The sequence below is a fragment of the Anomaloglossus baeobatrachus genome, chromosome 10, assembly GCF_048569485.1.
Source record: "Anomaloglossus baeobatrachus isolate aAnoBae1 chromosome 10, aAnoBae1.hap1, whole genome shotgun sequence".
Lineage (NCBI taxonomy): Eukaryota > Metazoa > Chordata > Amphibia > Anura > Aromobatidae > Anomaloglossus > Anomaloglossus baeobatrachus.
The window spans coordinates 13,838,142-14,122,708 of NC_134362.1; the positions used below are offsets into that span (position 1 = coordinate 13,838,142).

General features: G+C 49.0%; 2 protein-coding genes across 10 annotated transcripts in view; one reads left to right on the forward strand and one right to left on the reverse strand.

Moving 5' to 3' along the window:
• Positions 1-43,639: 43,639 nt before the first annotated feature.
• On the forward strand, positions 43,640-237,016 carry PHF21A (PHD finger protein 21A). Of its 6 annotated transcripts, none has more exons than XM_075326479.1 (17): positions 43,640-44,021; positions 97,529-97,684; positions 100,333-100,365; positions 121,207-121,272; positions 161,402-161,605; positions 170,150-170,398; positions 171,144-171,233; positions 171,544-171,828; positions 172,284-172,376; positions 172,616-172,667; positions 199,203-199,282; positions 200,175-200,235; positions 216,581-216,744; positions 226,058-226,213; positions 228,530-228,605; positions 230,014-230,117; positions 233,160-237,016. In XM_075326479.1, exons 2-17 carry the CDS (start codon positions 97,631-97,633, stop codon positions 233,415-233,417), a joined length of 2,025 nt encoding a protein of 674 aa, XP_075182594.1. In that variant the 5' UTR covers positions 43,640-44,021; positions 97,529-97,630; the 3' UTR covers positions 233,418-237,016. The 6 variants fall into 6 exon arrangements, with proteins under 6 accessions (XP_075182594.1, XP_075182596.1, XP_075182599.1 ...); XM_075326481.1 differs by having other exon boundaries at positions 171,147-171,233; XM_075326480.1 differs by lacking the exon at positions 43,640-44,021 and adding an exon at positions 71,598-71,915.
• Positions 237,017-250,752: 13,736 nt separating this feature from the next.
• The window catches only part of LARGE2 (LARGE xylosyl- and glucuronyltransferase 2), a 55,273-nt gene continuing 21,458 nt past the window's right edge, over positions 250,753-284,567 (reverse strand). The window contains exons 2-16 of one of the 4 annotated variants that reach the window (XM_075326986.1): positions 283,137-283,212; positions 267,246-267,428; positions 265,017-265,213; positions 263,958-264,040; positions 263,537-263,660; positions 262,511-262,682; positions 260,935-261,039; positions 260,735-260,847; positions 260,534-260,659; positions 258,448-258,594; positions 257,725-257,879; positions 257,378-257,656; positions 255,448-255,594; positions 254,267-254,462; positions 250,753-251,388 (exon numbers count right to left, since the gene is read on the reverse strand). In XM_075326986.1, coding sequence (XP_075183101.1) covers positions 251,191-251,388; positions 254,267-254,462; positions 255,448-255,594; positions 257,378-257,656; positions 257,725-257,879; positions 258,448-258,594; positions 260,534-260,659; positions 260,735-260,847; positions 260,935-261,039; positions 262,511-262,682; positions 263,537-263,660; positions 263,958-264,040; positions 265,017-265,213; positions 267,246-267,345 — 2,142 coding nt within the window. In that variant the 5' untranslated portion in view covers positions 267,346-267,428; positions 283,137-283,212 and the 3' untranslated portion in view covers positions 250,753-251,190. Of the gene's footprint in view, positions 251,389-254,266; positions 254,463-255,447; positions 255,595-257,377; positions 257,657-257,724; positions 257,880-258,447; positions 258,595-260,533; positions 260,660-260,734; positions 260,848-260,934; positions 261,040-262,510; positions 262,683-263,536; positions 263,661-263,957; positions 264,041-265,016; positions 265,214-265,654; positions 266,208-267,245; positions 267,429-283,136; positions 283,213-284,567 lie in introns of those variants that run through there. The other 3 variants (XM_075326988.1, XM_075326987.1, XM_075326989.1) reach the window with 3 other exon arrangements.

Sequence of the window (284,567 nt, forward strand, 5' to 3'; positions counted from 1 at the left end):
TTCCTGCAGTTACTATGTGTCTTACTTTTTTCAGCGTCTGTCTCATTTGCAGTGTATGCTGCCCTCTGCTGGTTATACTGCAGAGAACAGGTCCGCAGGCTACAGAGCTGAAGCTGAAAGTCCTGGCCAAACATCAGACAGACACAAATATTAGTTTTCACAATTTGCTACTTTAATGGGGCTTTTTCTCTTTTAGTCCAATGTTTCTATGGTTACTGACGTACAATTATAAATATTTCATAAGTTTTTAGTTTTACTGACAAATGCGTGAAGTTTCTGTAAATATTTCTAGCACTGACCCCGATTTCTCCAGACTTTTACTCTTTGTCCGGCAGCTGAATATCATTGGCTCCTGGGCCATATTCTGACTGATGGCCCATTCTTGTCTCATCAGTTTTTGGAGGTTACCACAATTTCTGGGGCGTTTTTTTCTTAGGTTTTCTCAATGGGACTTGTCTGGCCGTGGAGCAAAAATGTCAGTGTTTTGTTCCCCGAGCCACTTAGTTATCACTTTTGTGCTGTGACATGGTCTCCATCGTGCTGGATAAAGCACCATCAGCGAATTTCTCCTGGATGATGTTGCTCTTGGAGGAGGTTTAGATCCCAGTCTTGATTCTTACGCAAAATTGTGAGTGAGCCCCTTTCCATGGATGGTCTCAGGACACTTTACTGTTGGCAGACACAGGACTCGTGGTAGTGCTCCTCACCCTTTCTTCTCCAGACAATCATTCTTCCAGATGTCCAGACTGATGGGGTCTTCATCATTAGACTATAACACCCCCTCCCCCCTCTCGGTCCTCTCTGTGCTCTCTGCACGATATCATGACAATTGTATGGTGTTTTTTTCATGGCAAAATGGACATTTTCTTTATTGTGGTTTTTGGCACAGTTTTTGCAGTGGAAATGCAATAAAAACCATATCATATTGATACACACCATATTATATATATATTAAAAAAATGCATACATATTTTTTTTTAACATTTTTTTTTATGTGGATTCTTTATCCAGAAAAACTACATAAAAAAAACTCCAGATGGAGATGATGAGTCCCGTCTTGGACACCATGATAGCTAAAATGCCTTCACGTGGGAGAGTCACACTGGTCCTCCTCCAGGAACTATGTTGTGGGGTCATAATGTACGGTAACCGGACCACTCGAGTCTTCATTTCAGGTCACTAACAGGTCGTTGTTACATTGAATTGATGGTGGAAGCCCGTGGAACGGACATTTCTCTAAAGTGTCCCATGAGCTTCTTATTACTCTTATTTCGGCTCAGTGCGCATGATCCCAGAGTTTGGGTCATGTGCACTATGAAGCCGGGTGTACACGTTCCGGCTTCAAACTGAAGTATTGCGCATGACCGAAAGTCCAGGATCATGCACACTGAGCCGAAATCCAGCGTCAGGCGGAGATGGCAGCGGAGAGGTGAGTGAGATCATCCCGTGATGCTGCGCATTCATTAGCATGATAGCACGCCCACAGGAGTACTGATGCTAATGGAGCCAACAAGCAAGGGAAGTAACGCCTTTGGGACTAGTCCCCGAACTCATTACCATATGATAAAAGATCTTGAGAAATACTTTTTATAAAGATCTCTTTATCTATGCTAGTGTATACAGGGACGGTTAGCAGAGATTAGCAATATGCACCCAGACGTGCTTTTGGTTCTGGGTGCATATTGCACCTGACAGGTTCCCTTTAAACCCCTGAAGCCCTGACTCCTCCTTTGCCATTTATAGTTCAAATTTCCTTGTTGATACTTCTGTGTGCCTGAAGTTTATCCTGATTAATTCCTTTACGCTTATCTCGACGTGCCATTTGACTATGATTCTGTTCCAGACGTGACCTCCTGGATCTGACCTGGCTTCCCGACTATCCTTTGTGCCAGCTTGTGCCACCGAAAAGCAGCTGACTCTGTGGCCATTACCCATGTAAGTTCAGATTCCTCTACAGGGGTTAAAAACTGAAGGCCAGGACAATCCCAAGGCTTTGTTTGGGAAACCGAGTAGCTTGTGTGATGCTAGCCACTACTTATGGGAGGTGTGGGCAGGAGCATAGTTAGTAAAGCCGAGGTCTGTTAATGGGAGGACATGTATGATCACAAGAAGAAAGCAGAGGCGTAGTCAGGGCAATATCCGAGGGTCAGAAGTCCAGGAGAGCACGTAATAAGTTCAGGGAGAAAACAGAGATGTAGTCAGGTAGCGATTCGAGGTCAAACAAGCAGGAGGTCATGACAGGAAGAGGGAGCCAAATAACTATCCGGGGTCAGAGAACAAAGATCAGAACAGAGACATAAAACAACAGCACAACTGCAGAACCAGAAAACACAACTGGCGACAGTTTGGGCTAGCATGCTCAGTAAAGAAGCCTGAGCAATAATCAGGGCTCAAACACCTGAGTAATCAGCACCAACATGGAATCCGGTGCTAGCTAGGTAACTCCGGAAATAGCAGCAGAGCATCTCTAAGGCAAAATGCTCTGCACAGAGGAATCGTGACAGCTTGCCTCAAGCCTGTTCATGGTAGCCTTTTTGGAGCTGTCAGGTGGCTACAAACAGTGCCCGAATTATACCTATCAAGAAATACTGCAGCAGCCACAGAGAGCCATCGCTGGACTAGGATTAACTCAGATTTATTTTTTCTAAGCACAAGACTATGGCCATAAAAGATTTTAAATAGATTATTACCTAAGGGTAAATACACCACAAACAAAAAAATCTGTTATTGTTGTGTATATAACTGACCAAAATATTAAATATCACATTACTTATTCCGCACAGTGAAAAAAAAACTTTTAAAATGAAAAAAGTTACTTTGCCTTCCTAACAAATGAAATAAGAAGTCCGATGTATGCAAAAGTACAACAAAAACTACAAAAAAAATAAAAAAGCCAGGTCTCAGAATGAGGCAAATCTATTTCGTTATTAAAATGTGAAATAAACTATATAAAATTAGTGCCACCCTACAGAGTATTCTGTTTTAACAAATACATTTAAAAAAGTTCTATTTATATAAAATGAATGTTTCTAGAAATTATATTTCTTTGATATGTTGTTATTTGTTGAACATTGTAAAATAATTAAAAAAAAAAAGTTTTAACCTTAAGAGGTAAGGAGAAAAAAAAACAAAGGAAAAAAAAACATCTCACAAAAAATGTCAGCAATGTTAAAAGAAACGTTTGTTCATATTATTTTTTATTGAACTCAATGGCACAGTCTCTGCTCCTTCATAGATAGTCACTGCTAAGGCTGGGGCCACTCGGTGACTTGGGCCACAACACCTGTCACGTAGCCAAAGTTTGCTATGTTGATACATCGCAGTGCAATACAAGTGACTGAAGGCACTGCGACAAAAAAAGTCCAATCGTTGTGATATAGTGTGCCGCCCTTGCAGTGGTCGAACCGCTCGGATCCGGAGGTTGCTGCTTTGGCTCGAGGGTCTCCGGACCCGGGGGCTTACGGCAACTTCAAATGAAAAGGGGGGTATTTACAGGGGATAATAGTTTGTGACGCCACCCGTGGTTCGCGGTAAGGGGAGTACCGCTGCTGCCGATGGGAGTACCCAGGGAAGATGGAGTGGGGCAGCCAGATGATGTTTCCCTCCACGGGTAGGGAAGGCCCCGGAACTCTGGATTGTGGGGTGCAGGGGAGCGCAGGGCTAGGCGGTAGCAGGGGATGACCATGTACTCACTCAGGCAGCATCGGCGATAAAAAACAGACTCTGACAACAAGGTAAACCAAGTCACTGGGTGCCGCTGCCCTCTTGGGGGAGCCCGTCCGGGTATCCGTTCCCTATAGTACTGCCGGGTGGTCCGGAGCCTGCCTCCGTGCACAAATTTGAAGTGTTTTGGTGACCTATTGGCATAAAGCTGTCCGGGTCTCGCTCCCTACTTGTTGGTAGTGGAGCTGTGCTCTCAAGGGCTCACGCTTGGGATTTCTGTGGGCTGCTTGGGTTGGAAAGCCCTATCCCCCTCGTTGCGCTAGTGCCCCTGATCTCTGAGCTTCTTGGGGACAGTCCATAAAGTCACTATCCTCCGCAGGTTAATTGCCGGGTTGCCTGAAGCTACTCTCCGACCTAGGGTCCAGTACCCCGCCGTGCTTTTGGTCCCAGACCGACTATTAGACTCAGATGCCTCCCGTCCTCCAAGACCGGGTTCAGGCACCCAGCCTCAGTACCCTGCGACCGGGTCTCCGACTCCTCCAGCCCAGATCACCGTCTGTGACCCAACCTGTACTCCCCGGGAGCTCCAACTCCCAGCTCCTCACTCTTTGGGAGCTACTTCTTCACTCACTAAGCTTTGCTCTCCACTTCCTCTCACTGACCTCCCCCCTCCCACCAGTCTGCCTGACCCCTAGGTGGGCGGCCCTATTCCAGCTCACTGGCCCACTGGTGTGTCTGGCAGGGTGTGGTGTGAGGTGTGGTTGGGATTTGGATGCTGATGGAGGCACTACTATAGGTTGGGAACCCAGAACCATGGGGGGTTGAGTCCTGCACTAAGAGATAAAGAGCGTGCAGTACCCTGTGGCACCCTGACTAGTCCAGGGGCGTCACAGTAGCAGTGACATACAACAAAATTTGGCAGCACAATGGGTGTCGCAAAAAAAGTTTTTTTTGTAGCCTCAGCTTAATTCTTAGAAATAATATGTAAGCTGCTTCCCTAGTCTTCAGAATAGCGCTGAGGCTTGAGGAAGGGTGGAATAACCTGATATATTACCAGCCTATGCGGCGAATTAGGGCACGATGTGGTGCTGTTTATAGGGAAAATTCATTCTATTCCACCATATAATTCAGCATTATTGTGATATCAGTACGGTGTCGAAATATGAAGAGGCCTTTCCACGCGAATGGTTCTCTTCAAAGTGCCATTGACAGTGCAACTGCACATGGCAGCCATACTATATAGTGTCCACCAGAGGGCGCCCAGTCTCTATAGTGTTGATTGCGAAAAGTTGTGAATAGGTAGAAGCCATTAAAAGGAAACAGTCACCAGATTTGGCGGCCACCACTAGTGAGCCCTTATATACAGGATTCTAACATGCTGTATATAAGAGCCCAGGCCGCTGTATAGAACGTAAAAATCACTTTATAATACTCGCCTAAGAGGCGGTGCGATGCAGACTTGTCGGATGGGTGTCTCCGTTCCAGCGCCCCCTCTTTCGGCCATCTTTGTCCTCCTTCTTCTGAAGCCTGGGTGCATGACGCGTTCTACATCATCCACACTAGCCGGCATTGACGTCAAAGTATTGTAGTGCACAGTTTACTATCGCTGACCATAGGTGCATCTACAGCAACAGCAGGGTCCTAGAGGGTCCCATCAGATACATAAACTCTGCTCCTTTCTGTGGGCGACTTTCTGCTATTTTGCACTCCTATATGAGTTCTTTTTAGGGTTCTCTCATATTAGCGTTTAATTCGGATGAGTGCCATACGGGAAAACGAAATCGCACTCTGACAAATGTTATTCAATGAGTCAGTGCTGATCTGTGAATTTTTTTCTCAGCCAGATTCGGAGTGTTGAAAAAAAAACCCCATGATGCTGTGAATGGCCACGTATATCGGGCGAGACTCACTAATACAAATCAATGGGTGCGAGAAAAAATTTGATGGCACATTGACCATGCGTGTGATGTAAGATTTTTACGTGCACATCTCAAAGGAAAAAACAATAATATAAAGCTATAGATCAATGACAGAAACATATTCGATAGATATTCTGTAGCTATATAATGTCACAACACAACCCCTACATATTACACAGTTCCACCCAGTGGTGAAACTAGATTTCGATGGGCCCCGGTGCAAAATTTGGGCCTTCTGCACATTGGTCAGATGTACGGGCCCTTGCAGGGTTCTAAATCCAATAAAGACATACAAGTTGCCCTCCCCGCCATTATATAGTCATGACCCCATCCTGTTCTAATGTACCCCATCCTGGACTCTTTCCAGGTAAATATGTCCCCCATCCTGGTATATATGTCTCCATCCAGATAAATATGTCCCCTATCCTGGTATATATTCCCCCATCCTGGTATATATATGCCTCTCATCCTTGGAAATATGTCCTCATCCTGATAAATATGTCCATCATCCTGGTAAATATGTCCATCATCCTGGTAAATATGACACCATCTTGGTATATATGTCCTTATCCTGAGCCCTATCCTGATATGTTATCCTGGTAAATATGTTTCCCATCCCAGGCCCCATCCTGGTATATATGCCCCCATCCTGATATACATGTCCTTATCCTGTGGTCCTTACTGTTATATATGCCCCCATCCTGGTATACATGTCCTTATCTTAGGGCCCCTTCATGGTATATATCTCTCCATCCACCCAGTGGTGAAACTAGATTTCGATGGGCCCCGGTGCAAAAATTTGGGCCTTCTCCTGCACGTTGGGCAAATGTACGGGCCCCTGCAGAGTTCTAAATCCAATAAAGACATACAAGTTGCCCTCCCCGCCATTATATAGTCATGACCCCCATCCTGTTCTAATGTACCCCATCCTGGACTCTTTCCAGGTAAATATGTCCCCCATCCTGGTATATATGTCTCCATCCAGATAAATATGTCCCCTATCCTAGTATATATTCCCCCATCCTGGTATATATATGCCTCTCATCCTTGGAAATATGTCCTCATCCTGGTAAATATGTCCATCATCCTGGTAAATATGTCCATCATCCTGGTAAATATGACACCATCCTGGTATATATGTCCTTATCCTGAGGCCTATCCTGATATAAATGTTATCCTGGTAAATATGTTTCCCATCCTAGGCCCCATCCTGGTATATATGCCCCCCATCCTGATATACATGTCCTTATCCTGTGGTCCTTCCTGTTATATATGTCTCCATCCTGGTATACATGTCCTTATCTTAGGGCCCCTTCCTGGTATATATCTCTCCATCCTAGGGCCCTTGCTGGTACATGTCCCCATCCTAGGTCCCTTCCTGGTATATATGTCGCCATCCTGGTATACAGTACAGACCAAAGGTTTGGACACACCTTCTCATTCAAAGAGTTTTCTTTATTTTCAGAACTCTGAAAATTGTAGATTCACATTGAAGGCATCAAAACTATGAATTAACACATGTGAAATGAAATACTTAAAGTGTGAAACAACTGAAAATATGTCTTATATTCTAGGTTCTTCAAAGTAGCCACCTTTTGCTTTGATTCTTGCTTTGCACACTCTTGGCATTCTCTTGATGAGCTTCAAGAGGTAGCCACCGGAAATGGTTTTCCAACAGTCTTGAAGGAGTTCCCAGAGATGCTTAGCACTTGTTGGCCCTTTTGCCTTCACTCTGCGGTCCAGCTCACCCCAAACCATCTCGATTGGGTTCAGGTCTGGTGACTGTGGAGGCCAGGTCATCTGGCGTAGCACCCCATCACTCTCCTTCTTAGTCAAATAGCCCTTACACAGCCTGGAGGTGTGTTTGGGGTCATTGTCCTGTTGAAAAATAAATGATTGTCCAACTAAACGCAAACCGGATGGAATAGCATGCCGCTGCAAGATGCTGTGGTAGCCATGCTGGTTCTGTATGCCTTCAATTCTGAATAAATCCCAACAGTGTCACCAGCAAAGCACCCCCCACACCATCACACCTCCTCCTCCATGCTTCACGGTGTGAACCAGGCATGTGGAGTCCATCCGTTCACCTTTTCTACAAAGACACGGTGGTTGGATACAAAGATCTCAAATTTGGACTCCTCAGACCAAAGCACAGATTTCCACTGGTCTAATGTCCATTCCTTGTGTTCTTTAGCCCAAACAAGTCTCTTCTGCTTGTTGCCTGTCCTTAGCAGTGGTTTCCTAGCAGCTATTTTACCATGAAGGCTGCTGCACAAAGTCTCCTCTTAACAGTATGTTCTAGAGATGAGAAGCTGTGTCCAAACTTTTTGTATGTACTGTACATGTCCTTATCCTAGGCCCCTTCCTGGTATATATGCCCCCATCCTAGTATATATGTCCCCATCCTGGGAATAATATTCCCATCCTTGGCCCCTCCTGGTATATACAGGTGCATATCAATAAATTAGAATATAATCAAAGAGTTAATTTATTTTAGTAATTCAGTACAATGTCATGCACCACTCTCAGTGATGGGGACGCCGATGTCAGCTGCTGGATACTATTCGGCTGGCAGCTTGGATTGCAGTGCAGGAACCCAAAGGGGCTCTGTGCTGTAATACATTTTGAGCTGCATGTGCACCATTGGACACACATCTAGCTGAAGCAGGAGCTGTGGTCTGCGGTCCCACTCCTGCGACTGTTATCGTTCCGTCCATGCTTGCACTCTTTAGTGCCTTTCGTGTGGCACTAAAGTGTGTTTAAACTTGTTTAACTTAATAAATAAATATTTTTAAAAAATGACATGGGTTTCCCCTTATTTTTAATAACCAACAAAGATAAAGCAGACAACTGGGGGCTGGTATTATCCAGCTGGGAAGGCCCATGTATGTTGGCCCGCCCTAGCCTAAAAATAGCAGCCCACAGCCGCCCCAGAAGTGGTGCATCACATTAGATGCACCAATTCTAGAGCTTTGCTTTACCCAGCTCTTTCCAATTGTCCTGGAGCGGTGGCAATTGAGGAATGGTAATTGGAGTTGAGATCAGCTGTGTAGTGTCAGCTGGCATCAAGCAGAGGGGTTAGTAATGAAGAGGTGTCTATCAGATACCCCTATTACTAACCCAGTTAACACAGAATAGGTGACTTTGTTGAGCGGTGACGTCGGGAGTAATGATTGGTGACATTCCTGACATCACTGCTCATCACAGTCGCCGGGCCTCACAGAGTGCTGCGTAAGGCGGGAGTGGCTGCAGCTCAAAGTCTATGGAGCCTCGTTCTGTGGTTTCATTTTGAGACTCCACAGCCTTTGATCTATGTAATTCTCGGATGTAAAAGGTGATGTTAAAATGTATTGCATACAGGTCATATGGTTGCTAGGTAAGAAAAAAAAAATCGAACACTCACATGACATACAGAGTGACACATGTTCCACTTTTCTGGATGAGTATCGTAGCGATTAATACGCTTATGTGAACAAATCCTGAAGCAGAGCTAATTCACAGATGCCCAGAGGTGCAATCTAGAAATGTTAGATACTTCCTTATGGAAGAACTTAACTTACTTATGACATATATTTTGCAACAAATTTTTAGCTCAGTTTGGCACATTTTATCCATGTCCTCTAGTGAGGCTCAGAAAGTATCCAAAACACTTAATAAATTAAGCAAGAAGCATAGATGGCAGTTTTCTGGCATCAATTCAATCAGAATTTTAGCCCATCTAGATTAGTCAAATTTACCAATGTCAGTGAAGTTCATGAATGAGAAGCAGCGAGATTGTCCTGATGGGTCAGACGAAAAAAGGAACAAACCGCAACAATTTCAGAGAAGAGCTAATGTGTATGTATGTGGGTCTCGCTACCCAAAAGTCCCAATACACATTACACTAATCTAAGAAAAAGACTGATGGCACATCCTACCTTTCTAATGTGAACAGGTGCAAACTGAACATGAAACATAGTAACAAAAAAGAGGCCGTTGCACTCTGTAGTGTTTAGATATGTGGAACAACTGGCAATTTTTGTGCGCTAAATATCTCTATTTTTTCATGTTTTCCATATCAGTAAGGATATGTGCGCACATTGCGTTCTGGTGTGACAAATAAAACGCTAGTTTTGGATGCATTTTTAATGCATTTTGGATGCATTTTTGACAGTGCGGTCCCACTCGTCTCTGCTACATCCCCACAGAGCATGGCTGGCTGCGAGACAGAGCCGCGTGATTAGAATGAACTTGGATGAACTTCACCCGACTTCATTGTCATCGCGCTGCTCTGTCTGTGTGCCACGGCGTGAAATGTGGTCACCAGTGAAGGACTCACTGGTGACTGCAAATCCCCTGAGTGACTGAAGTGAGCCGCGCGATCAGCGGTGCCGTCACTCAGGTTACCCGCGGCCAGCTGGAGTCCTCCACCCGATCAAATCACCTGAGTAAGAGCACCGCTGATCGCGGGGCTCACTTCAGTCACTTTGGCGACTTGCTGTCACAGTTGGAGGACTCCAGCTATGGCCGGGTCACCTGAGTGACTGAAGTGAGCCGCGCGATCAGCGGTGTCGTCATTCAGGTGACCTGCGGCCACAGCTGTAGTCCTCCACCTGAGACAGTTGGAGGATCCAGCGGTGGCCACGGGTAATTTGAGTGACGTCATCGCTGACAGCGCGACTCACTTCAGTTGCACTGTGGAGCTGACAGAGAGCGGTCGTGCTCTACGGCCACTCCTGTCAGCTTCCGATATAGCAGAGCTGTATGCGTCGTGGGTCCTCGTGTGGATTACGTCGGACCTGGAGGGGTGTTTGGGGATTTTAATAAAGTAGTGAAAGAGGGTGATTTTTTTTTTCTTTTATTCCAAATAAAGGATTTTTTGGGAGTATGTGTTTATTTTCTTTAACTTACAGATTAATCATGGGCGGGTGTCTCATAGACGCCTGCCGTGATTAACCTAGGACTTAGTGGCAGCTATGGGCTGCCATTAACTCCTTATTACCCCGATTGCCACCGCACCAGGGCAATTCCGGATGAGCCGGGTAGAGTCCCGGGACTGTCGTCTCTAATGGATGCAGCAATTCCGGGAGGCTGCTGGCTGATATTCTTAGGCTGGGGGGCTCCCCATCCTGAGAATTCCAGCCTTCAGCTGTGTGGCTTTACCTTGGCTGGTATCAAAATTGGGGGGGACCGCATGTCGTTTTTTTTTATTTATTTATTTTACTGCACGATATAGACCCGCCCTCTGGCGGCTGTGATTGGTTGCAGTGAGACAGCTGTCACTCAGAGTGGGGGTGCATCTGACTGCAACCAATCATAGGTGCCGGTGGGCGGGGGAAGCAGTGAATACGAGATAGAATAATGAGCGGCCGGCATTTTCAAGGCAGGAGAAGCCGCCGGAGCAGTGTGACAGCTGTGCAGCGCTGCGTCGGTGATTGGTGAGTATGAAAGAGAGAGAGAGAGACCGACAGACAGAGAGAGAGACAAACATCAACAGAGAGAGACCGACCGACAGAGAGAGAGAGACCGACCGACAGAGAGAGAGATCGACATCGATTTCAAAGGGTGGCAAATGCAACCAAAACGCACAGAATAAGTGACATGCTGCTTTTTTAAATGCATCGATTTTGTAAAAAATTTGGCATCCAAAATGCTGCGTTTCAAAATGCAACGTGCGCACGGAATTTGCTTAATTGTCATAGACTTTGCTGCGGACGCAGACCACGTGGATTTACGCTGCAGTTTAAAACGCTACGTAAACGCATGAAAAACGCAACGTGCACACAGACCCTAATCCATATCTACATAGCCATATTCATTGTTCCACATATCTTAGCACTACAGTGTGCATCTGTCTCCTTTTTGTTACTATGTTTCATATTCAGTTTGCACCTGTTCACATTAAAGGTAGGATCTGAAAAAGAAAATGGCTATATTGCACTTTTTGGTGCAATTTCCCCCGCACTGGAAATGTTCATCCCGTTTTCCAGGACACTGAATGGTAAAATAACTGGTGTCAGTCAAGACTACATCTCCTCTCACATAAATAACCCCTTATATAACTATAGCAATGGAAAAAGAAAAATAAGTTATAACTCTTGGAAAAATGGGAGGAAAACAGAAAATAACTCCATCGGTAAGGGGTTAATGGCACATCCTTTCTGGGGTTAATGGCAGATCCTTTCTTCATATATATATAAATGATAACACGTCTGTGTATTGTCACTGTCTTCACCTGCGCTCTGTTCATGCGCCTGATGATATACTCTTCTCACAAGCGTATCTGGGTAATGTATAAATCATTTTATGTTCTAGAATGGGCAGGTTTGGAATGACAAACCACAACACCATAACATTATGCTGTCGGTTTAGTGGCCTTAGAGGGGTTGTCTGGTGCATTGTGACTTGAGCAACGCTCATGTTAGTGCATCAACAGACACCTGCAGGATGTGTGCACAATCGCCAGGTATCGTGCATGGATGCTAGTCTAAGGAATAGAACAGGTACCCCATGCCATTGAATAATCTGGAAGATATCTGCCGACACAATTACAACAGCACCAGAGACTTCAACATCAGACAACCCTAGAGGATCCCTCTAAAGCAGCAACTTTCAGCTGGCCGGACTGGGCATATATGAGGGGCTGCTGATAAGTCTTTGGCTTTACCCAGTAAAAAACGAGATAGGATGATGAAACTTTTCATTTATTCCTCATACTCTCCACTGATGACAACACACTTCTTACATCATATTCCAAATTCTGTAAGCCTAGCAAAAAGAAGGATTTTGGTTGTGCCTCAAACCAGGCATCCGTAGCAGCCATGGCATCAGAAATGGTGTGAAATTTGGTACCCTTGAGGAGTTTCTTCAGGTTTGAACACAGATGATAGTTGAAGGGAGGTAGATCTGGTGAATAAGGTGGGTGGTCACCAGCTCTGCCAGTTTTGCCGTGGTCGCTTGTGCAGTGTGAGCGGAGGCATTGTCTTGCAGGAGCAAGATTTCTTTGGACAGCTTGCCGCGCCTTTTGGCTGCCTTCAATTGGTCCAAAAGTTCAATGTAATACCTTGCATTGATGGTGGAACCCTTTTGAAGGTAGTCCACTAGCAGCACACCCTCCTTATACTAAAAGACATATGCCATTTCCTTAGTGGCTGATTTTTGCACCCTGAACTTCTTTGGATGAGGAGAACCACTAGTGCCTCCACTCTTTTGACTGCTCCTTGTTTTCAGGGTCATACAAATAAATCCAGGTCTCATCTATAGTGACCAGTCGATCCAGGAAGTTCTTATCAGTCCGGAAACGCTGACAAATGGACAGGGAAGTTGTCACTCGCTGCTTCTCTGATCTGTTGTCACACATTTGGGGACTCACTTTGCAGATCGCTTCCTCATGTCCAAATTAAGGATAATGGCACAAACACGTTCACGGGAAATCCCCATGATGTCTGCAATTGCTTTAGCTGAAATTGGTGGATTCTCCAGTATGAGGTTATGCACAGCATCGACTATCTCCGGAACAACAACCACTCTCGGGCGTCCAGGACGTTCCTCTTCATTGGTGCTGAAGTGGCCCGTTTTAAATTTGGCAACCCAGTTCTTACCTGTGGGATATGAAGGGCATTGATCCCCCAATGTCTGCGACATATCACAATGAATATCCGCCGCGGACTTTCCTTGCAGAAACAAGAATTTTATCCCTCCTCTGCTCTCAGTTGCTGTGAATATCGCATTAGCCATTTTGTTTACCCGCGTCTGTAGAACACTGTTGCCATAATCAACAAACACAAAATTTTGAAAACATATATTAGACACATAAAGCTTTCATGTGATGTAACATTTGTTACCATAGAAACAAGAAAAGATTACAAGGCCAGAGACTTATCAGCAGCCCCTCGTACAATGATCTGGGCTGGTTCCATCTATGTGACCAGATACGGTAAGCGTTTATACGATGAACGATACAATCATAACTCCAGCGAACAATCTTCATTTACATTACAGAATTTTTGTAGGAGAATTTTTTTCACTCGCATAAGTGCCTTCATGTACGACGAGCGAGCGTTTTTGGACACATTGTTCAGTTGTTTAACCTGTTCACATTACACAATTATCGTGAATGATGGATCAGTAATATCAGAATGTGATGGATTATTGACCGGTGTGAATGCGCCCTAACATTGATTATCTCATGAAAATGGGACTGATTAAGGGGTGACATATATTAGGCAGCAGGCGATCAGTCAGTTCTTGCAGATGTGTTAAAAGTGAAATAACTGAGCCAGCATAAGGATCCGATTGACTCTGAAAAGGGTCATATCCAGTTGTGCTCAAAAGTCTACACACCCCGGCAGATTTTTTTGCTTTCTTGGTCTGAGAATATGTATGATAACACAAAATCTATCTTTCCACTCCTGGTTAGTGGTTGGGTGAAGCCATTTATTGTCATCTACTGTGTTTTCTCCTTTTAAATCATAGCGATAACCAAAAACATCAAAATGACCCTGATCAATAGTTCATACACCCTGTTGATTGTGGCCTGAGAACATGCACGGAAGTTGACACACATGGGTTTGAATGGCTAATCAAGGTATCCTCGCCTGTGACCTGTTTGCTTGTAATCAGTGCGTGCATAAAAGCTGAATGAGTTTCTGGGATCCAGACAGACTATTGCATCTTTCATCCAGCCATTGACGTTTCTGGATTAAGAGTCATGGGGACAGCAAAAAAATTGTCAATAGATCTACGGGAAAAGATAGTTGAACTGTATAAAACAGGAAAGGGATAAAAAGAGACCAACAAAAATTTCGGCCACAACTGCCATGAAAATTGTTTGGGATGCAAAGAAAAACCCACAAATAACATCATCTGAAATACAAGACTCACTGAAAACTAGCAGTGCGGCTGTTTCAAAATGCACAATAAGGAGGCACTTGAAGAAAAATGGGCTGCATGGTCGAGTCGCCAGAAGAAAGCCATTACTGCACAAATGCCACAAAGTATCTCGCCTGCACTACTCCAAAGAGCACAGAGATAAGCCTCCAAGCTTCTGGAACAAGGTAATTTGGAGTGATGAGACTAAAATCGAACTTTTTGGCCACAACCATAAATGTTACATTTGGAGAGGTGTCGACAAGGCCTATGATGAAAGGAACACCATTCCTACAGTATAGCATGGATGTGGATCGCTGATGATGTGGGGATGTGTGAGCTACAAAGGCACAGGAAACTTGGTTAAAGTTGAAGGAAAGATGAATGCAACATGTTATCAGCAAATACTGGAGGAACTCATCAGCTTTGAAGCTGTGCATGGAACGTACTTGGACGTTCCAACATGACAACGATCCAAAACACAAGGCCAAGTCGACCTGTCATTCACTAAAGCAGGACAAAGTGAAGGTTCTGGAGTGGCCACCTCCGTCTCCTGACCTCAATATCATTGAGCCACTCTGGGGAGAACTCGACCACTAACCATGAGTGGAATAAAAGATTTGTGTTATCATTCATATTCTTTGAAAAAAGGCCAAGAAAGCAAGAAATCTGCCGGGGTATGTAAACTTCTGAGCAAAATTGTAGTTATGGCTAAACGCCTGGGTCAGAATATTTCTAAAACTGTAGGTCTTGAGGGGTTCTCCGGTATATGGTGCATCTTGTGTGGTGTTTCCAGTGTACGGCAGGTTTTGTAGGGGGTTTCCGCTATACACTGGGTCTTGTGGGGTGTTCCAAGTACAAAAATGCAGAAAAGTTGGTTACCAGCTCACCTCTAAGAAGTCAACTGCAGGGTTCTCGGCATGGAGAAAGCCATTGCTGCTCAGTGTGAAATTCAGTGAAAATTCAGTGCAGAAATGATGCTCCAGCCGTTTTGGAAACAGTAAGGGTAATGGTTTGCTCACATTTGCGTATAATAAACTGGTCCAATTTTCATCCAGAAAATCTGTTTGGTATTCTGTATGCCATTTGGGGGCTATGTGAGTGCAAGACTTTTTTCTCTCCTAGCATCCGTATGACATGCGTTTTTCTCAGCAGCTATTAATCAACAATCATATATATAACCATTTACAGTGTTCTGTGCTACAGAATGGTAATGTATCTGTAATAATCCGATGGCATACGCATGGTCCTTGTGACGTCCGATATTTTCTCGTACCCTTTGACTTGCATTGGTGAGTGTCTGCAATTTTACGTCTCCATACGCAGCATGCTGCAATTTTTTTCTTCAGGCCAAAAACAGATCAGGAAAAACTTGCAGATTAGCACTGACTCATGGATTATTGGTGCAAGTGTAATCCGATTTTTTTTATCTTATATTTATATGCAGATGTGAGCGAACCCTTATTTTAACATCTTTTTTCCCCCTAGTTTACATTATTTGTGCAGAAGTTCTGCAACATCAAAAATTTACCAAAAGCTTATCATGGGAACGTAGCCTATTAAAGTGCTGCCGGCATACAGCGAGTCTTGTAGGGTGTTTCCAGTATACACCAGGTCATGTGGGGTGTTCCCAGTATATGCCAAGACGTATGAAGTGTTACCAGCATACAGCGAGTCTTGTGGGGTGTTCCCAGTATATGCCAAGACATATGAAGTGTTCCCAGCATACAGCGAGTCTTGTGGGGTGTTCCCAGTATATGCCAAGTCTTATGAAGTGTACCCAGCATACAGCGAGTCTTGTGGGGTATTCCCAGTATATGCCAAGACGTATGAAGTGTTCCCGGCATACAGCGAGTCTTGTGGGGTGTTCCCAGTATACACCAGGTCATGTGGGGTATTCCCAGTATATGCCATGACGTATGAAGTGTTACCGGCATACAGCGAGTCTTGTAGGGTGTTTCCAATATACACGACGTCATGTGGGGTGTTCCCAGTATATGCCAAGACGTATGAAGTGTTACCGGCATACAGCGAGTCTTGTAGGGTGTTTCCAGTATACACGACGTCATGTGGGGTTTTCCCAATATATGCCAAGACGTATGAAGTGTTACCAGCATACAGCGAGTCTTGTAGGGTGTTTCCAGTATACACCAGGTCATGTGGGGTGTTCCCAGTATATGCCAAGACGTATGAAGTGTTACCAGCATACAGCGAGTCTTGTAGGGTGTTTCCAGTATATGCAAAGTCTTATGAAGTGTATCCAGCATACAGCGAGTCTTGTGGGGTGTTCCCAGTATATGCCAAATCTTATGAAGTGTACCCAGCATACAGCGAGTCTTGTGCGGTGTTCCCAGTATATGCCAAATCTTATGAAGTGTACCCAGCATACAGCGAGTCTTGTGGGTTGTTCCCAGTATATGCCAAATCTTATGAAGTGTACCCAGCATACAGCGAGTCTTGTGCGGTGTTCCCAGTATATGCCAAATCTTATGAAGTGTACCCAGCATACAGCGACTCTTGTAGGTTGTTCCCAGTATATGCCAAATCTTATGAAGTGTACCCAGCATACAGCGAGTCTTGTGCGGTGTTCCCAGTATATGCCAAATCTTATGAAGTGTACCCAGCATACAGCGAGTCTTGTAGGGTATTCCCAGTATATGCCAAGTCTTATGAAGTGTACCCAGTATACAGCGAGTCTTGTAGGTTGTTCCCAGTATATGCCAAGTCTTATGAAGTGTACCCGGCATACAGCGAGTCTTGTGGGGTGTTGCCAGTATATGCCAAGTCTTATGAAGTGTACCCGGCATACAGCGAGTCTTGTGGGGTGTTCCCAGTATATTCCAAGTCTTATGAAGTGTTCTCAGCATACAGCGAGTCTTGTGGGGTGTTGCCAGTATATGCCAAGTCTTATGAAGTGTACCCGGCATACAGCGAGTCTTGTGGGGTGTTCCCAGTATATTCCAAGTCTTATGAAGTGTACCCAGCATACAGCGAGTCTTGTGGGGTGTTCCCAGTATATTCCAAGTCTTATGAAGTGTTCTCAGCATACAGCGAGTCTTGTGGGGTGTTGCCAGTATATGCCAAGTCTTATGAAGTGTACCCAGCATACAGCGAGTCTTGTGGGGTGTTCCCAGTATATTCCAAGTCTTATGAAGTGTTCTCAGCATACAGCGAGTCTTGTGGGGTGTTGCCAGTATATGCCAAGTCTTATGAAGTGTACCCAGCATACAGCGAGTCTTGTAGGGTGTTCCCAGTATATTCCAAGTCTTATGAAGTGTTCTCAGCATACAGCGAGTCTTGTGGGGTGTTCCCAGTATATTCCAAGTCTTATGAAGTGTTCTCAGCATACAGCGAGTCTTGTGGGGTGTTGCCAGTATATGCCAAGTCTTATGAAGTGTACCCAGCATACAGCGAGTCTTGTGGGGTGTTCCCAGTATATTCCAAGTCTTATGAAGTGTTCTCAGCATACAGCGAGTCTTGTGGGGTGTTGCCAGTATATGCCAAGTCTTATGAAGTGTACCCAGCATACAGCGAGTCTTGTGGGGTGTTCCCAGTATATTCCAAGTCTTATGAAGTGTTCTCAGCATACAATGAGTCTTGTGGGATGTTTCCGGTATATGCCATGTCTTATAAAGTGATCCCGACAGCAAGTCTTGTATACCAGGAACATCCCACAAGATTCACTGTATACTAAAAACAGATCTTCAGCTGTGATCCAAGTATACAGCATGTTTTATGTATACCTGGAATATAGTAGCTCTTGTGCGGTGTTCCTGGTATATGGCAGGTGTTGTGTGGTGTTTGCACCATATGGTGGATCTCGTAGGGTGTTTCCAGTGTACTCAGATCTTGTGAGGTGTTTCTGGTTTATGGCTGGCCTTGGGAGGTGTTTGCTATATACAGTGGTGTTACCAGTATATGGCAGGTATCATACGGTGTTTCCACCATATGGCGGATCTCGTAGGGTGTTTCCAGTGTACTCAGATCTTGTGAGGTGTTTCTGGTTTATGGCTGGCCTTGGGAGGTATTTGCTGTAAACTGTGGTGTTACGAGTATATGGCAGGTCTTCTAGGATTTTCCCAGCATACGGCAAACCTTGTGGGGTGTTCCATCGGCAGGTCTTGTTGGTGTTCCTAGTAAATGTCAGTTCTTGTGGGGTGTTCCTTAGTATGTAATGCCTTGTAGCTACCAAAAGATTGCCACGAAAAGGAAAACCAGTAAACTGGTGGGTTTTGAGGGGTTTTCCGAGCATACAGCAGTTCTTGTATCTGGTATACGATAGCTCCTGTGGGGTGTTCTAGCTAAACGACAGCTGTTGTAGGATGTTCCCAGTTACTTTCTGGCCGTGCAGGGTGTTCCTAGCATGCATTGGCTTGGGAAAAACAAAGAAAAAAAGATATATGTTCAGCTCACCTTCCACAACAAGCAGTGTCAGACCCTTGGGGAGTGCACAGAAAAAAATCCCGATTGAATATAAGGTCCAAGAAACAAAATCCAGCACTTGTTCTCCAGTATAAAATAAATCAATAACATTTATTATCTCTGGAAAAGTATTAAACCTTCACACATTTAAGAAAAAAGGACATCCTGATGAGAGGAATCGTGGGCTACGCGTTGTGAATCAACGGTAGCGGTTCCTATTCATGGCCATGTGCTACTAAATGTTGTTGTTTTTATTGTATACTAGAGACTAAATGCTGTTTGTTTTGTTTTTGTTGTTAGATACAATGCTTTGTACCTACTAAAAAGTTGCCATGAAAGGAGAACCAGTAAACCGGTGTCAGGGTCGTGGACGTCCTAGGCTCATTGATGCTTTTTGTGAGTGAAGGCTGCTAGCCGGTCTGGTCCAATCTCACTGCAAAATAATGTCCAAGGATGGATATCATGGAAGCCGGTGGGGACTACTGAATGATATGGAGTCTTTTACGTTTGTACAAAAAACACCAGTAATTTTACAATACACTGCTAATATTGTATAATATAACCAATAGAAAGTATGAAAAATAGTGAGAAAATATATAAAAGTTCATATCACCCTGTTTTACAAAACATAAATACAATCTAAAAAAAAATAAGCAAATGTACATACAGTAGCATGCAAAAGTTTGGGCACCCCTGGTCATAATTACTGTTATTGTGAACAGTTAAACAAGCTGAAGATGAAATGATCTCTAAAAGGCATAAAGTTAAAGTTGACATATTTTGTTTGTATTTTAGGCAGAATAAAAAATATTTTAATATTTTACATTTTAAGAATTACATAAAGGAAAATGGGCCAATGCAGAAGTTTACACACCCTTGACGATTTATGTGCTCAGATAACTTTGACCAAGACTTTAATTAGCCTCTTAGGGTTATGGCTCATTCACTATCATTGTTTGGAAGGCTGGGTGATGAAAATTTCACAGCTTTATAAAAACCCAGCCTTCTCTAACCTTGTGTCAGAAAACAGCAGCCATGGGTTCTTCTAAGTAGCTGCCTAGCACTCTGAAAAGGGTGGAGGCCCACAAAGTAGAAGAAGGCTATAAGAAGATAGCAAAGCGTTTTCAAGTTGCCCTTTCCTCAGTTCGATATATAATTAAGAAATGGCCATTCCCAGGAACACTGGAAGTCAAGATAAGGTCTGGAGGCCAAGCAACATTTCTGTGAGAGCTGCTCGTAGGATTGGTAGAGGCAAATCAGAACCCCTGCATGATTGCAAAAGACCTTCAGGAAGATTTAGCAGACTCTGGAGTTGTGGTACATTGTTCTACTGTTCAGTGACACCTGCACAGGTATGGCCTTCTTCGAAGAGACATCAGAAGAAAACCTCTCCTGCATCCTCACCATAAGGCTGGACTCACACGAGCGTATGGCATCCGATGCGAGAGCATCGGATGCGATATGCTAATGTCCCCCGGCTCAGGCTCTGCTGCGAGCGTGAGCCGGGTGTCATGCGACTGTAACCCGATCTTGCGATCGGGTCACAGCTGTGAAGCTGAGTGCAGGCGCTGCGGAGGAGAGGGAGGGGTTAATCCTCCCATCTCCTCCACTGTCAGCCTGTGCGTAGATCGCACTGCACTGGGATAACATCCGAGTGCAGTCCGATGTATCTCTCGCATCCTTTCACTTGAATGGGTGCGAGAGATACGGCGGTAGCAGCAAAACGCAGCATGCTGCCGCTTTTCTCGCATCCAGAATCTGGATGCGAGAAAAGCTGACCAACAGCTCAACCTCATTGCCTAACATTGGTCAGAGTGCAATGCGAGAATTTCTCGCATTGCACTCGTCCGATTTTCACGCTCGTGTGAGCGTACCCTTACATTTAGTGTCAGAAGTCTGCAGAAGAACATCTAAACAAGCCTGATGCTTTTTGTAAACAAGTCATGTGAACCAATGAGGTTACAATAGAACATCATTGAAAATCTGTGGCTAGACCTAAAAAAAGCAGTGCATGCAAGACGAGCCAGGAATCTGACAGAACCGGAAGACGTCTACAAGGAAGAGGAATGCATACAAGATAAGCCAGGAATCTGACAGAACTGGAAGACGTCTACAAGGAAGAAGAGTGCATGCAAGACGAGCCAGGAATCTCACAGAACTGGAAGACGTCTACAAGGAGAATGGAGAAAAATCCCTCAAACAAGAATTGAATGGCTCTTGGCTGCTACAAAAAGCATATACAAGCTGTGATATTTGTCAAAGGGGTGATACTAGGTACTGACCATGCAGGGTGCCCAAACTTTTGCATCAGCCCATTTTCCTTTTGTTTGTTAATTTAAAAATGCAACAGATTATTTTTTTTTGCGTAAAATACATAGGAAATGTGTCATCTTTATTTTCATGCCTTTTAGAGATCATTTCATCTTCAAACTTGCTTAACTGTTCAAAATAACAGTAATTTTGAGCAGGGGTGCCAAAACATTTACATGACACTGTATTTGGTATTGATGCATGAGTAAGTGCCCAACCTAACAAAAAAAATAACAATGTTTGATGAATACCGAGATACAAAAATAAAAAATGGCAGAGTCACTGGTATCTGATTACTTTGTCTTGTGAAGATAGAAATAAATGAAAACACTGTACAGACCCCAAAATGGTAATGATAAAAACTACAGCTCATGCAGGAGCCCCATAAAACCCCAACAATTAAAGTTATAGCTCTTGGAACTAGAGGAAGAAAAGTTGAAAGTGAAGTGCCCTCCACTGGGACTGTGTGGCCCAAGGGTCCGCACAAAATTTTATGTGGCCTTGATTAACTATACTGTGTGACATCCGTGTCAGTGCCTGTTCCCACTATTTCTTTTTTTGGTGCCGGGCGATGTTTCATCTTGCAAAGCAACAATGAGGTGGTCCAGTGTGATTCTCTGAGGTTTGTGGTGCCGTCCTGGCCAGGAGCTTGGGAGTTAACTTCTGTCTTTGGTTTCCTCTGGTTAACCCTGAATGGGGCTGCTGGACCTATAAGATCCTAAATTCCTGTTTCCATTGCCAGTTATAGTTCTCTTAGACCTGGTCCACCTTTCTCCTGCTAGAAGTTCTCTGCCATTTGACCTCGTCTCGTAGGGTGATCATCCACTTTTCTGAAGTTCCCACTTTTGTTCTGCACTCCCTGGGTTTGACATGGCTTCCCAAACACATTTTAGTAGCCAGCTCCGCCAAACAGCCTGCCACAAACACTGCCCCGAAGAGTGTTCTCAGAAAACAAATTAGCAGTCCTTTGCCAAATACTGCTGAGGAGTATTGCAGTTTTGGAGCTGGGCCATAGAATCACAGTGGAATGACGAGGCCCTTCGTCATCAGTTTTGTACAGGGCTTTCAAATGAAGTCTAGGGGATGCTAGTGTAGTTGTCTCCTCCTGACTCCCTTGGCTCAGCCATGTCTCTCGTAATCCGTATCAATAGGCAGTTGTGTGATGGCAGACTCGAATACACCACTGACTCTGCATCTCCACCTAAGGCCGCTTTTACACTGTGTTCAGATCTCCGTTCACTGGTCCCGTCGGGGCTTCTGTCCGAAACACCCACAAAATGGGTTTCGGACTTATACGCTGACAGGGTCATTGACTATAATGGTGCAGATGGAGTCACCGTGTGCTTTTTTGTGCAATATTTTGAGGAGTATTGGACGGATGTCCCAACGGGACCACTGAACGGACATCGGAACGCAGTGTGAAAGGCCCCTAAGACTTCTGTGCCAACTGCACTTACTGAGGAGCCCACACAGATTGGGGTTACTCAGTGCCAACAGCAGCAGGGATCAAGCGACTAAAGCTGAATCAACTTAACTACTGTGGAGAATATGGTCATCCAGTATTTACCTAATCCAAAAAGGTGCCACTATTAGACATTGGGTACAACCAGAGCCCCTGCTCTTTGCCAGTCATTGCACTGGTTGCCTATCCGTTACAGAATCCAATACAAAGTTATCACTCTCACTTACAAAGCTCTCCACGGTTCTGCACCACCCTACATCTCCTCCCTCATCTCTGTCTATCACCCCACCCGTGCCCTCCGCTCTGCTAATGACTTAAGACTGACATCCTCAACAATTCGAACCTCCCACTCCCGTTTTCAAGATTTCTCACGAGCTGCGCCTATGCTCTGGAACACACTACCAAGAGAAATCCGATTAATTCCCAACATCCACACCTTTAAGCGGGCCCTAAAAACGCATTTCTTTAGACCAGCCTATCACCTCACTGCCCTGATGTAATCTAGTCTCTTTCTGCCCTTCAAAAAATTTACTTCCAGTTCTCGTCCCCTGTACCTGTATAAATTCTCACCGACGGGTTCATGCAGCTGCTTTTGAATCCCCTATTAAATCGATGGCTGGACCATATATGACAAGCTTTTCTCCCCCCCATTCACCTTTTGTGTCTCCCCTATTTCCTCATAGACTGTAGCTTACGAGCAGGGCCTCCCTCCTCCTGGTATCTTAATTTTGTTATTTTGTATTGTCTCATATTGTCTGTACATGTCCCCTCTTAATTGTAAAGCGCTGCGGAATATGTTGGCGCTATAGAAATAAAACTTATTATTATTATTAAGTCTCTGAAGGCTTTGCTGCGCTTTCTATCATAAATTTATAAAAAAATATTTTTCCAAGATTGCTAAACTATTTACTGATTTATCTACGAAAGAGGCTGATGTGAAAACCTGATAAAAAGAGGCAGTCAGTGCCTTCACAATTAAAATAACATTTCTTGCTTGACCCTTGATCTAGAGCATCTTTTTATTGTGGAGGTCAATGCCCCTGAGGTTGGAGTTGGTGCGTTGCTATCACCAGGTACTACGTCTCTCTTTGTCTATGAGCCTTTTTTACATAGGTTTTTATCTCTCGAGGGAATTATGAAATCGGTAATTGTGAGTTGTTGGCAATCAAGTGGGCCGTCGAAGGAATGGGGCAACTTGCCTAGAGGTGGTGAACATAAAGTTGCTGTAAGGGCGGTGTCACACGCTACGATATATCGGGCGATATGTCACGGATTCCGTGATGCACATCCGGCATCGTTTGACATATCGTAGCGTGTGACAACTACGAGCGACTGTGAACGAGAAAAAATACTCACCTTATCGTTGCTCGTTGACACGTCATTCATTTTCAAAATGTCAGTCCTCCTTCTGTGCTCTGGTTGTTTATCGTTCTCGAGGCAGCACACATCGCTCCATGTGACACTCTGGGAACGACGAACACAGCTTACCTGCGACCCGCCGACAATGCGGAAGGAAGGAGGTGGGCGAGATGTTACGCTCATCTCCGCCCCTCCGCTTCTATTGGCCGGCCGCTGTGTGACGTCGCTGTGATGCCGAACGTCCCTTCCCCTTCAGGAAGAGGATGTTCACCGTTCACAGCGACGTCGTCCGGGAGGTAAGTACGTGTGACAGGGGGTTAACGACTTTGTGCGCCACGGGCAACTAATTGCCTGTGACGCACAAACGACGGGGGCGGGTACGATTGCTCGTGCAATCAGACGATAGATTGTACCGTGTGACGCCGCCCTTATCGCCGACCACAAAAATCTTAACTAAAATCGGCTAAAAGACTGAATTCTAGGCAGCTAGATCGGCATTACTTTTTTCTAGGTTTGATTTTGCAACAATTGCCGAACAATCGATTACCGAAATGTAAAAGTTGATGCTTTTACCTAATGTTTCGGTCAAACTCAATCCCAGGACTAAACAGGTTCCCATTTTAGTTGAGGCTATTGTTGTGTCCTGTTTCGCTAGATATTATTGAGATCTGTACCCCAAAAAAATCGTTTGTCCCCCCCTGCCAGGTTTATCTACAAATTCTCCAGGAATCCTGTGATTCAGTGCACGCAGGTCACCGCAGAATTACCAATGCTACTCAAATGGTAGCCAGGAATTTTTTGTGGCCAACCAATGATTGAGATTGTAAACATTATGTCATTGCTTGTGAAATCTGTGCCCGAGATAAAACACCCCAAACCAATAAAAAAAGCCTAACCTGACGGACTTCTCCAGACTTTATCTACCCATCAAGGACCTTGGATCCATCTTTCCATGGATTTAATTACCTACCTGCCATCTGATATCTGGGTGGTGCTAATGGAAAAAAAAGCATCGAACAGAGCCATTTTGTTTCTCTATCTTGGTTGCCTAACTTACATACTTTAAGAAAGTTATTCATTAAACATTGTGCTTTCACAAGTTATTCTTGAAAATATATCTACTGACCCATTGACTCAGTTTCATCCGCTTACCACTCAGAGACCAATGGTCAGACTCAACGTGTCAATAGACACTCAAGCAATGTCTTAGGTGTTAGGTCTCTGTTTATCAGTCCAATTTAGGGGAATATCTTCCTTTATACGAATTCACCATAAACAATCAGTATCAAGAATCTATTAGGACCTCTTCAATCTTAGGTGTCAACCTCTCTTTAATTCCTAATCTGCTTCCGAACAGGGCACTCCTTAGTCCAGAAAATCCATAAACAAGTTAAAGCTTTTCAGTTCTGAGGTCAGGGAAATCATGGGAAGATCACTGTAACGGGGAGACAAAGATGACACAGGAACCCCTAAGCTGACCCTACTCCCAACGGTAGACTTGGAGGTAGTCTGGGTCGAGCCTCCAACGTAGCCCTGTCTCATATCCTGATCCGGATGACTAAGTTCCCCCGGGACAGAGATCCCAAAAACCCATCAACACAGAACAATGGATGGGGTAAACCAAAACTCACACACACCAAAATCCTGCACCAGGGAATAATCAAAGGTGCACCGGTAAGGGTACAAAGAAAATGGGGTAGTAGAAATTACATACTACAATCAAAGCAGATAGCAACAGACACGTCCTCTCTGTTCCTGGGCTAGCTCCAACTGAGTTGAATATCCAGCAACCTCTCCAGGAAGCAGAGGGATTATAAAATAAGCAACTACCGGCAGCTGAGTAAGTCTGCTGCTACACCAGAAGAAGTTAACCCTAGAGTGCTCAAAGGAACACAACACAGTTTAAATGTGCATGATCTAGGTGGTAAGAGAGAACTCTGATCCTGAGCCTGTCTATACACGTGACAATCACCAGGCCCCCCGGGCCCTGGCAGACCAACATCTTTACTACTAAAAGACTCACTAATAGGCCAGATTTTAGAGTTGGTCACAAGGTGTGGTTATCCACTAAAAATATTAACCTTAGACTCCCCTTCGCTAAGCTCCAACCAATGTAAATCTTCCATATCAAATAAGTGAGGTTGTCAACCCAATAATCTGCCTTTTAAAACTTCCCTTTTCCTTCCGGATACCCAAAGTATTCCATAAATCTATGTTTAAAACGTACTGTAGGCATATACACCCTGTTGTTAACCCTTCTCCTCTATTGTCTGGAAACAGTATGAGTTTAGGACGATCCTTGATAACCAGGTGGTGAGGGGGTCTTTGCCATATCTGGTACACTGGAAAGGTTAGGGGACTGGAAAATGATTTTGGTGGTGGATAATAACAGACAGCAATGTCGATAATCTCATCAGGAAATTCCATCTTTTGTTTTATTTACTCGCTTATATCGTCCCAATAGTGTCTAGAGCGCTTATCGGGACATCCTCACCACTGTCCCCATCAGAGCTTACAATCTAAATTCCCTATCCCATCAGTAGGTCTTTGGAGAGTGGGAGGAAACCGGAGCGTACATACATGGGGAGAACAAACAACCTTGCAGATGACTCAGGACCCCAGCGATGCAAACTGCTCATTAGAGGGGAGTTACTGTGCCATTGGTGTCTGTGCCTATCAACTGGTTTTGCTTTTGCCGTAAGTGAAGGAACACCAAGGTGGTCCTGTGTGATTCTTTGGGACGTGTTGTCATGCTGGCCCGGAGCTTGGGGGCTAATGTCTGTCTTTGGTTTCCAGTGGTGTACCATGTTTGGGGATGCTATATATTTAAAGGGTTTGTCCCCTTTCATCTTGGTCCTTGGGTTCAGTTATAAAAAGCAAAACCAAATGTGACTTACCATCCCCGAGTGCAGTGTCTCCGCTCACTTCTCCCCTTATCTGGTATTGATTGCAATGCTGACGTCAACAGTCATCAGTGAGTTCCGTGGCACTGAATGGGGGTATTCCTCTGCATGGGCAGAAACCGTAAGCTCATTGATTGGCTGCCAGGGAGCAGTGGTGGAGTCTCAACGCTAGACCTAGGGCTGTTAAGTAAAGCATGGTTTGTTTTTTTTATAACAAACTGCACCCGGGGACTAAGATTTTCTAAAAGGCAACAACCCCTTTAAGTTCCCAAATTTCTGTTCCCATTGCCAGTTATAGTTCTCCTCATCCTGGTCCACATGTTTGTCTGACTTTGTCCTGCTAGTAGTCAACAGGTGCTTGACCTCGACCTGTATTCTGACCATTCACTGGATTGTTCTGGTGCTCCTGGTAGCACCCTTTCCCAGCCAGCTCCAACGGACCATCTACCTACACACACGTACATACATAGACTTGTGGCTATATTGGTTTTCACCCAACGTTTTAAGCAAAAGACTGAACGTAAAGCAAAAACCCAGCCCTTAATATTTTTATTGAAACCATCAAGAATACTCTAAAATGATAAAATAAACTATACCCACCTTACTGCTTCCCAGACGATCTTCTTCTAATGCTTACCTGGGTCGCCCAAAGATCTTATTTCCTTTTCGGTCTGGGCAGGCATGTGACTGCTGTTGCCAATCACTAGCTACAGCGTTAACCAAAACACAATGGTCAAAACAGGATGTAGACCTGTAGAAGGACCTCGACATTCTTCACACTTCACGTTCAGACTCAGTAGCCAAACACTGGTCTCACCGAAGGCCAACACAACACACGGCGACCAGAACAGGATTGTGTTGTATAGAGACTGAGTAGGGTCCCAAACAGTGCTGGAGAATGAACAAGGGATTGGCACATACGTGATGTTATTATTTCCGAGCATTGATTCTTCGGAGCACGTGGAAAATGTTTTAGGGGAGATCAATCTCTGTAGCCTATTCTTGACTTTTGGTTTACAGCTACGTCATACATAGGGTTAGGTTGTATGGGGCGAGTTGCATACACGACAGGTGCCATCTGTGTTCCGCTGCCAACTCTCTCCCCCGATTGTGAAGAGCTGATGAGTTGCCAACGATAATGGGGGCCTTTTGCCGACCACCATCTTGGTGCTCCCCTGAAGCCTAACCGACTGCAGATTCAAGCCCACAAGGGGACTAAAAAATAAGGTAAAAATAAAAAAGGGTTTCTAAAAATTAAAATAAATTAAAAGATTGAATTATTTGCCTTATCCCAGTAAAATAGATAAAAAAAAATGCAACCAAAAAGTGATTAAAACATTGTATGTATCTCAAAATAGAATAAAAAACAATAGTCCGCCATGCAGAAGTCAAATGCTCACACCGTGCCATCAAGGGAAAAATTACAATGTTTTATCAAAAATATTTTATTATTCCAACTTTACGTTTTTTTGTCAATAGTATAATAAAAAAAAAACCTTAGACCTTTAGTATCAGCGTAAATGTTCTGACCCGAAGAATCACGATACAGGATCATTTTTACCGCATACTCATACTGAATGCGATAAAAAAGGGGAAAAAATAAACGGCAAAATAAATGGTGTCATTCAAAATTACAATTCGTCCCACAAAAAATAATCCGCTCTATGAGTACAGAAAAATAAAAACGATAAATAAAATAAACAAAGAACCTGCAACAATGGAAAAATCGCCTGGTGTTGGGAAAGGAATAAGGAACAACTGAGATAGATATATATATATACAGTGCCTACAAGTAGTATTCAACCCCCTGCAGATTTAGCAGGTTTACACATTCGGAAGTAACTTGGCATTGTGACATTTGGACTGTAGATCAGCCTGGAAGTGTGAAATGCAGCAAAAAAGAATGTTATTTCTTTTTTTATTTTTTTTTTAAATTGTGAAAAGTTTATTCCGAGGGTCATTTATTATTCAACCCCTCAAACCACCAGAATTCTGTTTGGTTCCCCTAAAGTATTAAGAAGTATTTCAGGCACAAAGAACAATGAGCTTCACATGTTTGGATTAATTATCTCTTTTTCCAGCCTTTTCTGACTAATTAAGACCCTCCCCAAACTTGTGAACAGCACTCATACATGGTCAACATGGGAAAGACAAAGGAGCGTTCCAAGGCCATCAGAGACCAGATCGTGGAGGGTCACAAGGCTGGCAAGGGGTACAAAACCCTTTCCAAGGAGTTGGGCCTACCTGTCTCCACTGTTGGGAGCATCATCCGGAAGTGGAAGGCTTATGGAACTACTGTTAGCCTTCCACGGCCTGGACAGCCTTTGAAAGTTTCCACCCGTGCCGAGGCCAGGCTTGTCCGAAGAGTCAAGGCTAACCCAAGGACAATAAGGAAGGAGCTCCAGGAAGATCTCATGGCAGTGGGGACATTGGTTTCAGTCAATACCATAAGTAACGTACTCCACCACAATGGTCTCCATTCCAGACGAGCCGGTAAGGTACCTTTTACTTTCTAAGCGTCATGTCAAGGCTCGTCTACAGTTTGCTCATGATCACTTGGAGGACTCTGAGACAGACTGGTTCAAGGTTCTCTGGTCTGATGAGACCAAGATCGAGATCTTTGGTGCCAACCACACACGTGACGTTTAGAGACTGGATGGCACTGCATACGACCCCAAGAATACCATCCCTACAGTCAAGCATGGTGGTGGCAGCATCATGCTGTGGGGCTGTTTCTCAGCCAAGGGGCCTGGCCATCTGGTCCGCATCCATGGGAAGATGGATAGCACGGCCTATCTGGAGATTTTGGCCAAGAACCTCCGCTCCTCCATCAAGGATCTTAAGATGGGTCGTCATTTCATCTTCCAACAAGACAATGACCCAAAGCACCCAGCCAAGAAAACCAAGGCCTGGTTCAAGAGGGAAAAAAATCAAGGTGTTGCAGTGGCCTAGTCAGTCTCCTGACCTTAACCCAATTGAAAACTTGTGGAAGGAGCTCAAGATTAAAGTCCACATGAGACACCCAAAGAACCTAGATAACTTGGAGAAGATCTGCATGGAGGAGTGGGCCAAGATAACTCCAGAGACCTGTGCCGGCCTGATCAGGTCTTATAAAAGACGATTATTAGCTGTAATTGCAAACAAGGGTTATTCCACAAAATATTAAACCTAGGGGTTGAATAATAATTGACCCACACTTTTATGTTGAAAATGTATTCAAATTTAACTGAGCAACATAACTTGTTGGTTTGTAAGATTTATGCATCTGTTAATAAATCCTGCTCTTGTTTGAAGTTTGCAGGCTCTAACTTATTTGCATCTTATCAAACCTGCTAAATCTGCAGGGGGTTGAATACTACTTGTAGGCACTGTATATATATATATCGTATATACACTACTGTCAACTAGGTAGGGATATTTGGCTTTCGGGTGAAATTTCAGGATTTTCCTAAGGTAACCTTTTCTTGTGACCTTAATGTGACCTTCTCTAATCTTTTGGATGCTCACATCCAAATGTTCAGTTTTTCAGGACTTTTTGAACAACTTGCTGTTCTCTAACAAGGAGTTCAATGGCAAAAATCACCACAGGTGTTTGAGCCATAAATCACCCAATAAATTTCAGGGTTCGATTAAAATTGGTATTAATCAGTTCTCCTTATCCCGCTGTTCACATTTTGACATTATGAGATCAAGACAATACCGGACAAATGATCAGCAGCACCGTGCCATTGTGAGGTTTCTTCTCAGACAGAAGTGGCCATTGAGCTTGGAGTGTCACCAGTAGGTTGCAACACAGATATAGAGAGACTGGAAGAGTCGCAGAAAGGCATAGACGTGGACACTGAGCTTAGAGTGTCAATAGCCGGTTGTACAGAGTCACAGAAAGACTGGAAAAATCACAGAAAGGCATAGACGTGGCCACTGAGCTTAGAGTGTCAATAGCAGGTTGTACAGAGACACAGAAAGACTGGAAGAATCACAGAAAGGCAGAGACGTGGCCACTGAGCTTAGAGTGTCACACAGTGTCACCAGCATGTTGCAACATGGATACAGAGAGACTGGAAGTCACAGTAAGGCAAAGAAGTGGACGTCGCCAATTCCCTGACTCTTACTGTTTTAAGAGGTTCACGCAGAGACTGGATGTGGGGGGAGGGGAATTATACTGTACTGTATATGTTACTATTATTGGTATTTATCTTGGTGTTATATATGAAAAGTCAATAAAGACAGTTTAAAAAAAAAAGAAAAGTGGACGTCCTTTGGCCACATGCCACATTGATGACAGTTTCATTGGGAACAATGCCCTTCAGAACAGAATGATAACTACCACACTATTGCAGGCACATTTAAGGGAGGTGAGGGGCACCCAAGTGTCACGTCAAACCATTCGAAACCATTAACATCAGCGTGGTCTTTGTGCTAGACAACCTGCAACGTACCTGACCACACAAACAGGCTGTAACGCCTGCATGGATCCACAGACTCAGACGGCTGTAATGGACAAGATAGAGGGAAGCCACTCACCAAGCAGGACCCCTAGAACCCTGAAACCCTTTAGCCCCTATACAGGGATTTGGAATTACACAGGGCCCTGGAGATCACTACCTGTGGAAGGCTGCAGTCCGGTGAGAGTAGTCGTCAGGCAGGGTCAAACCAGGAATAGCAGAACAGGGACAGAATCGTCAGGCAAGGATGTAATCAGAAAACGTAGCAGAGGTCAAATCTGGATCGGGCAGCGAGGTACAAAACAGCAGGCAGGAGGGTAGTCAGGAAACAAGAAGAAGTCAGAACACCAGAATCACTAAACAGAATAGGGCAGAACAGGAGCTAGGAATACAGAACTATCTCTGGCAGTGGTCAGCAGACAGAAGGGGAAATAAGAAGGGTGTGGTGTCTACCCATTGGTAGTAGCAATGATGGTACTTCAGCTGGAAGACACACGCCACCTACAGTCAGCCAGTGGTACTGCTGAACCCAAGGAAACCCAGACCAGTGGATGAGCGGAGCCTGCGCCCACCGGTGCCGCTGGCATCGACTCCTCTCCCATCACCAGCACTATCCACGGCAGGGACACGGCGTCGCCTGGTGATCGAAGTAGAAGTCGCTGGAGCGGATTCCAGTGGGGACGTAACACAGGCACAGGCATCATCTACGCTGGACGAGGGGCCAGTGGCCTCAGTGCTGGTAACTGATGAAAGTTGATTCACACTGAGCATATATCATGGCTGCCAACAATGATGGAGATGTCACGGAGAGCGCTGTGCATCAGCCACTGCTGTCACCAGACAAGGCTTTGGTGGTGGTGTTACAGTGTGGGCCGGTGTGTCTAGTCAGTACAGAACGCCCCTACACTGTGTGAATGGTGCAGTGACAGCCCTGACTACTGGAATAATAGCATTACTCCAGTCTTTGTGCCTCTTCATGAACAACACAAGTCTAATTATATCTTCATTGAGGACAATGCTCCAGCTCATCGAGTTCACATCACTAGGGAACGGCTGCAGGAGACTGGAGGACCTCAAGTGGCGCGGCCATGCTTTTTCCTGACCTGAATCCCATAGAAAACATAGGGGATCAGCTGAGTCTCAGTGTAGAGGCCATAACTATGTACCCCAGAACCTCAATGACCTGAGGGCTGTCCTTCCGGAAGAGTGGGACGCCGGCCTCCGCAGACAATAACTCCACTGGTGACCAGCAGGAGACATCGTTGTCGGCTGGAATTGATGCCCAAGGCTACATAAGTTATTGAGACACTGACATTTTTGGGGGGTACCCACCAGAGGTGTCGGCTTTTGTTTCAAAAAATTGTTTAAGATGAGGAAATCTCCATTGTTGCTTCTACTTAAATGCCGACTGTCCTGATAAATATTATTATTTATTATTATTATTATTATTTATTTATAGAGCACCATTGATTCCATGGTGCTGTACATGAGAAGGGGGTTACATACAAAATACATATACAAGTTACAGTAGACAGACTAGTACAGAGGGAAGAGGGCCCTGCCCTTGCGGGCTTACATTCTATAGGATTATGGGGAGGAGACAGTAGGTGGGGTGTAGGTGGGGCGGCAGCTCCGCACAGTGGTGGGATGGCAGCTCCGCACGGTGGTGGGGCGGCAGCTCCGCACGGTGGTGGGGAGGCAGCTCCGCACGGTGGTGGGGCGGCAGCTCCGCACAGTGGTGGGGCAGTGAGGTCATTCAAGGTTATAGGCATTTCTGAACAGACTCAGGTTTTTACGTTTTACATAAATTTCACCTGAAAGTCAAATATCCTGGACTCTTTGTGAGCGGTGTATATGTGAGTGTACACTTGTGTTTATAGTGTTATCATTTTGTTGTGTTTTGCTTTATACATGTATCATGAGCTGATAAAAGTGCAAATTCAGTATAAAATCTGGAGATGAGCGCTCCACGTGGATTTTGTCTCACATTTTGTCTTTTTTAAATTCATGGTATATTGTTAGTCACCTTGGTATTTTAGCTTTTTCTTTAATATGTCAGCATTTTCATTGTTTTTCGGTGTCTCCATTCTTTCCATCCTCCTCCATTATTTCCTCTGCTCTGGTCCCCTCACTTCAGCTTCCTCCTCTCCACTTTCCTTCTTCCTATTATTCCTCCTCTCCATTTCTCCTCTATAATCACGCTCTCTCCATCATCTTTCTCTCTCTCCTCCCTCATTTTCATCTTCTTCCCCTCTTTTCTGCCTCCTCTCCACTATTCTCCTCTCCCCTGCCCATCTTCTTCCTCTCTCTTTCTCCTCTACATCTTTTACCCCTTTATCCTATTCTGTTTCTTCCTCTGCATCTTCCACCCCTCTCCTTTATTCTCCTCTCTCTCCATCTTTCTTCTCTTTCCTCCTCTCCATTATCATCTTTTTCCTATTCTCCATCTTCTTCCCCTCTCTCCAGCTTTCTTCTCATTACTTCTTCCTCCTCTCCATTATTCTCCTTCCTCACCATTATCCTCTTTTTCCTATTCTCCAGCTTCTTTCCCTCTATCTTCCTTCTCTCTTCTTCCTCTTCTCCATTTTCTTCTCCTCTCAATCGTTCTCTCTCCTTCCTCCTCTCCATTTCCTAGTCTCCATCTTCTTCCCTTCTCTCCATCTTCCTTCTCTCTCCAATATCCCCTCTCCTTCCTAGTCTCCATCCTTCTCTCTCCATCGTCCCCCTCTCCATTATCCCCTCTTCTTTCTAGTCTCCATCTTCTTCCCCTCTCTCCATCGTCCTCCTCTCCATCCTTCTCTCTCTTCTTCATCCTATCCATTATCCCCTCTTCTTCCCCTCTCTCCATCCTTCCTTCTCTCCTTCCTCTCCATTATTCTCTCCCCTTCCTAGTCTCCATCTTCTTCCCCTCTCTCCATTATCCTCTCTCCTTTCCAGTCTCCATCTTTTCCCCTCTCTCCATCTTCCTCTCCATTATCCCCTCTCCTTCCTATACTCCATCTTCCTCCTCTCCATTACCCCCTCTCCTTCCTAGTCTCCATCTTCTTCCCCTCTCTCCATCTTCCTCCTCTCCATTATCCCCTCTCCTTCCTAGTCTCCATCTTCCTCCTCTCCATCCTTCTCTCCATTATCCCCTCTCCTTCCTAGTCTCCATCTTCCTCCTCTCCATCCTTCTCTCCATTATCCCCTCTCCTTCCTATTCTCCATCTTCCTCCTCTCCATCCTTCTCCATTATCCCCTCTTCTTCCTAGTCTCCATCTTCTTCCCCTCTCTCCATCGTCCTCCTCTCCATCCTTCTCTCTCTTCTTCATCCTATCCATTATCCCCTCTTCTTCCCCTCTCTCCATCATCCTCTCCTTTATCCTCTCTCCTGCCTAGTCTCCATCTTCTTCCCTTCTCTCCATCCTTCCTTCTCTCCTTCCTCTCCATTATCCCCTCTCCTTCCTAGTCTCTATCTTCTTCCCCTCTCTCCATTATCCTCTCTTCTTTCTATTCGCCATCTTTTTCCCTTCTCTCCATCTTCCTCCTTTCTCTCCTTCCTCTCCATTATCACCTCTCCTTCCTATTCTCCATCTTCTTCCCCTCTCTCCATCCTTCCTTCTCTCTCTTCCTCCTCTCCATTATCCTCTCCCCTTCCTAGTCTCCATCTTCTTCCCCCTCTCCATCCTTCTCTCCATTATCCCCTCTCATTCCTAGTCTCCATCTTCCTCCTCTACATCCTTCTCTCCATTATCCTCTCTCCTTCCCAGTCTCCATCTTATCCCCTCTCTCCATCTTCCTCCTCTCCATTATCCCCTCTCTTTCCTAGTCTCTATCTTCCTCCCCTCTCTCCTTTGCCCTCCTCTCCATCCTTCTCTATCTCCTTCCTCCTGTCCATTATCCCATCTCCTTCCTATTCTCCATCTTCCTCATCTCTCCATCGTCCTCTCCTTCCTTCTCTCCATTATCCTCTCTCCTGCCTAGTCTCCATCTTCTTCCCTTCTCTCCATCCTTCCTTCTCTCCTTCCTCTCCATTATCCCCTCTCCTTCCTAGTCTCTATCTTCTTCCCCTCTCCCCATTATTCTCTCTCCTTCCTATTCACCATCTTTTTCCCTTCTCTCCATCTTCCTCCTTCTCTCTCTCCTTCCTCTCCATTATCCCCTCTCTTTCCTATTCTCCATCTTCTTCCCCTCTCTCTATCCTTCCTTATCTCCTTCCTTCTCTCTCTTCTTCCTCTCCATTATCCACTCCCCTTCCTAGTCTCCATCTTCTTCCCCTCTCTCCATCCTTCCTTCTCTCTTTTCCTCCTCTCCATTATCCTCTCCCCTTCCTAGTCTCCATCTTCTTCCCCTCTCTCCATCCTTCCTTCTCTCCTTCCTCTCCATTATCCTCTCCCCTTCCTAGTCTCCATCTTCTTCCCCTCTCTCCATTATCCTCTCTCCTTTCCAGTCTCCATCTTTTCCCCTCTCTCCATCCTTCTCCATTATCCCCTCTCCTTCCTAGTCTCCATCTTCTTCCCCTCTCTCCATCTTCCTCCTCTCCATTATCCCCTCTCCTTCCTAGTCTCCATCTTCCTCCTCTCCATTATCCCCTCTCCTTCCTATTCTCCATCTTCCTCCTCTCCATCCTTCTCCATTATCCCCTCTCCTTCCTAGTCTCCATCTTCCTCCTCTTCATCCTTCTCTCCATTATCCCCTCTCCTTCCTATTCTCCATCTTTCTCCTCTCCATTCTTCTCTCTCTTCTTCCTCCTCTCCATCCTTCCTATTCTCCATCGTCCTCCTCTCCATCCTTCTCTCTCTTCTTCCTCCTCTCCATCCTTCTCCATTATCCTCTCTCCTTCCTATTCTCCATTCTTCTCCTCCCCATCCTTCTCTCTCTCCATCCTTCTATTAACCCCTCTTTCCTATTCTCCATCTTCCTCTCCATCCTTCTCTCCATTATCCCCTCTCCTTCCTATTCTCCGTCTTTCTCCTCTCCATCCTTCTCCATTATCCTCTCTCTTTCCTAGTCTCCATCTTCTTCCCCTCTCCATCTTTCTCCTCTCCATCCTTCTCCATTATCCCCCTTTCCTAGTCTCCATCTTCCTCCCCTCTCCATCTTTCTCCTCTCCATTATCCCCTATCCTTCTTCTTTCCATCTTTCTCCTCTCCATCCTTCTCTCCATTATCCCCTCTCCTTCCTATTCTCCATCTTCCTCCTCCTCTCCATCCTTCTATTATCCCCTCTCTTTCCTAGTCTCCATCTTCCTCCCCTCTCCATCTTTCTCCTCTCCATCTTCCTCCTCTCCATCCTTCTATTATCCCCTCTCTTTCCTAGTCTCCATCTTTCTCCTCTCCATCCTTCTCCATTATCCCCTCTCCTTCCTATTCTCCATCTTCCTCCTCCTCTCCAGCCTTCTATTATCCCCTCTCTTTCCTAATGCCCCGTCACACTAAGCAACATCGCTAGCAACATCGCTGCTAACGAACAACTTTTGTGACGTTGCTAGCGATGTTGCTGTGTGTGACATCCAGCAACAACCTGGCCCCTGCTGAGAGGTCGTTGGTTGTTGCTGAATGTCCTGGGCCATTGTTTAGTTGTTGCTGTCCCGCTGTGAAGCACAGATCGCTGTGTGTGACAGCGACACAGCAACAACTAAATGTGCAGGCAGCAGGAGCCGGCTTCTGCGGAGGCTGGTAACCAATGTAAACATCGGGTAACCAAGAAGCCCTGTCCTTGGTTACCCAATATTTACCTTTGTTACCAGCCTCCGCCGCTCTCACTGTCAGTGCCGGCTCCTGCTCTGTGCACATGTAGCTGCAGGACACATCGGGTTAATTAACCCGATGTGTGCTGTAGCTAGGAGAGCAAGGAGCCAGCGCTAAGCAGTGTGCGCGGCTCCTGCTCTGTGCACATGTAGCTGCAGCACACATCGGGTAATTAACCCGATGTGTGCTGTACTAGGAGAGCAGGGAGCCAGCGCTCAGTGTGCGCTGCTCCCTGCTCTCTGCACGTGTAGCTCCGTGCGCTGGTAACCAAGGTAAATATCAGGTTGGTTACCCGATATTTACCTTAGTTACCAAGCGCAGCATCTTCCATGCGGCGCTGGGGGCTGGTCACTGGTGAGCTCACCAGCAACTCGTGTAGCGACGCTCCAGTGATCCCTGCCAGGTCAGGTTGCTGGTGGGATCGCTGGAGCGTCGCAGTGTGACATCTCACCAGCAACCTCCTAGCAACTTACCAGCGATCCCTATCGTTGTTGGGATCGCTGGTAAGTTGCTTAGTGTGACTGGACCTTAAATCTCCATCTTCCTCCCCTCTCCATCTTTCTCCTCTCCATCTTCCTCCTCTCCATCCTTCTATTATCCCCTCTCTTTCCTAGTCTTCATCTTTCTCCTCTCCATTATCCCCTCTCCTTTATCACCTCTCCTTCCTCTTCTCCATCTTTTTCCTCCTCTCCATCCTTCTCTCCATTATCCCCTCTCCTTCCTATTCTCCATCCTTCTCTCTATTATCCCCTCTCTTTCCTAGTCTCCATCTTCCTCCCCTCTCCATCTTCCTCCTCTCCATCCTTCTCTCTATTATCCCCTCTCTTTCCTAGTCTCCATCTTCCTCCCCTCTCCATCTTCCTCCTCTCCATCCTTCTCTCTATTATCCCCTCTCTTTCCTAGTCTCCATCTTCCTCCCCTCTCCATCCTTCCTAGTCTCCATCTTCTTCCCCTCTCCATCCTTCTCCATTATCCCCTCTCCTTCCTAGTCTCCATCTTCTTCCCCTCTCTCCATCTTCCTCCTCTCCATTATCCCCTCTCCTTCCTAGTCTCCATCTTCCTCCTCTCCATTATCCCCTCTCCTTCCTATTCTCCATCTTCCTCCTCTCCATCCTTCTCCATTATCCCCTCTCCTTCCTAGTCTCCATCTTCCTCCTCTTCATCCTTCTCTCCATTATCCCCTCTCCTTCCTATTCTCCATCTTTCTCCTCTCCATTCTTCTCTCTCTTCTTCCTCCTCTCCATCCTTCCTATTCTCCATCGTCCTCCTCTCCATCCTTCTCTCTCTTCTTCCTCCTCTCCATCCTTCTCCATTATCCTCTCTCCTTCCTATTCTCCATTCTTCTCCTCCCCATCCTTCTCTCTCTCCATCCTTCTATTAACCCCTCTTTCCTATTCTCCATCTTCCTCTCCATCCTTCTCTCCATTATCCCCTCTCCTTCCTATTCTCCGTCTTTCTCCTCTCCATCCTTCTCTCCATTATCCTCTCTCTTTCCTAGTCTCCATCTTCTTCCCCTCTCCATCTTTCTCCTCTCCATCCTTCTCCATTATCCCCCTTTCCTAGTCTCCATCTTCCTCCCCTCTCCATCTTTCTCCTCTCCATTATCCCCTATCCTTCTTCTTTCCATCTTTCTCCTCTCCATCCTTCTCTCCATTATCCCCTCTCCTTCCTATTCTCCATCTTCCTCCTCCTCTCCATCCTTCTATTATCCCCTCTCTTTCCTAGTCTCCATCTTCCTCCCCTCTCCATCTTTCTCCTCTCCATCTTCCTCCTCTCCATCCTTCTATTATCCCCTCTCTTTCCTAGTCTCCATCTTTCTCCTCTCCATCCTTCTCCATTATCCCCTCTCCTTCCTATTCTCCATCTTCCTCCTCCTCTCCATCCTTCTATTATCCCCTCTCTTTCCTAGTCTCCATCTTCCTCCCCTCTCCATCTTTCTCCTCTCCATCTTCCTCCTCTCCATCCTTCTATTATCCCCTCTCTTTCCTAGTCTCCATCTTTCTCCTCTCCATCCTTCTCCATTATCCCCTCTCCTTCCTATTCTCCATCTTCCTCCTCCTCTCCAGCCTTCTATTATCCCCTCTCTTTCCTAATGCCCCGTCACACTAAGCAACATCGCTAGCAACATCGCTGCTAACGAACAACTTTTGTGACGTTGCTAGCGATGTTGCTGTGTGTGACATCCAGCAACAACCTGGCCCCTGCTGAGAGGTCGTTGGTTGTTGCTGAATGTCCTGGGCCATTGTTTAGTTGTTGCTGTCCCGCTGTGAAGCACAGATCGCTGTGTGTGACAGCGACACAGCAACAACTAAATGTGCAGGCAGCAGGAGCCGGCTTCTGCGGAGGCTGGTAACCAATGTAAACATCGGGTAACCAAGAAGCCCTGTCCTTGGTTACCCAATATTTACCTTTGTTACCAGCCTCCGCCGCTCTCACTGTCAGTGCCGGCTCCTGCTCTGTGCACATGTAGCTGCAGGACACATCGGGTTAATTAACCCGATGTGTGCTGTAGCTAGGAGAGCAAGGAGCCAGCGCTAAGCAGTGTGCGCGGCTCCTGCTCTGTGCACATGTAGCTGCAGCACACATCGGGTAATTAACCCGATGTGTGCTGTACTAGGAGAGCAGGGAGCCAGCGCTCAGTGTGCGCTGCTCCCTGCTCTCTGCACGTGTAGCTCCGTGCGCTGGTAACCAAGGTAAATATCAGGTTGGTTACCCGATATTTACCTTAGTTACCAAGCGCAGCATCTTCCATGCGGCGCTGGGGGCTGGTCACTGGTGAGCTCACCAGCAACTCGTGTAGCGACGCTCCAGTGATCCCTGCCAGGTCAGGTTGCTGGTGGGATCGCTGGAGCGTCGCAGTGTGACATCTCACCAGCAACCTCCTAGCAACTTACCAGCGATCCCTATCGTTGTTGGGATCGCTGGTAAGTTGCTTAGTGTGACTGGACCTTAAATCTCCATCTTCCTCCCCTCTCCATCTTTCTCCTCTCCATCTTCCTCCTCTCCATCCTTCTATTATCCCCTCTCTTTCCTAGTCTTCATCTTTCTCCTCTCCATTATCCCCTCTCCTTTATCACCTCTCCTTCCTCTTCTCCATCTTTTTCCTCCTCTCCATCCTTCTCTCCATTATCCCCTCTCCTTCCTATTCTCCATCCTTCTCTCTATTATCCCCTCTCTTTCCTAGTCTCCATCTTCCTCCCCTCTCCATCTTCCTCCTCTCCATCCTTCTCTCTATTATCCCCTCTCTTTCCTAGTCTCCATCTTCCTCCCCTCTCCATCTTCCTCCTCTCCATCCTTCTCTCTATTATCCCCTCTCTTTCCTAGTCTCCATCTTCCTCCCCTCTCCATCCTTCCTAGTCTCCATCTTCTTCCCCTCTCCATCCTTCTCTCCATTATCCCCTCTCCTTCCTATTCTCCATCTTCCTCCTCTCCATCCTTCTATTATCCCCTCTTTCCTAGTCTCCATCTTCCTCCCCTCTCCATCTTTCTCCTCTCCATCCTTCTCTCTATTTTATCCCCTCTCTTTCCTATTCTCCATCTTCCTCCTCTCCATCCTTCTATTATCCCCTCTCTTTCCTATTCTCCATCTTCCTCCTCTCCATCCTTCTATTATCCCCTCTCCTTCCTATTCTCCATCTTCCTCCTCTCCATCCTTCTATTATCCCCTCTTTCCTAGTCTCCATCTTCCTCCCCTCTCCATCTTTCTCCTCTCCATCCTTCTCTCCATTATCCCCTCTCCTTCCTATCTTTCTTCTCTCCATCCTTCTCTCCATCTTCCTCCTCTCCATCCTTCTCTCTATTTTATCCCCTCTCTTTCCTATTCTCCATCTTCCTCCTCTCCATCCTTCTATTATCCTCTCTTTCCTAGTCTCCATCTTCCTCCCCTCTCCATCTTTCTCCTCTCCATCCTTCTCTCCATTATCCCCTCTCCATCTTCCTCCTCTCCATCCTTCTCTCCATTATCCCCTCTCCATCTTCCTCCTCTCCATCCTTCTCTCCATTATCCCCCTCCATCTTCCTCCTCTCCATCCTTCTCTCTATTATCCCCTCTCTTTCCTAGTCTCCATCTTTCTCTCCATTATCCCCTCTCCTTCCTATCCTTCTTCTCTCCATTATCCCCTCTCCTTCCTAGTCTCCATCTTCTTCCCCTCTCCATCCTTCTCTCCATTATCCCCCTCCATCTTCCTCCTCTCCATCCTTCTCTCCATTATCCCCTCTCCTTCCTAGTCTCCATCTTCCTCCTCTCCATCCTTCTATTATCCTCTCTTTCCTAGTCTCCATCTTCTTCCCCTCTCCATCTTTCTCCTCTACATCCTTCTCTCCATTATCCCCTCTCCATCTTCCTCCTCTCCATCCTTCTCTCCATTATCCCCTCTCCATCTTCCTCCTCTCCATCCTTCTCTCCATTATCCCCTCTCCATCTTCCTCCTCTCCATCCTTCTCTCTATTATCCCCTCTCTTTCCTAGTCTCCATCTTTCTCTCCATTATCCCCTCTCCATCTTTCTCCTCTCCATCCTTCTCTCCATTATCCCCTCTCCATCTTCCTCCTCTCCATCCTTCTCTCTATTATCCCCTCTCTTTCCTAGTCTCCATCTTTCTCTCCATTATCCCCTCTCCATCTTTCTCCTCTCCATCCTTCTCTCCATTATCCCCTCTCCATCTTCCTCCTCTCCATCCTTCTCTCCATTATCCCCCTCCATCTTCCTCCTCTCCATCCTTCTCTCTATTATCCCCTCTCTTTCCTAGTCTCCATCTTTCTCTCCATTATCCCCTCTCCTTCCTATCCTTCTTCTCTCCATTATCCCCTCTCCTTCCTAGTCTCCATCTTCTTCCCCTCTCCATCTTTCTCCTCTCCATCCTTCTCTCCATTATCCCCCTCCATCTTCCTCCTCTCCATCCTTCTCTCTATTATCCCCTCTCTTTCCTAGTCTCCATCTTTCTCTCCATTATCCCCTCTCCTTCCTATCCTTCTTCTCTCCATTATCCCCTCTCCTTCCTATCCTTCTTCTCTCCATTATCCCCTCTCCTTCCTAGTCTCCATCTTCTTCCCCTCTCCATCTTCCTCCTCTCCATCCTTCTCTCCATTATCCCCTCTCCATCTTCCTCCTCTCCATCCTTCTCTCTATTATCCCCTCTCTTTCCTAGTCTCCATCTTTCTCTCCATTATCCCCTCTCCTTCCTATCCTTCTTCTCTCCATTATCCCCTCTCCTTCCTATCCTCCTTCTCTCTATTATCCCCTCGCTTTCCTAGTCTCCATCTTCCTCCCCTCTCCATCTTTCTCCTCTCCATCCTTCTCTCCATTATCCCCTCTCCATCTTTCTCCTCTCCATCCTTCTCTCCATTATCCCCTCTCCATCTTTCTCCTCTCCATCCTTCTCTCCATTATCCCCTCTCCTTCCTATCCTCCTTCTCTCTATTATCCCCTCGCTTTCCTAGTCTCCATCTTCCTCCCCTCTCCATCTTTCTCCTCTCCATCCTTCTCTCCATTATCCCCTCTCCATCTTCCTCCTCTCCATCCTTCTCTCCATTATCCCCTCTCCTTCCTATCCTCCTTCTCTCTATTATCCCCTCGCTTTCCTAGTCTCCATCTTCCTCCCCTCTCCATCTTTCTCCTCTCCATCCTTCTCTCCATTATCCCCTCTCCATCTTTCTCCTCTCCATCCTTCTCTCCATTATCCCCTCTCCTTCCTATCCTCCTTCTCTCTATTATCCCCTCGCTTTCCTAGTCTCCATCTTCCTCCCCTCTCCATCTTTCTCCTCTCCATCCTTCTCTCCATTATCCCCTCTCCATCTTCCTCCTCTCCATCCTTCTCTCCATTATCCCCTCTCCTTCCTATCCTCCTTCTCTCTATTATCCCCTCGCTTTCCTAGTCTCCATCTTCCTCCCCTCTCCATCTTTCTCCTCTCCATCTTTCTCTCCATTATCCCCTCTCCATCTTCCTCCTCTCCATCCTTCTCTCCATTATCCCCTCTCCTTCCTATCCTCCTTCTCTCTATTATCCCCTCGCTTTCCTAGTCTCCATCTTCCTCCCCTCTCCATCTTTCTCCTCTCCATCCTTCTCTCCATTATCCCCTCTCCATCTTTCTCCTCTCCATCCTTCTCTCCATTATCCCCTCTCTTTCCTATCCTTCTCTCCATCCTTCTCTCTCTTCTTCCTCCTCTCACTTCTCTTGACTTTACTTTTTCCCTCACTTTACATCCGGGTTTTTCTCCCTAGGCAATGGGAGCCGCATCACAACCCGTTCCTTAGGCAAAGTGAAATAAATTCGCCGCACCGACAAACGTCAAATAGTCCGCTGTTGTATTCGCTCCTCGCTGTCTCCCCGTCACTCTGACACTGTGCCTTTCCTCACCGATTAGGGGGTTTTCCTTACCGGGGAACATTCCGGTGAACTTATTGACTGTATTGGAGGGCTGGGGAGGTGATCTTCTTCCAATCACTCCCCCCCTCTCTTCTCTCTCCCTCCGCTTCGCCGGCCGCTTTTTTTTTTTTCCTTCTACGTCACAGCGCGCGCCGCCGTCACCCCTCCCTGCCTCGCTGATAGGACCCCGCGGGGACGCGCATGGTAGTGGAGAGGAGAGTGCGGCGGAGGGATCCGGCTCCGGGTGCACTGCGGTTCGGGGAGGGAGAGAGTTCTTCTTCTTCTTTGGCCATCACTTTCTCTTTATTTATTTATTTGCCCTGACGGGGGGCACTTATCTCCCCCGGCCCCCGGCTTTGTTCCGGTCCCTCTTCTTCCGGCTTGTACTCTTCCCCTCACTGACTTCCCCCCCTCTCCCTATACTGGGGGGTCGTATTTGCCCCCAGCCTGTGGTGGGCCGGGGGGGCGCTGTGAGGAAAGATGTGGCGGTGACAGCCCGGGCTTCTCTCCCATGAAAGAAGAGGAGAAGAAAGAAACGAGAAGAGGAGGAGGAGAGGGGAGCGGCCCCCACCCCGGAGCGGGGTCCTCCTGCAGCAGGTGTGGGCCGGTGAGGGGGCGGCGTGGCCGCGAGTGGGGGCTCAGGCCCGGGTGGGGGAGGGGAGCGCGAGCGGCCGGTGGTGGGCACAACTTGTGAGCGGCGCGACACTTCGCGAGTGGGAGCCGCGGATTGAGCGGAACTTCTGCCCGTGACCTGCTCCGTCCCCCGCGCCGTCCCCGCCGCGTCCTCGCCACAACTTTACACAGCTCAGGGTCCCGCACACCGACGCTTTCTCTGCGGGGGTTTTGTACTATTATTTTTTTAATTATTTATTGTATTTTTTTTTTATTTTTTTTTTTGTGGGACGAGTCATCGGTGTGAGGGACAGCATTCACTGTAAAGTACAAAAACCCCGAAAAAATAGAAAAATATTAATATCCTGCGCACATTGCGGCTTTGTGATATAATACTATTTATTATTATTATTAATTATTATTATTAATAATAATATTGTATTTTTTTGTGGGACGAGTCATCAGTGTGAGGGACAGCATTCACTGTAAAGTACAAAAACCCGAAAAAATAGAAAAATATATATATCCTGCGCACATTGCGGCTTTGTGATATAATACTATTTATTATTATTATTAATTATTATTATTAATAATAATATTGTATTTTTTTGTGGGACGAGTCATCAGTGTGAGGGACAGCATTCACTGTAAAGTACAAAAACCCCGAAAAAATAGAAAAATATATATATCCTGTGCACATTGCGGCTTTGTGATATAATACTATTTATTATTATTAATTATTATTATTAATAATAATATTGTATTTTTTTGTGGGACGAGTCATCAGTGTGAGGGACAGCATTCACTGTAAAGTACAAAAACCCCGAAAAAATAGAAAAATATATCTATCCTGTACACATTGCGGCTTTGTGATTATAATACTATTTATTTATTATTATTATTTTTTTTTTTGTGGGACAAGTCATCGGTGTGAGTGACACCATTCAATTTAAAGTATTAAAAACCCGGAAAAAATAGAAAAATATATATATATCCTGTGCACATCGCTGCTTTGTGATTTAATATTACTATTTATTATTTTTTATTATCATTATTAATAATAATATTGTATTTTTTTTGTGGGACGAGTCATCGGTGTGAGCGACAGCATTCACTGTAAAGTACAAAAAAACGGAAAAAATAGAAAAAAATATATATATAATATCCCGTCCACAATGCGACTTTGTGATTTAATAATGCAGTGAAACCTCGGTTTACGAGTAACTTGGTGTGCGAGTATTTCGCTATACGAGCAAAGCTTGCTGTAGATTTGTAACTCCGTTTACAAGCAATCTTTGCTGTACAAGCAAGTACCGCACACACTTCCGGTTCCGTACTTTCACCGCGCTCTGACCCGCTCTTGCAGTCCGCACAAACACACATGCACACACACATATTATGCTCACCTTACCTTCCGTTCCCTCATCGGCCTCCTGGTTCTTGTAGTCCGCAGGTACAGGATGTGTATCGGGTAACCATCAAGACAATGGAGGAACTTCCGCTGTGAGCGCTTCTCAAAGGCAGCGCGCTGACCAATCAGAGGCAACCGGCTCATGCCTTTGACGTCAGTGCGCTGGCCAATCAGAGGCAAGCAGCTCCTGCGTATGACGTTGACGCTGACAGCGGAAGCTCCTGCATCGTCGCGATGGTTACCGGATACACATACCTATGGACTACAAGAACCAGGAGGCCGGCGAGGGAACGGAGGGTAAGGTGAGCATAATATGTGTGTGTGTGTGTTTATGCGTGTTTGTGTGGTGTGGAATGGCACAATAGGGGACATTGCACAAGCTGTGGAACAAATTGTCTGACCTTCCATTATTTCCTATGGGAAATTTTGCTTTGCTAGACGAGTAACTTGGTTTACAAGCACACTCCCAGAACGGATTGTTCTCGTAAACCAAGGTTCTTCGCTATTATTATTATTATTTATTATTATTATTGTATTTTTTTTTTGTGGTACGAGTCGTCACTTTGAGCGACACTATTCACGTTAAAGTACTAAAAAACAAAATAGAAAAATATATATATATTTTCCGTCCACATCACAATTTTGTGTTATATTATTCTTTATTATTATTATTAATTATTATTCTTATTTATTGTATTTTTTTGTGGGACAAGTCTTTGCTTTGTGCGGCACCATTCACTTTAAAGTACTTAACAAAACAAGAATGGAAAAACATATATCCCATCCACCACTTTATTTATTTATCATTATTATTATTATTTATTGTATTTTTTTTCCAAACGAGTCGTCGATTTGATCAAAACCATTCACTTTAAAGCACTTAGGCTACTTTCACACATCCAGTTTGAGCAGTGCGGCTCAATCCGGCTGTAAAACCTATGCAACGGATGCGGCGAAAACACCGCATCCTTTGCATAAGTTTTTACATGCGGCCGGTCCGTTTTTTTCCGGTTGCGGCATGCTACTGAGCATGCGCAGTGGAAGAAACCGCATGCGGCGGCCGGATGCGTTTTTTTCTGCATCGCGCCGCGTCCATAGGCATGCATTGAAAATGCGCCGCAGCGGGCGGATGCGGTTTTTTTTGCCGGAGCAAAAAACGTTGCAGGCAACGTTCAATCCGGCCGCGGCATCGGCTAAATCTGCCGCATGCGGCAAAAACCGGACCGAACGCAAGCCCATGCGGCACAATACGGCACTAATGTAAGTCTATGCAAAAAAAAACCGCAACCGGCGGCAAAAAAAACGGTTGCGGTTTTTCTGCAGAGTGCCGTATTGTGCCGCAGAGCAAAAACCGGATGTGTGAAAGTAGCCTTAATGGGAAAAAAAACTAACCGCTATTTTCGATTATTTTTTTGGGGTGCAGCACAATTTTCTGAGATAAGTAACTTTTTTTTTCCCTCCGGTGTCGGAGCGGCGCAAGCACTCATTTTCTTCTATAGCGAGCGGTCGTTTTTACCATTATACTATCCTAGGGTAAATACGAGGGATTGATCCCCTTTTGTTGCATATTTTTGGGGGATGGGGTGTTTTTTTTTTTTTCTTTAAACATAAGAGTTAAATCTTGAGATCGTACTTTTGTAGACGTCCCGATACCATATGCGCTTTTTTTTTCTTAGGGTAGAAGAGTAATTTAAACTTTATTTTTTTAAATAAACTATATTTTTAGCTATATATATAAATATTAATACCATATACTGCAATGCTAATAGGCTTCATAGGAGCACAAAGATGGCGGTGATCAGAGGCCTCCTGTTGCCATGGCGATCCATCATTAGTCCACTATCCATGCAGTTGCCTTAGGAAACGGGCTAGTTTGCACTCCGCCCACTGACAGTCATGTGATGCAGCAGTCTAGCGATAACTGTGCCTTGGTTATGGCGCTTTATGACTACTAAGGGGAACGGCGCAGCTTCAGGCAGTCACCCTTCGTGTCTGCGTCTCACTTTCCCATGCAGCGTATGCTTAATAGGAGCGACGGACGCCACGTTGGCCGCACCTGTCATGGTGCAAGTACTTGTTGACCACCCTTAACAGGATTGTATGTGGTATAAAAAGCAAAGGTAAAGAGTAGAAAGTACATTAAATTAATAAAAAAAACACCGTCTGGGGGTCCTCGGCCTTTGCCAATCGTCGGCCATTAAAGAGTTGTCTGTGGGGTTTCTGTTACTGCTTTTAAGACCACGATGGGCCCATTTGTAAAGACAATATTCTAGTGGACAAACCCCTTTAATAGTTGACTGTACTGAAGTCAGTGCAGTGATTGGCTGCAGCGGTCAGGTGGATATTCAGCACACGATCGCAGGAACAAAGTAATCAGGATCCGTGAGGGAGTTACCTGTGAGTATTGGTTATTTTCTTTTTTTAATGCATTTCCTCCTCTTAGCTCATTTTTTTTTATCTATCCCATTTTATACAAAAACATATCGAAAACTGACCTAAGTGGAGCCTACAGAGAAACTTCTGAAATTATAATAGTAAAAAACAAACCAAGCAATCCCTGGCTCATCACTAACTTTGCTGTCTTTGTTATGACCGGTTTATGTCATGTATGATCTGTGACCAAAAGTCTATCCTGTTTAGATTTTTGGCTTTAGTTGTGTTATGGACCGGTCACGGGTCTCATGAGAAGGTAACTGCTTCCCATGCACCGATGAGGCTGTGGAGATTGGGTCTGGAGACCTGCGGCCGGTCCTCACATTGACTGTTCATGGACCATGAGGCGCTGACATATACACTGGCCGCACGGTCACATTCTGCAGTTTGATACTTTAAACTTCATGATGTGCCACCAACTGTACTGTATAGACTGAGGCTAAGGCTGGGGTCACACGAGCGTATAGCATCCGATGTGAGAGGCTAATGACACTTTTCTCAATCACTTCTGTGAGTGTGACCTTGTGTCACCCATTGGGATCTGATTCCCTCACATGTGATATCCGCGCACAGGTAGGAAGATGGTGAGATTCATTTCTCCATCTCCTCCATTGTCTCTCCGTATATCAGACTGGAAGTCATCCCAGTGCAGTCCGATGCTTCACGCGCACCATAGACTTGTCATCTGGGACTCGCTGCCGATCACATTTATTTTTTCAGTCCAATTAGACCTGAGGAAAAACTTGCAGATCTGATCTGCATTACTGAATAATATTGGGCCAAATACAATTTTTTCTTCTTTTTTTTTTCTTTCTCAGATTGCACTTCTCAGCTTCATACACTTGTGTGACCCTGGCCAAAAGCAAACTTCAGTGTGCATGGGCTGTTAAAGTGTGCAATGTTTGATCAGGAGATCTCATTGTTTACGGCAGGATCTGCTGACAATCTGTAGGCAGATCCATCACTTCAGCTTTTTTTTTTAGTCCAGTCAGCTATTGTTTTTTTTTTTTTTCTTCTTTTTTGTCTTTTGGTAAGTTTTTACCCCTCCATGTGTGTCAATAGGATTAGGGGTTCAGCAACTCCCAGTAAATAACTTTCATCCTGCAGTTAAACCTCTGGAGTAATTCTGTACATGTGACAAACTTTCTTTTTGTCCCTCTTGAAACAGGTAATGTGAACCTGAGGCCGGGCAACTCTTGTTTGAGTTAAAGAAAAATATTGTCTGCATTGGTCCTGAAAAATCCATTTGTTTAAATTGGAGGTACATGGGCTCCCTACACCTCTGCACTTCAGGGGCATGTGCCTCATAGCGCGGAGTTGCAGCCCATTGTTTATTTAGTGCAAAAAAATTGTGTGTGTAATTACCATATTTTTCAGATTATAAGACGCACTTTTCCTCCCAAAAATTTGGGAGGATAATGAGGGGTGCGTCTTACAATCCGAATATAGCTTACTGGGGGGGAAGCTGTCTGTGTGGGGACCGGGTGTGTGTGGGCGGCCAGGTGACTGTGGCAGCGTGCGGGCGGCCAGGTGACTGTGGCAGCGTGCGGGCGGCCAGGTGCCTGTGGCTGCGTGCGGGCGGCCGGGTGCCTGTGGCTGCGTGCAGCGGCCGGGTGCCTGTGGCTGCGTGCAGGCGGCCGGGTGCCTGTGGTTGCGTGCGGGCGGCCGGGTGCCTGTCGGTGCCGACTGCCTCTCTGTGCAGGTGGGCGGGCGGCCTCCTGGCTGCCACTCTGTGCGTGCGGGTGGGTGGCTGTGCGGACTGCAGTGGCTGTGCGGCAGGTGTCCCAGTGTGTCCGCGGTCCCAGTTTCAAATGATGGCGCCGAGAGTCAGTGCGTGTGCAGATGGAGCTCTTGGATGAGAGCTCCATCTATGCCTGCGCCGTTCCGGGAGTCAGCGCGGGCGCAGATGGAGCCCTTGGATGAGAGTCTACGCATGCGCCGCTCCAGGCGCCATCATTTGAACCGGAACCGCGGACAGACTGGAACACTCACCGCACCGGCCTGCTCCACTACTGACCCGGAGCTGCTGCTGCCACTACTGACCAGGAGCCGCTGCTGCCACTACTGAACCGGAGCCGCTGCTGCCGCCATTGACCTGCCGCCGCTGATGCCACTGACCCGGCGCCGCTGACCCGCCGCGGCTGCCAGCACAACCTCTGCCTCCTGTGACCCCGCTTCACCACCACTGCTGTCCCCCTCCAGTAAAACAGCACCGGAGCATAAGACAGACCCCATTTTTATTTTTTTTTACCTTTTTTCATCTCTAAATTTGGGGTGCGTCTTTTAATCCGGTGCGTCTTATAAAACAAAATATACGGTGTATGTATATATATATATATATATATATATATATATATATATATCTCTATCAAAGTTCATGACAAAGCTGCGTGGTTGCTGCTCCATGTCTGTGCTTAGTTACGTCTACTTGATAAGGTTTATTTCCAATTGTTTATTTTTGTTGTTGCAGTTTTCAAACATTGAAATGGCATAAAAATGTATTTGCACCCTTGTAAACCGCTAATTAAGGATACAGTAGCAATACACCCACCTTGCATTACTTACTGATGTTTTCTTATTTTACTGTTATATTTGCTGTTTGATGTTATATTATTATCATGACATCCACCACTTGCTGTGCTGTAATTAATTTTGTGATGCAGAACCAATTTGTAAACCTCTGGTCATCCCGTCTTTTAGCGTCCTAAATATTGTAGGAAAGTAGATAAACCGCGCTAAGGTTCATACAGCTGGAAAATCCCCACACTACATTACTGCGATGTACGTCAGACTTGCAGTTGTGTCTTTAGTAAGTTTATAAGTGCCGCACAGAGGCCATGTAAAGTTGTGCACCTTTTGGTTAAGTTCACTCTGAGTATCTAGTGTGTTTTTTTTGTTGTTTTTTTTTTCCCCTGCTGTGTAAAAATTGCAGCGTACTACAGTTCCTGCAAAGTGTATGGGATTTCTGTAAAGGTCATGCCCACTGTTTTGTTTTTTTTTTGGCGTATGTGCACAAGTAGCAAGTTGCGTGCAGAAAATACAGCGGCAAGTCTCATGTACATGATCATTAAAATCTCAGCAGAAATTGACATACGTGTGTGGAGTTTTAAAATACTCTGCAGGTTAATTTTGTCTTTGGCTATTCATTGTGAATGGCTTTTAGCCATGCAAAGTGTACAATGTATGTGAAATACACATAAAAATCTGCATGTAACACATACATTGTGAACATATGATGGGCTCACACACAAGCTGGTGACTGCGCCACAACCTTTTAAACTACCGTGGCAAAAAAATCTGAAAAATTAATTACATTTTCCAAATATGTTGTGAGCATTTACAAAAACTTTGTTAGTCGTATATGCAATCCTATTAATTGGTATAGGTGTTTTAAAACACACAGATTGTGCGGATCAGACATTATTATTTTTGGATTTAATGTAATTTTGCATAGTAATAGCTGCGTAGCTGTAAACTGTGGGAGTTTACGTAATGATGGAATCAGTGGTCCCTTAAGGCCCATGGCGTGGTACGGTAGATCCGGGCCTGGTACAGTGGTATCTGTAGTCTGTAGTGCTGTGTATTATGGATGCTGTGCATGGCACCGCTGTAAGACCAGATTTCTTTGCTTGGGCTATGATTGTCTAAAATAATATTTGAGTTCAATCCTTATACATTGATCTGTGTAGTTTTGTGGCAATGAAAAGTTCCTAACTGGTATTTTGCAGAACACGGACCTGTTGAGAAGATGCACTCCATAGACGTTGGTGGAAATTAGCAGAAAGTGTTGTAAAACGTCTCATGTGGAGGATATTCTGACGCCAGGTTGTTGGTGCAGCAATTTACAAATAGGCAGAGTGAATATATTTGTATGGCTCGGGCAATATCCTGATGGTAGACGCCTTTTAATAGCAATTTGCACATCTTTTTTATTTTAGGTCTTCCCTATACCCTCTATAGCGTTAGTAAATACATGTAAAATCTGTGCATTTTTTGATAGTGGTGTGGTGTTTTTTTTTCTTGCAGCTTTTTATGTTGTTTGTTTTCCTCTTTTAAATGTTAAGCACATATATAATGCCAGAGCATGCCGCCTTGAAAAGAAAAAAGAAAGCCACTGCAGCCGTACCTTCTATTTCCAGAAGTGCGTTTCTCAATGCTCGTCCTGGTAACTGATAGGTGTGAAATGATCAGCGAGTATCAGTTTTGAACACCGCTTGTTGCTTTCTTGTCTCTGGTTGCTGACTGGCTTGCGTGGATTGTACGGTAAAATTTACATTCCCCAATGTCACCATGTTTAGGATGATGGGCTTTGGAAACCCAATATGGATGAGAAAATGTGGCTTTACGATCATGTGAGTTAGACCTTAAGTTCAGTGATTTTTTACTTAAAGGGGTTGTCCACTACTTTGATAGGTCATCAATGTCTGATCAGCTGGGGTCTGACACGCCGCACCCCCACCGATCAGCTGTTCTCCGTCCCGGCCGTGGCAGCAGGCGGGCGGAAATACTCCGTTCCGGAGCTGCTCCGTCTTCTGATAGCGGCCACAGCCGGGTACTGCACATCCGCCTCCTATTGATTAGAATGGGAGGCGGATGTGCAATACCCTGCAATGGCTGCTATCAGAAGACGGAGCAGCGCCGGAACTGAGCATTTCCCCGGCCACCTGCTGCCGGGACCAAAATTGACTGATCGGCGGGGGTGCGGCGTGTCAGACGCCAGCCAATCAGACATTGATGACCTATCCTAAGCATAGGACATCAATGTCAAAGTAACGGACAACCCCTTTAAGGAAAAATAACTTAATGGCAAAACTTATCCTATAAGTTTTAATCACAGAGCATACATGGACTGTACAGTGGTGCCATCCGTCTGTTGTCCCCAATTTTCACAGGCCCATAGACCTGTATTGGAAATTTTGATTTGTGATATGGATCACTAACTGATATGTCAACATAATTTTTTTGCGGGTACACGTTCTGCAAAATAAACCCCCAAACCGCTGACATGTGAACAGTTAGGGTATGTGGGTATATGGGCGGCACGGTGGCTCAGTGGTTAGCACTGCAGTCTTGCAGCGCTGGGGTCCTGGGTTCAAATCCCACCAAGGACACTATCTGCAAGGAGTTTGTATGTTCTCCCCGTGTTTGCGTGGGTTTCCTCCGGGTACTCCGGTTTCCTCCCACACTCCAAAGACATACAGATAGGGACTCTAGATTGTGAGCCCCAATGGGGACAGTGTTGCCAATGTATGTAAAGTGCTATGGAATTAATAGCGCTATATAAATGAATAAAATTATTATTATTATTATTATGTGCGCACGTTGCTTTTTACCTGCTTTTTACCTGCTTTTTTGCTGCTTTTTCTTCTGCGCTGTTTAATGCCAAAATGGATGTGTTCTTCTATTCAAGCAAAGTCTATGGGAATTTGGGTTTCTTGTTCACACTATGTTGTTCAAAATGCTGCCTTTTTGTGGCAGAACTTCGGTCAAAAACTCAGCTTTGCAGTGCAAAACCCAAATGGCAAAAACAATTGACATGTTGCTTCTTTGAAAAGCTGAGTTTTTGACCAAAGTTCTGCCACAAAAAGGCAGCATTTTGAACAACATAGTGTGAACAAGAAACCCAAATTCCCATAGACTTTGCTTGAATAGAAGAACACATCCATTTTGGCATTAAACAGCGCAGAAGAAAAAGCAGCAAAAAAGCAGGTAAAAAGCAGGTAAAAAGCAACGTGCGCACATACCCTTAAATAGAACACATACTCAATATAATCTATCTGTGAAAATCTGATGTCTGAATGCGGCCTCGGGCTGAAGTTACTTGCATACCTCTGTGGTGTAGCTGTTTCGGTTTTATGCAGAATTCATTGAGGACAAGGTGCAGATCTGCGTTTTTGCTTTTTGCATTGCAAAAGGAAAAATCTGTCTTTGTATTCACTGCAAAATTGATATGCTGCTAATTTCAGTGTGAATGCAATGTTGTGTAATTTTTTTTCATTTCTAGCACTGAATTTTTGTAAGTTTGTAGTTTGTTGTGTATTTATCCTGTGGCAAAGTATCCTTACATTTTAAGAAACGCCTGGATCTGTATTCCAGGTATTGCAAGTAAGGCACTACAATGTCTATGGTCCCAGCATTGGATGTCTGTGTGTGGCCCCAGCTTTGGACGTCTGTCTGTATGTCTGTGGCCCTCAGCTGAGCACCACATCTACTGTGAACTATGAGTGATTTCAAGGGAACCAATCACCAGGATTTTCGTATGTTTTAGGTTTTGAAATCCAAAAAAGTAAACTTTATAAAATGAGCAGCTTGTTCAGTGACAATTGCACTGGAGCAGATCATATATTCCTAGTTATCCCCTCCCTCTGTTTGAATTAGCAAAAGTATTATACAAACTATTCACTTTGTCTGTGGAAGGACCTGTGTGAGGTCATACCCATGTGACCTGGTATCCAGCTTTGTTGGCTGAGACCCCGCCCCTTCTGGTCACATGGGTATGACCTCACCACAGGTCCTGCTAGACAAAGGGAATCGTTGGAATTAGCATAAGCATTATACAAATAGGGGGAGGGGATAACTATGAATATATTATCTGCTCCAGTGCAACTGTCACTCAACAAGCAGCTCATTTTATAAAGTTTACTTTTTTGGATTTCAAAACCTAAACATCCGAGCTGACCACTACAGGTCTGTATAGAATCAGCCCGATAGTGCCAGTATAGCACTGGCTTTAGCTTATATACGAAAATCTTGGTGATTGGTTCCCTTTAAGTTAAACCAAGACCAGATTTTTTTCTATAGACCTTTGGTCAGGTGTGCAGTGAAGGCTTGTGTGGACCATCTGCACCTTCTTCTAATGTGCAATCATTCAGAAATGACGCAAGCAGTGGTTGCTGAGTGGAAAATGAAACAGGCCTCTAACGGAGTGGATGCACAGTCTCCCATGGGTCTTGTATTTGGGCACTCAGAGCAGCCCTATGATCAGGACCTCTGTGCTGCTAAGTTCACGTGCAGGACTTTGTCTACAATCTGCTCCTTTTATTTTGTTTTGTGTCCTCTCTTTGATACATTTTTGCTGTGGCGTTTCAGAGAAATCCCAGTGTGAAGAAACAGTCAGAGACTGCAGGTTTGGACCGGACTCCAGCCAGCATCGCTTGTTGATTGACAAATCTCTCCCCTTGCGTGTACATTTATATACCCATTGAGTTCATTGCTGACCATCGGTCTCCAGTTGAGTTTTGCACCTGTAAATATTTGTGCATTAGCTGAGATATTGCAGCATTCACAGTGCCAAGTAATATTGCTGATTTATATTCAACTGTCCAGTTATCTGCATTTAGTTGGCTTTGGTGAATTTATATGCCAGCCCAGGATATTGTGCTCAAAACTGTTTTTGGGCTTCATTGAGACCTGTAACGTCCCTGGAATAGAGAAAAAAAATGTTGCACTTTGTGTAACTATAGTAACAGAGATGAGCGGACCCATGGATGTTCGCGTTCGGCTACACTTTAGTTAAAAACTCAGTTCGGAACCTGGACTTGACCTCGAACCCAATATAAGTAAGTGGAGGCCCGAACTTGTATACTGTAAAATGGTCGTAGAAAGGGCTATGGTGCTGCAAAAAGAAGAAAAATGGGGGCATTTGTCCTGCAAACAAATATGGATAGGGAATAAAACAAAACCAAAACGTGACCTCCTGCCTAGTTTTGATAACCAGCGCAGGTAAAGCAGACAGCTGGGAGCTGCAACCCTCAGCTGTCAACTTTACCTTGGCTGGTTCTCAAAACTAGATGGGATCCCAAACCGTATTTTACAATTATTTTAAAAAATTAAATATGTTGTGGAGTCCCCCTTATTTTTGATAACCAGCCAAGGTAAAGCAGGCAGCTGATGGCCTTTATTTTCAGGCCGGGAAGGCCTATGGTTATTTGGTATTTCCCAGCCTAAAAATAGCAGCCCGCAGCCACCTCAGAAGCGGTGCATCCATTAGATGCGCCAATTCTGGTGCTCTTCCCGGTTGCCCTGCTACAGTGGCATTCGGGGAAATACTTTTGGGGGTTGATATCAGCTATTCAATAAACTATTTTTTTTTCCTTTTGTGTGTGGATTTCTTTTTTTTTCCTTTTTTTTTATGATTCACAGCAGCATACCTTGATCTTCCCCAAGCAATAAAGCTTGCTGATTGGCTGCACTGCAGTCTTTCAAGAAACTTTATTAACATACCAACAGTACCTAAACTCTGAACTCAGACACAGACTCTTAAAAAGTCCGTGTTCGAGTCCAAGACCCGGACACCCGGTGTTTGGTACAAATCCCGTACTTTACATTTTGGGTTTGTAAAGTAATTAATACATTTTCAGTCATTACTGCAGCGCTACAGGATTCGGATTCAGAAAACACCAAAACTTACTCCGCACAAAGAGCAGCCAATGAGATTACTTGTTTCGTTTTCCAGTCAGGGCAAATTGAAAGAGGAGACCTGATTGGCTACGCGGAGCTGTGCCGCCAGTTTTTATACGAGGCCCAGTGTCCATCCCGGTGTGGATACAACCTCATTCACGCTTGTGTATTCCGACTCCGTGCCCGTCTTTTCTTTTTCTAATGTAAAAGGAATGATCCAGGCTATCAGGGGCTTTGTGTAGATGTGAATGTGCACGTTTATTGCGTCTGCCCGGTAAATTGCTTGTAATCAATGGAGCGCTCTCCCCCAGCTTCGGATGATCACCACTATCCTACAACATGTGAGTTTGCATTGTGATGTGGCATAAGGTCACATCATGTGTGATATATCACTCCCACCTGCTCAGAGGTCTGTGAGGACCAATGAAGAGCGGATCCCGAAAAGCCGTGATCAGACAACCAAACTGGGGGGCTCCAGCGCGTCAGTCACCGGCTGGCGGAAAAGTGACCAGTGCTGCAATTAGGGAGTAAAGTCACCTTCAAACCATTGCTTTAAACAAATATATATATTGTGCAATGGGGAAAGGTTGCTTTAGTATTTTTATTATTTTTTGTCAATAAGGGAACGTTAAAGTTGGGACAATGCCACAGCTCAGTTATCGCCTGAAGAGTTTTTCACCAGAAATGGTCATTCGGCAATAAATGTGCACCTACATTCTCCCGCTCCCTCCCGTCCCCCCCTTTCAAATCAAGTATTGATTAGCAACTTGCCGGCCTTCCTGCTATAATTGATTTGTGTAATTGACACACATGAAGTGGCTTCGAGGACCTTCTTTTTCTTCACTCTGATGTTCTTTTATAAGGTTGCAAAATGCTAAGAATTGACAAATTCACTTGTATCCAGCGCGTGATTCAGCCATTGATGACCTGTGCGCAGCCTCGTCTTGCTGACGTGTCTCCCTTTTCCTTTCGTCTCTGCTTTGGTCTCGGATTGTAGTTGATTTTTTTTTTCAGCAATCACAGCTGCCATTCTCACACCAAGGCATGTGCTTGATGCTGTCTCCACCCCCGTGCACTTTACAGGGGCTTGTAGAGGACACGTGTGCTGAGTCGAATAACTGCTCTATTTTATTTTCGGGCTTTGTTTCATAGCGGCCTTCCCACTTTTGTGTGTCTGTGAAATAACATAGCCATGGTTTGCAGTGGAAGCAGGAAACCTGCTGTTATGTGGATACCCTTTACAGGAAACATTAAGTGATGTTAACGTGTAGATAGAAGTAATCTGCTGCCGAGATTCTGCAATCATCTGTTTTCCAGCAATGAGTCAGTGGCTCGGTATTCTTAGGCCAGGCGTGTGAGCTGTACTTGTAGTTGAAATGCTCGGGAACGTTTGCTTTGAGTTTGCTTTGATTTCTCAGGCCTAGTACAACTCCCAGACAACTTCAGCCTATGAGCTTTGTATCGGCAGCAGCGTGGTGCAAACACTACAGTCCATCTGGTGCGGCCAGAGCTTTCAGGGGGACAGGTGGCAGAGAGGCCCGGCCACATAGCTTGTTATTTACTTACTTGCATGGAAATAAATGTGTTTCAGGGCTGGGAGTGGCTGCAGGGGCTTTGTGTTATCCATGTTTTATCTGTGTAGTGTCGTACATATGCTGGAGCATGTGTAGAGCGATGTCGGCACGCCAGGCGGCTGTACAGGACGTTCTGTTATGTTAGCACATTTGCTAGACCGAGGCTGTTTTGCTGTAATGCTATTTTCCTCCCTTCTTTCAGATGAGTGTATTAATCACTTGTGCTTTTTCCTTTGATTGTAGGAGGCTACGGACCCCCTCATTTTTTTTTTTTTTTACTCTTTTAAGTTTGCTACGATGACTGGGAACGCTTCACTTTTTGAGAGTTTGTTATCATTACTTATTATTCTTTGTGAAAATCAGGTATCGACTTAAATAGAATGTAAATGTAGAATATATATGATCCAATATACATCAAACCTTAGCATTAGGGTGGCCGTGTATTGGTGACTGTTAGGACTTAACCGTGAGTTTGATGACTTGGGAAATACGTAACACAGGCGAAAAGTCTTGTACTAATGGTTTATGCTGAGCGCCGTGTACCCCATGCATTTTTTTTCCTATATTAGGCTATGTGCGCACTAGAAAATGACTTTTTCTTAAAGAAAAACTGGACCCTGTGAAAGAATCCGCATGCGGTTTTGACGTCTGTTGGTGCGGATTTGCAGTGGTTTTGCTGCAGGTTGGTCCTTGCGTTTTTTTTACCAATAATGGCAAAACCTGCAGGTACCTGCAGAAAAGAAGTGACATGCACATTAATTCCGCAGCGGAAATTCTGCTGGTAAATCCGCTGGTATAAAAAAAACGCAGTGTGCGCACAGCTTTTTTTTAATCCCCATAGATTTTGCTGGAGAAGAACTGCAGAAATATTATACATACATTTTCTGCAGAGAAATCCGCAGCGTGCGCACATGGCCCTACTGTCTAATCTGATCTAACTAGGATATATGGCCGGAATATAGGTACAAAAATGCATAACAACAAAAGGGTTTATATATTGTAATGTTCACTGTTCTTATGACTCTAGTTTTTTTACTTGCTTTCATTGTGTATATCATATCTAGATATTCTGCACATATACACTCTAGTGCATATATGAACTTGTGTTTTTTGCTGCTTAAATTATTTGATCGTCAAGGTGTTCAGTAACTAATCAACGTGAGATTAATACCACAGGGATATTGCCCACCATGAATATTGTACGTTGCTCTTCCAGTAGATAACTGCATATTATTAGCACTAATATTCGCTTTTAGGGGTCATGTGGAATGCAAAGTATGATAATTGTGGAGTGTGTCTCCATTAAGCGGTGTTCTGTAAGGTCTTATGTAATTTCAATTAACTCGAGTCTGTTTATTTAATCAGAAGTTGGTTAGTTGTAGATAATATTCAGGATGGTTTCATTGCAGCACATCTAAAGCATAGTGTCAGATCATTCACTTTCTTAAAGGCGAATGTTGCGTTCCTGGTCTGATTTTTGGTGTGTGTGTTGTTTTTTTTTTTTTTTTTATAATCTGCTTTGGGTGTGTTGTGCGGTCAGAAAGTATATCAAGAAGTACTCTATCACTGTAGAGCCTAAATGGAGGAAATTGATTGCTTGGTTACACTATTTACATGTATAATATTTTTAGTGTTTTGGTGGGAGGGGGGATGTTTGGGTGGCCTATTAAATTTGCATCCCATCCCTAGGTGTTCTCAACCTTCAGCTCTCACATTGTTGCTACACTACATCCCCAGCTTGGGAGGGAGTGTTGGGAGTTGTACAATACTTTCACAACAGCTGGCGTGCAGCAAGTTACGGACTCCTGCTCGAGAATATCATTCTTTTTTTTTTTTTTCTTTTTTCACACGAAGTAGAAAAAGTTGGCTTTTTTTAATTATTTTATTTTTACATGCAGTGGCATTTTTAAGGTACCATTTAGGCTATGTGCCCACGCTGCGGATTTACCGCGGATTTTGCCGCGGATTTGCCGCGGATTAGCCGAAAATCTGCAGCAGCGGCACTTCCAAGCCATTTCAATGGCATTTCTTCGGCGCTCCATTGGGAGACCCAGACGATTGGGTGTATAGCTACTGCCTCCGGAGGCCACACAAAGCATTACACTAAAAAGTGTAAGGCCCCTCCCCTTCTGGCTATACACCCCCCGTGGGATCACGGGCTGCTCAGTTTTCAAGCTTTGTGCGAAGGAGGTCAGACATCCACGCATAGCTCCACTGTTTAGTCAGCAGTAGCTGCTGACTATATCGGATGGAAGAAAAGAGGGCCCATGCTAAAGGGCCCCAAGCATGCTCCCTTCTCACCCCACTCTTGTTGGCGGTGTTTGTTAAGGTTGAGGTACCCATTGCGGGTACGGAGGCTGGAGCCCACATGCTGTTTTCCTTCCCCATCCCCCTGAGGGCTCTGGCGAAGTGGGATCTTACCGGCCTCCAGGCTCTGAGGCCGGGCTCCATCCACAGACCCGGAGATCCTGCTGGATACGGAGCTGGGTACCGTCAGGGACAAGGCCCTGCAACATTCAGGTACTCTGTGTCCCCGTACAGACAGGCACAGACACACTCCAGCGTTGCTGGGTGTTCTAGTGCGCCGGGGACAGTAGCGCTGCGCGCTTGGGTTATACTCACTGCAGCTTAGCTGAGTGAGTTTATGTGTGGGGAACTACCGCGCCGGCCGCCCCCGGAGACTGCGGCGCGGCTGAGACTTGTGGTGCGCCGGGGACTTCGCGCCGACCGTGCTTTTATGACGGCAGCGCTTATAAATCTAGTCCCCGGCTTCTGCGGCCTAGTTACGTTTCGTTCCCGCCCCCAGCCCTGTCAGTCAGGGAAGGGGAGAGACGCTGTACAATAGTCAGCGCCGAGGGCTGGAGTCTTATTTACATACTCCAGCCCTCTCACTGGGCACAGTGGGACGCCAGTTTCCCGCTCTTTGTCTGCAGCACGCCCACGGCCCGCCCCTCTTCACAGGACGCCGGCAGCCATTCCTGCACGCAGTCTGAGCTGGAGAACGGACATAGCCCTGGGAGACCCAGACGGGATTCTGGCGACCACACACCCGCTGTTAAGCGGGCGGTAAGCAGCACCTAGGTGCTGACCCCACTAGTGCCACAGTGTTGTTTTGTGTACTTTTGTCTGTACCTATATTTTGCACTGTACGGTCGCTTCTTGGCTTATACCCCTATATTGCTCTGAGGAGACAACAGCATGTCATCCGCAAAAAGCAAGGGTGCCAAGGCACAGGCTTTCTATGCTGCCTGTACCGCATGTGGGCCTGATCTACCGGCAGGTTCCACTGACCCCCATTGTGTGCAATGTTCGGTCCCTGTGCCACTTCGTCAGCCGGAGTCTATGCTAGTAGTGGCCCAGGCAGAGACGCCTGTGAACCCTGCCCCGGTGACGGGGACAGAGTTTGCAGTTTTTGCTGATAAGATGTCTGTGACTATGACAAAAATTCTAGAAACCTTGCAGTCCAGGCCGGTCACTCAGACCATGGGCACTGCTGATTCAATGTTCCCCGGTCCCCCTCAGTTGGAACTAATCCGTGCTCCAAGGGGGTCCCAGGCATCACAGGCTGAAGGCTCTGACTCGGACGACAGTCCCAGGCAGCCTAAGCGAGCTCGCTGGGAGAGACCCTCGGCGTCATCACGCTGGTCAGGGTCTCAGCGAGAGGATTCTCTGTATGATGAGACAGAGCTAGGTGATCAGGAGTCTAATCCTGAGACTGCTCTCAACCTGGATACCCCTGATGGTGACGCCATGGTGAATGACCTTATAGCGGCCATCAATAGACTGTTGGATATTTCTCCTCCAGCGGAGGAGGCAGCAGCACAGCAGGAGAAATTCCATTTCAGGTATCCCAAACGTAAATTGAGTACTTTTCTGGACCACGCTGACTTCAGAGAGGCAGTCCAGAAACACCATGCTTATCCAGATAAGCGTTTCTCCAAACGTCTTAAGGATACACGTTATCCCTTTCCCCCTGACGTGGTCAAACGCTGGACCCAGTGTCCAAAGGTGGACCCCCCAATCTCCAGGCTTGCGGCTAGATCCATAGTTGCAGTGGAAGATGGGGCTTCACTTAAAGATGCCAATGACAGACAGATGGACCTTTGGTTGAAATCTGTCTATGAAGCTATCGGCGCGTCGTTTGCTCCAGCATTCGCAGCCGTGTGGGCACTCCAAGCTATTTCAGCTGGTCTGGCGCAGGTGGACTCTGTCATACGTCCATCAGTGCCGCAAGTGGCGTCCTTGACCTCGCAAATGTCTGCGTTTGCGACTTACGCTATCAATGCGGTCTTGGACTCTACCAGCCGTACGTCAATGGCGTCCGCCAACTCTGTGGTTTTACGCAGAGCCTTATGGTTAAAGGAATGGAAAGCAGATTCTGCTTCCAAAAAATGCTTAACCAGTTTGCCATTATCTCAAGACAGACTGTTTGGTGAGCAATTGGCTGAAATCATTAAACAGTCCAAGGGTAAGGACTCTTCCTTACCCCAGCCCAGATCAAGCAAACCTCAACAGTGGAGGGGACAGTCGAGGTTTCGGTCCTTTCGAGGTTCGGGCAGGGCCCAATTCTCCTCGTCCAAAAGGACTCAGAAGGAGCAGAGGAGCTCAGATTCCTGGCGGACTCACTCACGCCCAAAGAAAGCAGCCGGAGGAACCGCTTCCAAGCCGGCTGCCTCATGACTTTCGGCCTCCTCTCTCCGCATCCTCGGTCGGTGGCAGGCTCTCCCGCTTTTGCGGCATTTGGCGGCCACAGGTCAAAGACCGGTGGGTAACAGACATTTTGTCTCACGGGTACCGGATAGAGTTCAGTTCTCGTCCTCCGCCTCGGTTCTTCAGAACTTCCCCACATCCCGACCGAGCCGATGCTCTTCTGCAAGCGGTGTGCTCTCTAAGGGCAGAAGGAGTGGTGATCCCTGTTCCTCTTCAGGAACGAGGTCAAGGTTTTTACTCCAATCTGTTTGTGGTGCCAAAAAAGGACGGCTCTTTCCGTCCTGTTCTGGACCTAAAACTGCTCAACAAGCACGTGAAAACCAGGCGGTTCCGGATGGAATCTCTCCGCTCCGTCATTGCCTCGATGTCTCAAGGAGATTTCCTAGCATCAATAGACATCAAGGATGCTTATCTCCACGTGCCGATTGCGCCAGAGCACCAGCGTTTTCTACGCTTCGTTATAGGAGACGAACACCTTCAGTTCGTAGCCCTGCCATTTGGTCTGGCGACAGCCCCACGGGTTTTCACCAAGGTCATGGCAGCAGTGGTAGCAGTCTTGCACTCTCAGGGACACTCGGTGATCCCTTACTTGGACGATCTACTTGTCAAGGCACCCTCTCAAGAGGCATGTCAACACAGCCTGAACGTTGCGCTGGAGACTCTCCAGACTTTCGGGTGGATCATCAACTTTTCAAAGTCAAATCTGTCACCGACCCAATCACTAACATATCTTGGCATGGAGTTTCATACTCTCTCAGCGATAGTGAAGCTTCCGATGGACAAGCAGCGTTCACTACAGACAGGGGTGCACTCTCTCCTTCAAGGCCAGTCGCACCCCTTAAGACGCCTCATGCACTTCCTGGGGAAGATGGTGGCAGCAATGGAGGCAGTCCCGTTTGCGCAGTTTCATCTGCGCCCACTTCAATGGGACATTCTCCGCCAATGGGACGGGAAGTCGACGTCCTTAGACAGGAAAGTCTCCCTTTCCCAGACGGCCAAGGACTCTCTTCAATGGTGGCTTCTTCCCACCTCATTATCACAAGGAAGGTCCTTCCTACCCCCATCCTGGGCGGTGGTCACGACAGACGCGAGTCTGTCAGGGTGGGGAGCAGTTTTTCTCCACCACAGGGCTCAGGGTACGTGGACTCAGCAGGAGTCCACCCTTCAGATCAATGTTCTGGAAATCAGGGCAGTGTATCTTGCCCTACAAGCCTTCCAGCAGTGGCTGGAAGGAAAGCAGATCCGAATTCAGTCGGACAACTCCACAGCGGTGGCATACATCAACCACCAAGGCAGGACACGCAGTCGGCAAGCCTTCCAGGAAGTCCGGCGGATTCTGATGTGGGTGGAAGCCACGGCCTCCACCATATCCGCAGTTCACATCCCCGGCGTAGAAAACTGGGAAGCGGACTTCCTCAGTCGCCAGGGTATGGACGCAGGGGAATGGTCCCTTCACCCGGACGTGTTTCAGGAAATCTGTCGCCGCTGGGGAAGGCCGGACGTCGACCTAATGGCGTCCCGGCACAACAACAAGGTCCCAACTTTCATGGCACGGTCTCGCGATCACAGAGCTCTGGCGGCAGACGCCTTAGTGCAAGATTGGTCGCAGTTCCAGCTGCCCTATGTGTTTCCCCCTCTGGCACTCTTGCCCAGAGTGCTACGCAAGATCAGGTCCGATTGCCGCCGCGTCCTGCTCGTCGCCCCAGACTGGCCGAGGAGGTCGTGGTATCCGGATCTGTGGCATCTCACGGTCGGCCAACCGTGGGCGCTACCAGACCGGCCAGACTTACTGTCACAAGGGCCGTTTTTCCATCTGAATTCTACGGCCCTGAACCTGACTGTGTGACCATTGAGTCCTGGATACTAGCATCTTCAGGATTATCTCAAGGGGTCGTGGCCACCATGAGACAGGCTAGGAAGCCCACGTCTGCTAAGATCTACCACAGAACGTGGAAGATTTTCTTATCCTGGTGCTCGGCACAGGGAGTGTCACCCTGGCCATTTGCATTGCCTACTTTTCTTTCCTTCCTGCAATCTGGTTTGGAAAAAGGCTTATCGCTCGGCTCCCTTAAAGGGCAAGTCTCAGCGCTATCGGTATTTTTTCAAAAGCGTCTAGCACGACTTCCTCAGGTACGCACGTTCCTGCAGGGGGTTTGTCACATCGTCCCTCCGTACAAACGGCCGTTATATCCATGGGATCTGAACAGGGTACTAGTTGCTCTCCAGAAGCCGCCCTTCGAGCCTCTGAGGGATGTTTCACTTTCTCGACTCTCACAGAAAGTGGCCTTTCTGGTAGCGGTCACGTCTCTTCGGAGGGTATCCGAGCTGGCAGCGCTGTCATGCAAAGCTCCCTTCCTGGTTTTTCACCAGGACAAGGTAGTGCTGCGCCCGATTCAGGAGTTTCTCCCTAAGGTGGTATCCTCTTTTCATCTCAATCAGGATATCTCCTTACCTTCCTTTTGTCCTCATCCAATTCATCGGTATGAAAAGGATTTGCATTTGTTGGATCTCGTGAGAGCACTCAGAATCTACATTTCCCGCACGGCGCCCCTGCGCCGCTCGGATGCACTCTTTGTCCTTGTCGCTGGTAAGCGCAAAGGATCGCAGGCTTCCAAATCCACCCTGGCTCGATGGATCAAGGAACCAATTCTTGAAGCCTACCGTTCTGCTGGGCTTCCGGTTCCATCAGGGCTGAAGGCCCATTCTACCAGAGCCGTGGGTGCGTCCTGGGCATTACGACACCAGGCTACGGCTCAACAGGTGTGCCAGGCAGCTACCTGGTCGAGTCTGCACACTTTCACCAAACATTATCAGGTGCATACCTATGCTTCGGCGGACGCCAGCCTAGGTAGAAGAGTCCTGCAGGCGGCGGTTGCCTCCTCGTAGGGGAGGGCTGTGTTGCAGCTCTAACTTGAGGTATTATTTTACCCACCCAGGGACTGCTTTTGGACGTCCCAATCGTCTGGGTCTCCCAATGGAGCGCCGAAGAAGAAGGGAATTTTGTTACTTACCGTAAATTCCTTTTCTTCTAGCTCCAATTGGGAGACCCAGCACCCGCCCTGTTTCCTTCGGGATTTTTGTTTTTTTCGGGTACACATGTTGTTCATGTTGAACGGTTTCAGTTCTCCGATGTTACTTCGGATTGAATTTGTTTAAACCAGTTATTGGCTTTCCTCCTTCTTGCTTTAGCACTAAAACTGAGCAGCCCGTGATCCCACGGGGGGTGTATAGCCAGAAGGGGAGGGGCCTTACACTTTTTAGTGTAATGCTTTGTGTGGCCTCCGGAGGCAGTAGCTATACACCCAATCGTCTGGGTCTCCCAATTGGAGCTAGAAGAAAAGGAATTTACGGTAAGTAACAAAATTCCCTTCTTTGGAAATGCTGTGTCCATGCTGCGGATTTTTCCGCGGCGGATTTTGATCCGGAAAAATCTGCAGCATGTCAATTATTCTTGCGGATTTTGGTGCGGATTTTGGGTATAGAATGGGTAAAAAAAAAAAAAAATCCCCGGTAAATCCGCGGGTGCGGATTTGCCGCGAAAGTCGCGGATTTTCATGCAGAAAAATCCGCAGGTACACTCTACCGTGGACACATAGCCTTACATTGCGTTTTCACCATTTCCGTCTGATGGTTTTTCAGGGATTTATACAGAACATCTGGCGGCGTCAGTCTGCAGAAAAGACGGCGCTGTGTTTAGGTCTAGATTTCTCCATTTGTCCAAGTGTGTGTGTGTGTGTTTTTTGTTTTTTTTTTTCTCCTCCTTTACACGAAAAGTACGCATCAACAGACTAGAAAATTGTCATTCTACCATTCCAAACAATGGAGTATGAAAAATAACACCGTATAATTCTAAGTTTATTGTAAGGTTGGTTTTGGTGTGATTACATGTGATTTTTTTTTTTTTTTGTTGTTGTTTCATCGGTAAGTGCCATTAATAAGAAGCAAAAAAATAATGGCTATAAAATATGTTGTGTTGTGGCATTGTAAAGGTGGATCCTGACACCTGCTTACAAAGTCATCGTAAATCCGAAAAAGTGCAGTATTCTTTAGGCCTGACACTACATGGAGTCTGTACAGTCCCATAACACTTGGTAAAACTCTGTTAGGCTAGTTTCACACTTGCGTTGAACGGCATCCGTTGCATTGCGTTGTGTGATGGATGCAACGGATGTGTTGCATATAGTGGCACAACGGATGCAACGGATCGTACAAAACCACGGAATCCGTTATAGTTTTTTTTTTTTTCTTGACTTTAAACATCTGGGCATGCGCAGTTGTGTAATGACTGATGCGTTAACGAAATCCGTCACCATTGGCATCCATTATAAAAACAACGGACGCTGACGGAATCCGCCGCTCTGCGTCATTTTAACGCACGAAAAAACGTTACATTGCTGCGTTCCTTCCGCCTGGCGGAAGCAACGCAGCGTCGGCCAGCGGAAGCAATGCAGGTCCATCAGTCGCAATCCGTCATCCATACAAGTCTATGGGAAGCAGCGGAATCCATTAATGGATTCCGCTGTTTTCCAAAATGGCGGATTGCGACTGAAGGAAAAAACGCAAGTGTGAAAGTAGCCATAGTTGCGTCTCTGTATAATTTCAGTCCTTCAAGATATTAGGCTGTGTGCACGCTTCGCCATTTTCTTTGGAGATTTGTAACAAAACCTGAAGTTTCCTGTTGTCAGCAAAGTGAATGAGAATCCTGAAGTGTTGTGCACACGAGTATTTTCTCTTTGCAGATATGGTTCAGATTTAAATCTGCAGAATTTCAATTCTTTCAGCATTTTTGCTGCAGAGTTCACCCATACTAAAGGGGGGCTTTACACGCTACGACATCGCTAATGCGAACTCGTTGGGGTCACGGAATTGGTGACGCACATCCGGCCGCATTAGCGATGCCGTTGCGTGTGACGCCTATGAGCGATTTTGCATCGTCGCAAAATCGCTCATCGGTGACATGGGGGTCCATTCTCAAAAATCGTTACTGCAGCAGTAACAAAGTTGTTCCTCGTTCCTGCGGCAGCACACATCGCTCCGTGTGACACCGCAGGAACGAGGAACCTCTCCTTACCTGCCTCCCAACCGCTCTGCGGAAGGAAGGAGGTGGGCGGGATGTTACGTCCCGCTCATCTCCGCCCCTCCGCTTCTATTGGGCGCGGTTCAGTGACGCAGCTGTGACGCTAAACGAACCACCCCCTTAGAAAGGAGGCGGTTCGCCGGTCACAGCGACGTCGCCGGACAGGTAAGTAGTGTGACGGGTCTGGGCGATGTTGTGCGGCACGGGCAGCGATTTGCCCGTGTCGCACAACAGACGGGGGCGGGTACCCACGCTAGTAATATCGGTACCGATATCGCAGCGTGTAAAGCGGCCTTAAGTCTCTTCACACTTTGAGTTTTGCAGCTTTTTTTTTTTTCCTGACTGAAATTGCAGTATTTTTTAATGTATTTTTAATGACTGGAGCATGTCCATTTTTTCACCACACAAAGCAATGAGTGCAAAAATGCAACAGCTGCATTTTGGTGAATTAAACTAACTTTATTAAACATGTGCTTAGACAGATGACGCATATATTCTACACCAAAAGTGCAGCAAAACTTGCTTTTTTTTTTACTGTCTAGAGAACAGGTTTTGGATGCAGAAAAAAGCAGAAAAAAAGTAATGTGTGAACATAGCCTAAGAGTGGAGAAAATCTGCACCAAAAAACGTGTTTTTGCCTCTGTTTTTCCTGCCAAGAGATGCAGAAATTCCTGCACCAAATACTGAAAGAAACGGTTCACCCATATTCACAATTGGTCACATCGATATCATGTTGAGAAACAATGCTAGGCTGGTTTCACACTACGTTTATTTAACATGCGTCAGGAACGTTTTTTTGCTGCAAAAGCGGATCCTGCTTTTACAGCAAAAAACGCATGCAAACGCATCTGTTATTTTGCAGGATCCTGTCACTGGATGTTTAGGGGCGGGCATTGGAGTCATGTGATCGGGAGTGAGGGGAACTAGACTGGGAGCCGGCTTCTGACAGCTGCAGACGCTGATAACCAAGGTAAACATCGGGCTTGGATACCCGATATTTATCTTGGTTACGAGTGTCTGCAGCTGCTAGCAGCAGGGCTGTCTGCACACGTAACCAACGTAAACATCGGGTAACTAAGAGAAGTGGTTACCCGATATTTACCTTGGTTACGAGTGTCCGCAGCTCTCAGGTGGGAGAGAGGGAGGGGAGGAAGGGGGAAAGACAGAGATAGAGAGAGAGGGTGAGGGAGGGAGGAGGAGAGACAGACAGATCACGCGAGACTGGTTCTGTGCATGCTCAGTAGAGCAAGCAGGATCCTGTCTATCAGCACGCCAGCGTTCACCTGCGTTTGCGTGCTGTTTAGTCAGGATCCGGTGACATGCAGTATTTGGACGCAGCTCAAAAACGCTACAAGTAGCGTTTTTGAAAGATGTTAAAAAACTGCAAGTCGCTGGATCCTCACTATAACGCACGCAAACGCAGGTGAACGCATGTTAACGCGAGTCCATTGCAAATGCATTGAAGTGAAAACGCATTTGCACTGGATCCGTTTTTCCGCTAAAAAAACGTTATGGACGGATGTTAAATAAACGTAGTGTGAAACCAGCCTTACTCTCAAATACCTTGTGTTGCCAATAGTGTCTGAGTGGCGCTGCTGCGGACCTCTTCCCCATCGCCTGAAACCCCCCCTTCCTCCCCAGGCTCCGTGACCTCGGGGATCCGGTGATGTCACATATCACCTTCCTGTTCACCTGACATCACCGGCTCCAGTCTCCGCGAGTCACTGGGCTGTGGGCGGAGTTTCACCATTCATCACAGCCCAGCATCGCTCCTGCTTAGGCTACTTTCACACTTGCGTTCAGCGGAGTCCGTCACTATGGAGAATAGCGCAGTCCGTTAACGCACTGCGCTATTCTCCATAGACTTGTATGGACGACGCACTGTAACGCAAGTGTCAGCGTTGCATCCGCTGGACGACGCATCTTCGTTATTTTGACGCTGTGTCGGGCGGAAGAAACGCAGCATGTAATGGTTTTTTGAGCAGCGCAATCTGTAGGATTTCACTGCGCATGCTCTTTTTTTTTTTTTTTTAATCAAACTTTATTTTGTCTCTTGGTGGCCGAATGTTCAGCTGAGCGCCCGGCCGCCGGCATGTGAGAGCATGTTTTGTACGATCCGTAGCATCCTTGCATCCGTCACACAACGCAATGCGACGGAATCCGTCCAACGCAAATGTGAAAGTAGCCTTACAGTGCTCTGCAAACGCCACACACTGCCCAGTCACTCAGGAAGACTGGGTCCTTGACGTGACCTCACCAGATCATGGAGCCCGGGGTCACGCGAAGGTGGTGAGTGGAGCACAATAGCGCCACTCACAGGCACTATTGGCAACACAAGGTATTTGAGAAACATTGTTTCTCAATATAATATAGATGTGACCAATAATGAATATGGGTGAACCGCGCCGTTAACGTCTGCACATACTCTTACCTGTTTAAGGCCTGAAACACACTTCCGTTAAAAACACCCACGTGCCGCGAGACACGTATTTACCCTGCGTGTTGCGTGTGGTAAGTACGTGTCTCGGGTACGTGCGGTCCACATGTGTTCTCCGTGTGCCATCCGCAATAGCACACGTAGAACCGGTAATTTGCATACTCACGTGGTCCGCGCTGCTGTCCGTGGTGCTGATCTTCGGTCTCCAGCCCTGCCGTCTCCCCGCTGCTGCCAGCCGCAGTGAAGTGAATATTAAATGAGAATAATGAGCGGCGGTCGGCAGCAAGTGGCAGCAGCGGCAGAGACAGGAGGGCTGGAAAAGGTGAGTAAATGTTTTTTTTTTCACTGACACGTGTGTTTTCTCCGGCGCGTGTCACACGGGACCGCATCCACACTACACCCGCGTGGTACGGGTGCGGGCCGTGTGACACCCGTGCTGCCGAAGAAAACGTGGACATGTCAGCGTGTAGAAAAACGCACACACGTACAAACACCTTCTGCGTGGTTTTACGTGTGTGTGCCTGCTACAATAGGGTAGCATTGCTGAACGTGTCTCCGTGCCGCCGGTACGTGCAAAAAATGGCAAACACGTACCGGCGGCACGGATGTGTGTCGGAGGCCTAATACAGTACGTCACGACAGATTCTGCTAGGAAATAGGACCACGGTCCTTGTCCCCTGCGGAACCTCCGGAGCAAAACCGCTGTGCATTTTGATGTATATATGCTGCGTTTTGTTACTTATTTGTAGGTGAATGAAATATTGGAAAATGTTATTAACTGCAGCAGATATGCTATGTATGGGTGTACAAGGCCTGGTGCTGTGCAGGGTTGTCCCCCTCCTCCTCCTCACCCCCCATGGGTACTGCCGGCCTTATAAAATACAATGAGCAGTGAAGGGACTATTCCTGCACATGCTTTGCACAAAACCTGACAGATTTAATAGAACTTACATACTGTAATATAGCAAAAATGGGGAATATGAGCGCGTGTCATGTCGCAGCTAGCACAGAGCGGTGTACCCCTGCAGCTAATCTAAGCTGGCCAACATTGCTGGATATGGAGGAATGATCGGTACGTGGCTGTGTGAGACATCGGGGAAGTTGCAGGAAACCTATACTTGTTGAGTAGGGGACAGGTGACATGTGTAATGCATCATCCAGGGGCTTTCCCTCTGTGCAGCTCCAGGTAAAAAGCATCACCCATATATCACCGGCCTTCATTGTTTTATCCCTCCAGCCTCTCTGTGCTTATATATAAAATGCATTTTGTCACGATTGCTGTAAAGCCTTAGTAAGAGAAGTTTGCTGCATGCAGCGCAGTCTTGTTTCCTCTGCTTCCGACATAAGCCGTGAATAGCCATTTGCTTGCGAGAGTTGGAAGGGTGTTCATGCCATGTCTGAACCGGATAGGTTGCTTCTCCACCAACCTTTTGCCAGCATTTCTGTGCACAGACAAACTTGATGGCTGTGCTCTAAGTGTAGAGTGAAACGTCAGGAGTTTTCTGCCTGTGTAAACATTCTGCTCTCCCAGGTTCACTGATGGGAATGGGCTCCTTCTGATGTATGTTATATGTTGGTCGGCTTCTCATTGTGACTACTAAGTGCCTGCCCGCTTTTGTACGATGTGTTTGAGGTCTTAAATTAGTCCAGCCTTGAAAAGGGGCAAATGAAAGAAAAGATGGGCCTGATGTCATGTGCTGCTATGGGATATTCTGTTCTTGGGACTCAGGCTGTGGCCTGCAGGACCATCACTGAAACACACAGATAGTGCTAAAGGTGCTGTGCTCTTAGCAGTTAGTGGACCAGAGTCCTGTCAGTGCAACTTCCAGGATTAAAGGTACGTCCTCTTTATCTTGCATTGTACCAGGCGTGCTGCTAGTGGAGAAACAACAGCACCGCCGGGTTAATTTATAGCATTTGTTACTCTGTGAAATGTTGGGGCCTGTTAGGAAAATCTGCTGGGTGTTACTGTGTCTTTTGTGTGTCTTATATTTGATATTGAGTTACTTCCCTGTCAACAGATGGCTGCTTGGGACCCTGAGATTACTACTTTCACTGTAGTCTGATGGCACTGAGCATTGCATTAACTCAGATAGTTTTGTTGGATATTTTGTCTTTATGCCTTTAGCTTAAGTAGGGTACTTTAGCTCTGAACAGGTTCACCCATAATAACTTTTTCAACTCCTTGGATTTTCCATTGTTTTTGTTTTTATTTTATTTTAAGTGACCGGTGTTGCTTCCTAACAGTACGTTTTTCTAATCAGTCCTGGATTCACATGCACCGTACACATCTGCTGTTAAGGCCCCCTTCACACGTCCGTGTGTATATGAGGTATTCATTTATTTTCACGGGTACTACACGTACCCAATAGAATTTATGGGGCTGCTCACATGTCCATTTTTTTTTCTTTTCTCCAAAAAGTATGACAAAGGCCAAATGAAATGTATGGGGTCCACAGAGCACACGGATGGCATCAGTGTACAGTCCGTGTGTTGTACGTGTTTAACACTGAGAAGCCATCTGTGAGAACCCTGATGACTGACATGGCTGACCCAGTAATGACGCACTGATCCGAATCACCGATGACAGCAGTACCCATTTTTCACATATGTGTTTAAAAACTAACGTGTGAAGGAGGCCTAAAGGGAATCTGTAACTCACGGCAGACATGAATGTGAGTCTGGCTGCACCACTGCGGCCATTTATGTTTTATACTTTCACACTTGCGTTATTTTCCTTCCGTTACAATCCGCCCTTTTGGGAAACAGCGGAATCCGTTAACGGATTCCGCTGTTTCCCATAGACTTGTATGGTTGACGGATTGTACCAAAAGGAGCTGCGTTGCTTCCGCTGGGCGACGCTCCGTTGCTTCCGCCCAGCGGGAGGAACGCAGCATGTAACGTTATTTTGAGCAGCGGAATCCTCTGGATTTCACTGCGCATGCTCTTTTTTTTTTTTTTTTTTTTTTTTTAAATCAAACTTTATTTTGGCTCGCGGTGGCCGAACGTTCAGCTGAGCGCCCGGCCGTCGGCAAGCGACAGCGCTCAGCTGAATGACCGGCCACCAGCATGCCCGGCCGCCGGCAAGTCACAGCGCTCAGCTGAGCGCCCGCCCGCCGGCATGCCCGGGCGCCGGCAAGTGACAGCGATCAGCTGATCACCCGGCGGCCGGCTGCAGGGAGCGATCAGCTGATCACCCGGCGGCCGGGAGCGATCAGCTGATCACCCGGCAGCCGGGAGCGATCAGCTGATCACCCGGCAGCCGGGAGCGATCAGCTGATCACCCGGCGGGCGGGAGCGATCAGCTGATCACCCGGCGGCCGGCTACTGGGAGCAATCAGCTGATCACCCAGCGGCCGGCTGCAGGGAACGATCAGCTGATCGTTCACTATAGTCTGCCGCTGGTAAAACCGGGAAAAAAAAAAAAAAAAAATCAAAACGAATTGCGTTGTTTTGCAGCATCCGTTGCATCCGTTGTGTCACTATATGCAACACATCCGTTGCATCCGTTACACAACGCAATGCAACGGATACCGTTCAACGCAAGTGTGAAAGTAGCCTTACTCTGAATTACTGCCGTGTTTTGGAGAGTCTGAGTAGCTGTGTTAGGGACTTTAGGGAGAGACCTGATTAGTCTGGTGTGCTCTCCAGATTTTCTCCCTGGCCCATTCCAGTTGATTGTCAGTTCTCGCAGTTATGTGAATCCATACTTGGGGTTATCACACCGCAGTGAGTGTGAGGCCTACCTCTATATATGCACCACATGGAGCAGCGCCATAAGGCACGCATAGAAGTGGGACTTTGTAGCCTCCTGACTTCAGAAGAAGGCATGCGCTGTCTGATTTGTAATATGGTTCCATATGTAGGCACCATGTGACCATAAAATCTGCTTTTTGATCAGTTTTATCCAGCCCCAATGCAGCTCTGACAGCGATAGATGCCACTTGTTATTGCTGTTTTGATAACCTGGGACCCATAGGGGACTGTTGCCGCAGGTGTCAGATATAGTCTTTCCTTCAGTCCTCCTTTTTTTGTAAGCAGGACTAATAGAATTCAGATAAAACATAGGAATAATAATGTTGTGAATGTTGAGACAACTCTGAACAGATGTCACATTAATTTGATGTGCATAAAAAACATTACAGCTTCCCTGATTTGCTCATTTTCTGACACCTGCTCGGAGCAGACAGGGCTTTTTTTGTGGGATTTTTTTTGCTCATTTTTTGGTTAGCTAGAGTTCAGAAATATTTAATTTGAGTTTATTTCCGGATTTGTATTTTGCAGGAAGTTTCCACAATGTTGTGCTTGTCCACAGTGGGAAAGTTAGATTGAGGCTCCATTCACACATCCGTGTGACACTTCCTAGTGCTGTTTTTTTTTTTTTATTTTTCTCTCGAATAGCACACTGTCCTGTCCTATAGAGTGTTATGGAGCCATACACGTCCGCAAAACACGGGTCGTTGTTTCTGGACCAGGAGTCTCAAAGCTGGTCTTATTCACATCCAATTTGCAGATCAGACTCTGTCCTTTTAAACCTTACCGATGTACGCCTCATGTCGGTAGCGGGTGAGCTTACGCCATAATGCCTGCGTTTTAGAGCCAGAACCTGACACTAACAATCGCATGTGGCGCCCACCACCACCCGCGATGTTACCCTTTCTAAATGTCGCTGTCAGACTCTGAAAACTGCATTAACAGCGTGTCAATATAAGGTTGCGTCATTCTATGTGGCCATTGATGCACCCATGTTGTGATTGTGGAGGCGCCAGTGGGTTATGACTCTGGGGGTCTATTGAAGACCTACATTCTTGTCACTACGAAGCTCCCTTGAATCCCTGCCTGTAGCTTCAAAGAAGGTCATAATTTTTACTATGTACAGCAATCCTCTGGTATTGCTGTCTATAGCACAAGCGGTCGATGATCACAGGTTCAAGGACCCTATGGAGACTAATAAATACAGTGAAAAGTAAAAAAAAATGTTTGTTTTTTTTAAATATGAAAAAAAAACCAAAACCTAAAAAGTTCGAATGGACACATATATAAAAACTAATTTAAATAACCAAACATGGTATCGTTGTGTTCAAAAAGTCCAACCTGTCAAAGTATAAATAAAATTAATCTGACTTGTTAGTGTGGGGAGAATCCTATAGCCAGCTCATTTTACATCATTGTGTACACCATAAAAACAACTCACAAAAAAGTCAATTGCAATTGTTTTAATTTTTTTTTTTCAATTTCCTGGCATTTGGATTTTTTTTGTTCCCCTCCTGTTTTCTCAGTACAGTATGTAGTACAATGGATGGTGCTATTCTAAAGTACAACTCATCTCTGAAAAAAAACAAGCTCTCGTATGTTTGTGGACAGAACAATAAGGCCATGTGCGCACTTTGTGGTTTTTTTTCATGCGTTTCCGTAGCGTTTTGAACTGCAGCATTTTAATGCCAAAATGCATGCGTTTTGGTTTTCAAGCAAATTCTATGGGAAATAGGATTTCTTATGCGCACAATTCTGTTAAAAACGCTGCGTTTCAGTTGCAGAAAATTTGTCAAAATCTCTGTGTTTACAGAAGCAACATGTCAATTGTTTTTGCCATTTTGGCAGCGTTTTGCTAACATTAAAGGGAACCTGTCATCAGAAATTTTTCTTTAAACCTAAAAGTTTCCCCCTCTGCAGCCCCTGGGCTGCATTCTAGCAAGCTTCCTGTACTTTTTGTGGCCCCTTTTAGGCTATGTGCCCACGCTAGAATGTCCCTGCGGATTTTTTTGCCTGAAAATCCGCGACTTTCGCGGCAAATCCGCACCCGCGGATTTGCCGCGGATTTTGATGCGGATTTTTTTTTTTTTATTTTCCCCATTCAAAGCCAAAAATCCGCACCAAATCTGCACCAAACCATTGACATGCTGCAGATTTTTCCGGATCAAAATCCGCGGCAAATCCGCCGCGGAAAAATCCGCAGCATGGGCACAGCATTTCCAAAATGCCATTGAAATGGCTTGGAAGTGCTGCTGCTGCAGATTTTCGGCAAATCCGCGGCAAAATCCGCGGTAAATCCTGTAGCGTGGGCACATAGCCTTAAACCAAATTAAATACCTTTAAAAACTTGTACCTTTTGCAATGTAAATTTTGTAAATCGTTCATGGGGGCGGGCTCTCTGCTGACCGTTGCTGTTCCTCCAGCACATTGACGCCGCCCCCCAACGCTGAATTTCATATCTCAGGACGGCGCCCGTGGTCCCGCACATGCGCTGTGCTACTGTAGCGGGACTGTGCACGTGTGACCGCTGGTGACGTTTTGTGCAGGCACGAGGTTATGGGCGGCGCTGTGAGTGTCATCAGCAAGTGCCGCCCATAACCTCGCGACCGCACTTTCCCCTCTTCCAGCGTTCTGCGCAAGCGCTTGCTGGCCAGATGACCCGACGTCACCTCTTTCCCATCTTGCCCTGCTGCAGGATAAGATGGGAAGGCGGTGACGTCAGGTCATTTGGCCGGCGAGCGCTTGCGCAGAACGCTGGAGGCAGTGGGGGAAAGCGCGTCCACGAGATTATGGGAAGGCACTTGCGATGCAGTCACAGCGCCGCCCATAATCTCGTGCTTGTGACACACGTCACCAGCAGTCCTGGCGTGGGCGGCACCTCGGGCGCAGTGGGCGGCGTCCTGATGGATGAAATGGAGCGTGGGGGGGACGGTGTCAATGTGCTGGAGGAACAGCAACGGTCAGCAGAGAGCCCGCCCCCATGGACGATTTACAAAATTTACATAGCAAAAGGTACAAGTTTATAAAGTATTTAATTTGGTTTAAAAGGGGCCACAAAAAGTACAGGAACCTTGCTAGAATGCAGCCCACGAGCTGCAGAGGGGGAAACTTTTTGGTTTCAAGCTAAATTTCTGATGACAGGTTCCCTTTAAAGTCAATGAGAAGTTTCAAAACGCATCCTTAATCAAATTTCTAGCGTTTTACATGCTTGTTTGATGCAGAAAACATGCTTTTTAGACAAATTAAATGCCTGCGTTTTTGACATTATATTAAGGGCATGATATGTCCCTTTACACACACACACACACACACACATAGTCTGACAATTAAATTTATGAATATCAATAAATAAACGTTATTTTATACATAAATATTAGCACACAGTTATCATTTTAATAAAATAAGCCATTTTGGGTATGATTTTAATCATATTTGTTATCATTTTTTTCCCTTTTTTTCCATAGTGTTTGAATGTTTAAACTTTTTATTTAGCATTGTATTTGTCTTCAAAATGTATCTGACTTTAACCAATGAAAAAGCATGTAAAACGCGCTAAAAAAGCAAGCGTATTTATAGCGGTTTTGCGGTCAAAACCAAATTTGACAAAGACCATTTCTGCCAGAGGATGCGTTTAGAACTGCAAGTAACTGAACGCAACGTGCGCACATAGCCTTAGGCTATGTGCCCACGCTGCGGAAAATGCGCGGTATTTGCCGCGGATTTTTTGCAAAAATTCCGCTGATTTTTCAAAAATCTGCAGCACAGCTACTCCCCAGCCATTTCTATGGCATTCGGGAACTGCTGTGCCCACACTGCGGATTTTTCCGCAGTGGAAATAATGCGGATTTCCCTGCGGAAAAATCAGCAGCATGTCAATTATTCCTGCGGATTTCTCCGCAGGGTCCCATATACTTACCTGCCTCACCGGAGTCACTTTCTCCGTCCGGTGTACAGGAGCGCGGTGAATCCAGGTACAGGAAGGAAGAGGTGGGCGGGGCCTGCACAAGCTCCGGTCATGTGACAGCCGGAGCTAGTTCAGGCCTTCCCACCTTCTCCTGCAGACGCTGACAGAGTGACACGGCCGCCGGAAAGCGAGGTGCTGCATGATGGAGGTAAATATGAATACCCGATCACTGCAGCACTTGTTCTGCATGGAGGATGCAGTGCCGAAGCCATGGTACTGTATCCTCAATGCAGAATGCCCGCACCATATCCGCAGGACATTCCGCAGCATGGAAACAGACAGAAGTTGTGGTGCAGTTTCCTGGGAGCACCTGCGGATATATCTGCAGGACACTGTCCCCGTGGGCACATAGCTTTAAAGTTATGGCTCTAGAAAAAAGGGGAGGAAAAAACAAAAACGCAAAGAAAACAAACCGGAAATTGGCTGCTTTGCAAAGGAGTTAAAATCTACAGGAATGAAAGGCAGAGTGTGAACGTCGGAGTTTTATAAATGATACATTAATAGTCAATTAAAAAAAAAAAAAAAAAAAGTTTCTTCGGCGCTCTATTGGGAGACCCAGACGATTGGGTGTATAGCTACTGCCTCCGGAGGCCACACAAAGCATTACACTAAAAAGTGTAAGGCCCCTCCCCTTCTGGCTATACACCCCCCGTGGGATCACGGGCTGATCAGTTTTTCAAGCTTTGTGCGAAGGAGGTCAGACATCCACGCATAGCTCCACTGTTTTTAGTCAGCAGCAGCTGCTGACTATGTCGGTTGGAAGAAAAGTGGGCCCATATAGGGCCCCCAGCATGCTCCCTTCTCACCCCACTTTTGTCGGGTGTTTGTTAAGGTTGAGGTACCCATTGCGGGTACGGAGGCTGGAGCCCACATGCTGTTTTCCTTCCCCATCCCCCCTCAGGGCTCTGGGCGAAGTGGGATCTTACAGGTCTCCAGGCACTGAGACCGGGCTCCATCCACAGACCCAGAGAACCTGCTGGATATGGAGCTGAGTATCGTCAGGGACAGGCCCTGCTACATTCAGGTACTCTGTGTCCCCGGGCAAGCGCGCACACACACACCAGCATTGCTGGGAGTGTTAGTGCGCCGGGGGCAACAGCGCGGAGCGCTCGTGCTATTATTCACTACAGCTTTGCTGAGTGACTTTATGTATTGGGAACTGCCACGCCGGCCGCTGCTGGGTGTTTTTTACATTGTGGCGCGGCTGGGACTTGTGGTGCGCCGGGGACTTCCGCGCTGGCCGTGCACATGGACGGCCGCGCTTATTACTCGAGTCCCCGGCTTTGCGGCCTAGTTTTCGTTTCGTTCCCGCCTCCAGCCCTGCCAGTCAGGGGAGAGGCGGGACGCTGTACAGACAGTCAGCGCCGAGGGCTGGAGTCTGCTTTGCATTCTCCAGCCCACTTCACTGGACACAGTGGGACGCCAGTTTCCCGCTCTTGTCTGGGGCACGCCCACGGCCCGCCCCTCTTCACAGGACGCCGGCAGCCATTCCTGCACGCAGTCCGAGCTGGGGAACGGAGACATGCTCTGGGCAACCAGTCACAGGGCTCTGGCGACCACACACCCGCGTTATAGGCGGGCGGTAAGCAGCACCTGAAGTGCTGACCCCACTAAATACCGAAGTGTCCATTTGTATTTTATGCTTGTATGCTATACACTGCACTGTACGGTCGCTATTTTTGGCTATATGCCCTCCTAGATGGCGAGATAACAGCAGCAAAAAAAGCAAGGGTGCTAAGGCACAGGTTTTCTATGCTGCTTGTATTGCATGTGCTGAAGTGTTCATTTGTACTTATGCTTGTATGCTATACATTGCACTGTACGGTCGCTACTCTTGGCTATATTCTCCTAGATGGCTGGACAACAGCAGCAAAAAAGCATGGGCGCCAAGGCACAGGCTTTCTATGCTGCTTGTATTGCATGTGCTGAAGTGGTCATTTGTACTTATGCTTGTATGCTATACATTGCATAGATGGTTAGAATACAGCAGCAAAAAAGCAACACAGGCTTTCTATGCTGCTTTTACTGCATGTGATACTGTTCCACCGGCAGGTTCCACTGACCCCCATTGTGTGCAATGCTCCCCTGTAGCACTTGGTCAGCCGGGGTCTCTACTAGAGGTGGCCAAAGGAACCACCTGTGAACCCTGTCCAGGGACAGGGACGGAGTTGCAGTTTCGGCTGATAGATTGTCATGGGATAGAGACTTTGCAGTCCAGACAGGCCATGGGCAATCTTGATTAATGCTCCCTGGCCACCCTCATTTGGAACATAATCAGTGCTCCGGGGGGGTCCCAGGCATTCCAGGGTGAAGGCTCTGACACGGACGACAGTCCCAGACAGCCTAAGCTAGCTCGCTGGGTGCGGCACTCGGCTTCATCACTGGTCAGGGTCCCAGCAGGAGGACTCTCTGTATGATGAGGCAGACGTAGCTGATCAGGGCTTTGGTCCTGACACCGCTCTCAATCCGGATACACCGGATGGTGACGCCATAGTGAATGATCTTATAGCGTCCATCAATGGAATGTTGGATATTTCTCCCTCAGCTCCCCCAGTGGAGGAGTCAGCTTCACAGCAGGAGAAATCCCTTTTCAGTATCTCATGCGTATATTGAGTACTTTTCTGGCCACGCTGACTTCAGAGACGCAGTTCAGAAACACCACGCTTACCAGATAAGCGTTTTCTCCAAACGTATTAAGGATACACGTTATCCCTTCCCCCTGACGTGGTAAAGCGCTGGACCCAGGGTCCAAAGGTGGATCCCCCAATCTCCAGGCTTGCGGCTAGATCCATAGTTGCAGTGGAGATGGGACTTCACTTAAAGATGCCATTGACAGACAGATGGACCTCTGGTTGAAATCTGTCTGTGAAGCTATCAGCGTGTCGGTTGCTCCGGCATTCGCAGCCGTATGGGCACTCTAAGCTATTTCAGCTGGTCTTGCGCAGGTGGTGTCCTTAACCTCGCAATGTCTGCATTGCGACTTACCCTAGTAATGCTGTCCTGGAGGGACAGTCGAGGTTTCGGTCCTTCCCAGGCTCGGGCAGGTCCCAATTGTCCTCGTCCAAAAGGGCTCAAAAGGCTCAGAGGGGCTTAGATTCCGGCCGGGCTCAATCACGCCCAAGGAAGGCAGCCGGAGGAACCGCTACCAAGGCGGTCTCCTCATGACTTTCAGCTCTCTCTCTCCGCATCCGCGGTCGGTGGCAGACTCTCCCGCTTGGCGACATTTAGCTGCCGCAGGTCACAGACCGGTGGGTGAGAGACATTGTGTCTCACGCGTACAGGATAGAGCTCTGTTCTCGTCCTCCGGCTCGATTCTTCAGAACTCCCCCCCCCCCCCCCCCACCACCGAGCCGATGCTCTTCTGCAGGCAGAAGGAGTGGTAATCCCTGTTCCTCTTCAGGAACAAGACACGTTTTTTTCCTCCAATCTGATTGGGGTGCCAAAAAAGGGTGGCTCTTTCCGTTCCGTTCTGGACCTAAAACTGCTCACCAAGCACGTGAAGGCCAGGCGGTTCCGGATGTAACCCTCTGCTCCGTCATTGCCTCAATGTCTCAAGGAGATTTCCTAGCATCAATAGACATCAGGATGCTTATCTCCACGTGCCGATTGCTCCAGAGCACCAGCGTTTGCTACGTTTCGTTATTGAAAACGAGCATCTTCAGTTCGTAGCCCTGCCCTTCGGTCTGGCGACAGCCCTACGGGTTTTCACCAAGTTCAGGGCAGCAGTGGGAGCAGTCCTGCACTCTCAGGGTCACTCTGTGATCCTTACTGGGACGATCCACTTGTCAAGGCACCCTCTCAAGAGGCATGCCAACACAGCCTGAACGTGGCGCTGGAGACTCTCCAGAGTTTCGGGTGGATCATCAACTTTTCAAGGTTAAATCGGGCACCGACCCAATCGCTGACATATCTGGGCATGGAGTTTCACACTCCCTCAGCGATAGTGAAGCTTCCGCTGGACAAGCAGCGTTCACTACAGACGGGGGTGCAGTCTCTCCTTCAAGGCCAGTCACACCCCTTAAGACGCCTCATGCAGAGGCAGTCACTTTCGCGCAGTTTCATCTGCGTCCACTTCAATGGGACATGCTTTGCCAATGGGTTGGGGAGTCGACGTCCCTAGACAGGAACGTCTCCCTTCTCAGACGGTCAAGGACTCTCTTCAGAGGAGTCCATCCTTCAGATCAATGTTCTGGAAATCTGGGCAGTGTATCTTGCCCTGCAAGCCTTCCAGCAGTGGCTGGAAGGAAAACAGATCCGAATTCAGTCGGACAATTCCACAGCGGTGGCATACATCACCCACCAAGGCGGAACACGCATCGCCAAGCCTACCAGGCAATCCGGCGGATTCTGATGTGGGTGGGAGACAGAGCATCCACCATATCCGCAGTTCACATCCCGGGCGTAAAAAATTGGGAAGCAGACTTCCTCAGTCGCCAGGGCATGGACGCAGGGGAATGGCCTCTGCACCCAGAATGGTGTCAGGAAATCTGTTGCCGCTGGGGGGTGCCGGACGTCGACCTAATGGCGTCTCGGCACAACAACTAGGTCCCGATTTTCATGGCGCGGTCTCACGAGCAAAGAGCTCTGGCTGCAGGCGCCCTAGTTCAGGATTGGTCGCAGTTCCAGCTACCCTATGTGTTTCCACCTCTGGCACTGTTGCCCAGAGTGCTACGCAAGCTCAGCTCCGATTGCCGCCGCGCCATCCTCGTCGTCCCAGACTGGCCGAGGAGGTCGTGGTTCCCGGATCTGTGGCATCTCACGGTCGGCCAACCGTGGGCACTCTCAGACCGGCCAGACTTACTGTCCCAAGGGCCGTTTTTTCCACTGAATTCTACGGCCCTGAACCTGACTGTGTGGCCATCGAGTCCGAGATCCTAGCGTCTTCAGGATTATCTCAAGACGTCATTGCCACCATGAGACGGGCTAGGAAGCCGACGTCTGCCAAGATCTACCACAAGACGTGGAAGTTATTCTTATCTTGGTGCTCTGCTTAGGGAGTGTCTCCCTGGCCATTTGCATTGTCTCCTTTTTCCTCCCTTCCTGCATCTGGATTGGGAAAAGGTTTGTCGCTCGGCTCCCTTAAAGGACAAGTCGCAGCGCTGTCGGTATTCTTTCAGAAGCGCCTAGTACGACTTCCTCAGGTACGCACGTTCCTGCAGGGGGTTATCACATTGTCCCTCCGTACAAGAGGCCGTTAGACCCATGGGATCTGAACAGGGTATTAATTGCTCTCCAGGAGCCGCCCTTCGAGCCTCTGAGGGATGTTTCACTTTCTCGATTTTCACAGAAAGTGGCCTTTCTGGTAGCGGTCACGTCTCTTCGGAGAGTGTCCGAACTAGCAGCGCGGTCATCCAAAGCTCCCTTCCTGGTGTTCACCAAGATAAGGTAGTGCTGCGCCCGATCCCAGAGTTTCTCCCTAAGGTGGTATCCCCTTTTTATCACAATCAGGATATCTCCTTACCTTCCTTTTATCCATTTCATCGATATGTAATGGCTTTGCATTGTTGGATCTGGTGTAGAGCACCCAGAATCTAAATTCCCGCACGGCGCCCCTGCGCCGCTCGGATGCACTCTTTGTCCTTGTCACTGGTCAGCGCAAGGGGTCGCAGGCTGCAAAATCCACCCTGGCTCGATGGATCAAGGAACCAATCCTTGAAGCCTACCGTTCTACTGGGCTTCCGGTTCCATCAGGGCTGAAGGCCCATTCTACCAGAGCCGTGGGTGCGTCCTGGGCATTACGGCACCAGGCTACGGCTCAGCAGGTGTGCCAGGCGGCTACCTGGTCGAGTCTGCACACCTTCACCAAGCATTTTCAGGTGCATGCCTACGCTTAGGCGGATGCCAGCCTAAGTAGATGAGTCCTGCAGGCGGAGGTTGCCTCCATGTAGGGAAGGGCTGTTTTTACAGTCCAAACGTGAGGTATTCATTTACCCACCCAGGGACAGCTTTTGGACGTCCCAATCGTCTGGGTCTCCCAATGGAGCGCCGAAGAAGAAGGGAATTTTGTTACTTACCGTAAATTCCTTTTCTTCTAGCTCCAATTGGGAGACCCAGCACCCGCCCCTGTTTCCTTCGGGATTTTTGGTTTGTTCGGGTACACATGTTGTTCATGTTGAATGGTTTCAGTTCTCCGATGTTCCTTCGGATTGAATTTGTTTAACCAGTTATTGGCTTTCCTCCTTCTTGCTTTTGCACTAAAACTGATCAGCCCGTGATCCCACGGGGGGTGTATAGCCAGAAGGGGAGGGGCCTTACACTTTTAAGTGTAATACTTTGTGTGGCCTCCGGAGGCAGTAGCTATACACCCAATCGTCTGGGTCTCCCAATTGGAGCTAGAAGAAAAGGAATTTACGGTAAGTAACAAAATTCCCTTCTTCTTCAGTTTATACTGAAAATGAGAAAATAGCAGTGGGGCAACAAAAAAGTCTTAGGCTAAGAACGCACTTTGCGTTCTCCTACGTGCGGTTCTAAACGCACGTTTTGGGCTTAATTGATGTGACCAAGGTTGCCTTTTTCAGAATTTTAGCGCTGAAAACGCATGCGTATTTACCGTGTTTTAGATGCGTTTTCACCTGCGTTTAGACAGATGCGTTTTGAACATCAAGACACTGCTAAATAAAGTTTAAACAGTCAAACAGAATGAAAAAAGAGAAAAAAGGATCAAATTATATTAATGCGAAAAATAATGAAAATAGATATATTTCATAAAATTATAGCGGTAATATACATTTTATCGCTAAAATAGCAATAAATGCATATTTTTCTTAAATATAATTGTCGGATTATGTGTGTGTGTAAAGGGACATATCAAATCATTATTTTGATGTCCAAAAAGCATGTTTTCTGCACATAAAAAGCAGGATTTTGAAGGAATCTTGGTTTTTGCCATTTGTCATTGACTTCAATGTTAGCAAAACGCACCCAAAATGACAAAAACAATTGACATGCTGCTTCTTTGAATGCATGGTTTTTGCCACAAAATATGCAAATTAAACGCAGCGTTTAGAAACGCAAAGTGCGGTCTGAAAATCACCATTTTCCATTGACTTTGCTGGAAATTCAAAACGCATGCCTTTTGGCATGAAAAAGGTGCAGTTCAAAACGGACCTAAAAAGCAGCTGAAACACAAAGTGCGGTCTTAGCCTTAAGGTACCTCTCCAGCATTTTGTTTCTCTATTGCAGATCTGGAGTGGTGCCACTAATCTAAGTTCCTTGCACTTAGTTTCATACTCGCCTGCCGTCATCTTCATCTATCGGCGCTGAACCAGTCGGTCTTCAGCAGTTTGTGACTTGTCAGATTGCTCCAGTGTTTTTTGGGCGATCGGGAAGTCACAACTCCATGTAAGTCTATGAGGGCCAGAAAGAGGTTCTCTTAAGGCCCTGTCACACACAGAGAGAAATCTTTGGCAGATCTGTGGTTGCAGTGAAATCATGGACATATTGTTCCATTTGTTCACAGCCACAAACCTGGCACTAATTGTCCACAATTTCACTGCAACCACAGATCTGCCACAGATTTATCTCTGTGTGTGACAGGGCCTGGCTGTGTGCGCTCTGCACCGCACCTAAAAGGTGTGCTTCAGAGCGCAGCTGAAAATCTCCGTTCTGAAGCGCATGGTGCCGGCAGAGAACGTGCGCTCTGCCTGCAGCTCCTGCCATAGACAGAGCAGGGGCTGCCGGCAAAGCGCACGGAAGAAGTGACATGTCACTTCTTAGAACGCGCACTTCGAGCAGCAGCCGAAGCGCTGCGCTCTAAGACGCCATGTGCGCACGGCCCCTGCACAATCTCCATAGATTATGCAGGGGACGCAGGACGCATGCAGTTATGCTGCGCTACAAAGCGCAGCGTAACTGCATGTAATTACGCAACGTGCGCACATAGCCTTAGACTTGTACTGACAGCTTGTGACCGTTACCTCTGACTTCAGGTTAAAAAGATAGCGGATTGAGACAGCAATGCCGGGAGGCGCTGAAGACGGCCAGTGGTGACTTCAGGGATGCAAATGCTGGAGTGCTGCTTTAAATTACTTTTATGCATTTGATGTCAATGGTGGAATCTATTGTAGTGCATGGGTCAGATCCTCATATATAGTATTGTCTTTTTTTGGCAAAGTGTTGCTTTGGCACAATTGGTTTTATAAGGCCCAATCACGCTCATTTTGTTATGCCCTTTTTTTTTTTTTTTTTTTTTATACACGTTTCATTGTTTAGTATGTTTTAGCGAAGGCTAGGAGAAACTATGTGGGGGGAATCGCCAATCAAAAATTTCCCAACTAGTGCAGGCAAAAACACCAATGAAGGAAATAGTGACCCAAACCAAACAAGTAGTCAAATCATAAATCTTTATGGTAGATATTAAAAAAAACAGCAGTTCATTATTACACTTTGATCATCCTCCTCCTTGTTGCATCTTTCCGTGTCATAACAGGGCTGCTAGCTATTTAACACTTGTACCCTGGGGTTTTCATTAGGCATTTATGTAACAAACTCCTCACATACCTCCAGCATTGTCTCTATAATGTACACCAGGGGTTACAAACAAAATTGTATGTATTTTTCAGGAAAGGAACATCATGTTATGCTAGCACTGTCACTACTGTAATTGTGGCTGCCTCTTTGGGTATATCCCTGTCACCATTTTATCCTGCATATTTTGCATATATACATTTGCCTTAATGGATGAGCGCTGCTGTAATTTGCTGCCTACCCCAACACGTTTCGTTTGTCAAAGACTTCGTCAGGGGGCGCTGGCGATGGGGGGGGGGGGGAGATGTAGCAATCCTATAGGAAGCAGAAAACATGCAATTCAAAAATAACACCGAACATGGAAAAAGATTACACCAATTGGTTGGGGGAGTTTGGTGGAAGAACTTGATCGGCTGCAAAAGGCCCTGACTAATGATGAGCAAATTTCTAAATACTCAGATTCGCAATACTCGTAGCAAGTACTGTCTAAGGCTGTGTCCGCACTTTGCGTTTCCACCTGCGTTTCGAGCAGCAGTGTTTTCATGCCAAAACGCATGCGTTTTGATTTTCCATAACAGTCTATGGAAAAGGATGATTTTCGTTCGCACTTTGCGTTTTAAAAACGCTGCGTTTAATTTGCATAAATTGGGGCAAAAACCATGCGTTCAAAGAAGCAGCATGTCAATTGTTTTTGCCATTTCTGCAGCGTTTTGATAACATTGAAGTCAATGAGAAATGTGAAAACGCAAGCAAAATCAAAATTCCAGCGTTTTACCTGCTTTTCAGGTGCAGAAAACATGCGTTTTGGACTAAATAAACGCATGCTTTTTGAACATGAAAATAAAGATTTGATATGTCCCTTTACACACACATAATCCGACAAATCAATGAAAAATATTAATTTATTGCTATTTTACCGCTAAATGGTTAAATACCACTATAATTATATGAAATTTAAATATTTTCTTTAAATTTTCATAAATTATATTTGTGGCCCTTTTTTTTCTCTTTTTTTTTCATTATGTTTGACTGTTTACACTTTATTTAGCAGTGTCTTTATGTTCAAAACACTATGGAAAAGTATGTAAAAAGCGCTAAAAACGCACCTAAAACACGGTAAATACGCATGCGTTTTTAGCACTATTTTGTGGTCAAAAGGAACTTTGGGCAAAATCAATTACTGCCAGAGGGTGCGTTTGGAACTGCATGTAGGACGACGCAAAGTGCGGACACAGCCGAATACTCGCGTATACATTCCGAATAGTATGTGCAATGCAAGTCAATGGGGAATATTCGCAATGTAAAAAGTAACCCAAATGCTGCACTGTTTGGCATGCATACGCGAGTATTAGACCGTGCTCGTCACAAGTATTGCGAATCCGAGTATTGCGAAACTCGCTCATCATTAGCCCAGACCTGAAGCTCCTCCAGCACCCCTGAAATGAATGGGAATCGTGAGCCCAAACTCTCCACAACATCACGTTCTGACCTCACAAATGTTCTGGGAGAAGAGGCAAAATTCCCACAGACGCCTCCAAAATTTGATAGATATCCTTCCCAGAAGTGCGAGAAGCATTATACCTACAGAGGACGACTCCATATTAATGTCTATGGATGTTTTTCCTTTTATAGTGTAATACACATTGTTTTACTATGGGGTCTGAAGAGAATAGATGAACCTGTTTCTCAAGCATAGATGTCCTTCACCAAACCCATTCACAAGTGACTCAGTTCAGACTACGAGGATTAACTCTTCTTTTTTTCTAATTTCAAGGACTAATGTTGTGTAATAACTCTTCATTCCGCTTTCATTAGAGCAGCGGCATGTGATATCATTAGTTATTAGTCTCTCAGTCCAAGAGTTGGAGTGTGAAGAATCCTCAGAACCAGCGCTAAGTAACCATTTGCCATTTAGAGTGACTCATTGATGCAAACTGAGAAAATATTTGTGTTTTTTTTTTTTTCTTTTTTCATTTTTTTTTCTGTCTATTCGGGCAACGATGGCAAAGTTAATTATTGCTTTTACTCAGCAAACTGTAATTATACATTAAAATACTTCTAGTAGCGGCATCGATGTACGTTCCCATGTTGTGTGTATTCACAATTATCTTGTTGGATTTATGTGATGCCCTTGTTAGCATCCTTGGATAAATATTTAACGTTGACTGGATCCCATGTTCACATTGACTTGAGCAGTATGTCATCAGAAGATCAACTTTAGTCTAAATCAGATTTTTTTTGTAAAATGTAATTTTCAGAGATGGTTGTTTCCTACACGTGTTTAAAAAAATCTTAAAATTTTGCAGTTTTCACTCTTAAGCCTCATTGTAGTCAGACACATCTGTTCTGTGGAGATCATTTTCACACTTGCGTTATTCTCATCACAGGCAGGATAACCATGACTGGATAACACCTCTATATACAGCTGATAACACAGGCTCCACCATCCACAATAGGTGATATCACAGCTCACCTCCTCCCCCTCCTGTACAGTTACTCTTATACACAGGAGGTAAGACAGGATCCACCATTCATAATAAGTGATGTCTCACAGGTGTCCCCCGCTTCCTCCTGTATAATGGCTGATAACACAGGATCCACCATCCACAATAGGTGATATCACAGCTCACCTCCTCCCCCTCCTGTACAGTGACTCTTATACACAGGAGGTAAGACAGGATCCACCATTCATAATAAGTGATGTCTCACAGCTGTCCCCCGCTTCCTCCTGTATAATGGCTGATAACACAGGATCCACCATCCACAATAGATGTCACAGGTCACCTCCTCCCCTTCCTGTACAATGACTGATAACACATCTTATACACAGAGAGTAAGACGGGATCCACCATCCACAATAGGTGAGGTCACAGCTGTCCTCCTCCTACTGTATAATGACGAATAACACTTCTATATACAGTAGATAACCCAGGATCCAGCATCCACAATAGGTGATGTTACAGCTCACCCCCTCCTGCTGTAAGACTGATACCCTAGGATCCATTATTCACAATAGGGATGTCACAGCTCACCCCCTCCTCTTGATGTAACACTGATAACCTAGGATCCATCATTCACAATAGGGATGTCACAGCTCACCCCCTCCTCTTGATGTAACACTGATAACCTAGGATCCATCATTCACAATAGGGATGTCACAGCTCCTCACCCTCTCTTTCTGCTGTACAATGACTGATAACCCAGGATGCACCATTCACAATACGTGTTGTCACAGCTCACTGAGGATGCCTATAATCCACAGGTTATAGGATATGCCCACAACACTCTCCCATAGAAGTCAATGAGCATTTCCTTACTGATGCCGTTTATCATCCATGTGGCTGCAGTAAAGCCAGTCTCTGAATGCTCTTAGACGCTCATAAAAACCCAATAACGGGTTATGAAAATAAAATATAACTCACTATTTGATTATAATTATTAAAAACAAGTGCTAATTCCTGTTAAATACCGAAGTGGATGGCATCAAATCCTACATTTCGGCACTCTCTGACCTGCAGCTCTCTAGTTGTTCCAATACTACAATTTCCAGCATACCTTGACATCTGCAGGCTTGGGGTTTGTTGTTTTTAAATGGGTATACCAGTTAAAAAAAAAATCAAAACAAAGTTAAAGTGTATCCTTAGTATATGTCATCATCAGTACTGGATGTTAGAGGGTCTGACATGTGGCCCCCATTGATCAGCTGTTCTCCCCCGGGTTCAGCGCCAGCACCGCTCCATTCATCCTGTAGTGGTCGCTCCCAGTTCTGCAGCTCGGCTCCTGTTCCTATTTCCTGTGGTTGGTTCATGGTCCCTCCATACTGGACAGATTGGCTGACTGCTCATCTCTACATAAAAGCTGGGCCCCTGCCCGATGTGTACGCACAAAATAGGGAGCGGGCTCATTTTGTTGGGGGGAGAATTTTGCTTTTTGTATCAGTGAATTTGGGGAGGTATATTGAGATTTACTTCTCTATGAGATCCCAAATCTGTCACAGCACTTCTGTGAATAGGGGGTGATTTGTGATGGGACCATATATATTGGGGGAGTGGGAGGGACCCAAAGGGTTTAGTGTAAAAGCATAGGGTTTTAAAATATTGTTTTGGAGATTTAGATTATATTCTAGTTTTTTTTTTTTTCCTGATTTCGTCGTCCCTTGCTCAGAAGTAGGAATGTGAGGATTGTGTTACTGGAACATGAATGTATAGAAACGCCTGCACCGTGTAGAGGTGGAGGCAGCATTAGCCCCTTGTGTCCTTCTCATGTTAGAGGGCTTTCCTATGACTTGTTTCCATGGAGATGTTGTGCATTTCATGCCATTTGTTTGGAGGAAATCCTATAGATTTGAGTGACACGCTCTTTATTAGTAGCATACATTTGCTCGCTGCTTGCACACTCTCTATATTATCTACTGCATGCGCAACCGAGGCTTCCAGTGATTGGTCTGGCATAGAATTGACACTTGTAAGCTGAACTCAGGCGTGCGCAGGAATCCTGGTCAGCCTCTGTTCACATTTGCATTTTTATTTCTGTATTTCTATTACATTATTGAAACCTGCAGGTCCCACTTGGGGACCCTACAGCTTTATGATCGTTTAAAGCCGGCCTCCGGAGTCTCGAGTGCTGCTGTGATTTTACCTACAACACTCTACAACATGCAATGTAAATGGAAGAGATGAACAAAAACACTTGTGTATCACGGATCTATATTTTACCATTCATGGCCAATACATATATGGTTTCATATTTATTTATTTTTTTATTTTCTTTTTACTCTGGTGTGTTGTGTCTTTTTTTTTATTTGTTGTTAAATAAATAACCATGGCGTTTTCTGTCAATGCACAGCAAACATCAGCATATTCATGGAGGCACCTTTTTTAGTTCAGTGGGTTGCTTTTAAAATTGGCATTGTTCTCATGTGGTTGTGTTTTTGTAGTATTTTTTTTTTTTTTTTCTAACTTGCGGTTTTAAAAGCTGTAAAAAAAAAAAAAAAAATCTCATTCATATTGTGAATTAAGTAACGTTTACATCTTTCTTGATACCTAGAGCTTGGCTTTTATGTTGTTGGTGTTATTGTTTTTGTGTATCAGTGGAAAGAAGTGTGCTGGTTTTTTATTTTGTTTTTGTTTAATATCTATTTTTAGACCATAAAGGACCAGTAAATAATTTTTTTTTTTAAAGACTTGTGCCCCTTTTTTGTAGCAATTATTTTTATATATCAGACATGAGCTTTTTTTGTTACGTATAACTACTTTAGCCTGGCCAGAAGCGCTGGTTTATAAATTGATGTTTTTTTTTTAAAATTTATTTTATTTATTTTTAGGTTTAGGTACACTAGCAGGTGTGTGTTGTGTTTTTTTTTTTTAATTTTATTTTATAATTTTTACCACTGGAGTGGTACAAGGTTTCTGACCCTACTCTTCTACTTTCCTGCCATCATCTTCATTTTCTGTCACCACCGTGGTCAGTCTCTGGCAATTTGTGACATCCCAACTACTCCAGTGTTTCATGGAGGCATCGGAGGTCAAACTTCAATTCAAGTCTGAGAGCCTCATTCTGGTCTTGGTCTTGCTCTTAGGGTAAGTGCCCACGATCAGGACTCGCTGTGTCCTGGACGCAGCGGGTCCTGACCTGCGGGGCCGTGAGTCTCCTCTGTAGGAGACCGCAGCTGCTCATACCCATGGTCAGGGTTCAGTGCGCTGCTTGAGCGTTTCAGAGAAAGACACGGCCTACAACCTCTATAGTAGATTCATTTTACAGTCCAGTGTAGAATATCCATGGTTTTCTGGAAACCATCGAAAAGCCGATATGGACAGATTACATATACTGCATAATTGTCCTGCTCGTGGTCAGATTTAATCAAGCCCATCACATTCAACTCTAGGAAGTGCAGAAACTTCAGAAGACTGATTTATAAGCCCCCAAGAAGGAAGGTATGAAATACAGCATTATGGTATATGGTGGAAGCATGCACACGTGGAACAATCCAGTGACTTCAGCAGACTAATATGGTGCTGATACGCAATTAGGTTTTAGTCATTGTTCTTTTTCTCTAAACCCGTTTCTGTGCCATAGACTTACAATAAGAGATGGGACGGTGCAGCCTGACTATGCTGTTTGTAATTATTTTTGCCACAGAAGTGTTTGCTACCATGGTTTTCGCTGCTGACGTGGGCTAGCTTTCCTTATATCTAATTCCAATGCCTTTGATTACCCATATAATAGAAACTTTGGAGAACCCGATCTACCTCTTCAGCAGTTGTGAGGTTGCACAGTGTTCTGTAGTTGCTTCCATCTCTTCTTTTGCGACATCTCTGCTCACCATGAGGTTTTATGTAGGTGACGGCTTTTTTGGAAGATTGTGGCCTGCATTATTGAGTTCTTCTAGAGGTGAATTATAGCGCGGTGCTGCTGCTTTTGGCTTTTTCAAAATTCATAAACCAAGCTGAAAAAACAAGTTATGTGAAGCAGAACTATCACTATGGCAGGGGGCAAACTGTTGTGGCCATAAATATTGTTGTGGTTCATAGATAAGCAGTGTGAAAGTTGTATTGTCCTCTGATTGGGGTCTGGTCCGGGCTGTGATGCCCCCAGATGCTCTGAAGAGCACATTTCTTAATTGATGTAAAAAGACATGAATCCATGAGACACATTCATTCCTACTCTGAATGTGTCACCGGTCATCATAAGTTTGTATTCCCATAGTCTCCTGTCTCTCTGGGACTTGAAATTCCCTTTCAATACCAGCAATTTCATGGCCATGATGCTGTGGGCTGGGTTACAGAAATGTTTGGCCACAGGTAGATCCATCCTTTTTTCTCTAATTGTGTGGCGGTGAGAATTATGTGGGGAGACCGGACAACAGCTCAGGACAAGGATGAATCTCACCTGCAGGGTGTCAGTGTCTGCCCGCAGTGTCAGCAGCCTGTCACGCGGCAGCGCAGGCAGACACTGACACCCTGCAGTGCTGGGAGCCGCGGGGATGACGATCGCTGCTGTCAGGAGGTGAGATCATTACCTGCTGTGACGATCTCCTGCCTCCTGACGTCACCGCTGTCACTGCTGTCTATGCCAGTCTCGCGAGCGGCCCAAGACTGTCACTATCGGTGACGTCACGGGCTCTCGCGATACTTCTGACAACGCGGCGGGCATAGAAGCCAGTGACAGCGCTGACGTCAGCAGTACAGGAGATGATCACAGAAGGTAATGATCTCATCTATGCTCCTGATGGCAGCGCTCGTCATCCCCTGCAGTGACCTGAGCTATTGATGTTCGCTCAGGTCACTGCATTGCTCTCCCAGCCAATGGGGAACATTGTGTTCTTCATTGACTGGGACAGCGACTATGGTATGGATCGCCGTGCCCCCCCCCCCTTATTGGATTACGCCGGACGTGGAATTGATTGTGCTCTTTTCAATAAATTGATTAAAGAGGGAATGTTTTGGGGAGTGTTTTTTCAAATAAAACTTTTTTTGTTGTCTATTTTTTATTTCTTACTGACTGGGTTGGTGATGTCAGGTATCTGATAGATGCCTGACCTCACCAACCCCAGGGCTTGATGCCAGGTGACATTACACATCTGGCATCAACCCCATATATTACCTCGTTTGCCAACGCACCAGGGCGCGGGATGAGCTGGGGCGAAGCGCCAGGATTGGCACGTCTAATGGATGCGCCACTTCTGGGGCGGCTGCGGCCTGCTATTTTTAGACTGGGGAGTGTCCAATAACAGTGGACCTCCCTAGTCTAAGAATATCAGACCCTAGCTGTCCGCTTTACCTTGGCTGGTGATCCAATTTGGGGGGGACCCCACGTTTTTTGTTTTAAATTATTTATTTAATGTAAAATAACAGCGTGGGGTGCCCTCTATTTTGGATTACCAGCTAAGGTGAAGCTGCCAGCTGTGGTTTGCAGGCTGCAGCCGTCTGCTTTACCCTAGCTGGCTACAAAAGATGGGGGGACCTCACGTCGTTTTTTTTTTTTATTTATTTTATGGCTAAATACAAGGCTAAGCACCCTTTAGTGCCACATGAAAGTCACTAAAGGGTGCCAGCTTAGAAAATGCAGGGAGGTGGGACATTATATAGGTCTTTCTCATCTATCTATCTATGGCTCGTTTCACACCTCAGTGAAAAACACTGACGTTTTTCACTGGCGTGTAAAACACGCACATGTCCCTGCGTGTGCCGTGAATTATGGCACACGTGGGTTGTCTAAGTGCAATCCGGGCTCCATTCTCCATGGCCCGTGATTGCACTTAGAAATCAACTCACCTGTGTGCGCTCCCGCTCTCCATGGTGCTGATCGCTCCCGCGGTGCAGCATCCGGCTGGTGCTGACCCCCGCAGCAGCTGCTTCCGGGTCAGCTGTGTCGTGCATCATGAATATGCATGACAGTAATGAGCCGGCTCAGAAGCAGCAAGCTGCATGGGCTGCAGAGAGCGCCGCTGAAGCCGGGTGAGTAAAAATGTTTTTTATTTTAAAAGCACGTTTTTTTCTGGCACGTGTTTCATGGACCACACCACTGCGTGGTCCGTGGAACATCAGTGATGCCAGAAAAAAATGGACATGTCTCCGTGCGGCAATCACGCACACGCGGGTACGCTGCACGGAGACACGTGCAATGAAAAATCACTGACGTGTGACCAGACCCATTCATTATAATGGGTCTGCGTATGTCAGTGATTCTGGTACGTTTAAAAAAAAAGCACAAATGTACCAGAATCACTGACGTGTGAAACAGGCCTATCTATCTATTCATCTATCCATCTTTCACTCTATCCATTATCTTGTCTATCGATTATATTATTTATTGCAAAACCGCAGGGACCAACCTGCGGTAAATCCGCGGCAAATCCGCATGCGTTTTTCCTGCGGATTTTGAAATCTTCAACTCCCAGAAGTTTCTCAAGATATTTTCTTGAGAAAAATCACTTTTCTAGTGCGCACAGAGTCCACGTAGACTTATCTGTTCAATGTTACACAATATCAAAGATCAAGGATGTTTTCCTGTATAATTAATGGCAATGTATCTGTAAGAATCATGTGCAATATAGATGGGGTGTGTGTGTGTGTGTTTTTTTTTTTTTTTCTCATGAAAGGAAAAAAATAGACTAATTTTCATCAGTGCGCTGGGTCTGATTTTCATCCACTTTTGGTTCATGGCTCGGCTTTCACAGTCTGGCATCTGTTTTTATACATTTAAAAAAAATAACATAAAAAATAACTTTTCAAATCTTTTCCTACCCACGTTAGCGTTGATTAGACAGTGAAAACTGGACGGACCCATTCACTTGAATATCCACAAAATGATCAAACTGCCCGATCTTTCATGTGAACATGCCCTTATAGTACATCTGAGAAGAAAGCAAATGGAATAAATGACGTGAATCATGGACACATGAATGAGGCCTGAAGCGGCTCATGCCCAATGAGATGTTTTACTTTACTTTTTACTGACTTTTCCCAAACATATAAAGGAAATCTTTGCACACAGTAAATACCGTATTTTTCGTTTTATAAGACACAAACTAAATTTAGAAGAGAATAGGAAGAAATCATTTTTAATGTTAATATGAGGGTCCGTTTTACAATCCTAGTGCGTCTTATACTGTGTTTCCCCGAAAATAAGACAGTGTCTTATATTAATTTTTGCTCCCAAAGATGCACTAGGTCTTATTTTCATGGGATGTCTTATTTTTCCATGAAGAAGAATTCATATTTGTTGTTGAACAAAAAAATGAACATTTTTTTTATATACTGTACAGTAGTTTTCAACACAAACCAGCATAAACAGACAAACTGTGAATCCTATCAAGAATTTCTTGTTACTGCCATTATTTCCATATACAACATGCCCTGGTGTTCTGTTCGGCGGCCATGCTTCCAAACAAAAACTTTGCTAGGTCTTACTTTCAGGGGAGGCCTTATATTTAGCAATTCAACAAAACCTCTACTAGGTCTTATTTTTAGGGCATGTCTTATTTTAGGGGAAACAGGGTAATATCTCACCGGTGGGAGCGGCTCAGGAGGGTCACAGGAAGCAGGGTTGGCGGGCTCGGAGGAGGTGGTGTCGTGGCTCAGGAGGGTTGGCGGATGGAGGGTGGGCTATACTGAGCACCATTGATCTGCCAGCAGACTGTGGGCTCCATTGAATTGCACGAGATTGACTTCAAGAAAATGGCCACAGAGGCGGCACATGCGCAGATTGGACTCCGCAGCCATCTTCTTGAAGTCCATCTCGTCAATATGCGCACGCGCCATGTCAACGGCCATTTTCTTGCAGCCCATTGCGTCAACTGTGGGCAATTCAATGGAGCCCGCTGTCAGATCAATGGCGCCCGCCGCATCGCCAACCCTCCGTCCTGTGACTGTTCTGAGCCGCTCCACTGCAGTGACACCCCCTCCTCCAAGCCCTCAGTATTGCCGACCCTGCCTCTTTTGACCCCGCTCTACCACCGCCGCTCCGGTGAGCCATACCTGGATTGTAAGATGCACCCCTATTTTGCCTCCAGTTTTGGGGGCAAGTGAGTGCGTCTTATTATCCAGAAAATATGGTACGTTATACAATGCCACATGTCACAGCTTCAGTCAAAGGGAACATTGGTAAATGCCCTTGAAGTATATTAATGGAAATAAAAAATGAGATGTGACCAGTGCCCGTGTGACGGTGGAGCAGTGACCCTGCACACTGTGTCATGCCCGTGTGACTGTGGAGCCGTGGCCCTGCACACTGTGTCATGCCCGTGTGACGGTGGAGCCGTGGCCCTGCACACTGTGTCATGCCCGTGTGACGGTGGAGCCGTGGCCCTGCACACTGTGTCATGCCCGTGTGACGGTGGAGCCGTGGCCCTGCACACTGTGTCATGCCCATGTGACGGTGGAGCCGTGGCCCTGCACACTGTGTCATGCCCGTGTGACGGTGGAGCCGTGGCCCTGCACACTGTGTCATGCCCGTGTGACGGTGGAGCCGTGGCCCTGCACACTGTGTCATGCCCGTGTGACGGTGGAGCCGTGGCCCTGCACACTGTGTCATGCCCGTGTGACGGTGGAGCCGTGGCCCTGCACACTGTGTCATGCCCTTGTGACTGTGGAGCCGTGGCCCTGCACACTGTGTCATAGGGTGCAAATTCTCTTTCAATAATATTTTTGTTGGGGGCCACATAACCTCATAATTGTAGTAACATTTGTGCTCATTCTCTTTTGTTTTGACACGTGTAAATAATCATCATCATTTTTTTTTTCTTTGTCTTTTCTTTTTGTCTTTAGGTTTAGTCTCTGAAAAAAAAAAGTCTCTACTCCGTGCAGAGCGACGTGTGAAAAGCGGCAGGATTTGGGAAATTCAGGGGGGGGGAAACTGGAGAAAGGAGAATGGAGCTTCAGACTCTACAGGAGGCCCTAAAAGTGGAAATTCAAGTTCACCAGGTAAGAAATCTTCACTATATGTCTCCATTAACTGAAGTTGGGTTTATTAAGGGGGTTATCCAGAAGATCTCATGATATATGTGCACTACAGGTCATCAGTATCAGATCGGTGGGGGTCATCTTGGTACCCCACTGATCAGCTCTGGGGACCCGTGGATGTAAGCAATGTCTGGTGTGACACGCTGCGGCTCCGTACGTTGTTTATTGAACGCTGCCATTTGCCGCTGTTTATATCCTAATTAGTCACTGATACCATTCACACGTTCTCATACCGTGCTTACATATTTCGCGCATATTTCGATATATTTCTGTCTACAGCGGTTTTTGCACTTTTCACACCACCCCTCTTTTGCATTGTGACTGTCCAAGCAGCCACTTTCCAGAACTCCGGCTTCGGTCCATATGCTTAGCTCAGAATGCACAGTTTACACCCACTTTTTGTAATTCCCATAAAATTGCATCTTTATCCCAATATTTTGTAACTTTTTGACATTTCAAAAGCCTTCCAAAATGATCCCCACTGACTTTATATTTGGCTCCGTCAAGTTCCAGAATTGATAACAAGAAAAACATTGCCGTTCCTTGGCTCATCTTCACCATTGCCTTGGATCAGATTGTCATTTAGTTTTTGGTCACTGTCATTTTTTTTTTTTTCAGTGATTTTTTTTCATCTGCAAAAATACAGTGAAACATTGCAGCACTTTCCTACCCACCACAGTGATAAAGTCTGTACGCACCATTATCTGTCCCTGATTTTCACATCTGTGGGACTTGAATGGTTAACCGGTTCATTTTAATCTGTGACTTGGATTAAAAATGGACGTCACTGTGATTTTATTTATTTTTTTTGGACACTAAATCACATCAAGATTGAACAGCCTCATAGACTATAATAGCTGTGTGTTTTTATCTGTGAAGAGCAGTGATACGACGCGTGCGTGAAAAACGATTGTGTGCACGAGGCCCTAGATCAGCGTCCAGTAAGGGATGTGAGAATAGCTGTTTGGGCCGAGGAAAAATTTAGGAAACTACTTTCACTTTAATGCTTGTAATATTGATTTCTAATACTTAACGTCTGGTTATAAGTTACCCTTTGGGCTGCCGTCACACATTGCTGGGATCTTTCATCAGCCGAGTCCTTTCTATTGACAGCATGTGCAATAGTGACCTCTGCAGGATACAATCAGGAACTCCATCCTATGAGATACATTTCTAACTTTTCCAATTTTTGTGACTATTTCTAAATAATAATAATAATAATAATAATAAAGAAAAAAATCCAACTATGTTTTGATGGCCCAAAATATGACCTACATGACAATTTACACAATCCACACACCATTGTGCCTGAATTATTTCAGAAGGTTTGGGGCAGCAGAAGGCCGGGGTGGGGGTTTACTCCGACGTCTCTCGGTACTTCCTTGTCACATTCTGGACGCTCTGATTGGATAACAAGGCTGTCAGTCACTGGGCCTCATTATGCAGCTGATTGGCAGCGTGTGAGCACTTTACTTGCTGCCACGTTTCTGTTAGAGAACTTTTACAGTAACTTTTTTATTTTAATTTGTATTTTGCGGAACTCCTTTTTCAGAGCAAGATGATTATTGGGAGGAGGGCTTTTGTAGAGATACCAAATGGAAGCTAATAAGACCCTTACCTTTGGCAATAGACTTCTAGGACATTTTATAGGGTATTCTTGTTTTGTAAAGTGACAGCATATAACAGCTATGGGATTACCACAGATTTTGAGAATGAAGGGACTGCAACTGTGATTCAGCTGCGCCCCATCACTATTTAGACATGCCCAATGGCACCCGGCAGCGCAGGTGTCTGATCACGGCTTCATTCATTTGAGTTGAACTGTGCTGTAGTTCCCTGCAAAATGGGTGTCCAGAGCGCTGCTCTGCAGGGAAAAATGGTGAACGTAAGACTGTGCGGAATCCGTTTCGTTCTCATGGCCAAATCCTCATAAGTGACGTAAATTTATGACATGGGAATACCTCTTTAAATAAATCTTTGCCCTGGTGACGAAAAGCCTAGCTATAACTCTTTAATTGAGTTTCTATTACTCCGTGCATTGTGACCAAATATAATGTAATCTGTAAAGTAAAATAAAAATTAAAATGAACATCAAAAAAAAAATCGCGAAGTCGCGGGTGAACCTTCTTAAGATGCAAAATAAAATATATTAAATCTAGGTTAATCTGAGCTTAGTATCGTTCAGGAAAGCTGCACATTTGCTTCTGCCGGTCGGCTTCATTTTTGTAGTTTTTGTTCTGGTTTGGCTTTTGTATAAGCGTCTGCCCCCTTTTTTTTTTTTATTTCCTAGTGTATGTTAGATGTGGAATTATTCATGAAGGTTCAGGAAAATCCATTTCTATAGGCAACCTAAGTAATTAGGTAGTAAATTGGATAAGTCACCAATTCTATATTTTGGGAAAACGCCTTTAAGTTTTCAAAGTACAATATTGAGTAAAACTGACTTCTACAGCTGAACCCGAATAAGTTGCCTATAGACCGGACTTGCTGCTACTGAAAAGTGCTATTCTCTGAATTGTAATCTAAGACATTTATGGCATCATTGTTTATCTAAAAAGAAATGGATAAATAAGTACTGATATATATATATTTTTTTTTCCTTCCACCAGAAATTGGTTGCTCAAATGAAGCAAGATCCACAGGTAAAATTTCTAATTTTAAAATACTTTGGTATTTGTTTTATGGTGTGTTACTAAATGATGTATTACATGAAATGGGTTAATTTATTTATATGAAATATATTGCTATAAGAGAACTTCAAAAATCACCAGAGTGGGAACTTACCAGCGCCGTCTCTCCTCCGTGCAGCGTGCGCTAGAAAAACTCGACTAAGTTAGGACTGCTCACTTTTTGGTTATGTTCATCCCAAAAAGACCCCCATGGACAGATAGTTTACACCTGCCCCTAAGAGTCAAAACACCATGAAATAAAATATATGTATTTTTTTATTTGTATAAATATTAAAAAATAGACTGACAAAATTAAAAACAGTAGAGGAGCAAAAATATTCAATAATAGGGAAATTCAAGAGGCAGTATATGCAAATATAAATACCAACGGGACTACAATAAATAGGTAGAAAAATATACAAAAAATAAAGTTAATTTCAAATATCAATAAATGTATAGCCTGATAAACCTACAAAATGTTTCTCATAAATATTCCTTATGCACAGCCATCAAAAATATAAAGTGCATAGTGCTCTAAAGTGAGAGTGCTGCAATTAATATAGTATGAAGAATGGGTTTAGATGTGCATTACCTATGTGCAGAGTCCGTGGAATTCGCCTGCCTGCTGCCCGACGCGCGTTTCGTCCTGCATTGGACTTTCTCAAGTATAGACACTAGTCACTTTTTTGGTTATGTCAAAAAAGAGGGGCATGGTTTTATGATTGCGGCATTCAACCCCAAAACGTTCACAATGTATTTATACCTTTTCTAGTTAGTTTTTTGTTTTTTTTCTCTCTTCTCTCTGTAGAGCGGTTTTCATGTTCATTGAGGCAGATTTATCAATTTTGTGTAATTCGTAGACCTTTCAAACTTACGAATAGACGGTCTTAATATGCGCCAAATTTATTTATCGAGGTCCATGTCCTATGGTAAACCCTGCGTGTCATTGGACTGTCTAGACTAAATCCGGCAATACACATTAGATGGCTGTCAGACGAAGAAGGCTTCAGCTGATCACAATCTCGGCCGACTCTCCCATACACAGGAGCACTCACTCAATCTAGTGCCATTATGTTCTCCTAGACGCCAGCTGAGAAGGCACAGAGCGTCCAAGTCTCCTAGGCTCATAATAAAGATGGTGCATGTCGAGAAAGACAGTTGGGGGGGGAATTTTCAGTTGGGGGGGTTTGGTTTGGAAATTCTTCTGGATTTTGGCACTTCGTTAAACTTAACAAACTTTGCCAGTTTTGTTTTTTCTTTATCGTTCCTATGGGAGACCCAGACATTGGGGTGTTTAGCTTCTGCCTCCGGAGGACACACAAAGTACTACACTCAAAAGTGTAGCTCCTACCTCTGAGCTTATACACCCCCTGGAGAACCAGATCTAGCCAGTTTATCGCTTTGTGTTCAGGAGGCATACTTCCACACATGCATTCTCATCTGATTTTTCATTTTTGGAAAGAGTTTGAAGAAAAGCGGGTCCAAGCCTGGACTCCCGGCATGTTAAGGTTGATTCCAAGGCTGGAGCCTTACATGCCGTGCTCCTTCACCATCCCTCCTGGGCTCTGGCTTGAAGTGGGAGCCAGCACGGTTCTCCATGCTTGGCAGGAGACCGGTCTCCCTCCGCAGCCCTTCAGAATCCTGCTGGACCGGAGCACTCATCCCCAGGGACTTGGAACCTTGCGTCTCAGCAAGCTAAGTACCTGAGACGTTTATATATGGCGGTCCCTTGTACTTTATTGTTGTGGGAGAGTGTGCTGAGTGATTTTTGTGACATTTCCGGCGGATTCTCTGGCTGTCGCCTGAGAACCGCGCCGATGGTGCCTGCGCGCCGGCCGCACCGCTCAAATTTAGGCCCCGGCTTCGCCGGAGGCCTACTTTCGGTTTCACTGCCCTCGCATGTCATTCATGCAGAGGGACAGTGCGGCTCCGCCCAGCGGCCGTTCTGCACAGGGGAGGGACACTCCTCACTGAGTACATGTCTCCTCCCCTGTAGGTCTCTATGGCCCTCCAGATCCCGCTCTGAGTGAGTCCCGCCCCCTCTCTTCGCTCCGGCGCCATTTTTTCAGCGTTTTTCCCTGCGATCAGCACTGGCTGCAGCATCCCTGCTGAGGTGCTTGGGGGTCCGGGCTTTGGGATCTGGAGGGCACACAAACCACTCCAGCGGTCTGGTAAGCCACAACCTCCGGTTGTGGACCTTCTGTATATACTCTCTGGGGGTCATTCTGGCAAGCCCCCACTTCAGCAGCATGTCTCACACGAGGAGCAAGGCTCCAAAGCTGTATTCAGTATGCACTGCATGTAAGCTCCTGCTGCCTGAGCCGAGCACCTTTCCACATTGTGATGCCTGCTAGAACCTGACGATGCCTCAGCCTGGAATCGCACCCCCAGTGGTCTCTCCGGCTGCTCCGGCTCCTGTGGCTGAACCCTCGGCTTGGGTAGAATCCTTTTCTAGGTCTATCTCCCAGTCTTTTGCCGACTACATGGGACAGCTGTCCAGGACTTTGCTGAACATGCATCAGCCCCTTTCACAGGGCGCCTCTGCTGCTAGGGCTCTCTCAGCGGAGCTCACAGAGGATTCATCATCTGGTCCCAGACCCCGTCCTCCTAAAAGGAGACGCAGGGCTCCCTCTCCTTCCTCGTCCCGCGGCTCTGTTTCAGACACTGACTCGCGGGACGAGGAGGATGACTTTACAGGGGGCTCGGAGGCTAACTCCATGTGCCCCATTGATCTGTCCGAAAGTGACTCAGATGTTAGTGATTTGATTGCATCCATTAATTCTGTACTGGATCTCAATCTGCCAGTATCAGAGGAGCAACCCTCTCTGGCAAAAGAGCACAGTTTACCTTGCCTAAGAGGCCAAAGAGTGTGTTCTTTAACCACTCCAGTTTTCAGGCCGCTGTGACCAAGCCCAGGGCCTGTCCTGACAAACTCTTCCCAAAGCGTGGTTCTGATGACCGTTTTCCCTTTCCACCTGAGGTGGTCAAGGAGTGGGCTCATTCACCAAAGGTAGACCTTCCGGTGTCTAGGCTATCAGCCCGGACCGTTGTATCAGTTGCTGGCACCTCTCTTAAGGATTCCACTGACCGCCAGGTCGACCTTCTGGCCAAATCCGTGTATGAAGCTGCGGGGGCCTCGTTCTCCCCGTCTTTTGCAGCAGTGTGGGCTCTCAAAGCCATCTCTGCTTCTCTAGAGGAGATGCATTCCCTCACCAGGGAATCTATGCCCGAAATGGTTGCTTTAACTTCCCAAGCTTCAGCTTTTTCATCCTATGCCATGTCTGCCATGCTGGAGGCTTCTCACCGCACTGCGGTGGCTTCGGCTAATTCCCTCGCTATCCGCAGGATCCTGTGGCTTCGAGAGTGGAAGGCAGATGCTTCCTCGAAGAAGTTCCTTGCTGGACTCCCTTTTGCTCGGTCCAGGCTATTCAGTGAGCAGCTGGATGAAATTATTAAGGAGGCTACTGGCGGGAAGAGTACTTCCATGCCACAAACCAAAACCAGGAAACCTGTCCAGGGTAGGAATCAGTCGAGGTTTCGTTCCTTTCGTTCCTTCAACTGGTCGTCCTCTAAGCCCTCGGGCTCGTCCACTAACTCAGCCAAGGACCAAAAATCCACAGCGCGTCCACAGAAGACCGCAGGAGCTGCTGCCACTAAGGCAGCCTCCTCGTGACTATCTGTCCGCGCCAGCAACGTCCTTAGTCGGTGGCAGGCTCTCCCACTTTGGCGACGTGTGGCTTCAACACGTCTCCGATCAGTGGGTGCGGGATATCATCTCCCACGGCTACAGGATAGAATTCTCTTCCAGCCCGCCAAACAGATTTTTTCTGTCAACTTCCCCCTGCTCCAAGGCCGCCGCCTTCTCTCAGGCCGTGGCATCCTTGCAGGCCAACGGAGTAATTGTACCGGTTCCCGCCCGGGAACGGTTCAGAGGTTTCTACTCAAATCTCTTCCTAGTCCCCAAAAAGGACGGTTCCTTCCGGCCCATCCTGGATCTCAAGCTTCTCAACAACCATGTTCAGGTGCGGCATTTTCGCATGGAGTCTCTGCAGTCATTGCCTCAATGACCCAAGGGGATTTCCTGGCATCCATCGACATCAGAGATGCCTATCTGCATGTGCCAATTGCAGTTTCACACCAGCGTTGGCTACGTTTTGCAATCGGAGAGGAACATTTCCAATTCGTGGCTCTCCCCTTCGGGTTAGCCACGGCCCCTCGGGTATTCACCAAGGTCATGGCAGTAGTGGTTGTGGTTCTGCACCTCCAGGGGTTGGCAGTGATTCCTTACCTGGACGACCTTCTAGTCAAGGCTTCATCCAGCGCAGACTGTCAGCGGAGTGTCTCGCTCACTCTCGCCACTCTAGCCCAATTCGGGTGGCTGGTCAATCTGCCCAAATCCACTCTGACTCCGACCCAGAGTCTCCCGTACCTAGGGATGCAATTCGAGACTCTGCCGGCACTTGTGAAGCTGCCCTTAGTCAAACAGCAGTCCCTCCAGCTAGCGGTGCGCTCTCTGCTGAGGCCCCGCCGTTATTCCCTCAGGCGCCTGATGCAGGTGCTGGGTCAGATGGTGGCGTCAATGGAGGCTGTTCCCTTTGCCCAGTTCCATCTGCGTCCAGTGCAGCTGGACATTCTCCGCTGTTGGGACAATCGGCCTTCCTCCTTGCACAGGTTAGTGGCTCTGTCGCCACAGACCAGGAGCTCTCTTCAGTGGTGGCTTCGGCCCCTCTCTCTGTCTCAGGGGCGCTCCTTCCTGGCCCCGTCCTGGGTGAACCTCACCACGGATGCCAGTCTATCCGGCTGGGGAGCGGTATGTCTCCACCACCGAGCGCAGGGCACTTGGACTCCGTCCGAGTCAGCCCTCTCGATCAATGTGCTGGAAATCAGAGCTGTGCTTCTAGCTCTCCTAGCCTTTCACCACCTGTTGGCGGGCAAGCACATCCGAGTCCAGTCAGACAACGCGACAGCGGTTGCCTACATCAATCACCAAGGCGGGACACGCAGCCGCCTGGCAATGTTGGAGGTACAACGCATCCTTCAATGGGCGGAGGACTCCAAGTCCACCATATCCGCAGTCCACATCCCAGGCGTGGAAAACTGGGAGGCAGATTATCTCAGCCGTCAATCCGTGGACGGTGGCGAGTGGTCCCTGCACCCGGCAGTGTTTCAGTCAATCTGCCGCAAATGGGGCACTCCGGACGTGGACCTAATGGCATCCCGTCACAACAACAAGGTTCCGGTTTACGTGGCTCGCTCCCACGATCCTCAGGCCTTTGCCGCGGACGCTCTGGTTCAAGACTGGTCCTAGTTTCGTCTGTCCTACGTGTTTCCCCCTCTAGCTCTCTTGCCCAGAGTTCTGCGCAAGATCAGAATGGAGGGCCGTCGAGTCATCCTCATTGCTCCGGACTGGCCCAGGCGGGCTTGGTACCCAGACCTGCTCCATCTGTCCGTAGAGGTGCCGTGGCATCTCCCGGACCGTCCAGACCTTCTCTCACAAGGTCCGTTTTTCCGCCAGAATTCTGCGGCTCTCAGATTGACGGCGTGGCTCTTGAGTCCTGGATCTTGACGGCTTCTGGTATCCCTCCTGAAGTCATTTCCACTATGACTCGGGCCCGGAAGTCTTCCTCCGTCAAGATCTATCACAGGACTTGGAAGATTTTCCTGTCCTGGTGTCGCTCTTCCGGCCATTCTCCTTGGCCTTTTTCCTTGCCGACCCTTCTGTCCTTTCTACAGTCCGGTCTGCAGCTGGGACTGTCCCTCAACTCTCTCAAGGGACAAGTCTCGGCTCTATCAGTGCTGTTCCAGCGGCGTATCGCCCCGGCTGGCTCAGGTCCGCACCTTCATGCAAGGTGCGTCTCACATCATTCCGCCTTACCGGCGGCCCTTGGATCCCTGGGACCTCAATTTGGTTCTCACGGTTTTGCAGAAACCCCCCTTTGAGCCTCTTAGGGAGGTTTCTTTGTATCGTCTTTCACAGAAAGTGGTCTTTCTAGTGGCCATAACTTCCCTCAGGAGAGTCTCTGATTTAGCTGCGCTCTCTTCGGAGTCACCTTTTTTTGGTTTTTCATCAAGACAAGGTGGTTCTCCGTCCGACTCCGGACTTTCTCCCTAAGGTGGTTTCTCCTTTCCACCTTAACCAGGACATTACCCTGCCTTCCTTTTGTCCGGCTCCTGTTCATCGCTTTGAAAAAGCGTTGCATACTCTGGATCTGGTGCGTGCTCTCCGGATCTATGTGTCTCGCACCGCTGCTCTTAGGCGGTGTACCTCTCTTTTTGTGCTAACCACAGGTCGGCGCAAGGGCCTCTCTGCTTATAAGCCGACCTTAGCCCGTTGGATTAGGTCGACCATTTCGGATGCCTACCAGAGTTCTCAGGTGCCTCCCCCGCCGGGGATCAAGGCACACTCGACCAGAGCTGTCGGTGCCTCTTGGGCTTTCAGGCACCAGGCTACGGCTCAACAAGTCTGTCAGGCTGCCACTTGGACTAGTCTGCATACCTTCTCGAAGCACTACTAAGTGCATGCTCATGCTTCGGCAGATGCGAGCTTGGGCAGACGCATCCTTCAGGCGGCTGTCGCCCACTTGTGAAGTTAGGTTTTGCCTACTTCTCAGTTTCTGTTTATTACCCACCCATGGACTGCTTTGAGACGTCCCATGGTCTGGGTTTCCCATAGGAACGATGAAGAAAAAGAGAATTTTGTTTACTTACCGTAAATTCTTTTTCTTATAGTTCCGTATTGGGAGACCCAGCACCCTCCCTGTTGCCTATTGGCAGTTTCTTGTTCCGCGTGTTATCACCGGCTGTTGTTGTAGACAGAGTCTCCGTTTGTTCCGGTTCTTGCTCTATCTCTACTTGTGGGTGGCTACTCTCCTTCAGCTTTTGCACTAAACTGGCTAGATCTGGTTATCCAGGGGGTGTATATGCTCGGAGGGAGGGGCTACACTTTTTAGTGTAGTACTTTGTGTGTCCTCCGGAGGCAGAAGCTATACACCCAATGTCTGGGTCTCCCAATACGGAACTATAAGAAAAAGAATTTACGGTAAGTAAACAAAATTCTTTTTTTTTTTTTGTTTACCACTTCCTGTTCCTCTTTCTTTTTTTCTTTCTTCCTAAAATGTGTAGGAAAATATTGAAGTGTTGACATCCGCAGTGTTTTATTTTTCCCCCTAGTGTTTTCTTATTTTATTAGGATTTTCTATAGGACTTACAATAACAGGAAAAAATTGTCTTTGACAAATGATTTAAAACTGACACAAAACTCTTACATGACAAGTGCCTCTAATTTCTGATCGGTGGGGTGCGTCACCTGGCCCCCGCCGATCAGCTGCTGACTACTGTTATGGAGCTGTATTGCACGGCCCCGTCAGCTATATAGTGGCCGGGTACTGCACATCTGCCTTCTATTGCTTCAGATAGGGGGCAGATAGCCAGTCCCTAGCCACAGCCACTATATATAACTCCATACATCGCAGAGCCCCGTCCTGGCTCTCACAGAAATGCATTAGGAGCTTGTAACATAACCTCTGACTTCTGGCCAGTCAGAAGTTAGTCACAAGATGGCGCCGCGGGACCAGTGCGGCGTCGTTAATGAAGCTGCAGAAAGGTGAGTATATGACAGGTGGCAGGGATATCAGATAAAAAAAGTGACACTTCAGCACTGAAAAACAAACACTAAAGTGGTGCTAAGAATCGAACCCTATCCTAATAGACTCCATTATGGTCAAAGGAATCCTTCCACCACTTTACTTTTGATTGTAGAGTGAACCCGGCCTTAAAACCAAAAGCTGTGGAGCCTCTAACATCTCCTCAGTCTGAAGACCGCTTATAACGATCAGGTCAGAATTCCACGTCTGATCTTTTTCAGGCTTTGTTCACCTCTGCATTGTGGTTAACAAACGCCACAATATTCTGCTGGATCCATCACACAGTGGATCCATGGGTGCAGCTCTGGTTCTACCAAGGTGGCTGATTTTGGTGCTGCATGTGAACAGAGCCTTATCTGTTTGCTATGCACAGTCGCGCTCATATTGCACTGTGCAGCCACAAACTGATCAGCCGGAGGTGACAGTCTGGTACTGGGTATGACATACTCTCCTGTACTCCCGGCCAGCATGCGGACATGTCCAAACTGATAATAGCGTCACAACAAAGTGCCTGGAATAATATGGCCATGTGATACAGATATATATTTAATTTATTTTCTTTATCGTTCCTTATGGGAGACCCAAACCATGGGTGTATAGCTACTGCCTCCGGAGGACACACAAAGTACTACACTCAAACGTGTAGCTCCTCCCTCCGGCTATATACACCCCCTGGATGACAATCTACCTAGTTCATTGCTTTGTGTTTCAGGAGGTCACACACACTTGCATTCTCTGATATTTTTCATTTTTATTTTTAAAGATTTGGAAGAAAAGCAGGTCCAGTCTGGACTCCCGGCATGTCCCTTCACGCCCCACTCTGCGGGGTGCTGTTAAGGTTGACTTTAATAAGGCTGGAGCCTTCACATGCTGAGCTCCTTCGCATCCTCTGTCGAGGCTCTGTTTGAAGTGGGAGCCATCACGGTCCTCTCTGCTTGCAGGAGGCCGGCTTCATCCGCAGCCCTGTCTGGTCCCTGCTGGAAGGAGCGTTTACTCCCCTCTCCAGGGACATGGCCCTGCGTCTCAAGAGCTAAGTATTGAGACGTTTTTCAGGGGTCCCGGGTACTTTTATTTGGGGGACAGTATGTTTTATAACTTTACTGTGAATTTCGGCCGGTTCTGGGAGTTTCCTCTGAGAACCGCGCCGAAGGTGCCTGCTGCTCGGCCGCGTTTTGAAATCTAGGCCCCGGCTTCAGTTTGGGCTTAGTTTCGTTTTCGGCTCCCTGCATGTTTTGCATACGGCGCCGCCCACCGCCCGGCCAGCAGAGGGGAGGACTCTCCTCTCTGGAGAGATGTGCCCTCCCCTGTACCTCGTCCTGTATCTCTCTGCCCTCCGTTTTTCCCGCTCCTGGGCTTATACACGCCCCCCCCTCCTCCTCCCAGCGCCATTTTCTCAGCGTTCTTACACTGGACGGCGCTGGGAGCTGCAGCTGTTGCTGTTTTGGGAAAGCTGTCGCTTTACTGGGACTTGGAGCTGTGGAATCCGGAGGGCACACAGAGAGTGGTGTGGTAAGCCACAACCTCTGGTTGTGGGCTTTTTATATACACTTTCAGGCATTCTACAGGAGTGTTTATTGCTGCAGTGTCCCCCCATCAGCAGCATGTCTGTCACCCGGAGCATGGCTGCAAACATGTATGCTTTTTGCCAGGGCTGTGGAGTCGGTAAGCCAAACCTTCGACTCAGACTCCGACTCCGACTCCTCAAATTCTCTTGCACCGACTCCGACTCCGGCTCCGACTCCGACTCCGGCTCCGACTCCGACTCCTACATATATTGCTTATAGTTAGGTGAAAAATTTATTGTAGTACATGAATATGTGTATGTGAACATCAGACATTTAATAATTTTTATGATACAATAATCAAGATATTTGGATAGAACATAAAATATATTTATTGGAATACAACTTTAGAACACAAAAAACTGTAATAAATTGTAAATATGTAATACACTATGTAATATACAGTAGATTACATATATATCTTGTGTGTGTGTATATACACTGTATATATATATATTATATATATTACATATTTACAATTTATTAGTTTTTTTGTGTTCTAAAGTTGTATTCCAATAAATATTTTATGTTCTATCCAAATATCTTGATTATTGTATCATAAAAACAATTAAATGTCTGATGTTCACATTGTACTACAATAAATTTTTCACTTAAATATAAGCATTATACTAAATGTTGTTATTTAGTAAAATATTCAGCACATTCTGCATTGCACTCCTGTCCCCAATTTATTATATATTTTAGGAGTCGGAGTCGGTGCATTTTATACCGACTCCGACTCCACCAAAATGAGCTCCGACTCCGACTCCGACTCCACCACTCCGACTCCGACTCCACAGCCCTGCTTTTTGCACTGCATGTAAGCGCATTCTGCCAGAGCCGAGCACATTCCCACATTGTGATGCCTGTGCTAATATGGTTGTGTCTCAGCCTGGAGCCTCCTCAGGGGCCCCCTCGGCTGCTCCGGCCCTGGTAGCTGAGCCCCCGGCTTGGGTAGCATCTTTTTCACAAGCTATTTCCCAGTCTTTTGCCGACTCCATGGGGCAGCTGTCCCGGACACTGCTGTCCATGCATCAGCCCCCCCCTCAGAGTGTCTCTGCTGCTCAGAGCTCTGCGGAGCCCTCAGAGCATGTTCTAGGTCCCAGTCCCCCTAAACGGAGACGTAGGGACCCTTCTCCTCCCTCGTCCCACGGCTCTGATTCACGTGCCGACGTGCAGGGCGAGGGGGATTCGTTTACTGTGGGCTCAGACGCTACTTCTATGTACCCCATTGATTTGTCTGAGGGTGATGCGGATGTTAGTGACTTGATTGCGTCCATTAACTCCGTTCTGAACCTCAACCCACCAGAGTCAGACGAACAAACCTCTCTGGTAGAGGTACACCAGTTTACCTCACCTAAGAAAGCTAAAAGTATGTTTTTTAACCACTCCAGCTTTCAGACCACTGTTAACAAGCCCAGGGCCTGTCCTGACAAACGCTTTCTGAAGCGTAGTTCAGATGACCGTTTTCCTTTTCCACCAGAGGTGGTTAAGGAATGGGCCCAGTCCCCAAACGTAGACCCTCCGGTGTCCAGAATCTCAGCCCGCACAGTCGTAGCTGTGGCTGATGGCACTTCTCTTAAAAATCCCACTGACCGCCAGGTTGACCTTCTGGCCAAGTCTGTATATGAGGCGGCAGGAGCCTCGTTCTCCCCGTCTTTTGCGGCAGTATGGGCTCTTAAGGCAGTCTCTGCCTCTCTGGCGGAGATGCATTCACTCACCAGAGACTCTATTCCTGAGATGGATGCCTTAACTTCTCAAGCTTCGGCTTTTGCATCCTACGCCATGTCTGCCATCCTGGAGGCTTCTCACCGCACGGCGGTGGCCTCCGCTAACTCCCTCGCGATCCGCAGGATCTTGTGGCTTCGAGAGTGGAAAGCAGACGCTTCCTCTAAGAAGTACCTTGCGAGTCTCCCTTTTGCTGGGTCCCGGCTGTTTGGAGAACAGCTGGATGACATAATTAAGGAAGCTACTGGCGGAAAGAGTACTTCCTTGCCGCAAACTAAGGCCAGGAAACCGGTCCAGAGCAGGAACCAATCGAATTTTCGTTCCTTTCGTTCCTCTAACTGGTCAGCCTCTAAGCCCTCGACCTCGTCCACTACCGCAGCCAAGGATCGTAAACCCAACTGGCGCGCAAAGCCGCGTCCTCAAAAGGCCGGAGGAGCCGCTGCCACTAAGGCAGCCTCCTCTTGACTATCTGGCTACGCCAGCAACGTCCTTGGTCGGTGGCAGGCTCTCCCACTTTGGCGACGTGTGGTTTCAACACGTCTCCGATCAGTGGGTGCGGGATATCATCTCCCACGGCTACAGGATAGAATTTTCTTCCAGCCCGCCAAACAGATTTTTTCTGTCCACCCCCCCCTGCTCCAAAGCCGCCGCCTTCTCTCAGGCCGTGGCATCCCTGCAGGCCAACGGTGTAATTGCTCCGGTTCCCGCCCGGGAACGGTTCAGCGGTTTCTACTCAAACCTCTTTCTAGTCCCCAAAAAGGACGGTTCCTTCCGGCCCATCCTGGATCTCAAGCTTCTCAACAAGCACGTTCAGGTGCGGCACTTTCGCATGGAATCTCTGAGATCGGTCATTGCCTCAATGACCCAAGGAGATTTTCTAGCATCCATCGACATCAGAGATGCCTATCTGCATGTTCCTATTGCGGTTTCGCACCAGCGTTGGCTACGCTTTGCAATAGGAGAGGAACATTTCCAATTCGTGGCTCTCCCCTTCGGCTAGCCACGGCCCCTCGAGTATTCACCAAGGTCATGGCAGCAGTGGTTGCGGTCCTGCACCTCCAGGGGTTGGCAGTGATTCCTTACCTGGACGACCTTCTAGTCAAGGCCTCATCCAGTGCAGACTGCCAGCGGAGTGTCTCGCTCACTCTCGCCACTCTAGTCCAGTTCGGGTGGCTTGTCAATTTGCCCAAGTCCACTCTGATTCCAACCCAGACACTCGAGTACCTAGGGATGCAATTCGAGACTCTGCCGGCACTTGTGAAGCTGCCCTTAGTCAAACAGCAGTCTCTTCGTCTGGCGGTACGCTCTCTGCTGAGGCACCGCCGTCATTCCATCAGACACCTCATGCGGGTGCTGGGTCAGATGGTGGCGTCAATGGAAGCGGTTCCCTTTGCCCAGTTCCATCTGCGTCCCCTGCAGCTGGACATCCTCCGCTGTTGGGACAAGCGGATCTCTTCCTTGCACAGGCTGGTGGCTCTGTCGCCACAAACCAGGAGCTCTCTTCAGTGGTGGCTTCGGCCCCTCTCTCTGTCACAGGGACGCTCCTTCCTGACTCCGTCCTGGGTAATCCTCACCACGGATGCCAGTCTCTCCGGTTGGGGAGCAGTATTTCTCCATCACCGAGCACAGGGCACTTGGACTTCGTCCGAATCAGCCCTCTCAATCAATGTGCTGGAGATCAGAGCTGTGTTTCTAGCTCTCCTAGCCTTTCACCACCTGTTGGTGGGCAAGCACATCCGAGTCCAGTCAGACAACGCGACAGCAGTTGCCTACATCAATCACCAGGGCGGGACTCACAGCCGTCTGGCGATGCTGGAGGTTCAACGAATCCTCCAGTGGACGGAGGACTCGAAGTCCACCATATCTGCAGTCCACATCCCAGGCGTGGAAAACTGGGAGGCCGATTATCTCAGCCGTCAAACCGTAGACGGCGGCGAGTGGGCTCTGCATCCGGCAGTGTTCAAATCACTCTGCCGCAAGTGGGGCACTCCAGAGGTAGATCTAATGGCATCCCGGCACAACAACAAGGTTCCGGTTTACGTGGCTCGCTCCCACGATCCTCAAGCCTTCGCAGCAGACGCACTGGTTCAAGATTGGTCTCAGTTCCGTCTGGCCTATGTGTTTCCCCCTCTAGCGCTCTTGCCCAGGGTTCTGCGCAAGATCAGAATGGAGGGCCGTCGAGTCATCCTCATTGCTCCGGACTGGCCCAGGCGAGCGTGGTACCCAGACCTGCTCCGTCTGTCCGTAGAGGTGCCGTGGCGTCTCCCGGACCGCCCAGACCTTCTCTCTCAAGATCCGTTCTTCCGCCAGAATTCTGCGGCTCTCAGATTGACGGCGTGGCTCTTGAGTCCTGGATCCTGACGGCTTCAGGCATTCCCTCTGAGGTCATCTCCACCATGACTCAGGCTCGGAAGTCTTCCTCGGCCAAGATTTACCACAGGACTTGGAAAATTTTCCTGTCCTGGTGTCGTTCGTCCGGCCATGCCCCTTGGCCGTTCTCCTTGCCGACCATCCTGTCTTTTCTACAGTCCGGTCTACAGCTAGGACTGTCCCTCAATTCCCTTAAGGGACAGGTGTCGGCTCTGTCGGTATTGTTCCAGCGGCGTATCGCCCGACTGGCTCAGGTGCGCACCTTCATGCAGGGCGCATCTCACATCATTCCTCCTTACTGGCGGCCCTTGGATCCCTGGGACCTTACTCTGGTCCTCACTGCCTTACAGAAACCCCCCTTTGAGCCTCTCAGGGAAGTTCCCTTGTCTAGACTTTCACAGAAAGTTGTTTTTCTAGTAGCCATAACTTCTCTCAGGAGAGTTTCGGATTTGGCTGCGCTCTCTTCAGAATCCCCCTTTTTGGTGTTTCACCAAGACAAGGTGGTTCTTCGTCCGACTCCGGACTTTCTCCCTAAGGTGGTGTCTCCTTTCCACCTTAACCAGGACATTTCATTACCTTCTCTTTGTCCGGCCCCGGTGCATCGCTTTGAGAAGGCGTTGCACTCCTTGGATTTGGTGCGGGCGCTCCGAATCTATGTGTCACGCACCGCTGTTTTTAGGCGGTGCACATCTCTTTTTGTGCTAACCACTGGTCAGCGCAAGGGTCTCGCTGCTTCTAAACCGACTCTAGCTCGTTGGATCAGGTCGGCTATCTCCGATGCCTACCAGTGTTCTCAGGTGCCTCCCCCGCCGGGGATTAAGGCGCACTCGACCAGAGCTGTCGGTGCCTCCTGGGCTTTCAGGCACCAGGCTACGGCTCAGCAGGTTTGTCAGGCTGCCACTTGGTCCAGTCTGCACACTTTTTCGAAGCACTACCAGGTGCATGCTCATGCTTCGGCAGATGCGAGCTTGGGCAGATGCATTCTTCAGGCGGCTGTCGCCCATTTGTGAAGTTAGGTTTTCCTACTTCTCAGTTGGTTTATTTCCCGCCCATGGACTGCTTTGGAACGTCCCATGGTTTGGGTCTCCCATAAGGAACGATAAAGAAAAAGAGAATTTTGTTTACTTACCGTAAATTCTTTTTCTTATAGTTCCGACATGGGAGACCCAGCACCCTCCCTGTTGCCTGTTGGCAGTTTTTTGTTCCGTGTGTTTCACCGGCTGTTGTTAGTAGACAGAGTTCTGGTCTTTCCGAGTTTACTCTTTCTCTACTTATGGGTGGATGTCCTCCTTCAGCTTTTGCACTAAACTGGGTAGATTGTCATCCAGGGGGTGTATATAGCCGGAGGGAGGAGCTACACGTTTGAGTGTAGTACTTTGTGTGTCCTCCGGAGGCAGTAGCTATACACCCATGGTTTGGGTCTCGAATGTCGGAACTATAAGAAAAAGAATTTACGGTAAGTAAACAAAATTCTCTTTTTTACATTTCTTTGTCGCTCCATTGGGAGACCCAGACAATTGGGTGTATAGCTCATGCCTCCGGAGGCCACACAAAGTATTACACTAAAAGTGTAAAGCCCCTCCCCTTCTGCCTATACACCCCCCGTGCATCACGGGTTCCTCAGTTTACATGCTTTGTGCGAAGGAGGTCAGACATCCACGCATTAGCTCCACAACTTGGTCAGCAGCAGCTGCTGACTATGTCGGATGGAAGAAAAGAGGGCCCATAACAGGGCCCCCAGCATGCTCCCTTCTCACCCCACTTTTGTCGGCGGTGTTTAAGGTTGAGGTACCCATTGCGGGTACGGAGGCTGGAGCCCACATGCTGTTTTCCTTCCCCATCCCTTGATGGGCTCTGGGGAAGTGGGATCCTAATTCGGTCTCCAGACACTGAGACCGTGCTCCATCCACAGCACCTGGGGTATCTGCTGGACAAGGAGCCGAGTATCGTCAGGGACACTGCTGCTTTGAGGTACTCTGTGTCCCCGTGGGGACCGCGCACAGAATCACTCCAGCATTGCTGGGTGTGTTAGTGCACCGGGGACCGCGGCGCTGACCGCGTTTGTGTCATCACACACTACAGCGTGCTGGTGTGCTTGGTTTACTAGAGACTACCGCCTGACCGCGCGCTGCCATTGCAACACGGCAGCGCGCCTGGGATTGTTTGTACGCCGAGGACTTCCGCGCAGACCGAGCTTATACGCCGGCCGCGCTTATAACTTGAGTCCCCGGCTTTTCAGGCCTAGTCTCGGTCTTTTCCCGCCCCCAGGCCTGTCAGTCAGGGGAAGGGAGAGATGTTGTGCAGAACGTCAGCACTGAGGGCTGGAGCGTGCTTTGCATACTCCACCCCCCTCACTGTGCACAGTGGGGCACCAGACTCCCGCACTTTTTCGGGCACGCCCACGGCCTCCTCCTCTCCTCAGGACGCCGGCAGCCATTCCTGTCAGCTCTTCCGACGCTGGAGAGGGGAGACAAGCTCTGGGAGACCCAGGCAGCGTTTCTGGTGACCACACAACCGCTTGAGCGGTCGGTAAGCAGCACCTGAGGTGCTGGCCCCACTAGTGCAGTAGTGTACATATAGATTATATCCTTATATGCTATACTTTACACTGTATGGTGCACGATTGATTTTTGGCTATATACCCTCCGGGATTGCTCAGAGGACACAACAGCATGTCGTCCACAAGAAGCAATGGTGCCAAAGCACAGACTTACTATGCTGCCTGTGCAGCATGTACGGCTATACTACCGGCAGGTTCCACTGACCCTCATTGTGTGCAATGCTCGGCCCCTGTGGCACTTGCTCAGCCGGAGCCTCTGCGAAGGGGGGCCCAGGGGGAACCACCAGCTAACACTGTCCATGTGACGGGGACAGAGTTTGCAGTTTTTACTGATAGACTTTCTGAGACTATGGCCAAGATATTAGAAGCTTTGCAGTCCAGACCGGTATCTCAGACCATGGGCACTGTGGAATCACTGCACCATGGTCCACCTCAGTTGGAGCAACAATGTCCTCCCGGGGTGTCTCATAGGTCCCAGGGTGAGGTCTCTGACACGGACCGCAGTCCCAGACCACCTAAGCGAGCTCGCTGCGAAACTCCCTCGACATCATCACATTGTTCACGGTCTCAGCAGGACTCTCTGTATGATGAAGCGGAGGTAGCTGATCAGGATTCTGATCCTGAGGCCGCTCTCAACCTAGATACACCTGATGGGGACGCCATAGTGAATGATCTTATCGCGTCCATCAATCAAATGTTGGATATTTCTCCCTCAGGTCCTCCAGTGGAGGAGTCAGTTTCTCAGCAGGAGAAATTCCGTTTTAGGTTTCCCAAGCGTACCACGAGTATGTTTCTGGACCACTCTGACTTCAGAGACGCAGTCCAGAAACACCGAGCTTGTCCTGATAAGCGTTTTTCCAAGCGCCTTAAGGATACACGTTATCCATTTCCCCCTGACGTGGTCAAGGGCTGGACTCAGTGTCCCAAGGTGGATCCCCCAATCTCCAGACTGGCGGCTAGATCCATAGTCGCAGTGGAAGATGGGGCTTCCCTCAAGGATGCTACTGACAGGCAGATGGAGCTCTGGTTGAAATCCATCTTTGAAGCCATCGGCGCATCTTTTGCCCCAGCATTTGCAGCAGTATGGGCACTCCAAGCTATCTCAGCGGGTCAAGCGCAGATTGACGCAATCACACGTACGTCTGCGCCGCAAGTGGCGTCCATAACCACTCAGACGACGGCATTTGCGTCCTACGCTATTAATGCCATCCTGGACTCTGCGAGCCGTACGGCGGTTGCAGCCGACAATTCGGTGGCAATACGCAGGGCATTGTGGCTACGGGAATGGAAGGCAGATTCGGCTTCCAAAAAGTGCTTAACCAGTTTGCCATTTTCTGGTGACCGTTTGTTTGGTGAGCGATTGGATGAAATAATCAAGCAATCCAAGGGAAAGGATACATCCTTACCCCAGGCCAAACCAAACATACCCCAACAGAGGAGGGGACAGTCGAGGTTTCGGTCCTTTCGGGGCGCGGGCAGGTCCCAATTCTCCTCGTCCAAAAGGCCTCAGAAGGATCAGACAAAATCCGATTCATGGCGGTCTAAGTCACGTCCTAAAAAGACCGCTGGAGGTGCCGCTACCAAAGCGGCCTCCTCATGACTTTCAGTCTCCTCACACCGCATCCTCGGTCGGTGGCAGGCTCTCCCGCTTTTGCGACACCTGGCTGCCACAGGTAAAAGACCGTTGGGTGAGAGACATTCTGTCTCACGGTTACAGGATAGAGTTCAGCTCTCGTCCTCCGACTCGATTCTTCAGAACATCTCCGCCTCCCGAGCGAGCCGATGCTCTTCTGCAGGCGGTGGACACTCTAAAGGCGGAAGGAGTGGTGATCCCGGTTCCTCTTCAGCAACAGGGTCACGGTTTTTATTCAAACCTGTTTGTGGTTCCAAAGAAAGACGGGTCCTTCCGTCCTGTCCTGGACCTAAAACGGCTCAACAAACACGTAAAGACCAGGCGGTTCCGGATGGAATCCCTTCGCTCCGTCATCGCCTCAATGTCCCAGGGAGACTTCCTTGCATCGGTCGATATCAAAGATGCGTATCTTCACGTACCGATTGCTCCAGAGCATCAGCGCTTCCTGCGTTTCGCCATAGCAGACGAACACCTTCAGTTCGTGACACTGCCGTTCGGCCTGGCGACAGCCCCACGGGTTTTCACCAAGGTCATGACTACAGTAGTGGCGGTCCTTCACTCTCAGGGACACTCGGTGATTCCTTACTTAGACGATCTCCTAGTCAAGGCACCCTCTCAAGAGGCATGCCAACACAGCCTCAATGCTACTCTAGAGACTCTCCAGAGTTTCGGTTGGATCATCAATTTTCCAAAGTCAAATCTGACTCCGGCCCAATCACTGACATATCTTGGCATGGAGTTTCATACTCTCTCAGCGATAGTGAAGCTTCCGCTGAACAAACAGCGTTCACTGCAGACAGGGGTGCAATCTCTCCTTCAAGGCCAGTCACACCCCCTGAGACGCCTCATGCACTTCCTAGGGAAGATGGTAGCAGCAATGGAGGCAGTTCCTTTTGCGCAGTTTCATCTGCGCCTACTTCAATGGGACATTCTCCGCAAATGGGACAGGAAGTCGACGTCCCTCGACAGGAACGTCTCCCTCTCCCAAGCAGCCAAAGCTTCCCTTCGGTGGTGGCTTCTTCCCACTTCATTGTCGAAGGGGAAATCCTTCCTACCCCCATCCTGGGCGGTGGTCACGACGGACGCGAGTCTGTCAGGGTGGGGAGCAGTCTTTCTCCACCACAGGGCTCAGGGTACGTGGACTCAGCAGGAGTCCTCCCTTCAGATCAATGTTCTGGAGATCAGGGCAGTGTATCTTGCCCTAAAAGCGTTCCAGCAGTGGCTGGAAGGCAAGCAGATCCGAATTCAGTCGGACAACTCCACAGCGATGGCTTACATCAACCACCAAGGCGGCACACGCAGTCGTCAGGCTTTCCAGGAAGTTCAGCGGATTCTGATGTGGGTGGAAGCCACGGCCTCCACCATATCCGCAGTTCACATCCCGGGCGTAGAAAACTGGGAAGCAGATTTTCTCAGTCGCCAGGGCATGGACGCAGGGGAATGGTCTCTACACCCGGACGTGTTTCAGGAGATCTGTTGCCGCTGGGGGATGCCGGACGTCGACCTAATGGCGTCCCGGCACAACAACATTGTTCCTTCTTACAGGCGGCCGTTAGAACCCTGGGATCTGAACTGGGTTCTGCTGGCCCTTCAGAAGGCACCCTTTGAACCTTTGAAAGATATTTCTCTTTCTCGCCTTTCGCAGAAAGTGGTCTTCCTAGTAGCAGTCACCTCACTTCGGAGAGTGTCTGAGCTAGCAGCGCTGTCATGCAAAGCCCCTTTCCTGGTGTTTCACCAGGACAAGGTGGTTCTGCGTCCGGTTCCGGAATTCCTTCCTAAGGTGGTATCCACCTTTCATCTCAATCAGGATATCTCCTTGCCTTCTTTTTGTCCTCATCCAGTTCATCAATGTGAAAGGGATTTGCACTTGTTAGATCTGGTGAGAGCACTCAGAATCTACATTTCCCGTACGACGCCTCTGCGCAGCTCGGATGCACTCTTTTTGTCCTTGTCGCTGGTCACCGTAAGGGATTACAGGCTTCCAAATCCACCCTGGCTCGGTGGATCAAGGAACCAATTCTTGAAGCCTACCGTTCTTCTGGGCTTCCGGTTCCCTCAGGGCTAAAGGCCCATTCTACCAGAGCCGTCGGTGCGTCCTGGGCTTTACGACACCAGGCTACGGCTCAGCAGGTGTGCCAGGCGGCTACCTGGTCGAGCCTGCACACTTTCACCAAACACTATCAGGTGCATGCCTATGCTTCGGCGGATGCCAGCCTAGGTAGACGAGTCCTTCAGGCGGCGGTTGCCCACCTGTAGGAACGGGCTGTTTTACGGCTCTATTACGAGGTATTATTTTACCCACCCAGGGACTGCTTTGGGACGTCCCAATTGTCTGGGTCTCCCAATGGAGCGACAAAGAAGGGAATTTTGTTTACCGTAAATTCCTTTTCTTCTAGCTCCAATTGGGAGACCCAGCACCCGCCCTGTTGTTTTTTCGTGTACACATGTTGTTCATGTTGAATGGTTTCAGTTCTCCGAGATTCTTCGGATTGAAGTTACTTTAAACCAATTTATTTGCTTCCTCCTTCTTGCTTTTGCACTAAAACTGAGGAACCCGTGATGCACGGGGGGTGTATAGGCAGAAGGGGAGGGGCCTTACACTTTTAGTGTAATACTTTGTGTGGCCTCCGGAGGCATGAGCTATACACCCAATTGTCTGGGTCTCCCAATTGGAGCTAGAAGAAAAGGAATTTACGGTAAGTAAACAAAATTCCCTTCTTTGTTCCTATTGCATAACTTTTTTTTTTTTTTTTTTATCCACATTCCATTTTAATCAGATCTGTAATACGAATGTGGTAATAAACCCTTAGGCAGAGTTCACACAGGGCATCTTTAAGTGCGGTTTTGATGCGTTTTTGAGGTCACAGAGATGCACTTAAATGATTTCCTTCCTCCAGCAAAGTCTGACCTTTCTATTTTGCTGTCCACACTGCATCTTTTTTTGTCTGCATCTTGACTGCGTTTTTGAAGATGCGGTGTCTCAATTCTTTTTACGTTTTTTTTTTCCCCGGCGTTTTTGAGCACTGCCAGTCAATAGATTTGACTTTAAAAACGCATTGGACAAAATGCAGTAAAAATGTGGCAAAAACGCATGCATTTTTTTATACGCTTTTGCCGCTGGTGCATTTTTTGGGGCCAAAAATGCTGCATCTTTGTAGTTACAAAAGCTGCACTGTGTGACCATAGCCTTAGACCGCCGCACTCAGCTTTTTTTGTTTAGTTTTTTTTTGTGCTTTGCTCTTCCCAGCAGAGTTCCTGCTAATTGATGCCGTTATTTGTATATATTTCTACATCATGTTTTTTATTTCTTTCACTCAGAATGCAGACTTGAAGAAACAACTCCATGAGCTCCAAGCCAAAATCACGTCTCTAAGTGAAAAGCAGGTAAATCTGATCTATTTTGTTATTTCCCGTTTTGAAGAGTGGTAAATGCTCCTATGTTTATGGTTTCTTTGCTGAGAAATTAGAGTGTTACTTTATGACAAGTAAAGCCACTTCACCGAGCAGTTACCAAACACACTCCGGTATAATTGGTCCACCAAGCTGTTTCTAATGGTGGCGTATATTGTCCACATGGACACTTAGCATACAATGAATACCTCATATGACGCGTGTGTATATAACAAATGCAGAGTGTCCTGAGGATCTCTGATCAGGGTCTTGTGAATTCTTTCAAACTCCCAGTGGTCTCCAACCTGTGTCCTTTTACAGCTGTTGCTGAACTATAATTCCCAGCATAGTAGGAGCTGTAGTTTTCCCACAGATTGGATCCTGTCCTTCGGAGAGACCCCTTTATTTACATGTTAACAAGGCCCGCTCAGCAAACCGCAGACAATGATGACACCCGGAGCTTTCAGTCAGGGTATTCTGCTTGTCAGCATTGGGGTGGGGGCTTTGTGTTCTTTTTTCCAGATGGAATGTAGCGATTAATACTTCACAAGCACAACGTATCAAAGTTCTGCTCCTGTCATTGTTTGCATGTTTTCTTGTTTGATTGTTTTGTAGAACAGATTGCTACAAAGTGCTACTTTGCAATGATTAATATAATGAACCATGTTTGCTGAGGAGGGGTAACCGAGGCGGACGTATGAATGTACGTATGCGCGGCTCTAAATAAAGCGTTTCGCTGGAGCTGATACTTTAATTTATGAGACAAGAAAATGCATTTCTGCTTACCAATGTTCACAGTAGTTGGAAGAAAGTTTTGATATCTACTTTGTGGCAGATTTTATTAACACTTTGCGTTTGTTTAAAAGATTAAAAACAAATAATTGTCAGGAAGATGTTCAATAATGGCTAATATAGCGATCCATTCCTACTTATTTTAATCAACAAGCTTTCAGCATTCCTCTAAAACTGCTGATTGTGGCTGTTTTGATGATAAAATGAAGCAAAATTGTCCCTATCAATTGTAGTTTAGGGAAAAAAGTTGAGTTGGGTCTGATTTTCTGCTGAGATTTTCCACAGCTAAGCTGATTTGCTGCCAATCTTCCTCTGCAGAAAATCGAGACCATATGATGCAGAATTTGTTGCTGATTTCAGTGCAGAAATTTGTCACTGATTTTTCACTCTTTGTATTGCAAAAAGGTGTTATTTGCAGAGAAAACCCATAGCAAAAATAATAAACATGCTGCAAACTAAAAATCAATTTAAAATGAATGTATTATATCTGAAGAAAAGCCTGTGATTTCAGACTCCGCTAATAGGGTTATAATGATCCAAAATAATGATCAAAAATTCCGTATAAAATCACCATTAAATGTCAATATATATCAAAAAACATTTAGATAAAAATCCCCAGGGATACAATAAATAAAGGAAACAATGATGAAATTGATATTAAAATTAATATTTTTATTCAATCATTAAAATAAATATTTATTACAAAGTCATAGAAATACTAGGCAGGAGAAAGTCCCATAAATTATAGCAGCGGTTTACCAGAAAATAAAATAAAGTGCTTAATGCAATGACCATTATATATACAGTGCCTACAAGTAGTATTCAACCCCCTGCAGATTTAGCAGGTTTACACATTCGGAATTAACTTGGCATTGTGACATTTGGACTGTAGATCAGCCTGGAAGTGTGAAATGCAGCAAAAAAGAATGTTTATTTCTTTTTTTATTTTTTTTTTTTAAATTGTGAAAAGTTTATTCAGAGGGTCATTTATTATTCAACCCCTCAAACCACAAGAATTCTGTTTGGTTCCCCTAAAGTATTAAGAAGTATTTCAGGCACAAAGAACAATGAGCTTCACATGTTTGGATTAATTATCTCTTTTTCCAGCCTTTTCTGACTAATTAAGACCCTCCCCAAACTTGTGAACAGCACTCATACTTGGTCAACATGGGAAAGACAAAGGAACAGTCCAAGGCCATCAGAGACAAGATCGTGGAGGGTCACAAGGCTGGCAAGGGGTATAAAACCCTTTCCAAGGAGTTGGGCCTACCTGTCTCTACTGTTGGGAGCATCATCTGGAAGTGGAAGGCTTATGGAACTACTGTTAGCCTTCCACGGCCTGGACAGCCTTTGAAAGTTTCCACCCGTCCTGAGGCCAGGCTTGTCCGAAGAGTCAAGGCTAACCCAAGGACAACAAGGAAGGAGCTCCGGGAAGATCTCATGGCAGTGGGGACATTGGTTTCAGTCAATACCATAAGTAACGTATTCCACCGCAATGGTCTCCGTTCCAGACGAGCCCGTAAGGTACCTTTACTTTCAAAGCGTCATGTCAAGGCTCGTCTACAGTTTGCTCATGATCACTTAGAGGACTCTGAGACAGACTGGTTCAAGGTTCTCTGGTCTGATGAGACCAAGATCGAGATCTTTGGTGCCAACCACACACGTGACGTTTGGAGACTGGATGGCACTGCATACGACCCCAAGAATACCATCCCTACAGTCAAGCATGGTGGTGGCAGCATCATGCTGTGGGGCTGTTTCTCAGCCAAAGGGCCTGGCCATCTGGTCCGCATCCATGGGAAGATGGATAGCACGGCCTACCTGGAGATTTTGGCCAAGAACCTCCGCTCCTCCATCAAGGATCTTAAGATGGGTCATCATTTCATCTGCCAACAAGACAACGACCCAAAGCACACAGCCAAGAAAACCAAGGCCTGGTTCAAGAGGGAAAAAAATCAAGGTGTTGCAGTGGCCTAGTCAGTCTCCTGACCTTAACCCAATTGAAAACTTGTGGAAGGAGCTCAAGATTAAAGTCCACATGAGACACCCAAAGAACCTAGATAACTTGGAGAAGATCTGCAAGGAGGAGTGGGCCAAGATAACTCCAGAGACCTCTGCCGGCCTGATCCTGGTCTTATAAAAGACGATTATTATCTGTAATTGCAAACAAGGGTTATTCCACAAAATATTAAACCTAGGGGTTGAATAATAATTGACCCACACTTTTATGTTGAAAATTTATTAAAATTTAACTGAGCAACAAAACGCAGGGGGTTGAAGACTACTTGTAGGCACTGTGTATGTATATATATGTGTATATATATATATATATATATATATATATATATTTATCATATATAACAAAGTGCACAGTGTGGAATTAAATATCAAAGTGATATGGTATATATGAATAAGATATGGTATAAATGCCTTTCATATCAAAATTATAAAGTGCTAAAATGTGCTAACCTATAAAGGGAAATAATCAAGGCATGCCGCTATTCCCCCGACGCGCGTTTCAGCAATCCTTTCCTCAGGGGAAAGGATCCAAGTCTGACAAATAATATTATCATGATTTTAAGCGTGCAGCATAAAGAAAGAAAAAAATAACTTTTTTTTTTTTTTTTTTTTAATTCTTTTTTGATTTGCACACTTGGTACATGTAGTGCAGCAGTTGTGTGCCGCCATCATACAGTGCAGTAAGCCTGGTATACTGGGCCCCAGCAGGGCAGTGTCCAGACGTCTGGTCTGTGAACGTTTCTTTGCTTGGTCCGGTCCTTGTCACCAATGTGGGATTTGTTGATTTCTGTACTTTATTATACAGTTTAATGTGCGTATTATTTTTTGGATTTGTTGTGACTCTCCTGTTTCCGGGTGCGGATCTCGCTTGTTAGTATAAATCCTCGTTATCGTCACGCCTCGGACCATTCCGAACACTTTCACCTCCGACATCAACCTGCGAGTTACAAAGTCTGCTTTTAGACTAATGAAAATGAAAGCACTTAAAATCTGTATTTTGAGGCCTCGGGGGCTTGTAAGTGGGCAGCAGTAATGTTACCCAGCTGTGAATTTATTATAATGGTTGAGGACTGGAGCGTCCTATTTTATTCAGGAGCCGCTCTGCAGGATGCCAGCTTACACTCCGAAATACAGAGAAATGGACGTAAAATATTTATACCTCGCGTCGTCCGGGGTGCAGCCGCGCGCTCCTTCTTTTGTTTCCTTTGATGCTGCTTTGCTTTATTTTAACTTTAGTAGTTGGATAAACTATTAAACATATGTATAGTCTTAGAGAGGGTCCTATACCTTCAATGACATCACTGCTTCACCACCGACCACCGTGCGGAGCTGCCGCCCGACCCCCCCCCCCCCACCCCACCTACTGTCTCCTCCCCAAAATCCTTTAGAATGTAAGCCCGCAAGGGCAGGGCCCTCTTCCCTCTGTACTAGTGTGTCTATTGTAACTTGTATATGTGTTCTGTATATGTAACCCCCTTCTCATGTACAGCACCATGGAATCAATGGTGCTCTATAAATAAATAAATAATAATAATAATAATAATAATACCTGCGGTATTGCAGTGCTTTGTATCTTTCTGCAGGTCTATCGGACTTTTCCGGGGATCAGCAAAAAAAAATTGGCTAAATTTATAGTAAAAGGCATAAGGGTGTGTTTTCTACCCATGTGACCGCTGCAGCCAGTCACTTACGCCAGCGGAGATGTGAAGGGGGCCCACACAAGACATCAGAGGCCGCTGATTGAGTAGCAAATTAGAAATATGGGTAGTTGTGAAATGTATCAGGAGCAGCAAGATTATAAGGGAAAACTTAGGACTTGAGCAAAGTTGGGCTTTGATGTGTGTTGTATGAGATTAGAGAAACTTGGCCATTGTCTGCCAAATCTCGAGGAGCCTCTCGTCACTGAGCTGCACCTGGTGACGTGGCCCGGAGGAGTGCGGCTGAGGTTCGGAGAGCGTCTTACCTCTTCATATCTGTCCCGTCCCCCCCTCCCCATCATGACACTGCCTGGTGCTACCATTGAGCGGTTATCGGAGCCTCCAACACAAATCTTATGTCTCATTGCGGAATACTTGTATTTCAAACTGGCATTTTCCAAGTTGCAAACCTATTGTGTAGAGGAGTAAGTGTGACAGGCAGGTTTGTCATGGGGTACATTATATTGCATCTGAACAGATTCTCCGTACAAAGATTATACATTCCTCCTCCTTAAATGAACTCTGGAATCGTTCACCCACATAGTGCCCCTGAATGATGCACTTACACGAAAAGATCACTCTGCCGATTCCTCTCATTACCAGTTATATGTGAACGTGCGCGGCTTCTGCGATCTTTACTATTAAGCGCATTTCAGTTGCTGTTTCCATTTGTGCTGCCTGCACCAGCCCTAGAGATTGGCTTTCAGAAGCTGCCAGCAGGGATGGCACGCCGGCCCCCCGCACCGCGGATCCTCCTCACACTTCACTTGTGCTGCATCACTTCTGCCAACATCGGAAAATGTTTGATTTTTATTCGGATGCTTTTGTTTATTTTCTTTACTGTTGTTTTTTTTTTTTTTTTTTTTAATGTCAAAACTAGTAACTGTGTGCCGGGCCTGTATAGAATTGTGGCTTGGAGTAGGAGTACTTGTTGTCACAGCTAAAGTTCATTGCGTTCACAAGGGGACAAATGTGTTGGCCGTCAGATGTGATCTGTGCGATCGCTGCCGTCTCCCCTGCTTGTAATCTAAAGTTGCACCGTGCACCGTGCTCACAATCTGGCCGCAGTAATCTGTGGTTTTCACCCAGCACATATTCATTATTTTTTCACACATATACATTGTTTTTTGCAATCTGTGTCTACAAAAAAAATAAATCCTAAAGGCATCCATTTTTGAACCACCTCACAGATCAAAATTACTAATACGAGTATAGGAGTCCATGAAAATCGCAGACAACATTGATAGTATCTGCACAGTCTGAGTAACATTTGTAAGGCATTAAAGCTTTGCAACTTGTTATAATTTATTTTTTTTTACTTCAGTCGTGTGTTGCATACCTGAGAAATCGCTGAATGAGGCCTTAGTAACCCCCAGTTTTTAAGTTGGTAAATAATGGTCACCAAACTCATCCAATTTACTATAATTCTTAAAGGGGTTGTTTGGTGGAAAAAAATTGTCACATTGGTGTTAACTTCTAGGTCAGTGGGGACCTGCACGGATTGGTACCATGGGGCACTTTTTCCCCTCACCCCGTTAGATTGGCATGGACATTGCTCATATCTGACCCCCGCTCCATTCATTCCCCGTGGGGCTGCTGAGCAATGTTCTCTGCTTCTTCCAGACGCTTCTTAGGGCTCATGCGCACGTTGCGTAATTGCATGCATTTACGCTGCGTATGAACTGCAGCGTAAATGCATGCATCCTGCGTTCCCTGCAGAATCTATGAAGATTGAACGCAGCGATTTGGGTGCTAAAATTTTGACCCAAATCTGTGCATTCATAAAATGAGCATGTCAATTACTTAGTGCGCTCTGGATGCAGCTCCCGCTCTGTCTATGGTGGGGGCAGCAACCAGAGCGCATAAAATCGGCTTTTTTTGTACAGAAAAACGGCATCCATTATGCAGTGTTTCTGCAGCGATTTGACGCGCACATGTGCTGTCAAATCACTGCAGAATATTTAGCAGTTACGTTCGCATGAGCCCTAACAGAATGAATGGGGCAGCAGTCGAGCATCCAACCTGCCGCTGCATATTATACCGCAGGTAAAAGTTACCCCTGCCGATAGGCGATAGCTTGTTTTCACAGATCACCTCTTCAAGCATAAATCCACAAGGCTGCTTTCCCAAGTCATGCAAGTGCAGCAGATTTTCCACTGTGTATTGGCTTGTGGAAAATCTGCTGCATTGTATAGTGCAGGAAATATGAAGACCTCTGATGCATACTGCGTAAGTGGACAGGTTGCAGGTTTAAAGTCAATTTATGCTGCAGCTGTCAATGCAAATTTCACATTACTTCAGGCAAATGTTGCAATGTGCGGTTCCCCGTGTGTTCCTCAGAAGGACACCCAGAGCTGTAAATCCACTGTGGATATCACTATGGGAGTTCTGCAGTAAAAATGTTCTGTGGGAACGAGCCCCAAGAGTTGTCAGGCCCTGTTCACATTGTGCTTCCTGAACAAGTTTGGAGGGGAAAGCTCCTGTCCTCTATTTTGGCCCATGGCTTACTGCCCTTGTGTACTGGTAATACACCCCAAACAAAGTATTCCTTTTTAGGGCGTGTGGGGGGGGGGGGGAACGGTGGATTTTGTCGTTAACTGTTGAGATGCAGTTTTGTTACAATGTTCCAGTTTTTATAGGCGCAAGATGGCTACAAAGTTACAAACGCAAGACAATTTATTGCAAAATCCACTAAGCCCCATACAGTTTTGATGGGTTACCCCCAGGGACCAAACAGCAGAGATTTCTGTAACATTGGTCCAGGCTCCCACAATGCACTGCTCTATGGTGAGAAGAAACAAGCGAAATGAAGAGTTTGGGGTCTGGCACGGAGAGACCCCTCTGTGCTGCGCAGCTCGGGCTCACCGGCTATTAATGCACCGCATACGATGTGACGGTTATACTGCACTGTGTTTGGACGGGTTGTTTATTCTGTGCATTTTTAGGCTTTGATTGGAGGTGAAATGTTTCTTCTTCCTGGCAGTGCTGGAGTCTGCAGACGTCCCTGGCTTCTTCTATGAGGCTCCACGCTCTCCGCTTGGGTTGCATGAGGCCTCAGTGAAGTGCTTAGTGTGAACGGTGTGACGGCCGGCACTGTGTGCGCTGATTTGTGTGTCCCCAGAGGGGGATGTGGGGCCCCCATTCTGCTGATATTACTGGTTAGAGGATACTTCTCCTGACAGTACAATTTAGAGCAGCACAGTACATTACTGGGCTCTCTGTGCTTTTATGTGGCATGTTTACAGCTCCACTTCCTTTCAAATTGGCAATTGTTGTATTTCTTCATTTTCTGCAGCTAAAGAGGCTTGTGAATGTGCTGCCATTAGTGCTCAGCCTCTTCATAGCGTAAACACACTCTCGTCTGGGTATCCATGGAACGAGTGGTTAAAGCCCGCATTACTCTGCTTTCAGTTCTCGGGGACAGGGGTTTGGATCATCCCTGACTGCCACCAGGGTAAACACAATGTGGTCTATAAATACACCACCCCCTCCTCACCCATTCACTGCTACTGGTGGTAATGGGCTCGGCAGCGTTCACCTTCCTGGTTCTACTGGTTTGTCCTTATGTTCCTATGAAGTATATGTTATGAAATTAAAATATTGAGGCCATTGTCTTGTAAGGTTCTTTTTGGTAGGGTTTATCTAAACCTAACAGTTGAGCTACATGTCAAAAAAAATGTGGATTTTCAGCACCTACCATTGGTGAAGGTTGTTAAAGCCAGAGAGATCGGTGCGTGCATGTGTGATTAGTCCAGCTGTCCACAATATGGGTCTGAGAGCAGGGAGGCCGAGGCTCTCCGGACTGTTGTAACAGCCTCGTATATCTCTGTGAACGTGCTGTAATCACTGACACACACACACTGCAGAGCCGGCTGTCAGTGTCAGAGACTCATTGCAGCATTAGCCTAGCTTTGATGAAACTTTTTTGGTAGTCTATACATACAGTGCTATACTGGCACTATCAGGCTGATGCTATACATACAGTGCTATACTGGCACTATCAGGCTGATGCTATACATACAGTGCTATACTGGCACTATCAGGCTGATTCTATACATACCTGTAGTGGTCAGCTCAGATGTTTAGGTTTTGAAAAGTAAAGTTTATAAAATTAGCAGCTTGTTGAGTGACAGCAGCTGAGGAGCAGATAATATCTGGGGGGTATTCAGTATAGCACTGTAGGTATAGAACCAGCCTGATAGTGCCAGTATAGCCCTATATGTATAGAATCAGCCTGATAATGCCAGTATAGTACTGTATGTATAGACTCAGGCTGATAGTGCCAGTATAGCATTGTATGTATAGAATCAGCCTGATAGCGCCAGTATAGCACTGTATGTATAGAATCAGCCTGATAGTGCCAGTATAGCACTGTATATATATAATCAGCCTGATAGTGCCAGTATAGCACTGTATGTATAGAATCAGCCTGATAGCACCAGTATAGCATTGTATGTATAGAATCAGCCTGATAGTGCCAGTATAGCCCTATATGTATAGACTCAGGCTGATAGTGCCAGTATAGCACTGTATGTATAGACTCAGGCTGATAGTGCCAGTATAGCACTGTATGTATAGACTCAGGCTGATAGTGCCAGTATAGCACTGTATGTATGTATAGAATCAGCCTGATAGCGCCAGTATAGCACTGTATGTATAGACTCAGCCTGATAGTGCCAGTATAGCACTGTATGTATAGACTCAGCCTGATAGTGCCAATATAGCACTGTATGTATAGAATCAGCCTGGTAGCGCCAGTATAGCACTGTATGTATAGAATCAGCCTGGTAGCGCCAGTATAGCGCTGTATGTATAGAATCAGCTTGATAGTGCCAGTATAGCGCTGTATGTATAGAATCAGCTTGATAGTGCCAGTATAGCACTGTATGTATAGAATGAGCCTGATAGCGCCAGTATAGCACTGTATGTATAGACTCAGCCTGATAGTGCCAGTATAGCACTGTATGTATAGAATCAGCCTGATAGTGCCAGTATAGCACTGTATGTATAGAATCAGCCTGATAGCGCCAGTATACCACTGTATGTATAGAATCAGCCTGATAGTGCCAGTATAGCATTGTGTATATATATAATCAGCCTGATAGTGCCAGTATAGCACTGTATGTATAGAATCAGCCTGATAGCGCCAGTATAGCACTGTATGTATAGAATCAGCCTGATAGTGCCAGTATAGCATTGTGTATATATATAAAATCAGCCTGATAGTGCCAGTATAGCACTGTATGTATAGAATCAGCCTGATGGTGCCAGTATAGCACTGTATGTATAGAATCAGCCTGATAGCGCCAGTATAGCACTGTATGTATAGAATCAGCCTGATAGTGCCAGTATAGCATTGTGTATATATATATAAAATCAGCCTGATAGCGCCAGTATAGCACTGTATGTATAGAATCAGCCTGATGGTGCCAGTATAGCACTGTATGTATAGAATCAGCCTGATGGTGCCAGTATAGCACTGTATGTATAGAATCAGCCTGATGGTGCCAGTATAGCCCTGGCTTAGCTTATATAGGAAAATCCTGGTGATTGGTTCCCTTTATGTCGGCACCAAACCAGCAAATCCAGAATAGGTAATGTGTGGACGAGACTCCAGGATTCTCATTCACTTTGCTTACATCGGGGAACCCTTCAGGTTTAGTGACAAATCTGCACAGAAAACAAATCTCGACAAAAACACAACCAACCTGCCATGTGTGCACACAGGCTTACAGATTGGAAATGGTTTCAGCTCTGCCAGGAGAAAGTGTGCATGAGATTTCAGAAGCCTTATTCACTTTGATGGGACAGTATAGTGCTGTTTGTCACTGCTAAAATGTGACAAGTGCACATAACCCTTAGGCAGCCGGCGCCTGAGCCCGCTCTATACATTGGGTTCTGACAAAGCGCAGGGAATGGGTTAAAGTCTAAAAACAAAACAAACGATTATCTGCTTGTTTTGTAGTAAGTGCAGCTATTGAGGTTGCAGATTGCCAGTTTCTGGGACTGGTGTATGTCCGTCACGTGGGAGGCCCTGGTCACGGCGCTGAGGAACGCCCAGCTGTGCTTTTATATTCAGCATCAACGCTGGTTTATTCTGAGAGCTCTTCTGCAATCCGACTCCTCCCAAGCTGTAAATGAAAGTGTAATCCCAGTCTGCAGCCGTGAACGTGTCTACATAAAATCATTTCCAGCCGCTCTCCCCTCTGCATACACGCTGTGTCAGTCCCAGCTTTCTCCATGGTAAAGTTTACAGCAGAAATGTCTCCTCTGCCCGGGGAACGAAGCGAAATTATTTGTTAAATTGTAGCACTAAAATAACAGGGGGTCGATCTCACGCTCCGCTGTTTGCTTGTTGTTCTTGCTAGGCTCAGATTGCTAATATAGGAGCTTGCCGTATATTTTGGTGTAATGAGGTCCCATCTGATCTGCAGCTTAATTGCGTTTTGTCTCCCATGATAGGCCCTCAATCAGGAGGGTAGCTTCTCGCAGGCTGGAATAGTATTGTGCTACTTACAACTATTTTCCGCTCGAGTGCTTTTTCCTTATCACTGTCTGCAAAGACCTCAACCTGGATGCTCCCGTTACGTCCCTCCAAGTTAGTTGCTTCCAGGTACTTTGCTCCTGCAGCTTTGTGATGAGTTTTGCGGCCTCGACGTGAGGAGCATCAATAATCAAAACCTCCGTACCTGGAGTGACAGCGCTTTATATACCGGCAGTTTAGGAGCACGATCTGCCAGGGAAACAGGTGCTTAATTACTTGCGGCCAGACATCATCGTATGGTTATTTTAGTTTTCCATGAATGTATTTTTGACCGTGGCCTAAATTATGCTGCGAGCTCGGATTTAGCAGAGATGGATTTCCCAGATCCCAGCGTCTGCAGCCTGTCAGTAATATTAACCGGCTTTGATTTTACTTTTAATTTTAAGCTTATTTGTGAATGTGTCATCAGAAGAGGAGCTTGAGGTGTAATTACCATTTACATTTTTCTTCAACTTGAAGGTCAAGCATATCTGCTCAGCTTCATTGGAAATAATTAACCATGTTTGACGTGCAAATTACTGCATCTTAAAGCTTCTCTTCACGTTTTAATTTTCAGTACATTTTTATTACGCTAATGTTTCCTTCAGTAACCTTGCCTTTTTTTTTTTTTTGTACTCCCTATATGCATGCACTTATTTTTGCTGCAAAAAACCGTGTCAAAAACGCATGCATTTCTACCGCATTTTGGTGCGTTTTTCTTTGTCGCTCCATTGGGAGACCCAGACAATTGGGTGTATAGGCTATGCCTCCGGAGGCCGCACAAAGTATTACACTTAAAAGTGTTAAGCCCCTCCCCTTCTGCCTATACACCCCCCGTGCTCCCACGGGCTCCTCAGTTTTTTGCTTTGTGCGAAGGAGGTCAGACACGCACGCACAGCTCCACAGATTGGTCAGCAGCAGCTGCTGACCATGTCGGATGGAAGAAAAGTGGGCCCATATAGAGCCCCCAGCATGCTCCCTTCTCACCCCACTCTTGTCGGCGGTGTTGTAAGGTTGAGGTATCCATTGCGGGTACGGAGGCTGGAGCCCACATGCTGTTTTCCTTCCCCATCCCCCTCAGGGCTCTGGGTGAAGTGGGATCCTATCGGTCTCCAGGCACTGAGACCGTGCTTCATCCACAACTCCTGTGGAGCCTGCTGGATAGGAGCCGGGTATCGTTCAGGGACATGGCCCTGCTACTTGGAGGTACTCTGTATCCCTGTGGGGACAGCGCACAGCAACACTCCAGCTTTGCTGGGTGTGCTAGTGCACCGGGGACCACGGCGCTGACCGGGTTAATATGTGCCATTACACACTCAGCGTTGCTGAGTGTGTTTATGTATAGGGACTGCCGCACTGACCGCCGCGGCCATGGAAATACTGCGGCGCGGCTGGGACTTGTAGTGCACCGGGGACTTTCACGCCGGCCGCGCTTTTACGGCGGCCGCGTTTATTACTAGAGTCCCCGGCTTTTTGCGGCCTAGTTTCCTTTCCTCCCGCCCACAGCCCTGACAGGCAGGGGAAGGGCGGGACGCTGCACAGAACGAGCAGCACTGAGGGCTGGAGCATGCTTTGCATACTCCACCCCTCTCACTGTGCACAGTGCGGGCACCAGTTCCCGCTCTTTCTGGGTCACGCCCACGGCTCCCTCCTCTCCTCAGGACGCCGGCAGCCATTCCTGTCAGCTCCTCGGACGCTGCAGAGGGGGACAAAGTCTGGGAGACCCAGGCAGGGACTCTGGTGGCCTCACAACCGCTTTAGGCGGGTGGTAAGCAGCACCTGTGGTGCTAGCCCCATTGTGCAGTAGTGTAACATTATATGTTTATGGTATATATGTTTTACACTGTATGGTGCACAGTTGATTTCTGGCTATATACCCTATTGTGTTACTCAGGGAAGATAATAGAATGGCGCCCACGAAAGGCAGGGGTGCCAAAACACAGGCTTATTATGTTGCCTGCGCCGCATGTAAGACCCCGCTACCGGCAGGTTCCACTGACCCTCATTGTGTGCACTGTTCGGCCCCTGTGGCACTTACTCAGCCGGAGCCTCTGCTAAGAGGGGCCCAGGGGGAGCCACCTGCTAACACTGTTCAGGTGACGGGGACGGAGTTTGCAAAACTCTCTGAGACTATGGCTAAGATACTAGAAGCCTTGCAGTCCAGGCCGGTATCTCAGCACAGGGACTCTGTTGAATCTTTGTTCCCTGGCCCACCTCAGCTGGACCAACAATGTCCTCCCGGGGTATCTCATGGATCCCAGGCTGAGGGTCCTGACACAGACCCCAGCCCCAGACCGACTAAGCGAGCTCGCTTAGATTTTCCCTCGACATCCTCATATTGTGCAGGGTCTCAGAGGGGGGAATCTCTGGTTGATGATGCGGAGACAGCTGATCAGGATTCTGATCCTGAGGCCGCTCTCAATCTTGATACTCCGGACGGGGACGCCATAGTGAACGACCTTATTGCGTCCATCAATCGTATGTTGGATATTTCTCCTTCAGCTCCTCCGGTGGAGGAGTCAGCTTCTCAGCAGGAGAAATTCCGTTTCAGGTTTCCCAAGCGTACACCGAGTATGTTTCTGGACCACTCTGATTTCAGAGAGGCAGTCCAGAATCACCATGCTTGTCCAGATAAGCGTTTTTCTAAGCGTCTTAAGGATACACGTTATCCTTTTCCCCCTGACGTGGTCAAAAGTTGGGCTCAGTGTCCCAAAGTGGATCCTCCAATCTCCAGACTGGCAGCTAGATCCATACTTGCAGTGGAAGATGGGGCTTCACTCAAAGATGCCACTGACAGGCAGATGGAACTCTGGTTGAAATCCATCTATGAAGCTATCGGCGCTTCTTTTGCCCCAGCGTTCGCAGCCGTATGGGCGCTACAAGCTATCTCAGCAGGTCAAGCGCAAATTGACGCAGCCACACGCACGTCCGCGCCACAGGTGGCGTCCATAACCACTCAGACGTCGGCATTTGCGTCTTACGCTATTAATGCTGTCCTGGACTCTGCGAGCCGTACGGCGGTTGCAGCCGCCAATTCGGTGGTACTCCGCAGGGCCTTGTGGCTACGGGAATGGAAGGCAGATTCTGTTTCCAAAAAGCGCTTAACCAGTTTGCCAATTTCTGGCGACCGATTGTTTGGCGAGCGTTTGGATGAAATCATCAAACAATCCAAGGGAAAGGATACATCCTTACCCCAGCCCAAACCGAACATACCCCAACAGAGGAAGGGGCAGTCGAGGTTTCGGTCCTTTCGGGGCGCGGGCAGGTCCCAGTTCTCCTCGTCCAAAAGGCCTCAAAGATCAAAGGAACTCTGACGCATGGCGGTCTAAGTCACGTCCTAAAAAGGCCACCGGAGGTGCCGCTACCAAAGCGGCTTCCTCATGACTTTCGGCCTCCTCACTCCGCATCTTCGGTCGGTGGCAGGCTCTCCCGCTTTTGCGACGCCTGGCTGCCACGGGTAAAAGACCGTTGGGTGAGAGACATTCTGTCTCACGGTTGCAAGATAGAGTTCACCTCTCGTCCCCCGACTCGATTCTTCAGGTCATCCCCGCCTCCCGAGCGAGCCGAGGCTCTTCTGCTGGCGCTGGGCACTCTGAAGGCAGAAGGAGTGGTGGTCCCTGTTCCTCTTCAGCAACAGGGCCACGGTTTTTACTCCAACTTGTTTGTGGTCCCAAAGAAGGACGGGTCTTTCCGTCCTGTCCTGGACCTGAAACTTCTCAACAAACACGTAACGACCAGGCGGTTCCGGATGGAATCCCTCCGCTCCGTCATCGCCTCAATGTCCCAAGGAGATTTCCTTGCATCGATCGATATCAAAGATGCTTATCTCCACGTACCGATTGCTCCAGAGCACCAGCGCTTCTTGCGCTTCGCCATAGAAAACGAACACCTGCAGTTCGTGGCACTGCCGTTCGGCCTGGCAACAGCCCCACGGGTTTTCACCAAGGTTATGGCTACTGTAGTAGCGGTCCTCCACTCTCAGGGTCACTCGGTGATCCCTTACTTGGACGATCTGTTGATCAAGGCACCCTCTCTAGAGGCATGCCAACACAGCCTCGACGCTACCCTGGAGACTCTCCAGAGTTTCGGGTGGATCATCAATTTTCCAAAGTAAAATCTGACACCGGCCCAATCGCTCACATACCTTGGCATGGAGTTTCATACCCTCTCAGCGATAGTGAAGCTTCCGCTGATCAAGCAGCGGTCACTACAGACAGGGGTACAATCTCTCCTTCTAGGCCAGTCACACCCCTTGAGGCGCCTCATGCACTTCCTGGGGAAGATGGTGGCAGCAATGGAGGCAGTTCCTTTCGCGCAGTTTCACCTGCGTCCTCTTCAATGGGACATCCTACGCAAATGGGACAGGAAGCCGACGTCCCTCGACAGGAACGTCTCCCTCTCTCAGGCGACAAAAGCTTCCCTTCGGTGGTGGCTTCTTCCCACTTCATTATCGAAGGGGAAATCCTTCCTACCCCCATCCTGGGAGGTGGTCACGACGGACGCGAGTCTGTCAGGGTGGGGAGCGGTTTTTCTCCACCACAGGGCTCAGGGTACGTGGACCCAGCAAGAGTCCTCGCTTCAGATCAATGTTCTGGAAATACGGGCAGTGTATCTTGCCCTGAAAGCGTTCCAGCAGTGGCTGGAAGGCAAGCAGATCAGAATTCAGTCGGACAATTCCACAGCGGTGGCATACATCAACCACCAAGGCGGCACACGCAGTCGGCAAGCCTTCCAGGAAGTCCGGCGGATTTTGATGTGGGTGGAAGCCACGACCTCCACCATCTCTGCAGTTCACATTCCAGGCGTGGAAAACTGGGAAGCAGATTATCTCAGTCGCCAGGGCATGGACGCAGGGGAATGGTCCCTTCACCCGGACGTGTTTCAGGAGATCTGTTGCCGCTGGGGGGTGCCGGACGTCGACCTCATGGCGTCCCGGCACAACAACAAGGTACCGACGTTCATGGCACGGTCTCAAGATCCCAGAGCTCTGGCGGCAGACGCCTTAGTTCAGGATTGGTCGCAGTTTCAGCTCCCTTATGTGTTTCCTCCGCTGGCACTGTTGCCCAGAGTGTTACGCAAGATCAGGGCCGACTGCCGCCGCGTCATCCTCGTCGCTCCAGACTGGCCGAGGCGGTCGTGGTACCCGGATCTGTGGCATCTCACGGTCGGCCAACCGTGGGCACTACCAGACCGACCAGACTTGCTATCTCAAGGGCCGTTTTTCCATCTGAATTCTGCGGCCCTCAACCTGACTGTGTGGCCATTGAGTCCTGGATCCTAGCGTCTTCAGGGTTATCTCAAGACGTCATTGCCACTATGAGACAGGCTAGGAAACCAACATCCGCCAAGATCTACCACAGGACGTGGAAAATTTTCCTGTCGTGGTGCTCTGCTCAGGGTTTTTCTCCCTGGCCTTTTGCCTTGCCCACTTTTCTGTCCTTCCTTCAATCTGGACTGGAAAAGGGTTTGTCGCTCGGCTCCCTTAAGGGACAAGTCTCAGTGCTCTCTGTGTTTTTCCAGAAGCGCCTAGCCAGACTTCCACAGGTACGCACGTTCCTGCAGGGGGTTTGTCACATCGTTCCTCCTTACAAGCGGCCGTTAGAACCCTGGGATCTGAACAGGGTGCTGCTGGTTCTTCAGAAACCACCATTCGAGCCAATGAGAGATATTTCTCTCTCACGCCTTTCGCAGAAAGTGGTTTTTCTAGTAGCAGTCACTTCGCTTCGGAGAGTGTCTGAGCTAGCAGCGCTGTCATGCAAAGCCCCTTTCCTGGTTTTTCACCAGGACAAGGTGGTTCTGCGTCCGGTTCCGGAATTTCTCCCTAAGGTGGTATCCCCCTTTCATCTCAATCAGGATATCTCCTTACCTTCTTTTTGTCCTCATCCAGTTCACCAATGTGAAAAGGATTTGCACTTGTTAGATCTGGTGAGAGCACTCAGACTCTACATTTCTCGTACGGCGCCCCTGCGCCGCTCGGATGCACTCTTTGTCCTTGTCGCTGGCCAGCGTAAAGGGTCACAGGCTTCCAAATCAACCTTGGCTCGGTGGATCAAGGAGCCAATTCTCGAAGCCTACCGTTCGGCTGGGCTTCCGGTTCCCTCAGGGCTGAAGGCCCATTCTACCAGAGCCGTGGGCGCGTCCTGGGCTTTGAGGCACCAGGCTACGGCTCAGCAGGTGTGTCAGGCGGCTACCTGGTCGAGCCTGCACACTTTCACGAAACACTATCAGGTGCATACCTATGCTTCGGCGGATGCCAGCCTAGGTAGACGAGTCCTTCAGGCGACGGTTGCCCACCTGTAGGAAGAGGCCGTTTTACGGCTCTCTTACGAGGTATTATTTTACCCACCCAGGGACTGCTTTTGGACGTCCCAATTGTCTGGGTCTCCCAATGGAGCGACAAAGAAGAAGGGAATTTTGTTTACTTACCGTAAATTCCTTTTCTTCTAGCTCCAATTGGGAGACCCAGCGCCCGCCCCTGTTTTTTTGTGTACACATGTTGTTCATGTTGAATGGTTTCAGTTCTCCGATATTCCTTCGGATTGAAGTTACTTTAAACCAGTTTATAATTCTTTTTCCTCCTTCTTGCTTTTGCACCAAAACTGAGGAGCCCGTGGGAGCACGGGGGGTGTATAGGCAGAAGGGGAGGGGCTTAACACTTTTAAGTGTAATACTTTATGCGGCCTCCGGAGGCATAGCCTATACACCCAATTGTCTGGGTCTCCCAATTGGAGCTAGAAGAAAAGGAATTTACGGTAAGTAAACAAAATTCCCTTCTTTGCTGCGTTTTGCTGCGTTTTTACTCACTGCGGTTTTTATCAGTGAACAAGGTCATTAAAGATTTGTTTAAAAAAAAAAAGTCTAATTTCCTTCTTCAATATGTTCTTCATTCTCCACTAGTGTATGCAGGAGAGAAGACAGCTGCAGAACTACAAGGCTCACATTCTCCATCCAGGACTGTATGCTGGAGGGAGAGGCAGGGGGAGCAGAACTATAAGGCTCAGCATACTCCATCCAATAGTTAGAAAGAGGTTTTTTGCCCAGCTCACCTGTGTGATGGAAGCCAGTGATCCTGGGCTGTGCACGGAGAAGAGGTTTGGAGAGCCAGTCCATGTGCATTGAAATTGGTTAGAGGATTTCACCAGCACAAAACTCCAGGCATTTTGTTCTTTAAAATAAAACTTCCTTTATTTTCTTATCATTAAAAAGTCCATGCTATGGTGGTCAAGCCCATGTCAGAGAGTTGCTGCTCTCTCCATACGTAGTCTGTCTGAAGTAACAAAAATCTGATTGCTGTGTGATGGCTTCCATCACACAGGTGAGCTGGGCAAAAAACCTCTTTCTACCTTCACCTTGAGCTGCTATACCCGTGCTCCCTGTGATTTATGAATAGGAACTGTCAGTAAGTCAATTATCATTGTTTTGGATCTTTTCAATAAGAGACATTGTATACTATATATGATGAAATTGCATGACTCATAGTTCCTTATATAAAAAATTGTGTCATAAAATGGAAGACCAGAGGAATGAAGCTAATAGCAATCAGATTTTTGTTACTTCAGACAGACTACGTATGGAGAGAGCAGCAACTCTCTGACATGGGCTTGACCACCATAGCATGGACTTTTTAATGATAAGAAAATAAAGGAAGTTTTATTTTAAAGAACAAAATGCCTGGAGTTTTGTGCTGGTGAAATCCTCTAACCAATTCCATCCAATAGTGTATGCAGGAGAGCAGTCAGCAGCTGCAGAACTGCAAGGCTCAGCATCCTCCATCCAGGACTGTATGCAGGAGTTTTTTGCCCCCCCCCCAAAAAATGACGTGGGCTTCACCATATTTTTGTATGCTAGCCAGGTACAGCAGGCAGGTATGGGCTGCCCCCAACCCCCAGCTGCCTATTTGTACCAGGCTGGGAACTAAAAATATATTGAAGCCCTTTTTTTAAAATTATTTCATGAATTGCATGAAATAATTTAAAAAAAAAAAAAAGACGTGGGCTTCGCCCAATTTTAGAGTCCAGCCAGGTACAACTAGGCAGCTGGGGATTGGAATCCGTAGTGCAGAGTGCCCAAGCTTTCTGGGCACCCCTGCTGCAAATTGCAGTCTGCAGCCACCCCAGAAAATGGTGCTTTCATAGAAGCGCCATCTTGTGGCGCTGTATCCAACTCTTCCAGCTGCCCTGGTGACGTGTGGCTAACTGGATAATGATGGGGTTAGGGCTAGCTGTATATTAGCTGGCCCTAAGCCCGAAATTCATGGTGTCACGGCAATATTAGACATGGCCACCATAAATTTCTAGTAAAGAGAAAAAAAATCACAACACACAGAAAAATATTTTTAGTAGAAATAAAACACAACACAATTCAATTAGTGACTCCATCTTTATTGAAATAAAGAACCCCCCTCCGCAGTCATCCTGGGTCAAGGGTCCCGCGCCGTCCAATCCGGATCCATTATCATCTGATCGGTTTGCTGGAAGGCAAAGCGATCAGATGATGTGTCAGGTTCAAGGGCCTGAATCACATGACACATCAGCTGATTGTATAAAAGCTGTTTATACAATCAGCTGATGCATCGGTGCAAAAAAAAATAAAATACACACGTCTGTGCTGACTACTGTCCGATCGCACCAGGAGCTGCCGGTGATCAGTGAAGCAGTCTCCTGACGGCATCAGCTGATAGTTTAAGCCGGCCCGGCGGTAAAAAGCCGGCGTCACCGCGAGACTTACGATCAGCTGATGCGTCAGGTGCCGCACCATGTGACTGCGCCAGGTGATCAGCGGCAGGTCCTGTATCCATCGGACGTGCTGCCTGGGAGCCGGCACACAGCCAGAGCAGCGGTACCGGGAGAGGAGTTGGGAGCGGACATGGCACCGGGAGTCTGCAGACAGGTGAGTATGACTTTTTTTTTTTTTTCTACTGTTCACTTTTGATTTCGCAGTTGCTTCCAACTTCCGCCCGGCAATGGCGCAGGACGGGAGCGGACATGCCGCCCTACGGGAGATTGAAGCAGCGGTGGCAGTACCGGCAGTATTCACGCTTCTGTATTTACTGACAGAAGGAATCCTCTTCCTGTACACGTTACTTTACTGCCCACCCCTTGCGTTTATAGCTGCGTTTAGTCATAGAAACGCACTAAAACGCAGCTATATTTGCAATTTGCGTTTTTGATTGCGTTTTTGAACATCTCATTGAACTCAATGGGTGGGAAATGCAAAAATAATTGACATTCTGCGTTTTTGTGGGCACTGTGTGAACTTACCCTAAGGGTGGCCATGTACATGAGAACTCGCCCGTACACACGAGCCCTCAGAAAGGAGAGGGCCGCTGGCAGACTCTTGTGTACCCTGAAAATGAAAGGATCGGCCACTGAAATCCCAAAGGAATGGCTCTACTCTGTCCCCATATAATTGTCACAAGAGACTGGAAGCCTCCATTCACATCAGTGTGTCTAACACCATTTGGTTTCGCTAATTTTGATCTAATTTGTATGTGTGGTACTTGGGGAAAATGGAGAAGAAAAAAGTGCCACCCGCAGAGAGCAGGCTGCTTTTTTTTATCCAGAATGCCCCTTTTAAAAATGCTTTGTCGTAAATTTTGAAAAATGCCCTTGAAGTGAATTTCCACTTTATAGTCAATAATTGAATGTGTGACCACTGCAGGCAATCACTCAAAAAAAAAATTGCACGCAACTTTAAACCCTTTTACAATCTTAAAAACCATAGAAGAAATGTACCCACAACCACAAGGCAACATCAAAACTAACTATTTCTTATAGAGTTCAGTGAAAAGACTTGTAGGACCCCACGGTCATGATGGCAGCCCACAGCAGTGCGGGCTCATCTCACCCTAGTGGTGTCTGCACTTGTCATAGACCAGTGATCGCCGTATTCCCCCCACCATATAGTGATCAGGAGACCGGAAAATGAGCGGAGAATTGCAGCCACTATAGTCGTGTGAATAAGCCCTTAACAAGGTTTGTGACATGTTACTTAGACCTAATCCGTGCAAAATCCATAAACACTGGTGCATGTGAGTTTGTCTTTCTGGAGCCTGTGACACGGCCTCTTACGGAGCGGTGTGCACTGGCCCTTATTTTATGATTAGATCTTCGTCATTATTATCTTTACCTGCAGATCTTCAGGTGTGACGAGACCACAATTCTGCCCTGACCATGTCCGGCCGTCATGGCAGCAACAGTTGGAGATCACCGGTCTATAATTACTTCTTCCATTTTTATAGTGACGCACAGCACGATAAAGGTGACGTGCCGCGGTGCGCTGTGTACTGCTGCACTGAACTGGTCATTGAGTATATGTCATGTATTCGGTGCAGGCTCCACGTGACCTGCTGCCGTCCGTCATGTCCTGACTTTATACAGTTTTCAGCAAACACGAACTTGCTCCCATTTGTAGTTGCGTGAAGTGCAGTTTACTCTTCATGTCCTAATACCATCAGTGTAACAACATGTAACGATGAAGACCTGAATGAGCCAGAAAAATCGGGCGCTCGCATCCTAACAGCAGGCACCAGTATTGTGAATGCTCGGGTCTGAGCCGTGGTGGTCAGTCCCCGAAGAATCGACCGCCGGCGACCCCCAGCCGATCAGGACACGTCTATCCTCCCTTTCCCTTATACAATGGGCAGCCATTATCACCTGGAAGAAGTGCACAGTCCAGTATTCCCACTGACGTGTCTGCACCACGTGCAAATGGGAATTTCTTAAAATATTCTCCCAAGGATGACTCTGCTGCTGAACTTCTTTGTGACAATTTCTTTGACCATTTATTTATTTATTTATTTATTTATTTATGTTTGTGTGTGTGTGTGTGTGACGTGGGGGGAGGCACAGTCAGATCATACCTCAGAATAGAGCGGGGAGCTGGAAGTATAAATGAGGGCCTCAAAATTTTGGAGGGAGTTTTGTGCCCCTTCATTATTCTGTAGGCGAGCTGTCAGTTTTATTAGGTGCAGTTTTGAGAAGGGTGTGCTTTGTTTTGGCTTTTTTAATCTATAACAAACAAATAATTGTAATTATAAAGCGATGATGCCTTATAAACCAGAATCTATTTCTCCTAGTTATTTGGGGATAGTCAGGGACCTACTCTCTACGTTTGGCATACCTCCTGGAGCCCTGGTATGAGGATGACAGCGCCCATTGCACAATGTCGATAAGACTCATTTTGCAAAACAGTTTTCACCAAATAAAATATTTACTAGGATATTGCGGCCCTTAATGTTCTGGCGGCTGGGTCACCATTTCCACAATGCCTTATTGTGCCAGATTTCTCTATAATGTAATATGGCCATAGCCTTGGGGCAAGCAGTGTTTGGTAATGTTGCCAGCGCCCTGTTTTCAGATGTCAAACATTTTAAATTGTACTTCGTGGTTGGAAACGATTGAAACAACCGCAAATACCAATCACATCTGGCACAGCAGGAAGAAGCGCTATAAGTGCAAAACGTGCGTCGGAGAGGGTGTGGGACACTTACTTGCACTTTTGTGATACCCCGTAGGTATATGTTCTGTTACTTGCTTTGTCATCAGCTGTTTGGAATTATTATTTTTTTATAAACACACTCGTGTTAGTATATATATTTATTAGTATATTGTTCCATTGCTATATACACCATTTATACGGGGTGACATTAACTATGTAAATTCTTTTTGTGTTCACAACATAACAAGTTGTGATACAATTTTTTAACCCCTTCTGGGGGCTTGTTTTCCTGAGACATCCTGTTTCTTTTAATTTTTTTTTAATCAATAAAAGTTAATTTTTATATTGACTATATTTTTCTTGCTGGTGATTTATGTATGTGAATGTGAACAGAGCCCAAACCAAAGGGTAAAACTGCTGTGCGCCATTCATTGCACTTCTTACTCTTGCTCTACATGCACCTTGTTATAATGATGGGACTTGATGGACCCCATTATAGATCCGTAGAGCACCTTTTTTCCCATAATGTGAGCGATCCAGGACCGGAAATGAAGATACGTGTGAACATCGCTGTACAAGTGATAAAAGTCCCCATGGCTCCATATTGTACGATGCCTTTGTATTATCTATTGCTTTCTTCCAGTGCCCAGTAAAACAGATTTCTTTTTGGTTAGAAAAAGGTTTTTATTCTGAAATCTGCAACCTCAGATGTATGGAGGTGCAATAAGTCCTAATGTAAGTCTATATAGGCACCACATTATGGAGGATGTGTAGGAGGACGTGTAGGAGAAGCACCTGCACCATCCAGTATGGCCGCTGGACACTACCCCCGAGTGCCGTATCTGCGGCCCCTAGATCCCCGCCTGGGGCCCTCTGATTAGATTGACGGACTGCTATTTTCTTCTCTTGGGTCCAGACTTATTCTATCCCCCCCCCCCAGTTACTTACAGGTGAAACATTCATTTGTTGTATTTGCATTTAGCGCCGTTATCCCAGTTACGTCCCGTGGTGTCTTCGCTGCCTTGTACATTGCGATGTTTATGGGTAGAGCTAATCTCTGAGCGATGAAAACCGCTTTCCTATGTATGAGGATCGCCTCTTAGTATGCACCGTCACGTGTTCGCCTACTGTTCATGTGTACATAAGGAAATTGATCATCGGTCTTGGGATGCTTTACCATTGATAAGTGCCTTTTGTAAAATGACCCATCTGTGTTTCCATAGAAACAAGTGGCTGACATACAGCTCCCTCTTGTACTCGCTGGCAGAAGTGCCGGTGAAGGGCGGCAAGAAGCCGTCTTGAAGCGTGATTGACGGAGGGCTGGAGAGATCTGCCTCCGTCTCCTGTAAGGTCGACTTTACCATCCTCTACACCTAGCGTAAAATATGCGAGTAACCTAGTGCCATGTGCAATACTACCCCTACAGAGGGGGGGGGGGGGGGGGGTGTAAAAATACATCATAAAGCAGTAACAAATGAGGGTAAAGCAATGAGACGGCTATGGAAAGAAATGCACTAAAAAGCAGATTGTCCAAGATCCAAAAATCAGGTTTTGGGTGCAGTTCAAGAAATAAAGCAAGTGCTATAAAATCTGTTCAGACTCAGTGGATGCAAAATATGGTGTGGTTAAAATTTCATTTCAATGCAGATAGTGCGCTGGTGGCCAAAAATAGTAAAACTGCTTCTGAAAATTACGCCATCCGAAGGCAGCGATGGCGTCCGTCAGAGAGGATAGTCAGCATTCTGCTCATATTCACGCTGGAAATTGTATCCGGATACCACAGGCATGCCCTCCCAGGAGATTTAGTTTACCGATGCAACTGATATATATTTTTTATTATTATTATTATTATTATTATTATTATTATTATTATTATTATTTAATTTTTTTTTTTTTTAATTTTTTTTTTTTTTTTTAATGTGTCACATAAGGACGAGGCTTATAGTTTAGTTTTTAAGTGTTGTCTACTACTTTGTCAACTGCTTCTTAAATGCAGCAGAGCTTCATGTAAAATAAAAGCGTCATATACCCCTCTTCTGGACCAGTACCTAACGGGAGATGTTGACACTGTCTGCTGGCGCTCGTGTGACGTATATTGTGCGCTGCAGCCCATCAGCGGCTGCTTTAAGGACTGGATTGGATCCTGTGCTGTAAAGGGGGCTTTACACGCTACGATATCGTTAATGTTTTATCGTCGGGGTCACGTTGTTAGTGACGCACGTCCGGCGTCATTAACGATATCGCAGCGTGTAACACTTACCAGTGACCTCAAAAATGGTAAAAATCGTTCACCATGGAGAGGTCGTCCCAAAAGCAAAAATCGGTAATGGTTTATTATCGATGTTGTTCGTCGCTCATGTGGCAGCACACATCGCTATGTGTGACACCGCAGGAGCGACAAACATCTCCTTACCTGCCGCCGGCCGCAATGCGTAAGGAAGGAGGTGGGCGGGATGTTACGTACCGCTCATCTCCGCCCCTCTGCTTTGATTGGCTGGCCGCTTAGTGATGTCGCGGTGATGCCGAACGCCCCTCCCCCTTGAGGGAGGGATTGTTCGGCAGTCACAGCGACGCCGCTGACCAGGTAAGTGCGTGTGATGCTGCCGTAGCGATAATGTTCGCTGCGGCAGTGATCACACGAAATCGCATGCACGACGGGGGCGGGTACTTTTGCGTACGATATTGCTAGCAATATCGTAGCGTGTAAAGCCCGCTTTAGAGTTTACTCCGGGAGATCCGTCCTGATCTCGCAGGCTGGGAGCTGCGGTAAGACCATGAGCCCCGGGGGCCAGAACATCTGCAGCATATGGTGAAAGTGGCCCTAATTTGGGTCTCCAGACATAAATGCATGAACTAAAATATCATCTGTATGATTGATAGCTGAATAATGATTTATTTTCCTTGCTGTCTGCACCTATCATTGCAGAGCATAAGCCCATTTTTTGTACCATCCAGAGGGAGGTAAGGCAGCGCTCACATCAGCGGTATTTTGCCGTGAAACCGGATCCGTCACAAATGCTTTTCAGTTCCATTCATTACCAATGGACTCTCGGCAAGATGCACTTGCGTGCGTCATACACAACCGCATGTGACCGCATCTTGCCGCGAATCCATTGGAAATGAATGGAACTGAAACGCATTTGTGACAGATCCGGTTTTGTGACAAAATGCCGCTGATGTGAGCGCTGCCTAAGTTCTCCCATCATATCCAGTACCGTGCTGTGCATTATTTATGTGCATAGTCCTGGTGGATGGACAATGGTCATGATCTATAGAAAAACGAGCGACCCAGCCCCTGTAGACAGGAAGTGCTCATGGCTTACAGCATTCGGGGCTCTCGCAAGAGATCAAGCGGATAAAACGCTCATCTGTAGCAAATACTCCTGTCTTAAGACTTTTTCCTTTTGAGATGTAAATCGATGTAAATAAGCACTTAACAAAGCGATACCCGAAGACAGTCAGATCCCAGAGCAGGAAACCAGTAACAAAACACAGCCCTGATTATTTGCATAGGTTTGGTAAACGGAGCTCAGGTACAGTAGAGGAGCGGTGTAACAGTCTTTCCGTATAATTACACTCCATTATCCGAGCATACGAGCGCTCCCCTGCCCTCCTGCAGCTGCAGCGCCAACTGGCTGCATTTGATAAGGCCTCTTGGAGACTGCAAATCCCACGTACATGACAACAGGAACATTTTAATACTGCAGACTTAAGCGAAAAACCCAATACAGCTCTGTTACTGAAGTCAGACGCACTCGGCTCAATTAGACATGAAGACAAGAAAGAAGGAACAAGACATGAAGTGCACAATCAGGTGGATAAATGGCTCGGACATTCCTCCGGTAGCGGGTGATTCACGGCATCACACAATACATTTAATGCGCTTTGCCTCTTCATTACATCGATGCCTTGCAGTGAAAGGGGGCTTTATCGGTGACAGACAACAATGCCGGGGGGTAGGGGTTCGGAAGGAGGAAACAATTAAATGATAGGACCTGGTGCACAATGCAGCCATTTTTTCGGAGTCTGTTTATCTGACACTTCATTTCTACTTAATGAAAAAGAAGTTGTCAAAGCTGCAATCCATTCCCACTGTCTGCCTGTAAGTGCGGAGCAGGATTCTCCCATTGCATTCAATGACTTATAATTTTGCAACATCTCACATTTCTAAAGAAAGTGAACAAAATAAAAAAGTGTGTGTGTGTGTATTCGGGGATACAGTTTATAGAGCAAGAGGAATAAAGCTATTACATTTTAATAAAAAAAAAGTCAGTGTTTTTATAAAAATATGTAAAAGATGTTATAAAGGGAACCAAACAATACATCATATCCAATTATTTAAAATAAAAGGGATAAGCCAAAGAAAATTTACTAAACCTGTGTCACTAAAATGGTTCAGATTTATGGAGGGACGAACGCCACTGGAATATGGAACAATCTTATACGGCAGTGTGTCTTCCTGGCATTGAACAAGGATCATAATTTGGCATTTTGTTTTTAATTAACACAAGTTACCGCCACATCCCACCCCTCTGGTGACTTATAACAGGACTTGTCATGGGATATAGCTTCAGTCTCTAGAAAATTAAGAGATCCCTGTCACAAACCACCGGGGGGGTCACTCAGAAATCCCCCGCGCTGGCTACCAGTACGTCACAATCGGGGGGTAACAAGTGGGGGTCACCCCTACTTTATACCTCCCGACCGACAGACAGAGCACGTGACGCGCTCTCTAGCGCCCCTCTTATAGTCAGGCCAATTATGGAATTGCCCGACAATAAGCAAGGAGGCCGCTATACTACTTATGCCGATTATTGAAGGGCCCCCGGCGAGAGAAGGGTATATATTCCCCCGACCTCCGCGGGCGGAATATATAAACTCTCCCCGAATCTCACTGGCCTCCCCACAATAATCCTTGGCACAACTCGCTGCCACCAACCGATTTACGGTAACTATTAGCCGAACACACAGACGTGGGATTCAAGATCGAGATAACAGAACAGCCCAAGATTAATTATATAATTTAATCGCCTAAAGCACACTAGAAACTACAATATATACAATAGGGAATCTACAGAATATACAGTTATGTCAGAGTACAGTTACAGATAAAGCATGGTTTACAAACAGGTATGCAAATTCAATCAGTTACCTTGTGCGTCTGGCCACAGGGGGGCGCTGTAGACCAGGTTTCTAGGAACTCCCACAGATGTTTCCTGCACGTGCCCCCAGCGAGAAGAACACTGGAAAATGGCCGAAGTAGGGTTATCAACCTGGGCAGATCCAGGTCCCCTCCTACCTTAGTGACCTCACAGGGAAGCACTGCCACTCCCCCTGCATGGATCAGAATTATCCAGCAAAGGGGATATTGGCCATAACTTTGCCTGGGAGCGTCGTAGGCGGACGCCAATGCTCTCATTGTGACAGTTATGAATTTAGCTACAGAACGAGGGGACTCATGACCTGTCTGCCAGTTCCCCATTGGCTGATATCACGCCTGGGGCATTTCCCAAGCTCCCCCTTCCATAAAAAAGGTGTGCCAGCATCGTCCGCCTGCGCAAACACCATTTTTATGGTTGCCATATTTATCGGAGATATGGCTTGCGAGATATGAACCATTTTTTACTGGAGTCGTTCTGTCTGGCTACTTCCAAGCCTTGCTAATGAGATACAACTCTTGTTACAGGGTGACGGCAGGGAGTCATCCTGGGTCCATTGTCCTCACATCATCTCATCTCCATATCAGAGGAGATGGCTGTTGGAGGTGTAAGTGGGATGTGACACCTTCACAGATGCTGGACATTTGAGCACAAGAAGGGAGGGGGGCACTGCCAGGGAGTGATGAGAGCAATTATGACTTCTAGTCATAATTCCTCTTCATATCCCAGGATTTACCTCACACCTCCCCCCTTTTGAGGGCGCTAGGGGGCAGCACACTCCGGTGTTCCCCCGTGCGCCCGTCCGCGACCTCTCCTTGTCGGGACAGCCCGTCTGCGTTACCGTGGTCACGGCCCCTTTTGTGGCGAATGGTGAAGTCGTATTGCTGGAGCGCAAGGCTCCATCGCAACAATCGCCCATTCGTCCCAGAGACGGTGTGCAACCAGCTGAGGGGATTGTGGTCCGTCTCCACGATGAAGTGGCGCCCGTATAGATAGGGTTGCAGACGCTGCAGGGCCCACACTATGGCCAGGCACTCCTTCTCCATTGTAGAATAGGCCACTTCCCTTGGTAACAGCTTCCTGCTCAGGTACAAGACTGGGTGCTCTTGGCTCGCAGAGTCCACCTGGCTGAGCACCGCACCGAGGCCGAAGTCACTGGCGTCGGTCTGTACTACAAACGGCCGCGTGAAGTCGGCTGCCTGTAGCACGGGCGGGCTGGACAGGGCGTCCTTTAGGGCCCGGAAGGCTGTCTCGCAGTCCATTGTCCAATCGACTGCAGAGGGCAGCTTCTTCTTGGTGAGGTCCGTCAAGGGCTTTGCCAGGCTACTATAGCATGGAACAAACCTCCTATAGTACCCAGCGGTCCCCAAGAAGGACATCACCTGCTTCTTGGTCCTGGGGGTGGGCCAGGATGCGATGGCCTCCACTTTCTCAGGCTCGGGCTTCAGCGTTCCCCCACCTACCCGGTGACCGAGGTACTGGACCTCGCTCATGGCCAGCTGACACTTTCCCGGCTTGATGGTCAAACCTGCCCGGTGGATCCGCCTGAGCACCTGTGCTAGATGCTCTAGGTGGTCCTCCCAGGTGGGACTGAAGACGGCAATGTCATCCAGGTACGCGGCCGCGTACCCTTCAAGTCCCTTGAGCAGGGTGTTGACCATCCGCTGGAAAGTGGCAGGGGCATTCCTCATCCCGAATGGCATCACCGTGGACTCGTACAGTCCAAATGGGGTAATAAAGGCAGAGCGTTCCCTGGCCTTGCGAGTCAGGGGGATCTGCCAATATCCCCGGCTCAGATCCATGATGGTCAGGTACTGAGCCCCGGCCAACTGATCGAGCAGGTCATCGAGGCGTGGCATTGGGTACGCATCGGCGACCGTGACAGCATTGAGCCCCCTGTAGTCCACGCAGAACCGAGTGGTTCGGTCCTTCTTAGGGACGAGGACTACAGGCGAGGCCCAAGCGCTGTTGGATGCCTGGATCACCCCCAGCTTCAGCATCTCGTCAATCTCCTGGCGCATGTGTTGCTGCACCTCCAGGGAGACCCGATATGCTGAACGCCGGATCGGGGGATGATCCCCAGTGTCCACGTGATGGACAGCCAAGTCAGTCCTTCCGGGCTGGTTGGTAAACAACCCCCGGAAGGGGAGGAGGGTGGCCCACAGCTGGGACCGTTGGTCCTCCAAGAGCTGGTGGCCAACCTCCACATCCTCAATGGATCCGCCTGCCCTAACCTGGGCTAGCATATCCAAGAGGGTTTCCGCTTCTCCCTCCTCGGGCAGGTTGCACACGGGGAGCGCACATGCCTCCCGCTCATGATGTGCCTTCATCATGTTCACATGGAAGGGCTTTCGCCTTCCACGGGCGGGGTCCAGGGTGACCAGGTACGTTACAGGGTTGAGCTGCTGGTACACGAGGTATGGGCCTTCCCAGGCTGCCTGAAGCTTGTCCTGTGGTACGGGGACCAGTACCCACACCTTTTGACCCACTTGGTAGGTCCTCTCACAAGCGTTCTGGTCGTACCAACGCTTCTGATCGGCCTGGGCTTGAGCCATATTGTCGTGTACCAGTTGCGTCAAGGCCTGCATTCTGTCCCGGAAGCGCATGACATACTCGATAACCGACACTCCAGGGGTGGCCAAATCCCCTTCCCAAGCCTCTTTCACCAGAGCCAGGGGGCCCCGCACACGTCGCCCGTGCAGGAGCTCAAACGGTGAGAATCCTGTTGAGGCCTGTGGAACCTCCCGGTAAGCAAATAACAGGTGTGGGAGATACCGCTCCCAGTCACGCCCATGGGAGTCGACCAACATCTTAAGCATCTGCTTTAAGGTGCCATTGAACCGCTCGCACAGGCCATTAGTCTGTGGATGGTACGGGCTGGCCACCAGATGTCGCACCTGGACTTGCTTACAGAGGGTCTCCATCAGCTGGGACATGAATTGGGTCCCCCGGTCGGTGAGCATTTCCTGGGGAAAACCCACTCGGGAGAAAATCTCCAGCAATGCGGTGGCCACCTTGTCAGCCCGAATGGACGACAAGGCCACTGCTTCTGGGTACCGGGTGGCATAGTCAACTACCGTCAGTATGAAGCGTTTCCCGGAGCTGCTGGGGATGGCCAGCGGGCCGACCAGATCCACAGCCACCCTCCTGAAAGGCTCATCGATGATTGGCAGAGATACTAGTGGGGCTTTGGGGTGTGGCCCCGCCTTCCCCACTCTCTGACAGGTTTCACACGAACGGCAGTAGGCAGCCACATCGGCCCCCATTTTTGGCCAGTAGAAATGCTGGTTTAACCTGGCCTTGGTCTTAGCGATCCCTAGGTGTCCGGCCATCGGAATCTCATGTGCGATCCGCAACAACTCCGTCCGGAACGGATAGGGTACCACCAACTGTCGGTCCCTGGGCCATGCCTCCGGTGAACCCTGCTGGACCGTGGCCCGGTACAGCCGTCCTTGGTCCCAGACCACTCGCTCCGGGTCCGAGTCCGAGGGAGGCTGTGCCGCCTGCTCCTTTAGAGCTTTCAGGCTGTCGTCAGCTTCTAACGCTGCCTGAAACCCCTGACCAGATGTGGCCAGAATCGACGAGACTGTCACATCTTCGGTCAGTACCCCGGGACCTGTGTCCTGGCCTCCACCTGACTCGGCTGCCACTTGGTCAGAAGGGGAAGAGCTATCGGACCTCCGGGAGGCCCCTTGGCTTCCAGCACTCCCACTGCGGGTGACAGCGGCCACAGCCGCTGCGACCGTGGGTCGTGCCTGCTCCTCCTCCGTTCCTGACCAAGTCGCCGGTTCAGGCAGACCTACCTGGCTTCCTGACACCCCGGTTGTGGGGGAACCCTGCACCGAGATCTTACCTGGGAGCACTTCCGCTCCTGGACCGGCCCCAATCTCACCTGCCTGTTCCCCCCCTGCAGCAACAGAACCCCGCTGTGAAATCTCTGGGGACCCCACATTTGCTGTGGTAGCCCCCACCCCACACACTGGTCCTCCCCCTGCAGCACCCTGCTCTCTGCTTATCCCTGCAGAGGGCAACAGATCCCAGCTCACAGGCTGATTACTTGTAGAGGCATTGTCACACCTTTCTCTGACCCCCTCCCCTGTCACAGCTGCAGCTGTGTGTGTGTCTATGGTGTCTGTGCAAGCAGAAATATCAGAGTTCACTCCCTCCTCCCTTACATCATTCATAGATAACACATTAACATTGTCAGGAGTCATGTCAGCACTGGCTGAAGGTTCAGCCTTTGGGGCGGGGCCAAACTGGGAGGTTATTTGCCCCAAATCTGTCCCAAGTAGCACGTTTGCAGGGATCCGATCAGTTACCCCCACCTCCCTCACCCCTCGCCCTGCGCCCCAGTCCACATAAATGTCAGCAACAGGCAGCGCCGGGTCAATGCCTCCAATCCCGGAGACAGCGAGGGTTTTTCCAGGGATCAAGTCTTGGGGGGACACCATCTCAGGCCGCACCAGAGTCACCTCCGAGGCGCTGTCTCGCAGTCCTATGGTCACAGACTGGCCGACGGTGACAGGTTGGAAGCTGTCCAGGGACCTACCACCACCCCCACCCACACAATACACCTTGGGCGGCCCTTGGGACGGGGACGGAGCCGGGGCCTTGGGACGCTGAGGGCACATGGCCTTGAAGTGTCCAGGTAGGTTGCACTGGTGGCACCGTCTTGGTTCTGCCACGGGCCTGGAGAGGGGAGTTGAGGGGGACACCCCCTGCAGTCTAGGGGCAGGTGGGGCAGTCGCAGAGTTCATCTTACCCCCTCTCCAGGTGCTGCTGGTGGCTGCTCTCCTGGCTTCAGGAGCCCGATTGTTGGTGTAGTCATCTGCCAGGGCAGCTGTAGCCGTGGATCCCTTTGGCTTCTGGTCTCGGATGAACTGGCGGAGATCCTCAGGGCAGTTCCACAAGAGTTGCTCCGTGATGAACAAGTCCAGGATCTCCGGTCCGGTGGAAAGCTGCAGGCCTTGGGTCCAGTGGTCGGCAGCTCGGGCAAGTGCCCGCCGGTGGTCAGCCCAGGAGTCCTTTGGTCCCTTCTGTAGCGTCCGGAACTTCTTGCGGTAGGACTCCGGGGTGAGGTTGTACTGTTGGATCAGGGCCCGCTTGATGGTGTCGTAGCCCTGATCCGCCTCAGCAGGCAAGTCCCCAAGGATATCCAGGGCCTTACCCCTTAAACGGGGGGTCAGGTATTTGGCCCACTGGTCCTTGTTCAGATGATGCTGCAAGCAAGTCCGTTCAAAAGCAGTCAAGAAAGAGTCCAAGTCTCCATCCTTCTCCAGCACTGGGAAGTCCTCAACACGGACCTTTGGAAGTTTGGTGTCTGGAAGGTCACGGGTGGCTGATGAGGGCCGGAGCTGAGCTAGCTGCAGCTGGTAGTTACGCTCTGCCTGGCGCTCTTCACGCGCTGCTTGCCGCTCACGCTCGGCCATGAGTTCCTTGTAGCCCTCCCGGTCTCCAGCCTGGCGTAGGGCCATAGCCATTTGAAGAAGGCTATCCGAGCCTCCCAGGCTCGGTGGAATGGCACGTGGTGATCTGCGGCCCGCTGCGGAGCCTGGTGATTCACTGTCCATTGCAGAGCGGAGGGCTGGCATCTGGCTCGTTGAGGACCCTTGGGCGAGCTGCTCCTCATCTTGTCCAGCAGTGCCCGGTTGTGCAATGTCCTCTGCAGAGCTGTTTTCTGGCGTCGAGCTCCTGGAGGACTCGTGGGCAACCTCCTCATTGCTGTCCACAGCACCGTCCTCCCTCTCTTCGGCTCCTGCTTTAGCATTGGCCAGTTGCATAGCTCTGCTCCTGGTGCCATCAGCCATTCTTGCAGACTTTTGGTCACTGACACAGAACTGACACCTGATGCCTCCACACACCTTACAGTATCTGCACTCTGACACTCTAGTGTTGAGCTGGTCTGAAGACCCCAGCAGCCACAGCTGCTGTAGGCAGTCTTTAGTGTCTGGGAGTATGGGTCTCACACTCACACACACTATTATCTCGATCCCACCGCTATGCCACCAATATGTCACAAACCACCGGGGGGGTCACTCAGAAATCCCCCGCGCTGGCTACCAGTACGTCACAATCGGGGGGTAACAAGTGGGGTCACCCCTACTTTATACCTCCCGACCGACAGACAGAGCACGTGACGCGCTCTCTAGCGCCCCTCTTATAGTCAGGCCAATTATGGAATTGCCCGACAATAAGCAAGGAGGCCGCTATACTACTTATGCCGATTATTGAAGGGCCCCCGGCGAGAGAAGGGTATATATTCCCCCGACCTCCGCGGGCGGAATATATAAACTCTCCCCGAATCTCACTGGCCTCCCCACAATAATCCTTGGCACAACTCGCTGCCACCAACCGATTTACGGTAACTATTAGCCGAACACACAGACGTGGGATTCAAGATCGAGATAACAGAACAGCCCAAGATTAATTATATAATTTAATCGCCTAAAGCACACTAGAAACTACAATATATACAATAGGGAATCTACAGAATATACAGTTATGTCAGAGTACAGTTACAGATAAAGCATGGTTTACAAACAGGTATGCAAATTCAATCAGTTACCTTGTGCGTCTGGCCACAGGGGGGCGCTGTAGACCAGGTTTCTAGGAACTCCCACAGATGTTTCCTGCACGTGCCCCCAGCGAGAAGAACACTGGAAAATGGCCGAAGTAGGGTTATCAACCTGGGCAGATCCAGGTCCCCTCCTACCTTAGTGACCTCACAGGGAAGCACTGCCACTCCCCCTGCATGGATCAGAATTATCCAGCAAAGGGGATATTGGCCATAACTTTGCCTGGGAGCGTCGTAGGCGGACGCCAATGCTCTCATTGTGACAGTTATGAATTTAGCTACAGAACGAGGGGACTCATGACCTGTCTGCCAGTTCCCCATTGGCTGATATCACGCCTGGGGCATTTCCCAAGCTCCCCCTTCCATAAAAAAGGTGTGCCAGCATCGTCCGCCTGCGCAAACACCATTTTTATGGTTGCCATATTTATCGGAGATATGGCTTGCGAGATATGAACCATTTTTTACTGGAGTCGTTCTGTCTGGCTACTTCCAAGCCTTGCTAATGAGATACAACTCTTGTTACAGGGTGACGGCAGGGAGTCATCCTGGGTCCATTGTCCTCACATCATCTCATCTCCATATCAGAGGAGATGGCTGTTGGAGGTGTAAGTGGGATGTGACACCTTCACAGATGCTGGACATTTGAGCACAAGAAGGGAGGGGGGCACTGCCAGGGAGTGATGAGAGCAATTATGACTTCTAGTCATAATTCCTCTTCATATCCCAGGATTTACCTCACAATCCCCAACTTTCAATATATCTTAGCTCGTGGAGGTAAAAGGCGGAAGATTTTACCACCATATTTCTGATCATGATTTTAATTTTCCATAGATAGGAAATGGTGTATATCTGTTGTCATCCATTTGTTCGATATTAATTTGGAGCTTATAGGCAGGCCTCACAATTATGAAAAAAAATTGCATGTTCTTCCCCTTGGGATCACAATATCAAAAAATGTATCTCCCATAAATATCGGATCAATACAAACCCCAATACCCCTCACTGACCACCAGTGCCCAAAAATCTGGGACAATCTTTTGACATTCAGCATATCTGACTACAGAGGTGACAAATTTGATGCTTTTCAATCCCTGGGTATACAAACCCCAGACTTTGTCGGTTTTCCAGCAGATATGCCATTTTTAATTACCTGTCCACACAAGGGGGTCCTAGCCGAACAGGGGCCATATTTAGTGTTGGCTTTCTCTTTCTCCCTTCTCCAGTTACAAATAATCTCATATGTCCAATATGGGGGATGGGCATATCCCCCTATTCCATAAACAAAAGAGAAGTGTTTATGGATTGTATAAGTTCTGTTTCATGACGTTGGTTCTGCTCCAGAATAGAAAATGTTTCAAATGTGCATACTTTTCTATACGTTTCACTATTGATTTTGATGTGAATAAAATACACAGATTCTGCCACGGGTGATGATATTGTTCTTCTTTATTAGTGAAAGAATAAAGTAAAATCTTAAGTAATTTCCTCTTGGAAACTAACGCTCTAGATTTGACTCCTTTTAGCTAACCAAAGCCGAAAAAAAATGCCCCCTACACACATGGCCCTGCCCAGGACTCAGACGCACGTTCTTCTTTTTAATAAAATGTTAAACGACCGGGTGGTGATTGCTGTATTGGGGGCTTCTGTGCAGGAAAATCGTCCGCACCGTAGAGATCAGCCAGTGACCCCACAACAAAGCTGGAGGTTTTCCCTCTCCTTTCTAACCAGCAGATACATGGATGGGCTGTGCACACGGATCTCGGGATCGATCTTGGAGGGATGGAATTCTCTATATAAGATATATCGCAACTCTTCTATTGGTTGGACTTCCCCTCTTATTACGGCCATCTGTCGTTACCGTCCATGGTTTGTTCTGCTCAGTTGCTTCACCCTAGGTGCAGACTTTTGTGTTTATAAGGTTCGGTTATCCCGTTGCTTACGTGAATACGGAAAAAAAGAAGAAAAAAAGTTTTTACCCTCAAGTTATGGTTTGCTTGTTAAAGAGGGCCAACCACCTATATAACCTAAAGCCAATGCTATACTGGCACTATCATGCAGATTCTATACATGCCTTTAGTTTTGAGATCAGATATATACTTTCTGAAATATGGGTAAGTAAATTTTGTGAAATGCACTGTTTGATGAGAGGTACAACCAGGGCTGTGGAGTCGGAGTCGGAGTCGTGGAGTCGGAGTCGGAGTCGGAGCTCATTTTGGTGGAGTCGGAGTCGGAGTCGGTATAAAATGCACCGACTCCGACTCCTAAAATATATAATAAATTGGGGACAGGAGTGCAATGCAGAATGTGCTGAATATTTTACTAAATAATAACATTTAGTATAATGCTTATATTTAAGTGAAAAAAATTTTGTAGTACAATGTGAACATCAGACATTTAATTGTTTTTATGATACAATAATCAAGATATTTGGATAGAACATAAAATATTTATTGGAATACAACTTTAGAACACAAAAAACTAATAAATTGTAAATATGTAATATATATATATATATATATATATATATATATATATACATACACACACACAGTGTATATACACACACAAGATATATATGTAATCTACTGTATATTACATAGTGTATTACATATTTACGATTTATTACAGTTTTTTGTGTTCTAAAGTTGTATTCCAATAAATATATTTTATGTTCTATCCAAATATCTTGATTATCGTATCATAAAAATTATTAAATGTCTGATGTTCACATACACATATTCATGTACTACAATAAATTTTTCACCTAACTAAGCAATATATGTAGGAGTCGGAGTCGGAGCCGGAGTCGGAGTCGGAGCCGGAGTCGGAGTCGGTGCAAGAGAATTTGAGGAGTCGGAGTCGGAGTCGAAGGTTTGGCTTACCGACTCCACAGCCCTGGGTACAACAGAACACCTAATAGGTGGGCCGGGGTTTGCTAGTCATTCCCGTCCCTGACTGTCTGCCAGTCCTTCCTCATGCTGTATCTATTGTTACAGGGGGGAGGAAGGACAGGGGGAAGGAAGGATAGACAGGAGCAGGAATATCTAGCAAGACCTGACCCACCTATTAGATATTCCGTTGCACCTCTCATCAAATAAGGCCTAGGCCACACGGGATGAAAATCGGACCGAGTGGAATGTGATAAAACATCGCATTCCACTTGGACCAATATTAGCCTGTGTGTCAGCGCACATGAGCGATTTATTTTCTCAGCCCCAATCGGACCGAGAAAACAATCGCAGCATGCTGCTACTGTAATGCGAGTCTTTCTCTCGCACCCATTCAAGTCTATGGGGTGAGAGTAAGACCGCACTGCACTCGCAGTACACCGGTTTACCGTGAGTGCAGAGCGAGAATGGCAATAGCCGGCTACGGAGGAGAGAGGGAGATAAATCCCTCCCTCCCCTCCTCAGACCCGGCCCGCTCCCCCTCCTCAGCCGCCCGCTCCCCCTCCTCAGCCACCCGCTCTCTCCTCCTCAGCGCCGGCCCGCCCCTCCTCAGCGCTGGCCCGCCCCTCCTCAGTGCCTGTCCCGCCCCCGCAGCTGAGGTCCGATCACATGATTGGACCTCAGTCGCAGTGACACTCACATGACACTCTGCTCCCGCTGTGCTGCCAGCATAAGCCGAGTGTCATGCGAGGATCGCACTAGTCCCCGAGTGACCCCGTCCTTACAGTTCATTTCACAAACTTTATTTGCCTATATTCCAGAAAGTCACAACTAACGGTATGTATAGAATCAGCCTGATAGTGGCAGTATAGCACTGTATGTATAGAATCAGCCTGATAGTGGCAGTATAGCACTGTATGTATAGAATCAGCCTGATAGCGCCAGTATAGCACTGTATGTATAGAAGAATCAGCCGGATAGCGCCAGCATAGCACTGTATGTATAGAATCAGCCTGATAGCGCCAGTATAGCACTGTATGTATAGAATCAGCCTGATAGTGCCAGTATAGCACTGTATGTATAGAATCAGCCTGATAGCGCCAGTATAGCACTGTATGTATAGACTCAGCCTGATAGTGCCAGTATAGCGCTGTATGTATAGAATCAGCCTGATAGCGCCAGTATAGCGCTGTATGTATAGAATCAGACTGATAGCGCCAGTATAGCGCTGTATGTATAGAATCAGACTGATAGTGCCAGTATAGCGCTGTATGTATAGAATCAGACTGATAGTGCCAGTATAGCACTGTATGTATAGAATCAGCCTGATAGCGCCAGTATAGCACTGTATGTATAGACTCAGCCTGATAGCGCCAGTATAGCACTGTATGTATAGACTCAGCCTGATAGTGCCAGTATAGCGCTGTATGTATAGAATCAGCCTGATAGCGCCAGTATAGCGCTGTATGTATAGAATCAGACTGATAGCGCCAGTATAGCGCTGTATGTATAGAATCAGACTGATAGTGCCAGTATAGCGCTGTATGTATAGAATCAGACTGATAGTGCCAGTATAGCACTGTATGTATAGAATCAGCCTGATAGTGCCAGTATAGCACTGTATGTATAGAATCAGCCTGATAGTGCCAGTATAGCACTGTATGTATAGACTCAGCCTGATAGTGCCAGTATAGCACTGTATGTATAGAATCAGCCTGATAGTGCCAGTATAGCGCTGTATGTATAGAATCAGACTGATAGTGCCAGTATAGCACTGTATGTATAGAATCAGACTGATAGTGCCAGTATAGCACTGTATGTATAGAATCAGACTGATAGTGCCAGTATAGCACTGTATGTATAGAATCAGCCTGATAGCGCCAGTATAGCACTGTATGTATAGAATCAGCCTGACAGTGCCAGTATAGCACTGTATGTATAGAATCAGCCTGATAGTGCCAGTATAGCGCTGTATGTATAGAATCAGCCTGATAGTGCCAGTATAGCACTGTATGTATAGAATCAGCCTGACAGTGCCAGTATAGCACTGTATGTATAGAATCAGCCTGACGGCGCCAGTATAGCACTGTATGTATAGAATCAGCCTGACGGCGCCAGTATAGCACTGTATGTATAGAATCAGCCTGACAGTGCCAGTATAGCACTGTATGTATAGAAAAAGCCTGATAGTGCCAGTATAGCACTGTATGTATAGAATCAGCCTGATAGTGCCAGTATAGCACTGTATGTATAGAATCAGCCTGATAGTGCCAGTATAGCACTGTATGTATAGAATCAGCCTGATAGTGCCAGTATAGCACTGTATGTATAGAATCAGCCTGATAGTGCCAGTATAGCACTGTATGTATAGACTCAGCCTGATAGCCCCAGTATAGCACTGGCTTTAGTTTATATATGTAAATCCCGGTGGTTGGTCCTCTTAGGCCTGAACTGTCTGGTATAACCCTATAGGCACGTCATCGGGTGACGTGGGATCGGCTCCATAGCTTGTGAGCTCCTCAGGCCTCTCTGCCAGCTCTATAGGTGCTGTCTGTATAATGGGCTCTTATCTGTGGGACTGGAGAGGCTGATTACGCTGTGCACAGATGTGTATTACAATGTGACTTTCATGCCTGATGCCTTTCTGCTTTGTTGTGAGCATTGTGTGGTGAAGGCTGTATTGAAATAAACCGGTCCTGTGCCAGCGGCTTTACCTTGCCCCCAGTTAGTGGCGCACATGTTGAGCTTTTTAAAGCAGGGTATAATAGACGTTCGGTGCTTATATCGGGGTAGCGGTGTGTACAGCTTTGCAGTTTCTTTGCATTTTTCTCTATTGCCATGGTTTATGCTTTTATTTCCAGAATTGTCTTTTGTTCTGCATCCAGGAGATTTCTGCTAGGACTTGTCGTGTGTTTAGTCCTCATGTCTGACAGTGACTCCTCGGGTGGCGTGTCTGCGTGCCAGTGGCCTACTACTTGAATACGATGTGACGTCATGTGTCCGGACTCACCCGTGCTTGTTTTTTCTTTCAGAAACTTGTAGTGGAGCAGCTTAGGAAGAATCTGATAGTGAAACAGGAACTCCCGGACAACAAACTCCTTATCCAACCTCTGCTTCAGCTCGAAAGCAAACCGCCAACACCGCAAGTGCAGCAGCAGCCACGTCCGATCCAACTACAGCAACTGCAGTCCATGTCACATGCATCCACATCGCTTCCAGGCCTGAGTGGCACGCAGGTGAGTGCTCCACTTAAATAGGGGGTTTCATGCCAGGGGCATCGCCATCTTGGCTGGTATGCGAAAAACCTTGTCCAGGGGCCGAGCGCTGCAAGGCTGTGACCTCCAATTCATTTCCCTCCTAAACATCGCAGCTTAACCACATGGAGTTTTCTGTATCTGGACGGGCATGAAAGGCAAGAAGGAAATATGGCCTTAAAGTGAAAGACGATCCCTGAACCCTACACAAATAGCTGATTTTGCTCTTGGAGGATTCAGCCATCTGCACACGTTGTAATTCTGAACGGTGGTTGTTTCCATACATGAAAATCCTAGTAATTCATGGACGGCTCCATAGCGAGAGTAACTGCTCACAGAGGGGGTCCGAGGCCGGAGACGCCCCCCTTTAGATGTCAATGTGCTCTAACTTGGGAGTAATGGTCATGTCACACACAACGACGACAACGGCGCTGCTAAGTCACCATTTTCTGTGACGTAACAGCGATGTTGCTAGCGATGTTGCTGTGTGTGACATCCAGCAACGGCCTGGCCCCTGCTGTGAGGTCGCCGGTTGTTGCTGAATGTCCTGGACCATTGTTTGGTCGTTTCTCTCCCGCTGTGAAGCGCACATCGCTGTGTGTGACAGCGACAGAGCAACGAACTGAATGTGCAGGGAGCCGGCTTCTGCGGACACTGGTAACCAAGGTAAATATCGGGTAACCAAGCAAAGGCTTGGTTACCTGATATTTACCTTCGTTACCAGCGTCCGCAGCTTCTAGAAGCCGGCTCCCTGCTCCCTGCACACGTAGCCAAGGTACACACCGGGTAACTATAAGCAAAGCGCTTTGCTTATTAACCCGATGTGTACTCTAGCTACGAGTGCAGGGAGCCAGCGCTAAGCGGTGTGCGCTGGTAACCAAGGTAAATATCGGGTAACCAAGCGAATCACTTTGCTTGGTTACCCGATATTTACCTTAGTTACCAAGCGCAGCATCGCTTCCACGCGTCGCTGCTGGCTGGGGGGCTGGTCACTGGTTACTGGTGAGATCTGCCTGTGTGACAGCTCACCAGTGACCATGTAACGACGCAGCAGCGATCCTGATAAGGTCAGATAGTCGTCGTGATCGCTGCTGCGTCACTAAAGTGTGACCTAGGCTTAAGGGCTGGTTTATCCTGATGGGACAACCACTCTAACATTGTGTAAAGAGACACATTTTTAGGCTATGTTCGCACATTGCTTTTTTTTTTTTTTATTTGCTTTGGTTCTCTTTTTCTACTTTTAGGACTGGTGTGAAAATATATTCTAGTTTTAGGTAACATTTTTGCTGAAATATGGAGAATTGTGAAGGTTTTCCAAACTTTCAAGTATCACTGTAAACATTTCCATATACCATAAATGACTATCATCCAAACAATACCTTGGCCAACATCCGTCTCAGCCGTCTCTGCCATACACAGGCGTTTTTAGACGCTGCGTTTTTGTGTTTTCTTCGGCGCTCCATTGGGAGACCCAGACGATTGGGTGTATAGCACTGCCTCCGGAGGCCACACAAAGCAATTACACCAAAAAGTGTAAGGCCCCTCCCCTTCTGGCTATACACCCCCAGTGGGATCACTGGCTCACCAGTTTTCTGCTTTGTGCTAAGGAGGTCAGACATCCACGCATAGCTCCACTGTTTAGTCAGCAGTAGCTGCTGACTATATCGGATGGAAGAAAAGAGGGCCCATATGGGGCCCCCAGCATGCTCCCTTCTTACCCCACTTGTGGTTTGTAAGGTTGAGGTACCCATTGCGGGTACGGAGGCTGGAGCCCACATGCTGTTTTCCTTCCCCATCCCCCTGAGGGGCTCTGAGGAAGTGGGATCTTACCGGCCACCAAGCCCTGAGGCCGGGCTCCATCCACAGACCCATTGAACCTGCTGGATGTGGAGCGGGAGTGCCGTTCAGGGACAAGGCCCTGCAACTTTCAGGTACTCTGTGTCCCCGTATGGCAGGCCACGCACACCCCAGGCTTGCTGGGTGTGCTAGTGCGCCGGGGACTGTAGCGCTGTGCGCTGGGCTTATAGTCCCCGCAGATTACTGGGGGACTTTATGTGTGTGGATCGCCGCGCCGACCGCCCCTGGAGCGGCGGCGCAGCTGCGACTTATAGTGCGCCGGGGACGCGCCGACCGCGCTTTTACGGCGGCGGCGCTTCTAACTTTAGTCCCCGGTTTTCTGCGGCCTAGCTCCGCTTCGTTAACGCCCCCCACCCTGTCAATCAGGGTAGGGGAGAGACGTTGTTCAATCGGCAGCGCCGAGGGCTGGAGCACGATTTACATGCTCCAGCCCTCTCACTGAGCACAGTAGGACACAGGCTTCGCGCTTTTTCTCTGTGCACGCCCTAGGCCCGCCCCCAGGCTTGCAGCTCCCCAGGACGCCGGCAGCCATTATACACATGCAGTCTGGCTGGAGAACGGACGCAGGCTCTGAGGGACCCAGGCTAGGGGTTTCTGGCGACCACACACCCGCGCTAAGCGGGCGGTAAGCAGCACATACGTGCGGCCCCACTAGTGCCACAGTGTTATATTTGTGTGCTGCACTGTAAGGTCGCTTCTTGGCTGTACACCCTATATTGCTTTGAGGAGACAACAGCATGTCATCCGCAAAACGCAAGGGTGCCAAGGCACGGGCTGTTTACACTGCTTGTGCAGCATGTGGGGCTAATCTACCAGCAGGCTCCAACGACTCTCATTGTGTGCAATGTTCAGTCCCAGTGGCACTTCGTCAGCCAGAGCCTATTGTGGTGGTAGCCCAGGCAGAGACGCCTGTGAACCCTACCCCGGTGACGGGGACAGAATTTGCAGTCTTTGCTGATAAAATGTCTGTGACTATGACAAAAATCCTGGAGACCTTGCAGTCCAGGCCAGTTGCTCAGACCATGGACACCGCTGTGTCTATGTTCCCCGGCCCCCCTCAGCTGGAATTAATCCGTAATTCAAGGGGGTCCCAGGCATCACAGGCTGAGGGCTCTGACTCCGATGACCGTCCCAGTCCGCCTAAGCGAGCTCGCTGGGAGAGACCCTCCACGTCATCACGCGGATCAGGGTCTCAGCGAGAAGGGTCTCTATATGATGGCTCAGAGGTGGGTGATCAGGAGTCTTGTCCTGACGCCGCACTCAATTTGGATACGCCAGATGGTGACGCCATGGTAAATGACCTTATAGCGGCCATCAATAGGCTGTTGGATATTTCTCCCCCAGCCCCTTCTGCAGAGGAGGCAGCTGCACAGCAGGAGAAATTCCATTTCCTGTATCCCAAGCGTAAATTGAGTACTTTTCTGGACCACTCTGACTTCAGAGAATCCATCCAGAAACACAATACTTATCCGGACAAGCGTTTTTCTAAACGCCTTAAGGATACACGTTATCCTTTTCCCCCTGACGTGGTCAAACGCTGGACCAAGTGTCCAAAAGTGGACCCTCCAATATCCAGGCTTGCAGCTAGATCCATAGTTGCAGTGGAGGATGGGGCTTCACTTAAAGATGCCAATGACAGACAGACGGACCTTTGGTTGAAATCTGTCTATGAAGCTATTGGCGCGTCGTTTGCTCCAGCATTCGCGGCCGTGTGGGCGCTCCAAGCTATTTCAGCTGGTCTGGCACAGGTGGACTCTCTCATACGTCCAGCAGTGCCGCAAGTGGCGTCCCTAACTACGCAAATGTCTGCGTTTGCGACCTACGCTATCAATGCGGTACTGGACTCTACGAGCCGTACCTCAATGGCATCCGCCAACTCTGTAGTTTTGCGCAGAGCCTTGTGGTTAAAGGAATGGAAAGCAGATTCTGCTTCTAAAAAATGTTTAACCAGCTTGCCATTATCTGGAGACAGACTGTTTGGTGAGCAATTGGCGGAAATCATTAAACAGTCCAAAGGTAAGGACTCCTCCTTACCCCAGCCCAGATCAAGCAAACCTCCACAGAGGAAGTGGCAGTCAAAGTTTCGGTCCTTTCGAGGCTCGGGCAAGCCCCAATTCTCCTCGTCCAAAGGGACTCAGAAAGAGCAAAGGAGCTCTGATTCCTGGCGGGCTCACTCACGCCCCAAGAAAGCAACCGGAGGTACCGCTTCCAAGGCGGCTGCCTCATGACTTTCGGCCGCCTCCCTCCGCATCCTCGGTCGGTGGCAGGCTCTCCCGCTTTTGCGACATTTGGCTGCCACAGGTCAAAGACCGGTGGGTAACAGACATTTTGTCTCACGGGTACAGGATAGAGTTCAGTTCTCGTCCTCCGCCTCGGTTCTTCAGAACTTCCCCACATCCCGACCGAGCAGATGCCCTTCTGCAGGTGGTGAATTCTCTAAGAGCAGAAGGAGTGGTGGTCCCTGTTCCTCTTCAGGAACGAGGTCAAGGTTTTTACTCCAATCTCTTTGTGGTGCCAAAAAAGGACGGCTCATTCCGTCCTGTTCTGGACCTAAAACTGCTCAACAAGCATGTGAACGCCAGGCGGTTCCGGATGGAATCCCTCCGCTCAGTCATTGCCTCAATGTCTCAAGGAGATTTCCTAGCATCAATAGACATCAAGGATGCTTATCTCCACGTGCCGATTGCTACAGAGCACCAACGCTTTCTACGCTTCGTGATAGGAGACGACCATCTTCAGTTCGTAGCTCTGCCATTTGGTCTGGCAACAGCCCCACGGGTGTTCACCAAGATCATGGCGGCAGTGGTAGCAGTCTTGCACTCTCAGGGACACTCTGTGATCCCTTACTTGGACGACCTACTGGTCAAGGCACCCTCTCAAGAGGCATGCCAACTCAGCTTGACTGTTGCACTGGAGACTCTCCAGACGTTCGGGTGGATCATCAACTTCTCAAAGTCAAATCTGTCACCGACCCAATCACTAACGTATCTTGGCATGGAGTTTCATACTCTCTCAGCGATAGTGAAGCTTCCGCTGGACAAGCAGCGGTCTCTACAGACTGGGGTGCAGGCTCTCCTTCAAAGTCAGTCGCACTCCTTAAGACGCCTCATGCACTTCCTCGGGAAGATGGTGGCGGCAATGGAGGCGGTTCCGTTTGCGCAGTTTCATCTGCGCCCACTTCAATGGGACATTCTCTGCCAATGGGACGGGAAGTCAAAATCCCTGGACAGGAAAGTCTCCCTTTCCCAGACGGCCAAGGACTCTCTGCATTGGTGGCTTCTTCCCACCTCATTATCACAGGGAAGATCCTTCCTACCACCGTCTTGGGCGGTGGTCACGACAGACGCGAGTCTGTCAGGGTGGGGAGCAGTTTTTCTCCACCACAGGGCTCAGGGTACGTGGACTCAGCAGGAGTCCACCCTTCAGATCAATGTTCTGGAAATCAGAGCAGTGTATCTTGCCCTACTAGCCTTCCAGCAGTGGCTGGAAGGAAGGCAGATCCGAATTCGGTCGGACAACTCCACAGCGGTGGCATACATCAACCACCAAGGGGGGACACGCAGTCGGCAAGCCTTCCAGGAAGTCCGGCGGATTCTGATGTGGGTGGAAGCCACGGCCTCCACCATATCCGCAGTTCACATCCCCGGCGTAGAAAACTGGGAAGCAGACTTCCTCAGTCGCCAGGGCATGGACGCAGGGGAATGGTCCCTTCACCCAGACGTGTTTCAGGAAATCTGTCGCCGATGGGGAAGGCCGGACGTCGACCTCATGGCGTCCCGGCACGACAACAAGGTCCCAACCTTCATGGCACGGTCTCGCGATCAAAGAGCGCTGGCGGCAGACGCCCTAGTGCAAGATTGGTCGCAGTTCCGGCTCCCTTATGTGTTTCCACCTCTGGCACTCTTGCCCAGAGTGCTACGCAAGATCAGATCCGATTGCAGCCGCGTCATACTCGTCGCCCCAGACTGGCCGAGGAGGGCGTGGTATCCGGATCTGTGGCAGCTCATGGTCGGCCAACCGTGGGCACTACCAGACCGACCAGACTTACTGTCCCAAGGGCCGTTTTTCCATCGGAATTCTGCGGCCCTGAACCGGACTGTGTGGCCATTGAGTCCTGGATCCTAGCGTCTTCAGGATTATCCCAAGGGGTCGTTGCCACCATGAGACAGGCTAGGAAGCCCACGTCCGCTAAGATCTACCACAGAACGTGGAGGATATTCTTATCCTGGTGCTCTGCTCAGGGAGTGTCCCCCTGGCCATTTGCATTGCCTACCTTTCTTTCTTTCCTGCAATCTGGGTTAGAAAAAGGTTTGTCGCTCGGCTCCCTTAAAGGTCAGGTCTCGGCGCTATCCGTCTTTTTTCAGAGGCGTTTGGCACGCCTTCCTAAGGTGCGCACGTTCCTACAGGGGGTTTGCCATATCGTACCCCCGTACAAGCGGCCGTTAGATCCATGGGATCTGAACAGGGTACTAGTTGCCCTCCAGAAGCCGCCCTTCGAGCCTCTGAGGGAGGTTTCACTTTCTAGACTGTCACAGAAAGTGGCTTTTCTGGTAGCGATCACATCTCTTCGGAGAGTGTCTGAGCTGGCAGCGCTATCATCCAAGGCTCCCTTCCTGGTCTTCCACCAGGACAAGGTAGTGCTGCGCCCCATTCAGGAGTTTCTCCCGAAGGTGGTATCCTCTTTTCATCTTAATCAGGATATCTCTTTGCCTTCGTTTTGTCCTCATGCAGTTCATCGGTATGAGAAGGATTTACATTTGTTGGATCTGGTGAGAGCACTCGGAATCTACATTTCCCGCACGGCGCCCTTGCGCCGTTCGGATGCACTCTTTGTCCTTGTCGCTGGTAAGCGCAAAGGGTCGCAGGCTTCTAAGGCCACCCTGGCTCGATGGATCAAAGAACCAATTCTTGAAGCCTACCGTTCTGCTGGGCTTCCGGTTCCATCAGGGCTGAAGGCCCATTCTACCAGAGCCGTGGGTGCGTCCTGGGCATTGCGACACCAGGCTACGGCTCAACAGGTGTGCCAGGCAGCTACCTGGTCGAGTCTGCACACTTTCACCAAACATTATCAGGTGCATACCTATGCTTCGGCGGACGCCAGCCTAGGTAGAAGAGTCCTGCAGGCGGCAGTTGCCTCCCCGTAGGGGAGGGCTGTCTTGCAGCTCTAACATGAGGTATTCTTTACCCACCCAGGGACAGCTTTTGGACGTCCCAATCGTCTGGGTCTCCCAATGGAGCGCCGAAGAAGAAGGGAATTTTGTTACTTACCGTAAATTCCTTTTCTTCTAGCTCCTATTGGGAGACCCAGCACCCGCCCTGTTGTCCTTCGGGATTGTTGGTTTGTTTGCGGGTACACATGTTGTTCATGTTGAATGGTTTTCAGTTCTCCGACGTTACTTCGGAGTGAATTTGTTTAAACCAGTTATTGGCTTTCCTCCTTCTTGCTTTTGCACTAAAACTGGTGAGCCAGTGATCCCACTGGGGGTGTATAGCCAGAAGGGGAGGGGCCTTACACTTTTTGGTGTAATTGCTTTGTGTGGCCTCCGGAGGCAGTGCTATACACCCAATCGTCTGGGTCTCCCAATAGGAGCTAGAAGAAAAGGAATTTACGGTAAGTAACAAAATTCCCTTCTTTTTTTATCCGCGGCAAAAACGCAGCGGTAAAATTGCATGCGTTTTTACAGCGTTTCAGTGCATTTTAGCTGCCTTTTTGATCACTGTGTTGTGCTGCATTTTTGTAATGCATTGCATGGGTGGAAAACGCAGAAAAGAATTGACATGACCATTTTTTTTTCCCATCTATCATATAATATACTTCTGTCCTAGGGGACTTGGAGTTATTCCATGGACACATTGCCGAATAGAAAAAAGCATTGATGAGCTGGATTAGAAAATGGCCAAATATTTGCACTTTGGTCAAATTGGACAAAAAATGTTGTTTTGTATGCCAAGCATTACTGAGGCATCCTATCTGGAAATACAGGCCCCTGGCTGACATAGTAGAAGTAATAGGGAAGGGGGGAATTAAGGATTAAAATAATGAATGGTGAACCAGGAAAGCAAAGTGAACCGAAAGAAATAGAGGAACTGATGATGTAGTAAAACAAAGGTAAAATAGGTGAATTGTGAAGATGGAGTTTTAGCAAATCTTCAACAAAATTGATGTTTGCGGCTTCTGTGTGTGTAATGTGGGGTGAGGTGGAGCAGGGCTCGGGGTGTGCAGTACACATCTGCAGTTACGGGGCGGGCACGAGCCCTTCTCACCAGTGTTAGGGATATCCCTCGAAAGAGTCCTCTACTGAGGCGCATCTCCCAACCGGAGTCCAGCACATCTATAAGGACAATGGGAGCGGATGAGGCTTCACTGTGCACAGAGGCAGGCTTACTCTTTAGCAGTCGAGGAAACATGGATCATAACCCCAGGAACGGCAGCCATATTGGTTGTCAGCAAGAAGGACTCAGGGCTGCATTGCTGCAGGTGACTCTTTAGGTTTTAGTTGCTTTTATTAATCTTTTCTTAACACTGCAAGGTTTCCCCTGTCCAGTGTATCTACAGCATTGTTGAAATCATTTCACCACAGTTGCCGTAAAGCAAACTACTTTTCTATCACTTTTCTGTATTGACCTTTTTCAGTTCCTTCTTTTCACTCTTGATCTTTATTCCTTTAGACTGTGGCCACAGCCTCTATGATCACGGCAAAGACTCTACCTCTCGTTTTAAAAGCCGCCGCCGCATCCATGCCCACCTCGGTTTTGGGGCAGAGACCAACCATCGCCATGGTGACTGCCATCAACAGCCAGAAAGCAGTCCTCGGCTCCGATGCACAAGGCGGCGTAGTAAACCTGCAGACGTCGAATAAGGTCACCGGTCAGGGAACAGAGACCTTTCAGATAGTGGCAAAAAATGCTGTTACTCTGGTGAGTGATGGTCCCATGGATTACTCCACGTCATGTGTGACTGATGTTGAGGGATGATTGATGATAGGGATGATGGACGAAATGAATGATTGATGATAGGGATGATGGATGATAGGGATGATTGATGTTATTGATGATATGAATGATTGATGTTCTGGATGATATGAATGATTGATGATATAGATAATAGGGATGATTGATGATAGGGATGATTGATGATAGGGATGATTGATGATAGGGATGATTGATGATAGGGATGATTGATGATAGGGATGATTGATGATAGGGATGATTGATGATAGGGATGATTGATGATAGGGATGATTGATGATAGGGATGATGGATAGGGATGATGGATAGGGATGATGGATGATAGGGATGATTGATGATAGGGATGATATGAATGATTGATGATATGGATGATAGGGATGATGGATGATTGATGATAGGGATGATTGATGATAGGGATGATTGATGATAGGGATGATAGGGATGATATGAATGATTGATATGAATGATGATAGGGATGATATGAATGATTGATATGAATGATTGATGATAGGGATGATTGATAGGGATATGAATGATTGCTGATACGAATGATTGATATGGATGATTGATATGGATGATAGGGATGATATGAATGATTGATGCTACGAATGATTGATATGGATGATTGATGATATGGATGATGGATGATATGGATGATGTTGTTCAATGTTGTCGATTTTCATTTTCTCTATAGCAGGTCCAAGCAACAACTTCTCAGCCTATCAAAGTCCCCCAGTTCATCCCACCCCCGCGGCTCACCCCTCGGCCAACGTTTCTTCCACAAGTGAGTAGCGTCAACTCCCATGTTTTCAAGAACTGCAGCATGTTTAATATTATAGTGTAGAGCTCATTGTCTAGGTTATCATCTACTATGGGGTCCTGGGGTTTGATAATCATAGGACAATGTAAGTGTAAGCGGTTTTAAGTGCACACAATGTCCGCTTTTGCAAGGCCAGAAGCATAAGGCAAAGCAGAGAATTTGGAAATATCAAAGCATTTCACTGTTGCTTGTTTCTCATTGTGCGTTGCAACAGCTGATTTAATTTAACTATTTTCATATATATAATTTATTTATTTTTTTAAATTTACATTAGGTGCGTCCAAAACCAGCTGCACAAAACAACATACCTATCGCCCCTGCCCCACCCCCAATGCTGGCAGCTCCTCAGCTCCTCCAGCGGCCGGTCATGCTCACCACAAAGTTGACGCCGACATCTCAGAACTCTATCCATCCTGTGCGCATCGTGAACGGACAACCCACGGCCATCTCCAAAGCCTTCCCTACAGCACAGCTCACCAGTATCGTGATAGCTGCACCCGGCACGAGACTGGCGGCTCCACAAACTCTGCAGCTTCCAAAACCAAACCTGGAGAAGCAGGTAACAGCCGCCAAGTACTCCGGAGTAACGCGGCACACGGGCCTCGCGGTCCAGTATTACAGAACCATGTACCGCTCCTCAGTATGGCATGGTATGCATCCACCATATTTCATGCCGTGGGACAAGTCATGAAATTGGAGGCATGCCGAGCGTACAAAAAGCATCCATGAGTAATCTGAGCACGGATTGCACCCATTTTACCTGGTAAATGCCGGCAAAGGTTCAACTCAGTCTTAAGTGATGATAGATGTTATGTTGGAAAGATATTTAATAACTGGAGTGGCCACTCACTGTGTGAATATTGCAGCTGAATGTCAAAGCAGATTTGCATTTTCCTTTTTATGTACTTTTTTTTTTTTTTTAATTAAAATACTGTTAACTAATCCAGATGTCACTAATTAGTAATTATTACTATGGGATATGTAATATGTGTTGTTTTTATTTTTTGCCCATAGACAATTAAAACTCAGGTGGAAACAGAGAAGCCAAGTGAAAGCAGTACAACATTGCACCCTGCCCCCAAGCCAAAACGAGAGGAAAACCCACAGGTACGAGGGTCAGATTGCCAGCATTCATGGTCCGAGGATGGGTCACAATGTCTGGCCTGGCCATGCGTCTCCTCAGCCAAACTATACAGCCCCATATACACCTGTGGTGGGGCGTTCTGTATTCCATACATGTCGGATATATTAACCAGCCACAGTTGTACTTTGTAGCTTTAACTTTTGCAGCGCATAGTGAAATTATTATAATTTTCTTCTTCTTTTTTTTTTTTTTTTTTTTTTAGAAACTCGCCTTTATGGTTTCGCTAGGTTTGGTAACGCACGACCATTTAGAAGGTGAGTTAAATCCTGTGTTTTTCTGCCAGTCGCGTGTATGGATCTGTTTGGCTTCTAGCTTTACTGTACATCAAATATTTGTCAAAATGGTTCTCATTTCCTGTTACCTTGGTGCGCTATGCTGCTTGTCACTGAATAGAAACATTCCGGGTCTATATTCTGTGGCTGGCAAAGTGCTCATATAGGTGTCCAGCTCATTAATACAGGATGCGTCTACTTAGCAAGTGTTGAGCCTGCTAAAGACTGAGTCAAAGTGGCTGTCTGGGGGCTTTTTTTTTTTTTTTTTTTTTTTTGGCGTGGTGAGTTGTAATTTTGAGTGACACCAACCGGTTTATCATATGAAGTAATGGTAAGTGTGGAAAAAATTACAAGTGTGGCGAAATTAGCTAAAAAAGTGAAATTCTGCAATTGTTTGAGGTTTTCTTTTTGTGTTTTTTATTTTTTTTATATTTAGTTTTCACTTTTTTTTGTGAAAATCAGATTTTATTCGAATAAAGAACATGTTTACAAGTTATAGGATAGGCAACATATGATATAGAGCAGAATAACTCAAATCTTGGAGGTAATAAGTAATAAAACACTTTTCTACTTGCATAATAATTCCTTTGATTACACACTTCAGGTCAGACCATCATCACCCATGTAATAGCTTTGTTTTGGAGATGATGTCCACTGGGTGACCAACAATCCGACCCCCATACAAAAATGTATGCAGCCTCGTTTAGAAACAGGAGGCAACGTAGATGCACAAAGTCCCCGAGATGACAATCCTTCCTAACAATGTAAACATAACATTAAATGTACAAAGAGGAAAGAAAGATGAGAAAAGAGGAAATGCAGGGGGAGAGGGAAAAGAAAAGAAGGACGAAGAAGATGTCTCATCTGGGTCGTGTGCAGCCCCCGCCACTTTTGTTTTGTGTAATCGATTATCACAGAGGTCTCACGCCCCCAACTGAAGCTTGACGCCATAGTACCAGGTCTGGTGTCTCTCTATACATAATCCACTAAATAGGAGAGAAAAGGCGCAATAGGGTCTTACCCGATATATTGGGCAAAATCATATTGAAGTGGTGCACTCACCTGATCGGGTTGTGCCAGTCACAACTCCTTTAACAGCAAAGCGTGAGCGCCTGAGCGGTCCAGCAGCAGCCCTGTTGCAGAAGTGGAACGTCAAAGGGAAAAAACAGGTTTTCTTCGGCGCTCCATTGGGAGACCCAGACGATTGGGTGTATAGCACTGCCTCCGGAGGCCACACAAAGCAATTACACTAAAAAGTGTAAGGCCCCTCCCCTTCTGGCTATACACCCCCAGTGGGATCACTGGCTCACCAGTTTTCTGCTTTGTGCGAAGGAGGTCAGACATCCACGCATAGCTCCACTGTTTAGTCAGCAGTAGCTGCTGACTATGTCGGATGGAAGAAAAGAGGGCCCATATACGGCCCCCAGCATGCTCCCTTCTTACCCCACTTGTGGTTCGTAAGGTTGAGGTACCCATTGCGGGTACGGAGGCTGGAGCCCACATGCTGCTTTCCTTCCCCATCCCCCTGAGGGGCTCTGTGGAAGTGGGATCTTACCGGCCCCCAAGCCCTGAGGCCGGGCTCCATCCACAGACCCAGTGAACCTGATGGATATGGAGCTGTGTACCATTCAGGGACAAGGCCCTGCAACTTCCAGGTACTCTGTGTCCCCGTACAGACAGGCACGCACACGCCAGACTTGCTGGGTGTGTTAGTGCGCCGGGGACAGTAACGCTGGGGTTTTGAGTCACAGCAGCTTAGCTGTGTGACTTCATTGCTGGGAACTACCGCGCCGGCCACTCTCGGAGCGGCGGCGCGGCTGGGACTTGTAGTGCGCCGGGGACTTAGCGCCGACCGCGCTTTTACGGCGGCGGCGCTTATAAATTTAGTCCCCGGCTTTTGCGGCCTAGCTCCGCTTCGTTCCCGCCCCCTCCCTGTCAATCAGGGAAGGGGAGAGACGCTGTACGTTTACTCAGCGCCGAGGGCTGGAGCCTTATTTACATGCTCCAGCCCTCTCACTTGGCACAGTGGGACGCAGGTTTCCCGCTTTTGGTCTGGCACGCCCAGGGCCCGCCCCCCCCTCCACAGGACGCCGGCAGCCATTCCTGCATGCAGTTCTGGCTGGAGGACGGACACAGGCTCTGGGAGACCCAAGACTAGGGATTTCTGGCGACCACACACCCGCGTTTAGCGGGCGGTAAGCAGCACTTTAGTGCTGGCCCCTCTTGTGCCACAGTGTGTATTGGTGTACTTTTTACTGTACCAGATATCTATATATATATATACTGCACTGTACGGTCGCTTCTTGGCTGTATACCCTATATTGCTCTGGGAAGACAACAACATGTCATCCACAAAACGCAAGGGTGCCAAGGCACGGGCTGTATACACTGTTTGTACAGCATGTGGGGCTAATCTACCAGCAGGCTCCAACGACTCTCATTGTGTGCAATGTTCAGTCCCAGTGGCACTTCGTCAGCCAGAGCCTATGGTGGTAGTAGCCCAGTCAGAGACGCCTGTGAACCCTGCCCCGGTGACGGGGACAGAATTTGCAGTCTTTGCTGATAAAATGTCTGTGACTATGACAAAAATCCTGGAGACCTTGCAGTCCAGGCCAGTTGCTCAGACCATGGACACTACTGTCCCTATGTTCCCCGGTCCCCCTCAGTTGGAACTAATCCGTACTTCACGGGGGTCCCAGGCATCACTGGCTGAGGGCTCTGACTCCGATGACAGTCCCAGGCCGCCTAAGCGAGCTCGCTGGGAGAGACCCTCCACGTCATCACGCGGGTCAGGGTCTCAGCGAGAAGGGTCTCTATATGATGAGACAGAGGTGGGTGATCAGGAGTCTAGCCCTGACACCGCACTCAATTTGGATACGCCAGATGGTGACGCCATGGTAAATGACCTTATAGCGGCCATCAATAGGCTGTTGGATATTTCTCCCCCAGCCCCTTCAGCAGAGGAGGCAGCTGCCCAGCAGGAGAAATTCCATTTCCTGTATCCCAAGCGTAAATTGAGCACCTTTCTGGACCACTCTGACTTCAGAGCATCAATCCAGAAGCACCATGCTTATCCGGACAAGCGTTTTTCCAAACGTCTTAAGGATACACGTTATCCCTTTCCCCCTGACGTGGTCAAACGCTGGACCCAGTGTCCAAAAGTGGACCCTCCAATATCCAGGCTTGCAGCTAGATCCATAGTTGCAGTGGAGGATGGGGCTTCACTTAAAGATGCCAATGACAGACAGATGGACCTTTGGTTGAAATCTGTCTATGAAGCTATTGGCGCGTCGTTTGCTCCAGCATTCGCGGCCGTGTGGGCGCTCCAAGCTATTTCAGCTGGTTTGGCACAGGTGGACTCTTTCATACGTCCAGCAGTGCCGCAAGTGGCGTCCTTAACTACGCAAATGACTGCGTTTGCGACCTACGCTATTAATGCGGTACTGGACTCTACGAGCCGTACCGCAATGGCTTCCGCCAACTCTGTAGTTTTGCGCAGAGCCTTGTGGTTAAAGGAATGGAAAGCAGATTCTGCTTCTAAAAAATGTTTAACCAGCTTGCCATTATCTGGAGACAGACTGTTTGGTGAGCAATTGGCGGAAATCATTAAACAGTCCAAAGGTAAGGACTCTTCCTTACCCCAGCCCAGATCAAGCAAACCTCAACAGAGGAAGTGGCAGTCAAAGTTTCGGTCCTTTCGAGGCTCGGGCAAGCCCCAGTTCGCCTCGTCCAAAGGGACTCAGAAAGAGCAAAGGAGCTCTGATTCCTGGCGGGCTCACTCACGCCCCAAGAAAGCAGCCGGAGGTACCGCTTCCAAGGCGGCTGCCTCATGACTTTCGGCCGCCTCCCTCCGCATCCTCGGTCGGTGGCAGGCTCTCCCGCTTTTGCGACATTTGGCTGCCACAGGTCAAAGACCGGTGGGTAACAGACATTTTGTCTCACGGGTACAGGATAGAGTTCAGTTCTCGTCCTCCGCCTCGGTTCTTCAGAACTTCCCCACATCCCGACCGAGCAGATGCCCTTCTGCAGGCGGTGAATTCTCTAAGAGCAGAAGGAGTGGTGGTCCCTGTTCCTCTTCAGGAACAAGGACAAGGTTTTTACTCCAACCTCTTTGTGGTGCCAAAAAAGGACGGCTCATTCCGTCCTGTTCTGGACCTAAAACTGCTCAACAAGCATGTGAACGCCAGGCGGTTCCGGATGGAATCCCTCCGCTCAGTCATTGCCTCAATGTCTCAAGGAGATTTCCTAGCATCAATAGACATCAAAGATGCTTATCTCCACGTGCCGATTGCTACAGAGCACCAACGTTTTCTACGCTTCGTGATAGGAGACGACCATCTTCAGTTCGTAGCTCTGCCATTTGGTCTGGCGACAGCCCCACGGGTGTTCACCAAGGTCATGGCGGCAGTGGTAGCAGTCTTGCACTCTCAGGGACACTCTGTGATCCCTTACTTGGACGATCTACTTGTCAAGGCACCCTCTCAGGAGGCATGCCAACTCAGCCTGAATGTTGCACTGGAGACTCTCCAGACGTTCGGGTGGATCATCAACTTCTCAAAGTCAAATCTGTCACCGACCCAATCGCTAACGTATCTTGGCATGGAGTTTCATACTCTCTCAGCGATAGTGAAGCTTCCGCTGGACAAGCAGAGGTCACTACAGACTGGGGTGCAGGCTCTCCTTCAAAGTCAGTCGCACTCCTTAAGACGCCTCATGCACTTCCTCGGGAAGATGGTGGCGGCAATGGAGGCGGTTCCGTTTGCGCAGTTTCATCTGCGCCCACTTCAATGGGACATTCTTCGCCAATGGGACGGGAAGTCAACATCCCTGGACAGGAAAGTCTCCCTTTCCCAGACGGCCAAAGACTCTCTGCAGTGGTGGCTTCTTCCCACCTCATTATCACAGGGAAGATCCTTCCTACCACCGTCCTGGGCGGTGGTCACGACAGACGCGAGTCTCTCAGGGTGGGGAGCAGTTTTTCTCCACCACAGGGCTCAGGGTACGTGGACTCAGCAGGAGTCCACCCTTCCGATCAATGTTCTGGAGATCAGAGCAGTGTATCTTGCCCTACTAGCCTTCCAGCAGTGGCTGGAAGGAAAGCAGATCCGAATTCAGTCGGACAACTCCACAGCGGTGGCATACATCAACCACCAAGGGGGGACTCGCAGTCGGCAAGCCTTCCAGGAAGTCCGGCGGATCCTGATGTGGGTGGAAGCCACGGCCTCCACCATATCCGCAGTTCACATCCCCGGCGTAGAAAACTGGGAAGCAGACTTCCTCAGTCGCCAGGGCATGGACGCAGGGGAATGGTTCTTCACCCGGAAGTGTTTCAGGAAATCTGTCGCCGCTGGGGAAGGCCGGACGTCGATCTAATGGCGTCCCGGCACAACAACAAGGTCCCGACCTTCATGGCACGGTCTCGCGATCACAGAGCTCTGGCGGCAGACGCCTTAGTGCAAGATTGGTCGCAGTTCCGGCTCCCTTATGTGTTTCCACCTCTGGCACTCTTGCCCAGGGTGCTACGCAAGATCAGATCCGACTGCAGCCGCGTCATACTCGTCGCCCCAGACTGGCCAAGGAGGGCGTGGTATCCGGATCTGTGGCGTCTCACGGTCGGCCAACCGTGGGCACTACCAGACCGACCAGACTTACTGTCCCAAGGGCCGTTTTTCCATCGGAATTCCGCGGCCCTGAACCTGACTGTGTGGCCATTGAGTCCTGGATCCTAGCGTCTTCAGGATTATCCCAAGGGGTCGTTGCCACCATGAGACAGGCTAGGAAGCCCACGTCCGCTAAGATCTACCACAGAACGTGGAGGATATTCTTATCCTGGTGCTCTGCTCAGGGAGTGTCTCCCTGGCCATTTGCATTGCCTACCTTTCTTTCTTTCCTACAATCTGGGTTAGAAAAAGGTTTGTCGCTCGGCTCCCTTAAGGGGCAAGTCTCGGCGCTATCCGTCTTTTTTCAGAAGCGTCTAGCACGACTCTCTAAGGTGCGCACGTTCCTGCAGGGGGTTTGTCATATCGTACCCCCGTACAAGCGACCATTAGATCCATGGGACCTGAACAGGGTGCTAGTTGCCCTCCAGAAGCCGCCCTTCGAGCCTCTGAGGGAGGTTTCACTTTCTAGACTGTCACAGAAAGTGGCTTTTCTGGTAGCGATCACATCTCTTCGGAGAGTGTCTGAGCTAGCAGCGCTGTCATCCAAGGCTCCCTTCCTGGTCTTCCACCAGGACAAGGTAGTGCTGCGCCCCATTCAGGAGTTTCTCCCGAAGGTGGTATCCTCTTTTCATCTTAATCAGGATATCTCTTTGCCTTCTTTTTGCCCTCATGCAGTTCATCGGTATGAGAAGGATTTACATTTGTTAGATCTGGTGCGAGCACTCAGAATCTACATTTCCCGCACGGCGCCCCTGCGCCGTTCGGATGCACTCTTTGTCCTTGTCGCTGGTAAGCGCAAGGGGTCGCAGGCTTCTAAAGCCACCCTGGCTCGATGGATCAAAGAACCAATTCTTGAGGCCTACCGTTCTGCTGGGCTTCCGGTTCCATCAGGGCTGAAGGCCCATTCTACCAGAGCCGTGGGTGCGTCCTGGGCATTGCGTCACCAGGCTACGGCTCAACAGGTGTGCCAGGCAGCTACCTGGTCGAGTCTGCACACTTTCACCAAACATTATCAGGTGCATACCTATGCTTCGGCGGACGCCAGCCTAGGTAGAAGAGTCCTGCAGGCGGCAGTTGCCTCCCCGTAGGGGAGGACTGTCTTTGCAGCTCTAACATGAGGTATTTCTTTACCCACCCAGGGACAGCTTTTGGACGTCCCAATCGTCTGGGTCTCCCAATGGAGCGCCGAAGAAGAAGGGAATTTTGTTACTTACCGTAAATTCCTTTTCTTCTAGCTCCTATTGGGAGACCCAGCACCCGCCCTGTTGTCCTTCGGGATTTTTGGTTGTTTTTCGGGTACACATGTTGTTCATGTTGAATGGTTTTCAGTTCTCCGAGGTTATTTCGGAGTGAATTTGTTTAAACCAGTTATTGGCTTTCCTCCTTCTTGCTTTTGCACTAAAACTGGTGAGCCAGTGATCCCACTGGGGGTGTATAGCCAGAAGGGGAGGGGCCTTACACTTTTTAGTGTAATTGCTTTGTGTGGCCTCCGGAGGCAGTGCTATACACCCAATCGTCTGGGTCTCCCAATAGGAGCTAGAAGAAAAGGAATTTACGGTAAGTAACAAAATTCCCTTCTTCTTCGGCGCTCCATTGGGAGACCCAGACGATTGGGGTGTATAGCACTGCCTCCGGAGGCCACACAAAGCATTACACTAAAAAGTGTAAGGCCCCTCCCCTTCTGGCTATACACCCCCCGTGGGATCACGGGCTGCTCAGTTTTCAAGCTTTGTGCGAAGGAGGTCAGACATCCACGCATAGCTCCACTGTTTAGTCAGCAGTAGCTGCTGACTATGTCGGATGGAAGAAAAGAGGGCCCATACTAGGGCCCCCAGCATGCTCCCTTCTCACCCCATTCCTATTGGCGGTGTTTGTTAAGGTTGAGGTACCCATTGTGGGTACGGAGGCTGGAGCCCACATGCTGCTTTCCTTCCCCATCCCCCTGAGGGGCTCTGAGGAAGTGGGATCTTACCGGCCCCCAAGCCCTGAGGCCGGGCTCCATCCACAGACCCGTAGAACCTGCTGGATACGGAGCTGGGTACCGTTCAGGGACAAGGCCCTGCAACATTCAGGTACTCTGTGTCCCCGTATGGACAGGCCGCGCACACTCCAGACTTGCTGGGTGTGCTAGTGCGCCGGGGACAGTAGCGCTGCGCGCTGGGGTTACAGTCACTGCAGTTTCTCTGAGGGACTTTATGTGTTGGGGACTGCCGCGCCGGCTGCCCCTGGAGCGGCGGCGCGGCTGAGACTTGTGGTGCGCCGGGGACTTAGCGCCGACCGTGCTTTTACGACGGCGGCGCTTATAAATCTAGTCCCCGGCTTTTGCGGCCTGGCTCCGCTTCGTTCCCGCCCCCACCCTGTCAATCAGGGCAAGGGAGAGACGCTGTACGATAGTCAGCGCCGAGGGCTGGAGTCTTATTTACATACTCCAGCCCTCTCACTGAGCACAGTGGGACGCAGGTTTCCCGCACTTTGTCTGCACACGCCCAGGGCCCGCCCCTCTCCACAGGACGCCGGCAGCCATTCCTACATGCAGTCTGGCTGGAGAACGGACACAGGCTCTGGGAGACCCAGACAAGGGATTTCTGGCGACCACACACCCGCGTTAAGCGGGCGGTAAGCAGCACATTAGTGCTGGCCCCACTAGTGCCACAGTGTTATATTGGTGTATTTTTTTCTCTATACCATATATATATATATATTGCACTGTAAGGTCGCTTCTTGGCTGTATACCCTATATTGCTCTGAGGAGACGACAACATGTCATCCGCAAAACGCAAGGGTGCCAAGACACAGGCTGTATACGCTGCTTGTGCCGCTTGTGGGGCTGATCTACCGGCAGGTTCCAAGGACCCCCATTGTGTGCAATGTTCGGTCCCTGTGCCACTTCGTCAGCCGGAGTCTATGGTGGTAGTGGCCCAGGCAGAGTCACCGGTGAACCCTGTCCCGGTGACGGGGACAGAGTTTGCAGTTTTTGCTGACAAGATGTCTTTCACTATGACAAAAATCCTAGAGACCCTGCAGGCCAGGCCAGTTACTCAGACCATGGACACTGCTGCGTCAATGTTCCCCGGTCCCCCTCAGTTGGAGTTAATCCGTGCTTCAAGGGGGTCCCAGGCATCTCAGGCTGAAGGCTCTGACTCAGATGACAGTCCCAGGCAGCCTAAGCGAGCTCGCTGGGAGAGACCCTCCACGTCATCACGCGGATCAGGGTCTCAGCGAGAAGAGTCTCTGCATGATGAGACAGAGGAGGGTGATCAGGAGTCTAATCCTGAGACCGCTCTCAATCTGGATACTCCTGATGGTGACGCCATGGTAAATGACCTTATAGCGGCCATCAATAGGCTGTTGGATATTTCTCCCCCAGCCCCTTCAGCAGAGGAGGCAGCTGCACAGCAGGAGAAGTTCCATTTCAGGTATCCCAAGCGTAAACTGAGTACTTTTCTGGACCACGCTGACTTCAGAGAATCAGTCCAGAAACACCATGCTTACCCAGACAAGCGTTTCTCCAAACGTCTTAAGGATACACGTTATCCCTTTCCCCCTGACGTGGTCAAACGCTGAACCCAGTGTCCAAAGGTAGATCCCCCAATCTCCAGGCTTGCGGCTAGATCCATAGTTGCAGTGGAGGATGGGGCTTCACTTAAAGATGCCAATGACAGACAGATGGACCTTTGGTTGAAATCTGTCTATGAAGCTATCGGCGCGTCGTTTGCTCCAGCATTCGCGGCCGTGTGGGCACTCCAAGCAATTTCAGCTGGTCTGGCACAGGTGGACTCTATCATACGTCCAGCAGTGCCGCAAGTGGAGTCCTTAACTTCGCAAATGTCTGCGTTTGCGACCTATGCTATCAACGCTGTCCTGGACTCTACGAGCCGTACCTCGATGGCGTCTGCCAACTCGGTGGTTTTGCGCAGAGCCTTGTGGTTAAAAGAATGGAAAGCGGATTCTGCTTCCAAAAAATGTTTAACCAGCTTGCCACTATCTGGAGACAGACTGTTTGGTGAGCAATTGGCTGAAATCATTAAACAGTCCAAGGGTAAAGACTCCTCCTTACCCCAGCCCAGATCAAGCAAACCTCAACAAAGGAGGTGGCAGTCGAGGTTTCGGTCCTTTCGAGGCTCCAGCAAGGCCCAATTCTCCTCGTCCAAAGGGACTCAGAAGGAGCAAAGGGGCTCGGATTCCTGGCGGGCTCACTCACGCCCCAAGAAAGCAACCGGAGGAACCGCTTCCAAGGCGGCTGCCTCATGACTTTCGGCCTCCTCCCTCCGCATCCTCGGTCGGTGGCAGGCTCTCCCGCTTTTGCGACATTTGGCTGGCACAGGTCAAGGACCGGTGGGTAACAGACATTTTGTCTCACGGGTACAGGATAGAGTTCAGTTCTCGTCCTCCGCCTCGGTTCTTCAGAACTTCCCCACATCCCGACCGAGCAGATGCTCTTCTGCAGGCGGTGGGCTCACTATGAGCAGAAGGAGTGGTGATCCCTGTTCCTCTTCAGGAACAAGGGCAAGGTTTTTACTCCAATCTCTTCGTGGTTCCAAAAAAGGACGGCTCGTTCCGTCCTGTTCTGGACCTAAAGCTGCTCAACAAGCATGTGAACGCCAGGCGGTTCCGGATGGAATCCCTCCGCTCCGTCATTGCCTCAATGTCTCAAGGAGATTTCCTTGCATCAATAGACATCAAAGATGCTTATCTCCACGTGCCGATTGCTACAGAGCACCAACGTTTTCTACGTTTTGTGATAAGAGACGAACATCTCCAGTTCGTAGCTCTGCCATTTGGTCTGGCGACAGCCCCACGGGTTTTCACCAAGGTCATGGCGGCAGTAGTAGCAGTCTTGCACTCCCAGGGACACTCGGTGATCCCTTACTTGGACGATCTACTTGTCAAAGCACCCTCTCAAGAGGCATGCCAACACAGCCTGAATGTTGCGCTGGAGACTCTCCAGACTTTCGGGTGGATCATCAACTTTTCAAAGTCAAATCTGTCACCGACTCAATCACTAACGTATCTTGGCATGGAGTTTCATACTCTCTCAGCGATAGTGAAGCTTCCGCTGGACAAGCAGCGGTCACTACAGACAGGGGTACAGTCTCTCCTTCATGGTCAGTTGCACTCCTTAAGGCGCCTCATGCACTTCCTAGGGAAGATGGTGGCAGCAATGGAGGCAGTCCCGTTTGCACAGTTTCATCTGCGCCCACTTCAATGGGACATTCTCCGCCAATGGGACGGGAAGTCAACTTCCCTGGACAGGAAAGTCTCCCTTTCCCAGACGGCCAAGGACTCTCTGCAATGGTGGCTTCTTCCCACCTCATTATCACAGGGAAGATCATTCCTACCCCCATCCTGGGCAGTGGTCACGACAGACGCGAGTCTGTCAGGGTGGGGAGCAGTTTTTCTACACCACAGGGCTCAAGGGACGTGGACTCAGCAGGAGTCCACCCTTCAGATCAATGTTCTGGAAATCAGGGCAGTGTATCTTGCCCTACTAGCCTTCCAGCAGTGGCTGGAAGGAAAGCAGATCCGAATTCAGTCGGACAACTCCACAGCGGTGGCATACATCAACCACCAAGGAGGGACACGCAGTCGGCAAGCCTTCCAGGAAGTCCGGCGGATTCTGTTGTGGGTGGAGGACAGAGCATCCACCATATCAGCGGTTCACATCCCGGGCGTAGAAAACTGGGAAGCAGACTTCCTCAGTCGCCAGGGTATGGACGCAGGGGAATGGTCCCTTCACCCGGACGTGTTTCAGGAGATCTGTCGCCGCTGGGGGGTGCCGGACGTCGACCTAATGGCGTCGCGGCACAACAACAAGGTCCCGACGTTCATGGCGCGGTCTCGCGATCAAAGAGCTCTGGCGGCAGACGCCTTAGTGCAAGATTGGTCGCAGTTCCGGCTCCCTTATGTGTTCCCACCTCTGGCACTCTTGCCCAGAGTGCTACGCAAGATCAGATCCGATTGCAGCGGCGTCATACTCGTCGCCCCAGACTGGCCGAGGAGGTCGTGGTACCCGGATCTGTGGCATCTCACGGTCGGCCAACCGTGGACACTACCAGACCGACCAGACTTACTGTCCCAAGGGCCGTTTTTCCATCGGAATTCTGCGGCCCTGAACCTGACTGTGTGGCCATTGAGTCCTGGATCCTAGCGTCTTCAGGATTATCCCAAGGAGTCGTTGCCACCATGAGACAGGCTAGGAAGTCCACTTCTGCTAAGATCTACCACAGAACGTGGAGGATTTTCTTATCCTGGTGCTCTGCACAAGGAGTATCCCCCTGGCCATTCGCGTTACCTACTTTTCTTTCCTTCCTGCAATCTGGGTTGGAAAAGGGCTTGTCGCTCGGCTCCCTTAAAGGGCAAGTCTCGGCACTATCCGTGTTTTTTCAGAAGCGTCTAGCACGACTTTCTCAGGTGCGCACGTTCCTGCAGGGGGTTTGTCATATCGTCCCTCCGTACAGGCGGCCGTTAGATCCATGGGATCTAAACAGGGTACTAGTTGCTCTCCAGAAGCCGCCCTTCGAGCCTCTGAGGGATGTTTCACTTTCTCGTCTCTCACAGAAAGTGGCCTTTCTAGTGGCGGTCACGTCTCTTCGGAGAGTGTCTGAGCTAGCAGCGCTGTCATCCAAGTCTCCCTTCCTGGTGTTCCACCAGGACAAGGTAGTGCTGCGCCCCATTCAGGAGTTTCTCCCTAAGGTGGTATCCTCTTTTCATCTTAATCAGGATATCTCCTTGCCTTCCTTTTGTCCTCATCCAGTTCTTCGGTATGAAAAGGATTTACATTTGTTAGATCTGGTGAGAGCACTCAGAATCTACATTTCCCGCACGGCGCCCCTGCGCCGCTCGGATGCACTCTTTGTCCTTGTCGCTGGTAAGCGCAAAGGGTCGCAGGCTTCCAAAGCCACCCTGGCTCGATGGATCAAAGAACCAATTCTTGAAGCCTACCGTTCTGCTGGGCTTCCGGTTCCATCAGGGCTGAAAGCCCACTCTACCAGAGCCGTGGGTGCGTCCTGGGCATTACGACACCAGGCTACGGCTCAACAGGTGTGCCAGGCAGCTACCTGGTCGAGTCTGCACACTTTCACCAAACATTATCAGGTGCATACCTATGCTTCGGCGGACGCCAGCCTAGGTAGAAGAGTCCTGCAGGCGGCAGTTACCTCCCCGTAGGGGAAGACTGTCTTTGCAGCTCTAACATGAGGTATTTCTTTACCCACCCAGGGACTGCTTTTGGACGTCCCAATCGTCTGGGTCTCCCAATGGAGCGCCGAAGAAGAAGGGAATTTTGTTACTTACCGTAAATTCCTTTTCTTCTAGCTCCTATTGGGAGACCCAGCACCCGCCCTGTTGTCCTTCGGGATTGTTGTTTTTTTTCGGGTACACATGTTGTTCATGTTGAACGGTTTTCAGTTCTCCGATGTTACTTCGGAGTGAATTTGTTTAAACCAGTTATTGGCTTTCCTCCTTCTTGCTTTAGCACTAAAACTGAGCAGCCCGTGATCCCACGGGGGGTGTATAGCCAGAAGGGGAGGGGCCTTACACTTTTTAGTGTAATGCTTTGTGTGGCCTCCGGAGGCAGTGCTATACACCCAATCGTCTGGGTCTCCCAATAGGAGCTAGAAGATAAGGAATTTACGGTAAGTAACAAAATTCCCTTCTTTTGCCGCGCTTAGAGACCACAGACATTGATGTCAAAACAGATGATTCTTTTTATTTCATTCCTACGCGTTTCGGAGACCCCAACTGTCTCCTTCAGGGAAAAGTTCTTTTCTTTGTCGCTCCATTGGGAGACCCAGACAATTGGGTGTATAGCTTCTGCCTCCGGAGGCCACACAAAGTATTACACTTAAAAGTGTAAAGCCCCTCCCCTTCTGCCTATACACCCCCCGTGCCTCACGGGCTCCTCAGTTTTTATGCTTTGTGCGAAGGAGGCTGACATCCACGCATAGCTCCACATCTTAGTCAGCAGCAGCTGCTGACTATGTCGGATGGAAGAAAAGAGGGCCCATATAGGGCCCCCAGCATGCTCCCTTCTCACCCCACTCTGGTCGGCGGTGCTGTTAAGGTTGAGGTACTCATTGCGGGTACATAGGCAGGAGCCACATGCTGTTTTCCTTGCCCATCCCTTAATGGGCTCTGGGTGAAGTGGGATCCTAATCGGTCTCCAGGCACTGGGACCGTGCTCCCTCCGCAGCCCCTGGGGAATCTGCTGGACAGGAGCCGGGTATCGTCAGGGACAAGACCCTGCTACTGTGAGGTACTCTGTGTCCCCTTGGGGGACCGCGCATGGAGCGCTTGTGCCATACACACTGCAGCACTGCTGGGTGTGTTAGTGCGCCGGGGACTACCGCGCCGACCGCGCTTATTTGCCGGCCGCGCTTATAACTTTAGTCCCCGGCTTTTGCGGCCTAGTATCGCATATTCCCGCCCCCAGGCCTGCCAGTCAGGGGAAGGGCGGGACGCTGCACAGGACGTCAGCGCTGAGGGCTGGAGCATACTTTGTATCCTCCTCCCCCCTCACTCAGAACAGTGGGGCATCAGATTCCCGCACTTTCTAGGGCACGCCCACGGCCCCCTCCTCCACACAGAACGCCGGCAGCCATTCCTGTCAGCACTTCTGACGCTGGAGAGGAGAGACAACACGGCTCTGGGAGGCCCAGGCAGGGAATCTGATGATCACACAACCGCTTTGAGCGGTCGGTAAGCAGCACCTGTGGTGCTGGCCCCACTGAGTGCCGAAGTGTACATATATATATATGCTTATATGCTATACATTTACACTGTACGGTTGCACTGTTGATTTTTGGCTATATACCCTATATATATATATGGATTGTACTCAGACGAGACAACAGCATGTCGTCCGCAAAAAGCAAGGGTGCCAAAGCACAGGCTTACTTTGCAACCTGTACCTCATGTGCGGCTATACTACCGGCAGGTTCCACCGATCCTCATTGTGTGCAATGCTCGGCCCCCGTGGCACTTACTCAGCCGGAGCCTCTGCTACTGGTGGCCCAGGTGGAACCACCTGCTACCACTGTCCAGGTGACAGGGACGGAGTTTGCAGTATTTGCTGACAAACTGTCTGCGAGTATGGATAAATGGTCTGCTAAGATACTAGAAGCCTTGCAGTCCAGGCCGGTAACACAGGCCCCGGGCACTGTTGAATCATTGACCCCAGGCCCCCCTCGGTTGGAACAGCAAAGTGCTCCTTGGGTGACCCATAGGTCCCAGGGTGAGGTCTCTGACACGGACCGCAGTCCCAGACCGCCTAAGCGGGCTCGCTGGGAGCTTCCCTCGACTTCATCACACTGCTCAGGGTCTCAGCAGGAGGACTCTCTGGATGATGAAGCGGAGGTAGCAGATCAGGATTCTGTTCCTGAGGCCGCTCTCAACCTAGATACACCTGAAGGTGACGCCATAGTGAATGACCTTATAGCGACCATCAATCAGGTGTTGGATATTTCTCCCCCAGCTCCTCCAATTGAGGAGTCAGCTTCTCAGCAGGAGAAATTCCGTTTCAGGTTTCCCAAGCGTACATTGAGTACGTTTCTGGATCACTCTGACTTCAGAGAGGCAGTCCAGAAACACCGAGCTTGTCCAGATAAGCGTTTTTCCAAGCGCCTTAAGGATACACGTTATCCCTTCCCCCCTGACGTTGTCAAGGGCTGGGCTCAGTGTCCCAAAGTGGATCCTCCAGTCTCCAGACTGGCAGCTAGATCCATAGTTGCAGTGGAAGATGGGGCTTCACTCAAAGATGCCACTGACAGACAGATGGAGCTCTGGTTGAAATCCATCTATGAAGCTATCGGCGCGTCTTTTGCTCCAGCATTCGCAGCCGTATGGGCACTCCAAGCTATCTCAGCTTGTCATGCGCAGATTAATGCAGTCACGCGTACGTCTGCTCCGCAAGTGGTGTCCTTAACCTCTCAGGCGTCGGCGTTTGCGTCCTACGCCATTAATGCTGTCCTGGACTCTGCGAGCCGTACGGCGGTAGCATCCGCCAATTCGGTGGCAGTCCGCAGGGCCTTGTGGCTACGGGAATGGAAGGCAGACTCTGCTTCCAAAAAGTTCTTAACCGGTTTGCCATTTTCTGGCGACCGCCTGTTTGGGGAGCGATTGGATGAAATCATTAAACAATCCAAGGGAAAGGACTCATCCTTACCCCAGTCCAAACCAAACAGACCTCAACCACGGAAGGTACAATCGAGGTTTCGGTCCGCGGGCAGGTCTCAATTCTCCTCGTCCAAAAGGCCTCAGAAGGATCAGAGGAACTCCGATTCATGGCGGTCTAAGTCACGTCCTAAAAAGACCGCCGGAGGAACCGCTCCCAAAGCGGTCTCCTCATGACTTTCGGCCTCCTCACACCGCATCCTCGGTCGGTGGCAGGCTTTCCCGCTTTTGCGACGCCTGGCTGCCACAGGTAAAAGACCGTTGGGTGAGAGACATTCTGTCTCACGGTTACAGGATAGAGTTCAGCTCTCGTCCCCCGACTCGATTCTTCAGAACATCTCCGCCCCCCGAGCGAGCCGATGCTCTTCTTCAGGCGGTGTGCACTCTGAAGGCAGAAGGAGTGGTGATCCCTGTTCCTTTTCAGCAACAGGGCCACGGTTTTTACTCCAACTTGTTCGTGGTGCCGAAAAAGGACGGATCCTTCCGTCCTGTTCTGGACCTAAAACTGCTCAACAAACACGTAAAAACCAGGCGGTTCCGGATGGAATCGCTCCGCTCCGTCATCGCCTCAATGTCCCAAGGAGATTTACTAGGACATATCTTGGCATGGAGTTTCATACTCTCTCAGCGATAGTGAAGCTTCCGCTGGACAAACAGCGTTCACTACAGACAGGGGTGCAATCTCTCCTTCAAGGCCAGTCACACCCCTTGAGGCGCCTCATGCATTTCCTAGGGAAGATGGTAGCAGCAATGGAGGCAGTTCCTTTTGCGCAGTTTCATCTGCGTCCACTTCAATGGGACATTCTCCGCAAATGGGACAGGAAGTCGACGTCCCTCGACAGGAACGTCTCCCTTTCTCGGGCAGCCAAGGCTTCCCTTCAGTGGTGGCTTCTTCCCACTTCTCTGTCGAAGGGAAAATCCTTCCTGCCCCCATCCTGGGCTGTGGTCACGACGGACGCGAGCCTGTCAGGGTGGGGAGCGGTCTTTCTCCACCACAGGGCTCAGGGTACTTGGACTCAGCCAGAGTCCTCCCTTCAGATCAATGTTCTGGAGATAAGGGCAGTGTATCTTGCCCTAAAGGCGTTCCAGCCGTGGCTGGAAGGCAAGCAGATCCGAATTCAGTCGGACAACTCCACAGCGGTGGCATACATCAACCACCAAGGCGGAACACGCAGTCGGCAAGCCTTCCAGGAAGTCCGGCGGATTCTGCTATGGGTGGAAGCCACAGCCTCCACCATATCCGCAGTTCACATCCCGGGCGTAGAAAACTGGGAAGCAGACTTTCTCAGTCGCCAGGGCATGGACGCAGGGGAATGGTCCCTTCACCCGGACGTGTTTCAGGAGATCTGTTGCCGCTGGGGGATGCCGGACGTCGACCTAATGGCGTCCCGGCACAACAACAAGGTCCCGACATTCATGGCACGGTCTCAAGATCACAGAGCTCTGGCGGCAGACGCCTTAGTTCAGAATTGGTCGCAGTTTCAACTCCCTTATGTGTTTCCTCCTCTGGCACTGTTGCCCAGAGTGTTACGCAAGATCAGGTCCGACTGCCGCCGCGCCATCCTCGTCGCTCCAGACTGGCCGAGGAGGTCGTGGTATCCGGATCTGTGGCATCTCACGGTGGGCCAACCGTGGGCACTACCAGACCGACCAGACTTGCTGTCTCAAGGGCCGTTTTTCCATCTGAATTCTGCGGCCCTCAACCTGACTGTGTGGCCATTGAGTCCTGGATCCTAGCGTCTTCAGGGTTATCTCAAGAGGTCATTGCCACTATGAGACAGGCTAGGAAGCCAACGTCCGCCAAGATCTACCACAGGACGTGGAGGATATTCTTATCTTGGTGCTCTGATCAGGGTTTTTCTCCCTGGCCATTTGCCTTGCCCACTTTTCTTTCCTTCCTTCAATCCGGATTGGAAAAAGGTTTGTCGCTCGGCTCCCTTAAGGGACAAGTCTCAGCGCACTCTGTGTTCTTTCAGAAGCGCCTAGCCAGACTTCCACAGGTACGCACGTTCCTGCAGGGGGTTTGTCACATAGTCCCTCCTTACAAGCGGCCGTTAGAACCCTGGGATCTGAACAGGGTGCTGATGGCTCTTCAGAAACCACATTCGAGCCAATGAGGGATATTTCTCTCTCACGCCTTTCGCAGAAAGTGGCCTTCCTAGTAGCAGTCACTTCACTTCGGAGAGTGTCTGAGCTAGCAGCGCTGTCATGCAAAGCCCCCTTTCCTGGGGTTTCACCAGGACAAGGTGGTTCTGCGTCCGGTTCCGGAATTTCTCCCTAAGGTGGTATCCCCCTTTCATCTCAATCAGGATATCTCCTTACCCTCTTTTTGTCCTCATCCAGTTCACCAATGTGAAAGGGATTTGCACTTGTTAGATCTGGTGAGAGCACTCAGACTCTACATTTCTCGTACGGCGCCCCTGCGCCGCTCGGATGCACTCTTTGTCCTTGTCGCTGGCCAGCGTAAAGGGTCACAGGCTTCCAAATCAACCCTGGCTCGGTGGATCAAGGAACCAATTCTCGAAGCTTACCGATCTTCTGGGCTTCCGGTTCCCTCAGGGCTGAGGGCCCATTCTACCAGAGCCGTGGGTGCGTCCTGGGCATTGCGGCACCAGGCTACGGCTCAGCAGGTGTGTCAGGCAGCTACCTGGTCGAGCCTGCACACTTTCACGAAACACTATCAGGTGCATACCTATGCTTCGGCAGATGCCAGCCTAGGTAGGCGAGTCCTTCAGGCGGCGGTTGCCCACCTGTAGGAAGGGGCCGTTTTACGGCTCTATTACGAGGTTTTACTTTACCCACCCAGGGACTGCTTTTGGACGTCCCAATTGTCTGGGTCTCCCAATGGAGCGACAAAGAAGGGAATTTTGTTTACTTACCGTAAATTCCTTTTCTTCTAGCTCCAATTGGGAGACCCAGCACCCGCCCCTGTTCCCTTCGGGCTGTTGTTCTTTGTGTACATATGTTGTTCATGTTGAATGGTTTCAGTTCTCCGAAATTTCTTCGGATTGAATTTCCTTTAAACCAGTTTATAATTCTTTTCTTTTTCGCTCCTAATTGGGAGACCCAGACAATTGGGTGTATAGCTACTGCCTCCGGAGGCCGCACAAAGTACTACACTTAAAAGTGTAAGGCCCCTCCCCTTCTGGCTATACACCCCCCCGTGGGAGCACGGGTCCCTCAGTTTTTGCTTTGTGCGAAGGAGGTCAGACACGCACGCATAGCTCCACTGTTTAGTCAGCAGCAGCTGCTGACTATGTCGGATGGAAGAAAAGAGGGCCCATACAGGGCCCCCAGCATGCTCCCTTCTCACCCCACTTTCTGTCGGTGGTGCTTGTTAAGGTTGAGGTACCCATTGCGGGTACGGAGGCTGGAGCCCACATGCTGATTCCTTCCCCATCCCCATTAGGGCTCTGGGCGAAGTGGGATTTTACCGGTCTCCAGGCACTGAGACCGTGCTCCATCCGCAGCCCCTGGAGAAGCCGCTGGATATGGAGCTGAGTATCGTCAGGGACATGGCCCTGCTCCGTCAAGGTACTCTGTGTCCCCGTGCATACGCGCGCACACCGCAGCATTGCTGGGTGTGTTAGTGCGCCGGGGACAACAGCGCTGCGGCGCTTGTGCCATTTCCTCACTTCAGCTTAGCTGAGTGGGTAGACTCAGGGAGAACGGTCGCGCCGGCCGCTGGGACTGCGACGCGGCTGGGACTTGTGGTGCGCCGGGGACTTTCGCGCTGGCCGTGCATATATCACGGCCGCGCTTATTACTACAGTCCCCGGCTTTTTGCGGCCTAGTTCGTTCGTTCCCGCCTCCGCACCTGCCAGTCAGGAGGAGGGCGGGACGCTGTACAGAGCATCAGCGCTGAGGGCTGGAGTCGTTTTTACATACTCCAGCCCTCACACCAGGCACAGTAGGACGCAGTTTCCCGCTCTTTGTTTGTGGCACGCCCACGGTCCGCCCCTCTTCACAGAACGCCGGCAGCCATTCCTGCCTGCACGCTGAGCTGCAGAGGGGAGACGGGGAGACCCAGACACGGGATTCTACGGCCTCATACCCGCTGTTCAGCGGGCGGTAAGCAGCCTCAAGGGCTCACCCCCACTTGTGCCATTTGTATACTGAGTATTTTGTGTTTGCAAATACTTTGTACTGTACGGTCGCTGGTGATTCTCGGCTATACCCCCTCCTAGATTACAAGGAGGCAACAGCATGTCGTCCGCAAAACGCAAGGGTGCCAAGGCACAGACATTATATACTGCCTGTACCGCATGTGGGGCTGCTCTACCGGCAGGTTCCACTGACCCCCATTGTGTGCAGTGCTCGGCTCCTGTGCAACTTGCACAGCCGGGGCCTCTGCTGGACGTGACCCAGGGTGTACCACCTGGGAATGCTGTCCAGGTGACAGGAACGGAGTTTGCAGCTTTTGCTGACAGATTGTCTATGACCATGTCAAAGATTCTTGAAACATTGCAGTCTAGACCAGTAACTCAGACCATGGACACTGTGGCATCATTGCTCCCTGGTCCCCCTCAGCTGGTACACTTCCAAGCTCCGGGGGGTGTCACATGCACCCCAGGGTGACGATTCTGACTCGGACGACAGTCCCAGACAACCTAAGCGGGCTCGTTATGAGGGGCCCTCAACTTCGTCTCACTGGTCAGGATCCCAGCGGGACGAATCTATGGGTGATGAGGCGGATGTAACTGATCAAGATTCTGATCCTGGGTCCGCTCTCAATCTGGATACACCGGATGGTGACGCCATAGTGAATGATCTTATAGCGTCCATCAATAGAATGTTAGATATTTCTCCGCCAGCTCCTACTGAGGAGGAGGCAGCTTCACAGCAGGAGAAATTCCATTTCAGATATCCCAAGCGTAAATTAAGCACTTTTCTGGACCACTCTGACTTTAGAGATGCAATCCAGAAACACCACGCTTATCCTGAGAAGCGGTTTTCTAAACGGCTTAAAGATACACGCTATCCTTTTCCCCCTGACGTGGTCAAGGGCTGGACACAGTGTCCCAAGGTGGATCCTCCAATCTCCAGGCTTGCAGCTAGATCCTTAGTTGCAGTAGAAGATGGAGCGGCACTTAAAGATGCCACTGACAGGCAGATGGAGCTCTGGCTGAAATCCATCTATGAAGCTATTGGAGCGTCGTTGGCGCCAGCTTTTGCAGCCGTATGGGCACTCCAAGCTATTTCAGCTGGGCTTATACAAGTCGACTCGGTCACACGTACATCTGCCCCGCAGGTGGCACCATTGACCTCTCAAATGTCTGCATTCGCGTCTTACGCGATTAATGCTGTCCTGGACTCTACGAGCCGTACGGCGGTGGCGTCAGCCAACTCCGTGGTTTTGCGCAGAGCCCTGTGGTTGAGAGAATGGAAAGCAGATTCTGCTTCCAAGAAGTGCTTAACCAGTTTGCCTTTTTCTCGTGACCGATTGTTTGGGGATTTGGGGAACGTTTGGATGAAATCATTAAACACTCCAAGGGTAAGGACTCATCCTTACCTCAACACAGACAAAACAAGCCCCAACAAAGGAGGGGTCAGTCTGGTTTTCGGTCCTTTCGAGGCTCAGGCAGGTCCCAATTCTCCTCGTCCAAAAGGACTCAAAAGGATCAGAGAGGCTCAGATTCTTGGCGGACTCAGTCACGCCCAAAAAAGACAGCAGGAAGAACCGTTACCAAGACGGCTTCCTCATGACTTTCAGCCTCCTCTCTCCGCATCCTCGGTCGGTGGCAGGCTCTCCCGCTTTGGCGGCATTTGGCTGTCACAGGTCAAAGACCGTTGGGTGACGGACATTCTGTCTCACGGGTACAGGATAGAGTTCAGCTCTCGTCCTCCAACTCGTTTCTTCAGAACTTCCCCACCGCCCGACCGAGCCGATGTTCTGCTGCAGGCGGTGGCCGCTCTAAAGGCGGAAGGAGTGGTGACTTCCGTTCCTCTTCAGGAACAAGGTCACGGTTTTTACTCCAATCTGTTTGTGGTGCCAAAGAAGGACGGGTCCTTTCGGCCCGTCCTGGATCTAAAGTTGCTCAACAAACACGTAAAAACCAGGAGGTTCCGGATGGAATCTCTACGCTCCGTCATAGCCTCAATGTCTCAAGGAGATTTCTTAGCATCAATAGACATCAAAGATGCTTATCTTCATGTGCCGATTGCGCCAGAGCATCAGCGTTTTCTACGCTTCGTTATAGAAAGCGAACACCTGCAGTTCGTAGCGTTACCTTTCGGGCTGGCAACAGCCCCTCGGGTCTTCACCAAGGTCATGGCAGCAGTAGTAGCTGTCCTGCACTCGCAGGGTCACTCCGTGATCCCGTATTTGGACGATCTACTTATAAAGGCACCCTCTCAAGAGGCATGCCAACACAGTCTGAACGTAGCACTGAAGACTCTCCAGAGTTTCGGGTGGATTATCAACTTTTCAAAGTCAAATCTAATCCCGACCCAATCACTAACATATCTTGGCATGGAGTTTCATACTCTCTCAGCGATAGCGAAGCTTCCACTGGGCAAGCAGTGCTCTCTGCAGACAGGGGTGCAATCTCTCCTGCAGAACCAGTCCCACTCCTTGAGGCGCCTCATGCATTTCCTAGGGAAGATGGTGGCAGCAATGGAAGCAGTCCCTTTCGCGCAGTTTCATCTGCGCCCTCTACAATGGGACATTCTCCGCCAATGGGACGGGAAGTCGACGTCCCTCGACAGGGATGTCTCCCTCTCTCAGGCAACCAAGGACTCTCTCCGATGGTGGCTTCTTCCCACCTCATTGTCAAAAGGAAAGTCGTTCCTACCCCCATCCTGGGCGGTGGTCACGACAGATGCGAGCCTATCAGGGTGGGGAGCAGTGTTTCTTCACCACAGGGCTCAGGGTACGTGGACTCAGAGAGAGTCCACCCTTCAGATCAATGTTCTGGAAATCAGAGCAGTCTATCTTGCGCCGCGAGCCTTCCAACAGTGGCTCGACAAGCCTTTCAAGAAGTCCGGCGGATTCTGACGTGGGTGGAAAACACAGCATCCACCATATCCGCAGTTCACATCCCAGGCGTGGAAAACTGGGAAGCAGACTTTCTCAGTCGCCAGGGTATGGACGCAGGGGAATGGTCCCTTCACCCGGACGTGTTTCAGGAGATCTGTCGCCGCTGGGGGATGCCGGACGTCGTCCTGATGGCGTCACGGCACAACACCAAGGTCCCGGTTTTCATGGCACGGTCTCACGATCACCGAGCTCTGGCGGCAGACGCCTTAGTTCACGATTGGTCGCAGTTCCGACTACCTTATGTGTTCCCACCTCTGGCATTGTTGCCCAGAGTGCTCCGCAAAATCAGGTCCGACTGCCGTTGCGCCATTCTCGTCGCTCCAGACTGGCCAAGGAGGTCGTGGTACCCGGATCTGTGGCATCTCACGGTAGGACAACCGTGGGCGCTACCAGGCCGTCCAGACTGGCTGTCTCAAGGGCCGTTTTTCCATCTGAATTCTGCGGCCCTGAACCTGACTGTGTGGCCATTGTGTCCTGGATCCTAGGGACCTCAGGTTTATCTCATGATGTTGTTGCCACCATGAGACAGGCTAGGAAACCATCCTCCGCCAAGATCTACCACAGAACGTGGAAGATATTCTTATCTTGGTGCTCTGCTCAGGGAGTTTCTCCCTGGCCATTTGCATTGCCTATTTTTCTTTCCTTCCTGCAGTCTGGGTTGGAAAAAGGTTTGTCGCTTAGCTCCCTTAAAGGACAAGTCTCTGCGCTATCCGTATTCTTTCAGAAGCGCCTGGCGCGACTTCCTAAGGTACGCACGTTCCTGCAGGGGGTTTGTCATATTGTTCCCCCTTACAAGCGGCCATTGGAACCCTGGGATCTGAACAAGGTTCTAATTGCTCTCCAGAAGCCACCTTTCGAGCCTATGAAGGAGATTTCCTTTCTCGGCTTTCACAGAATGTGGCTTTTCTGGTGGCGGTCACGTCTCTTCGGAGAGTGTCAGAGCTGGCGGCGCTATCTTGCAAATCTCCCTTCCTGGTGTTTCACCAGGACAAGGTAGTACTGCGTCCAATTCCAGAGTTTCTTCCCAAGGTGGTATCTTCCTTTCATCTCAATCAGGATATCACTTTACCATCTTTGGGTCCTCATCCAGTTCATCAATGTGAAAAGGATTTGCATTTGTTGGATCTGGTGAGAGCACTCAGAATCTACATTTCCCGCACGGCGCCCCTGCGCCGCTCGGATGCACTCTTTGTCCTTGTCGCTGGTCAGCGTAAAGGGTCGCAAGCTTCCAAATCCACCCTGGCTCGGTGGATCAAGGAACCAATTCTTGAAGCCTACCGTTCTTCTGGGCTTCCGGTTCCTTCAGGGCTGAAGGCCCATTCTACCAGAGCCGTGGGTGCGTCCTGGGCATCACGGCACCAGGCTACGGCTCAGCAGGTGTGCCAGGCGGCTACCTGGTCGAGTCTGCACACCTGTACCAAGCATTATCAGGTGCATACCTATGCTTCGGCGGACGCCAGCCTAGGTAGACAAGTCCTGCAGGCGGCGGTGGCCCACCTGTAAGAAAGGGCTGCCTGACAGCCCGATCGCGAGGTATTCTTTTACCCACCCAGGGACTGCTTTTGGACGTCCCAATTGTCTGGGTCTCCCAATTAGGAGCGAAAAAGAAGAAGGGAATTTTGTTTACTTACCGTAAATTCCTTTTCTTCTAGCTCCAATTGGGAGACCCAGCACCCGCCCTGTTTTTTCTGAGGGTATTTGTTTTTCGGGTGCACATGTTGTTCATGTTGATAAGTTACGTTCTCCGATATTGTTTATCGGATTGAATTTGTTTTTGAAACAGTTATTGGCTTTCCTCCTTCTTGCTTTTGCACTAAAACTGAGGGACCCGTGAGGCACGGGGGGTGTATAGCCAGAAGGGGAGGGGCCTTACACTTTTAAGTGTAATACTTTGTGCGGCCTCCGGAGGCATAGCCTATACACCCAATTGTCTGGGTCTCCCAATTGGAGCTAGAAGAAAAGGAATTTACGGTAAGTAAACAAAATTCCCTTCTTCCCTGAAGAAGGAGACAGTTGGGGTCTCCGAAACACGTAGGAATGAAATTAAAAGAATCATCTGTTTTGACATCAATGTCTGTGGTCTCTAAGCGCAGCAAAAAAACTGTTTTTTCTCCAGTTTTTTCCTTTTGACGTATACATAATCCACGGCGCCCACAGCCTGAACACTCGCTCCCCCGAGTCAGACGCCTGGCCGACCAGCTCCTCCATCCTATAGATCTGGTTCATCTCGGCCACCAGTTCAGCCCGCGAGGGCACTTTGGTCTGCCTCCAGTACCTTGGGATTAATCTCCTTGCCCCCTTCAAAAAATGCCTTAACAGGCTTCTCTTGAAGTTGGCGATCGAGATATTGCTTAAGGATAGAAGAGCCAGTTCCGGCGTCGGCTCAAACCTAGTGGATGACACTTTACTCAGAAGGGCAAACACGTCTAGCCAAAAATATTGTATGAGAGGACAAGACCACCACATGTGGATGTATGAGCCTCTATCGTTTGAGCATCTCCAGCATTCTTCAGAGACCGATGGGAACATGGAATGAATTCTGGAGGGGCAGTGATACCACCTAGAAACTATTTTGTAGTGACGCTACATCCAGCGACGACTTGTGGGTAAAGAGTAATATTTTTGAGCGTTCCTCACGCGTGAGGGGTCTCCCCAAATCCACCTCCCATTTCAAGAAGAAAGGTGCATCATCCTCCCGTCCAGACAACTCAATCTGGAACATTTTGTATAGCAAGGCAATGGTGTGTTCCAGAGGCTCTCCCCCCAGACACAGACTCAAAGGGCGTCAAGGGCCTATAAAAGTTAGTTTGTGGTGAAAGGGAGTTCATAAAGCTCTTCAATTGCTCATAACCAAACAAGCTCCTGCGGGAGTGCGGTGATCAGGAAAGAAAGAATGAAGGGGCCTCATACCCACATTGGACACGAGATCCCTCATTATGGACACCATGCCTCTGGACATGTGAAACAGTTTTCACTTTTATCATAAAACTGACCGGGCAGTATGGTTCTCCATATCAGTACAATTTCATAAACGCCAAACATTGTTTTTTTATTTAAGCGGTGAAACAAGAATCGTACAGTTTTTAAGGAAAAAAATAAATAAATCTGCCTTGTCACAACTTTTTCTAGAGCCGTAACATTTTTATTTTGTGGACTATGGAGCTGGATGAGGGCTTGCTTTTTGCGCCCTGGGATGGTGTTTTATTGATGTTATTTTGGGCTTTTATATGATGATTTGTCAGTTATTACATTTTTATTCTGTTGCGGCAACCGAAAAACTGCAGTTTTGGCACTTTTTTTTTTATTTTTATTTTTCTGCTGTTTACCAATTTGGATTCATTTTACATTTTGATAGATTGGACTTTTACCAACATCGCACTGCCAAATATGTGTATTTTTTTTATTTTTAATGTAGTAAAAGGGGTTAACTTTTTAAAAACAATTTAGGCTTTTTTTCATATTTTTTAAAACCTGTTTTACTACTTTGTACTGTATTTAATAGTCCCCTTACGGGACTTGAACATGCAATGGTCTCATCACTTGTTCTATATACATTAGATCATTCGTCATTAAAGGGTTAAAGACTGCTTGTTAATGCATGTAATGCTTTGCCTAACTTCTGTATGGTTTTGTTATTCCCTATTGTAGAAATTCAGAGTAAAAGGCAAGAAAGAAAGCGAAGAACAACGGCAAATCCTGTGTACAGTGGGGCGGTGTTTGAGCCTGAGGTGGGCAGACGTTCATTGCACGATATTCAGGGCCTCACTGATTGGTCACACAATGCATAGATTATTATTTAGATAGTGAGGATGGTAAAGGGGTTGTTCTCTACTTTTACATTGATGGTCTGTCCTTAGGATAGGTCATCAATGTCTTATCGGCTGGAGACCGACACCCTGCAACCTCGCCGATCGGCTGTTCTCGGTCCCAGCGGCGGCGGACAGAAATGCTCAGATGCGGCGCTGCTCCATCTTCTGTGTGGACACTGCACATCCCCTTCTTATTGATTGGAATGGGAGGCGGTTGTGCAGTAGCCGGCCGCTATCAGAAGGTTGAGCAGCGCCAGAAATGAGCATTTCTGGAGCCCAAGAACAGCTGATTGGCGGCTGCGGGGTGTCGGTCTCCGGTCGATCAGACATTGATGACCTATCCTAAGTATAGGCCATCAATGTAAAAGTAGTGGACAACCCCTTTTAATATCCTTGCTGATTCGCATTCATAAGACATTAGTGTGTGCTAGACTGAAAGGTGTTTTTTTTTTTTTTTTTTGTGGGGTTTTTAAGTGTCTGACACTGATTGAAAATACCTAAAAAGACCTTTTTCATTTATTTTTTCTTCCCCTCGTTCATTTTTCCACAGAGATCTTAGAAATGATAATGACTTGAAAAACAAAGTTGATTAGAAATTGCATAATGTGTCCTAGGATCATAAGATCTGACTTTTGTTAAAACGTGAAAACCTATTAATAACAAATGGAAAAGTAAGACGTGTTCCTCCAAAAACATATTACAGAACTTTACAGCAAAGGAAAAGTTTTACTACATTTACATGATATCATTACTGTATATTTAAAATGGAATTGCCGTATGTATAAAGAGATGATTTTTTTGTTCTTTGCAGCGTAAGAAGAGCGCAGTGACTTACCTGAATAGCACAATGCATCCAGGAACGAGGAAGCGAGGTAGGATCTGTCCCTCCGCTGCATTGTCTTCTTGCTCTGCCTCTTCTGCCTCTCCCCATAGTCTTGCAGGCTGTCGCATTTCTCAAGCTTGATTGGATCGTGAATGAACTTGCATGAATGTGTCTCGCTGCTCTGCTACTAACACTTGTGAAATGACGGGAGCTGGAAGACGTCCTAGTCGGGTCTGAGAACATTCATACCATGGTTGGCTTCTGCAGCCAATGTGCCGGTCAATACTGACATTTTTGTTGTGCTTTTACCAAAGCAAAACTGCACTTCTTGTACATTTGGTTTTTGCCACTCTCCCTTATTAGTCTGGCTTTTTTTTCTTCCACACTACCTCCCTGTGTGAATGGAACTTTAGGTCTCATTGACACAGATGTATCAGGGCTTTTTGTTGTAAGCAGTGGTAATGAAATCCATCGAGATGCATGGGATGTTACAGTACCTCCATGTTATTCCAACCGCACACAAACATACAGGTAAAAATTAGTGTACAAGAGCTGGCACCTATCTGCATACTGTGTGCATAGGACAATAGGCTGAGGAGATCGATTAGAAAGAATAGCTCCATAGATAACGCTACTAATAGAGGTTAGTAGTGACGTCCGATAAGGCTCTGTTCACATCTGAAATGTATTTATAGCTGATTTTTTCTTTGTCGCTCTATTGGGAGACCCAGACAATTGGGTGTATAGGCTATGCCTCCGGAGGCCGCACAAAGTATTACACTTAAAAGTGTTAAGCCCCTCCCCTTCTGCCTATACACCCCCCGTGCTCCCACGGGCTCCTCAGTTTTTTGCTTTGTGTGAAGGAGGTCAGACATGCACGCACAGCTCCACAGATTGGTCAGCAGCAGCTGCTGACCATGTCGGATGGAAGAAAAGTGGGCCCATATAGGGCCCCCAGCATGCTCCCTTCTCACCCCACTCTTGTCGGTGGTGTTGTAAGGTTGAGGTATCCATTGCGGGTACGGAGGCTGGAGCCCACATGCTGTTTTCCTTCCCCATCCCCCTCAGGGCTCTGGTGGAAGTGGGATCCTATCGGTCTCCAGGCACTGAGACCGTGCTTCATCCACAACTCCTGTGGAGCCTGCTGGATAGGAGCCGGGTATCGTTCAGGGACATGGCCCTGCTACTTGGAGGTACTCTGTATCCCGGTGGGGACCGCGCACAGCAACACTCCAGCTTTGCTGGGTGTGCTAGTGCACCGGAGACCGCGGCGCTGACCGGGTTAATATGTGCCATTACACACTCAGCGTTGCTGAGTGTGTTTATGTATAGGGACTGCCGCACTGACCGCCGCTGCCATGGAAACACTGCGGCGCGGCTGGGACTTGTAGTGCGCCGGGGACTTCCACGCGGCCGCGCTTTTACGGCGGCCGCGTTTATTACTAGAGTCCCCGGCTTTTTGCGGCCTAGTTCCTTTCCTCCCGCCCACAGCCCTGACAGGCAGGGGAAGGGCGGGACGCTGCTCAGAACGAGCAGCACTGAGGGCTGGAGCATGGTTTGCATACTCCACTCCCCTCACTGTGCACAGTGCAGGCACCAGTTCCCGCTCTTTCTGGGTCACGCCCACGGCTCCCTCCTCTCCTCAGGACGCATTCCTGTCAGCTCCTCGGACGCTGCAGAGGGGGACAAAGTCTGGGAGACCCAGGCAGGGACTCTGGTGGCCTCACAACCGCTTTAAGCGGGTGGTAAGCAGCACCTGTGGTGCTAGCCCCATTGTGCAGTAGTGTAACATTATATGTTTATTTTACACTGTATAGTGCACAGTTGATTTCTGGCTATATACCCTATTGTGTTACTCAGGGAAGATAATAGCATGGCGCCCACGAAAGGCAGGGGTGCCAAAACACAGGCTTATTATGTTGCCTGCGCCGCATGTACGACCCCGCTACCGGCAGGTTCCACTGACCCTCATTGTGTGCACTGTTCGGCCCCTGTGGCACTTACTCAGCCAGAGCCTCTGCTAGGGGGGGCCCAGGGGGAGCCACCTGCTAACACTGTTCAGGTGACAGGGACGGAGTTTGCAAAACTCTCTGAGACTATGGCTAAGATACTAGAAGCCTTGCAGTCCAGGCCGGTATCTCAGCACAGGGACTCTGTTGAATCATTGTTCCCTGGCCCACCTCAGCTGGACCAACAATGTCCTCCCGGGGTATCTCATGGATCCCAGGCTGAGGGTTCTGACACAGACCCCAGACCGACTAAGCGAGCTCGCTTAGAATTTCCCTCGACATCATCATATTGTTCAGGGTCTCAGCGGGGGGAATCTCTGGTTGATGATGCGGAGACAGCTAATCAGGATTCTGATCCTGAGGCCGCTCTCAATCTTGATACTCCGGACGGGGACGCCATAGTGAACGACCTTATTGCGTCCATCAATCGTATGTTGGATATTTCTCCCTCAGCTCCTCCGGTGGAGGAGTCAGCTTCCCAGCAGGAGAAATTCCGTTTCAGGTTTCCCAAGCGTACGCCGAGTATGTTTCTGGACCACTCTGATTTCAGAGAGGCAGTCCAGAATCACCATGCTTGTCCAGATAAGCGTTTTTCTAAGCGCCTTAAGGATACACGTTATCCCTTTCCCCCTGACGTGGTCAAAAGTTGGGCTCAGTGTCCCAAAGTGGATCCTCCAATCTCCAGACTGGCAGCTAGATCCATACTTGCAGTGGAAGATGGGGCTTCACTCAAAGATGCCACTGACAGACAGATGGAGCTCTGGTTGAAATCCATCTATGAAGCTATCGGCGCTTCTTTTGCCCCAGCATTCGCAGCCGTATGGGCACTCCAAGCTATCTCAGCAGGTCAAGCGCAAATTGACGCAGCCACACGCACGTCCGCGCCACAGGTGGCGTCCATAACCACTCAGACGTCGGCATTTGCGTCTTACGCTATTAATGCTGTCCTGGACTCTGCGAGCCGTACGGCGGTTGCAGCCGCCAATTCGGTGGTACTCCGCAGGGCCTTGTGGCTACGGGAATGGAAGGCAGATTCTGTTTCCAAAAAAGCGCTTAACCAGTTTGCCAACTTCTGGCGACCGATTGTTTGGCGAGCGTTTGGATGAAATCATCAAACAATCCAAGGGAAAGGATACATCCTTACCCCAGCCCAAACCGAACATACCCCAACAGAGGAAGGGGCAGTCGAGGTTTCGGTCCTTTCGGGGCGCGGGCAGGTCCCAATTCTCCTCGTCCAAAAGGCCTCAGAAAGATCAAAGGAACTCTGATGCATGGCGGTCTAAGTCACGTCCTAAAAAGACCACCGGAGGTGCCGCTACCAAAGCGGCTTCCTCATGACTTTCGGCATCCTCACTCCGCATCCTCGGTCGGTGGCAGGCTCTCCCGCTTTTGCGACACCTGGCTGCCACGGGTAAAAGACCGTTGGGTGAGAGACATTCTGTCTCACGGTTACAAGATAGAGTTCACCTCTCGTCCCCCGACTCGATTCTTCAGGTCATCCCCGCCTCCCGAGCGAGCCGAGGCTCTTCTGCAGGCGCTGGGCACTCTGAAGGCAGAAGGAGTGGTGGTCCCTGTTCCTCTTCAGCAACAGGGCCACGGTTTTTACTCCAACTTGTTTGTGGTCCCAAAGAAGGACGGGTCTTTCCGACCTGTCCTGGACCTGAAACTTCTCAACAAACACGTAAAGACCAGGCGGTTCCGGATGGAATCCCTCCGCTCCGTCATCGCCTCAATGTCCCAGGGAGATTTCCTTGCATCGATCGATATCAAAGATGCTTATCTCCACGTACCGATTGCTCCAGAGCACCAGCGCTTCTTGCGCTTCGCCATAGGAAACGAACACCTGCAGTTCGTGGCACTGCCGTTCGGCCTGGCAACAGCCCCACGGGTGTTCACCAAGGTTATGGCTACTGTAGTAGCGGTCCTCCACTCTCAGGGTCACTCGGTGATCCCGTACTTGGACGATCTGTTGATCAAGGCACCCTCTCTAGAGGCATGCCAACACAGCCTCGACGCTACCCTGGAGACTCTCCAGAGTTTCGGGTGGATCATCAATTTTCCAAAGTCAAATCTGACACCGGCCCAATCGCTGACATACCTTGGCATGGAGTTTCATACTCTCTCAGCGATAGTGAAGCTTCCGCTGATCAAGCAGCGGTCACTACAGACAGGGGTACAATCTCTCCTTCAAGGTCGGTCACACACCTTGAGGCGCCTCATGCACTTCCTGGGGAAGATGGTGGCAGCAATGGAGGCAGTTCCTTTCGCGCAGTTTCATCTGCGTCCTCTTCAATGGGACATCCTACGCAAATGGGACAGGAAGCCGACGTCCCTCGACAGGAACGTCTCCCTCTCGCAGGCGACCAAAGCTTCCCTTCGGTGGTGGCTTCTTCCCACTTCATTATCGAAAGGGAAATCCTTCCTACCCCCATCCTGGGAGGTGGTCACGACGGACGCGAGTCTCTCAGGGTGGGGAGCGGTTTTTCTCCACCACAGGGCTCAGGGTACGTGGACCCAGCAAGAGTCCTCGCTTCAGATCAATGTTCTGGAAATACGGGCAGTGTATCTTGCACTGAAAGCGTTCCAGCAGTGGCTGGAAGGCAAGCAGATCAGAATTCAGTCGGACAATTCCACAGCGGTGGCATACATCAACCACCAAGGCGGCACACGCAGTCGGCAAGCCTTCCAGGAAGTCCGGCGGATTTTGATGTGGGTGGAAGCCACGGCCTCCACCATCTCTGCAGTTCACATTCCAGGCGTGGAAAACTGGGAAGCAGATTATCTCAGTCGCCAGGGCATGGACGCAGGGGAATGGTCCCTTCACCCGGACGTGTTTCAGGAGATCTGTTGCCGCTGGGGGGTGCCGGACGTCGACCTCATGGCGTCCTGGCACAACAACAAGGTACCGGCGTTCATGGCACGGTCTCAAGATCCCAGAGCTCTGGCGGCAGACGCCTTAGTTCAGGATTGGTCGCAGTTTCAGCTCCCTTATGTGTTTCCTCCGCTGGCACTGTTGCCCAGAGTGTTACGCAAGATCAGGGCCGACTGCCGCCGCGTCATCCTCGTCGCTCCAGACTGGCCGAGGCGGTCGTGGTACCCGGATCTGTGGCATCTCACGGTCGGCCAACCGTGGGCACTACCAGACCGACCAGACTTGCTATCTCAAGGGCCGTTTTTCCATCTGAATTCTGCGGCCCTCAACCTGACTGTGTGGCCATTGAGTCCTGGATCCTAGCGTCTTCAGGGTTATCTCAAGACGTCATTGCCACTATGAGACAGGCTAGGAAACCAACGTCCGCCAAGATCTACCACAGGACGTGGAAAATTTTCCTGTCGTGGTGCTCTGCTCAGGGGTTTTCTCCCTGGCCTTTTGCCTTGCCCACTTTTCTGTCCTTCCTTCAATCTGGACTGGAAAAGGGTTTGTCGCTCGGTTCCCTTAAGGGACAAGTCTCAGCGCTCTCTGTGTTTTTCCAGAAGCGCCTAGCCAGACTTCCACAGGTACGCACGTTCCTGCAGGGGGTTTGTCACATCGTTCCTCCTTACAAGCGGCCGTTAGAACCCTGGGATCTGAACAGGGTGCTGATGGTTCTTCAGAAACCACCGTTCGAGCCAATGAGGGATATTTCTCTCTCACGCCTTTCGCAGAAAGTGGTTTTTCTAGTAGCAGTCACTTCGCTTCGGAGAGTGTCTGAGCTAGCAGCGCTGTCATGCAAAACCCCTTTCCTGGTGTTTCACCAGGACAAGGTGGTTCTGCGTCCGGTTCCGGAATTTCTCCCTAAGGTGGTATCCCCCTTTCATCTCAATCAGGATATCTCCTTACCTTCTTTTTGTCCACATCCAGTTCACCAATGTGAAAAGGATTTGCACTTGTTAGATCTGGTGAGAGCACTCAGACTCTACATTTCTCGTACGGCGCCCCTGCGCCGCTCGGATGCACTCTTTGTCCTTGTCGCTGGCCAGCGTAAAGGGTCACAGGCTTCCAAATCAACCCTGGCTCGGTGGATCAAGGAGCCAATTATCGAAGCTTACCGTTCGGCTGGGCTTCCGGTTCCCTCAGGGCTGAAGGCCCATTCTACCAGAGCCGTGGGCGCGTCCTGGGCTTTGAGGCACCAGGCTACGGCTCAGCAGGTGTGTCAGGCGGCTACCTGGTCGAGCCTGCACACTTTCACGAAACACTATCAGGTGCATACCCATGCTTCGGCAGATGCCAGCCTAGGTAGGCGAGTCCTTCAGGCGGCGGTTGCCCACCTGTAGGAAGAGGCCGTTTTACGGCTCTCTTACGAGGTATTATTTTACCCACCCAGGGACTGCTTTTGGACGTCCCAATTGTCTGGGTCTCCCAATAGAGCGACAAAGAAGAAGGGAATTTTGTTTACTTACCGTAAATTCCTTTTCTTCTAGCTCTAATTGGGAGACCCAGCACCCGCCCCTGTTTTATTGTGTACACATGTTGTTCATGTTGAATGGTTTCAGTTCTCCGATATTCCTTCGGATTGAATTTACTTTAAACCAGTTTTTAATTCTTTTCCTCCTTCTTGCTTTTGCACCAAAACTGAGGAGCCCGTGGGAGCACGGGGGGTGTATAGGCTGAAGGGGAGGGGCTTTACACTTTTAAGTGTAATACTTTGTGCGGCCTCCGGAGGCATAGCCTATACACCCAATTGTCTGGGTCTCCCAATTAGAGCTAGAAGAAAAGGAATTTACGGTAAGTAAACAAAATTCCCTTCTTAGCGCCTGTTCACATCATGTTTTGCTATTGAGGACGCATCCTGTAATTATGGATCCATGGTTTTACGTTGGTGTCTCCGTTGTGTCCATTTCCATCAGGGTCTTGTTTTTTGACAGGACAGATGCACACGGTCTCTTTTTTTCCTGCCTGTTAAACCATTTTCAGAGGGATCCTTTTTTTTTTTTTTTTGGATATTTTGATACGTACACTTCTTGTTTGTAGCAGACGTCTGACCCTCTTGTGTTGCTATAAATGATCTAGAGGTCTTTGAACTTTGCATTGCTATATTCCGAAGTGCTGGTGTTGTAAATAGTTAAATTTTTCTGTCTTCTTTTTTGGGGGGTGCGGACTGGGGAGGAGTTAGGACCCAACCCCGAAATATTCCTCGATGATGCAAATGAGCATCTGGCCAAACCCAACACCTGACGGCTTTTGCCAGGAACAAATTAGACAAAAGAAAGTCAATATTTGGTTGTTGGATTTTAATAAAAGGATGAGACGTGACATTTACATTAGAGGCCGGCGCCAAACACCACAGTATCCGAGCAGCCGCATTAATTAGTGGCTACTGATGGAAGCCGTTCACAGTCTGTGAGATGGGATGTGTAGGTATTGGCAGAGATTGCCCGTGTGTGGGGCAGACCCTGCGCTGCGGCCACTTATCTATCGAGAGATTTCCGTTCCTCACTTGTGTTTTCTATGCTACACCCAGACGTCATTATGGCGATCTAGGCTGTAACATTAGAGACGCATTTCACTGCTTCTGGGTCCTGGTAAGTAGATCACACACCGCTGCAGCTTGTCAGAAACTCCTGATAAAATCTGAAGTGCTTTGCAATTTACAAGCAAAGTAGAAACGTTTTCCATGGACCCTGGCTTAATAGATTCATAAGGGTTTATTGATTTTGGGCAGCATTAGACCTGTGACTTGTATACTGGAACAACACGTTATTGGGGTATTCGCCTCTCTTTACACTGTTTGGCTGGAGGAGTCTTTTTGTTTTTATGTCCATTCTTTATTCCAGACTTTCTTCGGCGCTCCATTGGGAGACCCAGACGATTGGGTGTATAGCTACTGCCTCCGGAGGCCACACAAAGTATTACACTAAAAAGTGTAAGGCCCCTCCCCTTCTGCATATACACCCCCCGTGGGATCACGGGCTGTTTCAGTTTTATGCTTTGTGCGAAGGAGGTCAGACATCCACGCATAGCTCCACTGTTTTAGTCAGCAGCAGCTGCTGACTATGTCGGATGGAAGAAAAGAGGGCCCATACTAGGGCCCCCAGCATGCTCCCTTCTCACCCCACTTTTGTCGGGTGTTTGTTAAGGTTGAGGTACCCATTGCGGGTACGGAGGCTGGAGCCCACATGCTGTTTTCCTTCCCCATCCCCCCTCAGGGCTCTGGGTGAAGTGGGATCTTACCGGTCTCCAGGCACTGAGACCGGGCTCCATCCACAGACCCGGAGATCCTGCTGGATATGGAGCTGGGTATCGTCAGGGACAGGGCCCTGCTACATTAAGGTACTCTGTGTCCCCGTACACATCGCGCACACACACACCAGCATTGCTGGGAGTGTTAGTGCGCCGGGGGCAACAGCGCGGAGCGCTTGTGCTATTATTCACTGCAGCTTAGCTGAGTGAATTTATGTGTTAGAAACTGCCGCGCCGGCCGTTGCGGGGTGTTTTACACTGTGGCGCGGCTGGGACTTGTGGTGCGCCGGGGACTTCCGCGCTGGCCGTGCACAAGACGGCCGCGCTTATTACTCGAGTCCCCGGCTTTGCGGCCTAGTTTTCGCTTCGTTCCCGCCCCCAGCCCTGTCAGTCAGGGGAGGGGCGGGACGCTGTACAGAAAGTCAGCGCCGAGAGCTGGAGTCTGCTTTGCATTCTCCAGCCCCCTTCACTGGACACAGTGGGACGCCAGTTTCCCGCTCTTCTCTGGGGCACGCCCACGGCCCGCCCCTCTTCACAAGACGCCTGCAGCCATTCCTGCACGCAGTCTGGGCTGGAGAAGGGAGACAAGCTCTGGGCAACCAGTCACAGGATTCGGGCGACCACACACCCGCTTTTGTGCGGGCGGTAAGCAGCACCTGAAGTGCTGACCCCACTAATACCATTTGTACTTTATGCCTAGATGGCTAGACTACAGCAGCAAAAAGCAAGGGTGCTAGGGCACAGGCTTTCTAGGCTGCTTGTATTGCATGTGCTGAAGTGTTCATTTGTACTTCATGCTGGTATGCTATACACTGCACTGTACGGTCGCTATTCTTGGCTATATACTCCTAGATGGCTAGACAACAGCAGCAAAAAAGCAAGGGTGCTAAGGCACAGGTTTTCTATGCTGCTTGTACTGCATGTGCTGAAGTGTTCATTTGTACTTTCTGCTTGTATGCTATACATTGCACTGTACGGTCGCTATTCTTGGCTATATACTTCTAGATGGCTAGACAACAGCAGCAAAAAAGCAAGGGTGCCAAGGCACAGGCTTTCTATGCTGCTTGTACTGCACGTGATACTGTTCCACACGGCAGGTTCCACTGTCCCCATTGTGTGCAATGCTTCCCTGTATCACTTGGTCAGCCGGGGTCTCTGCTAGAGGTGGCCAAAGAAACCACCGGTGAACCCTGTCCAGGGACAGGGACGGAGTTGCAGTTTCGGCTGATAGATTGTCTGTGACTGTGACTAACATCTTAGAGACTTTGCAGTCCAGACGGACCATGGGCAATGTTGATACAATGCTCCCTGGCCACCCTCATTTGGAACAAATCAGTGCTCCGGGGGGGTCCCATGCATCCCAGGGCGCAGGCTCTGACACGGACGACAGTCCCAGACAGCCTAAGCGAGCTCGCTGGGAGCGGCACTCGGCTTCATCACTGGTTAGGGTCCCAGCAGGACTCTCTGTATGATGAGGCAGACGTAGCTGATCAGGACTCTGATCCTGAGACCGCTCTCAATCCGGATACACCGGATGGTGACGCCATAGTGAATGATCTTCTAGCGTCCATCAATGGAATGTTGGATATTTCTCCCTCAGCTCCTCCGGTGGAGGAGTCAGCTTCACAGCAGGAGAAATCCCTTTTCAGTATCTCAAGCGTATATTGAGTACTTTTCTGGCCACTCTGTCTTCAGAGAAGCAATCCGGAAATACCACACTTATCCAGATAAGCGTGCTCCAATCGTATTAAGGATACACGTTAGCCTTTTTCCCCCTGACGTGGTCAAGCGCTGGACCCAGTGTCAGAAGGTGGATTCCCCTATCTCCAGGCTTGCGGTTAGATCCATAGTTGCAGTGGAAGATGGGACTTCACTTAAAGATGCCATTGACAGACAGATGGTCCTCTGGTTGAATTCTATCTATGAAGCTATCGGCGTGTCGGTTGCTCCGGCATTCGCAGCCGTATGGGCATTCCAAGCTATTTCAGCTGGTCTTGCGCACGTGGACACTGTCACATGTACATCTGTGCCGCAGATGGCGTCCTTAACCTCGCAATGTCTGCATTGCGACTTCCGCTATTAATGCTGTCCTGCACTCTACGAGCCGTACGTCAGTGGCGTCCGCCAACTCCGTGGTTTGTACGCAGAGCCTTGTGGTTGAGGGAATGGAATGCAGATTCTGCTTCCAAAAAAGTGCTTAACCAGTTTGCCATTATCTGGTGACAGACTGTTTGGTGAGCGATTGGATGAAATCATTAAACAGTCCAAGGGTAAGGACCCTTCCTTACACCAGCCCAGATCAAACAACACCCAACAGAGGAAGGGACAGTCGAGGTTTCGGTCCTTCCCAGGCTCGGGCAGGTCCCAATTGTCCTCGTCCAAAAGGACTCAAAAGGCTCAGAGAGGCGCAGATTCCTGGCGGGCTCAATCACGCCCAAGGAAGGCAGCCGGAGGAACCGCTACCAAGGCGGTTTCCTCATGACGTTCAGCCCTCTCTCTCCGCATCCGCGGTCGGTGGCAGACTCTCCCGCTTTGGCGACATTTAGCTGCCACAGGTCAAAGACCGGTGGGTGAGAGACATTTTGTCTCACGTGTACAGGATAGAGCTCTGTTCTCGTCCTCCGGCTAGATCTTCAGAAATTCCTCACCTCCCGACCGAGCCGATGCTCTTCTGCAGGCACAAGGAGTGGTAATCCCTGTTCCTCCTCAGGAACAAGATACGGGTTGTACTCCAATCTGGTTGTGGTACCAAAAAAGGACGGCTCTTTCCGTTCCGTTTTGGACCTAAAACTGCTCAACAAGCACGTGAAAACCAGGCGGTTCCGGATGGAATCCCTCCGCTCCGTCATTGCCTCAATGTCTCAAGGAGATTTCCTAGCGTCAATAGACATCAGGATGCTTATCTCCACGTGCCGATTGCTCCAGAGCACCGGTGTTGGCTACGATTCGTTATTGAAGACGAGCATCTTCAGTTCGTAGCCCTGCCCTTCGGTCTGGCGACAGCCCCACGGATTTTCACCAAGTTCATGGCAGCAGTGGGAGCAGTCCTGCACTCTCAGGGTCACTCTGTGATCCCTTACTTGGACGATCTACTTGTCAAGGCACCCTCTCAAGAGGCATGCCAACACAGCCTGAACGTGGCGCTGGAGACTCTCCAGAGTTTCGGGTGGATCATAAACTTTTCAAGTTAAATCTGACACCGACCCAATCGCTGACATATCTTGGCATGGAGCTTCACACTCTCTCAGCGATAGTGCAGCTCCCGCTGGACATACGGCGTTCACTACAGACGGGGGTGCAGTCTCTCCTTCAAGGCCAGTCACACCCCTTAAGACGCCTCATGCAGAGGCAGTCCCTTTCGCGCAGTTTTCATCTGCGTCCACTTCTATGGGACATTCTTCGCCAATGGGATGGGAAGTCGACGTCCCTAGACAGGAACGTACCCCTTTCTCAGACGGGCAAGGACTCTCTTCAGAGGAGTCCACCCTTCAGATCAATGTTCTGGACATCTGGGCAGGGTATCTTGCCCTGCAAGCCTTCCAGCAGAGGCTGGAAGGCAAACAGATCCGAATTCAGTCGGACAACTTCGCAGCGGTGGCATACATCAACCACCAAGGCGGAACACGCAGTCGGCAAGCCTCCCAGGAAGTCCGGCGGATTCTGATGTGGGTGGAAGACAGAGCATACACCATATCCGCAGTTCACATCCCGGGCGTAGAAAACTGGGAAGCAGACTTCCTCAGTCGCCAGGGCATGGACGCAGGGGAATGGTCTCTGCACCCGGACGGGTTTCAAGAAATCTGTAGCCGCTGGGGGAGGCCGGACGTCGACCTAATGGCGTCTCGGCACAACAACAAGGGCCCGATTTTCATGGCGCGGTCTCACGATCAAAGAGCTCTGGCGGCAGGCGCCTTAGTTCAGGATTGGTCGCAGGTCCAGCTACCCTATGTTTTTCCCCCTCTGGCACTGTTGCCAGAGGGCAACGCAAGATCAGCTCCGATTGCTGCCGCGCCATCCTCGTCGCCCCAGACTGGCCGAGGAGGTCGTGGTACCCGCATCTGTGGCATCTCACGGTCGGCCAACCGTGGGCACTACCAGACCGGCCAGACTTACTGTCCCAAGGGCCGTTTTTTCCATCTGAATTCTACGGCCCTGAACCTGACTGTGTGGCCATTGAGTCCTGGATCCTAGCGTCTTCAGGATTATCTCAAGACGTCATTGCCACCATGAGACGGGCTAGGAAGCCGACGTCTGCCAAGATCTACCACAAGACGTGGAAGATATTCTTATCTTAGTGCTCTGCTCCGGGAGTGTCTCCCTGGACATTTGCATTGCCTACTTTTCCTTCCTTCCTGCAATCTGGTTTGGGAAAAGGTTTGTCGCTCGGCTCCCTTAACGGACGAGTCCCAGCGCTGTCTGTATTCTTTCAGAAGCGCATAGTACGTCTTCCTCAGGTACGCACGTTCCTGCAGGGGGTTTGTCACATTGTCCCTCCGTACAAGAGGCCGTTAGACCCATGGGATCTGAACAGGGTACTAATTGCTCTCCAGGAGCCGCCCTTGGAGCCTCTGAGGGATGTTTCACTTTCTCGACTTTCACAGAAAGTGGCCTTTTTGGTAGCGGTCACATCTCTTCAGAGAGTGTCCGAGCTAGCAGCGCGGTCATCCAAAGCTCCCTTCCTGGTGTTTCACCAAGACAAGGTAGTGCTGCGCCTGTTTCCGGGGTTTCTCCCTAAGGTGGTATCCCCCTTTCATCTCAGTCAGGATATCTCCTTACCTTCCTTTTGTCCTCATCCAGTTCATCGATATGAATTGGATTTGCATTTGTTGGATCTGATGAGGGCGCTCAGAATCTACTTTTCCCGCACGGCGCCCCTGCGCCGCTCGGATGCACTCTTTGTACTTGTCGCTGGTCAGCGCAAAGGGTCGCAGGCTTACAAATCCACCCTGGCTCGATGGATCAAGGAACCAATTCTTGAAGTCTACCGTTCTGCTGGGCTTCCGGTTCCATCAGGGCTGAAGGCCCATTCTACCAGAGCCGTGGGTGCGTCCTGGGCATTACGGCTCCAGGCTACGGCTCAGCAGGTGTGCCAGGCGGCTACCTGGGCGAGTCTGCACACCTTCACCAAGCGTTATCAGGTGCATGCCTACGCTTAGGCGGATGCCAGCCTAAGTAGAAGAGTCCTGCAGGCGGCGGTTGCCTCCATGTAGGGAAGGGCTGTTTTTACAGTCCAAACTTGAGGTATTAATTTACCCACCCAGGGACTGCTTTTGGACGTCCCAATCGTCTGGGTCTCCCAATGGAGCGCCGAAGAAGAAGGGAATTTTGTTACTTACCGTAAATTCCTTTTCTTCTAGCTCCAATTGGGAGACCCAGCACCCGCCCCTGTTCCTTCGGGATTTTTGGTTGTTCGGGTACACATGTTGTTCATGTTGAATGGTTTCAGTTCCCCGATGTTCCTTCGGATTGAATTGTTTAACCAGTTATTGGCTTTCCTCCTTCTTGCTTTTGCACTAAAACTGAAGCAGCCCGTGATCCCACGGGGGGTGTATATGCAGAAGGGGAGGGGCCTTACACTTTTTAGTGTAATACTTTGTGTGGCCTCCGGAGGCAGTAGCTATACACCCAATCGTCTGGGTCTCCCAATTGGAGCTAGAAGAAAAGGAATTTACGGTAAGTAACAAAATTCCCTTCTTTTCATCTATTCTTCATCGCATTATGTTCTTCGTAATCTTACTTTTTACTTCCTGTGCTGCATGTTGGGCTTTCTGCCTCTTATCCTTGCTAACACTTTTTTACTTTTCCACTTCCCATTACTTTGTACCTTTTTTATGTCACATAAAAAAAAAATACTGAGAGGGGAAAAAAAGTCTCTACTAAAATTGATCTTTTGTTTTCTAATGTGCTGAAACGGAGTTTAGGGATAAGTGCAATACTCGCCTCACCAAATCTGGTCCTTCAGCAGCTGCAGCGGTGACCTCCTGTCACAGGGACACGTCATGCTGCAGCCAATCACCCGTCACCATGTTAACTCGCTGCAAACAGTAATTGGCTGCAGCCGTTACATTGACAAGATGAAGCAGAGGTGGCAAGAGACCAGGCAGAACCAGAATGGAAGAGTCGAGCGCTCCTATTTGATGATAGTGGCATTGTTCACCGCTGTCCAAACGGCTCTCTGCGATGCTTCTACATAAGGCATCTCTCTCTCTGGGAAACCGGCCATCTCTGATGGACTGCAGCGGTGCCTGGTAACCCAGGCAACGAACCTCAACTATATACCGTATTTTTTGTGTTTTAAGACGCATCGGATTATATGACTCACCCCAAATGTAGAGATCAAAAAGGTAAAAAAACCCCAAATAATAAAATGGGGCCCATCTTATACTCCGGTAGTGTCTTACCGTAGGGGGGCGACAGCAGTGGTGGTGCATGGGGTCACAGGAAGCGGGGGGTGCTGGAATAGTGTAATGCTGGCTGCTGTCTGGCCAACTGCGCTGGCTGTGTGGAGACGTGCGGGGGTGAGATGATCCGTCAGCGGTGCAATCTTCAAATAATGTCACCCGGAATCTGCACGTGCGCAGATTGAGCTCTCTGCTCAATGACAATCCAAGAGCTCCATCTGCACATGCGCCGACTACTGGCAGCATTATTTGACGATTGCACCATCGACTGAGCATCTCGCCCCCACACTACCTTGCTCCACACAGTGCCCACCGCAGCCAGCACAGCCCCCACCTCCGACAGAGCATCTTACCCACCACAGCCAGCACAGCCCCTCACTGCCGACAGAGCATCTTAGCCAGCACAGCCCTGCACAGCCGACAGGGCATCTCACCCACTGCAGCCAGCACAGCCCCTCACTGCTGACAGGGCATCTCACCCGCCACACCGCCCTACTCCACACAGCGCCCACTGCAGCCAGCACAGCCCCTCACTGCTGACAGAGCACCACACAGCGGCCACCGCAGACAGCACAGCCCCCACCTCCGACAGAGCATCTTACCCACCACAGCCAGCACAGCCCCTCACTGCCGACAGAGCATCTTAGCCAGCAGAGCCCTGCACATCCGACAGGGCATCTCACCCGCTGCAGCCAGCACAGCCCCTCACTGCTGACAGGGCATCTCACCCGCTGCAGCCAGCACAGCCCCTCACTGCTGACAGGGCATCTCACCCGCTGCAGCCAGCACAGCCCCTCACTACTGACAGGGCATCTCACCCGCTGCAGCCATCACAGCCCCTCACTGCTGACAGAGCACCACACAGTGCCCACTGCAGCCAGCACAGCCCTGCACATCCAACAGAGCACCACACAGCGCCCACTGCAGCCAGCACAGCCCCTCACTGCTGACAGAGCATCTTAGCCAGCAGAGCCCTGCACATCCGACAGGGCATCTCACCCGCTGCAGCCAGCACAGCCCCTCACTGCCGACAGGGCATCTCACCCGCTGCAGCCAGCACAGCCCCTCACTGCCGACAGGGCATCTCACCCGCTGCAGCCAGCACAGCCCCTCACTGCCGACAGGGCATCTCACCCGCTGCAGCCAGCACAGCGCCCACTGCAGCCAGCACAGCCCCCACTGCAGTCAGCACAGCCCCCACTGCAGTCAGCACAGCCCCCACTGCAGTCAGCACAGCCCCCACTGCAGCCAGCACAGCACCCACTGCAGCCATCACTGCCCCTCACCACCGATAGAGCACCGCACAGCGCCCATTCTCCATCTCTCGGTAAGCTACATTCGGATTTTAAGATGCACCCCTCATTTTCCTCCCAAATGTTTGGGAGGAAAAGTGAGTCTTTCATAATCTGAAAAATACGGAAATTTATAAATCCCTCCATTCTTGAGTAGAGATTATTTTTAATAAATAACCTGGAAAGTTATATACCGGCATTTGGCAATGAGAATATCCCTTTAATGCTGCCATACCACCAAGATATTCATATATACTGTGAGATTGTTGCTGGAGACGTTTGGTGGCATATTGTAGCGTGCTCTCGTACATCTTTTTTGTTTTGTAGCTTGCTGCTTTTTTTGTGCTTTCCGCTGCCTTTCCTATAACGTTTGCCCCGTTTTGCCTCTTGTAATACTGTGCTCTGATTATTTCCTTCATCTGCTCCATCATTTCCTTTTTCATGCTAGCCAATGAGGAACAGTGGCCAAAGGTATGTAAACCCCGCCATTGTGTTTCTGTTCTTTTTTTTGTTTGTGTTTATTAACGTATAGGTCGTCCTCCTAAATACAACACGGTCCTGGGTTTGAGCGCCCCGCCACCCTCCTCCCCTCCATCCAGTCATCCCGATCCCCCTGAATGTGAAAAGCCGCAGATCACATGTAGTTTCCCTGCACGTGTCCTGCCTGTGCCCCTGCCTAATCCTTATTCCACAGACGTAAGTAACTCATCACGAATGGTGGCCTGCTGTCACGTGGTAAGGTCCAGCACCCGCTTTGTGTCTGAGGAGCAGGGGCACTCATAGGAGCTTTCCTGAAACCAGGGACTGCGTGGCCATCGAGTGTAATAGAAATGCATATGTGTAAGGTTTGCAGAGAGCGGTTTCATGTTCTGGTGGGTAAGATCCATATTTATATCTTGTTTTTACAGCTATTGCCAGTATCAGAAATATAGGTATGTCATTCTGTTACAGGAACACTAAACTTAGAAATGAGTGATAGAAGCACACAACAGCTCTGGGAAAAACAATTCTTCAAAGGGGGGAGGCTCCTGCTGCAGTTTCATAGTTTCATAGTTTTTAAGGTTGAAGGGAGACTCTAAGTCCATCTAGTTCAACCCGTAGCCTAACATGTTGATCCAGAGGAAGGCAAAAAAAACCCAATGTCACACACAAGACTGCACCAACAACATGGCTGAGCTCCTAGAGCAAAAGGAGAACATTTCCTTATATATCTCCCCGTTTCAATTGTGATAAGACAAAGTGTGATAAACGTAGATTCATATTGTTTTATGTGCATTTTCTGGGTTTAGTGTCCCGTTAGAAGCTGCTCAAAGGTCACCGTCCAGCTAAGATGAGTTGTTGCTGAAACGCCCCAGACTGCCTAATAAATAAAAGAAATAAGAAATTGACATTAGTAGGGCCCGTCGGGGCTCTCGCCGGTCTGTGCTTCCGGGTCCAGTCCTGGACATATGAAAAATACACAGATACCCGCTCAGCAGATCGCTGGCCGCAGCGGGAGCTACCGTCGCCGGTTATTGGCTGCTAGGGCTTTTGTTTACTTTGTCTGGGAAGTTTGGTCCCGGAAGCGCAGATCAGCGAGGACAGGGTAAGTGCTAAAATGGGATGTGAAGGGGATTTTTTTTTTTTTTTCAGTGATAGGCAGTCTGCAGCATTTTAGCAATAATTTATGTTCTCTGGATAACCCCTTTCATAGCATCTGAAAAAATAAACCAATATTGTGATTTTCCATTTTGAGGAAATTTTATTTCTGACAGAGCTGCATTATTAGGTACAGCCCATGAGTGAGGATGGCGCTGTGTAAGGGGCCTAATCGGGGATACAGCCCATGGGGGAGGATGGCGCTGTGTAAGGGGCCTAATCGGGATACAGCCCATGGGGGAGGATGGCGCTGTGTAAGGGGCCTAATCGGGGATACAGCCCATGGGTGAGGATGGTGCTGTGTAAGGGGCCTAATCGGGAGTGCAGCCCATGGGTGAGGATGGCGCTGTGTAAGGGGCCTAATCGGGGGTGCAGCCCACAGGTGAGGATGGCGCTGTGTAAGGGGCCTAATCGGGGATACAGCCCATGGGTCAGGATGGCGCTGTGTAAGGGGCCTAATCGGGAATACAGCCCATGGGGGAGGATGGCGCTGTGTAAGGGGCCTAATTGGGGGTACAGCCCATGGGGGAGGATGGCGCTGTGTAAGGGGCCTAATCGGGGATACAGCCCATGGGTGAGGATGGCGCTGTGTAAGGGGCCTAATCGGGATACAGCCCACGGGTGAGGATGGCGCTGTGTAAGGGGCCTAATCGGGGATACAGCCCACAGGTGAGGATGGCGCTGTGTAAGGGGCCTAATCGGGGATACAGCCCATGGGTGAGGATGGCGCTGTCTAAGGGGCCTAATCGGGGATATAGCCCATGGGTGAGGATGGTGCTGTGTAAGGGGCCTAATCGGGGGTACAGCCCACAGGTGAGGATAGCGCTGTGTAAGGGGCCTAATCGGGGATACAGCCCATGGGTGAGGATGGCGCTGTCTAAGGGGCCTAATCGGGGATATAGCCCATGGGTGAGGATGGCGCTGTGTAAGGGGCCTAATCGGGGGTACAGCCCACAGGTGAGGATGGCGCTGTGTAAGGGGCCTAATCGGGGATACAGCCCATGGGTGAGGATGGCGCTGTCTAAGGGGCCTAATCGGGGATACAGCCCATGGGTGAGGATGGTGCTGTGTAAGGGGCCTAATCGGGGATACAGCCCATGGGTGAGGATGGCGCTGTCTAAGGGGCCTAATCGGGGATATAGCCCATGGGTGAGGATGGTGCTGTGTAAGGGGCCTAATCGGGGGTACAGCCCACAGGTGAGGATAGCGCTGTGTAAGGGGCCTAATCGGGGATACAGCCCATGGGTGAGGATGGCGCTGTGTAAGGGGCCTAATCGGGGGTACAGTCCACAGGTGAGGATGGCGCTGTGTAAGGGGCCTAATCGGGGATACAGCCCATGGGTGAGGATGGCGCTGTCTAAGGGGCCTAATCGGGGATATAGCCCATGGGTGAGGATGGCGCTGTGTAAGGGGCCTAATCGGGGGTACAGCCCACAGGTGAGGATGGCGCTGTGTAAGGGGCCTAATCGGGGATACAGCCCATGGGTGAGGATGGCGCTGTCTAAGGGGCCTAGTCTGGGAGTCTCGGCAGTCAAACCGCAGATCACAGACTGACGGGATCAATATTTAATGCACAGATCCATCTGTAGTATTTATGGCTTGTAGCGGGGCTGATCCACCTCTAGGTATATTATTACACTTGCAGCAAATAACTTATTCACTATGAAACTTCCGTTCACTTTAGAAATGTTTTGTGCTGGTCACGGGCGGCGGGGCTCATACAGGGGCGGCGGGGCTCATACAGGGGCGGCGGGGCACATACAGGGGCGGCGGGGCACATACAGGGGCGGCGGGGCTCATACAGGGGCGGCCAGCTCCGCAAAACTAGCAATGTACAGAGTGCCCGGTCATGCAGCGCCACCTCCAGCTTTCTGGGTCAGGACTTGATCAGTGTTGTGTGATGGGGGCCGGCTGCTGATTTCGATGGCTAAGATCGCTCCATTCTCTGTGCATCAGCTGTAACAGAAGGGGCTGTGTAACCTGGCTACTAAACTGAGCGGTGCGCTAGCCCTGTCCACACTGAGCATGTGCAGACTCCGGTGTGGAACAGAAGCTGGAGGTGGAACTGCTGGGACCAGCGATGATGTCTGGGGACTGAATTATGTAAGTAATGATAATTTAACACATTAACCCTTTTTGACCACCAAATCGGGTTTTTTACCGATCTGAGATATACGTCAATAGCAGCCCCTGACAGGGGATAACAGCGGCTGTCGGCTGTACATTATAGCTGACACCCAGCTGCATCAGTCACATCAACCATAGCCATTTAACACCTTAGATGCTGCTGCCAATAGTGACTATGGCATCTAGATGGTTAACCAGAGTGAGGTTTCTCATCTTTAACCATATTCGCATCCTCAGATCATGATTGTAGGATCCTGATGGCAATTTAAAGCAGCTGAAGGGTTAATAACCTGGCGGAAGATTGTAATACTTTGAGGGGTGCTGCTTTTAAACTAGTATCACTTTCACTTAAAATCACTTAAAAACTGAATAGGACCTTTTACGCATTTTTTTTTTTTCAAGGAGATTTATAAAAAAAAAAAATTTACAAAAAAAATACTGCTACAATTTTAAAGCTTATAACAAAATAAAAGATTGTTTTGCACATTTCCAATATTCTTATGATAAACGCAAAACGATATTGGCCTAAATTGACCATTATCATAAAATACAATGTGTCACGAATAATCACTGGGATGTGTTGAAACATTGCAGCGTTACTGGCAGATAAAGTGACACTGGCCAGATCTGAAACATTTGGCCTGGTCACGAAGGGGTTAAAGATGTTTGTTTGTAGCTGGACACAACAAGGCTCTGATTTCCGCTGTAAGGAATAACTGGTCCCATCAGTGTGCATAAGCCGAGATCCAGAAAACTGGGAGCAATGGATGAGGTATAATGGAAGATAACTTGTGTATCTGTTGATAATGCTGTGAATAATTGTTACTTGCTGAAACCGTAATATCCTTTACACAGGCGTCCGCTAAGAAATGAGCCCTGGTGGGCTTAAGGTTAAAAACAAAACAACATGCTGACCGGACCGGACCAACCACCACCACCTTCACAGTCTGTGGTCGCCTATATGCTGTGTGACCACTGCAGCTACTCAGACATCAGTGATTGGCTGCAGCAGTCATGTGCTGGTAGAGGAGACCTCGGGGGTCCGGTCCGGATACTCCAGGAGTTCTGTCTTACATGTGGGGGGCATTTCTCGGGCTGTACATAGCGGGGATGTATTGCACTGATGTTGTATATATTGTGTGCTGCAGGCAGAGCAGGGCTTGTTTCCGGCCTCTCTCCTTCCTCTATGCTTTCCTTTACATTATGTCTATATTTCTGCCATTCTCTCTATTTCTTCAGCCAGTAATCGGACGATGTCACAGACCTCGCTGCCCTCGTGCTAACAGTCGTGCTGCCTGTACGATGCTCGGTTTAATACTTCTGCTCACTCTTCTATTTTCAGCATATTGTGTGTTGTCGGCCATCGTATGTGATCTAACCATCTATCCTCGTGCAGATCCAGACTAATCTTCTGAGCATGGCTGAAGTGGTTGCATGGGTGTATCTGGCCCCAAGGAATCCTACGTGTATTATATATATTCATTTCATCCAGGTCATAGGACACTATTCAATGTACACAGTATCTGCGGGGGTTTCCATAGACTGCGCCTAGAAATCCCACTTTAGGCTTTTCTCCTCTGTACAATTCTCGTGTAGATGTACATTGCACAGTTAGGCAGCACATTTCACTGCAATGTCATCCAGTGCACAATGTGTGTATAGGATTTGTAAGACATGTTCACATGCACAATGCCGCTCCTGTAAAATGCAGCTGATTTTTCGTCTGGAAAGGAAATTGTTTTTGCTTCAAGGGATCGTGCACATGGCCACAATTCTCAGTCCTGTCCCTGGGATCCAGGATATAATGCCCGTAGACTGGTGGAGGCGCAGCGTTGAATAAATTATGGCATGCCGCCATCCCACTGTCATTGTAGTCAAGAAGATTGGAAGACATCAGTGGAGGGTGGGTGATATGATCTATTGGAGGACATCGGTGGAGGGCGGGGGATATGATCTATTGGAGGACATCGGTGGCGGGCGGGGCATATGATCTCTTGGAGGACATCGGTGGCGGGCGGGGGATATGATCTATTGGAGGACATCGGTGGCGGGCAGGGGATATGATCTATTGGAGGACATTGGTGGCGGGCGGGGGATATGATCTATTGGAGGACATCGGTGGCGGGCAGGGGATATGATCTATTGGAGGACATCGGTGGAGGGCGGGGGATATGATCTATTGGAGGACATCGGTGGAGGGCGGGGGATATGATCTATTGGAGGACATTGGTGGAGGGCGGGGGATATGATCTATTAGAGGACATCGGTGGAGGGCGGGGGATATGATCTATTGGAGGACATCGGTGGAGGGCGGGGGATATGATCTATTGGAGGACATCGGTGGAGGGCGGGGGATATGATCTACCCGGGTACATGGCGCGCACCTCTCCAGCAGTGCTGTGTGTATGTATTAGGAGCTGGTTTCTCTGCAGGCCGTACAGAGGCGCTGGTGTATGATTGTGTCGTCATTAGTGTCTGTGGATTCTGTCGGGTTCTTCTGAGGTTCTCGCTGGTTCTCCGGTTTGGCTGTGGTTCTGGGGGGTCTCTCGGATTGAATGACCGGTCGTGTGCTGTCTCTGAGCTTGTGGACACTTGTTGGCGTCTCTGGATTCTGTCGGGTTCTTCTGTGGTTCTCGGTGGTTCTCCGGTTTGGCTGTGGTTCTGGGGGAATGCTCGGATTGAATGGCCGGTCGTGTGCTGTCTGAGCTTGTGGACACTTGTTGGCGTCTCTGGATTCTGTCGGTTTCCTCTGAGGTTCTCGCTGGTTCTCCGGTTTGGCTGTGGTTCTGGGGGGTCTCTCGGATTGAATGGCCGGTCGTGTGCTGTCTCTGAGCTTGTGGACACTTGTTGGCGTCTCTGGATTCTGTCGGGTTCTTCTGAGGTTCTCGAAGGTTCTCCGGTTTGGCTGTGGTTCTGGGGGAATGCTCGGATTGAATGGCCGGTCGTGTGCTGTCTCTGAGCTTGTGAACACTTGTTGGCATCTCTGGATTCTGTCGGTTTCCTCTGAGGTTCTCGGTGGTTCTCCGGTTTGGCTGTGGTTCTGGGGGGTGGCTCGGATTGAATGGCCGGTCGTGTGCTGTCTCTGAGCGTGTGGACACTTGTTGGCGTCTCTGGATTCTGTTGGTTTCCTCTGAGGTTCTCGCTGGTTCTCCGGTTTGGCTGTGGTTCTGGGGGGTCGCTTGGATTGAATGGCCGGTCGTGTGCTGTCTCTGAGCTTGTGGACACTTGTTGGCTTCTCTGGATTCTGTCGGGTTCTGCTGAGGTTCTCGGTGGTTCTCCGGTTTGGCTGTGGTTCTGGGGGAATGCTCGGATTGAATGGACGGTCGTGTGCTGTCTCTGAGGTTGTGGACACTTGTTGGCGTCTCTGGATTCTGTCGGTTTCCTCTGAGGGTCTCGGTGGTTCTCCGGTTTGGCTGTGGTTCTGGGGGAATGCTCAGATTGAATGGCCGATCGTGTGCTGTCTCTGAGCTTGTGGACACTTGTTGGCGTCTCTGGATTCTGTCGGGTTCTTCTGAGGTTCTCGGTGGTTCTCCGGTTTGGCTGTGGTTCTGGGGGGTGGCTCGGATTGAATGGCCGGTCGTGTGCTGTCTCTGAGCGTGTGGACACTTGTTGGCGTCTCTGGATTCTGTTGGTTTCCTCTGAGGGTCTCGGTGGTTCTCCGGTTTGGCTGTGGTTCTGGGGGAATGCTCAGATTGAATGGCCGATCGTGTGCTGTCTCTGAGCTTGTGGACACTTGTTGGCGTCTCTGGATTCTGTCGGGTTCTTCTGAGGTTCTCGGTGGTTCTCCGGTTTGGCTGTGGTTCTGGGGGGTGGCTCGGATTGAATGGACGGTCGTGTGCTGTCTCTGAGGTTGTGGACACTTGTTGGCGTCTCTGGATTCTGTCGGTTTCCTCTGAGGGTCTCGGTGGTTCTCCGGTTTGGCTGTGGTTCTGGGGGAATGCTCAGATTGAATGGCCGATCGTGTGCTGTCTCTGAGCTTGTGGACACTTGTTGGCGTCTCTGGATTCTGTCGGGTTCTTCTGAGGTTCTCGGTGGTTCTCCGGTTTGGCTGTGGTTCTGGGGGGTGGCTCGGATTGAATGGCCGGTCGTGTGCTGTCTCTGAGCGTGTGGACACTTGTTGGCGTCTCTGGATTCTGTCGGTTTCCTCTGAGGGTCTCGGTGGTTCTCCGGTTTGGCTGTGGTTCTGGGGGAATGCTCAGATTGAATGGCCGATCGTGTGCTGTCTCTGAGCTTGTGGACACTTGTTGGCGTCTCTGGATTCTGTCGGGTTCTTCTGAGGTTCTCGGTGGTTCTCCGGTTTGGCTGTGGTTCTGGGGGGTGGCTCGGATTGAATGGCCGGTCGTGTGCTGTCTCTGAGCTTCTGGACACTTGTTGGCGTCTCTGGATTCTGTCGGTTTCCTCTGATGTTCTCGCTGGTTCTCCGGTTTGGCTGTGGTTCTGGGGGGTCGCTCGGATTGAATGGCCGGTCGTGTGCTGTCTCTGAGCTTCTGGACATTTGTTGGCGTCTCTCGGCGCCGTCTCATCGGTAACTAACTCTCTGGCATTTCCCTCTCGTCTGGCATCTGCGTGGCATTCAGTTTGGCATCTAACCTTTACTCTCTCGCTGTCTTCAGTGTGTAATTCTTCTCTGCGCTTTCTGTCAGGTCACACACGACTCTCTCCTTCTCTTCACACCATATAACCATGTGGCCTACACGGGACGTGCCACGCAACATAAAGATTGCGGTGTCACGAGGTGACAGTCATCAACGTAAGTGGCATGCAGCTTTCATGCCACAAAAGTCATAAAAATGGGGGGACTTGGGGTGGGTGTCATATATTTCAGAATTTTTTTTAGAAATTCTTTTGTTGGCAGCCGTTTAGAAAAAAAATTCCCAGCGTGCTGCGGGGGACAGCCCAAACAAATGACAGAAACGGCCATATAGAGACTTCAGCATCTCTCCATAGACTATAATGCATCAGTGTAAAGTCATTATAGGCTCCCGAAGCTTCCAAGACCTCTGAGATCCGCACTTCAGAACTGTGCTTCATGGTCTCGTGGCAGGTGCCGTGGCTGCTGTTGTATCACCTAGACGGCATTCACATCTATGGGTGATTCCCAAATAGAGCTGAAAATCTGCACCACATCAGTGGGCCAGGTGACCCTAATTCTGGAGATTGGTACCCCAGAAGTGGGGAACTGCATCCATCAGACACTTGTGGCAGATGCTATAAAAGATGGAAATTCCCCTTTTAAGTTGGCCCTTTTTGCAGGACACATGACATAGACATAGAGGGAAGTTTAAATGGCCACTGCAAAACTCCGTCCGTGGCCTCCCCTTTATGCCCCCCCCCTGGCCTCCCCTTTATGCCCCCCCCCCTGGCCTCCCCTCTACGTCCCCCCCTGGCCTCCCCTCTACTTACGCCCCCCTCCTGGCCTCCCCTGTACGACCCCCCTGGCCTCCCCTTTATGCCCCCCCCCCTGGCCTCCCCTCTACGCCCCCCCCCGGCCTCTTCTCTCCCCATCTCTCCGGCCTCTCTCTCCATTCTGTATTACTAACATCTAGCACACGCCTTTCTCCTTCTTGCACCTTTGATACAATGAATCTGGTCATCACCTCTCAGGACATCGCAGCCTTTCTCCTTCTTGCACCTGACTGACCATCACCTCTCAGGACATCGCAGCCTTTCTCCTTCTTGCACCTGACTGACCATAGCCTCTCAGGACATCGCAGCCTTTCTCCTTTTTACACCAGACTGACCATCGCCTCTCAGGACATCGCAGCCTTTCTCCTTCTTGCACCTGACTGACCATCGCCTCTCGGGACATCGCAGCCTTTCTCCTTCTTGCACCTGACTGACCATCGCCTCTCAGGACATCGCAGCCTTTCTCCTTCTTGCACCTGACTGACCATCGCCTCTCAGGACATCGCAGCCTTTCTCCTTCTTGCACCTGACTGACCATCGCCTCTCAGGACATCGCAGCCTTTCCTCCTTCTTTGTGGCTCTGTTGTGGAGGCCTGTGACTCACTCTTCAGACTTCGCTGCTACTTTTTTCCGCACTTTCCTTGCCTTCTGCTATTTTTCTGATCTGGGATTTTTCCTGTTCTTCTCCTTTCTGCTTTTTTTTCATGCAATTTCTTCTGATTTTAGTTTCTAATTTTTGCAACTTTAAAGAATGAGGAAGGGAGTTTGTCAGATTTTTTTTTTTTTAGGCTGACTCCTTTTTTTCTTCCTGCCTCCTCTCCCCTGTGATCCCATACAGGCTGATATCCATGAGGATTTTTGCAGCGTCTGCAGAAAGAGCGGACAGTTACTGATGTGCGACACATGTTCACGTGTTTTCCACCTGGACTGTTTGGAGCCTCCTCTGAAATCCATTCCCAAGGGCATGTGGATATGTCCTAAATGCCAACACCAGGTACCGTGTGATAGATATAGGACACCGCCCCGGCAATTAATGCCCCCTCACTCCGAGCCACACCACAAAATTAGGTGGCGGAACGTGGCTCCCAGGATCGGCTGTAGGTGGCGCTGTGGATATTGGATTTGGTTTCTATTTTTCAGCCAGTGCCATGGGCTAAAATGCACCAATGTGAACAGATTGCACCACACAAGAGGTGGTATAGTATACCACAGTGTCTAAAAATGGGGGCGCAGCAATGTGTCAGCCAGTATTCACCTCTGTGATCAATGGGACAGTTCTGGCTCTGTACAAATGACTTCTGCACCTGATCGGCAAACTGCTGAATGTAGGTGGTGTCAGACGCCCTAAAATCTGATATTGAGGGCCCATCCTAAATATAGATCACCAGTGTCCCCGTCCTGGACAATCACTGTAACACGAGCTGTAACCTGAAGCTCATGGGCCCCAATGAAGAATCCGTAACGGGGCCCACACTTACAGTCATCAAGGTCTATGGGTCCCCTGAGGAACCAGAACCTGGATTCAACTGGTACCCCTGCACCCCACCATCGTTGTGCTCCTCTGAGGAGTAGATGTTCAGAAGGAAAACTTTTGTTTGGAAGTTCTCACCAGACAGTCCATAGCTTCAGTACAGCGTCTGTAGGGTCTCGTCTTGTGGGCCATAGGGGACTGTGAGGCTCCTCAGGGCTCAGATGCTTCTGTTGTTCCCTGATGAGTAGTAATGGATCTCAGAGACCAGTCCCTGGGGAAGAGTCACTAGATTTTCTTGCATAGCTGCTTTTGTTTGATGGCGATTAGCTTTCCTGTTTGCCTTTTAGTTATTTCACTCTAGACCAGACCTGGACAAGGAGTGAACATTACACTGATAAAATACAGACCCGCATTCCCCACCTGGCGTCTGGATTACACCGGTATCTACATCCACAGTGGGGGCCATCACACACTGTCTGCATGGCCCCGTGCGCATGTGTCTGGATGGGGTGCCCCGTGCGCAGGCGTCTGGGCCGGGTGCCCCGTGCGCAGGCGTCTGGGCCGGGTGCCCCGTGCGCAGGCGTCTGGGCCGGTTGCCCCGTGCGCATGCGTCTGGGCCGGGTGCCCCGTGCGCATGCGTCTGGGCCGGGTGCCCCGTGCGCATGCGTCTGGGCCGGGTGCCCCTTGCGCATGCGTCTGGGCCGGGTGCCCCGTGCGCATGCGTCTGGGACGGGTGCCCCGTGCGCATGCGTCTGGGCCGGGTGCCCCTTGCGCATGCGTCTGGGCCGGGTGCCCTGTGTGCATGCGTCTGGGTTGGGGGTGCCCCTTGCGCCGGTTTCTGGGTCGGGGGTGCCCCTTGCGCCGGTTTCTGGGTCGGGGGGGGCTGTCACACTGGGAGGAGCTGTATGATAGTATAAGGGCTGCACACATTACACAATGCAGCAATGTCTGTGGTTTGGATTGTCTGCTGCTGATGATCCAGGTTGCTATAATTCCTATCAGGTATTCTCAGGTATTATCAGTCACAGACGTAATTGTGCTCCATATTAAGTGACACATTTATTATAAGCAGAATCGCATTCAGCCTGGTTTGGTTCAGTCCTCCACAACAATCAGCCTCTCATGTGGCCCCTCTGAATTGCCCCCCACCGCTCCTGACAATTCAGTTTTAGATGTAGTCCTTTATGTTTCTGCTATTGACGCTCGGCTCCTATGGACGGACGTCTCGTTTGTGGAGGAATCCAGAGATGGCAGACTAGTAACTAATGTTGTTGTGATGGGTCGAGTTTTCACATCGGACCTTGTGAGCCGGTTGTGATTGGGCCGATCTGTTGTCATACCTTGGGTCAGTCGAGCCCTCGGTTGTGATGCCATTGCTCGTTCCTATAGCCTGTAGATGGTGTCATTCTGCTAACTGCCTGACGAGTGAAGCGGTCATTGACCTCCACATACGCCATTGATACAGATTATTTAAAGGGACGGTCACATGTTGGACATTTGTTGCGTATCTGCAGATATGCCTTTCCTTCCCCTAAATCTCTTGGTGAGACGGCCATGGCATCTCGGCAGAGCGGTGGCTGCACATTGGAGCACTCGTGTGAATTTGTGCCGTTTCTTTGGCACGGGATACTCGCCATGTTGTCCAACCAATTGTATATTTTACTTTTTTAATCCATAATGTCAAAATAGTCAGATGTAAGTGAATGAAGGGAACGTTTTTACCTTGTGATTGTATTTTGTCACCCATACGTTGGGCTGGCTATGTTCATCGTTATTAGGACACTTTATCCCGCTTGTTTAATGTTTTCTGGGGTCTTGTTTTTCTTTTTTTTCCTCCAGATGCTGAAAAAAGAGGAAGCAATCCCGTGGCCGGGGACGTTAGCCATTGTGCACTCGTATATAGCGTATAAAGCAGGTTGGTTAAATATCTCCTGGACACATTTTGCATTTTGGGAATTTGAAAAGAATTTGTCACCAAGTTTTGGAGGGTTTTTTGTTTTTGTTTCCCCCCCATCTGAGAGCAACATGATGTAGGGAAAGACTCTGATTCCAGTAAAGTCACTTACTGGGCTGCTTGCCGCAGTTTTGATAAAATCCCCTTGTCAGCTGCAGATCTACCAGTTCTCTGAATGCTGAGCTCTGTATAACCCCGCCCACTCCACTGATTGGCAGATTTTTGTGTACACTGAGCATAAGCAGAAAGCTGCCAATCAGTGGTGAGGGCGGGGTTATACAGAGCTAATGATTATGGAGGACGACATGACAGCAGGGTTACGACGACTCTGGTGATAATCTCCTGCTGATAAAATACTTATTTTATCAAAGCTACAGCAAGTAGCCCAGTAAGTGACATCACTGGAATAGAGGTCTCTGCCTCTGTCATGCTGCTCTCAGATTGTCAAAAACCTGGAAATGAAAAATCCTTTAAAAGGAATTTGTATGAAAATCACAGCATGCGGCTAGTCTGCATACACAGTGCCTTGAAAAAGTATTCCTACTCCATGAACTTTTGCACTTTTTTTTTTTTTTTTTACGCTACACCCACAAACGTAAAGGTAATTTACTGAGATTTTATGTGATACCAACACTAAGTACAAGTACACCATGTGTGACAGTGGGGATGGTACTTTCAGGGTGTAATGTGTTAGTTTTCTGCCACACATAGTGTTTGGGATTTAGCCTAAAAAGTTCTTCTTTATTTTGGTCTCATCTGACCAGAGTCCCTTCTTTCACATGCCATGTTTGGGACATAGCAAGCTTGTGGAGGAAGGTGGTCTGGACATATGAGACCAAAGAGGAAATTTTGGGCTAAATACAAAATGCTCTGTCTGGCTGAAAACGAACACTGCAAATCACACTGAAAACACCCTCCCCACTATCACACATGGTGGAGGCAGCATCCTGCTGTGGGGAGGCTTTTCTTCAGTAGGGGCAGGAAGCTAGTTATGAAAAGATGGCGCTAAATACAGGGCAATCCGGGAGGAAAAGCTTTTAGAAGCTGCAAAAAATGTCCCTACACCCCAGTCTCACAACGACTAAGCATCCTGCCAGAGCTACAATAGAGGGTTTAGATCAGAGCATATGACATTGGGATCCTGTGACAAGACCTCTTCTGTATATTGCCGGAGCTTGCAGGAAAGATCCGTCACACTAGTTCATCCGCGTCATCCTTTCCCCTTTTTTACTTTGCCCTTTTATCCTTTATGTTAAGAAATTGCTGCGTGTGCAGATCATTGTGAGAAAGTGAAGCTGTGCATTGTTCACGTTCCTCTGCGCACACAGCGCCCGTCCTCATCCTCATCCTTTCTTGTAATGTTTAACAGCAAAAGAAGAAGAGAAACAGAAATTACTGAAGTGGAGCACGGACCTGAAACAGGAGCGAGAGCAGCTCGAGCAGAAAGTAAAACAGCTCAGCAGCTCCATAACGGTGGGTCCATGTCACCTCCCGGCGCTGTGTGTGTGTGTGTGGGGGGGGGGGGCGCATATACTGGATCGGGGGGCATCTACAGGACACGAGAAGCCGCTCTCCACCACGCAGTTCATTCATGACACATTTGGGCCAAATACTATACTATACTATCTTTCTTAGAGGTTGTCTGCTCAAGATCAGAGATACAGTGCTGGCCAAAAGTATTGGCACCCCTGTAATTCTGTCAGATAATACTCAGTTTCTTCCTGAAAATGATTGCAATCACAAATTCTTTGGTATTATCTTCATTTAATTTGTCTTCAATGAAAAAAAAATAAATAAAGTGTCATAAAGCCAAATTGGATATCATTCCACACCAAACATAAAAAAGGGGGTGGACAAAAGTATTGTCACTGTTTGAAAAATCCTGTGATGCTTCTGTAATTTGTGTAATAACAGCGCCTGTAACTTACCTGTGGCACCTAACAGGTGCTGGCAATAATAAATCACACTTGCAGCAGTTGACATGGATTAAAGTTGACTCTGCCTCTGTCCTGTGTCCTTGTGTGCACCACATTGAACATGGAGAAAAGAAAGAAGACCAAAGAACTGTCTGAGGACTTGAGAATCCAAATTGTGAGGAAGCATGAGCAATCTCAAGGCTACAAGTCCATCTCCAAAGACCTGAAAGTTCCTGTGTCTACGGTGCACAGTGTCATCAAGAAGTGTAAAGCCCATGGCACTGTGGTAACCTCCCTAGATGTGGAAGGAAAAGAAAAACTGACGAGAGATTTCAACGCAAGATTGTGCGGATGGTGGATAAAGAACCTCGACTAACATCCAAACAAGTTCAGGCTGCCCTGCAGTCCGAGGGTACAACAGTGTCACCCCGTACTATCCGTCGGCGTCTGAATGACAAGGGACTGTATGGTAGGATACCCAGGAAGACCCCACTTCTTACCCCGAGACATAAAAAAGCCAGGCTGGAGTTTGCCAAAACTTACCTGAGAAAGCCTAAAACGTTTTGGAAGAATGTTCTCTGGTCAGATGACACAAAAGTAGAGCTTTTTGGGAAAAGCCATCAACATAGAGTTTACAGGAAAAAAAAAAGAGGCATTCAAAGAAAAGAACACGGTCCCTACAGTCAAACATGGCGGAGGTTCCTTGATGGTTTGGGGTTGCTTTGCTGCCTCTGGCACTGGACTGCTTGACCGTGTGCATGGCATTATGAAGTCTGAAGACTACCAACAAATTTTGCAGCATAATGTAGGGCCCAGTGTGAGAAAGCTGGGTCTCCCTCACAGGTCATGGGTCTTCCAGCAGGACAATGACCCAAAACACACTTCAAAAAGCACTAGAAAATGGTTTGAGAGAAAGCACTGGAGACTACTAAAGTGGCCAGCAATGAGTCCAGACCTGAACCCCATAGAGCACCCGTGGAGAGATCTCACAATGGCAGTTTGGAGAAGGCACCCTTCACATCTCATGGACCTGGAGCAGTTTGCCAAAGAAGAATGGTCTAAAATTCCTGCAGAGCATTTTAAGAAACTCATTGATGGTTGCGCAACCTTTAGCCAAAATAACTGCGCACAACTGCTTCCGGTAACCAAGTATTAGGCTAAAGGGGGCTTTACACGGTAGCGATATCGCTAGCAATTTGTAGCGATAGCGAGCGTGTAAGTACCCGCCCCCATCGCGCATGCGATTGTTTGTGATCGCTGTCGTAGCGAATATTATCGCTACAGCAGCGTCACACATACTTACCTGGTCGGCGTCGTCGCTGTGACTGCCGAACAATCCCTCCTTCAAGGGGGAGGGACGTTCGGCATCACAGCGACGTCACCGCAACGTCACTAAGCGGACGGCCAATCATAGTGGAGGGGCGGAGATGAGCGGGACGTAACATCCCTCCCACCTCCTTCCTTCCGCATTGTGGCCGGCGGCAGGTAAGGAGACGTTCCTCGCTCATGCGGTGTCACACATAGCGATGTGTCCTGCTGCATGAGCGATTAACCACCTGGATAAACAACCCTTACCGATTTTTGAGTTTGGGACGACCTCTCCATGGTGAACGATTTTCACCATTTTTGAGGTCGCTTAAGGTCGCTGGTCAGTGTCACACGCTGCGATATCGTTAATGACGCCGGATGTGCGTCACTAACAACGTGACCCCGACGATAAAACATTAACGATATCGTAGCGTGTAAAGCCCCCTTAAGGGTGCCAATACTTTATTCTGGCCCATTTTTGGAGTTTTGTGTGAAATGATCAATGATTTGATTTTTGTTTCATTCTCTTTTGTGTTTTTTCATTGCAAGCAAAATAAATGAAGATAATAATACCAAAGAATGTGTGATTGCAATCATTGTCAGGAAGAAACTGAGTATACTCTGGCAGAATTGCAGGGGTGCCAATACTTTTGGCCAGTACTGCATTGTATAGATGGGTAGACCCGGACGGTTTTTGTTTTTCTCCTTATTAGACTGGAGGGCAGTGCATATGTCTGACCTCTGCTCTATTCATCCCCTATGGGTGGGATGCAAGAAGCAATGGTCAGGCACGTGCACTGCACCCCACATGCTGCCGAGGATAAAAGGCCCCTTTTTGCCAATTGATGCGGGTCCCAGCGGTTGGACCCCACTTTCTATAAGTTATTGCCTATCCTGTGGTTAGGTGATGACTAGTGTTGAGCGGACCCGAACTGTAAAAGTCCGGATCTGCGCGGTTTCAGCATCCGATCTGGATCTGGAATCCATCTGCACGATCCGGGTTCGGTTTTGTTTTTGTTTTTTTCTTCTCTCGCTTGCGCTCTCGCGTACTCGTGTCCCGGATCCACTCCCCATTGACTTACATTGGGCCGGATTCCGGATCGGATCCGGACTGCTGTGACAACCCGCAACGGATCCGCCGGACCCGGATTATTAGCAATCCGCTCAACTGTAGTGATGACTTATTTTCACCAGACAGACCCTTTAATGATCGGAGAACACGTATGTTGCGGAGTAGACTTGTCCGCAGCGTGTGATTACACTGGTAATATGGGTCTTTTCTGTTTTGTAGAAATGCATGGAAATGAAGAACAGCATCCTGTCCCGGCAGAAAGACATGCACAGCTCTCTGGACAAAGTGAAGCGTCTTATCCGCCTGATTCAGGATATAGACCTCACCAAACCTATTCACTCAGAGGTGACCTCTAACCACAGCCAGGACTGCACCGCTACTGCCAACAGCCCCCCGCCCGCCCTCCACCCCGTCACAGCCTCCTTACCCTCACCCACCTGTGTCCAGAACTGCGCCCAGGCAGAAGAGACTAAGTGACCCGCTGGTGAGGTAGGGGACTCCTGGAAAACATACGTAAAATAAGCGGCGTCTGAACAGCTCCTGGGAGAGACTGGAGCATAACCACAGTGATCCCAGGACAGAGACGTAAGCTCTGGAGTTTTGCCAATCAACCTTTTATTCTGTGTGTTCCACGTGTGAGCCGGCGCGTCCGGCCGGCACCATGCCAAGTGACCGAAACAAATCTCTATCTACACCAGTGTGTGCCTGCAGCAGCCTCCGCAGCAACCAGAGATATCAATCTTTATTTTTTCTCTTTCTTTGCTATTTTCTTAAAGGTGGATGTGGACACGGCCGGCTTCTGAGAACTCCTCCATCTGTATACCTTTTATTTTATTATTTTAGGGCAGTGAGGGGTTGGGGGGGGCACACATACCACTCCAAAGACTAGGAAAGTTCCCCTGTCTACTAAACTCAGTGTGATGTACCAAAAAAAGGAAAAAAAAATATATATATTCTCATATACATTTCGGAGAGGGGAAAGGATGTTTAGTCAGTATTTAAGGTACTATTGTCATTGCTTTGTAATAGTTCCTGGCAGGGGTGGCAATCGCCTCGCCAAACGGCCCGCTGCGCTCCACAGAGTATGGAATGGGGGCCTGTCGCTGCGTCGGGGTAGAAATAGACATTTCAGTTTGTTTTTGTTTTTTTAAGACGTGCCAGCATCTCCATAGGAAATGGAAATTCACCACCAAGATTATTATTATTTATAAGAAACATTGCAGAAGTATTAGCAAAGCAGACGCGGCCTCACCGGACCACAAGACACTGCTGCGCAGCCGCCAACAGGCAGACAGGACCCCGCGGGAAGGAGAAGGTCTGAGGGGCGCGGATGGGCATTTTATTTTTTGCTTTTTTTTTTTTTTTTGTGTGTGTGTAATACGGAGGCCCAGGTACACAATATTACAAACATGTCTTCCTAGTGAATGGCGGCTTCTCTGTGCACTCCTCATATAGAGATCAGCAATGTGTTTCTCATTGAGAGGTAATGGCGGATTCTCTTTTTTCCCCCCCATCTTTGTCATTTAATGCTAAAGCCCTAAAAGGAGCCTCGTGCTGCGGCGACTTTAATGCAACCCATTCAGATGGATATTACTGTGCAGCACAACCCAGAATCATGTGTGCGGGTTACAGAGAAAGTCTCCCCGTTTTGTTGTTTAACCCATGAAATGCCCGAAGGGAAGAGTTGACTTCATCTCGTCCGATTTATAGGAGGCCTCACCTCTGCCAGCTCAGCTGCCGTAGGGTTAATGGGCCCGGGCAGCATACCTGGAATAAAGGTAAATGCCCCATCCCAGCTGCAGATACCTAAATATGTTTATATATAGGATCAAAACTGCGGCAATACCGGACTCTACCACAAGGGTGGTAAAAAACAACATGGAATAGGCTGTGACTTAGGGAGGTGTATACATACATCACATAGGATAGCAGATACCTTATGTGTGGGGGTATATCCACTCCTTAATCTGGCACCTGCTGGTCCCAAATACCAAAACACTGGTGTATTTGCCCTAGAAAGTGACTGGTGAGAAAGTAAATTGTACTTTTTCCTGCTGCTTCCACTAGAGGGAGCTCACCATCAAAAAAATGTTCACTGCTGGCTACAGATGGAAATGCCAGAGGGCTGGGGCGCGGGGCTCCCCCTAGGGGGGGCGGTCAGGGGCCCGGGGCTCCCCCTAGGGGGGGCGGTCAGGGGCCCGGGGCTCCCCCTAGGGGGGGCGGTCAGGGGCCCGGGGCTCCCCCTAGGGGGGGCGGTCAGGGGCCCGGGGCTCCCCCTAGGGGGGGCGGTCAGGGGCCCGGGGCTCCCCCTAGGGGGGGCGGTCAGGGGCCCGGGGCTCCCCCTAGGGGGGGCGGTCAGGGGCCCGGGGCTCCCAGAAACTGTAAAGTAATTCAGGAACCACTAAAAATAAAAAAAATGTAACATATTTAGGCTTATTTGCCATATTTTAAAAATGAACTTTGCTAAACAAAAAATAGTACGTTAGGGAATTGGTTCACCCCAGAAATGGTAGAATTGTACTTTCTGGCCTTCTCCTTCCTGACACCGCTGTGTGGCTGCTGGATATGTGGTGATCTGTCAGTGCTCACAGTCACGTCATTAGCTGCAGGTGCATTTTTTTTTCTCTCCATCTTTGTAGACCCAGAAGACGTCCTGTAAGGCAATGATGTCCCTACACGAGATCCCCTGTCCCAGGATTTGATGCAGTGAGCACGCTCCAAAGTGCCTTATTGCATTACCCCATGATTGCTTTGTTTTTTGTGCACGCCCAGATGATAACGGTGGTCACCCCTGTATTGTCACCCCTGTGTTGTCACCCCTGTGTTGTCAGCTCAGTTCAGTCTGTGAGTGACGCTCCATGTCCAGCGACTCTAGTAGTGCAGGGGCCACATGAACACAGTTTGTAATGTATGTATTGTTTAGTACGGGTGCTCGGTGTCACATGCACAGGGTGTAAACGTGCTCTCATATAAGCGATGCGTAAAAGACAAAAATTAAATGTGTGAGACTGCAGGACCCCGGTCTCCTAGAATAACGGGGGGTTCACATTCCCTAGCGTCCCTTTAGGTCACACACATAGCAGGGGCCACAATGGTGAGACCCGATGCAATATGGCCGCCCCAATTGACTAGAGACATTAATAAAATGACAATTAAATTTTTTTTCTTTTTTCTGGACTGTAAGTGTCTGGTGCACTCGTACAGCCTCCTGCAAACCATATCATCTTTAAAGGGGTGTTCCACCTCCACACGGGTGAGAACCGTGGCCACGTCCGGCGGCAGCTCTGCCCTCGGATGGCCGCATCTTTCTTTGGTCGGCTGTGTACATGTCGGCTCGTAGTCGTAGCTTCTCTTAATGCAGTGTTAAAGGGGCAGTCCTTCCTCTGTCCTTCCAGAAATAAATGCAAGGGCTCTTTATGGATCATTAGTTTTTACTTCTTTCCTGGTCACACAATGTGAGGGGTTTTTATCCTCCTTGCATTAATTACGTAGAACCAAGCAGTGCCCAAGGGTATCCTCCGTGCCCCTTTCTCTACATGTGAGCAGTATCTAACCTCAGTATCCCGTCCCCCGCCCCGTGTTTCGCTTCAGATCCCCTCGACCTTGTTTACATTGCAGTAAACCCCCTTTTTTTTTATTTTTTTTTTGTTCTCAGCCTAGGAGCAATAGTTATTAATACCGAAAACTTCCAGATAGTGTCTGGTATACGTATACTCACACACTGCTCTGTGAGGAAACACTCACATCTTGTGCTGCATTTTAGGGTTCAAAAAAATAAAAATAAAGAAAAAAAACCTGTCAAATGTCAATATCATTAAGAAAATATTGTAACATACCTTTTTTTTCTATAGAAAAATAATGTATAATTAAGTTTTCGTATGAAATGGAGAGGCGTTCCTTATCTATTGTAACGGGAACTTCTTAATTTGCATTTGTTTTTTTTTTTTAATATACATTCTATTTTTTTTTCCAGGCCCAATGGTAGTGAACTGCAAATACTCTGCCTTCTCTGTAAAATTGGAAGTCTGTGTTTTCAGTTTTGGTAAAACTGTGCTTAGAGTTTAGGGAACAGGTAGGGCGGGAGGGTCGGGGGGGGACACAGAGCGTCTGATCAATTTGTATCTATTTATTTTAACATTTTTATTAAATAAAACTGAATGAAATCGGTGGTGTCATTAATTCTGTATTTGCAGACTTTTCTCCTTGGGGCTTAGCTCGCTTCTTCAGCCCGCGGCCCCCGGCTTGGGATGGGCCTCTGCTTGGGATTGGGCCCGCGGCCCCCGCTTGGGATGGGCCCCCGCTTGGGAATGGCCCCCATGGCCTCTGGTTCAAGCTGCTGGAAACTACTCAAAGGTTTCCTTCTAAAACAAATGGTTTCTTCCATGGGCACAACCCAATTAATTGTCTCCTTCTATTGCACATTGCTTACTGATTACACAACCTGTAGATCATAGAGCTGGTGAGAATAAATGTGAGCACAGCACAAAAATGGGCTGCAGGTGATGACCGACTACCTCAAAACTAAGGACGTTTTGTCGTTGCCACCAGAGGGCGCTATTCTAGCACTAAATGTGTCTCCTACATCAGTATAGAGTGGACTGCGGCGTCAGATTGCAAAGTGTCTGCATCTTTCCATCCATAAACTGCATTTCTTGAAAGGTTTGTAATATACATGATATGTGGCTCTACCAGCTGCAGGGGCTGTTGTCTTCAGTGCTCAGTATACTGCCAAAACATGCTGAGAGTTGTAATTCAGCGACGCTTCTCATCATGGTGTGGGAAGAATGGACATCCAATAATGATGAATAGTCAATTATAACGAGGATCTCTGGAGTCTAAAGATCTAAATCACAAAAGATGGACCTAAATTCAGTGTGAGTTGTGGAGCGGAGCCGGTGTCTTGAGATGACTGCCCTTTCCTGGAGGACCTCCACTGAATAAAGGTAACTTCCATTTTTGTTTAAAGGAACAGCAGTGATAATGTTTTTAGTGGGGGTAGTTCATGGCAATTGCAGAGTGTGTGTGTGTGTGTGTGTGTGTGTGTGTGTGTGTGTGTGTGTGTGTGTGCGTGCGTGCGTGCGTGCGTGTGTGACCTTTCATTTTAGAAAAGGAAAAAAAAAAGTTTTATAATGAAAAATGTAAATCGCAGGAAATAATCAATATTCACCTGTTCAATCAGTGCAGATCTCTACAGGAGACGGCGGGCAGGGAATGTATGCGGGGGGCACCGCTGGCTTCAGGTGCGTAATGGGTATTTTCTTTATCGTTCCTTTGGGAGACCCAGACCATGGGTGTTTAGCTTCTACCTCCGGAGGACACACAAAGTACTACACTTAAAAGTGTAGCTCCTCCCCCTGAGCTTATACACCCCCTGGTGAGCAGACCCAGCCAGTTTATCGCTTTGTGTTCAGGAGGCATACATCCACACATGCATTCTCATATGATTTTTTCCTTTTGGAACGAGATTGAAGAGTGGGGTCCACGTCTGGACCCCCGGCATGTCCCTTCTCACCCCACTGTGTCGGCGGTGTTGCAAGGTTGATTCCTAGGCTGGAGCCTTTACATGCCGTGCTCCTTCACCATCCCTCCTGGGCTCTGGCTTGAAGTGGGAGCCAGCACGGTCTCCATGCTTGGCAGGAGACCAGTCTCCATCCGCAGCCCTTCAGGACCCTGCTGGACCGGAGCACTCATCCCCAGGGACTTGGCCCTGCGTCTCAGCAAGCTAAGTACCTGAGACGTTTAGATTTCGGGGTCCCTGTACTTTATTGTTGGGGGAGTGTGTGCTTATTGTGTTTACTGACATTTCCGGCGGGTTCTCTAGCTGTCGCCTGAGAACCGTGCCGATGGTGCCTGCGCGTCGGCCGCGCCGCTCAAATTTAGGCCCCGGCTTCGCCGGAGGCCTAGTTTCTGTTTCACTGCCCTCGCATGTCACTCATGCAGAGGGACAGGCTCGGCTCCTCCCAGCGGCCGTTCTGTACAGGGGAGGGACACTCCCCACTGCAGTGTGTGTCGCCTCCCCTGTAGGTCTCTATGGCCCTTTAGTTCCCGCTCCTCAAGCAAGTCCCGCCCCCTCTCTTCGCTCCGGCGGCCATTTTCTCAGCGTTCTCTCTGCGATCAGTCATTGCAGCACTGGTCTGCAGCATCTCTGCTGAGGTGCTGTACTTGGGGGTCCGGGCTTCGGGATCTGGAGGGCCCACAACACCGCTCCAGCGGTCTGGTAAGCCACAACCGGTCTCCGGTTGTGGACCTCTGTATATACTCTCTGGGGTTCATTCTCTGGCAGAGCCCCCACTCCAGCAGCATGTCTCACACGAGGAGCAAGGCTCCAAAGCTTTATACTGTATGCGCTGCATGTAAGCTCCTACTGCCTGAACCGAGCACCTATCCACATTGTGATGCCTTCTCTAACTTGGCGGTGCCTCAGCCTGGAGTCTCACCCCCAGTGGTCTCTCCGGCTGCTCCTGCTCCTGTGGCTGAACCCCCGGCTTGGGTAGAATCCTTTTCTAGGTCTATCTCCCAGTCTTTTGCCGACTCCATGGGACATCTGTCCAGGACGTTGATGATTATGCATCAGCCCCCTTCACAGGGTGCCTCTGCTGCTAGGGCTCTCTCAGCGGAGCTCACAGAGGATTCATCATCAGGGCCCAGACCCCGTCCTCCTAAGAGGAGATGCAGGGTTCCCTCTCCCTCCTCCTCCCGTGGCTCTGATTCCAGAGCTGACTCTCTGGATGAGGAGGATGACTTTACAGGGGGCTCGGAGGCTAACTCCATGTGCCCCATTGATCTGTCCGAAAGTGACTCAGATCTTAGTGACTTGATTGCGTCCATTAATTCTGTACTGGATCTCAATCCGCCAGCGTCAGAGGAGCAACCCTCTCTGGCAGAAAAGCACCAGTTTACCTCGCCTAAGAGAGCAAAGAGTGTGTTCTTTAACCACTCCAGTTTTCAGGCCGCTGTGGCCAAGCCCAGGGCCTGTCCTGACAAGCGCTTCCCAAAGTGTGGTTCTGATGACCGGTTTCCCTTTCCACCTGAGGTGGTCAAGGAGTGGGCTCAGTCCCCAAAGGTAGACCCTCCGGTGTCTAGGCTCGCAGCCCGGACCGTTGTGTCGGTGGCTGATGGCACTTCCCTTAAGTCTTCCACTGACCGCCAGATTGACCTTCTGGCCAAATCCGTGTATGAAGCGGCGGGGGCCGCGTTTTCTCCGACTTTTGCAGCAGTGTGGGCTCTCAAAGCCATCTCTGCTTCTCTAGAGGAGATGCATTCCCTTACCAGGGAATCTATGCCCGAAATGGTTACCTTAACTTCCCAAGCTTCGGCCTTTTCATCCTATGCCATGTCTGCCATGCTGGAGGCTTCTCACCGCACTGCGGTGGCTTCGGCTAATTCCCTCGCTATCCGCAGAATCTTGTGGCTTCGAGAGTGGAAGGCAGATGCTTCTTCAAAGTGCCACCTTGCTGGGCTCCCTTTTGCTGGGTCCCGGCTGTTCGGAGAACAGCTGGCTGAAGTTATTAAGGAAGCTACTGGCGGGAAGAGTACTTCCATGCCTCAAACTAAAGCCAGGAAACCTGCCCAGGGTAGGAATCAGTCGAGGTTTCGTTCCTTTTGTTCCTCCAACTGGTCATCCTCTAAGCCCTCGGCCTCGTCCACTAACTCAGCCAAGGACCAAAAACCCAACTGGCGCACAAAGGCGCGTCCACAGAAGACCGCAGGAGCTGCTGCCACTAAGGCAGCCTCCTCTTGACTATCTGGCCGCGCCAGCAACGTCCTTAGTCGGTGGCAGGCTCTCCCACTTTGGCGACATGTGGTTTCAACACGTCTCCGATCAGTGGGTGCGGGATATCATCTCCCACGGCTACAGGATAGAATTCTCTTCCAGCCCGCCAAAACAGATTTTTTTCTCTCAACTCCCCCCTGCTCCAAGGCCGCCGCCTTCTCTCAGGCCGTGGCATCCTTGCAGGCCAATGGAGTAAGTGTACCGGTTCCCGCCCGGGAACGGTTCAGAGGTTTCTACTCAAATCTCTTCCTAGTTCCCAAAAAGGACGGTACCTTCCGGCCCATCCTGGATCTCAAGCTTCTCAACAAGCATGTTCAGGTGTGGCGCTTTCGCATGGAGTCTCTGCGATCAGTCATTGCCTCTATGTCCCAAGGGGATTTCCTTGCATCCATCAACATCAGAGATGCCTATCTGCATGTGCCAATCGCAGTGTCACACCAGCGTTGGCTACGTTTTGCAGTAGGAGAAGATCACTTCCAATTCGTGGCTCTCCCCTTCGGGTTGGCCACGGCCCCTCGAGTATTCACCAAGGTCATGGCAGCAGTGATTGCAGTTCTGCACCTCCAGGGGTTGGCAGTGATTCCTTACCTGGACGACCTTCTAGTCAAGGCTTCATCCAGCACAGACTGTCAGCGGAGTGTCTCGCTCACTCTCGCCACTCTAGCTCAATTCGGGTGGCTGGTCAATCTGCCCAAATCCACTCTGACTCCGACCCAGAGTCTCACGTACCTAGGGATGCAATTCGAGACCTTGACGGCACTTGTGAAGTTGCCCTTAGTCAAACAGCAGTCCCTCCAGCTAGCGGTGCGCTCTCTGCTGAGGCCCCGCCGTTATTCCCTCAGGAGTCTGATGCAGGTGCTGGGTCAAATGGTGGCCTCCATGGAGGCGGTTCCCTTTGCCCAGTTCCATCTGCGTCCTCTGCAGCTGGACATTCTCCGCTGTTGGGACAAGCGGCCTTCCTCCTTACAGAGGTTAGTGGCTCTCTCGCCACAAACCAGGAGCTCTCTTCAGTGGTGGCTTCGGCCCCTCTCCCTGTCCCAGGGGCGCTCCTTCCTGGCCCCGTCCTGGGTGATTCTCACCACGGATGCCAGTCTATCCGGCTGGGGAGCGGTATATCTCCACCACAGAGCGCAGGGCACTTGGACTCCGTCCGAGTCAGCCCTTTCAATGTGCTGGAAACCAGAGCCGTGCTTCTAGCTCTCCTAGCTTTTCACCACCTGTTGGCGGGCAGGCACATTCGAGTCCAGTCAGACAACGCGACAGCGGTTGCCTACATCAATCACCAAGGCGGGACACGCAGCCGCCTGGCGATGTTGGAAGTGCAACGCATCCTTCAATGGGCGGAGGACTCCAAGTCCACCATATCCGCAGTCCACATCCCAGGCGTGGAAAACTGGGAGGCAGATTATCTCAGCCGTCAAACCGTGGACGGTGGCGAGTGGTCCCTGCACCCGGCAGTGTTTCAGTCAATCTGCCGCAAGTGGGGCACTCCGGACGTGGACCTAATGGCATCCCGTCACAACAAGGTTCCCGTTTACGTGGCTCGCTCCCACGACCCTCAGGCATTCGCCGCGGACGCACTGGTTCCAGTTTCGTCTGTCCTACGTGTTTCCCCCTCTAGCTCTCTTGCCCAGGGTTCTGCGCAAGATCAGAACGGAGGGCTGTCGAGTCATCCTCATTGCACCGGACTGGCCCAGGCGAGCTTGGTATCCAGACCTGCTCCATCTGTCCGTAGAGATGTCGTGGCATCTCCCGGACCGTCCAGACCTACTCTCACAAGGTCCGTTTTTCCGCCTGAATTCTGCGGCTCTCAAATTGACGGCGTGGCTCTTGAGTCCTGGATCTTGACGGCTTCTGGTATCCCTCCTGAAGTCATCTCCACTATGACTCGGGCCCGTAAGTCTTCCTCCGCTAAGATCTATCACAGGACTTGGAAGATTTTCCTGTCCTGGTGTCGCTCTTCCGGCCATCCTCCTTGGCCATTCTCCTTGCCGACCCTTCTGTCCTTTCTACAGTCCGGTCTGCAGCTAGGACTGTCCCTCAACTCTCTCAAGGGACAAGTCTCAGCTCTGTCAGTCCTGTTCCAGCGACGTCTCGCTCGGCTGGCTCAGGTCCGCACCTTCATGCAAGGCGCGTCTCACATCATTCCGCCTTACCGGCGACCCTTGGATCCCTGGGACCTTAATTTAGTTCTCACGGTTTTGCAGAAACCCCTCTTTGAGCCTCTTAGGGAGGTCTCTTTGCATCGTCTTTCACAGAAAGTGGTTTTTCTGGTGGCCATAACTTCCCTCAGGAGAGTCTCTGATTTGGCTACGCTCTCTTCGGAGTCACCTTTTTTAGTTTTTCATCAAGACAAGGTGGTTCTCCGTCCGACTCCGGATTTTCTTCCTAAGGTGGTCTCTCCCTTCCACCTTAACCAGGACATTACCCTACCTTCCTTCTGTCCGGCTCCTGTTCATCGCTTTGCAAAAGTGCTGCATACTCTAGATCTGGTGCGTGCTCTCCGGATTTGTGTGTCTCGCACCGCTGCTCTTAGGCGGTGTACTTCTTTTTGTGCTAACCACAGGTCGGCGTAAGGGCCTCTCTGCTTCTAAGCCGACCTTGGCCCGTTGGATTAGATCGACCATTTCCGATGCCTACCAGAGTTCTCAGGTGCCTCCCCCGCCGGGGATCAAGGCACATTCGACCAGAGCTGTTGGTGCCTCTTGGGCTTTCAGGCACCAGGCTACGGCTCAGCAGGTTTGTCAGGCTGCCACTTGGATTAGTCTGCATACCTTTTCAAAGCACTACCAAGTGCATGCTCATGCTTCGGCAGATGCGAGCTTGGGCAGACGCATCCTTCAGGCGGCTGTCGCCCACTTGTGAAGTTAGGTTCTGACTACTTCTCAGTTTTCTGTTTATTCCCAGCCAGGGACAGCTTTGGAACGTCCCATGGTCTGCGTCTCCCATACGAACGATAAAGAAAAAGAGAATTTTGTTACTTACCGTAAATTCTTTTTCTTATAGTTCCGTATTGGGAGACCCAGCACCCTCCCTGTTGCCAGTTTCTTGTTTCGTGTGTTATCACCGGCTGTTGTCGTGGACAGAGTCTCCGGTTGTTCCGGTTCTTGCTCTGTTCTACTTGTGGGTGGCTATTCTCCTTCAGCTTTTGCACTAAACTGGCTGGGTCTGCTCACCAGGGGGTGTATAAGCTCAGGGGGAGGAGCTACACTTTTAAGTGTAGTACTTTGTGTGTCCTCCGGAGGCAGAAGCTAAACACCCATGGTCTGGGTCTCCCAAAGGAACGATAAAGAAAAAGAATTTACGGTAAGTAAACAAAATTCTCTTTTTTTTCCCCCCGCTATCACATTTCCCATTACATTTTTTTGGAAGGGTAAATTCTAGACAACTTTTTTTAATCAGGTGTCCTGAGCCTTTCATTTCAGTTAGATCCCTTTACGCTCCCAATTCATAAATGAGCTGCATGTGTTTTAAACCTGAGAAATTGACGCCCGTGTAATATTCCTTTTTATTTTGAGTTTCTTTGTCGCTCCTTATTGGGAGACCCAGACAATTGGGTGTATAGCTTATGCCTCCGGAGGCCACACAAAGTATTACACTAAAAGTGTAAAGCCCCTCCCCTTCAGCCTATACACCCCCCGTACTGCTACGGGCTCATCAGTTTTTATGCTTTGTGCGAAGGAGGTCAGACATGCACGCATAGCTCCACAGCTTAGTCAGCAGCAGCTGCTGACTATGTCGGATGGAAGAAAAGAGGGCCCATAACAGGGCCCCCAGCATGCTCCCTTCTCACCCCACTCTTGTCGGCGGTGTTGTTAAGGTTGAGGTATCCATTGCGGGTACGGAGGCTGGAGCCCACATGCTGCTTTCCTTCCCCATCCCTCAATTAGGGCTCTGGGTGAAGTGGGATCCTTTCGGTCTCCAGGCACAGGAGACCGTGCTCCATCCACAGCTCCTGAGGACCATGCTGGATAGGAGCAGAGTATCGTTCAGGGACATGGCCCTGCTACTTTGAGGTACTCTGTGTCCCCGTGGGGACCGCGCACAGCAACACTCCAGCATTGCTGGGTGTGCTAGTGCACCGGGGACAGCAGCGCTGACTGCGTTTGTGCCATTACACACTTCAGCGTCGCTGAGTGTGTTCATGTAGGGGGACTGCCGCGCTGACCGCCGCTGCCATGGTTATCACTGCGGCGCGGCTGGGACTGTTAGTGCGCCGGGGACTTCCGCGCCGACCGCGCTTATACGGCGGCCGCGCTTATAACTCGAGTCCCCGGCTTTTGCGGCCTAGTCTCGTTTTCTTCCCGCCCCCAGCCCTGCCAGTCAGGGGAAGGGCGGGACGCTGTACAGGACGGCAGCACTGAGGGCTGGAGCATGCTTTGCATACTCCACCCCCCTCACTCTGCACAGTGGGGCACCAGTTCCCGCACTTTTCTGGGTCACGCCCACGGCTCCCTCCTCTCCTCAGGACGCCGGCAGCCATTCCTCTCAGCTCTGCTAACGCTGGAGAGGAGAGACAAGCTCAAGGAGACCCAGGCAGGATTTCTGGTGCCCACACAACCGCTTTGCGAAGGCGGTAAGCAGCACCTGTAGTGCTGGCCCCACTAGTGCAGAAGTGTACTTATAGATTATATGATTATAGACTATACTTTACACTGTATGGTGCACTGTTCATTTTTGTCTATATACCCTCCTGTATTGCTCAGAGGAGACAACAGCATGTCGTCCACAAATAGCAAGGGTGCCAAAGCACAGACTTACTATGCTGCCTGTGCAGCATGTACGGCTATACTGCCGGCAGGTTCCACTGACCCTCATTGTGTGCAATGCTCGGCCCCTGTGGCACTTTCTCAGCCGGAGCCTCTGCTAAGGGCGGCCCAGGGAGAACCACCTGTTAACACTGTCCAGGTGACAGGGACGGAGTTTGCAGTTTTTACTGAAAGACTTTGAGACTATGGCTAAGATATTAGAAGCCTTGCAGTCCAGGCCGGCATCTCAAGCCAGGGGCACTGTGGAATCATTGCCCCCTGGTCCCCCTCAGTTGGAACAGCAATGTCCTCCCGGGGTGTCTCATGGATCCCAGGGTGAGGTCTCTGACACGGACCGCAGCCCCAGACCGATTAAGCGAGCTCGCTATGATATCCCCTCGACATCATCACAATGTTCAGGGTCTCAGCGAGAGGACTCTCTGTATGATGAAGCGGAGGTAGCTGATCAGGATTCTGATCCTGAAGCCGCTCTCAACCTTGATACTCCTGATGGGGACGCCATAGTGAATGATCTTATTGCGTCCATCAATGAAATGTTGGATATTTCTCCCTCAGCTCCTCCAGTGGAGGAATCAGCTTCTCAGCAGGAGAAATTCCGTTTCAGGTTTCCCAAGCGTACAAAGAGTATGTTTCTGGACCACTCTGACTTCAGAGAGGCAGTCCAGAAACACCGAGCTTGTCCAGATAAGCGTTTTTCCAAGCGCCTTAAGGATACACGTTACCCTTTCCCCCCTGACATGGTCAAGGGCTGGACTCAGTGTCCCAAGGTGGATCCTCCAATCTCCAGACTTGCGGCTAGATCCATAGTTGCAGTGGAAGATGGAGCTTCACTCAAGGATGCCACTGACAGACAGATGGAGCTCTGGTTGAAATCCATCTATGAAGCTATCGGCGCGTCTTTTGCTCCAGCATTCGCAGCCGTATGGGCACTCCAAGCTATCTCAGCTGGTCAGGCGCAAATTGACGCACTCACACGTACATCTGCGCCGCAGGTGGCGTCCATAACCTCTCAAACGTCGGCATTTGCGTCCTACGCTATTAATGCTGTCCTGGACTCTGCGAGCCGTACGGCGGTTGCAGCCGACAATTCGGTGGCAATGGGAATGGAAGGCAGATTCGGCTTCCAAAAAGTGCTTAACTGGATTGCCATTTTCTGGCGACCGTTTGTTTGGTGAGAGATTGGATGAAATCATCAAACAATCCAAGGGAAAGGAAACATCCTTACCCCAGGCCAAACCAAAAACACCCCAACAGAGGAGGGGACAGTCGAGGTTTCGGTCCTTTCGGGGTGCGGGCAGGTCCCAATTCTCCTCGTCCAAAAGGCCTCAGAAGGATCAGAGGAACTCCGACGCATGGCGGTCTAAATCACGCCCTAAAAAGACCGCCGGAGGTGCCGCTACTAAGGCGGCTTCCTCATGACTTACGGCCTCCTCACACCGCATCCTCGGTCGGTGGCAGGCTCTCCCGCTTTTGCGACACCTGGCTGCCACAAGTAAAAGACCGTTGGGTGAGAGACATTTTGTCTCACGGTTACAGGATAGAGTTCAGCTCTCGTCCTCCGACTCGATTCTTCAGAACATCTCCGCCTCCCGAGCGAGCCGAGGCTCTTCTGCAGGCGGTGGGCATTCTGAAGGCAGAAGGAGTGGTGGTCCCGGTTCCTCTTCAGCAACAGGGCCACGGTTTCTACTCCAACCTGTTTGTGGTTCCAAATAAGGACGGGTCCTTCCGTCCTGTTTTGGACCTAAAACTGCTCAACAAACACGTAAGGACCAGGCGGTTCCGGATGGAATCCCTCCGCTCCGTCATCGCCTCAATGTCCCAAGGAGATTTCCTAGCATCGATCGATATCAAGGATGCTTATCTCCACGTACCAATTGCTCCAGAGCATCAGCGCTTCTTGCGCTTCGCCATAGGAGACGAACACCTTCAGTTCGTGGCACTGCCGTTCGGCCTGGCGACAGCCCCAAGGGTTTTCACCAAGGTCATGGCTACAGTAGTTGCGGTCCTCCACTCTCAGGGTCACTCAGTGATACCTTACTTAGACGATCTGCTGGTCAAGGCACCCTCTCAAGAGGCATGCCAACACAGCCTCAACGTTACTCTGGAGATTCTCCAGAGTTTCGGGTGGATCATCAATTTTCCAAAGTCAAATCTGACACCGGTCCAATCGCTGACATATCTTGGCATGGAGTTTCATACTCTTCCAGCGATAGTGAAGCTTCCGCTGGACAAACAGCGTTCACTACAGACAGGGGTGCAATCTCTCCTTCAAGGTCGGTCACACCCCTTGAGGCGCCTCATGCACTTCCTGGGGAAGATGGTGGCAGCAATGGAAGCAGTCCCTTTCGCGCAGTTTCACCTGCGTCCACTTCAATGGGACATCCTACGCAAGTGGGACAGGATGCCGACGTCCCTAGACAGGAACGTTTCCCTCTCTCAGGCAACCAAAGCTTCCCTTCGGTGGTGGCTTCTTCCCACTTCATTATCGAAGGGGAAATCCTTCCTACCCCCATCCTGGGCGGTGGTCACGACGGACGCGAGTCTGTCAGGGTGGGGAGCAGTTTTTCTCCACCACAGGGCTCAGGGTACGTGGACTCAGCAAGAGTCCTCACTTCAGATCAATGTTCTGGAGATCAGGGCAGTGTATCTTGCCCTAAAAGCGTTCCAGCAGTGGCTGGAAGGCAAGCAGATCCGAATTCAGTCGGACAACTCCACAGCGGTGGCTTACATCAACCACCAAGGTGGGACACGCAGTCGGCAAGCCTTCCAGGAAGTCCGGCGGATTCTGCTGTGGGTGGAAGCCACAGCATCCACCATATCCGCAGTTCACATCCCGGGCGTAGAAAACTGGGAAGCAGACTTTCTCAGTCGCCAGGGCATGGACGCAGGGGAATGGTCCCTTCACCCGGACGTGTTTCAGGAGATCTGTTGCCGCTGGGGGATGCCGGACGTCGACCTAATGGCGTCACGGCACAACAACAAGGTCCCAACATTCATGGCTCGATCTCAAGATCACAGAGCTCTGGCGGCAGACGCCTTAGTTCAGGATTGGTCGCAGTTTCGGCTTCCTTATGCGTTTCCTCCTCTGGCACTGTTGCCCAGAGTGTTACGCAAGATCAGGGCCGACTGCCGCCGCGTCATCCTCGTCGCTCCAGACTGGCCGAGGAGGTCGTGGTACCCGGATCTGTGGCATCTCACGGTCGGCCAACCGTGGGCACTGCCAGACCGACCAGACTTGCTATCTCAAGGGCCGTTTTTCCATCTGAATTCTGCGGCCCTCAACCTGACTGTGTGGCCATTGAGTCCTGGATCCTAGCGTCTTCAGGATTATCTCAAGAGGTCATTGCCACTATGAGACAGGCTAGGAAACCTACGTCCGCCAAGATCTACATTTCTCGAACGGCGCCCCTGCGCCGCTCGGATGCACTCTTTGTCCTTGTCGCTGGCCAGCGTAAAGGGACACAAGCTTCCAAGTCAACCCTGGCTCGGTGGATCAAGGAACCAATTCTCGAAGCTTACAGTTTCTCGGGGCTTCCGGTTCCCTCAGGACTGAAGGCCCATTCTACCAGGGCCGTGGGAGCGTCCTGGGCCTTGCGACACCAGGCTACGGCTCAGCAGGTGTGTCAGGCAGCTACCTGGTCGAGCCTGCACACTTTCACGAAGCACTATCAGGTGCATACCTATGCTTCGGCAGATGCCAGCCTAGGTAGGCGAGTCCTTCAGGCGGCAGTTGCCCACCTGTAGGACGGAGCCGTTACGGCTCTATTATGAGGTATTATTTACCCACCCAGGGACTGCTTTTGGACGTCCCAATTGTCTGGGTCTCCCAATAAGGAGCGACAAAGAAGAAGGGAATTTTGTTTACTTACCGTAAATTCCTTTTCTTCTAGCTCCAATTGGGAGACCCAGCACCCGCCCCTGTTTTTGTAACACATGTTGTTCATGTTAAATGGTTTCAGTTCTCCGATATTCCTTCGGATTGAATTTACTTTAAACCAGTTTATAATTTTTTCCTCCTTCGGGCTTTTGCACCAAAACTGATGAGCCCGTAGCAGTACGGGGGGTGTATAGGCTGAAGGGGAGGGGCTTTACACTTTTAGTGTAATACTTTGTGTGGCCTCCGGAGGCATAGCCTATACACCCAATTGTCTGGGTCTCCCAATTGGAGCTAGAAGAAAAGGAATTTACGGTAAGTAAATAAAATTCCCTTCTTTCACACTATAGATGTGATTTTTGCACTTAATTGAGAGGTGTGTGTGTGTGTGTGTCAAGTTTTATGTGGCCTCCATCTAGATGTGGTTCTGTATTGCCTAAGGCCCTTGTGCGCACACTGCGTTTTTGCTGCAGAAATTTCTTGAAAATGGTTGTAACCTTTCTGCAGCAAAAACTGCGTTTTTTTCTCAAGAACATTCTTTCTGCAGAATTTCTTGAGAAAAAGAATGAGCATGTCACTTCTTTTCTGCAGGTACCTGCGTTTTTTGCCATAGATAATGGTAAAAAAAAATGCAGGGACCAACCTCCGGTTAAAACTCATGCGTTATTGGTACGTTTTTTGACCGCAAGTGCACTAATCTTTCAGACTCGAGGTTTTTCTTGAGAAAAATCCTTTTTCTAGTGCACACAGGGTGATGGGGGGGAGCCAAACTACTGTCCAAACAAGGCTTCATCTGATAGTGGTAAATATAAAATAATTAATTTGTAGTTTGCCAAGAAGCAAACAAAAACTAAATTGTGGTCATAAAGCAGCCGGAAATAGTGCAACACAGGCTAGTGATTATTACCTCCTAGATTAAAAAAAAATATTAAATCCTATTAGACGAGTTGTACCTGTGCATTGTGGATGTACTTATATTACACCTTATTAGAGACGGTGGCCGGCTGCAAATTTCCCATTGTGGCAATGTAGTTTTTACAATTTCCATTGCAAACTGAAGTTTATGGTGACTGTTTTCCTTTCTGGTCCATTAACCCTGTGGACCCCACAAATCCCTATGACCCCATCAGAAGGCAGTGAGCGGATGAGGCTTTCTGCAGCGGTCACACATCTCATCTGCGGGAGCAGCCATTGCCCCGGACAGAATGAACAGAAGGGCCCCGGCCGTGATCATTAAATGCAAAGGTTCTCCCGGTCACAAGATCAGAAGAAAACACCCAGAATGCAACGCTGGACTGAACGCTGGAGATTTAGCACATTCCTTCCAGGATAATACTCAGGGGGATTTTAGGACATGGAGGCCGTGAACAAGGAGAAATAAGAATATGAAGTAACTTAAATTGTACAGAATTTTATTGGGGCTTTAAAAAAGAAAGTGTAATCAAGTATCAGGCAGGAATCCCGTCCCGGCTGCACGAAGTGTCCTGGATATCAGTCATTAATAAATAAAATACATAGTATTGGAGAAATCCAGCTGGAGCAGTGGTCAAGAGAACCCAGTGATCAGGACTACATCCCGGCATCTTCCCAAAAGGTGGAAAAATTCTGATTGACTTAAGATGCCGCTGAAAGATATAAATAATAATAAAAAAAAAAAAAGTTCTGCTGATTCAGCGGGTCTGTACAGAGGCACATTGATCCCTACGAAAATGCAGGAAACCTCTTCAATAAGGCAGCGGAGCCCAAAATTACAGGCACGGAGTGAATCAATGCACTCAACCAAACCAGTGCAGGACTGGGCAGTGGAAATCAAACTCCCGGACATGACTGGGGTCACCGGTTCCTCTCCGGGGCGATGTACTTGAGAGCGGCAGAGCCGTAGCGCCTGGACAGGTCCTGGTGAAATTCCTCTTTCAGAGTCTGCACGCACAGGCGATAGTTCTCACTGGAGCGAAACTTGGAGATGTCAAAGCTGGGAGCGTGCGGCATGTGGATAATGAAGGCGTTAGGAAGCACCATCAGCTCATAGCCCTGGGGAGAGAGAACGGCTCAATCTGTCTCATCTGTGCACCCCAATACAAATCCTACAGCGCTAAACCAAAGCCGGGGTCTTGTGCATGTACGGACCCCTCATAATGACTGGGTAGAAATCAGTGATACCCCCAATCCAGCAACCAAGGTGCCAAACTGCTGCTATTACATATATACATCTACAACAGAAAATGCAGGGGTAACAGTATAACCAAGAAGTATAAATAGAAAGAAGTATTCAACACGTCACCAATTTTCTAAGTAAATATAATTCTTAAGGTGCTATTAACATGAATTTCTCACCAGATGTCGGTAACAACCCATCCAATCCACACAGGCAAAGAAATAAATTCATGGATATCCATAAATTAAGATGTGTAATAATGCAAAATGACAGAAAAGTATTAAACATGTTACTGAAATTTAATTAACATTACATACAAAAGCCATTGTTGGTGAAGCAGCTTCCAGACCCCTCCTGGATGGAGACACTAGTCCCTGCATTGCTCAGGTGGATTTTGGCCCATTCTTCCGCACACACTCCTCACATCCTGTATGGAGACACTAGTCCCTGCATTGCTCAGGTGGATTTTGGCCCATTCTTCCGCACACACTCCTCACATCCTGTATGGAGACACTAGTCACCTGCATTGCTCAGGTGGATTTTGGCCCATTCTTCAGCACACACTCCTCACATCCTGTATGGAGACACTAGTCGCCTGCATTGCTCAGGTGGATTTTGGCCCATTCTTCCGCACACACTCCTCACATCCTGTATGGAGACACCAGTCGCCTGCATTGCTCAGGTGGATTTTGGCCCATTCTTCCGCACACACTCCTCACATCCTGTATGGAGACACTAGTCGCCTGCATTGCTCAGGTGGATTTTGGCCCATTCTTCCGCACACACTCCTCACATCCTGTATGGAGACACTAGTCACCTGCATTGCTCAGGTGGATTTTGGCCCGTTCTTCCGCACACACACTCATCACATCCTGTATGGAGACACTAGTCACCTGCATTGTTCAGCTGGATTTTGGCCCATTCTTCCGCACACGCTCCTCACATCCTGTATGGAGACATTAGTCGCCTGCATTGCTCAGGTGGATTTTGGCCCGTTCTTCCGCACACACACTCCTCACATCCTGTATGGAGACACCAGTCGCCTGCATTGCTCAGGTGGATTTTGGCCCATTCTTCCGCACACACCCCTCACATCCTGTATGGAGACACTAGTCACCTGCATTGTTCAGCTGGATTTTGGCCCATTCTTCCGCACACACTCCTCACATCCTGTATGGAGACATTAGTCGCCTGCATTGCTCAGGTGGATTTTGGCCCGTTCTTCCGCACACACACTCCTCACATCCTGTATGGAGACACTAGTCGCCTGCATTGCTAGGGTGGGATTTTGGCCCATTCTTCTGCACACACACTCCTCACATCCTGCAGGTCCCGGCTCCTTCTATGAACTCTGAGGTTCAGTTCTTTCCAGACATTTTCTATTGGATTCGGCTCCGGTGATCGGCTCGGCCATTCTAGCAGATTTATTTCGTCTCTCTGAATCCAGTTGGTAGTTTCCTTGGCTGTGTTTAGGATCATTGTTTTGCTGAAATGTCCTCCCTCGTTTCATCTCCATCATCTTGGTAGATTGGCAGCAGATTTTTATCAGGAATGTCTCCGTACATTTGTCCATCCATCCTTCCTTCGATTGATTGAAGTCTGCTGAACAACAGACGCACACCATGATGTTCCCCATTCCACACTTCACTGGTGGTGTTACTGGGGTGATTTTGCCTTTTGGCCTCTAAAAAGAGTTCAATTGTGGTCTCAATGTGACCAGACTATATTCCCACAGGATTTCACAAACTTGTCTAAATGTTGTGGAGCAAACCTTAACCTCGCTTGAACCTGATTTTTGTTCAGCAATGAAGTCTTGCCTGGTGACCGTGCATACAGGAGCGTGGATACTGGCCATGGAGGTGGGGGGGGAGGGGAGGGGGGGGGGGGGAGTGCATTACTTATTTTCTATGAAACAATTGTACCGGCTGATTCCAGGTCTTTCTGTAGCTCTGCACAGGTGATTATTGACTCTTTGACAACTCTTCTGATAATTCTTTTCACTGTCTGAAATCTTGTGGGGAGCGCCTGGTCTGGGCTGGTTTATGGTGAAATGTTTTCCTTTTCCAACTTATGAAGTCTTCAGTAGTTTAGAAATTCTTCTGTAACCAATGCTATCAGTATGTTCTGCAAAGTTCCTGACATAGCTCACTAGTTTTACCCATCATGAGATGTTTCTTGTGTGGCACCTTTTTGTTGATCAGTTGGATCAGCTGATATTATTTGTCACTAAGTGGCAGGATTGCTTTCTAATTACTGATACATTTCCGGTGGTGTCAGTTTTCCAGGACTTTTTGCACCTTTCTTTCTTCATGTGGTCAATACTTTTTCCCTATCATTTCTCATTATTACACATAATTTATGGACATCTATGGTTTGATATTTTTTTTTGCCCCTGTGGATTGGATGGGTTGTTACCGATATCTGGTGAGAGATTCCTATCAATAGTTCCTTTAGAAACATATTTAGCAAGAAAATGACGTGACGTGGTCAATATGTACTTCACCTAATGTAATTCTGTGTATGCAATGGTTGTAGTGGAGCACAGAACAGTAGGGAGGGGGCTGGCATCCACTCACTTATACACAGACGTGGGAGCCGCTACGCCCAAATCTGCGGATCATTCAGCCAATCTTTTCTACACAATATAACTGTTGACTTTTTCGAGGTTGTGGAGGGGGGGGGGATAATTTGGACTTTTGCTATGAGACCCCATGGTTTCCACTGTATATACACCCCTGGTATACATGTCAGTACCTTGGCATCAAGCTCCATAATATGGGACACTTTGTTCCAGCCAAAGCCCAGGAAACGCTGGTCGTATTCGGGACAATCTCGTCGGACAACCACATAGGGTTCAAAGTTTGGTGCCCAGTTTACAAGGTATGACGTTGTTGCGGTTCTCCACTTGGCATAGTTTGTTGGCGCGTGTCCTTTTTCCCATACATGGTATCTAAGAAAAAAAATCACAATGTAACACCCGCGGGAAGCATGATCGCCCCAATACAGGTCAGATGTCAGTCCATTCCTGCATATAACTAATATTGGTAACAAGAAGGCTGCAGACAGTGGCATAATAATATATGGGCCAAAGTGAGAGGCTTAAATGTATAAAGATACAATAATTGCAGCAGATTGCACCCAAACAACACAATAGACGCCTGCAGATATTCACTGTGACCCATAGGTGGCAGCACCACACAGTCATGGATCTCAGCCAAGGCCCAATAATATCATGGCATGCCACTAAGTGAATAATAAAGTAACATTGTAAAATTTATTGCATCACATACCCTGAATTACAGTATTATACTCCAGAGCTGCGCTCTCTATTCTGCTGCTACAATCACTGTGTACAAACATTTCATTACTGATCCTGTGCAGAAACTAAGTTACATCCTGTATTCTACTCCAGAGCTGCACTCACTATTCTGCTGGTGCAGTCACAATGTACATACATTACTGATCTGATCCTGAGTTACCTCCTGTATTATACTTCAGAGCTGCACTCACTATTCTGCTGGTGCAGTCACTGTGTACATACATTACATTACTGATCCTGAGTTTCCTCCTGTATTATACCCCAGAGCTGCGCTCACTATTCTGCTGGGGCAGTCACAATGTACATACATTACTGATCTGATCCTGAGTTACCTCCTGTATTATACTTCAGAGCTGCACTCACTATTCTGCTGGTGCAGTCACTGTATACATACATTACATTACTGATCCTGAGTTACCTCCTGTATTATACTCCAGAGCTGCACTCACTATTCTGCTGGTGCAGTCACGGTGTTCATAATTACATTACTGATCCTGAGTTACCTCCTGTATTATACTTCAGAGCTGCACTCACTATTCTGCAGGTTGTTATTGGACACATACACAATTGTTGTCAGATACCCCTACACCCCAGTTCTGCTCCTATGACCTCTTACCGGAAGGTGTAGAGCGTCCCCATATCCAGCATGGAGAGCAGCTCTGCTTTGGATTTAGGGAAGGACAGACGGTATCGCAGGGTTTCAAAGGCGGGAACTACGAGAGCTTTCTGAGTGTTGGCCATATCTTCCTGGATTATGGATTTCCTAAGGACAAGTAGCGAAATATTAATGTGAGGACAGACGACAGTTCATCAGTCACCGGCCGACGACACACCAAATCCAATTCATGTGGATGGAAGAGTTCTGCGCAGCGCCATCTACAGGAGGGTCACAGACTGGTACTGGCGACAGCGGATCCTGGGCCTCATTCACATGTCAGTATTTTACATCACTGTTTGTTGCCAAAGTCTGGAGTGGAACTTACAGAGAAAACTATTTGAAAGATTAACATCTGTGCTGTGTCTTGGAGGCAAATACTGAAGTGTGAATGAGAACTTATCCTGCAAAGTGCAGTCACTTCAGCTCCAACCTGCATCCACAAATAGCAGCTGTACAAGGCCACAGTATATGCAGGAGAAATGAGATTTTGCGACACTGAGGCTTTATATAAATAATCCTTCAGGATTTTTCAGTTGTACAGATTATATATATACATACCTACCTGTGTGTGTGTGTGTGTGTGTGTGTGTGTGTGTGTGTGTGTGTGTGTGTGTGTATGTGTATGTGTATATATATATAAAAAATGGCATTTATTAAATGAAAAATCGCTTTGTATTTCTTACAATCATATATATAATATATTGATATATTGCCTTAGTAACAGGCGTCCCTGGCGGAGCGGATCTGGATTTGTTATACCCGGCAATCACTCGATCCGGCATTGCTGATGTTTCTATTACACAGTGCTCAATGCTGGCAAAAAGTACGGAATCATCAATAAAAACGTGTCTGCCTTCCTCTGACACCTGGGTATTTGACCGTCTGCTGATGGATTGCAGGAGCGTTACAGCCGGGACGTCAGCAGACTGTGGGTGGTCAGGAAAGGCTAGAAGGGGTTGTGCCATAAGGACACCCCAGGGTTAAGCTGTATGGACACCTCAGCGGGCGTCCCTGGCTCTGTAAGCCTCGGTGGAGAGTAGCAGCTCTCGCTCTGGAGGACTTGAGCCGCTATTTAGCTGAAACATTTGGCTTTCTGGAGATTTAGGCTATGTGCGCACGTTGCGTACTTCACTGCAGAAATTTCTGCAGCGATCTGAAGAGCACATGTGCTCTTAAATCGCTGCAGAAATGTCCGTAGTGAAAAAAAAAAAAAAGCCGATTCCATGCGCTCTGCCTGCAGCTCCTGCCATAGACAGAGCAGGAGCTGCCGGCAAAGCGCAGGAAAGAAGTGACATGTCACTTTTTTTTGCGCAGCGCTTCGGCAGTAGCCGAAGCGCTGCGCTCTTAAACGCCACGTGCGCACGGCCCCTGCACAATCTCCATAGACTGTGCAGGAGACGCAGGACGCATGCAGTTACGCTGCGCTACAAAGCGCAGCGTAACTGCATGTATTTACGCAACGTGCGCACATAGCCTTAGCATAAACCGAGGATCTCAGGAGCTGAACTCTAAACAATGATCTGATTATTCTCCATCCCTCGTATTTAAAAGAGGTTTTTACAATGGGACTGCCCCATTAAAAGATCGGTAAATTATTATTTTAAAAAGACATATGTGGGGCATCACGATTGGGTATATTTTCTATGGCGGTCTGGCCTCTAGGACCCCCAAACACCCTGACTAGAGGCACTCAGACCCCAATAGAGAGGCGGCCGCCGGTATCTCTAGTCTATGAGAGATGAGAACACCACTGAGCACGCGCCCTTAGCGGCTTATGTATCACTGTGAATGGTGCGGCAGTGTGGCCACCGCTCTACAAGGGCCACGAGTCACATTGTGGAGATGGTGGTCCCTGCGGCGGAGGGACCCCACTATCACAGGTACTAACCTCAGGCTTTCATACAGTCCATACATAGGCAGGAAGTCAATGTCAGACAAGAACACGTATGGAGTCTGCGCATTCCGCAGGGCCACATTTCGGAGGAGGTTCACAGGGTAGAGCTGCCCTTCTTTGTAGACTACGTGGTAGCCAATATTGGTCCGAGATTGCAAAACCTCGGAGGCTTGAGCATAACGCAAGAACTGCTGAGCTTCTGCGTCCGACAGGTACAACGCCAGGCTGACCGGACCTTCCCAATGCTTGCAAATCAACTCCAGCATCTGCAGCCTGGAAAATACCAACACTCAGTACTCCGGCTGCTCCGCCGCATGGGCAATGCCGGGATCCACACTCACCGGTCCATCGACAGCTGCGCCACCAACGTCACATCCGTGGGGTCCTCCGGTAAGGTTTGGTGTGGAAGAAAGGAGAGGTGAACGCGGTGGGACGCCAGACGTTCTCTGCGGAAATCATAGCAGATATCTTCCTCATCCAGCAGATCCAAGGCCTCCTGTGGGCAATGTAAGGAAAGACATTTGTCGGGCCACAGATGTAGCAGAGCCGGGTGTGTCATTGTGCCCAACGCAGTGTCCTAAAGGGAATATTTACCGTGATTCCGCAAAGACCAAACTTATCCGAAAATAAGCCCTCGCCTGATGTTACAGGATTGTAGGAATATGCTTAAATTTCAAAGCCCTACTCCAAAACTAAGCCCGAGCTACAGTCAGGGCAGGCATTGGGGGGAGGCAAACAGCAATTTCTCAGGCCCCAACCCCCTGCCCCCGACGCTCTGCTCCGGCCGCACCGCCCCCCGATGCTCTGCTCTGCTCCGGTTGCACCGCCCCCCCGACGCTCTGCATCCGGCCGCACCCCCCCCCCCCCCCCCCGATGCTCTGCTCCAGTTGCACCGCCCCCCGACGCTCTGCTCCGGCCGCACCGCATCCCCCCCCCCCCCCCGACGCTCTGCTCCGGCCGCACCCCCCCCCCCCCCAACGCTCTGCTCCTGCCCCGCACCGCCCCCGACGCTCTGCTCCGGCCGCACCGCCCCCGACGCTCTGCTCTGGCCGCACTATCCTCACCTCCTGCTCTTTGTCGCTCGGGCAGCCAATCAGCTCTCTGCGGAGGAGGCTCCCGTCGTACTCCAGAAAGGTGAGATAAAGGGTCCGGAACAACTCCACATGTTTGTTCTTGACGCGCAGTTTATGAGGGGAATTCCAGTGAATCACCTGCGGGTGGGAGGGAGAGGTCACATGAAGAACTTCTAAATGTCAGGACAATGTAACCCCCCCAGATACACAATAGCAAGATTTTTTTTGTTACTGAAGTACTTGACAGTAGAGCAAAAAAAACCCAAAACAGATTCCTGTACAAAATTCCTTTAATTTGGCACCTGATAATCCAGAAAGTCTGATAAGGAGGAAGAAAGCTGAGCTCTAGCGCCTCCTATAGGAGGCAGCGTCTTATAAGCCGATGTCTGACCCTTTAATGAGCCGTACAACATGAACGGGAATAATTGCCAAACCTGTCGCCTGTAACAGGAGGAAACGTGAGGGGGGTGGGTGTTCCTGCCCCTCATCAGTGCAGAGCAGGGTATGGAGTCACTGGGGGTACGGTTTCTTCTAATGGACACCACAGATTTGCCGAGGGAGTCTTATAAGCCAGACAATGCTCCCTGGGACATAGATGTGTAACTTGGCTCTCCCCTGGAGCCACCTAGGAGGTGTAATATACCTTTAATTCACGGCTCCCTCGTCTCTGCCCTGTCCTTTGTTAGGATGGGCCGGATGTATCAGGACGCAGCGCACGTGTCCGGTCGACCTTGAGACCGCAGCGACTCGCTTATCTCTCCGGCACAATCTCTGCCTTTATTATGGGTGTGAAATAAACGATCCCACGACTGTGCATTACAGATGCTGAGCATTAAATCTACCTCCATCACAACGAAGAATCGGAATCTGCTCGGAATAATCCAATAAGATGAAGACTCCAGTTTATTTTTTAAACTTTGTGCATTTATAAATCGTTTTCTTTTTTAGATCTCTGCTTGTTGTCACTAAATTGTGACCTCGCCGTTGGTTCTAGTCCCAGAGAGATACAACTGCTGATAACCGCCCGGTGTAACGAGGCGCCCGGTGTAACGAGGCGCCCGGTGTAACGAGGCGCCCGGTGTAACGAGGCGCCCGGTGTAACGAGGCGCCCGGTGTAACGAGGCGCCCGGTGTAACGAGGCGCCCGGTGTAACGAGGCGCCCGGTGTAACGAGGCGCCCGGTGTAACGAGGCGCCCGGTGTAACGAGGCGCCCGGTGTAACGAGCCGCCCGCTCTGTGCCACCAGGTCACCAGGACAGGAGATCATCCAAGCGGAGATCTTACAAAAACAGGAGGAATCGATGCAGAAAGTGTCCTGGAAAATTGTAGAAATTTTCATTATAGAAGTAAATAACTAAGTGCTGAAAATTCTCTGTTGTCAAGAAACAACATGTAATTGGACGTTTTTTCGGGTCCGTCATACTTGTCCTCTCTTCCTCTTTCCTAGAGAAACGCGAGACCTCTCGGAGATTACTGGCAACGTCATGGCAGTTGGGGCCGACATCTGCCCCTCGGACCAGGGTTCATATGCGGAAAGGTTTACCCTCTACTGTGCAACCAGCTGCCAAGAGCAGAGAAGGGGCGAGGTGACGACCCATACGGGTCACAACCTAAAAGTAGGAACAAACCTGCAGGTTATGGACAACATGCATTGGTGCCCACTAACACTATATTCACACAGTTTTGGATGTGACCCCACTTTTGGTTGACATTTGTACGGAAATTTGTGTGAAATCCACCCACACTCCATGTCCTTCGTGGACGGAAAACACCTGGAAGAATAAGCAGCTGATCCAATATGGAAAACTCAGTAAATGGGACAAATCCACCTGTATATCCACAGCAGGGGCCACTCTACCCGCAACAAAAATAAGGGGGTCCGCTCTGATTTCTGCTGTGAAAATTGCAGGTTAGGTTTGACCAGTGAGTTTTTAGCCCAAACTGCACATATAGGGTATTAGGTGACGTATCTGCATAAACACGGGCCCTGATGTCACCACTAGGGGGCGCCTGCATCACATGGATTATATGTAACTGCAGACTATGATCTGGGGGATATTGGACACTGGGGGTCTCACCTTCAGGTCGGCCAGTTCACTGTAGCATTGCTCGGAGCGTGTGTGGTCCGAGAGCTGCACGTTCCAGTAACAGGGGAGCTCATAGACCAGGGACGGGGAGCTCTTTATAACCGCATTGAATATATCCTAAATGGGAAGAGACAAAGATCATCATCCATTCATGTAAGAAGCGAAGCGACCCGAAAACACCCCGCGCCTCACCTGATCGGCAAGGGACGTGCTCAGCATACTCATGAGTTCCCTCTCGGCGGTCAGACGCCACGTCTCCTCCCAGCCCATCTGACGCAGCTTGTCCAGAAGGAGCAGGATGACCCCTGGAGGGAAGAAGGTCCCCAATCAGGCGCCATAGTGGATAATGGGGACGTTCAACCCGTGCCATGGATGAGCCACGATTTGCTTACCTGTATTGAATCCACGTCCTAAAGCCGGCCAAGGCTTATGGTTCTTCCACAGGTTTCCCAGGTACCAGTCGCTCTGATTCTCCACCAGACCCAGAACCTGCTCGCCTGAAACGAGAACGATGGTAATGTTCTGCTCAGTAGAGGACGCTCACGTCGTGGCGGTAAAGTTCTGCTCAGTAGAGGACGCTCACGTCGTGGGGGTAAAGTTATGCTCAGTAGAGGGCGCTCACGTCGTGGCGGTAAACCTTTGCTCAGTAGAGGACGCTCACGTCGTGGCGGTAAAGCTCTGCTCAGTAGAGGACGCTCACGTCGTGGCGGTAAAGCTCTGCTCAGTAGAGGACGCTCACGTCGTGGCGGTAAAGCTCTGCTCAGTAGAGGACGCTCACGTCGTGGCGGTAAAGCTCTGCTCAGTAGACGGCGCTCACGTCGTGGCGGTAAAGCTCTGCTCAGTAGAGGACGCTCACGTCGTGGCGGTAAAGCTCTGCTCAGTAGAGGACGCTCACGTCGTGGCGGTAAAGCTCTGCTCAGTAGAGGACGCTCACGTCGTGGCGGTAAAGCTCTGCTCAGTAGAGGACGCTCACGTCGTGGCGGTAAAGCTCTGCTCAGTAGAGGACGCTCACGTCGTGGCAGTAAAGCTCTGCTCAGCAGACGGTGCTCACGTCGTGGCGGTAAAGCTCTGCTCAGTAGAGGACGCTCACGTCGTGGCGGTAAAGCTCTGCTCACGTCGTGGCGGTAAAGCTCTGCTCAGTAGAGGACGCTCACGTCGTGGCGGTAAAGCTCTGCTCAGTAGAGGACGCTCACGTCGTGGCGGTAAAGCTCTGCTCAGTAGAGGACGCTCACGTCGTGGCAGTAAAGCTCTGCTCAGTAGAGGGCGCTCACGTCGTGGCAGTAAAGCTCTGCTCAGTAGAGGACGCTCACGTCGTGGCGGTAAAGCTCTGCTCAGTAGAGGACGCTCACGTCGTGGCGGTAAAGCTCTGCTCAGTAGAGGATGCTGACGTCGCGGCGGTAAAGCTCTGCTCAGTAGAGGACGCTCACGTCGTGGCGGTAAAGTTCTGCTCAGTAGACGGCGCTCACGTCGTGGCGGTAAAGCTCTGCTCAGTAGAGGACGCTCACGTCGTGGCGGTAAAGCTCTGCTCAGTAGAGGACGCTCACGTCGTGGCGGTAAAGCTCTGCTCAGTAGAGGGCGCTCACGTCGTCGCGGTAAAGCTCTGCTCAGTAGAGGATGCTCACGTCGTGGCGGTAAATCTCTGCTCAGTAGAGGGCGCTCACGTCGTGGCAGTAAAGCTCTGCTCAGTAGAGGACGCTCACGTCGTGGCGGTAAAGCTCTGCTCAGTAGAGGGCGCTCACGTCGTGGCAGTAAAGCTCTGCTCAGTAGAGGACGCTCACGTCGTGGCGGTAAAGCTCTGCTCAGTAGAGGACGCTCACGTCGTGGCGGTAAAGCTCTGCTCAGTAGAGGACGCTCACGTCGTGGCGGTAAAGCTCTGCTCAGTAGAGGACGCTCACGTCGTGGCGGTAAAGCTCTGCTCAGTAGAGGATGCTCACGGCGTGGCGGTGCGGCCGGCACGACCCCGGTTACCTGAAAACTTCCTGAATATGGCCCAGAGCTCCGCTATGTCTGTGGCGAATGTTATGTCGGTGTCCAGGACTATGACCTTTGTCAGGTCGGAGGGCAGCGCTTTAGTCAGCGTCAGCTTCATCAGGCCGTAAATTCCAGAGTAATGTTTGTTTGGGATCCATGAAACTTCAGGCTGCGGGGAGAAAGTCACAAAGTGGGAACCACATCACGAAGGAGGACACCGAGGATCCACAGTGCCATGATGGACTCGGAGGAATACAACGAGAAGACCGCAAGAAATATTCTAATAAATCATATATTACAGCCTCCATTGTTCCCATTTGTAACTGACATTTTAGGTAACTGCTTAAAATACAATCGCAGGCAAAATAATGTCTCCAGAAGGAAGAAAAACACCGCCGCATCCCTCCAGTAAACTCCTTAGATGCCACAGGGGACACTTACTGGAGCATCTAAGAAGAAAAACGTCCAGGATCAGGAACTCTGCCGCTGACCGCTGCAGTGTGATGTCAGCTGTGTATTGCAGCCGGCACCCAACGCCAATAACACCCGCTGACGATGGCACCCAACGCGAATGACACCCGCTGACGATGGCACCCAACGCGAATGACACCCGCTGACGATGGCACCCAACACCGATGACACCCGCTGATTGCACCCAACACCAATGACACCCGCTGACGATGGCACCCAACACCAATGACACCCGCTGACGATGGCACCCAACGCGAATGACACCCGCTGACGATGGCACCCAACGCCAATAACACCCGCTGATGATGGCACCCAACACCAATGACACCCGCTGACAATGGCACCCAACACCAATGACTCCCGCTGACGATTGCACCCAACACCAATAACACCCGCCGACGATGGCACCCAACACCAATGACACCCGCCGACGATGGCACCCAACACCAATGACACCCGCCGACGATGGCACCCAACACCAATGACACCCGCCGACGATGGCACCCAACACCAATGACAGTCGCTGATTATGGCACCCGCTGCATTACTCACCTTGAGATCGCTGGCGTTGTAGAAGCTGATCTGCAGGGACGGGACCATCCAGGTTTTGAATAAGTTGCCTAAAATGCGTTGGGCGATGGAATCTGTGATCAGATGGAAATGAAGCGGGTTTCTCCTGTAGATGGAAGAAAAAAAAAAAAAGTTCCATCACAAGGTAAAAGCCACAAACTTGATGACAAGGAACTTCATTAGTAGGACGGGGAAACATGGAGAGGATGAGAAATCAGCACGATTGTGCCCGCTGTACCCAAGAGGCGACTAGAGGGGCCGTCGGCAAATGGGGCTGCAACTAAAAGGCCTTTCTGAGATCTGAAATAGGGGGCGCATGATACAAGATAAGACCATGAAATCCAGCCCCCCATAGTCATACCCGGAGACTACACACAATCTGATCGGGGCTTTATAAACCTACCTGTGAAACAGAATGGACTTCACCAAGGTCACCACGTCTCGGCTACTGTTATGTCCAGCACAAACAATGGCCACATGAATGAGCTACGAGAAAGACACAAAGACAGGAGGAACTAATGAGGACCCGTCCAGTAAATCGAATACCATGGTGTGCGCTGGTGTCGGCCATTGCTGTGAATCAGATTGGAGCAGGTCGTCTATTTTTGAAGGGATTGTCCAGCATTGTGAATAGGTGGTCAATATCAGATGGGTGGGGGTCCGACACTCGGCACCGGTCAGCAGTCATCAGCTCCCGCGGCAGCCGGATGTATACAGTGTGCGGAGCCGGAGGAGCAGAGCGCCGTACTCCACGCAGTGATCATGCTCTGTACTCCGCTCCTATTAAAGTGAATGTGATCTAAGCTGCAGTACAGACTATGACCACTACATGGTGTACGGCGCTGTACTGATCCAGCTCCGCACACTGTGTACAGAAGTGTGCCGGACCCCCACTGAGCCGATATCTAACCACAAGCCATCAATATGAAGTCCGGACAACCCCTCATGTGACCGGCCGTCCCAGCACAGTGAACGCCATTATCACCATCTGCTCCTATTTCAATGTAGTAAGAAAGATTCATAAATCTAAAAATGGCGTCGGACTATAGTCAACATGTAGATGCCCCTTGGGATTAAGGAGACAACGACACCATATAACATAGCGGAGCACAGAGGGAGGAGGGGACATCATGGCTTCCTGTATTAACCACTAGGGGGAGCTCCAGTGCTTTACTGCACGTGGACCTAGGACTGTAATGGGCACCGTATGCAAATAACTCAACGGCTCCCTCTAGTGGTGGCTGTAGGAAGCTCCGATGTAATCTGGCCTGTGATCTCTCTCCAATAGTCCAGGAAATTTCACCTCCTATTGAAATGTACACAGATGTTGGAGCTATTGTCATTCTATGGGGAGCTTAAAGGGGCATTCCAACCATAGACCAGTATGGCCTATTAACCTCTAGTAGACTGACAGCAGCCCAAAATGGTGAAGATGGAGCGTGAATCCCTTACAGTCACGCACCTCACATTTCTCCGTCAGACTCCGGTGGGAACATCGGCTGCTGTTGTCTCCCGCGAGGTCCTCGCTCCGGAGTTCTCCCAGCTGAAGACGCAGACGCCGGTTTTCCTCCTCTGCCTCCTGCAGCTTCATCTCCAGATCTTGCATGGAGGGGGCTCGGGGGGCAAACTGTGGAGCAGAGACCCCCAGAGGAGGTCCATCTGAGGGAACATTACAGATCTGCAGTGAAGGTTTGTAATGAGAAACATCTGAAGGACTCGACTCTCGGGAGATTTATGGAGAAGCAGCGTGGAGCATGCAACGGATTGTCCAGGACTAGGAGCACATTGCAGGTCAGCCCCGCTGAAGTGAATGGAGCCGAGCTGCAATACCACGCACAACCCATGATCGGGGGCGGGGCTATGAAAGAAAGACGTTGTGTTCTAATCTTGGACAAACCCTTCAAGTCAATGAGGAGAATGGAATAAGCCACCACAAGACTCTGTAGGAAGAAAGGAGCAGCCATGGCGGAACTGATCCTCCTATCCCCCGACATCGGTGATCTGAGGAAAATCAGGAGACGACCAGACACAGACGGGGTCCAACTGTGCCGAAAGCAGGGAAAAGCGAAGGAAGAAAGAAAAGGAATGAAAAACACTCACATCATGTGACTCCCAAGCGAAGATACAACGGAAAGAACAAAAAAAGATAGAAAGAGAAAAAAGAAAGTAAGTGGAAGAAAGCAAATGATAGAAAAAAGGAAAAACATATACAGAGAAAGAAAGAGGAAAGAAAAGACAGGAAGAAAGGAAGGGGAAAGGAGCGAAAAAGAGGAAAGAAAGGAGCGAAAAAGAGGAAAGAAAGGAGCGAAAAAGAGGAAAGAAAGGAGCGAAAAAGAGGAAAGAAAGGAGCGAAAAAGAGGAAAGAAAGGAGCGAAAAAGAGGAAAGAAAGGAGCGAAAAAGAGGAAAGAAAGGAGCGAAAAAGAGGAAAGAAAGGAGCGAAAAAGAGGAAAGAAAGGAGCGAAAAAGAGGAAAGAAAGGAGCGAAAAAGAGGAAAGAAAGGAGCGAAAAAGAGGAAAGAAAGGAGCGAAAAAAAGAGGAAAGAAAGGAGCGAAAAAAAGAGGAAAGAAAGGAGCGAAAGGAGCGAAAAAGAGGAAAGAAAGGAAACAGAAAAAATAAGTGGAAGAAATCTAATGACAGGAAAAGGAAATAAATCTTTACGAAGAAAGAAAGGAAAGAATAGAAACAAAAAAAAAAAGAGGAAAAAGTGAAACCGGAGCGAAAAACAGGAAATAAAGGCAATAAAGAAAAAAAAAAAAAAAAAAGAGGGAAAAAGGAAGGGGCAAGGAGGGGAAAAAAGAAAGAAAAAGGAAAGATAAGAAACAGAACAAAAAGTGGAATAAAGTGAATAATAGATAAAAGAAAAACAGATACAAAGAAAGAGGAAAAAGTGAGAAAGGAAAGAAAAAATGGGAGACAAAGGAAAGAATAAAAGGAAAAAAGAGGAAAGAATAAAAGGAAGAGGAAAGAAAGGAAATGGAAAAAAAGAGGAAAAAAAAAAAGAAGAGGAACAAGATGGGAAAAAAAGGAAAGAAAAATCGTCAGGAGGAGGAAGAAAGTAAGAAAGTACGTGAGTGTGTGGACACAGACACTCCCATCTCCTAAAAAGAAAAATTCCCAGAAAAAAAAAAAAAAAGGTTTCTTCACTATGAGAACACACGGAGCAGATCGTGCGGTTGTTTTTTGCTCCTGGGAGCGTCGTCGCCTCCATTTACCATCTTCTCTCTACATATTTGGGACTTAGAATGGTCCCCGGCCGCTGCTCCCAGCGAGTCACAGCTAATAACTCTGCGAGCTCCGGCCGAGCTCGAGATAAAGACTAAAGAACCCGTCCTCCTAATCATCACTAGATCACGGCTCTTCTTGTGATGAGCTCTTATTAACCCCTTTATTCCCAGTTCCTCTAATTAACCCCTTTATTCCCAGTTCCTCTTATTAACCCCTTTATTCCCAGTTCCGCTCAGTTTAAAACCATAATTGGTCGCCGCTGTGGTCCCCAATAAGGTGCCCGGTGGTTCCACGCTGCCCGAGGTCTCTGGAGCGGATAAATCACTATCAATACTGCTCTATGGTAACCCCCATCATTTGCTTTCAGCGTCATCTATCACTGTCTGCCTGGAACACGCTTGACAATCATTAATAAAACAGATGGACGGACAGAGATATTATAGACGGATCGCATGCGACGCTCACATCCAGTGTCGCCCACGGACAGGTACAACCAGGTGACGACCGTCAGCAGCACCAGCGCAGCCACCAGCACTTTGGCTTTACTGCGGCACGGGCAGAACATGATTCCCAGCAGACAGGACCGCGGCGCCTCCAGGAACCGTCATGTGGGGAAATCCAAAATCACCGCTGGCGACATCCTAGAATCTGCCGATAAAACAAAGAGAAAACAGATCACGTTACACCGGGAAATGATCATAAACCACCTCCTGGACAGGAACAAACAGGAGAGGAGCGAGGGTTAAATATTAAATCACAGTGTGAAGAGCAAACGCCACTATGAGGCCGCCAACAACCAAAACCCGCACCCACCCGACACCCCGAGCAGACACCTCCATCCATGCATGCTCCAGTCACAGCCAAAGCAGCTCCAAATGTTCTCCTGATTGCACAAAATGACATTTTCAGAAAAACAGAAGAATTCAGAATCTCCCTGTGAGAGCGGAAAGAAGGCGTCATCTGCAGCACAAGACCCAATGTATGTGCAGACCCCCGCGTTACATTGTGGAGGGTCAGTGTGAGGATGGAGATGTCCTGTGATAACACCGCGACCTACGACCCGTCCACAGAGACCCCTCGACCTACGACCCGTCCACAGAGACCCCCGCGACCTACGACCCGTCCACAGAGACCCCGCGACCTACGACCCGTCCACAGAGACTCCGCGACCTACGACCCGTCCACAGAGACCCCGCGACCTACGACCCGTCCACAGAGACCCCGCGACCTACGACCCGTCCACAGAGACCCCACGACCTACGACCCGTCCACAGAGACCCCGCGACCTACGACCCGTCCACAGAGACCCCGCGACCTACGACCCGTCCACAGAGACCCCGCGACCTACGACCCGTCCACAGAGACCCCCGCGACCTACGACCCGTCCACAGAGACTCCGCGACCTACGACCCGTCCTCCGCACAGATCTCATTATCGGCCTGAACGCATCACAAGGGGGGGGGGGGGGGAAATCGGTGACCGTTGCTCTTCTGGATTAGGATCAAAGAGTCTCCAAAAAATAAGTGTGAAGATTTCGTGATGTGATTATCTGCTCCGGTGACTCAGACCCAAAATTCCCAGACATTTCTGTGATGAGAAAAAGGAGAATCAAGAGATAGAGAAATAATGACCTGAGCCGATAGCCCCTTCCCACCACTGAGACCCCCATCAATCCCAAAGAAAGAAGGCCTCTGAAATGCCCCTCGGGACGGAGCACCACACACGGGCGCCACCGCTTCAAGTATTCTCCACGGGCCGGAGACAGCGGATCACTGAACTCAGTATTGCCCAACAGCTCCATAAAGAAAAACTGGAGCAATAACTCATGTGCCGGACCACCGCCGCTTCCCTGGGGGGCATCAGACACCCAACCACTGCCACTTCCCTGGGGGGGCATCAGACACCCAACCACTGCCACTTCCCTGGGGGGCATCAGACACCCGACCACTGCCACTTCCCTGGGGGGCATCAGACACCCAACCACTGCCACTTCCCCAGGGGGGCATCAGACACCCAACCACTGCCACTTCCCTGGGGGGGCATCAGACACCCAACCACTGCCACTTCCCTGGGGGGCATCAGACACCCAACCACTGCCACTTCCCTGGGGGGGCATCAGACACCCAACCACTGCCACTTCCCTGGGGGGCATCAGACACCCGACCACTGCCACTTCCCTGGGGGGCATCAGACACCCAACCACTGCCACTTCCCCAGGGGGGCATCAGACACCCAACCACTGCCACTTCCCTGGGGGGGCATCAGACACCCAACCACTGCCACTTCCCTGGGGGGCATCAGACACCCGACCACTGCCACTTCCCTGGGGGGACATCAGACACCCGATCACTGCCACTTCCCTGGGGCGGCATCAGACACCCAACCGCTGCCACTTCCCCAGGGGGGCATCAGACACCCGATCACTGCCACTTCCCCAGGGGGGCATCAGACACCCAACCACTGCCACTTCCCCAGGGGGGCATCAGACACCCAACCACTGCCGCTTCCCTAGGGGGGCATCAGACACACGACCACTGCCGCTTCCCTAGGGGGGCATCAGACACACGACCACTGCCAATTCACTGGGGGGCATCAGACACCCAACCACTGCCACTTCCCTGGGGGGCATCAGACACCCAACCACTGCCACTTCCCTGGGGGGCATCAGACACCCAACCACCGCCGCTTCCCTAGGGGGCATCAGACACCCAACCACTGCTACTTCCCTGGGGGGCATCAGACACCCAACCACCGCCGCTTCCCTGGGGGGCATCAGACACCCAACCACCGCCGCTTCCCTAGGGGGCATCAGACACCCAACCACTGCCACTTCCCTGGGGGGCATCAGACACCCAACCACCGCCACTTCCCTGGGGGGCATCAGACACCCAACCACCACCGCTTCCCTGGGGGGCATCAGACACCCAACCACCGCCGCTTCCCTAGGGGCATCAGACACCCGACCACTGCCACTTCCCTGGGGGGCATCACACACCCGACCACTGCCACTTCCTTGGGGGGCATCACACACCCGACCACTGCCACTTCCCTGGGGGGCATCAGACACCCGACCACCGCCGCTTCCCTAGGGGCATCAGACACCCGACCACCGCCACTTCCCTGGGGGGCATCACACACCCGACCACTGCCACTTCCCTGGGGGGCATCACACACCCGACCACCGCCACTTCCCTGGGGGGCATCACACACCCGACCACCGCCACTTCCCTGGGGGGCATCACACACCCGACCACCGCCACTTCCCTGGGGGGCATCACACACCCGACCACTGCCACTTCCCTGGGTGGCATCACACACCCGACCACTGCCACTTCCCAGGGGGGCATCAGACACACGACCACTGCCACTTCCCTAGGGGGCATCAGACACCCAACCACTGTCACTTCCCTGGGGGGCATCAAACACCAGACCACTGCCACTTCCCTGGGGGGGCATCACACACCCGACCACCGCCACTTCCCTGGGGGGCATCAGACACCAGACTACTGCCACTTCCCTGGGGGGCATCAGACACCCAACCACTGTCACTTCCCTGGGGGGCATCAAACACCAGACCACCGCCACTTCCCTGGGGGGCATCAAACACCAGACCACCGCCACTTCCCTGGGGGGCATCAGACACCCAACCACTGCCACTTCCCTGGGGGGCATCAGACACCCAACCACCGCCGCTTCCCTAGGGGGCATCAGACACCCAACCACCGCCGCTTCCCTGGGGGGCATCAGACACCAAACCACCGCCGCTTCCCTAGGGGCATCACACACCAGACCACTGCCACTTCCCTGGGGGGCATCACACACCCGACCACCGCCACTTCCCTGGGGGGCATCACACACCTGACCACTGCCACTTCCCTGGGGGGCATCACACACCCGACCACTGCCACTTCCCTGGGGGGTATCACACACCCGACCACTGCCACTTCCCTGGGGGGCATCACACACCCGACCACTGCCACTTCCCTGGGGGGCATCACACACCCGACCACTGCCGCTTCCCAGGGGGGCATCAGACACACGACCACTGCCACTTCCCTAGGGGGCATCAGACACCCGACCACTGCCACTTCCCAGGGGGGCATCAGACACACGACCACTGCCACTTCCCAGGGGGGCATTACACACCCGACCACTGCCACTTCCCAGGGGGGCATCAGACACACGACCACTGCCACTTCCCTAGGGGGCATCAGACACCCGACCACTGCCACTTCCCTGGGGGGCATCAAACACCAGACCACTGCCACTTCCCTGGGGGAGCATCACACACCCGACCACCGCCACTTCCCTGGGGGGCATCAGACACACGACCACTGCCACTTCCCTGGGGAACATCACACACCCGACCACTGCCGCTTCCCTAGGGGCATCAGACACCCGACCACTGCCGCTTCCCTGGGGGGCATCACACACCCGACCACTGCCACTTCCCTGGGGGGCATCAGACACCCAACCACTGCCGCTTCCCTGGGGGGCATCACACACCCGACCACTGCCACTTCCCTGGGGGGGGGGGGAATTTAGAGCTCCGTTCACTTTACTCTATTGCTGTGGCTTAGTACAATGACGGCAACACAAAATTGAGGGGATTTTTTGTTTTACTACTTGTAACAAATTTAAGATTTATTATTTTATTTTTTCTGTTTTAGAATTATAGGTCGGTAGTTGTTATAATTGCACATGAACAATTTCATTTTTTTTATTACATTTTTTGGGGGGGGAGGGTGGGGGTGGGGGGGGGTCACTGAAAAATGGAAACTTTCTGTTTTACACACATATATTTACTATGTAAACACGGATATTTTACTATTGTGGCAACTCCCAATGATTTGTTTCTATTTTTTATTTTTATTCCCATTGGGCTTGATCCTTTGATGCTGATCCTTTGTTATCAAGCCCCGCCCATTATCTCTTAAAGTGCACCTTTCACCAGATTACCAGTTCCCACTTTTTCCTGTGATTTACATCTTGCTCCTCCAGAGTATTTTATTATTTATTTTTTTATTAAATCCAATCTAAGAGAACTGGGCTTTTCTATTAGGTGCTAATTTTTAATGGGCTTTTCCAAGGGGGTGTGGTTAAGAGGGTAACAATTCAGATTCCGCCCCGTTGTACTAATACATAAAAGGCTCATATCTCTGAAAACGTATAGCAAATTTTTTTTTTTAAAAAAAAAAGAAAAAAAAAAAAGGAAATCATTGTGGTAAAATAAGAGCACAGTACGGCCACATGTGACCTGGTGTCGGGTCCAGCTATTCCGGAGCAGGGTGTTTGGAGCTTTGTACCAGGAGATCTCAGCTCCGGCCAGTAGGGACATATAGTCAGATTCACCGGTGCAGGATTTTGGACCTGAAGACAACATGATGGTAAAAGGTGGAGAGTGACGAAGACCTGTGATCATAAAGGGGTGAAAATCGCGGACCATGATCATATCAGCAACTAAGATAAAAAAAAAAAAAAAAAGTCCCGTCACCGAGGTCATTCTAGTTGACGCCTTTACTCCTCACCACGAGCTGCGACCGGACAAAGCAACGGAAACTCCAGCAAGAAAGTCAGGAAATCCCGCTCTGCCTAATGGACCGCTCTCAGGGCCTTTGATTTGCTTGTAATCTGATGGCGGCCGTCATCACAGCTTATCCCCAAAGGAGCTGAACACAAAGGTCATTGTCATAAGAAACGGATGAAGCAGAGCCGAGGTTGTTAGATGAAGCAGAGCCCAGGTTGTCAGATGAAGCAGAGCCGAGGTTGTCAGATGAAGCAGAGCCGAGGTTGTCAGATGAAGCAGAGCCGAGGTTGTCAGATGAAGCAGAGCCCAGGTTGTCAGATGAAGCAGAGCCCAGGTTGTCAGATGAAGCAGAGCCCAGGTTGTCAGATGAAGCAGAGCCCAGGTTGTCAGATGAAGCAGAGCCCAGGTTGCCTGATGAAGCAGAGCCCAGGTTGCCTGATGAAGCAGAGCCCAGGTTGCCAGATGAAGCAGAGCCGAGGTTGTCAGATGAAGCAGAGCCGAGGTTGTCAGATGAAGCAGAGCCCAGGTTGTCAGATGAAGCAGAGCCCAGGTTGTCAGATGAAGCAGAGCCCAGGTTGCCTGATGAAGCAGAGCCCAGGTTGCCTGATGAAGCAGAGCCCATGTTGCCTGAAGAAGCAGAGCCCAGGTTGTCAGATGAAGCAGAGCCCAGGTTGTCAGATGAAGCAGAGCCCAGGTTGTCAGATGAAGCAGAGCCCAGGTTGTCAGATGAAGCAGAGCCCAGGTTGTCAGATGAAGCAGAGCCCAGGTTGTCAGATGAAGCAGAGCCCAGGTTGTCAGATGAAGCAGAGCCCAGGTTGTCAGATGAAGCAGAGCCCAGGTTGTCAGATGAAGCAGAGCCCAGGTTGTCAGATGAAGCAGAGCCCAGGTTGTCAGATGAAGCAGAGCCAAGGTTGTCAGATGAAGCAGAGCCCAGGTTGTCAGATGAAGCAGAGCCCAGGTTGTCAGATGAAGCAGAGCCCAGGTTGTCAGATGAAGCAGAGCCGAGGTTGTTAGATGAAGCAGAGCCGAGGAGATGGTCAGATGAAGCAATAGTAATAGTGGAGAAATCTTGGGGGCCGACCCCTGTAGAACCGGAGACACCTTGTATTAATACAGCGCACAAAGCAGAGGTGTAGGGTGCAGCCGGTGACTCCGCGCTGGCCCGGCTCCCGGACTGGATGAGCCGCTGTTTGCCCGGATTATCCTTTTTGTGCCTTCACTTCCTTCACCTTCTTGTGAACTTCGCTCTCTTTTGTGCGACGTTTCTCTAAAGTCTGAAGAGCAGATTCCTGAAAAGAGTCGGCAATCGAGTGATCACTGGATCTGACGATAGAGGGCACAAGTCCTAGTAATGGGGGGGGGGGTGTGAATAATTCTGAGAGCCTATGGGGGTTTGTTCACATAGAATATCTTTAATCAGTCCCTGGAGGCGTCTGCCATGGTGTGCGGCACGAGCAGCCTCTCACCCCGCGCCCCGGGGCTTCATGTTCCTAATCCGCAGACCGATCACTATCTGCATTCTCCACTGTAGATGACAAGATGTCCGCACCGTCTGCCCCCGACCTCTTATTCCATCTGTGACATGTGGGAACCTTCCCCAGCGTCATCCATCAACAATTTTTTATTTTGCAAAATCTGGCAGTTGCAGTACCTTTTTTCACCACTGAGCAAAGTAAATACATTCCATAGACACCAATGGAACAGCGCCCCCAGTGCAAAACTACATTTCTCGGAAAAACTGGTTTATTGTTGTTTCACAAAGGTCTCCCCTCTGTACAGATGGCGGATATAAGGGTAATCATTAACTATAATGACAAATGCATAAAGCACGGAAGACACAGGCCAACACTGCAAACATTACTGATCCGGGGACTAAGCGCTGCCTCCAGTAACCATAGGGCCATGTATTTATGCCTGTAGGATATAATTGGGTCTTAGTCTACACCCCATTTGCGCTACTCGTTTTTGCATGTATTGATCTTTCTGGGTGAGACTAAAAAGGACATGTCCAAAAATAATCATTTTTGCCCAAAAAGTTTCCCCTCCGTGTTTTCTTCTAGCAATGGGTTTATACAAAGTTGAAAAGTATAGGAAAGTCTCAAAGATCGGTGGCCTACGTGTGGGCAGACATACGAGGATCAGACAATGACTTTGGGTGGGGGTCGGAGTGGTGCCCATCTCATTATTCATACACGCACCGTGCAGACACGGATCAGCACTTTTTGCATCTATACACTACACTATAGTATCTGGGTCTCCGCAGTTTAGGACCTGGATAGGTTCTGCTCGTTCTTCTCCAGAACTGATGTCTTACAGATGGAACAGCTAACAAGGCTTTGAGTCCCATCAAAAGGACAAATTGGTGCGGTGCTTCTCCTCGCCAGCTTTACAGTCTCCTCCGGTCTAGAAGCTTCTCCTCGCCAGCTTTACAGCCTCCTCCGGCCTAGAAGCTTCTCCTCGCCAGCTTTACAGTCTCCTCCGGCCTAGAAGCTTCATCTCGCCAGCTTTGCAGCCACCTCCGGCCTAGAAGCTTCTCCTCGCCAGCTTTACAGTCTCCTCCGGCCTAGAAGCTTCTCCTCACCAGCTTTACAGTCTCCTCTGGCCTAGAAGCTTCTCCTCACCAGCTTTACAGCCTCCTCCGCCCTGGAAGCTTCTCCTCGCCAGCTTTACAGCCTCCTCCAGCCTAGAAGCTTCTCCTCGCCAGCTTTACAGTCTCCTCCGGCCTAGAAGCTTCTCCTCACCAGCTTTACAGTCTCCTCTGGCCTAGAAGCTTCTCCTCACCAGCTTTACAGTCTCCTCCGGCCTAGAAGCTTCTCCTCACCAGCTTTACAGTCTCCTCTGGCCTAGAAGCTTCTCCTCACCAGCTTTACAGTCTCCTCTGGCCTAGAAGCTTCTCCTCGCCAGCTTTACAGTCTCCTCCGGCCTAGAAGCTTCTCCTCGCCAGCTTTACAGTCTCCTCCAGTCTAGAAGCTTCTCCTCGCCAGCTTTACAGTCTCCTCCAGTCTAGAAGCTTCTCCTCGCCAGCTTTACAGTCTCCTCCGGCCTAGAAGCTTCTCCTCGCCAGCTTTACAGTCTCCTCCAGCCTAGAAGCTTCTCCTCGCCAGCTTTACAGCCTCCTCCGGCCTAGAAGCTTCTCCTCACCAGCTTTACATGCTCCTCTGGCCTAGAAGCTTCTCCTCGCCAGCTTTGCAGTATCCTCCGGTCTAGAAGTTTCTCCTCACCAGCTGTACAGTCTCCTCCAGCCTAGAAGCTTCTCCTCGCCAGCTTTACAGTCTCCTCCGGTCTAGAAGCTTCTCCTCGCCAGTTTTACAGCCACCTCCGGCCTAGAAGCTTCTCCTCGCCATCTTTACAGTCTCCTCCAGCCTAGAAGCTTCTCCTCGCCAGTTTTACAGCCACCTCCGGCCTAGAAGCTTCTCCTCGCCAGCTTACCAGTCTCCTCCATCAAAGGCCTCCTATCCAACCAACCAGTTCCCTATTGAGCTTGGATAAGGCGCTAGAACTCCGAAACACCTGTCTGTAGATGGAGGGATTTTCTCCTGGTTTGGCCGACTATCCCAAGTCACGTGGAGCCACCTCACTGACTTTTAGGCCGGCTATTTCCAAAGAAGGCACTAAAAGAGTCAGTTCTCCTCCAAATGTCGGAAAAGCCAATCTGCAACCTCTAAACTGGAAGTGGTGAAATCACAGACGTTCATGGATCACCGGTCAGATCGGTGCTATAGACACGAATTATCATAACATGGAATTTTCCGAATTCTCAGACTTTGCTGGGGAAGCACAATGCATGCATTTACACTGCTGTGTAAACGCGGGAAAAAACGCAACGTGCGCCTTACAGTGCCAGACCAGCAACTATAAATCAAGGCGGATCAGATCCACGTATGGTGCTTAATTAGCATTGCCTGTGGAAACAGGGTGAGGAGGCTGAATGCAACGTTGGAACCTGGGCTGCCGTTTATCCGCAGCTGTGTAAAAAAGGTCCACACGGACCCTCTGGGCCAAGGTCCACGGGGGTCCACACGGTACCTCTAAAGCGAGTTTAAGGATTCATGCAGAATCGTCCATATGCCGCATATTTCACATATTTGGTGCCTATGGACGGACCTCTCCACACCGCTCCGTTAAGCACTTCGACCTCAAGGTATGAACTTGCCCACCATACCGCCCTTCCTAGATTATATGGATACGATGTCGCAGTCGCCCGCTGCGCCCTGCAGCAGTAATAAGGCAATAGCGCCACAGAAGGGTAATTATAGGCAGATTTCCGCGTCGGAGCCAGGCGGGGAGGTGAAGTGGCTACAAATCGTCTCCCGGCTCCTGCCCCCTCCTAATACATTAAGAAGTTCTGTGAACTTTACAAATTCCTGAAACGCTTCACCCGCCTGGCACTCGTCTCCTCCGCTGCGCACCTATGACGCCGACGCCGCACTCTTGTTTTCCAACCTATAATCCATTAACCAGAACGCTCCGGTTACGGACTCATTATAATCCCATCAGGACAGATTGGGGAGGGGGAGATCCCCCCGTAACACAGAGCGGACCCTGCGTGCTGCGCTCACATCTGCATCATGGACTCTGCAGGACGGAGACCGCCGACGCCCGGAAGACCCTCATCCTAAGCAATGAAGGGGGGGGGGTTTACTTCATCCCTGTTATCCACGATGTGCAACATTTGGGGCTCCAGGTATATAATGTTGGGCGCCATTGCCCCCAGTGTATCCCCCTCCGAGCGCCCCTCATGCCGTCTGCCTTTACTACCCTGTGACAGAGCGGCCGGTGGTGCGGAGCTCACTGATACCAGCGCGTCCTGTGATAGGAGCCCCCGGGGTAACAAGTCCGATCCTGACATTTCTCCTCCTGAATCTTCCCCATCACATGTGAGTGATATTACTGAGAAGAGGAAGGAACCGCAGCAACTCAGCCACCAAGGGGAGACCCCGTAATGTTACACAGCGGGGGCCGAGTGCTGAGGAGCAGAGGGCAGAAAAGTCCCAAACGCTCTGACCCCTTAACTGCAGAGTCCAGCCCTCCTCTGTAACATCAGCACAAACATTGCGACCGCTGGGGGCTTCATGAGCCGTACATCAAGCACAATGCCAAGCCGTACATCACCAAGCACAATGCCGAGCCGTACATCACCAAACACAATGCCGAGCCGTACATCACCAAGCACAATGCCGAGCCGTACATCACCAAACACAATGCCGAGCCATACATCACCAAGCACAATGCCGAGCCGTACATCACCAAGCACAATGCCGAGCCGTACATCACCAAGCACAATGCCGAGCCGTACATCACCAAGCACAATGCCGAGCCGTACATCACCAAGCACAATGCCGAGCCGTACATCACCAAGCACAATGCCGAGCCGTACATCACCAAGCACAATGCCGAGCCGTACATCACCAAGCACAATGCCGAGCCGTACATCACCAAGCACAATGCTGAGCCGTACATCACCAAGCACAATGCCGAGCCGTACATCACCAAGCACAATGCCGAGCCATACATCACCAAGCACAATTCCGAGCCATACATCACCAAGCACAATGCTGAGCCGTACATCACCAAGCACAATGCCGAGCCATACATCACCAAGCACAATGCCGAGCCGTACATCACCAAGCACAATGCCGAGCCGTACATCACCAAGCACAATGCCGAGCCATACATCACCAAGCACAATGCCGAGCCGTATATCACCAAGCACAATGCCGAGCCGTACATCACCAAGCACAATGCCGAGCCGTACATCACCAAGCACAATGCCGAGCCGTACATCACCAAGCACAATGCTGTGCCATACATCACTAAGCACAATGCTGAGCCATACATCACCAAGCACAATGCTGAGCCGTACATCACCAAGCACAATGCCGAGCCGTACATCACCAAGCACAATGCCGAGCCGTACATCACCAAGCACAATGCCGAGCCATACATCACTAAGCACAATGCCGAGCCATACATCACTAAGCACAATGCCGAGCCGTACATCACCAAGCACAATGCTGAGCCGTACATCACCAAGCACAATGCTGAGCCATACATCACCAAGCACAATGCCGAGCCATACATCACTAAGCACAATGCCGAGCCGTACATCACCAAGCACAATGCTGAGCCGTACATCACCAAGCACAATGCCGAGCCGTACATCACCAAGCACAATGCCGAGCCATACATCACCAAGCACAATGCTGAGCCGTACATCACCAAGCACAATGCTGAGCTGTCGTGCTAAAACTCAATGGAATTGGCTTTGGAATTGTTGATCAGCCGCCATATTCTCCTGACTTGGCCCCATATGATGATTATCGCTTTCACACGCACAGACCATGCAGGTGACAATAGCCAGTATGTGCCTTTCTATATGATGTGTACAAGGGATAGACAAACAACAGGTGTTGTATGGCCAGATTAGGAAATCACCAGGGTCCACAGAGACCCCGTCTGTTCCCCAATGGAAGGATCCCATCTCCCCAAACTGTGTTACTAATAGATAGTAATGCACACGTGTGCTCGGAGCAGAGTCACTGACATCTTACAGCCTTCGGGAAGGAAAATCCCTTTAAGAAAGCGCCGCATGTTCCAGGAGATGAGAGACAGCCCTATAATGGCAGGAATGGCGCGGCGCCCGGCGTTACCAGCAGTGTTATCGGCTTTTCTGATCTGCTCTGGGAACGGTAACCGGATCCGGCGGCTTTGTACATACCTGCGCCCCCCCTTCATGTGTGTAATGGGAGGAGGGGGTCCGGGGATGAATAGGTGCAGGACGAGGGGGCGGGCGGCGGAGCGGCTGGTGGAAGAGGTGGAGAAATCAACGTGTCAGTAATTAAGACGCTATTAACTTCACGTTCAAGGTCAAAACTTTCCCGGCTGAAAAAGTAAAAATCCGGGATCCCAGGAAAGCGAGTGCAGGATCTGGGAGTGATCCATTGCAAAAATCAGTGCACCCGTGTCTCCCCCCGAAATCCAGAAAATCAGCCCGGCCCAACGGCACATGGTCAGAACACAGCGTCTTCATGTGCCGGCGAATAGAGGGGTCCGAACCGCGATACAGCCCCCCACTACCAATTATGTAAAGGGAAAGGAGGGGGTCGTCCAAAGTAAGAAGGAGTGAGGACCCCTGAGCACAGTGCTCCCGGGATGGACGTCCTTGTAGCCCCCCTGTATATTCTGTATGTGCGTCCTAGCAGGGGTCCGCAGCTTGCGGCGCTCCAGCTGTTGTGCAGCCGGTCAGTGGGGTCTGTGCATGCTGGGAGTTGTAGTGTGACAACAGCTAGGGAGTCACAGGCTGCGGACCCCTGTAACTGGCACATGAGCCATACGGGGCAGAGAGGATAGAGGCCGGCCCCTGTAATATATGGACACGGCCGCACATTCCCGGGTCTTTCTTGCGTCACGTCTACATTGTTAGAGACGTCTTCACTCAATCTCGTCCAAGATTCAAGGTCAGCGAGAGCCGGTGACAGCGAGACGCCAGCAGCCGGCACACAGCCGCCATTATCCCGCGTGTTCATACATTATGTAGAGCGCCCGCACCGTACACACAACCCACTGTCTGCGGGGTCAGAGGTGAAGACGGCGCCGCGGCTCATTATCCTGGCACCGACCGCTGAGGACAGAGGAACATGCACGGCGGATATAGACCGTGTATATACTGTATACTGTACACGGCGGATATAGACCTGCGTATATACTGTACATACGGTGGATATAGACCTGCGTATATACTGTATACTGTACACGCGGCGGATATAGACCTGCGTATATACTGTATACTGTACACACGGCGGATATAGACCTGTGTATATACTGTATACTGTACACACGGCGGATATAGACCTGCGTATATACTGTATACGGCAGATATAGACCTGCGTATATACTGTATACTGTACACACGGCGGATATAGACCTGCGTATATACTGTATACTGTACACACGGCGGATATAGACCTGCGTATATACTGTATACTGTACACACGGCGGATATAGACCTGCGTATATACTGTATACTATACACAAGGCGGATATAGACCTGCGTATATACTGTATACTGTACACACGGCGGATATAGACCTGCGTATATACTGTATACTGTACACACGGCGGATATAGACCTGCGTATATACTGTACACTATACACACGGCGGATATAGACCTGCGTATATACTGTATACTGTACACACGGCGGATATAGACCTGCGTATATACTGTACACACGGCGGATATAGACATGCGTATATACTGTATACTGTACACACGGCGGATATAGACCTGCGTATATACTGTATACTGTTCACACGGCGGATATAGACCTGCGTACATACTGTATACTGTACACACGGCGGATATAGACCTGCGTATATACTGTACACACGGCGGATATAGACCTGCATATATACTGTACACACGGCGGATATAGACCTGCGTACATACTGTATACTGTACACGGCGGATATAGACCTGCGTACATACTGTATACTGTACACACGGCGGATATAGACCTGCGTATATACTGTATACTGTACACGGCGGATATAGACCTGCGTACATACTGTATACTGTACACACGGCGGATATAGACCTGCGTATATACTGTATACTGTACACACGGCGGATATAGACCTGCGTATATACTGTACACGGCGGATATAGACCTGCGTATACTGTACACGGCGGCTATAGACCTGCGTATACTGTACACGGCGGCTATAGACCTGCGTATACTGTACACGGCGGATATAGACCTGCGTATATACTGTATACTGTACACGGCGGATATAGACCTGCGTACATACTGTATACTGTACACACGGCGGATATAGACCTGCGTACATACTGTATACTGTACACACGGCGGATATAGACCTGCGTATATACTGTATACTGTACACGGCGGATATAGACCTGCGTACATACTGTATACTGTACACGGCGGATATAGACCTGCGTATATACTGTATACTGTACACGGCGGATATAGACCTGCGTATATACTGTATACTGTACACACGGCGGATATAGACCTGCGTATATACTGTATACTGTACACGGCGGATATAGACCTGCGTACATACTGTACACACGGCGGATATAGACCTGCGTATATACTGTACACGGCGGATATAGACCTGCGTATATACTGTACACGGCGGATATAGACCTGCGTATATACTGTACACGGCGGATATAGACCTGCGTATATACTGTATACTGTACACGGCGGATATAGACCTGCGTATATACTGTATACTATACACACGGCGGATATAGACCTGCGTATATACTGTACACGGCGGATATAGACCTGCATATATACTGTACACGGCGGATATAGACCTGCGTATATACTGTACACGGCGGATATAGACCTGCGTATACTGTACACGGCGGCTATAGACCTGCGTATACTGTACACGGCGGCTATAGACCTGCGTATATACTGTATACTGTACACACGGCGGATATAGACCTGCGTATATACTGTATACTGTACACACGGCGGATATAGACCTGCGTATATACTGTATACTATACACACGGCGGATATAGACCTGCGTATATACTGTACACGGCGGATATAGACCTGCGTATATATACACTGTACACACGGATATAGACCTGTGTGTGTGTGTGTGTATCATATATATATATATATATTATATACACACACACGGCAGATACAAGCCAGTGAATATACACTATACACACAGCAGATACATATATATATATATATATATATATATACACACACACACACATTATATATATGTCACACATACATGTGTGTGTGTATATTATATATATATATATATATATATATATATATATATATATATATATATATATATATATACACATATATATATATACACACACACACACACACATTATATTATATATATGTCACACATACATACATACATACATACACACACACATACCCAGTGGGTACAAACCTGTATAAAATTATAAATACTGTATATAAATACTATACACTGTATATAGACCACTCCAAGTACCAAGTCAGCTCCTGCACAGTGTATACATATACACTATACACACCGTATACAGACTGGGCCAAGTACGACGTCAGTGCCTGCACAGTGTATACAGATATACTATACACACCGTATACAGACTGGGCCAAGTACGACGTCATTGCCTGCACAGTGTATACAGATATACTATACACACTGTATATAGACTTGGACACTCATCTATGGTCTCATCATACACACATCAGCAGTAAAGCCGGGTGCCCGCCATTGTGGAGGCTTTTACAGACCCCAGAAGAGCAGATCTGCCAGCGATGCATCTACTCTCCCTACCATAGACCTGTCCTCGGGGAACACGGTAACGATCAACAAGTGCCAAAAGTGCGGACCCCTCTATCATTGCATTTCGATACCTCACACGTTTCGGGATCTCCGCTTGCTGTCAGTGAAAGTGAACGTTCAATTCACGCTCAGGATCCTTTCAGAATTTCTGCCTGAATTGTTGGTGTTCAAACATAACTGTGTATTTCTTACAGCTGAGGTTTCGCTCCAGTGTTTGCATCAGTGGCGAGAACAGGGGCGCATTCATCTACCTGCACCCATGCATTGTAACAGACTATTGCAACTGGATACAATTGTAGCAAACCTTCAGCTGTGAGACACAGTCATCCGGGTGAAAAACAAGGTTTCAATTCACTTAAAGCAAGCGGAGAGTTGGAGAATGTTTAGAAGATGACGCATAAATTATGGGAAGTTTCTTAAAGCTGTATGCAAGCAAAATGGAGTTTGTGCCGTGATCTTGTGGCGCAGGACACTCACCTTGTAAGGAGCAGCCGAGGAGTATGTCCCAATCCCGGAGATTCCGGGCACTTTCCCTCTTCCAGATGTCTCCTTACTGTGGAGAGAGGGAGGGACAGATGAACTCAAATGCAAAAAGCAGCAGAAAAGAAGGACCGTGCGGCCCCTCCCCATACCTGCCCAAACCCCTTCCCCCGCACCCTCCCCAGCAATCACCTCCCTACAATGGCAGATCCTCCGCTTTATCAGCCTCCGGCCAGAGGATAGAGGAACCAGAACTAACCCCGGCTTCCTCTAACTATAGAAAGCCACAAGCGACTGCGCCGTCACCTGAACCCCGCGCCCGGTGTGAGCGGAAAGTCACAATATACCGGCATTATTACTGATCAGGTGGAATATATATATATATATATATATATATATATATATATATATTTTATTATTATTTTTTTTCATTTCATTAGTTTTCCTTTATTCTTTTAGCTCATTTGTGTTTTCACTATTACTTTTTTTTTTTTTTTTTTAAATTATTTGCTTCTAAAAAAACCAAACAGGTAAAGCAAATAGACAGCGCCACCTGGTGGTCAGTTTTGGATTGTTCTACATAACATGAGGCCACAGCCTGCGGGAGAAAAACATAAAACGAGCTACAAACAGTTAAGAAAAAAGAAAAAAAAAAAAAAATCACACCAGATAATATTAAAAAAACAAAAACATAAGACGGCTGCCACCTAGTTGCCAATTCTGAAGAAATTGAAAACCTATTACACCGAGCAGCGGATTCACAGCTGGTATTTTTTGGTAGGAGGCTGCGTAACACGGGGCTTGTTACAGCACAGCCATCATCCAACATTTCCTCTACATAGTCTAGACACTATTAAGTACAAGAAGGTAGGACATCAACAAGCATTTGTCATAGTGTGTTAATGTACAGAGACAGTGTGTGTCCCATGTAGTGTACAGTCATGGCCAAAAGTTCTGAGAATGCTACAAATATTAATTTTTACAAAGTCTACTGCTTCAGTTTTTCTAATGGCAATTTGCATATACTCCAGAATGTCATAAAGAGTGATCAGCGTAACAGCAATTATTTGCAAAGTCAATATTGGCTAAAAAAATGAACTTTATCCCCCAAAACACATTTCAACATCATTGCACTCCTGCCTTAAAAGGAGCAGCTAACATTGTTTTAGTGATTGTTCCAGTAACACAGGTGTGGGTGTTGATGAGGACAGGGCTGGCGATCAATCAGTCATGATTAAGTAAGAATGACACCACTGGACACTTTAAAAGGAGGCTGGTGCTTGGTATCATTGTTTCTCTTCAGTTAACCATGGTTATCGCTAAAGAAACACGTGCAGCCATTATTGCTCTGCACAAAAATGGCCTAAGAGGGAAGAGTATCGCAGCTACAAAGATTGCAGCTCAGTCACCAATCTATCGCATCATCAA

What these genes read in the sequence shown, in the direction of transcription:
- PHF21A (XM_075326479.1), top strand. Translation starts at nt 97,631, where the DNA reads ATGGAGCTTCAGACTCTACAGGAGGCCCTAAAAGTGGAAATTCAAGTT. An exon ending in GGGCGGTGTTTGAGCCTGAG is followed by an intron (nt 199,283 to 200,174) that starts GTGGGCAGACGT and finishes TGTTCTTTGCAG; the next exon opens with CGTAAGAAGAGCGCAGTGAC. An exon ending in AGCTCAGCAGCTCCATAACG is followed by an intron (nt 230,118 to 233,159) that starts GTGGGTCCATGT and finishes TCTGTTTTGTAG; the next exon opens with AAATGCATGGAAATGAAGAA.